General features: G+C 51.6%; 11 protein-coding genes and 2 long non-coding RNA genes across 29 annotated transcripts in view; 4 read left to right on the top strand and 9 right to left on the bottom strand.

Moving 5' to 3' along the window:
* Positions 1–722: 722 nt before the first annotated feature.
* FAM168B (family with sequence similarity 168 member B) lies at positions 723–25,539 on the bottom strand. The gene is made up of 7 exons (XM_083849185.1): positions 25,415–25,539; positions 18,874–18,954; positions 15,349–15,432; positions 10,163–10,305; positions 8,948–9,125; positions 7,503–7,632; positions 723–5,905 (listed from the first exon to the last, which is right to left on the bottom strand). Exons 2-6 carry the CDS (start codon positions 18,941–18,943, stop codon positions 7,520–7,522), a joined length of 588 nt encoding a protein of 195 aa, XP_083705311.1. The 5' UTR covers positions 18,944–18,954; positions 25,415–25,539; the 3' UTR covers positions 723–5,905; positions 7,503–7,519.
* Positions 25,540–28,830: 3,291 nt separating this feature from the next.
* LOC310904436 lies at positions 28,831–75,053 on the bottom strand. Of its 4 annotated transcripts, none has more exons than XR_014588333.1 (4): positions 73,790–75,050; positions 73,019–73,134; positions 40,314–40,445; positions 28,831–29,328 (listed from the first exon to the last, which is right to left on the bottom strand). It is a non-coding gene; the product is annotated as an uncharacterized lncRNA (long non-coding RNA). The 4 variants fall into 4 exon arrangements; XR_014588331.1 differs by lacking the exon at positions 28,831–29,328 and adding an exon at positions 29,335–32,140 and having other exon boundaries at positions 73,790–75,053; XR_014588332.1 differs by lacking the exon at positions 28,831–29,328 and adding an exon at positions 35,273–36,981 and having other exon boundaries at positions 73,790–75,053.
* PLEKHB2 (pleckstrin homology domain containing B2) lies at positions 47,059–60,568 on the top strand. 2 transcript variants are annotated; one of them, XM_083849178.1, is made up of 8 exons: positions 47,059–47,406; positions 50,703–50,804; positions 51,409–51,561; positions 52,252–52,354; positions 53,281–53,320; positions 55,141–55,230; positions 56,307–56,415; positions 58,596–60,568. In XM_083849178.1, the coding sequence occupies exons 2-8, from the start codon at positions 50,768–50,770 to the stop codon at positions 58,730–58,732; spliced, it is 669 nt and encodes a 222-aa protein (XP_083705304.1). In that variant the 5' UTR covers positions 47,059–47,406; positions 50,703–50,767; the 3' UTR covers positions 58,733–60,568. The 2 variants fall into 2 exon arrangements, with proteins under 2 accessions (XP_083705304.1, XP_083705305.1); XM_083849179.1 differs by lacking the exon at positions 47,059–47,406 and adding an exon at positions 50,280–50,583.
* Positions 75,054–78,076: 3,023 nt separating the features above from the next.
* On the bottom strand, positions 78,077–89,087 carry PRR19 (proline rich 19). 5 transcript variants are annotated; one of them, XM_083848119.1, is made up of 6 exons: positions 80,917–89,087; positions 79,898–80,728; positions 79,507–79,569; positions 79,190–79,435; positions 79,015–79,077; positions 78,079–78,939 (listed from the first exon to the last, which is right to left on the bottom strand). In XM_083848119.1, exons 2-6 carry the CDS (start codon positions 80,726–80,728, stop codon positions 78,352–78,354), a joined length of 1,791 nt encoding a protein of 596 aa, XP_083704245.1. In that variant the 5' UTR covers positions 80,917–89,087; the 3' UTR covers positions 78,079–78,351. The 5 variants fall into 5 exon arrangements, with proteins under 5 accessions (XP_083704244.1, XP_083704245.1, XP_083704246.1 ...); XM_083848120.1 differs by having other exon boundaries at positions 80,913–80,925; XM_083848117.1 differs by lacking the exon at positions 80,917–89,087 and having other exon boundaries at positions 79,898–80,901.
* A 3,159-nt stretch (positions 89,088–92,246) lies between these two features.
* Positions 92,247–114,391, top strand: TRPM2 (transient receptor potential cation channel subfamily M member 2). Of its 2 annotated transcripts, XM_083848114.1 has the most exons (34): positions 92,247–94,087; positions 95,539–95,765; positions 96,142–96,227; positions 96,723–96,891; positions 97,370–97,550; positions 97,935–98,101; positions 98,550–98,730; positions 99,121–99,182; positions 99,464–99,664; positions 100,057–100,159; positions 100,384–100,505; positions 101,934–102,284; positions 102,723–102,860; positions 103,548–103,677; positions 103,967–104,112; positions 104,466–104,578; positions 105,037–105,192; positions 105,587–105,641; positions 105,823–105,941; positions 106,287–106,419; positions 106,562–106,733; positions 107,740–107,923; positions 108,211–108,392; positions 108,520–108,652; positions 108,895–108,982; positions 109,909–109,996; positions 110,317–110,468; positions 111,235–111,311; positions 111,411–111,512; positions 111,848–111,934; positions 112,126–112,231; positions 112,489–112,590; positions 112,706–112,822; positions 113,128–114,391. In XM_083848114.1, exons 2-34 carry the CDS (start codon positions 95,571–95,573, stop codon positions 113,251–113,253), a joined length of 4,524 nt encoding a protein of 1,507 aa, XP_083704240.1. In that variant the 5' UTR covers positions 92,247–94,087; positions 95,539–95,570; the 3' UTR covers positions 113,254–114,391. The 2 variants fall into 2 exon arrangements, with proteins under 2 accessions (XP_083704240.1, XP_083704239.1); XM_083848113.1 differs by lacking the exon at positions 105,587–105,641 and having other exon boundaries at positions 105,037–105,250.
* A 1,283-nt stretch (positions 114,392–115,674) lies between these two features.
* On the bottom strand, positions 115,675–133,250 carry TSPEAR (thrombospondin type laminin G domain and EAR repeats). 2 transcript variants are annotated; one of them, XM_083848116.1, is made up of 13 exons: positions 125,933–133,250; positions 124,304–124,524; positions 123,971–124,209; positions 123,750–123,840; positions 123,107–123,263; positions 122,482–122,613; positions 121,349–121,437; positions 121,205–121,258; positions 119,782–119,968; positions 118,284–118,513; positions 117,804–117,991; positions 117,001–117,102; positions 115,675–116,626 (listed from the first exon to the last, which is right to left on the bottom strand). In XM_083848116.1, exons 1-13 carry the CDS (start codon positions 126,024–126,026, stop codon positions 116,473–116,475), a joined length of 1,938 nt encoding a protein of 645 aa, XP_083704242.1. In that variant the 5' UTR covers positions 126,027–133,250; the 3' UTR covers positions 115,675–116,472. The 2 variants fall into 2 exon arrangements, with proteins under 2 accessions (XP_083704242.1, XP_083704241.1); XM_083848115.1 differs by having other exon boundaries at positions 121,205–121,437.
* Positions 133,251–134,079: 829 nt separating this feature from the next.
* UBE2G2 (ubiquitin conjugating enzyme E2 G2) lies at positions 134,080–151,628 on the bottom strand. Of its 2 annotated transcripts, none has more exons than XM_083848123.1 (6): positions 151,537–151,628; positions 146,659–146,694; positions 146,524–146,569; positions 141,163–141,281; positions 137,967–138,107; positions 134,080–136,102 (listed from the first exon to the last, which is right to left on the bottom strand). In XM_083848123.1, exons 1-6 carry the CDS (start codon positions 151,577–151,579, stop codon positions 135,990–135,992), a joined length of 498 nt encoding a protein of 165 aa, XP_083704249.1. In that variant the 5' UTR covers positions 151,580–151,628; the 3' UTR covers positions 134,080–135,989. The 2 variants fall into 2 exon arrangements, with proteins under 2 accessions (XP_083704249.1, XP_083704250.1); XM_083848124.1 differs by lacking the exon at positions 151,537–151,628 and adding an exon at positions 150,916–151,255.
* A 670-nt stretch (positions 151,629–152,298) lies between these two features.
* Positions 152,299–156,062, bottom strand: LOC310903999 (small ubiquitin-related modifier 3). Its single transcript, XM_083848125.1, has 4 exons — positions 155,902–156,062; positions 155,536–155,664; positions 153,732–153,803; positions 152,299–153,008 (listed from the first exon to the last, which is right to left on the bottom strand). Exons 1-4 carry the CDS (start codon positions 155,920–155,922, stop codon positions 152,946–152,948), a joined length of 285 nt encoding a protein of 94 aa, XP_083704251.1. The 5' UTR covers positions 155,923–156,062; the 3' UTR covers positions 152,299–152,945.
* Positions 156,063–156,317: 255 nt separating this feature from the next.
* Positions 156,318–161,598, bottom strand: PTTG1IP (PTTG1 interacting protein). Its single transcript, XM_083848122.1, has 7 exons — positions 161,418–161,598; positions 160,271–160,323; positions 159,152–159,260; positions 157,432–157,534; positions 157,265–157,330; positions 156,910–156,956; positions 156,318–156,677 (listed from the first exon to the last, which is right to left on the bottom strand). The coding sequence occupies exons 1-7, from the start codon at positions 161,506–161,508 to the stop codon at positions 156,634–156,636; spliced, it is 513 nt and encodes a 170-aa protein (XP_083704248.1). The 5' UTR covers positions 161,509–161,598; the 3' UTR covers positions 156,318–156,633.
* A 9,837-nt stretch (positions 161,599–171,435) lies between these two features.
* Positions 171,436–196,104, top strand: LOC310904254 (diacylglycerol kinase beta-like). The gene is made up of 25 exons (XM_083848722.1): positions 171,436–171,574; positions 176,206–176,428; positions 178,904–178,980; positions 179,906–180,071; positions 180,823–181,062; positions 181,510–181,680; positions 182,502–182,551; positions 183,613–183,687; positions 183,766–183,885; positions 184,739–184,856; positions 184,954–185,042; positions 185,414–185,530; positions 185,613–185,711; positions 185,801–185,914; positions 186,010–186,083; positions 186,214–186,288; positions 186,385–186,470; positions 186,688–186,777; positions 186,964–187,124; positions 188,156–188,220; positions 188,682–188,772; positions 191,561–191,762; positions 192,734–192,854; positions 192,934–192,994; positions 193,227–196,104. Exons 2-25 carry the CDS (start codon positions 176,362–176,364, stop codon positions 193,323–193,325), a joined length of 2,628 nt encoding a protein of 875 aa, XP_083704848.1. The 5' UTR covers positions 171,436–171,574; positions 176,206–176,361; the 3' UTR covers positions 193,326–196,104.
* Positions 176,439–180,086, bottom strand: LOC310904255. Of its 2 annotated transcripts, none has more exons than XR_014588140.1 (3): positions 179,948–180,086; positions 177,898–178,016; positions 176,439–177,555 (listed from the first exon to the last, which is right to left on the bottom strand). It is a non-coding gene; the product is annotated as an uncharacterized lncRNA (long non-coding RNA). The 2 variants fall into 2 exon arrangements; XR_014588141.1 differs by having other exon boundaries at positions 176,439–177,535.
* A 2,022-nt stretch (positions 196,105–198,126) lies between the features above and the next one.
* On the top strand, positions 198,127–210,988 carry ETV5 (ETS variant transcription factor 5). 3 transcript variants are annotated; one of them, XM_083848703.1, is made up of 14 exons: positions 198,130–198,251; positions 198,282–198,291; positions 198,782–198,918; positions 199,011–199,098; positions 199,251–199,298; positions 199,398–199,448; positions 204,358–204,487; positions 204,818–205,087; positions 206,478–206,737; positions 207,336–207,395; positions 208,138–208,206; positions 208,406–208,575; positions 209,018–209,119; positions 209,259–210,988. In XM_083848703.1, exons 3-14 carry the CDS (start codon positions 198,874–198,876, stop codon positions 209,478–209,480), a joined length of 1,515 nt encoding a protein of 504 aa, XP_083704829.1. In that variant the 5' UTR covers positions 198,130–198,251; positions 198,282–198,291; positions 198,782–198,873; the 3' UTR covers positions 209,481–210,988. The 3 variants fall into 3 exon arrangements, with proteins under 3 accessions (XP_083704828.1, XP_083704827.1, XP_083704829.1); XM_083848702.1 differs by having other exon boundaries at positions 198,127–198,291; positions 204,361–204,487; XM_083848701.1 differs by having other exon boundaries at positions 198,128–198,291.
* Positions 210,989–228,525: 17,537 nt separating this feature from the next.
* Positions 228,526–243,793, bottom strand: part of BOK (BCL2 family apoptosis regulator BOK) — a 17,712-nt gene continuing 2,444 nt past the window's right edge. Inside the window, exons 3-5 of one of the 3 annotated variants that reach the window (XM_083848213.1) lie at positions 241,148–241,276; positions 234,253–234,416; positions 228,526–229,636 (exon numbers count right to left, since the gene is read on the bottom strand). In XM_083848213.1, coding sequence (XP_083704339.1) covers positions 229,616–229,636; positions 234,253–234,416; positions 241,148–241,276 — 314 coding nt within the window. In that variant the 3' untranslated portion in view covers positions 228,526–229,615. Of the gene's footprint in view, positions 229,641–229,670; positions 229,877–234,252; positions 234,417–241,147; positions 241,277–243,793 lie in introns of those variants that run through there. The other 2 variants (XM_083848211.1, XM_083848212.1) reach the window with 2 other exon arrangements.

Below are 243,793 nucleotides of genomic sequence, written 5' to 3'. Positions count from 1 at the left end.
AAAAGTGATCCCAGGATAACTGACCTGCAATTAACTTGAGGTAAAACTGAAACTCAAATTTATCCTCAGCCACAATTTTAAATGCTGAACTACTTGACTGAACAGCAAAAATCACCTGTAGAAATAATCTCAAAAAAATCTGAACACTTTTTCAGCAGTTTGATGCAGTTATTAACATGATTCCTTCCTCTTCCATATGCGTTGCTTTTCACAGCAATGTTACTAGGTATGTTATTTTTGGAGACCTATAATAAATAAAAATAGCTGGTTAGTTCAAACATTATAAGCTTCCATCTCTCCCCCTCCCCCAAGATTGACACTTCTACTTTAACATTAGCGTTGTTTCAATTAACCCATCCTCTAAAAGGATGATTACCCACACCTTACACCTACTCATTCTTTTGCTTCTGGGGCTACTAAAGATACTAACTTAAAACAACTTTCTGCTCAAGATTTGTCAGCAGTGTTTGAGTATGAAGCAAACGTTAAACATTGTGAAATTTTACATCTGTTCCATTTTCTTCTCACTACTATGTTTTGTTAGTCATCAAGAAATCTGAGAAAATACCTTACTTCCACATTTTACTCTACTTTGATTGATCACCAGATTTCATTAGTTTAAAGAGAGCTTCAACATAACATACTGCTAACCAGCAACAGAATCTTTTCTAAATGGATCATGTCAAAGGCAGTAAAAAAAAACAAAAATCAAGACCCCACAATAAGCAACACAAGTCAATCTTTATTGAAAACTGAAGTATTAATACATAACAATTCTTGTTACAATAAACGTGCTTTTAAGAATTTAAATCTGAGCTCATCTACTCATTGAATTGCATAAAAATAAAAAAAAGTATGAATTTTCACAATTGAACTGGCTCAGAATGGAATCTCCACTCTTTGTGTTGATGCAATAGTTCAATGCAGGAGTGAGTGATGCCTTAAAACTTATCTTGGAAGACAACATTGACCTAAACTTAAAAAAAAAAAGTACCAATACAACTGTTCGTAAGACAGTTTTAAAAAAAGTCATAAAAAGGAAACCTGTGTCTATTTCATAACAAACATGAAGAACTATTACTGGGGCCTCTTGTACTTCCATTGCATGCACTCACTTTTCCAAGTCTTAGACTTGAGGGCAGCCAATAATAGCATTACAATTAAAAAAAAAAAAAAGAACACAACACTAACAAATCCATTCTACTTATAACAAGTCTGTACAGCAGCCAGCTAAAAAAGCTTTCCCAGTTTGCCTGCTAAGTGCCCAAAAGTCACAACAGTTTCGAAAAGTCATGTTTACTTTCTTGATGTTGAAACTTCAGAGCCCATAAATTGTTTAGATCTTTTTTTATTTTTTAAATCACAAATGGACCCTTACGACCTCTGGAATTAGATGTTTAAGTGTTGTATTCAACATACAAAAGAAAAGGTTTCCTCTTCCCCAGATAAACGCTGTTCCTCTTCCCTCTCTTCCCTCTGCAAAACACACCTTACTTTCTCTCAACATGCCCCCTAAACAGAGGTGCACACAGACTGCTGAAAGAGTCCTCACCACTTCTGAAAGATCTTTATCCTTTGTGAGACTTGATACACAAAACAATTCTAACTTTGCTGCAGTTGTTCCTTTTAATTAGCATTTACCTCATCAAATCTTAGGATTTCTGCAAGAAGCTTAGAGTTGATATAGTATTAGAAAGCTAACACTTTATAGGAGAAACAACCTTAATGAGCTTAAATCTTCATGTCTTTTGAACAAGTGTTCACAAACATTTCAACATCAGGATTAATCGATTGCTTTTGATCCTCTGCAACTGCTAAGGTCAGCCAGTGACACCTGCTGGAGAAGACCAGACATGGATCAAACCTATTTCCTACCAGCTACAGCACAAACCACATCCTGGGCAACTGCAAATTGCAATTTCACAACTACAGCGTCCATCTGCCCTCTTTCCCCCGAGTTCCAGCTGAAGCATTACTATTTTTCATGTTCCAAACACGGGACTTTCACATACATGGTATTCACTATTCTCTAGTATGACTTTAAGCCTAGAGTTAAGTGGTGGTATCGGATTGCTGTGCTTACCTATTCAAGCAAAAATATGTTCTAAACCCAAATTAACAGTGTATAATACTGTGCTTAAGCACTGGGGAGTGATTCCAAGCTAACTCTGACCATTTCTTGCTCAGATACCTTAAGTGGCTGCTACCCAAGTAGAAGTGAAGCCTGAACACCCCATGAAGAGTAGTCAACGTTGAGTACCCTGGTATACAACTCTGTACCATGAAATATCCTCAGACAACACTAAGACATTGTGGTACTTACAGTTTCTTTTGGTTTTTTTTTTCCTCCAGTGGATGAAGTGATATGAGGAAGGACTTCAACTACAATAAAGGTGGTTTGTTTTTTTTTTTTTCCATCTATCACTGCATCTAAGCATTTAACTTGCATAGTACACTCAAAAAGAAGCTTTCATCAACAGCATTCCTGTATGTCTCCTAGAAACTTCAAACAGGAGATGGTTACAACAAGCATAGGCAAGATCTAGTAGTAAGCTCTCTGTTCTCCTTCTTATCGTTTGGTTAATAACCACCACACCACAGACTAGGGCTACAAGTTGTAGGTGCCAATTACTAGCTATTTTTATTTTGCTGCTGCTACATTTAAAAGACATTTTCATCAGTTATTACTGACATAGGGAATACCTCAGTCTTTAAAAAATACTTTATCTAAATTCAACACCTGAAATTTGAATTAAAAAAACCAAAACACTACCTTGGACTTCTCTCTGTTATTGCTGCAAGTTATCTTCAGTTCCAGGTTTAAAGTAGTACTTTTTTTTAATCATATAAAGCTGCCATAAGAGTTTTTTGTTTTGTTTTTTAAAGAGAAGCTTGATCTGAAATGTCTCTACTGCACTAGCTCTTTTCATTTTCCACAGAGCTCTAGTGCAAACACATACTGCGTATTTATTTATAAAGGAATTCTAAATAGGGAATGTTATATAAAAAGCAGGAGAGAATGTTTCATAAGACCCTCACTGTGTAAACGCCTATTTAACGATGTACAATTTCCCCCGCCGCACTTTTATATCCATGCTTTCTACTATTTGCAACAAAATACCATTAAGATAGTTATATATACACATATTCCCCTCCCATTCCCCCCACCCGGCCCCCCGCACTGTGCTTTTGGTTAATTCCCATATCAAACTACTGGAGACATGCTCCACCCTCCCAGTAGATTGTAACTGATCAAAACTGGGAGGTGTGGTACCTTTTTAAAAAAAGGTAAAGTTTCCCCCTTGTGGATGAATCCCGTAATGCAACTTAGAAAAAAAAGTGCTCAAGTAAGTGAGACTGCCTAAATGTTATGGAATATTATACAGAGACCACTTCCAAGATGACATTTAGGAATCTGAAGTTAGAGCAAACATACAGGATGTTATATTAATTCCTTAGCTATTTATCTAATGCAGCACTCATGAAAAGTTCTCTCCTATGATTTTCAAAGCTTTAATTTATAGGGTGATGAGACAGGAGACAGCAAAGCTTTGAGCTTGTTCTTTATAGCTTCTCCCCAATATAGCACTGGTTCACACCTCAACTTTGTTAAAATCATGCTAAGACAACAAAAATGTCACACTCTACTAACTAAACTGAACAAATGGCCTGTATTAATGTTCACTGTACTCTCCGGCACACCTGACTAATCAAAGCTGCAAACCTACAACACAAATGGAATTGTTAAACAGACTTGACCAAAGCAGTACAGATTCAAATGGGTTGTCTGGGGGTAATTTTCCGCTCCATATAAAAACATATGGAAGTCCCTAAGCTGCTGTAAGTGCTCATGAGTAAGGTTTAAAGTACTTATTTCAACAACATCATTTATGTTAAAGGCATTAGAAATAAGGGGGCTGTCCACTGGCAGTCATTCTTGCAAAATAATCCTAAATTTTATAAAACAAAAGGAAAAAAAGTTAAAAAAAATAATGGAGAGAGTGCTTACTGTAAAAAATAAAGTTACTGAAGGCTCTACCCACCAACGGATTATCCGGTTCACAAGCATCCCACCAGGGCAAAGTACTGGAATGGAAGCATTAAATCAGCACTGATGTTACCCTGATGTACCCATCAAGTCTGTAGAGGAGCAGAACACCCCAGAAAAAATTAACTAGATACAGAACTTATAAAAAAAATAAAAAAATCATTTCTGAATGGAAACTAAGCTACAGGAACAATACAGCCTGACATACCTCTGTGTAAACGCTTAGTAGGGAATAACATTTTATAACCATTTACTGCATAATTTATTGCAGGCAGAATGTCTCCAAAAAAAAAAAATCGCATCTTTCCGGAATCATAAGCAGGTTTAAGAAAAACCTTAATTTCATGTGCAACATTCAAATTAAAAAATTTAAAATCTTCCCCATAAGAATTTTGGAATACAAATGGGTTCTAAGGCTAGCCCTTTATCACCACAGCATTTTTTGAGGTACTTTTTAAAAAAATTGAAATTGCAAGAAAGAATATCAGAAATGACTCATTGCAATGAAATTGCTAATCTGCAGTCAGTCTTGTTTTACGTGCTTCCAAGTGCAATTTAGGAAGTAAAAAAAAAAACCCACTAAGAAAATACATCAAAACGCTGTAACCACTGAATGGCTCCTACTTCAATAACAAATATTTTCAGGAAAAAAATGAACTATCTGAAACCTCTATATTCTGGTAGCCCTATTACAGCATATCTACGGTCCATACTGCAAGTAGCTAACAAGGAAGTTGTGTTAAAATGATTTGTTCCCCTTTAACATACTCATCACGCACACAAGCTTTCCTTGGGACAACATGCAGCTGAACTCCTCCTGTTTGTAGTAGAAAGATCTAGCATTTCTTAAATTTCAGGAAAGCAAGCTGGGTCAACTGCACATAAGTTTTCAACTGACTACAACATTGTTTAGGAAAAACAACACAGATTTCCTGAATTGAGAACTAAAAGAAAGTGTTTTTCTATCAGCCTGTGTGGCAGTCTCACTTTAACACATCTTGCATCATATGAAAGATAGTACTGGATATGTATCTCCCCAGGACATGCAATTTGTTATGCAGGTGATGTCACCTCCTACTATTCCCAATAGCAAGTTTTGCCTCAAGGAAGTTTGCTTTATTTACTGGCACACACAGCATTACCTTTATCATTTCATTCTGATCCTTAAGAACATTTGTATAACACTGAATTCATATAATGAAAGTGAAAAGGTATGAAGTAAACGAATTGTGTGTGGGATTTCTACAGTTTTTCCAGCTTTTTTTTCTAGTCACTCCAATTTAGTAGTTGAATTTGAAAAGAATATATCACTAAAAAAAAAAGTGCCCCTTTTAAACTGGCAATTCCATCAACCCCAAAAAGGTTGAAGCACTATCTAATGTATCTTATGGTGGTCTACAAAGAAACTCACTTTCATGATTCTACCTTTTCAGACCCTGCATACATTACAACAGTGCATTAGTGATACAAGTTGTAAAATACTTCTCGGTTCCTTTGGATTTGCATACGATGGTTTTTGCATCAGTCACTGCAGGTAGATTGAGCAAGCTTTGTTTTTGTGTTTTAACATGCATTTGACTAGATATGGATCAGAATAAACTTATACTCCCTTTTTATCATTATAATTAGCTAAAAAATTGCAAGACAGTCCACAAAACAGGATTTGCTTTAAGACTAACTGCTGGAGTTCCAAGATGTAAGATATGCAGCACTGGAAAATCTTCAGTGATCAGGAATTAGTAGTGTTTAGCCAAGTGTTGAAAGCATTCAGAAGAAAAGTCCTGGTTGGAGGCATGAGGGCTTCAGCACCAACTTTTAAACCTCAATTTCTTGATTGCATATCTCCCATCTTCAACCCTATATTAATAAAGAAAGCAGGAAAGATGCTCAATTATATGAAATACTATTTAAGTGTGGTAAAACATTCCAGCATCGCATGCACCACAGTCATAACACACAACAGAAATTAAGTATTACATTAGTGCTACCCCAGTGATTATCCACTAGAATCTATAGGCTTCTAGGTTAAGAAGTCATTACATTTATTTTCTCCCATCGTTTTCATTACAGCTTTCTACTGTCCTTAATAGTTTTGTCTAAGTAGAAGGCGTAATATTAAGAAGTTGTTTTATGTCCAATTAAATTACCAGCAGTCATTAGTTTAGACACAGAGAAACTCTTACTTTTTATACTCATGTAATAAGACATTCTTTGATGAAACAAGCTTTTGTGTGAAACATTTCAGCATACTGCTATATAGCATCACAGCGAAGTGGAACAATGACCTTAACTACTAACTCGAAGGGCAGTCACTTCACAGAATCACAGAACGTTAGGAATTAGAAGGGACAGTGACAGATCATCTAGTACAATCCCCCTGCTGGAGCAGGAACACCTGGATCACATCACACAGGAACGCATCCAGCTGCTCACCAGGACCCCCAGGTCCCTTTCCCTTTTGCTGCTCTCCAGCAGGGCAGTCCCCAACTTATACTGGTGTCTGGGGTTGTTCTTGCCCAGATGCAGGGCTCTACACTTGCCCTCATTATATATCATTACACATCTCCCCGCCCAATTCTCCAACCTGTCGAGGTCCCGCTGGATGGCAGCACAGTCATAAAACTAAAAAAACAAACCATAAACTAAACTGATTACAAGTGAAAATTTCTAGTTCAACTTGGTCTGACAAGTACTTGATTTCAAATTAAGCTGTTGTCTGTTTACACTCAAGGAAACAGGAGCAAATATGAGGATCCCCAAAACATTAAGCTTGGTGTCAGTTTGACACACATTACATTCCCCAAATCCCACCTTATAGCAGATTTCAAAGTTAGTTTCCTTTGCTCAAAACCCATGGTCTAACTTATGGTCCGTACCAAAACTAATCTTTCCGTGGTGACTGCAAGAAGCGTGAGCTGAAGCGTAATGCGAACAGGGTGAGTATATGAAATTAACTCAAGATTACCTATTTGTTTCAGCAGCTTGTGGGAAAGACTCACATTCACAGCAAGGCAAAACATCTATCTTGCCTTACATATTTAGCCAATCCCTAATAAATGACCAAGTCACGCATATTGCTCTGTTCAGAGATCACAGTACTGCTGAATTTGGCAATTACCAAAGAACCAAAAATATTAAAATACATGGGTCTAAATGCATTCAGAAACGCAAACTTGAGGCTCATCGTTTTGTATTCCACAATCATGCAGCATGAAAATCTAGGTAGTTTCCTAAGATACAGACCACTGAAGAAGTCCCACTAGCTTTCCCTCTTTTGCGAAAACAGTATTACATAAGCAAAAATTTGTGCATTCTAACTCTATTAAAATACTGCAGAAGTACCCCAGATTGCTTACCTTCTGAAAAATCTCCCCAAAAGAACTGCAGTGCTGGTATTTACTAATAAATAAAAATAATAAGGATTAAATGCTTTCAGTCAAAATCAATAACTTACACTGACTGCCGGGATGATCACCACTGTGGGGGCACATAACTATAGGTTGGTGTGCCTGGAGCCCGGTATGTGGGCATAGTAACTGGATGAGGGGCTACTGGAGTTGGGGAATGAGTTGTCAACAAAGTACCTAGGATGAAGAGAACATTTTTTTTTTCAGTAAGCACAAATTCTAGTACAGGAAAAAAAAATACAAGCAGAGTTAATTAAAAAAATATAGCTTGCTCATCTTCTGATTTAAAATTATCAGCATCATTTTCCTTCAAATCCTCTTCCTTCAAATCAATCTTCCTTCAAATATTTAAGCACAACAATCATTTTGATATTTAGTCCAATGCAAAGATACTCATTACTCCAAAACAGCTCTAGCAGAAACCCTGCAACATAAGCATATTGTTCACTGGAAAACTTTTTCCCACAGTAAGCTTTACATGCCAAAAGAATACTTGATAGTAGAGATAACTTGACTGAAAAATCAGAATAAATTAGGTCGTCGTCTACATTAGTACAGAAACAGGTTTTTACAGACTACGGGGGTTCAGAAACAGTCTGAGATAACCAGGATCTTAACAGCCTTACTCTGTAGTGCTTTGTAAGAAGAGTAACAAACACCTGGGATAAGCCTGCCCACATGCAAAACTGAAACAAACTCTAATTTAGTTTGTGACACACTGCTTCCCTTGATTTGAGATTCCTCAAATTAAATAAGTTTGATAAGGCCAGAATCTGAAAACAAACTCATGGTGCCCATTTTTTAAATGACTGAATTGCATGTCATTTGAGTGAATGTGGACATTTCTTGGTGAGTTGAAAAGCACTGAGTAACAAAGCACAACACCCCCTCAGTGAAGAAGCACAGAAGAGTCTAGATATTGGTTAAAAAATATCTTCTCCAAAGCGCTAGAGCTAAAAGAATGTGGCATTAGGCAGTAGGCATCCCTAACCATTGCCTATCACAGAGGACCCGCATGCAGTGCAAACACAATGTTATATTTCAACATACAAAGAAGATCAGTGAAGTAAGGGTAGGCTGAGAACATTGTGTTTTGCTCAGCCTTTTAGAGGTTGCTGTCTTCTACTAGGTACAAAGAAGAAGAAATCAGACTCTACACATCGACGACCAGCAAAGGATGCAAGAAGATGTGAAATTCCATACATACGTAAAGAACAACCCTATTACCATAATACTAATATCAGAAATAATAGTAATATCCCCATCCTTAAGAGGTGGTCAAAATATCACTGGACAAGTAAGCAACCTGATCAAGCAGGACCCAGTTTGAAGACACTGGCCTGGACGACCTACAGAAGTCCCTTCTAATCTCAGCAATTTTATGGTTCTGTGTAGCATGTCTCTGGCATCACATTTTTGTAATGCAGCAATGTTCTGCCTCAACTGAAGGACAGCTTCATCAAGAAAACACTAGAGTTTTAAGTCCACATACCTGCTGACATTGCCATAGTAGTCCCAGCCACCATCCCCATAGTCACACCATTTCCTCTCGGTGGCGGAATAGGAGCAGGATACATAGTTGCTGGCATGCCATTAGGCTGCACAACTGTGGTGTGGTGAATTACGTGGGGTGGTGCTGCATATAAAGGCTGCGTGTAGTAAGTGCCTTGCTGTTGAGAAAAAAATAAATTAAGCAATTATTGTGTATCTGGTGAGGAAAATAAGTGTTATCTTTTTTCAAGAATGTATCAAAACACAAAAGCTTTATTCAAAAAAAAAAAAACAAAACAATAGATTTACAGAGTAGAAGCTAGAATACTTATTTCAGCTATTCCAATTCCGTTTCACTTGCAAAATTAGTAACATTTAGTCCCTTGTTTTAAGGCATTACTGCAACATTCAATAGCAGAGAACGAACTAAGCTTTCCAATCCTGACTGCACCTTCTGCAGTAAGGTCTCATTCTTCATTCATTCTCTTTGTTTCACATCTTTTCATATATTAATCCGTAACAGAACTCATTCTTTCACAACTATTTATTCAACTTGTTTCAATTAAAAAACCAAAGGTTTTTAACAAATCCAAATACACTAAGCAAACTGGATAAACCCTGTTAGATGCTCATTAATCCCTTTCAACTACTGTGCATGTGCCAAGCAAAATTTCCTCTACAGAAAAAAGCACCTACTCTTCTCCTAACAGTGTTTTGTTGAAGTGTCTTTATTCTATCATTTCTAGTAGTTCAACACTTTGCCTGTTGAAACAGTCTCAACAATTTTCAGTAGTTTTTAAACAGATTTGTTAACTCCTTGAATCGTAACAAGAGTCTTCCTAAAAAAAGATTAGTGTAAACCTATGACAATTTTTGACAAAATGAAGTCATGATGCGGTAGTTAAAACTTCCAGCACTCATTTTTAAAACTACTGAATCTAGTCTCTCTTCAAGAACTTAACATTTCATCAGTGAGCACAGAGCAACCGTCACATAAGAAGGAACATAAAGGTGGTGTAACCGTCACTTAAGACGGAACACCGAATTACTGCATTAAAAATCCTCACCGTTGTCAACTGAAAATTCTCTCCAATCATGAAGGAATGAAATGCAAAGTAAAGTTCACAGTTCAACCAGGCATTACAACGTAAACAAAACACTATCCAAACAGACATAAGACAGTTTTTGTTTTTTTTTTTAGGTTTTGTTCATTTACCTGTGCATATGGATTCTGCTGTGGATAGGCACTTCGAACTGGGTACACAGCAGTCTGATAGGGATTCGGTGACGAAGAATATGGTGGGACTGCACCACTAGTAGGCGAACAAGATACTTTATATGGGGTGCCTGGTGTATAACCTGAAACAAAGGTAAATCTGCATTAAAAATACGAAAAACAAGTGTCAGTACACTGCTTGTGAAGTCGGGGGTAAAAATTTTCTTAATTTATGAACTCCTTAACTTTCACGTGAGTACTCAGTAGCCTAGTCTCAATACTCACACACAAGTTATATCTTCTATACAGTACTAGTAGCACTCTGTTTGTAACACTCGACTGTCTCAACTAAGAATGCAGAGCTACTGTATTTTTGCACCAACTTGCTTTTCAAATCACTGGATATAGGATAAAAAATGTGGATTTGGATTTTAGCAGTAGCATTATTGTTAAACACTTGGATTCAGCGTAACAGAGAGCATTTCTCTACAGAAGGATCTGGCATGTGTTAAGGTCAGACAAGTTCTCAACACACCCCAAGTTGTACTGGCAGATGATAATGGGTGGCTAACATGCATTTACCTTCTGTAGAACATGAAACAGCACCAGAATAACAATATCAAATACCAGAATTTTGTAAAGAGCCCAAGATGGCTCTTCTCTCTGAAAAGAGAACTGGGACACAATCTTTAACATCCACTTCAACTAACCTCAACCCGTATTTGCTTTCTGATATCTTCTCAACTAGCTAAGATAAGTATGAAAGACCATACCATTAAAATATAAACACTAATTCACTGCAGCTGCAAATTAGACTTCAAAGGCACTTGAGTATCTTTAAATCTACTTTTGGTATATTTCGGATACAGACATACCCTTAATAATCACTTAAAATTAATTTTATACATTACAGTAAGATGACAGATGCCATCAGAATGATTTTTATCACTCCTATTAGAAAGGCCCTAGAGTCAGTCTGTGTTGTACATGTCAAGAGCTGCTCAATTTTCACAGGGATAAGTAGCAACTGCTGGCTCATACCCTACCTAAATACAGGTGGTTTTTCTGTAACTCCTTCAGCCCTCATCAGAGGCACTGTCTCCAGATAACAGATGTCAGGGCCTGATGAAGGATGGAGGATAGCTGTGAAAAGCACCGCTGCTGTCACAATATGCTGCACGTTACTATCCCAAGATTACACCATGATTTAATGGCCAGAACGGGAATACAAATATGTTAGCAGCAGCATCCAGTGGTAATGACATTTATGATAGTAAACAAGAGCCCTGGCCTCTTCCAAGAAAGTGCCTGTGCTATGCTGAAAAGATCACAGAATCAGGATCACAAGATCTCAGGTCTCATGCAGGCCCACCCTACCAGAAAACGCAACATGCACAGAAGAGATTTCTATTTACTTGGAATTGTACTAACCAGTACTAGGACAACACAAAGAAGAAATACCACTTGCTAATTACAGAAAAAAAAAATGAGACTACCAGAACAGAGAGTAGGTCAGCTTTAAAAACTGTGTCTGGGATCTGCTGGCTTCAACACAGAGAACAGATCAGAAGCCACACAGCATACACACTACACTCATATCTGTGTCGTGAAAAAAAGAGTCTGTGCAGACAGCATGATCGCAGGTGACCTTCATTCTTTTTGCAGAAGTCAAAATGCTGAACACAAAGCATCACTACTGAACTACAGCTACACTACAGTCAAGCCACTCTCATTCTGAAAACCCTCCAAAACACCTGTACAGGCAGTTTAACTTTCATTATTCTTACAAAGTGGTACAAGGGTATTCCGCCTTCCCACTTCATTTTTTTCTCCCTTTCAGGGACCAGAGATCTTAAAAGTAAAACACATGGTTATACAAATACACAGAAATTTAAGACAGACACCTGTAAAAACAGAAAGTACGCTTTCTGAACAGCAACGACATGGCACATTCAAATGTTATTGCATGTTGTGAAACAAGAGCCTTGATTCTGCAAACAAGCAGTTACGTAAGAAAAATTAAGAAACAAATCCCAGCTGTTAGGACAAAGAACTGAAAGCTGTTATCCACCTTAATTAGGTCTCCACATTTTGAACTTCAGTTTATCATTTGAAGAGTAGCTAAGAATTAAAACTATTCTTAGCTCTGAAATAAAAGCTTATTTTCTATTCAACAACCACAATAAAAACGCTAATAGTATTAACTTTTTGCACATCTTTATTCCTTTTCCATACAAGTGAAAAATTTCTTAATCTTCCTCTGGTATATAGCACAAGATCTATTCTAACACTAGTCAGTGCAAACTAATCTTACAAAACAATTATTTCTAACAAGTCAACAATCCTCCCCAGGAAGATTCAGAATCAGTGATTCAAGAAGTAGCTGTAATTTCTTCCTCCCCTTATAGGATCACAGAATCATCAGGGTTGGAAAAGCCCTCCAAGATCATCTGGTCCAATGACCCCACCATCACCAATGTCATCCACTGAACCCTGTCCCCAAGCACCACGTCCAACCTTTCCTTGAACACCCCCAGGGACGGTGACGCCACCACCTCCCTGGGGAACCCGTCCCAACGCCTGACTGCTCTTTCTGAGAAGAAATGTCTCCTCATTTCCAACCTGAACCTCCCCTGGCACAACCTGAGGCCATTCCCTCTGGTCCTATCACTGGTTACCTGTGAGAAGAGGCCGACCCCCAGCTCCCCACAGCTTCCTTTCAGGCAGTTGCAGAGATCAGTGAGGTCTCCCCTGAGCCTCCTCTTCTCCAGACCAAACACCCCCAGTTCCCTCAGCCGCTCCTCACAGGACTTGTGTCCCAGGCCCTTCACCAGCTTCGTAGCCCTGCTCTGGACACGCTCCAGGGCCTCGATGTCCTTCTTGTAGTGAGGGGCCCAAAGCTGAACCCAGCACTCGAGGTGCGGCCTCACCAGAGCAGAGCACAGGGGGACGATCACCTCCCTGGCCCTGCTGGCTGCACTATTCCTGACACAGCCAGGATGCCGCTGGCCTTCTTGGCCACCTGGGCACACCGCCGGCTCGTGGTCAGGCGAGCATCAATCAGCACCCCCAGAGCCTTTTCCTCTGCACAGCTTTCCAGCCACTCTGCTCCAAGCCTGTAGCGCTGCAGTGTCACCTGCAAACTTACTGAGGGTGCGCTCGCTTCCCTCGTCCAAGTCATCAATAAAGATATTAAAGAGCCTGGGCCCCAACACTGACCCCTGGGGAACACCACTGGTGACCAGTTGCCAGCTGGATTTCACTCCGCTCACCACCACTCTCTGGGCCTGGCCGCCCAGCCCGTTTTTAACCCAGCACAGAGTGTGCCTGTCCAAGCCATGAGCTGCCAGCTCCATTCGAAAGCAAAAACTGCAAGAGGATTTGCGAACTGCAACCAGTAATAAGACTGCAACTGCCTTCATTTATGATCAAAAATCACAGCTGATCATCAGCATAGCTATAGGAATCATGATGATATATACAACGGAGCACAGAAGGCAAAAGCACATCACTAAGTTTATCTCAACTGTGAAATGAAAATAATACAGACTGGTAATAAAAGCCCACACAAGGTTTTGATTCTCATGCTAACAGGTATGTCCCCAATGGGAACTGCTCTCCCCTGAACTCTACTCCTGAAAAGTTAAGCAATCCAGTGCACACGCAATCAAGTATCTCTAGATCTGATACTTGCACACGGGCAATACCCTATCCAAAGGGCAGATTTTTTTTTTTAATTACTCGAGCTTACAACACCTATCTGCTTTCCTCCCTTAAATTTGTGATTGAAGACAAGCCGAAACCAGTTCTGCACTTGCCTTGCCTCTATGCAAAAAAAAATGGACACATGGATTGTACTAACAAAAATAAGAAGGCTCTGCAGACAGACCTTTCAGATTACTTACTCTCTCTTGCCCTCAGTAATTGCTGCCCCACCCTTGTACGAAATCAAAACAGCAACTTACAGCCTGCAAAGAGATGAGTTTCTACGGACTAACATCAGTCCTCCTTGTCATACAGAGTCTGACTGTAAATAAATAAATTCTGTTTTCCTTTGTGGAGTACAACAACCATGTTTTCCTTCACCACAAGGTATCCTGGACTCGAAGGTACAGTTGAGAGCGAGATTAAGATTCAGGACTTACTGGAGTCTCCTGGTAGTTAATGAAATGCCACACATTACAAACACTGAGTTTCAATACTGCTAGCAGACTTCCACAACGTAAATTTCACAGTGTTAAGTAGCATCCTTTCCTATTCTTGCATAAGTTATGCAAGGGCATTCAGGGCCAAATTTGGATACGTGCACGTGTTATCTCTGAAAAATTGGCATAACACACACAAGTGAAAGTTCTTGAAGATGGTCCAAATCTTTGTAACAAAGCAATGTAAGGATTTCCTTAGTACGCAATAATGCCATAGAGAATACCGTTCTATCAAATACAAGCCTCTGGTTTAGGTAGAAATTAAATAGCACCCATTTCCATTTTGTTTCAAGCATTAGCATATCAAAATCATCTTCTATTAGTGAAAACAGAACTACATGAAAAAAAAACTTAGATGAGTCTTTTCGTTCTTCCATCTCCCTTCTAGGCTCATCACGTTCCCTTTCTCTTAACTAACAAGCATGCAAGTGTAGTTACCTAAATCATTCCCCAACATCCACTACAGACAAAAGGGTTTTTAACCAGCAGCCAGGCTTTTCCAGGCTATCAGTTTGTGCAAGACAATTCTAAGATCAGAAAGAAGGCAGTAAGCTGAACGTGGAAAGAAATATGATTTAAAAAAAAAAGGATGAAAAAGAACTGGTTTTGGAAAACAACAACAAAACAAAACATTTAACAGACAAGAATCTGGAAAGAAGCAGTAGGATGCAAAGCACACAGAGTCAAGAAAGAATCAGCAAGGGGAAATGCAATGTATTTTTTAAGTATCAACCTGAAATATAGAAACAATGACTAAGAACTCAGCTTTTCCCTTCTCTGAAGGTGAAAGCAGTATGACAAGTCTTAAAACAAGATTATACTCATTTTAATTTCTCAGATGATTCCTTATGAGTCATATTTAAAATACCGTAAAACTTATCTCACAGTGTGTTATTGTTAGCACCAACAGCTTTTCCTTATTCTTGGTTCTAACAACTTCTAAACTTCAGGTTATTTTTTAGACACAACTATTACACATACCTGTTTGGAAGGTAGGATTTGCTCCAGGATACATATTAGGGGAATAGGCAGGAGCAGCCGCTGCATAGCCCATTGGGAAGCCAGCTAGAAGAAAGAACATGTCAAAGTTATTTTCTAGACTGACTGCCAAGTCTAACTACAACTTTATTCTTCCTGTACACCTTCTAATTGAGACGAGCTAGCAGATGGCCTTCAATCACACTTCTCAACTAGAATACCAGGCTCTTCTTCTCCCAGGCCACCTGAAGCTGAATGCTAGCTGAAGGGGGCAGCCAAGGAGTCACAAGTGCCATTCTCCCTTACATCACTGTTTCAGCGTACCTTGATGTTGTCCAAAAAACTCTTGTATTAGTCAGACAGCAACGTTTTGTGCAACTATACAAAATTCTCAAAGTTTTATGATCTGATGAAGAGATACATCTGGCGAAAACCTCTTTTTCACAGAAATAATGAAATCGCTCAAAGTCAGAGCAACTCTGACTTTCCAGGTTAGAGAGATCACAAGTAGAAAGTACAAAGCAACCTTAAGCAATTCAAAACACTTGCTATATTCGATCCAGATTTGTTACTACACTAAGGTATTAAGCCCACCAGTTTAAGCCCTGTACTATGACACTCAACAGTAAGTAATTCACTGGGGCAATGGCATAAATGGTAGGTAAACATTTCTACACCAGAATTCAAGAACCACTATGGCTAAACTAACATGATATACTCATCTATACTTAATATCAACACAAAGTTTTCAACATCTGCAGATATAAAGCAATGACTATGCACCTCATCACCCTCATGCTTAAAGCTGATAGTTCTAAAATGCTACTCGGATTTGAATGATTTCTATTTTCCCATAAATCCCAGAGACTTTATCAATTACTCTTAAAAAAAAAAAAAAACTTAACTTGGGACTATAAATATACATATCCTAACTTAGCTCTGTACAACGCTCTGCAAACATATCATGTCACATACAATTAGTCTTATCCATACCGACCGCCTACATTTTTGTCTTAAATTTCAAGCCTAATAACACACCCAAGTCATAACAACTTTTCAGAGTATACATAGCTTGGAAGTTTTCAAACTCACAACCTCCTAGTAAAAGGTTTTCATGCAGTTCTACACCTTACTAAACTGACGTCACATCTGCAACACCATTTGTTGTCCAAGTTTTTGGTTCTCCATCCTTTCTTCACAGGTTTAGCTCCACAAATCAGAGCACTCTGAGCTGCTCAATAAACACGTAATTTACAGGAAGTGCAACTATGCCAAAACTATGTAAACTATGCCAAAACTATGTAAACTATGTTAGGCAGCAGTTTTAATATCTAGAAAGAACTTTCATCCACATGAGAACACTTGGATATTGGTTCCTTAATACTGTAAATTCATCCAACAACCTCACATAGGTGTAGTACAATATAAACAGCCATTAAACATGCAACAGCTTTACAAACACAGTGCCTTTAAATAATACATTCCTCCTAGCAATATGCTCATTACTTTCTATTACCATGCAACCCGTGTACATTCAACCATCCTGAATGGAAAATCTGTAGTTTCTACATTAGAAGAGGCAAGAAAAGGAGACGTAGCCATGTGACAATTAAAAAAATAACCCTAAAATGCAAATCTACTTTCCATTTTACAGAATGTTTTGTGTTTATCCCATGGCCATTAAGCATGAACCAGACAGTTCAGTAAACTGCATCAGTGTAACAGGATAGAACTAATTGACGAAGCTGAATTTAAGAATCAAGTTTCTGTAAACTGACTGAATTCTGTAGGCAAGAATTTTGAGCCATCAGCTTGAAGCACAGCATTTAAGGCACTTTTATAATGACTTGACTTACATTCCGTGTTTTTCAGTTATGACAGTTTACAACCATGCAAAGACTGGCAAATACACATACAAACACACAATTACGAGTACCTGCACCAAATAAAAAAATAGTTGTTATTTAAACTGCCATTTACAAATCTGCAATAGTACATTTTCCTAAGTAAAATGAAATACTTAGATCAGACTAAATGACAACTTCAAAGCAACACGTAAATGGTTATAAGTAGAAATGAAACCCTGGTTAATGTAAATCTGCATTTAGAAAATGAATAGAGATAAAAATAACAAAGTAGTATTTCTGTGATTTGTAATAATTTTTATAACGCTAAAGAAATACTTGAAAGATCAATTTTGAATATAGAGATAAGTGTACTGTAACTGACATTCATCAGTAAACCACGGGTGCTTGCCTTACTATAAAAGTACTCTAGCCAATGTAGCTGATTAAAGACAGTTACAGAGAAGGTGACCATCCTGCAAGACATAGTTACACAGCATCAGCTCTACAATTGATTACTGCACCATTTCAGTGACTCAATAGACTTAAAAATGTTGCAGTTTTTCTCCTTATCAATACTGTAGGAAAAAAAATCAAGGAAGCTACACTAATTTGAGAAGAAAATAAAAGTACCTGAAAACCAATAAATAAAAGATACAAAAAATTAAAAGGGCTTTCTGTGACCAAGTCAACAGTAAAGAAAATTCCTTTATACACTAGTATCTAGAATGAAAAAAAATGGAAAAGGAAAAGAAGAACACCAGGACACTACCTAAGCGGAAACACAAATTTTAAAACTGCAAATAGCAGGAGGAAAATACAGTACAAAGATTATTAACATTAAAAGTGCAGAATGACTTCTAGTTCCAACAGAGACATCCACTAAATCACAGGACAACCCTCTTGTAAAAGCAATGAAGATCTACTTGGTTACAATACATAAAATCTGCGTTGAAAGATCCTCTAGCCCCTCTCAGAAAGGAATAATTCATTTACCCCACACACATTAGAAATAAAGACTCTGTCAGTCAAGAAGCACAGCATTTGAAATGCCTCACAGAGGTACACAGTCCTTCTCCTCAGCCTTCTTGGAAAGTTTTGCCTGTCCACATCTAATTATCAAACTTCTGAATTACGGGGACATCAGAAACCAAGCCTGCTCACACCAAACATTAGTAGATAGGGGGAGGGGGGGACAGGGACACACACACACACACACACACAAGTACACAGTGAAAAACCTGAAACTGACTGAGAAGCAAACAAATAATCAAGAAATACATTTATTTCTCCATTTTCAAAGCACTTTTTCTTGGTCTCTGTTTTTAAAGCCATTTTCTTGGTCTGAAGTTTGATGTTGTGCTTCGGGCAGTCATCAAGCAGATTGCATAAACAAGAATTACAGGAGAAAAAGGTTAAAAGTATAAGCCAACTAGAGGCAGAAATAGATTGATTCCTCTTCTTCCAGTGCGTAGTTATTTGAGCTCCTAAAGTAAGTTACTTTGCGAGAGATAATAAGTTAGAAATAAAACTTAAATGACTCTTGAAATCTCACTTTTTAAATTAAAACAAAAACCCTCAAACGTAACAGATTACCATACAAGCCCACTCATAAGTGACTATTTCTTGACTACAGAGAACAATATAACCCAAGTTTATTTAAAAAAAATAAAAAGTGAGTTACCTGGATAACCAATTCCTTTGGCATTTGCATAGGGAACCCCAGAAGAACCAGGGCTATACACAGGATTCATGATTTCAGTAGCTGTACAAGGAAAAAAAGAACAAAAAAAGACTTATTTACTTAAGTACAGGGAAAGTTTGAAATCTCAGCACCCAAAATGTAATTGGAAATGGAGGAAAGCGTATTGGGAGGAAGAAACAGAAGAAAAAGTAGCAATTCCACTGCTTATATCAGCATTAAAACCGTACCTACAAGTAAGACAACCATTGCAGAATTAAGTTTCAAAGCATCAGTAACTCTCACTCAGCTAGAAAATCTCTAGAATGAAACATTCCCTGTTGCAGAGGATGCTTTCAAAATATTTCCATCTCCCTAAAAGCTCCCCTGTGGCGCACAAGTCCACAACACACTGTAGGAGCTCAAACTCTCCTGGACTTCTCTATCTGTCATCTATTGTCCACCAGCCACCTACCATCTCTGGATGCTGGTTTCCTCATATTTCCCTTCTTGAGGCATCTAGCCAAGGGATACAAATACTCGTGTCTATTACTACTGGCACTCCAAGCCAGGGACTCCAGTCCTTTATCGGCACTAAATTCATCCACTGTCAGCAGCCTAAGTATTAGAGAAGTGGAACAAGACCTTCTATAATTTGACAGCTATCTCTCTCAAATTTATTTACTTTGTTTACTTGCAGAGATCTTCAGAGCATATAACATACGTGCATGGAGTCATTGCTGAATTGTGTGTTCACACACCAAAAAGGCACTTATCATTAGCATGACAGGCAGGAATAAAACCAAACCCACAGTTTTAAAACAGACCTTGTATGTACACGCCAAGGAAAGTAAAATGGCACTTAAGATGCTTCTAAAGATTTTCTAGTAAGGCTGTGTACTTCTAGGAATTACTGCATGAGAGCTCACAAGGACGCCCATCACGTGCCTCTATTAGAGTACTGTTTGCAAATACTGTTCTAAAATTTTACCAACAAAACACGTATTTTAACCCAATTATCTTCAATCCTCTGATTTTCTGCAAGTATTTACAGATTTACAGTTTCTCTCCCTGTAAGTGCCAGTTTTTCACTCCAAGTAGCCTCTGATGCCAAGACAGGAGCGCACACTGACACCGGACTTTGAGCTGCACAGTCTCACTTACAGAGCCGCGTGCTATGAATTGCGCTGTTTAACAATTTTGTAAATAAAGTTTATGAAGCAAAATAAACTTTAGAATTATGCTTTCAGCTGTTTAGTTACAGACCGTGGTATGGCAGGAGTCTGTGTTAAGTCTATCACCACGGCTGCCCCGATAAACCCACGTTAAGCGGCTGCATAAGCACAAGTAGCTTGCTTTCCAAAATGAGCAGCATTAAAATCAGCTCTATGGCAAGAGTTTTAGCAGTACCTAGTAGACAAAGGAAAAAAAATGTGCAAAATTAGGAAATTGGAAAGTAAATGCTTATGGGACGCTTCTTACCGAGTTTCACAAAAAACTCGGTCTCCACATTAAGAGAATTACAACTGTTTCTCAGACTGCCCATTAGCAATACTAACTAACTCGAATAGAATTGCTTTCATTTTTTCAGCTTCACACCAAATTACTGTATTGATAGTATTGTATCAAAATGATCCAATACATTAGTTAAAAACTAAACCACCTGCTCTTTACATTGCTTAATACCAAGAAAGTTTCCCTGGACAGTGCATTTCTATCACTGGACCAACATGAAAATGCAGTTTGACACAAATCCCTTTGGAAGTGCTCTAGAGCAAAGCAGCCTTCAAGTGCAAAGCATTATTTTCCACTGAAGCACACAAGAGTACTGAATCTGCTGTACCTTCACTAACAGGCGTATTGTGCTGGTCTAATACATCACTGTAGCAAGATTGTTCTCCCCCCTGCTTTCTTTTGCATATCATCCTTCCTAAATAAGGATTCTCATTTACTCGAAATTTTCCAGTCTGTTCCCTTGCTCTCCCTGTATCTGCATCTCATTTGCATCTTTGTTCCTCTTTCAGTGTTGAATTTGTCAGATTTTTGCCTCTGAACTTACATGGGAGGTTCAACCTTCAATCCAGTCCCAACATTTCCAAATTGGGGGATAAGTCTTAAGGGAAGTGCATAATGCCTTCCACTTAAAACTAAATAGCACTCTCTGGCAAACCCATATCCCTACAAATACCTCCCTGCAGCCCTCAGCAATTAGAAGAGAAGATGATCCTGTGAGCCTGCCACCATTCTGAATGACAAGATAAAGCAAGAAAGAAAAAAGACTGGAAAAAAAACAGCAAAAGCCTTCTGTAAATATTTGGGTAATATAACAAAACAAAAAACCAAACCAACTACTAGATGTATTAGCAGTCAGTGACTCCAAAGAACACCAGGACATGTTCCTGGGGACAACTTAAAGCCATTCAAAGCTTCAGATTTGAAGACAGTGAATAGGAATGGTCAGGCAACTCATCAGACTAGGAAGTGATGATTAAGAGAAAGGAATTCCAGCTAAGAAAGGTGGAAAAAAAAAACAAAAAAAAAAACCATGGCATTAGGAGCCTGCAAACTTTTACTGGAAAAAAAAAAAACAAACAGCAACTCAACTTCTACTTCAAATGCATCCATACCTGAAGACTTACAACTGCTCCCTCAGCCGTCAGCACAGCCGCACCATGGGCATGCACACACGCACACACACGTGCAGCTGCAGAGGTATGTGAATTTTACCACTATTGCTTTCACTCGTTATTGTTCAGCACTGAAATACAAGTAGACATCCAGCCATGTACAAAAAGTACTTACAAGTTTCTATAATGCAGACAAAACTTCAGATCCAATTGCAATTAAAAATAATTATTTTCAGGTCTTCTCTGAAGGACCCAACATGTGTAAGTATAATTATAGAGTATTACCCAGTGGTTGCAATCATCCCAACCGGACCATAATTTCACTTGGAAGAACATCTGTTATATTGAAATACGGAACCTTGCAGTCCACTCTTCCGTAATGCCTCAAGTCCACATCAAATGCTAGGGAAACTAGGATAAAGTGAACCCAAAGCAGCGTGGTTTTCAACCTTTTTGTTGGCATCCCCTCCAAAGCATTCTCATGTTAATGCCTATGTAAAGAAGCGTCTGCAGTGCATCCTCTGTATATAAATCGAACGGAGTCAACTCTCTATAAATTACCCAGTCACCTAACTCTTTCAGCTGAAGTGAAGGCAATCACATTTATTAAAGATGCTCTGACTAAAGACTTGGAAAACATGCTTGGGAAGTACAAATGCTTCACCTTCCATTCTTGCCAAAGACAAACAAACTCAGGTTTGACCAAGCCTGCTAAATCTCATCTTGGGACAGATTCCAGGACGATCACCCTCCTTTTAAATCCATGTTTCAGGAAGTTGAGCACAAAGTCCGACTGCCTCTAGCGCTCCAAACTGGAGATGCTTTTGCGTATCAGCTTTCCTGCTGCAGTCACAGTGTGTACGTTTCTATGAATTTCTGCTTTTTAAAATTAGTTTATAAAAATGCATGGAAAAAAAAACACAGACCAATCAAATACTATAAAACAAACTGCACTTTTTTTTCTAACAGACGTTTTCTTGCTACTTATTTTTAAAGTCGTGCAGAAAAAACTGTTGAAACAAGATCTACTGGTAGTCATTTTCTGCTCTTTTTGTCATAATTCCATCACAACCGTTCAATAAGAATCTCTCAAAAAAGTAACTAGCCTAAAGTACTGTGCGTCCATTAATGTTTTCATTCTCAGAAGTTAACCGGACTCACATTAAAACATTATAGTATTTAACATCTGTCCATCCTTGCATACTTTTTCAATGCTGTTTGCTATGAAACTGTACAAAGGACCCAATTTCCATGTATATACAATTCCTTATTAGGCAAAAAGTGAAATGCCTTCTTAGCAATCTTCAATTTTACCCATCTGATTTCTAGTCAAAGCTTAAAGAAGCAAAACGCAATTCCTAAAATTCCAGTTTTAATCTAAAAAAAGTCACTTCTGCTCCTAAATAACAAAGGAAACAGTTGATCACAGTCCTGCTCTTCAAAGAGCTGGCAATAATAGACTCAGTTGCACTAACGTCTGTCAAGACTTCAGCCACTGAAGTCACAGAATCACCAAATACCCTGAGTTGGAAGGGGCCCACAAGGACCACCAAGTCCAACTCCTGGCTGCACAAAGGACCACCCAAAATCCCAACCCCTATGTCTGAGAACCTTGTCCAAACACTTCTTGAACTCCAGCAGGCTCGGTGCTGTGACCCTGGGGAGCCTGTTCAGTGCCCGACCACCTCTGGGTGCAGAACCTTTCCCTAACCCCCTCTGTCCTGACCCTCCCCTGTCCCAGCTCCATGCTGTTCCCTCGGGTCCTGTCACTGTCCCCAGAGAGCAGAGCTCAGCGCCTGCCCCTCCGCTCCCCTCGTGAGGGAGCTGCAGGCCGCCATGAGGCCTCCCCTCAGCCTGCTCTGCGCCGTGCTGAACAAACCCAGGGACCTCAGCTGCTCCTCATATGTCTTCCCCTCTGGGCCCTTCCCCTGCTTTGGAGGCTTCCTTTGGCTGCTCTCTAGCAGTTTGATGTCCTTATCCTGGGGTACCCAAAACTGCACAGGGTGCTTGAGGCGAGGCTGCAGCAGGCCAAGCAGAGTGGGATGATCTGCTGTGTTCTCTTCCTACCAATTTGAGAAAGCTGAAACATCCACAAAGGGCTAACTAAGCACCAGTTCAGTGACAGCGAGCGAGCAGGACGAGCCAGTGGCAGTACAGACTAAGGTCTTCCTCTTCCAGGCTGTGGTCCTACAGTTGACACCTTTGCACAAGTTCCCAGGTGAAGAAAAAGACAAAGCTGGGAAGATCGTTTGCACGCATTCCTCCCCTGCTCCAGCTACAAGATCTTCTTTCCATATGGGAGTAAGAATGACAGACCTGCAATCGTCCTTCTGTAACTACACTTTTTTAAGACTAAAAAGGAATAAATTAAGACTTCAATCCTTTCTGATCAATAGCATTCTCATCTGTAAATCTATTCTACACGTGGTTTGGGATTTTTTTTTTATATTTAATTCTCACTTAAATACCGAATAACAGAATTGGAATAACCGTACATTAACAACAGCACTAGTTGTGCCCAGTATTAGCAAGAGCAGATGCAGTATGAGTACGTATTCAAGACACAACATAGTTAGTTCCATAGATCATTCATTAATAAAACCAAAAAACCGTACGTAAAACTCAAGATTCTGCCGGCGAACCAACTTCATTTGTATGTTACTGGCATTGTTCTAGTTTTCAAAAAAAATCCCAACATTACCAAAAGCTTTTTACTTGGAGAAAAAGCAACACCACCACGTTAACTAAGGAAAAAAACAAACCAATGGCCTAGCACTTCTTGAAGGCTGCAATTTATGTTGTTGCTATTGTACAAGAGAATGACAGTTGCCAGCTCCAATCCTTGCATCTCCAGCACAACTCTGCAACCACGTATTCAAATATTTTTGTTTGAAAGATGTGGAATAGTGCAGCTGAACTGTCAATTCAGTGAGGCTGAGAACTTAGAAGTCTGTGTATTACCAAAATTAGGGTAAGTTCAGCGATGATGAGAAGTAAATAACACTCAAACTGAAAGAGTAGAAACGCAACACACAAAGAACCATATTCATAACGTTTTGGTTAAATCTGCAAGCTCTGCTTCTTGGCAAGTTATTATCCTACAATGCATTGTCGTTTAGTGTCAGTTTATTCCGTGTTCCTTTCGGAAAGGAAATGAAGCTGTCAAAAGTTCCACAGAGAGATGGAATCTCAGAAGGCCCCGTAACTCCTCCTACTTTCTGACCTGCAAGCTGAAGTAGGTAATTACTACCACAAAAACGACACGTCGGGAGCTATGCACCACACGAGCACAGGAGTTCTACGGCACTAACAATTAGACATCTTACAATGAAATCGCATTAGAGCAGACAGAAAGTCTAGTCAAATTAGGCAGCACGCACAGGGTAACTGACCGCTCGCGAACGGCCTACATTCAGCCCTTCTCATGCCGAGAGCTGCACGCCACCGCTCGTTTCAGGGCCGCACGCTTATTTAAGGGCTGCCGCTCCCTGTGTCCCACAGCACGCGTCCCAGCAGCCGCCCGGTGCCCGCCGCGTCCCCCCGCATACCCTAAGAGACCCCGCGCCGAGCCGCGGGCCTGCCGAGCGCCTTCCTCCTTCCCCCCCCCCCGAAGGTGACAGGGCGACGGCAGGACGCGCCCCGGGGCCGGCACCCGCCGGGACCCGGCCGCCACCGCCGGGCCGGCCGCCAGCCCCCAGGCAGGGCCCGCACCTGCCGCCGGACCCCCGCAGGACCCCTCCCGCGCTCCGCCGGCCCCGAGCCCGCCCCTCGGGCCCGGGATGGCGCCGCCGGAGCGTGCGGCCCGCCCGGGTAGGCCGCCGGTGCAGGCCGCGGGGCGGGCCCGGCGCGGAGCGGCTCCGGAAGCCGCCGTCGCCGCCGCCACCCGCGGGCGCAGCGGGCCCGGCGCTGGCACTCACCGGGCTGCGGCGCTGCGTGCTGGGCCCCGGCCGGCGCGGGCTGCCTGCGGGGCGGGGCGGGGCGGGGCGGGGCGCGGCTGCGGGCGGGGCGGGGCGGGGCCGGGGGGGGGCTGTGGGGGTGCAGCGGCCGCCGGGCGGCTCCGGCTCCTCCGCGCCCGGCCGCACCGAGCAACTGCGCACCGAGCCTGCCGCGACGTCACTTCCGCGCGGGGGAGGGGCGCGCACCTCGCCGAGGGGGCGGAAGCGGCCGTCACGTGCGCGGAAGGTTCCCCCCTCCCTCCCCTCTCCTCCGGGTGCTGCCCCCGGCACGTGACGGCGGGCGCCCGCCCCCCCCCCGCAGCTACCGCCGCCATTTGGCTCCGCTCCGTGAGGGGAGCGGGGGCGGCACCGCCCGGGCTCTGTGTGGTTCCTCAGTGGTTTCCGCCGGTCCGTGGCGCTGCTCAGAACGGCTGTACCGAGCGGGGTACGGACCTGAAGCGGATTGAGCGGTGCAAGCATAAAAGTTTTTTGTGATTTTTGAGCCGGGGAGCTCTTTCACTCCCCATCTTCCAGCCGCTGGGTGAAAGTCCGCCTCCGCAACCTTCAGACCTGTTAAGTTCTGACAAGGTCATAGTTTGAACCTCAGACAAAACACTCAGATTTATCTCCAAATGTCTAGAGCTAACCTTTTTGTAAAGCACTAAGCACCTGCTGAGGACAGGACAAGGCAGCAATGTGTGCCAGGTGAATTTTGCCCAGAGACGCCTAAGCCCTGGCCAGGCAGAATTCATCTTGTCAGCCCTTAAAAACACAACGTGCAAAACCACCTGCACTCGCAGCAAAAGGCACAAGGGATAGTACCAGGAAACTTGCTGACCTTGTTCGCCCCTCCATTTATTGCCCCTTACTGATAATTCAGGCTGGCAGCAATGAAATTGCTGAGAGAAGCCTGAAGGCTGTCAAAAGGGACTTCAGGGGATCAGGGCGGTTACTGGATGGAGTGGGTGTGCTGGAGGTGTTTTCCTCCATCCCTTCAGTGGCTGGGAGGGATACTGAGCGGACCTGGAAGGCCTGGCTGATCAATACACGGCTGAGAGGCTGGTACCGTCACAGGAATTTTGTGGGTTTTTTGATCATGGGGAGGTTTACTCAGCACCTGGCCTGATGGCTGTCGATGAGTCCCACCTATCCCAAAGGGGGAAACGGACTCTAGCCCGGGAGATGGCAGGGCTCATGGAGAGGGCTTTAAACTAGGTATAAAGGGGGATGAGGAGGAAATGAGGCTCAATAGAGATGAGCCTGGTGGAGCAATGCCAGGGTTTGGGGTGAGGGCAATGGCAAAACTGAAGTGCATCTACACCAGTGCACACAGCATGGGCAACAAACAGGAGGAGCTGGAAGTCGTGCGGCAGACAAACTATGACCTAGTCACCAACACTGAAACGTGGTGGGACCCTGCCACGACTGGAGTGCTGCAGTGGATGGCTACAAGCTCTTCAGAAGGGACAGGCAACTAAGTGGCGTGGCTCTCTATATTAGAGAGTGTTTCGATGCTGTTAAGCTTGGGGTTGGGAATGATAAGGTAGAGTCCCAATGGATAAGGATTAGGGGGAAGGCCAACAAGGCAGACATCCTGGTGGGGGGCTGTTACAGACCACCAAACCAGGATGAAGAGACGGATGAGGCATTTTAATGTAGCCAGTAGAACCAGGGAGGTGATCGGCCCCCTGTGCTCTGCTCTGGTGAGGCCGCACCTCGAGTGCTGTGTTCAGCTTTGGGCCCCTCACTATAAGAAGGACATCGAGGCCCTGGAGCGTGTCCAGAGCAGGGCTACGAAGCTGGTGAAGCGCCTGGGACACAAGTCCTGTGAGGAACAGCTGAGGGAACTGGGGTTATTTGGTCTGGAGAAGAGGAGGCTCAGGGGAGACCTCACTGATCTCTGCAACTGCCTGAAAGGAAGATGTGGGGAGCTGGGGGTTGGCCTCTTCTCGCAGGTAACCAGTGATAGGACTAGAGGGAATGGCCTCAGGTTGTGCCAGGGCAGGTTCAGGTTGGAAATGAGGAGACATTTCTTCTCAGAAAGAGCAGTCAGGCGTTGGGACGGGTTCCCCAGGGAAGTGGTGGCGTCACCGTCCCTGGGGGTGTTCAAGGGAAGGTTGGATGTGGTGCTTAGGGACACGGTTTAGTGGGTGACATTGGTAGTAGGGTGATGGTTGGACCAGATGATCTTGGAGGTCTTTTCCAACCTTAATGATTCTATGAATAGTCAGCAGTATTCAACACCTGTTAAGGAAACGACTTGGTAAGCATTGGGAGGCAGCCTGAACAAAAGATTTGTACAAGGAGAGACCAGACAAACAGTGTCCTTAATTCAGAGGTGCTCTTCACAGGCACCATGACTAATATTACCGAAGAGAATGGATGGCCATAGGGGATGAACTTGGGGAACTTGTTTCACTCGTTTCACTAAAATTTCCCATGCTCAGGGATATGCAGTACAATTAACACCCTTTTCTGTCATCCCACAGTGCATTAATAAAAACCTGAGGGGTATTACTATTCATTACCAAACAGCATTATACAAAGTACACCTATAGTGTAAGTTTTAACTTGTCTCAAAGTGTAAAGTGGAAAATATTCCAGCTGAAACAAAAACATGACAAAGCAGCAATGTGAACTCTTGCACACTGGCAACACATATAAGCTAATCACTGTCTGGTTTGTGCAATTATTAGTCTCATATGTTAGTTATACTCTTGTCAACCACTAAAATACAAACATATAAATGTGTTTGAGAAAAAAATAGGAAAAGATGGAAAAAAAATAATAAAAACAAAGACTTTACATTTCTGATGTTTCTCTCATACGTCATGGTTTCCGTAGCAAAATGTACAACTGATAATGTTCTCCATAGCAGAATTGCAAATTGATTCACAGCTTGCTGACTTTTATGACAGGGAGGACAGTTTGCACTTTTCTTATTATGCTCAGATGCCTCCCACTTACTGTAATACACTTTCCAGAAATGCAAACTGGCTTACATCAGTCATGCTGGTCAGCTGCAGAGGAATACTACAATGTACAGAGAGGTATTATATCGACAACTACATTACAAACAGAATTCCAACATTAATATCTAGACAAGAGTGAGAATAATGGTGACTTGGTACTATGGTCTCTAGCACTACAACGCAATACTTTTTCTTTGATTGTGATTTGTACAGGTATTAGGAGAGAGACCTATGTGGGGAATGAGAGGTCAACTACTGCAACCACAATAATGATAAAAAATGCTTCAGCATACATAATGTTAGACAATTCAATACATCTGTTGGAGATGCCTCGATTTTTAATTATAAGAAAGTGATGATAATGACAGTAGAGGGAAAGATGCCATCTGTAGAGAGAGAATAGCTGCTCCAAAATTAATTCTCATGTTTTGTGGAATATTCTTTTTTTTTTTTTTTTTAATCATAATCTTGCAACTCCCCCATTATTCTGCACTGCTAAGAATTTTCTCTGCTACCACCTGTCTTGTGGAATTGTTTGAACTGCTCTGGAAATCTGTGCACCTACAAAACCTATGGAGTTGCCTTGAAGAGGAAGATAACTGTCTTGGATAGCCACCACCCAGTGGCATCTAGAAGCTATTGCACTAGTATGACAATTACTTGCACCTGGGTAACTGTTTTCCACCTTTGTGTACAAATAGCTGGTTGGTTATTTACTGTCTTCTTAATACTTTGTTTGCTGGCTTTTTTTTCCCGATTCTTTTGAATTGTATTGTCTGTGATTCAGAAGCCCAAGACAGAAATTCCAAAGGAAACAGAACATTCTAGCATGCAACTTCTCAGTGGAGATGTGTGGAGAGTCATGTTAGTTCAGAATATATCTTAACAGCTTGTCTATATTGTGCAGAAGAGTCTCATATAAGCCTGTAAGGAAAAAAATATTGACTGAAAAATAGATTTAATGACTGAAAAGTAGTTTTGATTGCCCTCAGTAAGACTGATAAATACTATAAAATTATTTGTGAGCATTTCCTATTTTTGGCTTCTTCCATTCCTACTCCTTTCATCACCATTCAGAAGCTCTTCTCATGCTCCTCCTCCTTATTTTTTTTTTTAACTTTGTTGTTCCATGAGATCAAAATGCCATCTGAAGGCCTTAGAACTCTCTCCATTATTAAAAGTCTTGGAAAGTGTATTTTTTGATCAAATACTTTGGGTACCAAACACAACGGAATAGGTGGTATGTGGATGAATAAATGTGTAAACATGTTCTGATTTTCTAAGGGCATTTGCTAGAACCCTGCTGATGCATAAAGGACATAAAAATATCTCAGAATGACATTTTTTCTGATTCTCTCCCTTTCTCAATAGCACTGTTTTTCCTCCCTTTTTATGGGATTTTAATTATGCAGAGGTTTATGTATAGAACACATCCATTTCCATAATGACAAAGCCCATCATAGGTACTTTAATCAGGTACACAAAAGCCTCTGAGAAAAATAATCCATGTGGACACAAGCTGTAGCAGAGCTTTAACCCAAACTCAGAAATGAAAGCTGCATTATCCAGCAGAACCATTGCTTTTGATTCTGTTTTATGAGTATCAGAAGTATTTTCACTTGGTGCATGTCTACTTTATGCATAGCTAGCATAAGGAAAGTATGCTATGCCTCAGCTCTCCCCTCTCCATGTTTTACATGTTTGGTTTTTTACAGGCATTCAACTTGGCTCTTAATTCCAAAGCACAGTCTGATAAAAGTAATTAATATATGTAATTAAATAACCAGACTAAACACTATTTCCATTGCAGTAGGAACTGAAAGCATGCAACAGAAAACATGATAAAATCTTGATATTAATTCAAAACAAAAATCTGAAAGCTAGGAATTACAGTATTAAAGACTAGCATGAAATTAAAACAGAATTTGAAATGTGTTTAAATATCAAGGCACCACAAATCAGCTCAACTCTACTCTGTTATCACACAGATAAATATAAACCCACTAGGTGAAATCCTTACTCTACTGGTTACATTTCTTTTCCACTAAATGGAGGCAAATTTTAAGCTTCTATATACTATTCACAGCAAACAAGCACTGAGCAGCAAGAAGTTAATTGCTGGAGTCTATGCAGTCTTTTGCAGGCAGATGTGAGCTAGCCTTGCCCATGCTCCAACCTACAGAAAACTATGTAACAGTACTTTTACAGAAATCACCAAAAATGTTTGCTTTAGTGCAAGAGTATGTCTGCAAGTATTAGGATTTTTTTTTCTAGAATTTGGAAGGGAAAAAGAAAATGTGAATACTTGTCTGCTATTCCCATGTTTTACGTATATTTTAAACACATCTGATGCTAGCAATTCTTGTTAACGGTGCATTCATTTTTGCACAAGGTAATCGTTTAACTTTGGTGTACATGCAGGGATTTTTCTGTTGGTATTTTTTCTTTTGCTTAAAAATTATTCCCGGTTAGCGAGGGCTGCTTTCTGGAATCCATGGTTATAAACAGTTGACGTTTACGCAGAATAAATGTAGGAAACATATATTTCTTTAAGGGATAGACTGTGGAAAATGGAAAAGACTTTTCATTTCTTTATGGAACATAATGGTGAAAGAGCCACCACCTAAAATACAGTCTGCAGACAACGGTGCTCAGCAATCCAGGCTGCGTGGGTGAGGGGATTTCACTGACAGCTGCATGCACGTGCAGCAGTAGGCAGGCTGACACTGTCTGATAGCGCTGTGCATGTCTGTCCTGGACAGCAAGAACACCAGAGGATTTGACAGACAACCCAAAGAAAGCTAACGAGGCAATCAGGACCAGCTTTGGGATTATAACCAGAACAACCTTGTCTGGCCAAGGGCTAACTGAAAGAAACCGGATGTATGTGTAAAGCAACTGTCTTTGCTTAATTTCTACCATGTCCAAGGAAAGGGACCTTTGTATATTCTTTGTAAATCAAAAGGGCTATATCAAAGTAATACCCTACTCCAGTCTCAGGTTCTTCTAACGGGAAACAACTGACAGTATTCCAATATTGACCGCTCACTCAGGTCAACCAAAAGCTATATTCTGGATTTATAACTCCAGATGAAGATGTTCTGGGTATGTAAGGTGGATAGGATGGATGGAAATAGAAGAGGATTGACTAATTTTGCAAGGTATGCGATTTGGGAGATTCAGGAAAATGGTTTTGTTAAAACCATGCAATGCATCCTTACTCTGCAAAGCCTTTGTGTACCTGTTTAATGCTAGCTATATGTGCGAGTCTCACAAGAGAGTCCTTCTCCCTCTCCTTCTCTCTTTCTGCTTTCAGTTCTCGTCCCCAGTCTACACAGGACCTGAGCAAAGGCAATTGGGGACCATGGGCCGTTCAGATCTGGAGCTCTAGGCTGATGTATACTCAGTCACTTGGGGATGGTGCACGTGCAGCCAGGCAGCATGTACGAGTTCTCATGGACTAAATAATGCTTTGTGCGGATGGAAATGTTAGCATATTTAAGCTAGGAATTTTAGCAAGGCAAGACTGAGTATTCAAAAGCTGAAAATTTTCAGAGGATTAAAGCTTGGCCAAATTTGAGTTAACAGTAGGACAGCAAAAAGCCATTTCTGTGACAGCAAGGCATCGATCCATGTACTCTACAGAATAAATGTTCCAGTGTTTTCCAGTGAAACAGCTTTAGGAGTCTTCTCTGTGAAGACAAAATATTCATTTCTTCCACAGCCACCTTCTTGGCTACAATTGAAGAAAAATAGCTGAAACTTAAAATTATCAGCACAAGAGAAATCTCTGAAATGGAAATTTGCCTGAATGGCATTCACTCATAAGAAGTTGTAAAATAAAGATTTATATTGGGATGTGCCAGAGGATGTTCATCATAAATATATGATGTGCATATGTGTGTGTCTGCACGTACACACACAACACACGCTTGTACATATTACAGTGCTGCTACATCACTGAAGGTTTCATGAACAGAAATATCCCCAAATAACTATGCGCTGGTAGTAAAAATGTACGAAAACAATTGTTGGACATTTCAGGGATGTCAAAATTGTGGCAAAAATGTTCAAAGTAGCTGAATATTGTGTGAAGTTGAATGGGTAGTTGCTGCTTGCAAGTATCATGATTACAGGCTGTTTCCATGGAAACTTGGGATGGAAAATAAAAAGCTAGTTTAACTTCATCTTGAAACAACCCTTACTGGGGGGAAAACAAAAGTTGACATTCCTCTGTTAGCTGAATAATTGCCTCACCTAAAGTATTATCAGTTTGTTTTACCGTATTGTTAGATACTATGCAAAGTTTCAAAAATCCAACCAAATGAAGATAAGGATAGGATAAGAGATGCATATGTTGTTAAGAATCATAGCACAGTCCAATTTATTATTTTTCCTGTGCTGCTTGCTGAAATGGTGACTATTAAACACTTTTTCTTCTAAGTTTGCTTCCAGTTATTTTGTGTCACTTCTAAGCATTTGGCCTGGTAATTCTCCCCATGTACATTTTTTTCTTCTGTTTCTGCTTTGTTTCTGCTTTGGCAATGTAATGAGCGAAGCATGCTCTAAGGATGTGACTCATTTCCATCAAAACAAGCTTCCTGAGCACCACAAAAGAAGCAGGGAGTCGACCACAGGCCCTGGGAATTTTTAGGACAATTTTAAATGTGAATCAGTTGGCAACATAAACAGAACGAGTTATTCCTAAATAAAAGATGCATCCAGTGCCACTGTAGCCAGCGCTACGGCTGAAAATCAGAAGACTACACAGATGGTACCATCTGTCTGTCTTCTGTGAATCGTTCTGGTGCTGAAAAACCCTTCTGGGACAGATGAACATAGCCTCAGAAGGGTCCGTAGCAGACACACATGCTACACCTGTCGATGTCCTATTGGATCCCCAGCGTTTGCCAGGTATCTCTGCACTACTGGGCTGGCACATTCCAAGCACAAAGGCTTGATGATCAATGAGTGAAACCTCGTGCCGCTATAGGTTTTAAGTTCCATTAACGATGTGATTAAAATCCTGATTCTAGCCTGACTGTGAATGCAGTAAAAATTGCACCTCTTTGACCTCAAACTCATCTCTGGGTCTGGAAGCTGAACACCAGTTTCCCTTGTCCCACCAACTCCTGCATTCAAACAAGTGTAGGCAGCAGGCCAGGAGCTGCTGGCACGTGGTTCTACACTGAATCTTTAGGATGAGTGTTTAAAAGTCTTTGGTGGTACTCTTCTTTTATGCAATAAGCTTGTTCTTTCTTTATATACACCAGCTCATAAGCCAGGAGTTCATTTTATATAGACATACATAGTCCAATTTACATCAGCTGCAATTCCCAACTATTTCTTTGGAAAGAAGTGTCCTTACTGCTATAGGGAAAGAAATACAATTTGCAAAAGCCCTGAAGTTGGTAGTTTTCTTCTTTTGAGACATAAGCTCTTTTTGAAAAGCTGTAGCGTTCGACAGCTGAATTCCATTCAGCATTGTCACTTTTAACAGCATTTTTGAAGTAGTTCAAAATTATTAAAATTAACAACACTGAGACCCTTTCAAATGGTAATGATTCTACACTTCTGCTCTGATAGATACCTGTCTCACTAAAATCCACATTTGAAGCACTTTAAAGCAGAAATATCCACTAAGATTAATAAATTCAGCTTGACAGTTCCTAGTCCAAGTGCTTATAATGACAGAGACAAAAGGCTTGAGGAGTTATTGCAGAAAAGTGATAATTATCTGACAGACATTTCCATGACATTTTAAAGAAAATGTGAGCATCCAGTGCTCTTTGCACCTCCTCTGTGGTAATGCTCATCCATGATTTCTGTTTGCCTACCAATATATTCTGCTTGGAAAGTTCAAGTAATCCAGCCAAGTGCTGACACTTATGTGATAATAAGAACCTACAGGGAATTAGTTTCTTCAAGAACTACTGTCAGAACTTTATTAGAATTAGAAGAACTCTACACTCACTAAAAATGATTAAAATTGCTCTTCCCTGTCTTCACTCTCTGTCAAGCCTATACCTAAAACTTTCTTAGTCCCCTCTGCTGCCAGGCCTCCTGCCACATGATTTGTCTGTGACAAACCCTGCTCATAACAATCCTCTGCTCCTGTGTCACCAATCCCAACAGCAAGAGTCAATTATTTAATTGTTAATTAGCCATTAGCCACAAGGCTGACCACATGATGTGAGTAAGTACAGGGAAATGGAGTTTACCTATGTCTGGTTTGGACAGTTCTGAATACATGTCACTTTTCAGTGCAAAGCCTAACCTACCAAATCAGTGGCCTCCCCCTCATTTTCAATTACCATTCTCATGCTATCCAATCTAGATAAAACTTCTGCTAGGTAAACATGCCTCCCCCCCCCCCCCCCCCTTCATAAATTACGTTTCTCTTACTGTTGAGTAATATCCAGGGAAGTACTATACAGTGAAACTCCATTCAATAGGGCTATTTTACATTATCCCGATGCTGCACATTGAAAAATCCTATTGTGGCTACCTCCCTCATTAAACAAGCCAGAAAACATTTTTATGATGAAGTTAGGCTACGTTTAAAGAAACCCCTCATGTTTCATAGCCCTCCACCACAGGAAAATACATTCTTTAGTTGATGCCTTCATTTACAGTATGCTATTCTGCTTTGTGGCTCTGTGCAGAGTGACGCTTCACTGAGACTGATCCACAAGGCATTAATGAAATAAAAATACCGTATTGCTTATCTTGATATAAGCAGTGGTTTTGTCTGTGTTCTCTCATACTTGATGTTAAGCCACCACATAAAATTAAGAATATTTCAAATCTTCTGGTGCCCTGGATTTTACACTTCAGTTTCTGAGTTAGCTAGCAGATGTGTTAAAAATCTTAAGCAGAAGTTCTTCCTACAGCTATGGATCTAAGGAGTCGAAGGAGTACCTAGAACATAGTTCATTCTACCAAGCAAAATATGTCATATTTTCAGGATAAGAACATTACTACTTTTTCAGAAGCTTCATGTGAATAGCTAATGTGTCAAGTCTGCAACTAGCAACAAGAAGGTTTGTATATTAACCCAAAGTTTTCATGTTTTTCTAAACCCCTGGAGTATGCAATGCTGTTATTATTCCCTGCTCACCCTGGTTATTTACACACTGCTGGTTTTTGACAATTACTTCCGCAAAATGAAGTAATCCTTCACACTTTTTTTTTTTTTTTTTGCAAGTGCTGGGTGCTCTCATAGCTTGCACAGCTGGACATGCAGTGTGATTACGAGGATGTTCTGCTTGCTCTGGGGACCTTGACTCTTAATTCTTCATGTCTTCTTGATGCTAGTTTATTTTCTGAAGTAACTAGATTTTGTAAGCTGGTCTTGGTATGAAAGTAGTACCTTACGTCCATAAATTGAATTCTGGGTTAGATGACTCTTTATTTGCCCTATTGTAATTGCTTTGTCAGTAGTAAATAGTGAGTGTCTCTGCCCGTCTCTAATAAAATTTTAGTTTACTTACTAAAATTTACTTTACTACTACTTTTAGTTTACTTTAGTTTACTTATTTAGTAACTTACAGTAGCAAAGATTAAGAATGAAACAAAACAAAACCCTCAAAAGTGGGGTCGTCACGGCAGACACTGCTCTTGGTTCATGCTTCAATCCAGCTCCTGTTCCTGGAGCCACGAGTGCAGCCAGCTGCACTTGCACTGCTGTGCCCACGTCTGCATGCCCCGGGAGCCAGCTGGCTCCCAGCAGACTGTAGCTGGTGTACAACCTGACACAGACACCAAGGACAGAGAGTGAATGCTGGTGCTGCAGCTGCTGTGTACTCTGCTGAGCTGCAGCCTATATGAAGCAGAGCCTAAAGTGGGTGCAGGTCTTAAAGTGAACCGAAATCTGGAAACAAAATAATCAGCTATCCACCTAAACAATTACTTTCAAACATGTCCATGGTAAATAAGGACAAGTTACTAATAAGCGCATATTCGTAGACTGCATAGGCTCTGAGGGTTGTATTTCTACAAGTTTTCTGTATAGATAAGTGGTGTCAGGCATTTTTGAAGCATTACTGGCTTGTACCAACTGTACCTCACCATGACAGCTCTGAGAGTGAGAACCCGTCTCTGTGCAAGTGAGTCAAGATGGGCTTTGTTACACTGGATCTATTCTTCCTGTGAAACTGAGTTTGTAAAGAGATCAGTAATGTATTCTGAGCTGCAGCAACCATCGTCCATATACATGCTGCTTTCATAGCACTTATGCATGTGACAAGAGTGCTGGAAGATTTATATCAAAAGAGCATTCTCCTCAGCTGTCCCCAACCCCTTGAAAGCTCTGTTTATTCCCTGGTAAACTGAGTCCGCTCAGTGTATCACTGACACGAAAATAATTAGGCCACTGTCTTCATCCTTTCAGTGTGTACCTTGCTCCTTGCCAGCTGAGGCTGGCAGAGATGATTCCAGCAGCGATGATTTTTTTCTTCAGCTTCGTGGTATAAAGAGTGACGCCGGGAACGAGATACCCTGTTCTTCCCCAGCTGGCAGTCTTTCGACATAATTGAAAAATGGGGCTCCTATTTCAACTTGGCATCATTTTTGCATCTATTTTGTGTGAAAGCAAAGGGTTCCTAGGTCAATGAAGTTTTGATAAGGGCAAGTGCATTGAGGTAAACTGGAAAAAGTCCATTTGCAAAACCTGATGCCCACGTTGTATTTCTGTTATGGTTGTATTAGATGTCAAGAGGATGTGTTTTATTCCCACACATGCTCCATGAGTGAAGTATAAAGGAAAACTGACAAGTTCCTAAGCTAACTGTTGGGGATGCTTGTTACTGTCTCATAAGGAAAGGGCATTGCTGTAGATTGTCTAACTTACAGCTCTTCCTGTCATCATCTGCTCGTGATTCCAAACACAGAGGCTGGGGGTGAGGGCATTAATGGCATACAGAGGTTCAGTGGACAAAAACAAAAGAGAAGCATGCAAGTCAATTAGCAACACAAGTTGGCAATGATAGCTTCCTGCCTTCAAAGACAGAAGTTTCCAGGAATTATTATTATCCAGGAATCCCACTCAGCAAAATGAAGTTTGCAGACTCAGAGACAGAAAGAGAACTTGCTGTCACCTGCCTATGTACATTTTAAGGGTAATATAAATAGTAATGCCTTCCAGCATTTTTCAAAGGTATATATGCTTTTTAATCAGGCCAGCATTATTTATGTATGGGGTGGAGCTCAGTGCTCTTGCAGGGCAGTACAATATTAATGGGAGCACTATGTGTCGTTCTAAACCCTTCTATCTCCCCCAAGGAAACAGCTAACAGAGCTTTAGGCAAGCTCTGGAGAAATGACTACTCCTCTGTTGTGTAATCACCTGAGGTGAGCTGCAGTGACAGTTACAGGCACTATTTAGACAAGACGAAGCCAATGTTTTCTTTGAGTCAAAGAGAATGAGTGAAGCCGTGCTCTCTGTGATCCTCGAGTAAGAAGTAATCTTGGACATTTTCAAAACACTTCAAGATACAGCAAGAAACTTACATCCAGATTTTTTCCACTTAGATGCAAGCCCCTTACATGTCCAGATTAGGAGCAGGATCACTCAAGGGTTTCTGTTTATTCAATTGAGAGACAACAGCACCCTTAGGGAGTGACTGGAATTTGAGGGGGGTGGATGCGCTGTCTGGAGAGGCCTGTCTGTCTTCCAAAGATTATAGAGGGAATCTAAAGCAACTACATCACTGTCACAGTGCCTAAATGAAGTATCTGAAGTTTGATAGGATGAATTGGTATCATAGAAGTGTCTGAAAAGTTCCTTAGAAATTTAAGAAGGAAGATGCCACACATTCCTTAGACTATAAAATTGATTCCTAACTGCTTCTTTAGACACCCAATACGTTGGCAAATCTGTGCTTCTATCTATACAAATGGGGACAGCTTGGGGAAGCTTCCAGGAAATTCTATTATGCTTTATAACTTGGTCGGTTCCATTTAGGCTCTGTCAGCACTGGAGTTACCATATGACTGTGGCTCAGTGGCTGGCAGGGAAAAGGACACTTGTAATGAAGGACATGTAATGATATATAATGAGGGCAAGTGTAGAGTCCTGCATCTGGGCAAGAACAACCCCAGACATCAGTATAAGTTGGGGACTGCCCTGCTGGAGAACAGTGAAGGGGAAAGGGACCTGGGGGTCCTGGTGGACAGCAGGGTGACCGTGAGCCAGCACTGTGCCCTTGTGGACAAGAAGGCCGGTGGCATCCTGGGGTGTATCAGAAGGGCTGTGGTTAGTAGGTTGAGAGAGGTTCTCCTCCCCCTCTACTCTGCCCTGGTGAGACCACATCTGGAACATTACATCCAGTTCTGGGCCCCTCAGTTCAAGAAGGACAGGGAACTGCTTGAGAGAGTCCAGTGCAGAGCCACAAGGGTGATTAAGGGAGTGGAGCATCTCCCTTATGAGGAGAGGCTGAGGGAGCTGGGTCTCTTTAGCTTGGAGAAGAGGAGACTGAGTGGTGACCTTATTAATGAATATAAAAAATATGGAAAGAGTGAGTGTCAGGAGGACAGAGCCAGGCTCTTCTCGGTGACACCCAATGATAGGACAAGGGGCAATGGGTGCAAACTGGAACATAGGAGGTTCCGCTTAAATATGAGACAAAACTTTTTTACGGTGAGGGTGACAGAGCACTGGAACAGCCTGCCCAGGGGGGTTGTGGAGTGTCCTTCTCTGGAGACATTCAAAACCCGCCTGGACGCTTTTCTGTGTGACCTGATCCATGTGTTCCTGCTCCGGCAGGGGGACTGGACTAGATGATCTGTCATGGTCCCTTCCAACCCCTAACATTATGTGATTCTGTGATTTTAAAGCTTGATCTGGTTAGACAGCAATACCGTAGAGCTTCAGAGAAGTTAGGGCAGGTGTATAGATGATATGCTGATGTGTTTGTATTAAGTGATGCAGAAGGAAGATGAATTTATTCATACATGGATTTGCTATATGGAGATCCCTTTCCAGCTCCAAGTCTCAGAGGTGTTCTCAGATTCCAGTCTGCAGGAGCCAATCAATGCTGAACATGAGGAGTGGGGATGGATTTTTCTTTCTTACTGAACCAGCCTAATTTGCCTAACCAGCTGCTTTGATTCAGCACAGATGCCTATCAACAGGAGTAATCCCAGTGAAGTCAGTACCTGAAGTAGACGCCTTTTATACCCTGAGTTAGGATTATTAGATTTTCAACTGTGCTAATTCTGATGGAACATGAACTCTCTTGATATGCCTTCAACTTTCTAAGTCCCTATTCTGCAATTATTCTTTTTCTTACGTATAGTAGGGCCTGGCTGAGTCCAAAGCCCATCTTGTACCCTAGTACTACACAAAACATAGCAAGAAGAATTCACGTCCCACAGATGTTACATTTTTCTGAAGGTCTGCAGCTTTTTCAGACACTTACTTGAGGAAAGAATGTTTGCAAAATCAGCCTTAACTCGTATGTCTTTGGCTGAATTAATTTCTTTGCAGACATGGATATTTACTGAATGCTATTGCAGAGTTGCAAACCAGACAATGTACCTTGAAATACAAGCACAGTTGGCAATAAAACTGCAGTGAAACCACAATCCTTGAAATCACTTTATCTATTGTTCTTGCTTGAATGGTTTTGAAAAATAGATTTCTGCTTTGGAGCCAATTTATCAATCTATTCCAAGTAAATAAACAGCACCTGATCTGGTAAATCAGTCTCAGAGATGCGTTGTATTAACTCTTTTTGTACCATGTCTTTTAAATGATAAGTTAGTGAGGAAAGGCTGTCTCAGTTCCCATACATACAGTGCACAGGGATGCCCAAGCATCTGTAACTACTGTGATACAAACAACAACAGAACTTTCAATTTCTGGTTTGCTGTTAGATCATGGGTCAAGTAATGTAAAGAGCTCTTACTGTCTGCTCTGAAGCCTTTTTCATAGAGATGAGGTTTAGAGCAATTGATCCACACGCTGTAAAAATCAGTTGCACGCTGGCTCCTTGCCTGGACTTTGATTGTTCCCATCACTGGTTTCTGGTGAATGCTTTCTGCAAGGTATATAGAAATTGTCAAGTAATTGTCTGTTAAGCTTTTGTATATGCAAAGAACATACAGTACGGAGAGCTTTATTCTCTGTAGGTTTGTCAGTTACTGCACAGATAGGCATTACCTTAGCATTTTTCATGACATTCTAATTAAGGGCTGTTTCTTCCAGTGCTGGCCCAACATATTAGCATAAGAAAAATACCTTCAGTGCTTGAAATAAAAATCTTTACAATTTTCATTCTGCTGGTCATTTGTAACAACCTGCAAACACTTCCAGACCCAACACAGTAAGGAAACAAAAAGAGAGAAAACTTTTGCCCTGACTCAATTTCAATATGATTATCTTGGCAAAGTTCAGGCTGCCAGACCCTGTAGCACTGTTGTGTTACCATGTTAGCAGCAAGGGATAAAAGGGATGTTTCTTAACTAAACCTAGGCATACATTTCTATCTTTTGCACCCTTTCTACAAGAGGAAAACCTAGGTGCAGGCTGGAAGGAAAATACTCTGCATGCCAGTAAGATTCATATTTGAACTATTTCAGGCTGATACACCATCTAGAGAGTTTTGCTTAGACAGAGATTTTCCTGCATATTTTCTGAGGTGCCCATCTCCTTCTACTTCTACAAGTTGGATGCTGAAGCTAGATGCTTCATTCTGTGTTCTTCCTCTTCCAGGCCTAAAATGTTTCTGCTTCAATGTCTGTGTCTGACGTTCAATTCAATCACACTGCACATAGGTCCTGTCCTAACTCACAGTGTTGTAAAAGAGAAAGAAATTTTGACACAGCAATTTCGATGGAGGAGAACTGGGTAAGTTAAAGTAGTATTTGTTGTTGTGAGAAAAAATGTCAGGAGGTGCAGAAGAGTAAATGCAAGATATAATAAAAATCCAGGTCCACAGGTTATATGGAAGAGCAGAGGTTTGAAAAGAAGGAGAATTAATACAAAGCAGTAGATGAAGAGAGGCATTTCTGAGGCACACTTCCATGCTAGCCTTCTCCTTGTTCTGCTGAGAGATATTTTGCTTCTGGCTTGTTTGAGCAACAGCAAATGACACTACCCTGTGTGGTGCTCTACTGCTGCAAGTCGGTCAGATCTCAGTGGGGTATACTTGGCAGAAACATTTCTTAGCAGAGAATTCAGAGTACCTGGGTTTGGCTGTGTATAATGCCCTGGCCTTCTTTTAGGGCAGTTTCTGGAAAGTAGCTGTCAGATTTTCTGTTTTCACTTGGAGAAAACCAGAATACCTCAGGACTGTATGGCAAAGCTCAGCTGTAGAATAAAGCACTGTCAGTCAAGAAGCTCTACCCTTAGCCAGAGCTCCTGTTGCTTAATAAAAAGGCATGCAGAGGCTTCTGGGAGATGCAGTTATTGGAGTTGTTTGCTATAAAAAGCAGAAGTCAAACACGAACACTTCCTACACATTTCAGCGTAGCTAGTACACAACATGATAAGTCCCAAGAAACAACCAATCACCATTCTGCACTTTGTGACGACGTGCTTTAATCTCTGACTCCTGGAAGAGAAGGAAAAAAAACACGGGATCTATTACAAAACCTCCTGAAGACATGACGATTTTCGCTGATTCCACTGTTGAGCAGGCTAGGTTTAATAGGACAGGTTCAACATGAATTTAAGCCAGCACAGAACAGGGTCTTCAGAGCAAACAGACTTTTGACTTTTACATTTCCAGTTCCGATGAGCTTCAAGAATGAAGTTCGGCAAAAAAGGCGCCCCCTCACCAACAGTTACTCCAAAGTTGACTCTCGACCCATGTCCTAATCTTCACTAACAAGCAACACGTAACAGAAGCTTCTATACCTAGGTGTAAGTATTGACAGACTAGAATATAGACCAGGAGCAACTATGGTGGTAGGCACTGGGCAGTCTGACCAGGGAACTTAAGCATATGTTGACTTGGCACCAGGAGGTGTAGATCAACTTCTCCACATTGGCACAGATTTTCAATGTGACTGTACTTGAGACTTACTGTCCCTGACTTGTGCTTTAGTCTCTTCTATGAAAATGGAGTCTAATTATTTCAGTTTTTCCTTCTTCTCTTGCCATGTCTTCTTGTAGATTGCGAGCATCAGTGTAAATCCTCTCTGTTAGAGCTATCATTAAATGCTAATGGAACAGTACAGCCAATGTCAAGTACAGGTGAGAGCCAGAGCCAAGGTAATTCAGAGGAAAAACTCCCACTGACACCGGCTGCCTCACAGGTCCAAACACAGTTATTAGTGGAAAACAAAGATGTGTTGTAGAAATCGTTTTCTCTCTTCCTCTTTGGAATGGCTGTGATGAGACAGGTTTTTTGTTGGTTTTTTTTGCAAGTTGCAAAGGCCCTAGCCCACCTCTGATGATCCTGTGCTTTTAAAAACTGCCTACAAATAAAAGCAAAATCCAAGCAGGCAGTTCACTAACAGTGAAATGGCTTTCTAGTGGTGTAACCTGCAGGGATGTCTGATAAGCGTGTGGTCTTTCTCATACCGGTTTGTTTTTGATCAAATCCGAACAATAGAAGCTGACAATGAAATCCCAGAGTCTCACCCAGAAAGTTCCTCAGCTTTCGGCCAGGCTTTTTGTTTTTCTGCTGTTCGCAGTGCACTCTGCAATCTGCTGCCTGGCAGGCTACACCGGCCTCAGCACCATGAAGCTGCAGACAACATCTTATTTGCATGTAACTTTCCCTACTGTTTCCTCTAGACTAAGTTTCTGAAGAGATCGTTGTATTTGGGAAGCATACTGAGCTGTCTGGAGTGCCACAAACCACAGTCCAGAGGAAGGCAAGAGGGCAGGCATGTTTTCAGTTATGGGTCAAGAAGGAGTATTCCCGACCTTTGTCACAGTCTTCTCATGCAGTTGAGCAAGCTGTCAGTATGCTAGAGTAGGCAGTTAGGCATTGTCCTGCTTAAAAGCGAGTCCCATTTTCAAAAGCAAATTAGGCTTTTCTCACCTCTGAAGCCTTGGCCCCACAGATTTTCCTAAGCATGTCTTGAATTCAAGTTCTGGAATTGCTCTGAAAATGCACATCTGTTCTGTCGATGCAGTGGATGGTTGCGTTGCACATCACCCCTAGCAAAACCCAACTCCCAAGGGCAATGAGAACTGGGAAGACGAGTGCACAAGCCCTTCCTTGTGTGTCTGCAATCACGATATGCTTCCACAATCCCCGGAAGCGTGGCTGCTAGCACGTCCTACAGTCTGCACTGCTGCGTCCTTACTCCTAGCCACATTCGGCTGGAGCAGTCTGTGAGCACACTTTGTTTTCCAGATACGTTATACAGATACGCTATGTTTTGCAATTACATGTTATGTTTTGCTGCATGGATATGCCATATTTTGCATACTTGAGTGGAACAAAGCCCAAAGAGACATAAAAATCTGTGCCCTTCACTTCAGTTCCCCACATATTCACTTTTGCAGGTAAAATGATCATGTGCCAAGGAATTTTAATCTTGGGTGCAAGGCCACTTACCCCTGGGAAAGGTAGAAGCTAAGAGCTGTCCACTGAGAGAAGTCAGTGTGTTGAGGCAGTCTGGATAAAGATTTTTCTCCAAGTCTACGATTTAATTTTCTGTTTGGGACTACTGTATTCACAGCTGAGACAACACAATCTTCTGCAAAACTAGAAATATGTCCTTTTCCATCACCCTCTCATCAGGGAAACCTTATATGTTATTTACAAACTATTGCAGAGTTGGCAGTTTTACAAAGACTTAATCAAGCTTGCTTTATTTTTGGACCTATCTTCTGCTCTGCTCTTCTCACCTAATCTCTACCTCCTTTCAACTTGCCCTCAAACTTCCTAGTTAAGCTGTGGAAAATTAATAAAAACAATAATAACCATATAACAAATTTGGAGTCCTAGTTCTTTTAATTTGTATTCAGGTGTTCTCTAGCAGCAGATCTTTCTGCTGCAACTAGGGTGGTTTGGTCAGCTTCTTAATATTTTTAATTGCTTTTAATATCTTTCATTTCATTAACTTGCAAGCATTGCTGGTTCTTAATTATTATTTTTTTTAATCTGGTTGAGCACTTTACTGGTTGTAGTACCATTAACTGCATTAATTATAGAACTTAATAATGCTGGCATGTATTTTATTTAATATAATTTGTTTAATGAAAATGTGTGTTCTGCCTGGTTTAGAGTTAAAATATATTTTATGAACAGAGGTAGGAAATCCAAGATTTAAATTTCAGCAGCATATAAAGAATCTATGAAGACCCTCAAATAACTGTGGAGATTTAAAAAACTATGTTGGTGGCACTCAAAATTTAACACACATTGGAGAGGCAAACATTATGCCAAAGGCTACCATACAGCTCAATTTTTACAAGTACATTTTTCAGAACAGTAATTTCTTAGGTATTTAGCAATTTAATTTTCCAATCGAATTTTAACTGGTATGTTGTAACTACAGCTGGCAAACTGAACTTCAGCCTTGGTTTCTTTGACTCAGGACAGTAACTGCATTAAGAAAAAAGGGCTTTGGTAACTGAACCTTTGATTATTATGAATAGGCTTAAAATTTCAACAATGTTTTTAGTTCCATGCCTCAGTGGCAGACAGACCTTTTTGTCCGATTTGTAGACAATCCACATTCAGCTAAATCTTCTAGTTCTTTTGCTCTAGGTACAAAGACTCAGACCCTCAGCTCTGCAGCACAGCTAGTTAGAAATGCCCTGATGAACGTTTCATCTGCAAATGCAGAACCCAATACATTTAATTCAAAACGCTTCAGGTTTTACTGGGATGATAAGCCTGACGTATATTTGTATGGGTTTCCAGTATATGCTAAAGTTTCTGGCAAACTGAAGATCTGGTGGTTCCTGCATCTGTGTTCATAGCCCTAATTGGGCTTCCAAGGTAAACACAGCACAGGATATGGCTCCAAACAGCTGCTGTACAAACTCCTGACGTTCTTCTGTGGCTGTGGAGGTAATTCATTCTCGAACCACCATGATAGTTTCTCACTGAATTTAAAAATCATTTTAAAACTAATCTAACCGAAGTTTTAGACAAACCTGGACAGCCAACACTGAACACATACCAAAAAGGAAGCTGTCCCATGGTGACTGCACACCAATGATAGGATCTGCTGATGCTCCCAAAAACTCAAGAGGAGTATTTTTCTTTCTGCAAGAAAACTGCTCACTCCCCCAGTCTGAAGATTGTCTTACCTTCTACATCTAACCCAACACACTCAAGTTCCTGAAAATACTTTCTCAACAACAAAAGGCAAATGGTTTTAGCCTGAGAGAAAAGCCTCCTACATGAACAGAAATGAATTTGCTGCAGAATTTACTCCACACAACTCTTATTTACTCATTTGTTCTGAAACCTGCAGTTCTATTTATAGGTAGAAGATCTCCCTTTGAGAGAAGGAGTTAGGAGAATCTTATCAAGTAGAGATAGAGCGCTGACAGCATTAAACTAGGATGCTATGTAGTGTCTTTGCTAACTATGGTGCGTTGTGCAAATTAACTAAAGCAAGAAGCCTTGGGCCCCTTACCAAGGTCAGTCTCTTAATAAGAGTGTGAGCCTATCTTAAGAAACTGGCAGAAACTGGTCCTGCAGATGGACAAGAGCCAAGGAGCAACTGAGTCTGCACAAAGACAAGAGGTCAACTAGCGGTGACAAACGAGGAAGTCACCAACCTTCATCCCCACGACCCCCGATGGTCACCACCAGGAGACACTGCACAAGCGCAGGTGGGAGGAGTTTATGGAAACGACTCCTTGGAACTAATTTTAATATGAAGTGGGGACAGGTTATGAATATGTATAGGCGTATTGTGAAACTTCATGCATATGTAACTCTTCACTGCATGTAACCAAGGCAAGTTGCTGCATCAGGTGTGCACGACTTTGGTGGGACTACCCCCCGTGCTGTCCAACACTGAATAAACATACCTACTTTACAATCTTACTGATTGTGGAGTCCGTTTTCCGCAAGCCACCTTTATCCCTCCTGTTCTACCTTTATTACTTTTATGGTACTTCAAAGACACATCAAAGAATGGGATAGCTGGCAGCCACAAACTATGCTATTACAATCACAGCCCTTCTATGTGATTTCTAGTTAGAATTCCTGTTGTGTTCCAGAAGAGGGCATAGATGGGAGGGAGGAACTCTAGCAGGTTGTTGACAGACCAAGTGAAATTTTATCTCTGACAAACATTATTTCTGTATCATTCAGTCTTAAGAGTTTGGCTGAAACCAACCTATTAATGATGTGGGTTTTATTTTCTTTATCTTCTTTCTACTTGCTGCAATGACAAGAGCCATGTTCCCTTGTATCTAAGCAGGATGAGTCTGGGAAAAGTTCTAAAAGGAAGCTCCATCATCCAGAAGAAATATTACACCTGGCTAGGAGGCTTTACATTATTTTTAAAATGTAACAATTTCAAACGTTTTGGGTTAGAAATGGAAATTCCTATTGTGAAATCAATTAGTTAGTGACACTGTGCATGCTCCTTCAGCTCAGGTTCTTCAGTGCGTGGGCAGCACAGACCCAAAGAGCATTTTGAGCTGTCACGCGAGCATCGCTGTGATGAAGCGCGTGGCCGTGTTGTGTACCAGCTGTCACTGGCGAGCTGGCCCCTTCTGGTCTCCAACACCTCGAACAAAGCGGACGCTTCTTCGCCGCACTTCCACGGCAAGACATCAGCGAGTGACCCTCTTACAACCCTTACAAAGAAGACGAGGAGGAAATAAAGCCGAAACGTCGCAGCTCGAGAGGGCAGGCAGCGTGCCAGGGGAGAAACGAACCGCGGGGCGACCCCAACACGGACACGCACGGCACACCCGCCGCCACAAGCCCGGCGCGGCCCGCAAGGCCCCGGCTCCGCCGTGCGGGGGCCTTGGGGCCGGGCCGGGGCCTGCCCGTGCCGGGGCGGCGCAGCGCGGCCGGCTGACGTCAGGCCGGGGCCGGCCGGGAGCAGCGGCGGCGGCAGCAGGTGAGGCGGCGGGGGCCGCTCCGGGCGGCTGCCGCGGGGGGCGCGGGGCAGGCCGGGGCCGGGAGGGGCAGGCCGGGGCCGGGAGGGGCAGCCCCGGGGCCCGCAGCCCCCGGCCTGCCTCGGCGGAGGGCGGGCGGCGAGCCCGGGCCGGGCCGGGCGGCTTGGGGCGCTGCCCCGCGGGGACCGGGGCCGAGCCGGGCGGCGCTCCCCGGCTCCGGGGATTCGGGTGCGCTGAGGCGTGAACTGGTTTTGGGCCGAGATACGCGGCTCTCGGCAGGGCTAGGGCTAAACCAGGAAAACGGCCTGCGGGGAGCTCGTCGCAGAGCCAGAAAGTTCCAGAAATGGAAAACTCGCTTCGTTTCAAAGCGGGGAGCAACACGGCGGCATCTGACGGCTCTGCCGGGCCTGAGGCTTTCTGTAGTCCCTCAGCTGATGCTTTGGGAGGGCGGTAACAGCGAGGTAGGGAGCGGCTGTGGGTGCTGCCGGGTGCCTGGGACTCGACTCTGCTGTGAGGGCTGCGTGGCCAAACACCTCCTGTCTGCGTGGATCCAGGCCTCCTGCTAGCTCGATGGCATTAATCAAAAGTGCTCCGGCAGCTACAAGTCGCAGGAAGCATTTGGTTTGTTCTGAAGTTCACTCTTCCCATCAAGCGCCTGGGTTTGAGAATAAGAAGTCGGCTGAAACAAGCTGTTGGATATTCCACGTGATGTTCTGTGCAGGAAAGGAAAGCTGCTGTTCTAAGGAGCAGGAAAGAATAAATAGCCCCACACCTTCTCTGTGTTTACTCTTGTGTTCAGCTTAGGGCGTTACTGCTTTTAGATTTCAGTCACCGAGGAACTTCTGCTGAGGTTTGTGACAAAAGAAACTGATTCATCAGTATTTCAGTACCGTTTTCTGCGTTGAGCTAGCTTAACAAGCAAATACTGCACAGTTGCAGCTGATCTTGCCAGGTGGTCTTCTCGCTCTGGAAATACTCTTTTAAACGTAATGTGGGTCGAATGTGAATACTGTGTTGGACTTAAAGTGAGTGCTTGTGCTTAAAAAAGGACCAGAGAAGAATATGTAATTGTTTTTACACCTCCTACGTTAGTGCTGACAGATTGTTCTGTGTGATTCATTGCTCGCTCTCCAGAGCAGAAGTTTTAAGCGCTTACGCTCTGTGTTGGGAGAACGTCGTTCTTGCCTCTGAGATGGCATGCAAGTGCTGTACAGCTGCTGAAGCCTCTTGCTGTTGTATCCCTAGCTGGCTGTGAGACATTCTGTACTGTGAGACTTGGATTGCGAGGCATCCTGTAATCACAGGCAAAACTTGATTTGTCAAGAGAGAGGGTTTTTTTCTTCATTTCTTCCCCTTCGTGTGTCTAAGTTAAATCTAATTATGCTGTTGTGTAACAGACTAGGTTTAAAGGCAGCTACAAACACTCGATGGCCTACTGTTGTGCTTGCAGCAGAACAGTCATGCAAGTTCTTCATTGGCTCTTACACTATTAAAACACCATAGAATCATAGGATATCCCTATTTGGAAGGGACCCACAAGGATCACCGAGCCCAACTCCTGGCTCCACACAGGTCTACCCAAAAACTCAGGCCATATGACTGAGAGCACAGTCCAAATGCTTCTTAAACTCTGACAGGCTCAGTGCCGTGACTGCGTCCCTGGGGAGCCTCCTCCAGTGCGCGACCACCCTCTCAGTGAAGAACCTCTTCCTGATGTCCAGCCTGAACCTCCCCTGCCTCAGCTTAACACCATTCCCTCGGATCCTATCGCTGGTCACTAAGGAGAATAGATCAGCGCCTGCCCCTCCGCTCCCCCTCATGAGCAAGCTGTAGGCCGTGATGAGGTCTCCCCTCCCTCTGTAGCCCAGTGACAACAGGATGCTTGTACCTCAAAGCAGGACCTGGTTGGTGACCAGGATTAAAATAGGATAGGAGTTTCATGCTCCCTTTCCTTGGGCTGTCAGTTAAATGTTTGTTTTCCCAGCAAGCAGATACAAAAGCCTTCTAAAGTTTGTCTTGGAGTTTAAACTTTAGCTGCATGTGGTTCTCACTTGTCACACCCAAGCCTGTGCTGGATGTGGCGTTCTCTTTCAGTAGGAAGTCCTGCTAGCTATAATCTTTAGTTGTATGTTATAATATTTGCCCAGTAAGGGCAATTGTGAAACAGACACAGTACAAGCAATACACAATAGATTGCGTATATACATCTATCAGAAAATAAGCAGATGCTTACTAACTTTATATTTATGAAAAGATAACAAAACTCTCTTCCCTTCCTCGTTTCTCCCCTACTTTCAGCCATTCCTTCTCTGGTGGGGTTTGCTTTGGCTATCAAACCCACTATGCCACCTTTCTCCCCTCTTTTTATACTGCTACAAGTAAAATGTTACCTGGGAGGTTTCTGTGTCTCTCTCATATTGGCTTTACAAGCCTCACAAGTAATTTCCAAAAAAAAACCAGCCTTCTCAGGGGAGGGTTAAAAACACTTCTGTTTTTTCTTTTCTAGTTCAGCTGCATCCATACGGTTGTGTTTTCATTAGTCCATCTTAAAACAACAGCCAGAATGTCATTATGCTGTAAAACCAAAACTCTTCCGCCAGTATCCCCTATGTTCGATCTCTTTTCTTTGGCTTGCTCATACACCAGACTACAGGGGCTGAATGTCATGTGTGAAAACTTGGATTTAATGCATGGTCCTTCTCAAAGCCATTTCAAGCTTCATTTCAAAGTTGAGGAGAAATGAGAATCTCACTCTATGGGCTTAACTTGTACTTACTTAAATTCATCTTGGAGGGAACTAGTGACAATTTGGAAGACATACAAGTCATAAAAACAGCTTTCTCCTTCCTGTTTAAACAGTTTCAGCTTTTGTTTTGGTGAGATTTCGAGAGTCAGTGAATGAAAAAAAAAAGGAAGAGGAAGTTCAGAAAAAGGGAGGGAGAAAAGGATGGAGGAAGTGAGTTTGCTTGGTCACTTGACACTGCAGAGTAAAGGAAGCGCAGGTCAAGGGAACAACTTTGAAAGCAAGGGGTGGTGGTGAGTCAGGCAGCCGTCACCAGTGTGACTCTTCTCCAAGTTGCAACAGCTGTAATCATAAACTTGTGCATTTCCCAGTTAAACTTAAGAGTGGCCTCTGATAGTCTCACTGGATTGCTACAATCGCACGTTTGTTCCACTTGGTAAGTCCTAGAATACTAGTTAGGCCTTAGTAAATATCTTCAGCAGAGATCTACCTTCTCTGTCTGCAATACTAGTGGAGTAAACCATGATATTCTAACTTGACATGCCTCTTTCTTAGGTATTGTTGTGAAATACTGACTGATCACCCCCATCTTCCTCTTCTGTCCACCGGATAAAGTAACAATGGCATTTGTGAAGAGCGGCTGGCTGTTCCGGCAAAGTAAGTTGTGGACCTCTTACCTCCTCTTCTCCTCCCTCTGGCTAACTCCTTTAAAAAAGTCGCTAGGTGTGTGGGAGGTTTTTTTGTTTGTTTGTTTGTTTTTGTGTGTGTTTGTTTTTGTTTTTTTTAACTGTAGGACACAGTCCACTAAGTGGCCTGCCTAAGCATTTCCATGTGCTCTTTTGGGTATACTAGTAGGAAACAGTATATACCAATCAGAGGTATCTGATTGTCCTTCAGCTTCAGATGCTGCTCTGTAATTAATGTTAAATAAGTGGATACTTGGAAACTTTACCTGACACCTTACATTAATGTCTTCGATTAGTCATGCCCTCTGCTTGTCTTGCAGCAAATTAGAACTAAAGCACCAAGGTATAGCCCTTAAAATAAACTGTTGTGACAGAGTAGTAGATAAAATATGAAACCTAATTTTGTAATGTTCTAAAACAGGGATACAGGGATGTTGTAGGATAGGATTTTGCCTGGAGCCTAAGAATGCCTTTGTCCACTGGGGCAACTGGGAAGGATATCTTTATTTTTATTAACTCTAGGACACAAATACTCTCTAATATGTGCCCGCAAAAATGACTATCTTATTTTAAAGGTACTATTTTACGGCGTTGGAAGAAGAACTGGTTTGACCTATGGTCTGATGGCCGTTTAATATTCTATGATGATCAGAATCGCCATGATATAGAAGATAAAATCCACATGCGAATCCATTGCATCAACCTCAGAGTGGGGAATGAATGTCGAGGTAAGAGTGAAACCTTCAGGATTTGAGAGATTCTTTTCAACCTCAGTGCCTGAGGTTATAATACTACTTGATCAGAAGTAAACATGCCCATGAAGCGTGCAGCCTTGCTGTTAAAGAAAAAAACAACCGCAAGAACTCCCCAGCTATGAAATTCCCTTGTAGATGTCCATGGCAAGGTATCACCATTAGGGTTTGCTACTTCCTTCTATAACTCTGTGAAACAGGATATTTGCAGTAGACTTTTGTGTCTAGTCATAGTGTGTTACTGGTGAAATTATGGTGCTGGTTGGAGGGAGAGGCAGGACTCAAAATGGGAAACCTCAGCAGATATTTTTTTTCAAGCATTACTAAGTTCACTTCTAGCATTTGTTAAAACTCCACTTGATGCTGCATCAGTGAAGGACACAAGTGTTGGAGAGTATTTACTGCTGGGTACAGATTGGTTCTGCTATAAGACACTTGCATTTATGAAGAGTGACCTTCAGAGCTAATTACCTTCAGAACATACTCTGAAGAGTGAGAGCAGGTTACTTCTTTCTGTAAGTTGTTCTGATGTCATGGAAAGCAGCTATAACAGGCCATAATTTATTTTGTCCAGAGTTTTGCATAATCTATCTCCCTTCTTGTAAATGAGATCATGAAATTCTGGTTATAGATACTTCCTTACTCATTTTTTTTTTCCTGACTCAGATTTCCAGCCTCCAGAGGGGAAGCAGAGAGACTGTTTACTGCAGATTGTTTGTCGTGATGGAAAGACAGTCAACCTCTGTGCAGAAAGTGCAGATGACTGCCTGTAAGTCTGCCAAAGAGTATTGGTGTTGCTGCCCCTTCCTCCTTTATCTTTTCTTCTGTCTCCCCTTTGTTATTATCCTTCCTTCAGACTTTCAGAGACATGTTTCAGGAAAATTTTGAAGCAGGCTTTCAGTTATAAAAAAAACATAGCTATCCTGTAAGTTGCCTAACTCATATAGGTGTAGTTCTTGCAAACTAACTGCAAGTCACTGAAAACACTGAAGGATGAAGAGGAGTAAATGCATCTTATTAATACGGTTAATGCAAAACATGCTGAACAGGTTTTTTTTTCCCCTCTCCCCTTCTTAAAGTAGTACATGAACCTGCATAGTCCAAGGACGTCCCAGTCACTGAAAAGAAGAATACTCCAATATTGTGAACTCTCAGCTGAGCTTAGCTATGTGTAGTTGGATAACATCTATCACCAGCGCTTGCCAAGTATGCACGGTGCATCATGCATGCTCCCAGCCATATAGCATAGGAGAATCTGTGTGAAGTCTATGTACCTTCTGTTCAAACTGTCATAGTGTCAAGGCCCACACCCTCTAGTCAGCACAGAAGCAGTTCTTGAGGCAGGAGATACAACTTTCCTGTTGTATCTCTTCCTGTTATCTTATTCTGAGTATGGCTGCATTATCACCTGCCTGTTGTGCCTGCAGTGAAGATCTTCAAATAGGTTCCTTCGCACGATCCTTTTCTTGTTCCTTCTCACTCCATCTCAGCTTTGCAAAGGAAATAATTATTTTTCAGTCTTGGTGTAACACTTTGGTGCATTCGTTTTAGTGTATCACTAGGCTTTCACCCATGGATTATCTTATACTCTGCTCCTGCAGTACCTCTAGTTGCCAACCTTGTGTTTTTTTTTTATAGTCTTAAAAAGTGTCATTATTTTTTATCAGTGTTCCACTAAACAATGTTTTTTCATAGGGCATGGAAAATTGCTCTTCAGGATGCCAGAACACACACAGTAAGTGTACTACCTAGACTTTATAAATGGTAGAGAAGAAGCTTGTCAGTGATATCTGTGGTCCATCAGCTGGCCTTTGATGTTCCATCCATCTCTGCTAGAGAAGAACAGGGTCATAAGCATGATGTAAGGTTTGTGGGTGGGGAGAAGCATGATCTTCTGGCTTACCAGTACATGTCAACCTTGTAGCCAAAGCCGGGCAAATATGTTCTGGGTGAAAGTGAATGATTTCAGAGAGCGATTTCTCTGGGTGGATGTGAATGTTTGGGAAATTGGTCTCTAAAGAAAGTGGGCACTGAGGCTGTGTGCAAACCAGCAAAAATGCATTTTCCACTCCTACTATCTGTTGCCGACCAAGTGCTAAAAGAAGCTTACTGCTAGTATGAGACACTTTTGACCTAAACAAGAAGCTGGTGTTTTAATGTAAGATCCGCTACATTGTGGGATGCCTCTTGGCAGAGAGCAAGAGGTGCTTGGAAGGGAGTGCAGATATACCAAGAAGGATTATACAACTTTTTCAGCCTCAAAGCCTGCCAGTGCATCTCCTTTGTCAGCCAAGGCAGACCCCTGCTACTGAAAGTTGGGCACAATAAATATCTAAAATTAGCACTTTCCAAAGCTATTACAGCTCTCCAACTGAACTTGAGCTAGCCAGGTAACTGGGTTTGAGTCCATCTGCAGGTGTCTGATACAGCTTTCAGAAGTACTGAACATCTAGCAGTGCTAGTGGAATAGCTGGGTGATCATCCTAGCTTTGAGAACTACATCACTTAAAGACATTTGCAGGCATATGTCATATCCTGTATGGAGTTTCTTGTAGCATAACAGAATACATTTACTGCTGAGACACACACTTTCAGGACTTGATCTCAGGTGGTAGAAATACCTGCTTCTTACTACAATGCTTTCAGCAGTGTTTCAAGCAGTCCTTAGGATCTCCACCAAGAGTTTGACCTGGGATATGGTCATAGTATGCCATCAAAAGACTTTCTGCAGTCCAGTTAAAAGAGCTGATAGGAACATTCTCTGTTGAGCTACTAAAGCATTCATATGTAAATTCAAAAAAGGGAGCAGTTTCTTTCTTGGGATAAGCCACTAAGATCATCATTGTAGACTTCTGATACTAGGGATAAGAATACAAGGCTACTGTAACAAATCTTAATCATCTTTAGAGAGCTCCTTGAAGATTCAGGTAAGCTGTCACTTTTGCCTCGTGACTGCCTTCAAAAAGGGCCAAAATTACAGGTGGCATTTGAAAGGAAAATCCCTAAAAACCCAACACCCAAATCCTTAGATTTAAACCCCTCTTACTGAATCTATTTTCAGTCTCCTCATGGCCATAAGGTGACAGGTGGCTAAGAAGTTCTGCTAAAAGGTGCAGGTGCTACTGGCACCTATCACATTTGTTTCCTTTATTTGCACTTGCAGCACTTGGTGTTATTACTCTAGGGTGCCAGGCAGCAGTTAGCTTAGTTATGAAGATGTTTTTTATCTGAAAACTGAGGATGAATACTAGAACAACTTCTAAAACTGAGACGATGAAAAGAGGGAATGAGTCTATGTGCTTCCATGCACACACACGGTTAAGAGATACGGTAAGAAACTGTACAGCTCCTTCCTGCGGTTGATCAGGATTTGTGATCTCCCAGATCTGCTCTCCAAGTAGCTTCTCATTGCAGGGCTTTATAAGGCACTCTGCTTTCTTAACATGCAGCACATCTAAATGGTATTCCTGGGGTCATTAAGCTTTAATCCTCTTGCTACTCTAGTTGTCTGGCTGTAGGGAAAGGTGTTAACTGCTATCTTTCTGTGGTATTTAGGGCTACGTGGGATCTGATGTGATGTATGATGAGACAGCCATTTCCTCAGCCCCTCCTCCCTATACAGCTTATGCTACACCATCACCTGAGGTAAGAGTTGCAGTCAGGAAGCACTAAAATAATGAGGTAGCAGAAACAGCCATCCTTTAGGCACCCAAACTGTACTCCCAAAGTGCTGTGTTTCACAGTCAGATCCTCCTTTAAGGTTTGTACAAATGGAGGGTGGGAATGAGGCACTAGCAAAATATTGTCACTGCTATTTGAGATGGATTTCCAATGAAAGGGATCAGACAGATGTGGCTGGGAGATACATGAAGGGATGGATGCTCAGTGAACTTAGAAAATAAAGCTACCTAGAGACAGGGAAGTTATCTGGTTAATCTTGAAAAATCTTGGCCATGCAGCCTCTAGTATAAGGAGGTGCGCCCACACTTTCACATTGTGTAAGCACTGGAAGGATATAAAATCAGGGGTTTTAAAAATAGGATTTAATGACTGGAGCTGTCATTTGTACCACATGAAGACTTTGTTGTATACAGGATGCCATAGCAATAAATCAGCTCAAGCTCCTGGATGCACAGTTGTTCTGCATTGGAGAAGGAACAGAATGGGGGCTGTACCAATACACACTGCTGGATGTTCTGACAAAGGTGCAGTTTTGGGGAGTATTTCTTGTTGCGCTGCTCTGCTCCAGCCACTGCTAAGAAATAGATGTGGTACTGGGAGCTATATTAGCTCTGGGCTAGTACTAGGCTTTCAGAGAGCAAAATTGCTTTCAAAATATAAGGCTACAGAGTACTTGTCATGAATCCGGTGTTTACTTGCTGTGTGCCAGGGGAAAGCTGTTTGGAGATTTTTTGGGACCAGCTGTTGCCTACCTGACACTTCTGAGCTCTCCAGAGAGCTGTTATTGGCATGTAGGCAGAGAGGAGGAAGCTAGGGGTGAGAAGTGAGTGCTGCTTAGTAGCATTCTTTTTTTTTTCCAAGCAGCTGTTCTAGCTGTTCTGAATCCTTTCCAGGGAGTAGTCTAGATCAGCACATACTGGGTATTTTAGTGAACCCTGAACTGCATTAGGAATGAGGGAGAATTGAACAAAGTACGCAAATGGATATATGGCAAAGAATACTTTTATAATAAACATTTTGGACATTTTTGATTTCACCAGGTTTATGGCTACGGTCAGTACAATGGTGCATATCCTGCTACGGGTCCTCAAGTCTTCTATGCCTCCAATGGACAAGCCTATGCTGTTCCCTACCAGTACCCGTACCAAGGTAATCAGTATCAACCATATCTTCCACATTCACCAAGAAGCTTCATCCCCTTAATGTTAGAGAAGACCAAGTAATTGACATGTGAGGCTGGGTTCAGATGTAAGATTTTCAATTTCCTTTACCACCTGCCACTCCTGCGCAACAGAGTGATAGAAAGAAACCTAACTTGTAACTGGTACCAGAGTCCCCTCACCCTTCCACAGCAAATTGAGCACAACAGAATTTAAGTGATTTAACCTTCTAAATGTGACCCCAGTGTATTTAAATTTATAAACGTTTTTCAAAGCACACACAACTCTAACTGCAATAGTCAGCACATTTTCTAAGGAAAGATAGGAGAGTTAGAGGAAGATTGGCTCAGTACTCTGTACTGGGCATAGATGGAAGTTGTGATTCATCTGATGCTCTTAACTGTAGCTTAATTTTTACCAATGCTGATATCCAGCTATGACCCTAGAATTAAATGAAAATGTTCCAAAGGTAAATCCACTCCCAAAGCATGGTACTAACTTTTCCCTTTTCTGCATGCTGGAATTACTGTAAGAGAGTACATTCAGCCTTGCGAAGTCTTCTATTGCTCTGTTCAGGTTTGTGTAGCTTTCAGTCTCCATAAAAGAGATTAAATTTTGGGGTGTGCTTTTAGCTAAGTAACCTTAATTTAGGATTAACATTGCGCAGAGAACCGCAGTCCTACAGAATCAGGGGCTTAGGGTAACATGGGTAATATAAATCAAAAGATGTAATTTACTGAGTGTTTATGATTGGCTCCTCAAACAAGAATATTTTTTTTTCCACTTGTGTTGTTGGTTTTTTTGGTCTTTTTTTTTTTTACCATTTGACATTTGTTAGGTTATTTCATTTGCCTTTTCCACTTTTTTTTTGTGACAAGGGAGGTATACCAGCCAAGAGCTCTTAAAGCTTTTCCTCCTTGAAGTTAGTGAAGTGCTAAGATACAGGTCATGTACAAACACAGAGGAAAGTGAGTTCTGTTGGTTCTCAGCAACTGAAAAGCACCAGCTTGTTGAAAGTCTGAAGAACCATTTTTAAAAACTCCCAGCGTGCCTTGGAAGTCAAGCCACAGAAATCTGTGTGATAAAAATACAGCATGAAACACTAACTCTCCTAAACAGAGTTTGAAAGGTTGGTGGGTTAAGATACTAGTTATGGTTTGGGGATAGCAACCAAGCCTCAGTGTTTCCCTTCACTAGAGTTACTGCAACTAAATCTTACAGGGTCAAGTTCAGTCCTATCAACTAACTTAACCCCTGTATCTTCAGCTTCCTTGCTTGGTTCGTTCTCTGAACTGACATGATCCTTCTCATGAGGTTCCCAGTGCTATCAGCTCCAGTTTCTGAGTGCCTAGCCATGCATTGTTGAGTCAGTGAGAGGCTTTGCCATTTGAGTTAGTTGGATTACTTCAGTATCTGTTTCGAAACCCACTACAGTATATTTGAAAATACTGAATCTTCCTGAAATGTCTGAAAAAGAAAGCAATACTGTTATGTTTGGTTTGCAGATAGGAGCTAAGTCATAAAACTTATGGCAGGCAGAACTTAACTTTGTTGCAGAACAGGGGTCAATGGGTATTTTCTTGAGTCTTAGGTTAACCCCTTACTATTGGGCCAATCTTCATGAAAGATGTGGCAGCTGTCACCATACAAGGGATCACTGTAGTAGAAGACTGTAGAAGGCTGAATTGAAGTATTAAGGAGCAATTATAGAGTAAATAATTTATTTTTATTTTTTTGGCAAACAACTGGCTTAAAAGCTAAAGATTTTTTTTGAAACTTCACTGTTTGCCTTAACTTCAAGGTTGAATCAATTTTTAGATCTGTTCCCAGCATAAAAACCCCACCATCTGTTTGATGGAATGATACAAGTAATTTGTAGGTTTTGCTAAAATAAATGCAGAACAATGTTCAATTTTACTTTTGTTATGAACTTTTCTGTAAGATTTTAACTTCTTATGAGGCTAGGAGTGTTGCTAGGCGTCTGTAACTTTTTTTTAATTATGGAAGCTGAATCCAAAGCAGAGATGTATTCTACCTTTGTAGCTGATATCATCATAGTGTTCAATAGAAGGAACAGGGTAAAGGAATGGTAACATTTTGAAATCCCAATGCATGGCATTATGATCTACATTTCTTTTGCCTTCTTCCTAACAATCTCTTACTACCTAGGACCTTACGGCCAACCCCCTGCAAACCATGTCATTATTCGGGAGCGGTACCGTGACAGCGATGGAGACCTTGCACTCAGCATGCTTGCTGGAGCAGCGACTGGAATGGCTCTGGGATCATTATTCTGGGTCTTCTAGACTACCCATTCCTAATCTTTGTAGTTCCAAAAACCTTTGTGTGCAATAATATATTGGCAATGTTGTTTACTGTTCAACTTTTAAAATGCAATAGTTATTTTTCAGTAGCAACATCTTAATAACTGATTCTTAACTGTCCAAAGGAGAGTTTAAAGGCACTATTTAGTTAAGCAGTTAGAGAAGGCATGTGTTGAACTCTGTTCTGATGTAGTAGGATCTGTAGTGATAAGGATCAATATGAGCACCAATGTAACACACTAGCAGTCAGTAGCTTAATGAACAGACTGTTCACAAACACTGTAGAAGGATATTCTTGGGGGGTCTAAAATCCAGGCCAAACAGCAGGTTTATAGGAGCCCTGAATTAGCATATATATACTACTGGTTTCTGAACATTCCCCACACAAACATACAGCTCAGCTCAAAGTCCTTGGCATTAGGCAATCTGGCATGCTTAAGGGCTTTCTGCTTTTAAACTTGCCTGCAGATGGTAGTGTGTTTTCTTAAATGGAGTCCTATTTGTCTTTGACACCATCTAGGCAAAGTTGTCTGAAAACATATAAAACAAACTGCTAAGAAGCAGTGGCAGTCCTCAGTTTTTATTCTCCCAGAAATGTGAATGACCAATGGCAAGGAAGACCAGTATTTGTTGTTCCAGCTTGCTCTTTATCCTGAATCACTCCCCTCTGTTCAGATGGAAGCAATGGATCTTTAGTTTCACAAGATGTCTGTAGAAGTCAGTCTCATCAGATGCTGTAACCACCACACTACTGAGGAAGAAGCCATTGCCTGATATCTCTGCTCATGATGACATTGCTGTCTCTGCAGGAGGAGATGTAACTTGAACAACCCTTGCCTTGTCAGCCCTGCCATTTTTCCCTCTGCATGCAGTAATAGTTAAGAGGGAAGGGACACAAACAGCACAAGTGCATAACAGCTGCCTTGCCACAACTGGGATAGCATCTGCTTCTCCTCAGCCTCCAAGGTTTCCTGAACCAGGTTCATTATTTGCAACTAGGTTTGAGCACAGCTGAGACTGGGTTTGTTCTATGCACAGTACCCCTCACATACAAAAGGTTTCTTCTTTGCTTCTGTGACTTAAGGAAAACACTCCAAGGAACCTACCTGGCTGTTTATGGTTTTGTGGCTGGTTCCTTACACAGTATGCTCCTGCAGGCTGCTGTGCTATGAACTAAAACCCAGAGTGCAACCATTGCGTGTTGTAGTGTGTTTCATGATCCTGCTGTAATCCATGCTGAGCTGCGCTTGGCAGAGGAAGTAAAGCTGAGAAGAAATGCACCTTTCTTAATGAAGTAAAGAGAGGCAGGGTGCCCAAGTTGAATTCTGTATAGTAAGAGGACTTATTTTTATACTTTCGCTTTCGGCTTCCTGTAATCATACTGTTGTAATGTTAAAGCTTTCTTCTTTTTACGCTTTCATTCAGAAGTAAATTTATTTCCTCAAGGTTCAAAGGGTTTCAGGTATGTCAGAAAAGATGAAAGTAGATGAGAACTTGCATCTGTATAAATTATAGGTCAAGCTCTGACATTTTTCATTTCATGCTAACACTGTTTTGGCTGTATGCTATTTATTTAAACAGAGGTCTTAGCCAAGTTTGGATAACAGGCAAGGGAAATGCTAAGTTTTCCTGACTCTTAGGACCAACACCAATTAACTGAAATCATCAGAAGAAAAATGTACGTTGTCTTGGCTGCATTACTAAGAGTGGGCCTAATCCAGGGATTGTAAACTTTCAAGAAGCTTTGGCTTTTGGCCATATATCAATGTCCATGCATGTCCTTTCAAAGATTAATAAAAGCTGCATATGTTCTGCCAATGACGTGTAGTAAAAGGGCTTTACTTTATGGAGGTTCAAAAGAGGACTAAAGCAAAAGTTTCCTACTGATAACCCAAACCAAAAGGATTTAAAGTACACTACTGAAGTTCTCATGGAGGCCTGGTACCATTGAGCTCAGAAGGATGGTGACTGTCTGAAACCTATGCAAACAAACAATTCTAACCTTTTTAAGCCTTGAGATAACTGAATATAGGTCTACACTGCTCTTTAGTTTGTGCTTCATATATAACTGATTATGCAGAACGCCTCCATCTCTTTTTCCTCCTTGTGTGATACTTAGCTTAGGGGGGGTAAAACAATTGAACATCATTCTAATTTCCTTTGAATTTCATAATGATTGTGAAAGAATAGCACAAAGTGAATCAGCTAGTAAGTTCAGATATTTTTTCCTTTTTTATATTTTTTAATACCAAGAGCTGTTGATCATAGCAGGGAAACACATGCCTTGTGTTTTCAGGAAGCAGCTGCATCTGGGTCCCAAGTGTACTTCGCCAAGTGAAGTACATAAGAAAGATTCTGTTGATCACAGAATATTCTTGGGTTTTTCTTGGGTTTAAAATCAAAGCAAGGAATGATCTATTTTAAAAGTTCATACTGAAGCATTAAGGATACAACCTCACCAAATAGTGCATTTCAAGGGGAAAAGTTTTGCAAATTGAAGGTGAAAATTCCAATTCAGTCTTGGTAACAATAGGATGCTTTATACAAGATCGTGAGCTCCTTTTCTATCCTAGTAGCACAGGCATTTAGAAGTCAGAAAGCAAATGTATGAAGCTGTGCTATGATATTAGAAATACTTCATATATCTGCAGTCTGTGTAGATGCAGGAGTGAGCTGAAGGAGCAGGGCCAGAATGCATTTCAGGTCTTGGAGGTACTGCCATGTCAACTTCTGCAGATAGTTGATACCATAGTAATGGAAAGGGACAGAGTTCTTGGTGCTGCTTACACTGATAGTGGGTTTTGCAAGATCATTTTCAAAACTGACGAAAATTATAGTCCAAAACTTGTTTCTAAATGATACTCTTCATGATGCAGTGATTCCAGTTACAGCTGCACAGCACCCAGGCACGTACTTTCTTTGCTGGGTTCCTTGCTGGGTCCCCATACTTGAGCTTCTTAAAACTGTGGAAACTCCACAGCCACTGCAGTGCCATTGTTTTTTGCAGTGTATGCTATCAATGAAGGATGAAAAAAATCTGTTCCACAGCAGTTATGGCCTATCCAGAATTAAATGTTAGGGCTTACAGAGGTCTTGAGTCTATACAGGTAGATGTAACTAGTTTCCAGACTCAGAAATCCTGGACCAAACCAGACTCCTTGAGAATGGGGTGCAAATGCTTAGCCCTTTGGTAAGCCCAAACATCTTTAAAAAAGCAAACCAGGCATCCCTCCCAAAGTCTTACTTACATCTGAAAACATAGCTATTAGCTTCTATTAGTTACAGTTGGGGGTCTAAGGAGGTAGCTTCTTTTAGAGGGAGGGTAAGGGCTTATGAACTAGGGAGGAGGTGGGTGGGCAGTGTTTACGCACAGAGCAACTGCACTGACTCTTGGCCTTTTTCTAGTGCTGAAGAACACTGAGCTGTGTCTAGACAAAGCTACCCTAAATGTCACGCAACATGGGCTTCACTTTGTTCTTCAGTGAAGATTCAGTAGGTGATGGAACCAGCTAAGCAAATTGAGCAAAGGCAAAAATTCACAACTCTTCCTCAAATGTGTTTGTGTCTTTTCCTCCTCATGATATGGCTTTGATAGATATATCATGAAGAGTAGCATTTAGCAATTTTTTTCCCCTTGGCCTAGATCCTTCATGTTCTTGCGCTATCATAAATGCTGCTTTTCATATACACACATTCTCAATAATTAATAGTAACATTCTTAGCAATAAAATTCATATTTAAGTACAACTCTCTTGTATTTATGCCTTTTTTTTTTAATAGTTACTAGTTAGGTAGTTTGTTGATGACCATGTTTTTTTTCAAACACTTAGTCAGCTTACAGGATATTTCCATTGTAAGGTGGTCAGTAAACAGTGCCATGATTAATTCTGCACACCTCCAGTCTTTCCTAAGCTGTTACAAGGGTCAGCAAAGTGGGAGTGCAACAGAGTGGGAAAACCATGGCTGTTGGAGTTAAGAGCTCAGGCTGGCATACCTCAGTTGTCAGTTACCATTTAATAAAGGTGATGTAATGTCTGTGAAATCAGCAAAGTAACTGCACTAACACCACTATATCAAGATTAGAATTAAGGCCTATTTTTTCTTTAATGAAGTCTTTGACTCAGAAATGCTTAAGCTTGGGTCTATGCAATGCTGATCAAGATTTACTATTTGACGCAGTGTTATCAAATCAACAGATTTCTTCAGTTTTATTGAAATAAGCAGCTTGGAGCACAGATGTTGCTCTGAGCAAAATGCTACTGGTTGCTCTATTGGTATTTCCTGTTTATAAATTGCTTCAGTAGAGTTGGGCACAATCAATGTTTGCACAAATACACTAAATGTGTAAAGGCAGAGTATCTTATGTTTGTGTTGTGGTTTAACCCTGCTGGCAGCTAAGCACCACACAGCCATTCGCTCACCGTCCCCCCTCCCTCTCTGGGATGGGGGAGAGAAACAAGAAAATGAAGTCTGTGGGTTGAGATAGAGACAGCTTATTAAGACAGGAAAATAATAATGGTACTACTACTAATAATGCGTACAAACCAAGTGATGCACAACGCAATTGCGCACCACCCGCTGACTGATGCCCAGCCTATCCCCAAGCAACCAGCCCCCCCACCCCAGCTAGCCACCCCTATATATTGTCCAGAATGACCTCATGTGGTGTGGAATACCCCTTTGGCCAGTTTGGGTCAGCTGTCCTGGGTCTTTCCCCTCCCAGCTCCTGCTGCACCCCTAGCCTGCCCGCTAGCAGGACAGAGCAAGAAGCTAAGAAGTCCTTGGCTTGGTGTAAGCACTGCTCTGCAACAATTAAACATCAGCATGTTATCAGCGCTCTTCTCATCCTAATCCAAAACATAGCACCGGACCAGCCACTAGGATGAAAATTAACTCTATCCTAGCTGAAACCAGGACAGTTTGCCAGGAATTAAACTCATTTGTCAGAAGGACCCTAACACATTTTGTGAAGCACTACCCTTGCTTCATGCACATTTTGGTTTTATGTTTGAGAGGCAGTGTTTTTGTAGCCACTAAGCTGGGGGAGGAATGACAACAGAACTGCTGTTTCAGCCAGTCAGTTAACAGAAGAGTTCATGTTGCTCTTCTCCAGAGATTGCTATGCTTGCTTGCTATTTTATCAGTCACCAGTTCCATGTGATGTGATGTCCAGCCAAAGCACACTTGTACACACTTAACCCTGCCCACCAGAGAACCCACCTTCACTGAAATTTCTGCGCAAGAAAAATCAGGGAACTAAATTTGCTGTGTAAGGCTTAGCAGCTCCATACCTCCTTGCACTGCTGTACTCTGTAACTAGTGTAGAGCTTAGAGAATGGGCTTTCCCTGTTACTGCTTTCCCTTCCACTGCATCTGCTGTCCTGTTTGTGGTCCCTAAATGTGACCAGAGTACTTAACTCAGGTTGTATTCCAAGAAGCACCTTCATTTGTCCCTGTCTCATGTTGCAGTTGTGCTACAACACACTGAAATGAGCGCGGAGCATTCCAGAAATAGGTGTTCTTGCCATTTCTGCAGAACTGAAAGTTTCTTTCACCATGCTGCTAGCACTTACTAGCTATAAATGAGAGTTTGTAACAATGGGCTGACATTAATGCACTCATCTGGGAGTCTTCTGATTACCACAGGTTCTCATTAGCTTTCAGAGTTTTCAAGGCATTTCTAAAAGGCCCTGGACTCACCAGGTGAATAAAATCTCCAAATGTGTGTTAATAATTTGAAACTGAATATCCATTTGATGATGGTTCAAGGTGCAGGTGGTGGAAGTTTCAGACTGGCAATGCTGGGCACAGTGGATGTAATACTGACACAACCTCATTCTTCAGACATATTTAACTTTGGTACCTGAGGAATTTTGGGAAGCAGTAAGGCTTCAGATGTGGCAGAGAAAGAAAAGAACAGTGACTCAAAATTATCAGACAAGCACCCAAAGCTCTCGGCTTCCAGGAGCAGGTGGGGGGGGGGGGCCAGGATGAATTTGCCTGGTCTGTGGCGTTCCCCTCAAGCACGGGACCACGCAGCCCCCCAGTAACCTGCCTCTTGCTGCAAGTTAGCCAGCAACTGCAGGGCACTCAGGGCAAGAAGGCAAATGCCACCTCCAGTTTTTCTGACAATGGGATTTTCTATCATCAAATCGTCCTCCCATCTACTTCGCACATTCTCTCCGTCTGTACTGAGCAGTCAGCGCTCCTGCTCAGGGGACCCAGGTCCCTTGAAGCCCTTCCCCGACCCACAGCTCAGCTTCACAGGCACCGCGCTCCTCCCTAGCACACCGCCAGGTCGATGCATGCGGCCTGAGGCACCTCCGCAGCCCCCTGAGGCGGCCCGCACTGGCCGGGCCCCACGGAGCGAGAGGCGCCCGGCGGCCGCCAGGCGGCGGCCCGACACCGGCCGTGGCTGCCCCGAGCCCGCGGGCGGGGGAAGCTCCGTGAGGGGAAGCTCCGTGACTGGAACCCGCCCGCGGGCCCCGCCGGCCCCCGCAGCCGCTCCGCGTCCCCCGTGCCCTCCGGCAGGAGCACCGAGGAAGGCCGAAGGGCCTGGGGTAGTGCCACAGCCCCGCCGCACCCATCTCTTCTCTCAGCCTTAGGGCTCGGATGGGTCATGCGAGGAATGCCACTGGACCACTGATCTCCTGAGGACCCATCCTACCTCTCCAAGCGGAGGTTTTCACTCTTTTGCTGACAATTTGCAATGAAGTACGACAATCAATTCCTTCCCCACCCCAAAACCAGAAACAGCAGTGTTTGATATCCAGGTCTGTACGGGTTTTCCCTGTACAAAGCATACAAAGATGAACTTCTTTGAGGGTATTTCTTACAGGAAAACTCCTATTCTTTTGAGCAGCTCTTCTAGAAGTGTTATTCAGACACACAGGTGTTTCAGAGATGAACACTCCCACCAGCTAAGCTTACTTTCCCATTCTGCAGCAAAATGAACAGCCTCACAGCTTAAGGGGATAACTAACAGCATGTGGTAAACCCTTGGGTATCAGTTCACTCCCCCACTGTCCTGTCTGGTACCTCCACCTCATAATTCTGTTCTTGTCTGTGCAGTGGGAGGCCAGGTGGCAGGTGGGGGTTCTTACAGGACACACAAAAAATCAGAAAAAAAGTAATATTTGAGTTAAATCAACTCCTGATGCAAGGCAGAATGAAAACATTAATTTCCCTCCTACCTCTCATATTTTTCTATGATATTCCTTTGTTCCAAGCAGTTGTCTTCAGTGCATGAGTTGCAAGCCATTTGAACAGTTTCACACTGAGTTTATGATCATCTCATTTATATCCAAAGCCACCTAGTGAGTGCCCTGCCAAAGCTAACTCTGTACAGTGTGGCAGGCAAAACACTGAAAATGGCACTGCAACCCACGAGGCACTACATCTAGGGCCACAACAGAGAAAGTGTTAATTCTCCAGTGTGGCCAGTATTACATAGATAGAGATCTGATTAAAGTTGCTCATTCTCCATCCTCAATGAAGCAGAGACAGAAACAGCCCCAGAGCTTGATAGGGCTCATATGAGTCACCTATTACACAGGTGAGCATGTTCAGTAAAATTAGGTATCCCCCACCTCTGCAATCACCTTACAGGGGTTGTGAGTTTGCAAACTATTGGATACATTTTCTGCCTCTCACTATCTGAACAGCTTCTCTTTATAGTGGGATTTTTCTTTATCTATCCCATATGAAAATTCAGGTAGTAGGGTTCCTTCTGCAGCAATTTCCATACTTGAAATAGAATCTTCATTCGTACAGAAAAAGTATTTACTAACACTGCAGGTTTCTTTCTTCAGGACTATCTTAATATTTGTTCCTTTCGTGATACCACCAAACAAGTTGTCCACATCTACAATTTGGTCTCATTTGCATCATGAACAGTGCTAAGTACTTCACTTGATACAGAAGCAACTGCACTGGAATGTTACCACAGTTCACAAGACTGCAATTCCATCAACCATTAAAACTGAGAAGGGAAATGGAGAACAACGCTTTACATGAAGTGATATCAATGACAGAACAAGTACCTAATGCTAAGAAAAGTGACTTATATTTATGTGGTTATATAACTAACAGATTGAGCAAGCTCTTGCCATTTGCCTGTCCATTGGGCTCTGTCATTTCAGGAAGTAAGATTCTATCTCCATGAGTGATCTCCTAAGTCAGGAAATGCAAGGTTTTATGTTAGGTTGATGGTAGGCCTCTTAGAATAGCAGCAGAGCATTGAGTTATGGTAAAGATAGCACTCTGTCTGCAGTGAAACACTGCCTTTTCAGGGTACTGCAGAAAGGCCGGCATCAACCACTCTTCCCAGTTTGGCATCATCTGCAGAATTGCTGAGTGTGCACGTTGTCTCATCAGCTGTTTTAACAAGAATGCTAAACAGTAATGGCTGGAGTGTCATCCCCAGGATATTCCACTCACGATTAGCCTCCAGCTGGACTTTACAGGCTGATCACAACCCTCTGAGCTCAGCAGTTCAGACAGTTTTAACTCCAATTCCCTGTCCATTTACTAAATTTGTACTTCATCAGTTTTTCTATAAAAACATCACAGAAGACAAAGTCAAAAACCTTAATAAGGTCAAGAAAAAACAAAATCCACTGCTTTCCCCCTCACCTACCAAGCCAGTCATCTCATTATAGAAGGCTATCAGGTTGTTTATGCATGATATCCCCTTTGTAAATCCACACTGATTACTCCCGGTCACCTTCCTGTTATTAGCATGCTCAGAAATAGTTTCCAGTACTATTTGCTTTATCATCTTCCCAGGGATCAGGGTGAGGCCAACTGGCCTGTGCTCCCTAAACCCTCTTCCTTGCCTTTCTTGAAAGTAGAAGTGGCATTTGATTTCTTCCAGCCCTTGGAAACATTCCCCAGTCGCAGCGACCTTTCAAAGACAGTAGTCTTGCAGTGACGTGAAATAGCTCACTCATGAATGCATCTGTCCAGTTCTTTTAAGTGTACTTCAGCCTGGTGCTCCTCCACCACAGATATATCCTCCTTGCTCCAGAAGCTCTGTTCAGCACATCAGGGACCATTCTGGTTGTCAGGAATGTTCCCCATAAGGGAGAGAATCTAGGTACAGATCATCCCACCCCATTAAATGCTTGTATTCACCCAGTGCACACCAGGACTCATTAACCCTTCATTTGCTTACATTCTGCCTTTTAAACATCTCAATGAAGACTGCCATAAGCTCTTCCTAGTTCAAGTCCCCCCCCCTTCTGTAAGAGACGGATACTATCCTGCTATTTTAGCTTTACAGTGCAGTTAAAGTGAAAGTCCAAGTCTCTCAGCTAGTGGTATTGGTGATGCTGAGCATCACAGCGGATTGCTAGCTGTAACACCTGAACCTTAAGCCAGGTTATCACTAGGCTGCTAAAGGGAAGTGGTCTATTTTTGACACATTTCATAGTTGTGTGCTCATTTGCTCACTTTTCTCCCCTTGCCCAGTAGTATGGACACCACACACTATATCCCCTCCTTCTGATTACAGGTGTGTTCCTTACACAGGCTGCTCAAGCACAAAAGACAGGCACTGTCCCAGGAACAAGCTGCAAGGCACAGGAGGCCTCTCTGCTACCTCTTACCTACTTCCTCCTCTCCAAGGCCTGCCATGAAAACCCTCCCTTATTCAAATCACCTCTGAAGCCAGGTCTAAACATCCCCTTTCATAAGAGCCAAGCACCTGTGCTCTGCCAACAAGATGTAGAAGCCAGGTAGGCTGCTCATGTTGCATCAGTGACAATGACATTTATCAGTGCAATGGCATTGTAACCCCTGCCCAGAGAGCTGATGTTGTAAACACTGCTCAGGCATAACTAGAGGGTAGGGACTTTAAAATGCTACTTGCTTCATCTTTACCAGCTCAGTGCCACTTTCCCAGGCCTTGCTCCGTTCTAGGAGTGAAACAAGCGATGTGAGTAACAATACCCACTCCTCTCAGCCCTGCTACAAGACAGATGTCATTTATTCTGCAGTTTTTCATGACCACTGGGTATAGCACTTTGACATGAAGATTTTGAATCCTTTTCTCTGAAGATTATTTGAAGCAGAAGGGTGAAAGAAATGGAAGAAACAGAAGCTTACATGCTCTGTTGGTTGCATGCCCAGAGCTGAAATATTCCTGTGCACAGGCCAGCAAGTGTTTGCTATTGTCAGCAAGCTTTCTGCAAATTGCTGTGCAACTAGTCAGGAACAGCTTGGTATTCAGGTTTGCTGTCATGATCATACTAGTTCTTTGTAAGCTGGAGCAGGACTTCAAAACAAAGCAGGAGCCTTGCTCTGCAAGCCTTACTTCAGATATGGCATGGGCTGAGAGAATCCAAGCATCGCCGGGTAAGAATTTTTGGACATGAGCGCGATAACCACAGATCAGCCCCACTGGCAGGACAGTTTGATTGGTCCACACCTGTTCTGGGAGGGCTGTCAGATGGAAGAGGCATGGTGTTGGCAGAAGACAATGTAACATCACACTGCTCTAGTGCATATATACCACAGGGAAAGGGGCACCCGGAGCTGCCAAAGGTAGGCAGGGCACATGCATGCAGTGTGCCTACTGCCATGGTGGAGGTACTCTGCTCAGACCAGTCTTTATGAATACACACTATTTTCGCTGCTGCTTTGGCTCCACTAGGCACAGCTTTACCTCCTCCTGCATTAGGAGTGTAACAGTTAGGTCAGCCCAGGCACTGATTTCTGTTTTGGATTTAGCTTGCTTGATTACCGCATGCATCAACACCATGACCAGCTATCATGGGGCCATCAGTCAGAGCCCTGAACCCTGGGCGGTTTTAAGATGAGAGAAGGAGATGTGAAATGTCTCTGAAGGATGGTAAGTCCAAAATCAAAAACAGAAAATAAAGAGCGAAGCAAACAGGAGAGCAAGAACAAAAGAAGACTAGAAAACTAGGCATAAGTCCTCAGCACTCTCAGAAACAAAAGCATCAGGGACAGAGACACTGCCCTGTTGCCAGTCCATCACAATGAGCAGTCAGGGAAGTGAGTCAGCCTTGCAGCTCCTCATTTCATGCAGCTGCGAAAAACTTTCTTGGGCCCTTCTGGGATCTCACCCAGTTTCACCATGCTGAAAGCAATCTAACAATCTTCCACCACCTCTTTTTGCACTTTCCACACACATAATTCATTAGAAATTAATGAAAGTACTAGTCTTGCCTGTGGAGGGTGAAGGGAACAGCTGGAGCACATATGAAATGGCAGGCCTCTTCTGATCCAAAATGCTTGCACTGCAGGAGAGCAACATAATGGAAGCTACCAATGCAGCACTTTCAGGAAGACAACCCCGACTGTGTGAATAGCCATGCTTGATATTTACATGCTTTGGCAATTCTTGCTTATAATAAACCCACCTACAGATGACATGGTGCTGGAAATGTAGCACTAGTTAAAAACTAGAAAACAAGCATAATTTGAAATTAAAGGAAGAAAATATTTCTCTGTATAATGATGTCATTCTACATTGAAAGGAAACATGCACAGCTCCTGGGCCCCGAGTGACAGGAAAATTGCTAGGCCAGATAACCCTACGGAAGCTGCTGTTATTTATGCTACCTTGAGTAAGTGCTCTCTAGCAAATGAACATAAGAGATTCTTGTAAAACAAAGTTATCTATCCTGTAAGATTATCAGAACAGGACTATACTACAGAATGCAAATGTCATACTTCCACCTTATTCCTTAAGTTGAGGCCCACTCAGAAGTCTGTTTTGACATTCAGTTACAAACAAGCTGAAAGTGGACAGCGTAGCAGCAGTGAGGCAGAAATTTCAACGTTCAGAGTAGCAGACCAAAATGGGTTCCAATGCAAGTTCAAAAAGTAAAAATACAATAGTGAGAAGTGTCCCTTTCCACCAGATTTGCTTTGAAGCGCTAGCTCATTCATCATCCTAGCAGAAACTACCGTGTTTGCCCCATAGTAAACTTGTTTATCTAAAGTAATGTCTAAAAATATCAGAATTAAAATACACCTTACAATAGAAGACAGCATCTTGTGTAAGAAGCTCAATTACTCATGAGGCTAGCTACCAGACCTTAATGCTGATGACTGGAAACTCAAATCTGACTTGGGTTAGCTGGAAAAAAAAAAATCTATTAAGACTAAAGGAGAAAATGCAAAGTAACCTTGCACTAGAATCCACCGTGCGGGGAAACAGTGTGCATTGGGAAAGTCCTGATGCAGTATTTGCTATACCAATGCCTTTCATCGTCAGCAGACATTGCCATATGCTTTCCTGAAATACTGTCCCAGAACACTATGCTTCCTGGTGTCTCACTCAAAACACAGATTGGTTGATGCTGACATCCCTACTGGGCCCCAGTGGCTGCCTCCTCTGTAGGAATGATGAGAGCACAAAGCTATGTGGCTTACTTCCCTTGTCAGGGATTTTTTAGAACCTATGAACAGCAGAAATTTCAGTAATGATTCCTATATACACACACAACTCATTTTTGCATTATGAACTCATTTTGCATAGGATGAACCATATTATGGTTTGGATGAGAAACATGATGAAAGTTTGTATCCTCCTAATGGTTTGCCACATGAACTTCAAGTTAGTGCCCAGGACTGTATGCAAACACTCAGCAGAAATTCAGACATATTCAAAACTGCCCTGTGTATTTAGTCCAAGCTCAAACACTGCAAGCTCTGCTATGAAATACATGAAGTAGAAAATCATTCACAGGATTAGTTATGCAAAATTGCACAGCAAGCATTCTCCTTTGCTTGCAGCAGCTCTCAGTGTGAGGCTGAGATCAGCCATGTGAGCCACATTCCCTGAAAGACAAGGAAGTTTGAGCTTGTCCAACCTGGGTAGGTTGTTCAGCCTACAGACCCATACTGCTCAGTAGCTTTTCAACTGTTCACACTATGCTATTCACAGCATAACTGGAGATCCACTGCACTCCAGGTGAAAGGAAGCTAACAATAACTTCAACCTCCTTACAGTCACTGTTTTACATTTAAAGAATTTCAGGGAAGACAACATCCGCTATTCACATGGCTTAAAAGTTACATACCTGCCAGCACCTGAACATGCAAAAACATTTTAGTAACATGAGTGTCAATAACAGCACAAGGAAAAGTTAGTTCTTGGTTTCTAGCCACAGCCTGTAATACACTGGCTTTTAACCAGTGAGCCCTGCTTTTTTCTTACAGCCCCCCACCTGTATAATCATACACATAACAGTTTGAACTGCCCCTTATCTGGTGGAAATTCACTTTGAACTTGCTGCCTGGAATTGCAGGGAGAAGACAAGCAGCCCTTCATGAAGTAGCTCGTGTCACAATAACATTTTTTGCATATACATAAAGTGAATCAATAAAGCAGTTTCTTGCTTGCTAATCCAATTCCTGCAAGCTCTTTATTAATCACATTTCCAGAACATTTGATATTTCAATAAAACATTTTTTTTCTGAACACTTGCCAAGTAAAGAGTTCTGTAAAATAAATCAACTAATATTTCAAAGCATCTTACAGTTTTGAGTGTTAGGCTCTGCATAGCGCAGACTGAGTAAGCCACCAGAGCTGTTAGACAGTTGCTTAAATTAAGTAAACGCTTCAGTACCATGCAGAACAGAGGCTTGCACTCTGGTCACATTCCTAGCATCTACTCCAATTACACACCATGTCTTTTACAGGAGATCATGCTTGCAGAGCACATACAGTGATTTATTTATTTATTTTTAATTAAATGGAAGCTAAATAAGCATAAAGAGCAAGATAAGGAAAATATTACCTTAATCAACACATTAGGTTCAGTCAGGTTCACAGTCTGTTAGCAATCCAATACCTACCACTAAACCATTTTCTCACTTAAAATTCCCAGTTAAGTTTTCACATTTTTCATTTTCAAAATAAAAAAAATCTTATTTTATTTTGGACAATCACACGACAACCTACAACACTCTCTCTCCATCTTTAAAACACTTCTAGTCAGCTTCAGGTCCTGCTCCAGTCACCCTTTACCCACTACACGTCAGTTCAGCTATATCATACTCAAAGAAAAATCTCTTCTTTGACCTTGTTCTTATATAAAGAACAATTCCACCCCTTTTTTTAAAAAAAAACTTGCTCACTTACATAAAAGTAGGATTTGTACACAATAAAATTTACACCATTGATATACTTTTCTCATAAATACAGAACATAGCCGTGGACTAATACTTGGTGCCACTTAGAGCTAGAAGTTTATCTTAAAAAAATGCAGTAGCCTCTGAGAGGACACTTACCACATGTGTGCCTCCTTCACATCCACGTTGGGCAAATATTTGCTAAGTCTTCAAAGAAGAAAAACATTCCCCACATGAAAGAGGCTTCAGCTTGGGTGCAGAAACAGTGGGAAACCCTAAAAGGGAAATACCTATCTTGAGAACCCATGCAGCAGCCAATGAAAGCAGTTTAATATAGTCTTAAAATACATAATTTTCCCCACTCAAGTTTCTAATATATACATATATATATTAAAAATAGAAAAAAATAGGTTTATACATTGTTGTAAGACTAGCAAGGCAAAAATCTGACCTTGCAATGATACTGATAGGATGCTGACCATGACCTGGCTAAGTATCTACGACATCAGTGAATGGGAACAGCATCTTGTCATCACCCTGGGGTCAGCACTTTAACAAACTAACTCATTAATAAATCCTTTGTCTTTCTAACACTGCTCAAGTGTGAGCATATTTGACATGCCCAAATAGCTTGCTTGCTTTTTATATATATATAGCTCCTATCTGATCCTTGCTAGGATGAACCAGTCAGCTTCAGCCCCCAGAATCTAACTAGAACAACTGAAAACATTTATACCTTAAAAAACTGAAAAAGAATAGTTACCAAAATCAGCACTTTTCACAGCTTGCTTCAGGAACAAGATAACTGGGAGATAACATGCAATATAACATTGAAAATGCCACAGAACAGAGACATACAGTCAAAGAACAGAGAACGCAGAAAGAAGCCAACACTGTAAAAAAGATATATATATATATATATATATTTACCTTCTTTAGCAGGATAACTTCTAAACTGTAAGGGTTTCCCCCTCTGCACCAGGCACTGTGACAGGGCACACAGCAACCAACCAGAGCTAGCAGGCCCTAACCTTTGGGGTCTGGAAACACAGCCCTCATATAACTGACTCCCAGCTGAAGGCAATGACAAAACTCAAGTCTGATTACTTGTTTCCACCTGATGGAGCCTCCAGCTTAGTTCCTTAGTTCCAAAAAGGAAGGAACAGATCCTTCTGCTCCACTGCTGAGGCGCCAGGTGGCCCAGCTCTACTCAAGATGGCGGGGGGTCCTCAGAGCCACCCACATGGTGTCTGCAGTTACCTGCCTGCTTCTTGTGCCCTGAGGACCTCTCCCCTCACTGTCCCCTTTCTCCTTGCCATGCTCCCTGTCCTGCAGGTGATGAAGGGACACCTGGCCGCTGGGGGGAGGTAGGAGCTGGTGGTTTCACGGCCTAACTTGTGGGTACAGCTGAGCCTTGCCCGTGGAGGTGTGAAGGCCGGGGCACAGCAGGGAGTTGGAGGGGATGCCACAACTAGTGCCTGCCCTGCCTATGGAGGGTTACAGGTTTGCAGCAAGGGACACAGAGTAGGTAAAGGACTGAGGGAGCTGAGCAGCCGAGAGCCACCCAGGAACGAAACACCTTGTTGCAGCGTCAGTCAGATGTCATGGGTGGCAGAAAATGTGTCTGTGTGTGACTCTTCCAGTGTAACTGCTAACCCGTAGCAGGGCTACGGACTGGGCCTGGCACGTTTGGGGATTGTCCCCAGTGCTTGCTTGACCACTGCTCTGTCTGTCAGTGTGTGAAATAAATCTCATCAATACTTCATTTATTTCCACGTTGTGATTAAAGTGACCGTTTCTCAAGTCATTTCATTAGCAGTGTGTCAGTGTAACACTTTCCACTGTCCATTCAGTGTTCCTCTTCTCATTTTACTCCATTCACTCACATCCATCTCAATTGACCAGACAGTCAAACTCCAGGCAGTTTAAAGCTTGCTGTGTCTGCCAGCAGCTTGCATGGTTGTCTCTTTAGCCAACTCCTTAATTGCCTTTCTGGCTGTCCCTTTCCTATGTATCTCACTGAATGTTTTCCACTAAGGTTGTCCACTGCTAAAATTTGACAACCCGCTTAACAGACAACAGAGAAATATATTTTTTACTGGACTACTCTTTTTTTTCTGTACTTTTGTAATTTCTGTAATTTTTCTGTACTTCTTGTAATTAAAGAAATCCTGTCTGTGCTGCCAGTTCTCCCAAAAAAAGCAGGTGGGAACCAGTGCTGAAAGACTTTAATGGGAAAATCTTAGATTTTTACAGAAGTGATACAAGTCCCAGGTGACTGATGAGAGAAAAGGCAGATTAGGGCTGGGCACAGGGTTCCCATAGGATGTCTGACAGAAAGGTTCTTGCTTTTCCTATATACTCAGAGTTCATCAGGAGACCTTCTGGATCAATATAAATTGGAGGTCGTTGCTCACACTCTGGAGAGAAGAAGGTTCTTTCTGAGGAATCCCCACGAGCACTGTGATCAGCTAGGCCTTAGATATGGTTATCAGGCAGGCCAGCCAAGAGGGAAGGGCATGGAAAAAAAAAAAAAATTCTTCGAAGGATGGTTTCAGAGAGGATGAAGCTTATTTTGGTAGTGGAAAGAATCAGGAGAAAGGAAGAATGCCACAAAGTGCAGTTTGGGAGATTGAGACCAAACATGAGAAAAAAGAAATGTCATTCTAATGTGTCGTGGTACAACAGGCCACCCAGAGGGTGTCTGGGTCACCCCAGGGCTTCGTGTTTCAAGGAATAGCCAGGGAAGAAGGAGAGAAATCAGTAAAGACAGTGATCTTTTGGGGTGATGTTTAAGAGAAGGACAGGACTGGGTGCCCACAGACTTGCAAGGTGAAGGCATGGAACAGCACAGGAGAGCCTGTGGTGCAGGGGCCAAGGGCTATGGCGATGCTGAAAGCTCCCAACAGAACCTTTTTCCTACCAGAACCCAACGGAAGCTCTTTCTCCCGTTGGCTATGGCTGAGGTCTCTGCCACCAAGACCTACCAGGAGAAACCTTAACCTGATGTCACTAGGATGCCATTATCTCTTTGCCCCACACAGCAGAGTCCCAGAAGCATCATCCTGTAGTCCTGCTCTCAGCATTGAACGCCTCCCATATTCCATGACACCAGGAAGAGCCCTGAGCAATGTGTGAGGGACAGGACCTCCCTTCCCAGGACCTGGAGGTCAGGGTTTGGCTTAATGTAACACATCAAGGGCTACTTAGCATCAGCACCACCTCTGCATTGCCTTTGCCTACCCATGGTCACTGCCTCCAGTTTTCTCATCTAACAAGTCCATGGGGACCATCTGTTGGTACTGGCCCTCAGTGGGACCCATTAATACCCCCTGAAACTGGGGGAGTTGCTTCTAACATTGACTTCTTCAGGGGTTTGCTCAGTCTTCTCTCAGTCTCTGAGGTCCATACACCAAATACACCATGGGACTCATTAAAATACAAAAAGCCATGTCTCTTCCCATATTTATCTTCAAGTCTTGAAGACTCAGCCAGCTAATTGGAGAAGTTTCAGACATGCAGTTAAACAAAAGAGTTCAGTGAACACCTAATAAAAAAGGTGATTCTGGTTCTGTAAAAGAATGTCTCCTCTCAAGCCTTTTTTTTTTCCTTCATTTTTTCCCCACTTACAGAATACTTGTTAACAACATTCTCCAAGTGATATTGATGCAGAAGGAGTCCTAAGGAGGTCTGGACAGGTTGGTTAAGGCAGTTTCCTTGAACTCAGGCACTACACGGGCCAAATTTCTCCTCGCCTTCCCAGCTCCACCATTTGTCTCAAGCACACCTAGGATTTACATCCCTTCTCTTCACATCAGACCTCTCCACTCAAGTCTGCAGCTGCATGTTACAGCTCCTTTGCACCAATTCCCACCTTTGTTTGAAAAGGATGGTTGGAAAGGACTGAGGCCAGTTTGTCCCATGCTCTGTCTGAAGCCTGTCCTGTCCTGCTGAAGGCAGATCCTCTTGCATGCCTGCAGCTTGCCTTCCCTCTGCCAGGTACTGCCCAGGAGAGAAAGTCTCAGCTGGGCCCTGCTGCAGGGACCACTGTGGTCCACTTCGGGGGCTACATGGCAATTTTCCTGATCTGCTGAGGAGAGTCCCAGTACAACAGAGCACTGCACGGATGGTCTGAGGCCCTGCCAAGTACTACGACCCTTTGCCATGGCTCCCTTGTGCCTGTGTGGAAGGGCACATGCAGGCACACCGTGTGTCCAGCCCTGGGAGACGTGCAGGATATTTGCTACCGAGCTCCCCCTGTCTTTAACAATATAAAGCAGAGAAACTGAATTCATAAATCTGTGAACTGGCTGCCTGTTTTTGAGGCAGGAAGCTGTTTTCCCTGTCCTATGCAAAGTGCTGAATTTCCTGTACTGGCAGGAGCTTCAGACAGCCTTCCGTGTGACAGAGTGTTGATATAGCCAGTCATATAAATATAACTGACATAATGCCAGCCTGGGGCATTTCATCATAGCATATATACTAATCAGTACAAAAGTCAAATTCGCTGGCACTGGGAGATTTCTGCATAACGGTGCCTCACAGGAACTTCTCTGCTTACCTGCAAGTGGTAGAGGTGACCCTGCTTAATGCCCATTTTGTTGGTTTTGTGATTCCTTCCTTACACTACCCCATGTGCTTTTTTCAGCAACCCTGTCCGTCCCTCCTCCACGGGACTGCTGGTTACCCTCTCTCCTCTTCCTCATTCCTGGTTTAAAGACCTCCTTATGAGGTCAGCCATCCTCTTGGCAGAAACATCTTTGCTCTGTTTAGTGAGGTGGATCCCATTTCTCCCAAGCAGACACCGATCCTCAAGCGTGGTCCTAAGGTCACAGAAAGCAAAACCCTGTCACCAACACCAGTTCTGCAGGCAATTACTGACTTGTGCTACCAGTGCCCTCCTCCTCACGGTCTTTTCCCGCTCCGGCAGAATTGAAAACACCACAGGGACTGGACTACTGTTCACAGAGCTCTGTAGTCACTTCTGATACTGTCCAGATTTCCCCTAGCGGTATCATTTTTTTTGCCAGGGTAAGAGCAGGGATAGTAGTCAGAGGGTGGGACCAGCTTCAGCAGTGCCTGGACCTTCTGCTGTCCCCCTGCTGCTGGCCTGAACTGGGCATTGAAGGTGCATCGGTGGGTGGGTGGGTGGGTGGGTGGGTGTGGGTGGTGTGCGTGCATCCGAGCAGTGCTCCAGAGCTGCCTAACGATTCATAAAGCCTTTGTTAGCCATCAGTTGTGCTTGACTTGCAGCTCCCCCACCTCCCACCCCTGCCAGGCCCTGCTTGCCCTCTGAAAAGACCCAAAAAGAGCTTTTCTCACCCCAAACCACTGGTGCTGTGGATGCCCAGTCTGTGACCCCATAGGGATGAGGGTGAGCTGGGAGGGGGGGTCATAAAAGGAAACAACTAGGGACACAGCCACATAAAGGTGTAACAGCCTTTATTGAGCACAGGGAGGTTACTCCAATAAAGTATGCCTTCCCATGTCCTTCAGTACAGGCAGGGGAAGAGCCAGACATTGGGGCTAGAGTCCCTTTCCCGTGCATTATGGGGAACTGTGGCATGGGGGCAGAAGGAAAGGTGCCACCCCCTTTGCCGTGGCTCCAGCGGCCCCCTCCAGCCCCGTGGCCGGTGGCTTTCACGGGGTGAGCAGCGGCACGTGGGGAAGCTCGTGGCATGCCGAGGCCTGCTGTGGGGACAAGGGCTGTGCTTGCAGGGGTGGTGTGATGGGGAGGGGGCACAGGGGCATGTGCCCCGGTACAAAGTAGGGGGTGTCCGCTGGTCCCTGTGGCACCAGCAGGGGTGGTGTGGGGCGTGTGTCCCTGACATGGGATGCTCTAACACCCGGTGATGCTGTGGCACACGGGACCGCCAGTAGATCTGGCCATGCCCTTCTGCTTTGTCCTCTACCCTGGGGCCCCATGCTGCCCTGCATGTGCAGCCTGGCTCCCCCAGGGGGATGTGGGGCTGGGGAAGCCCCTCAAATAGTGGTGGAGATGGTGTCCGGGCACAGAACAGTGGGGCTGGGTCTTCAGGGTGTGTGTCATCCTCATCTTCCGACATCCAGGGGAGCCAGCTCTGCAGTAAGGTGGGGGGGTGTAAGTCAACCCCTCCTCATACTGGGGTGGGGGGCACCCCCATCTGGGGACTCACCTGCCTCTCCTTCCTCTTGGCACCGAAAACAGGGGGCAGAGGAACAGCAGGGGGGCTTGGAGTCTGCAGGGGAAGAATGCAGTTAACAGCAGGGAAAAGTGGGGTGGGGATACATCACTATTTTAGGGAGAGAAAATGTTGTTTGGGGGCAAAGCAGTTTCTCTATGGCACTCACCTGATCGACAGCTTGTGGGGAGACACGGTGCCAGCGGTGCTGGGGTGCTGGGTTCCTGCTCGTAGTTGGCTGGGGCAGCAGCTCAGGTTCGGGAGTGCAGCGCCCTGCAGGTAGGTAGGAGGCAGGGGAGGGTGCAGGGTGGCGGGCCCTGAACAGTGGTGGTGAGGGGGTCCGGACGCAGAATTGCATGGCGGGTTTTTCGGAGTGTGCCTCGTCTTCATCCTCCATCATCCAGGGGAAACAGCTCTGCAGGGAGTGGGGCATAAACTGACCCTTTCTGACACTGGGGATGGGGACACCCCCATTTAGGTACTTACCTGCCTCTTCATTGTCTCAGGGCTGAAGTCAGGGGGAGGGAACAAGGAAGGGGAGGTTGGTGCCTGCAGGAGGAGAGTGTGGTTAGCAGCAGGCAAAGGCGCACAGGTATGGGAAGCATCACCATTTAGTTGAGAGAAAATGGCAGTAGACGTATTTTGGGGGGAAAAGCTGTTTGTTTTTTTTTTTGTTTGTTTTTTTGGCACTCACGTTCCTCTTTGTCTCAGAACTGTAAACATTGGGGGGCAACATGAAGTTGCAGAGGTCAGTGCCTGATGGAGCAAAGTGTGGTTGGCAGTAGGGCCAAGGGGATAGCTGGGGACGTATCACCATTTTGGGGGGAAAAAAATGGCGTTTTTTTGGGGGGGGAAATACGCTTTTTCGGTCACTCACCTGAGTGACAGCCTGCAGAGGTGCAGGGGGGTGGCTGCGATGGGCTGCAGGGTCCTTGCTCCGCACCGCCTGGGGAAGCGGCTCCATTTCAGGGGTGCTGAGCCCCGGCGAGGGGGGGGAGGCAGGGGGCGGCCCAGGAGGGGGCAGTCCGTGGGAGAGGCCCCCCGCAGCCCCCACGCCCCGGGGGGGCAGGAGGGCGGCCAGGTCGGGCAGGGCGCAGTGGCGCTCCAGCAGGGCTGCGAGCACGGCGCGGCGCCGCTCCTCCGCCAGGGCGCGGCCCCACAGCTCGGCCGGGGCCGGCAGGAGGGCCCGCAGGCGGCCGGCCACCTCCTGGGGGGGCGTCCCGGTGCGGGGGGGGGAGCCCCCGTCCTCCCTCCCCGGCCCCCGAGGGACTTGTGGCTCGGGGGGCGACGCCCGCCCGTCCCTCCCCAGCCCCTGCGCGGGGAGGGGGCTGCCTGCCGGCCATCCCAGCCCCTCGGCCGGGGGGGGGCCCGCCCCCTGCCCGCCCCCCAGCAGCCGCTGGATGTCCCCCGATGTCACCCCCCGGCCGAGGAGGCCCCGGGGGCGGCTGAGGCGCTGCTGGGTGATGATGACGGGCCGGGGGGGGGGCAGGGGGCTGGGCTGGGGGGGTGCAGCCCGGAGGGGGGGGACGCCCCCCCAGGGGGGCCTCGGCCCCTGCCGCCTGGTGCTGCTGGGGAGGCATCGGCCGAACTTGGTGCGGTTGCGCTCGCCCCTGGTCCTGCGGCGCTTGACGCGGCCGGGCGGGGCCTGCGCGTCCCTGGCAGCGCCCCGGGCATCGCCTCGGCCGCTCCCGTGGCTCATGGCCGACATCTGGGGACGAAACAAGGGGGGGGGCTGCGCTGGGGGGGCGGCGGCGCCACTTCCCAGCCTGGCCCCTGCAGTATCCCCGGCTGCCCCCCCCCCGAGGCTCCCCCGTTCCATCCCCAGGCTCCCTCAATACCCCCAGGGCCCTCCGCTCCCCCTCGTGCCCCCCCGGCCGCCCCTCCCCCACTACCTACACTCCTGCCCCCCCCTCCCGCCGCCAACGGCTGCCAGGCCCCGCCCCGGGGGGCCTGAGGGGCAGCGGCTGCCCGGGCACCGCCCGCACCGGCCCCGGCCCCGGCCCCGGCCCCGTTCTCGTTCTGTCCGCAGCCCCTGGGCAGCCGCCCTCGTTTGGGGGCACCCTGCACCCCTGGGTGCTCAGCCACCGCTCAGCCCACCGCTGCCGTCTGCTCCCCACGGCCCTCCTGTCTGGGCGCTGGTCCCACACCACGGACTGCAGAGAGGGGACACCTGTGGGAGGGGGGTGGTGGTGTCAGGGCACTGACAGTTTGTGGGGAACGCAAGAGAAGCTGGGGGTCCTGAGACCCCCGGGTGCCACTGGGCTCCCGCCATGCCTGTTCCTTGTTTTCACAGCCTTGCAATCTCTTTGACAAGGGCAAAAGGTGAGGCAGGGCTGGAGGTGCTCCTGAAGGTCCTGAAACCCTGTAGTGGGTTTACACGGCAAGGTTTTGGTAGCAGGGAGCTGCAGGCCTGGCCTCTGTGAGAAGGATCCAAGAGCTGCCCCATGTTAGATAAGGGCCAGTTTCAGCTGGCAGCAAAGGGACCCACCACTGCCCAGAGCCGAGCCAATAATCAATGTTGTTTGTGCCTCTGAGAGACCATATTTAACAAAGGGAGGAAACAAACAAACAAACAAACCTGCTGCACAACACAACAGCAGCTGGGAGAGAGGAGTGAGAAGCAGCCCCGCAGCTCCCGAGGTCAGTGCAGAAGGAGGACAGGAAGTGCTCCAGGCACGCAGCACGAGTTCCCCTGTGGAGAGGCCCCTGTGGCCTGGAAACTGGCAAGAATCAAGATCGTTTCTTCTGCAAGTTGTGTAAACTGCTACTTGGCCAAAAGATCCTTCCCTTACGTGAAATAAGCCACCTGGAAGTTCTCCATAGATTCCTGGTTGTATTAGGTGCGAGCCTGGCACAGGCAGTGAGTTGTTCCTGTCCTGCCCTAGCTTTAAGTAGGGCCTGAATTGTGGCAGTGCTAAGTCGAGTGCAACCATTCCGGTTTCACTTCAACCTCGGAGTATTTCTGGCCCACACACATTGGGGTTCTGTGCAAACAATTTGATCCTACATTCATGCTGGTGAGCTAGGCGGTGGGCACCGTTTCTTCTCAGGTGTCCCCCAGTGCTCCTTTGGAATATGTCTTGCTTGCCAGCAGAGGGCAGAAGGCTTCCTTTCTTGAGCTGAAATGGCCAGCTTTGTCACTGGCTCTTCAGGCCAGTGGATTGTGTTCACCCGTGCGAAGGCTCAGATCATTGTCCTGTGCAGCACTGGCTTTTCACTTCCTACAAGTGAAAAAAAGATTTGAATAACCCATAAAATCCAGCAGTTATGAATTTGCACAGGCGGTGTCCAACCCTCTCCTGTTTGTTCCCACAGCCCTCTCTGCCCTGGTTCACACCTCTATCACTCCCCGTCCAACAGTTTCTGCCAACAGCACTCCTTCACCCCTACTTCCCACATACTCTTCCTCTCCCATACCTCCCATGGCCGTATCCTTCCCCCTCCCCAAGCTCACAGGCAACTTGGCTCCCAACTTGGCAACATGACTTTACAGCACTAAAAGCAGGGTCTCCATTTTCCTGTGATATGCTCTAAACTTGGCCAACGCGGGCTGAGCAAGAGCATCCCAGAACATACAGAACATGACAAGTGGAGTACAGAAACATCCTCAAGCACTTCCACTGCTTGAAAACTGATTGTACAGGGTTGTCCTCAGCCTGTCCCATTAGTAGCCCCTAGAGGGCTGTCCTTCCAAGATTTCTCCGAGGACCTAATTAATTCCTGGTTTTCTTCTCTGCACAAACTGTGACTGCTTTTACACAAGAATATTAAGTAAATAGTCATGATGTCCAGATTGGGTTACTTGCTTTTCCAGGAAGAGAAGAAAGTCTGTACTCTCAATGCTAGAACCACAGGAGCACCAGAGCAGAAAGCTGCAGGAACTCATACCAACATAGCCATGTGCCCGTTTGCTCTTCTGTTGGATGATTTGGTGCTCACAACAGATCCCAGTTCCCTCACCCCAGCCACACCTTTCCCGTCCTGTTGCCTATGTTCTCCCTCTGTTGATGCCCACCTGCAGCAGACTGTGGTTTCCCCCTCCAGACAAGAGGCTTTTCTCCCAGCTGGAGGTGCTCGCAGCATCTTCTAGAGCACATGGGTGGCCACAGGGTGCTGCTCCCCACCAGCCCGCTGGGGACGAGACACCCCCCACTGCAACATCCTGCAACATCAGGGGAGAAGGCCAAAGAATAGTGGTGGGGAAAAGGTGTTTTTAGATTGCTTTTAGTTCACACTGCTTTACACTCTGATCAATTGGAAGTCAATCAAACAAGTCTTCCCCAAACCAAGATGGTTTTGTCTTTGACAGCAGCCCGTGAGCCATCTCCCTGTGCCCTCATCACAACCCACGAGGGTTTCTCCCTTGTATTTTCTCTGCCTGGTACGCTGAGGAGGGAACGAGAGAGCAGCTGGGTGGGCACCTGGCAGCCAGCCTACGCCAAGCCACCACAGCCATTCACAGGGATGAAGAGGCTGCACCATGGGCTTGGAAGCCCAGGGCACTTCTATGAGGCTGGGGGAGCTCCTGGGCACTGCCACATCCACCACTTCATGGGCTTGTGGCAGCTGAGCTTGAGCCCTGGCAAGGAAATCCTCGAGGCTCTGAACAAGCTCCGGGCAAGTCCCAGTGGCCCTGGCCACGTCACTGACAGGGCTGCTGTGCCCTTCGCAGCGCTGCTGCGTCTGCCGCAAGAAGGGGGCCACCGTCGCCTGCCGGCAGAAGCGGTGCTCGCGCCGGTTCCACCTGCCCTGCGGCTCCCAGCGGGGCTGCATCTCCCAGTTCTTTGGGGAGTACAGGTACGAGCTGCCCTAGGTTGGGCTGCAGCCCCCTCTGCCTCTGCCCTGCAGGCAGTCCCCAGTGTGGCATGAGTGCCCCGGGGCCCAGCAGGGAAGGGCCGAGCCCCAGCCTCAGCCAGGACATGTGGGGAAATTTTGGGTGGGGGGCTCCTTTGGGGAGGAAAGGGCTGGCAAGGGGGCCACGTGTGCAGTGCCTCCCAGGGAGGTGGTGGTCCCTCCAGGCTCTGGCCAGAGCTGTGCAGGGCCTCCGGCAGTCCCTGGCCTCACTCAACTCTTCTGTCCTCACCCACCTCCTTCTGCTGGGAGCACCGCCCGCAGCAGACCCTGGAGACGCTGCAGGAGGGGCACACCATGTGCATCATCTGCATGGAGATGGTGGAGGACAGCCCCTCCTACACCACCATGGTGTGCCCCTCCTGCAAGTACGCCTGGTTCCACCGGGGCTGCATCCATGTAGGAGGCCCTTCCCTCTGCCAGCCCGCAGGGACACCATGTGCCCAGAGCGGCGTCCTGCTCACACGGGGAGCCTCCTCTGTCTCCACCCTGCAGGCAGAGTCCCCAGTGTGGCACGAGTGCCCCAGGGCCCAGCAGGGAAGGGCAGAGCCCCAGCCTCAGCCCAGACGTGAGGACATTTTGTGTGGCAGGCTCTGTGAGAAACGTCTCTGGGTGCCCAGCTGGGGCCAGGCCAGGGAGGTCTAATGGATTCTGTCCCACTTGGGCTGTTGGGGGCCTCAGGTCCTTCATGGTGTCACCACCTGCTGGTGTCTGCATGGTCACCAGCCCAACGGCTTCCCCAGGCCCTGGCAGCTGCTGCTGTGCTCTTTGTGTGCCACCAGCGGGACCCACTGCCGATGCTCCCACCTTGGGGACACCTCGCAGCAGTGGGAGTGCGCTGGCTGCGCTGGCCCAGGCACTGGTAAGGGGCATGGGGTGCTCAGGCTCAGGGTGGCAGAGCCCTTCATGCCCTCTCAGGGAAGGACCGCAAAGCTGGGGCCTCTGTGGGCCAGGCAGGGTGGAGAATGAAGACTGCCAGCCATGGTGCTGATCCCAGCCCCGGGAGAGGGTACATTCCCCTGGGAGCTACAGCCTGCAGACCCTTGAGCTCCCCATGGATGCCAAGAAGACACCAGATGGTTGCAACCCCGCAACTTCAAAGGGCCCTGGAGTCTGGAGGGCAGGCCTGGGCCACATCCTGCCGGGGCCTGCCAGCTCCGCCTGCTCCTGGCCTGGCCCAGGGCAAGCTGGCGTGCCAGCCAGAGCCCCTGGGGACAGAGGAGAGCGAGCCCTGCTTTCTGGGCACTGTCCTCCTGCCCCCAGCCCCACAGGAGGAGCTGCCACATGCTGGGTGCTGCACGCCCAGCGAAGGCAGGGAGCTCTTGGGGCCAGCTGGGGCTGAGGGACCCCAGCTCCTGAGGTGGTGTCAGGGCAGCAGCTTCCCCTCTCCTGGCTGGAGGCTCAGGGCACCAAGACACCGGCATTGCAGGAGAGCTGTAGCACTTTGAGCCCTGCCAAGGACGTCTCTGCCTGGCTGCCAGGGTGCTTGCTCCCAGACGTGGCTCCCCACCTTTGGAGAGGCCTGCTTGGCACTGCCCTAATTACGCTTGTCCACAGGAGTGGTGGTGGATCACAACCACCTGGCTACGCCATCGTGTTTTGCGGGGCAAAACAGCGTTGGCAACACACCGAGGGCTCAGAGGGTGCTGAGCAGGGCTTGCATGGGACTCAGCCGCTCCTCCCAGCCCCGCACCATCTGCCCGCTGGCTGAAGGTGCGTGGTCCCCTCAGCACAGAAGGCCATCGGGCTGGTGAAGCAGGACATTCCCCCCAAAATCCATGCTGGCGTCTCCTGCTCCCTCACTGCTCTTCCCTGCATCTGGAATTGGGCAAAAAATGTTGTCTTTCAAGGCGCTGAAGCTCTGGCAAAATTATGTCTTCAAAAGACATTTAGATTTAGAGCTCAGTGATATGGTTTAGTGGAGGACTTGTTAGTGTTAGGTCAGAGGTTGGACTAGGTGATCTTGGAGGTCTCTTCCAACCTAGATTATTCTGTGATTCTGTGATTCTCTGCGTGTCTTTGGACAGTCAAAAATAGAGAGGATTTCCAGTCTATAAGCAGCAAGAACTGCCCCTGCCCACTTCCATCCAACATGCTCCCCATCATGGTACTGGTGTTGGTAGTGTGGGCCCTGGCTCCACCACAGCTGGGAGTAGCACTTGCATCACTGGGGCAGAGAGAAGAACAAAAACACCAGGAGCACCCAACCCTCCAATACGCCCACGAGCAGGAAAGGATGGGCCAGCACACATGCTGGTGTCCCAGGAGCCAACACTGCTAGCCCCATCCCTTCACCTCCAAAAATCACCTTCAAAAATATCATCAGTGGGATGGGAAATAGTTGGGATTGGGAACTGCTTCTGATATATTGCCGTTTTGCTTATCCATTGGTTTATTTATTAAATTATTGAATGTTTGGTGTTCACTTTACAATGTCTCAGCCTACAGTGACACGTGGCAGCACACAGCGGGGGTTTAACATAGCCTGCTTCTGCTCCCCATGCTGGCCCCACAGATTGCTTTCAGGATGCCTGCTTTGGAAGGGAAAGGCTGGAGAACGGCTGTGGGTGGTGGAAGCCAAGGGACGCTCGAGGAGTGGTGAGAGGTTTGGTTCCCAAAGTGCAAGGAAGCGGGGGCAGACAGGGTTTCTTTGCAGACATACAAACACCTGTGCAAATTGCTCTTCTGAGTCCATGCTTTTCTGGTGCTGGTAATTTTGTCCCAGGACGGGGCCTCAGCCAAGCCTCTAGGCATCTTCACACCCCAGGGTTATGGGGCCAACAGGAGGGAGTGGAAATGGAGCTGCTGAGAAAAGAGGGACCCCAAAGAAGGAGAAACAATGCTCAGTGCTGCACTGAAGCCTTATGGCTTTGCTAGCAGCTTGTGTCCAAATTCTTCTTTTCAAGCAGCCCAACTTCCCAAGAGGGGACTGTTAGAAGTATTCAGGTGAAAGATGCCAAACCACCAACTCGACCTTTTTCTGAGGGGATGCAAGAGCTGTCAGGGACAGCCACTTCAAAAAGAATTGATCTTGAAGAACAGTTTCACATCAGAATAATTTAGTTCATTGCCCCTCTCTAAAGTAGTCTTTATTCAGCAAGTTGACGTTAATCATGCAATTTTTATTTTTTAATTCAGAAAAGGATGTTTTGTAACGTAAGCATTGTACCCTTGCATATGTGCAGAGCAAAATGTGCGTTAGAAAGTATATTTCTAATGACTACTAGATTTATTTTCACTGGTCCTTTGTGTATAAAGCAGTAAAGACTCCTTTCTAGAATTTGCAGAAGTTACTTGTAAATTATTCTAGTTCAAACTGCATTTGACTTCTGTAATTACACAGAAGCATCCTTTGTTAAATTCATTGTGAATAACCCTTGTTCCACTCAAATGGTAAATGGCAAAGTTCAAGTGTAGTAGTAGCTCAATAGAGGTTGCATCCTCTCTGAGAACTGTATCCTGTCAAACACAGTTTACATTTTCCTTGAAGCTACCTGGCATAAAATACACCCTCAAAGGCTTTTCCAGCCAAGTTGCTTTGCTCGTGTTGTGAGAAACAATGACAGAGGAAGGCGGAAAATAAATGGGATGCTAGATAGACAGGAAGAAGAGACAAAGATGGAACTGTTGTTCTGATGTGTTTGCATGGGTAGAGCTGCGTGATTACAAGGGCTCAGTAACTGTACCCTGACTCCACTAGAAACGTGAGGCTTGGGAATGGGTATCCAGCCATTTAAAAAAAACAGCTAACTTTTTGGGGAATACAATGTGCTGGTTATAAACCTTCAGGAAGTTAAAAGATGAAAAACCTATGTAAATGTTTCACATGGAAAACCAAAAACAATATTTAAAGTGATAACAAGCACTGTACTAAAGATTTTGAGTGCCTTTTTCAACAAAAGCAAGTCAGAAGTTACTACTAATATTACAGTATTTAAGTAAATACAATTCCTGTGATCTGTAGTTCTGGACACCACAGTACAAAAAGGATGTAAAACTGTTGGAGAGTGCCCAGAGGAGGGCTACAAGGATGGTGAAGGGCCTAGAGGGGAAGATGTATGAGGAGCGGCTGAGGTCACTGGGCCTGTTCAGCCTGGAAAAGAGGAGGCTGAGGGGAGACCTCATTGTGGCCTACAGCTTCCTCGTAAGGGGGAGTGGAGGGGAAGGCGCTGATCTCTTCTTCTATTTAGTCACCAGTGATAGGACCCACGCGAATGGTGTCAAGCTGAGGCAGGGGAGGTTCAGGCTAGACATCAGGAAGAGGTTCTTCACCGAGAGGGTGGTCGCGCACTGGAAGAGGCTCCCCAGGGAAGTAGTCACGGCACCAAGCCTGTCGGAGTCTAAGAAGTGTTTGGACTGTGCACTTAGTCACAAGGTCTAAAATTTTGGGTAAACCTGTGCGGTGCCAGGAGTTGGACTCGATGATCCTTATGGGTCCCTTCCAACTTGGGATACTCTATGATTCTATGATTCTAAGATTTAGCTTTTTGACACTCCATGTATGCCAAATCATGCCTTTGTTTTCAGTTAGTGAATCTAGGCTGCACTTTTCTCACAGTTAAGTCCCAACACACGCCTGTCAGTCTGCCACACAAGTTTGGGATGTGAACCGCGTGACTTGAGGTTGTAACATGAGGCTGGGACACAGGCCTGGGACGCGAATCTGTGATGTGAGGCTGGGACTTGAGGGTGGCACGTTCAGCTTTGGGCTGCGATGTGAAGCTGCAGTGTTAGGCCAGGAATTAGCAGTGTTCCCCAGGGGTCAAGCCTGGGTCCAGTCCTGCCCAGCCTCTTCATGAATGATCTGGATGATGGTGCAGAATGTGCCCTCAGCAAGCCTGCTGCTGGTCCCAACCTGGGAGGAGATATGGATGCACCTCCATAGGGCCCTGAGCAGGCTGGAGAAATGTCCTGACATGAACCTCCTGCAGTTCAAGATGGCGAAAATCATAGTCCTGCCCCTGGGGAGGAGCAACCAGAGGCACCAGGGTATGCTGGGGGCACCCTGCTGGACACAGCTCTGCAGGGAAGGGTATGGGCTGGGTGTGATCCTCGGAGCTGAGCTGGAAATGAGTTGGGCCAGGAATGTGAAGGAGGAGGGCTTCTGCAGCTACATTGGTCAGAAAAGGAAGATTCAAGGAAGCATTACCCTATCAGATACCCCCATCCTGATAAAGAAAACAAGAAGAACTAGTGACAACCAACCTGGAGAAGGCTGAGGTATTCAACAGTTATTTTTATTATTACTACTACTACTACTACTACCACTACTACTACTACTATTATTATTATTGTTGTTATTATTGTTATTATTATTATTATAAGCTTTCCCTGAGGAAAGAGCAATTACTCTTCCGTGTGCAGCATTAGGAGGAGGGCTGCCAGCAGGCCGAGGTGATCACTCCCCTCTGCTCAGAAGTGGTGAGGCCACATCTGGAGGACTGGGTCTGGTGCTGGGCACCCCATACTGGGCCATACAGGAGAGAGTCCAGTAAATGGCAGCAAAGCTGGTGGAAGGACTGGAGCATCTGTCCTCTGGGGAGAGTCGGAGGGAGCCGTGACTGCCCATTGTGGAGAAGGCCTGCGAGGATCTCGCTGAAGTACATAAATATGTGAAGGGAGGGTGTAAACGAGGTAGAGCCAGGCTCTTCTCAGTGGTGCCCAGTGTCCACTCCGCTGCAGGTGGCCCTGCTTGAGCAGGGGGGTTGGAGCAGGTGACCTGCAGAGGTCCCTTCCAACCCCAACCCCACTGTGTGTCTGGTGGTTTTGCAGGGACCTGAACCAAAGCGCGGCCATCGGCTAGGCCCGAGCACCGGGGCAGCTGTGAAGGAGGCTGCCAGATGGGCTTGGCCAGCCTGTGGTCTGTGTCTGAGGCTGGACGAGCTCCTGGCTGCTGTCACCATGCCAAAGGGGGGTTACCTGGCCCATGGGTATGTTGAGAGCACAACAGTTAGTTGGCAGGATTCTATAATACATAAGGACACGGAGGCTTTATTTTCTAAAAGCTTGTGTTGATTACATATCAACACAAATCACCACTAACAAGTTTACTGTCATCAAAAAGGTACGCAGATAGATGGACAGACAGATCAGAAGCTATTACCAGAACACAAGTCTATATTTGTTGTAGATATTAAGAGTATAGCACTAATGAAAAGTTGCAGCACTTAGAAGTGGTAGAAAGCCATTATAGATAGTAATGATCAGTTAGCCTGGTGTCCCAGCAAAGCTTCAACCTGTTTATGGAGGGGAAACAACAATCAAAAAATCTGCAACTAATAGAAAGAGGAGCACATGCACCATGGGAAGCTTCTCAGAGGAAGAAGCTCCATTTTGGATAAAAATAAGGCCCTTTTTATACCATAGAGATATCAGAGGGCATAAGACAGCACCACTTCAGGTAACCAACAGATGCTGTTAATTTCTGTCTTCTTCCTGAGGCAGCTAATAGGTGATGATATTTCTGATTTTCTTTTCTTTAAATGAAACTTTGTCTGTCAAGCTGATTCCTACTTTATCAAACCAATTTTCTCTTTCCCAGAGTATTTTTCACCTCCCCAGCCGATGAATGGTTCCTCAGTTTCTCGCTGTGTCTTCACCAATGGTATCCTCAGGACATCCACAATGTACGTGTGTCCGGCTGCACGTCAAGGAGGTACCTGGCTCCCATGCCAAGTTCCCAGTCCAAAGGCTGAGCTCCCAGCCTGGCCCCCAGCCCAGCAGACATTGCTCCTGTCAGAGTAGAGCACCCATTTCTTGTCAGCATTTTCTCATGGCAGTCCAGGTCACCTCTGTAACTTCTGCCATCAGGGGTGCCCGAAGAACCCTGTGATGTCACCAGAGAGTCACTGTCACCCCATGACCTCAGATATGGTGGGCTGCCATAAGTGCCCCGAGTGTCCCGCCTTCAGTGAGTCTTGCCAGTGGCCGTGTGAAGTGTCTTGTCTTGTTGGCAGCACACAAGACATCGAGCTTCTGCCAGTGGCACCTGAAGGCAACACTGAAGACAAGGGCTATAAGTGCCCTGAGTGTCCTGCCGGCATCAAGGTCCTGCTGGTGGCACACGAGATGTCTGGGTACCCAGAGCCAGGGCAACCCCTCCTGCAGGGCAGACGAGCAGCTGTGCACCAGGGCAGCCATGGGCAGCATGAGCCAGTCACCCCAGCCGCTCTTGGTAGCACATGAGATGCTGAAGGTGCTTCTGGTGGCATGTGAGACATCGAGGTCCTGTTGGTGGCACGCAAGTTGTTGAGGCCCTGCTCACGAGGGGGGCATTGAGTCCAGCCAGTGGCACCGAAGAGATGTGCTGAGGACAGGGAGCTGCCAACCACTGGCATCAGGGGCAGCCTCCCGTGGGGCACACAAGTGGCTCTGCACCGGGATGGCCGTGGGCAGCATGAGCCCCAGGCACTGCCAGCAGTGGCCACCAGAGAGGAGACGTGCCCCATCTACCTGGTCCCACTGGCCAAAACAGCCGCCTAGCCCCCTGCGGGCACAGCTACTGCTCGGCTGCCACTGGTGCTGTGCCACTGCCAGGGCCGGGTGCACGCACAGCTAGAGGCCCATTGCTGCCGTCCCGCACCCAAAGCCACGTTACCCTGAGGACACCTCAGCCCGCCAGCCGCAGGGCAGGCACCAGCCCGATGCGGGGCTGGGGCTGCAGCTTTGTCAGCAGCGACAGCAGAGAGATTGCAGTGAGATGGGTGCAGTCAGCTGTGGTCCCCGTGGGACACCGACCCAAAGGACGCCTTGTGGCTGCGCAGGAGAAGCCAGGGGCAGGCTTGTGTACCACTGCGCCAGTCCTGCTCCTGAGCAGCATGGCCAGGCCTTGCCTGGGGATGGGCTGGTGGTGGCAGCCACAATTATTACATGATTAAATGTTTGGTGTTCCCGCTACAAGGCCTCTGTCTGCAGTTATTCATGCGGCGAATGGGTGGTTTAACACAACCTGCTCTTGCTGCACGTCCACCCCACATATTGTTTCGCTGGAGTGCTGGGATGTGGGCATCTTTGTGCTTCTGAGCTTCAGAGGAGGAGGAAGGAGAGTGGGGTGTTGTTTTCCAGAAACCTTCCTTCACCCCTGCTGGAGCTTTCTTGCTGTTGTTGAGCTTCACAGCTTTATCATGCCAGCCTTATCTGCTACTGCTGCATCCAAAAGTCTGCTGCAATGAAACGGCCAAGCTGATTGCTAAAAGCACAATCCCCGGCACCTCAGTGCTTACGGCAGCCAGAGCAACCACTTCTTCCTTGGCCGGCTTGGCCCCTGTGCCACACTCTGCCCATTCGGTGCCTGAAGCACAGCCCCCAGGGTTCCCGATGCACAAAAAGCATGGGTACACGTCAGATAAAGTGAGAGCTGCCATTAAAGCAAAGGCACAACACAAACAACATTTTCAGCACTCTGTTTTATTGTTACAATGCGGTGACACGCATCATTTCCAGATCACTTCAGCTGGGACAAGAAAGAACCCCTCCGAGCCCTCGGTGTGTTGCCAATGCTGTTTCGCCCCGAAACACACGACGGCGTAGCCGGGCGGTTGTGATCCACCGCCACTCCTGCGGACAAGCATAGTTAGGGCCGTGCCAAGCAGGGCTCTCCAAAGGCGGGGAGCCACGTCTGGGAGCAAGCACCCTGGCAGCCAGGCAGAGACGTCCTTGGCAGGGCTCAAGGCACTGCAGCACTCCTGCAATGTCTGTGTCTTGGTGCCCTGAGCCTCCAGCCAGGAGGATAAGCTGGTTCCCCAGGTTGGGACCAGGAGGCTGCCAGGTCCTGGAGCCTTCTGGCTCCAGGAGAACAAATGTGCAGGGACCTACAGCCATCCCGTGTGCAGGGCGGCAGGCAGGGCAATCAAGGGAAACAGATTTCACTGCTTGGCCGGTGCACTTTCATTTAATAAATCATCCTCTTGCCTCCTTTTGCATTCAGTACATCCACAGGCTCTTTTTAACTTGTGCTTTATTCAAACACAAACATCATCTACCTAATCCTACAGCTTCTCAATTCCAAAGGAATGTTTTTGAGGGGGAGCATGGGACTACAAGTGTGGGGGAGAAGAGTTTGTTCCTCTCTGACAGAAAAAGCCTCCTAGTTCACAAGCATGAATCTGGCTGAATTTTGCCTCTACTTTTTTAGAGGTGCAGCATCTTTGCAAGAGGCAAAAGTTTAATTCCTGCAAACTCCCTCATGCTCCTCTCTTGTTTATCCTGTTGGAGTTGGAGTTGAACTCGACAGGCTTTTTCTCTTCAGTCTTGCTGGGTTTTAGCTGGGCTCTTACTAGGAGCAGTGGGAACCGCCTGTGTGCTGGCTCCAAGTGGGTCCCACTGGGCCACAGTGGTTTTGGCATGTGCAAAAATGAAATAAAAGCCACGGTCTCGAGAGAGCCAGCCATTTGAGAGCGGATGAGCATTCCCATTAATGTGTAATTAATGTGCACTTCTGGCTTCAGCTCTTTTGGCAGCGCAGAGTTAATTACAACTGAACTGTAAAACATTGCACATGGATTTTATTTACTGCCTTATTAATGGCATCTGTTCTCCCAGCAAAATCTCAGCTGTCTGCTCTTGTTCAAGGAAACTAGAAAAACTCACTGCAGAGGGCTCGTGCTAATTTACATGCTCTGGCTAGAAAGGGAGCTATAGGATGTGGTCAAAACACCATATTTTCATTTGGAGTCTGTGTGCTCGCTAAATGCATTGCCCCAGCATCCAAGCTCATTGCAACACGAAGGGGTGCACACGGCTTCAGCCCCCAGCACTTCAGGATGTGCCTGGGTTTGGTAACTGGCAACATCTCCAGGCCCCGACCCGTGATCTGCTGGCCCCATGCCCGTGACATTGCCCGGAGGCAGCCGGTGTGCCGTGTAAGGCAGCAGCGTCGGGGTGCTGCGCGCTTCCAGGCTGCAGCAGACATGGCGGCTGCGATCAAGGGAAGCGTGACTCAGCCTCTCGAGCAAACGCGGGGCTTGTCTGTGTGCTGCAGCTCCTCGGCAGGGCGCAGGGACTGCTTCTGCAGTCTGATTTGCTGGGAGGCTGCCAGCCGCCCTACCACCTCCTCCTCTCTGCGGGCAGCTTGCAGGCAACTCTGCCCTGTTCTCTGCTCATCGCCCGCTTCCCGAGCGACAAGATGACTTGCCAGAGGAGGACAGGAGGCTGACTTCCCCGTGGCAGGGATGGAGCAGAGGAGCTGGTGATGCGGACAGAGGATGCTGCGGGGAAGGTACAGTCGCAACCGTGGCGGGGGGCAGGGGAGGAGGAGAAGCATGGGCTGCAGGCAGTTTTCAGCACCTGCCTTGCATTCCTGTCCCTGAATGGCCACCCTGCTGACCACCCCCATAGCAAGGGGCCCCATGCTGCTTGCAGTGGGTACAGCCCCCCCTCCTGCAGTGCTTGCCGAGGTGGGAGAAGGCACCTTGTGCTCTGCCCTAGTCCCTGGACCCCCTTAAGGACAGGTATTCTGGGTGTCGTTCAGTGCTGGGATGCCCAGTGGGACAGCCCTGCTTGCCTGTGCTTATTGGCTTCTCGTGGGCATATGCTACACCCCCAGCAGCCTGCCACCCCGTGGGGCCAGAATGGAGAATTCAGGGCATGCTTGACATTATTTCGGGGACTCTAACAATTAGACCTACCATCGGTTGTGTTGGTGCAGAAAGCTGGCCCACCAAAACCTCGCTCCCAAGGTCGATGGGGCTGCGTGCGTTCCTGGAGGAGCCCAGGAGCAAGCTGGCATTCAAGAGAAATGGGCAAAAAGGCATTTTCTGGCTGCTCCCTGCCTGCAGCTGAGCATTTGGGAAGGAGACATGAGTGAAATGTGGTGGCAGCCCTCATTTTGCTCCACCATTCCTTCCACGCAGTCGGAAGTCCTCCCAGACCTTATCATGTTGGTTGTGATGAAGGGTTTGATTGGCAGAAAGGCAGCCAAAATCCTCCTTATAAACACAGGCCTGTTGACCCTAGAGCTTTGCCACCTCATTACCTGAGTGCTGTGCACATTACCTGCCCACAGCCCCCCAGAGAGGACACCATTCCCCTTTAGGCTCCAGAGATACACGGGAGCTTTTCCATCCTTGCTCCAGCAGCTTTTGGGCGACTCGGCCATTCAAGAGCTCAGAAGTGGAGGTTTTGAGTGTTTGGAAAGGCTCAGCAGCTGATTTGTGGCTGCAGCAGGCAAAAGTTTGTGGCCTGGCTTTCTTGGAGTCACGAAGGCATGCGTGATGGCAGTTGGCAGCTTTTAACCCAAATCACCCTTCACCAGCAAGGCAGAGTGCAGGGACTTGGTTGCACCCCCTCTGAAATAAGAGGCTGGGCCCTGGGACCAGCAAGGTCCCAGCTGGAGCTGACCATCTTTCCTGCAAACCCCAATTTTCCAGGCAGGGCTGCGCTCAGGCTGTTCAAACAAGAGACCCGGTTTCTGCTCACCCTGCTGCCAGGAATACCCCAGGGACTGCCAGGTGGCAGAGCAGGAGCCGTGTTGGTGGCAGGACACGGGGGTCAGGCTGCAGAGTCTGGCAGGCTGCAAACATGTCTGTCTCAATGTGACTCACCCTGTGGGTTTTTACAGAAATCACCTCTCTGCTCTTGCTCAGACCTCCCCCTGCCCAGGGAATGACAAACAGGGGGACCCACTGCTCTCAACCCACACGTATCCTTTTTCTTTTTTGCTGCACCCAGCCTAGGAGTGGGAGAGAGGAGGCTAGGCAGCCATGGCTGTGCATGGCCGGCACAGCAAGGTGCTCCCCTCCGAGCTGAACAAGGTGTGCCCTGAGAGTGAAGACAGTCGCTCCGTGCACCCCATGAAGATGAGTGACTTCGAGGTGTTCCCCAACCTCCAGCAGAGCAGCAGCAGCATCTCAAGGAGCAGACGGAAGGCACATTTTCCCTCTGGGAACAACGAGAAGGCAAGTTCAGCAGCTGCTGGAAGAGGTGGGAGTTGGCCACATGTGGCAGAAGAGCATTACTGGGTTATCCTGGGACACATCAGTGGGGGAATCTCAGGCTATGGGGGGGATGTCAATAACAGATCACTTGAGTTTTGGGGATAGGACAGAAAACCCCAAATATCTGAGATATATCTGCATGTCCAGCATTCATGTCCAGCATTTGAATCTCCTCTCCTTGGAGTACACCTGGCTTAGTCCTTGCAGAGAATGATGGAGCTTTCTTCCTTCACAGCAAAAAAAGCCCCTGGATATGCTCCAAGCACCACTGTATCTGGTCCCTGGGGTAACTTCTGGCCCTTTCCAGAAACACTGACCTCTTGCTGCTCTTCCTCAGGAAAATCTCATCTCATGGATTCCTGAAAATATCCGGAAGAAAGAGTGTGTGCACTTCGTGGAAAGTTCCCAGACATCAGATTCTGGGTAAGTCAGTCCCTCCTTCCCCTCTCCTGCCAGGGAAGCAAAAGGGACATTTGGTGACAATTGTACAGCACCAGAGAATCCTACCTTTCTGCCGAGGGAACTGGTATTGAGGGAATTCACAAATTCCTTTTGATATATTTCTTTATCCTGCTGTGTATCACTGCATGGCTGAAACCTAGCTTCCCAGTGAGTAACCTTTCTGATGCTTTCCCATGCTGTCATTTCTTTCCATATTTCATCCAGAGCAACCTTAATATTTCTGTCATAAACCTCTATAGACAGAAATACCAATCTTTGCTAAGCTTTCCCCTAGAAAAAGCCCTTGTTTCTTCACAAGTTCTGAGCTGGAAGACAGGTTGGGTGGGAGGTGCTGGTGCCTGTGGTGTTCCTAATCAAAATGCCAACACCTCATGCCTGAATGAGGCAGGTAGGCCACCTGGGCTTTGCTTTTTGGGGTTAGCTTGTTTTCTACAAAGTTGGTGGTGTGTGTTTCAGGAGGATTGTGTGCGAGTGCGGCTACCTCAGGGAACAGCACCTGGAAGATGCTGTCAAAACTCCCCTCTTCCTGGGGAAGGAATGGGACCCCAGCAGGCACATCCAGGAAATGCCAACAGATGCCTTTGGGGACATCCACTTTGCAGGCCTGGGACAGAAGATGGGAAAGGTGATCTGTTTTTCCCCTCTGTTGTGCACTGGGAGTCAGAGTTCAAATCTTGCCATGGCAGATGAAATGGAAGTACTTCCCTCCTGAACGAGAGGTTAGGGAAGCGTAGAAGTGCCCCAAAGGCAACACTGAGAGAGAAAGGTGGATGGGACAGCATCCTTCCTCTCTACCCGCCCTGTACCTTGCCCTTTTCTGAAACCGTAAGACTGGTCTTCATGCTATGAGGCCCATGCTTCAAGGCATTGCTGCTGCCTGTCCTTATCCTTAGGCAAGTCTTGGGGATTCACATTTCCAGGGAAGTGACTGGGAACAGGGTTATGCACGAAGAACTGGGGCAGCAGCAGCAACAGAACTCCTCTGGGAAATGACACGGGAAACCCCCGGTTCTTTGCTGGGATGTGAGAAATCATGGTGGAGATGCCCCTTCCCCCAGCCCTGTTCTTTTTACCCAAAACATATGTATGCTCCCCTTTTGCAGTACGTGCGTGTCTCCTCTGATACTCCTCCACGGGTCATCTACCACCTCATGACACAGCACTGGGGCCTTGATGCACCCAACCTGCTCATCTCGGTTACTGGTGGAGCCAAAAACTTCATCATGAAGCCAAGGCTAAAGAACATCTTCCGGCAAGGGCTAGTCAAAGTGGCCCAGACCACTGGTAAGAGATGCGGAGTTTCTCCCTGAGACTGCAGCAGGAGAGGGACCTGCCTTTGAGCCATGCCAGGCCCAGTGAGTTTGACTGCTGTGGAGACACTGAGCTGGCCTGGAAGGCCTGTTAGGGCCCTGTCTGAGCTAACGCCCAACAGGGATGGACTGTTCTTGCTCAGCTGCTGCAAACAGACTTATAGGGAGTGAGACTGAGAGATGCAGCACTGTGCAGAAGGTATCTCCTGTGCTGCCAGGTCTTGATGAAGTGGGCAGAGAGAACATCTAGGGGATGGAGCCTCTCTGAGGGCCAAGTGCTCCTGCAGCCATATAGCGAGATGCTAGGAGGTTGCTGTGGCAGAGCCTCTCCCTTCCCAAGTCCCTCTCTGACCCCCAGGGGCCTGGATCATCACAGGGGGGTCCCATGCTGGTGTGATGAAACGGGTGGGAGAGGCAGTGCGAGACTTCATCCTCAACTGCAGCTACAAGGAGGCCGAGATTGTCACCATTGGCATAGCCACCTGGGGGACTGTGTACAACCGGGACAGCCTCATCTGCCCCATGGTGAGCCAGGCAGAGTTGGAAATGCATTTGCTTTGCTTACACCTGGGCTGCTGGGGAAGTTCTACCCAAGGACCATTATGGGAACGGGTGCTTCGAGAGGTGGCCATGGCTGGTAGCCCAGGTAAAAACCCAGCCAGACCAGGAGTGATGGTTTCAGGCTGATGTTTTCAGAGAAGTCCCTCTGCCCTGCCCAGTGTCTTGCATAGGTCCTGTGCTTCTCCTGGGAGGACCCTTGTGGGTGTGTGGGAGCAGCGTGGGAGGGCAGGTGGAGCAGAGACAGAAGAGCATGGGGCGAGACTGCTGTGAGGACTACAGAGATGTCAGGGGTGACTTCAGCCTGTCTGCCCCTGTGTGCTGTCCAGCTCACACGCTGGTTGCTTTGGACATCTGGCGTTCCTCCTCAGCCCCGTCAGACTTTGCCCAGAGCCTCTCCTTCTGCATCTTGCAGGGTGGCTTTCCAGCTGAGTACATCCTGGATGAGGAGAACCAAGGAAGCCTCTCGTGCCTGGACAGCAACCACTCCCACTTCATCCTAGTGGACGATGGGACCCATGGGAGGTACGGAGTGGAAATCCCCCTGAGGACCCGGCTGGAGAAGTTCATTTCGGAGCAGACCAAGGTGAAAGGAGGTAACAGCAACACAAGGAAGCCTGAGGCAGGGGAGGACAAATGGCTTGATGGGTCATCCGTTGGTAAGCAGTGCCCATCCTGGCCTCAGGTGAGAGAGGAGACCTTGGCTTCCCTGTAGGATCCAGACAAGGGCTTGAGACCATGCCTATGATAAATGCAGAACATGGTTCCTGCCAGGTACCTCAGTGACACAAATCAAGGGGCCTTTTTCTGCCTCAGGCCAACCTTTCCCAGCGGCATGACTGCCAGGAGATTGTTTCCCCTCTCCCCTGAAGCCTGGCAGTGCTCTGACCTTGCATTTTACACCCCACAGCTCAGTGGGGACCCAGCTCAGCTGCTCGGAGGGGCTGCCCCACAGGACGGTGACCCCAGGCTCTGCTTCCCTGCAGGCGTTGCCATCAAGATCCCCATTGTTTGTGTGGTGCTGGAAGGAGGCCCTGGGACACTTGATGTAAGGAACTGCCCCTGCCCTCTCCCAGCAGAGCTGAGAGGGGGTAGTGGTGGGATGGAGCAGGATTGGGAAAGCCTGTTAAGTTGGTGGCCAGGGTCAAGGGCAGCAGGTCTGCTCCTTGCCTAGGGTGCTGCTCTCCCAGCGTTGGTGGGAACACGGTCGTCACAGGTGAAGTGCAGCAGAATAGGGGTGCTGTGGTGTATCAGTGGAAGGATTCAGGATCAGTGGGGGTTTGCTGGCCTCTGCATGATATTAGGACCAGTCTCCCTGCTTGGTTGCAGACCATCTACAATGCCATCACCAATGGGACACCCTGTGTGGTTGTAGAAGGGTCTGGGCGTGTGGCGGATGTCATTGCACAGGTGGCCAACCTGCCTGTGCCCAAGATAACCATCGCTTTGATCCGGAAGAAGCTCAGTGTGCTTTTCCACGACACCTATGAGCTCTTCACCGAGGGCAAGCTGGTGGAGTGGACCAAGAAGGTGAGCCTCTTGCAGGCAGGCAGCTCCTTTCTCTGAGCATGTGGAGATGAAAGTGGTCCCCAGGCATCCTTTCCTATGAGCAGCAAGACTCCCAGCGGGAAGTTTAAGGCTCAGATCCTACTGAACATCCATCTCCTCCCAGCCATACTCAGCATTGTCCTGGTGGACACCCCAGGGCTCCAGCTCTGCCCCTCCACTGCCTGCTCACTTTGGGCAGAGAAGGACCATGTGGCACCAACCCCAGCTGGGCTGGGAGACAGCACAGGGGACCTGCAGGAGACCCAGAGGGAGCAAGGAATTGCTCCAAGCAGGACAGGGGTTCACAGGGGGCTGCTGGAAGTGGCAGGGAGGAGATGTTGGTGCTGACTGCCTGCCCATGGCTTTCTTTGTAGATCCAAGACATAGTGCGGAGCCAGCATCTCCTGACCATTTTCAGAGAGGGCAAATATGGCCAGCAGGATGTGGATGTGGCCATCCTCCAGGCCCTGTTCAAAGGTGAGGGGAAGGTAGCTGCTTGGGGGCACGGGAGAGATGAATAGGATGGGGGTCACAAGTTGCCTCTTGCAGCTGCTTGGCTTGTGGAGTCACCAAAGGGCTCCTCAGAACTTGTGATGATGAACTGATCAGGAGGAGATATTTCTCCCAAAGAACCAAGCCTCCAAGTGGGCTTTCAAGGGTGTAAATGACCCTCTGTTCTAATGCATGCACTTTACATGCAGCATCCCAAAACCAAGATCACTTTGGTCGTGAGAACTGGGACCACCAGCTGAAGTTAGCTGTGGCCTGGAACAGGGTGGACATTGCTCGGAGTGAGGTCTTCACAGACAACCATGAGTGGAAGGTAAGGCAGTACGTGTGCTGTTTGTCTGCTTCGTGGCTGCCATCAGAGGCAGAGCTGGGGGGCTGGGGGGAGATCGAAGGCAAGGGTTAGGACATTTCTCCCCATTCCTGACCATGCACAAACCTGCCTGGACCTTACTGTAAGACTGTTTGGTCAGGCTCAGTTTGTCAGCTTGAGGGCTGTTCATGTTGAGAGCACTTTTCAACTCTGCTTTGCCTAGGGAGGGTTTTTGAGGGCATTTCTCTTGGGCCCTAAACTTCCATTACATTGTCAGGGGCTCTTAATCTGTCTTGTCTTTCCAAAATGCAGAGGTGGGCACAACCTGCAATTCACTGCTTGTAAAGGTCCTATTTGCCCTGTAATTTTTTACAAAGGTTGTTGGTATTTCATTCAAAACTGGTGTCTTTGAAAGACAATCCACCAACCTAGAGCCAAAAATACCTCTTCGTAGTTATGCGCTATGGTCTCTGCTAATGCCAAATGGCAGCTTGTCTATAAACGCATCTCACCTAGCTGGGTACTTCCCTGCTCAAACAATTGCTAGCTTTAATACAGAGTGGAGCAAGAAGCAGCACAAGCCAGCTCCGCTGTCCCATGCCCAATCCAGCTGAGATGGTCCAAAGCATTGAGAAGTCAAAACTGAGCAGATCGAATGGCCCTGTGGGATTTAGAAGGGATTTTCCTATTTTGCTTGACAGTTTGGGTTTCCCCAGCTCACATACCTCTCATGGAACTGGGGAGGGCTGCCAGGAAGCAGGATCCTGAAGAATAAATAGTTAATGATGTGAAAATCCACAGCCTGAATAAGAGCTGCTCCCTTTTCAGGAAGGGAGGATGAAGAAGGCTCTCATATTAGCTGACGCAAGCCAGGGCTGTTGTAGGTGCCACAGTATGGGACCAATGTGGCTGGAATGAAAAACTAAGGCTGAGACCAAGTGGTGGCAGGCAGTCAGGTACCTTCCTGCCAGGACAAACATGTACCCCATACCCACAGGCCCTGCTTTCACTTCTGAGCACATGTAAATGTTGTCTTGGAAAGGCACACAACTTCCAGCTGGCAGCACTGGGAGCCTTCAGCCGAACACTTGTGCACAGGGTGGGGGGAACAAGCCGGCGAGGCCCTGCTTGTTTGTATGGTGCATCCTCATGAGCTGGTGAAAGAGGGTCTATTGTGGCTCTACCCCATAGCCCCACTAAGCAGCCGAGGAAGCAGAGGGCTTCACTGCCAGGGGAGAAAGCATACTGACCTACAAGTGTGTCTCTGGGGGGGGTCCTGCAAGTCCCAGCGCCTCCTTTCCCCTTTCCCTCCCAGATGCTATGTCAATCCCAGAAAATCCTTGAGTGCTTTCAGATAAAATCTTCCCCCCACCTGATTGAGGCCTTGCTCTGAGGCCATGGTGTCTCTCACCTCTGCCTCCGGTCTGCCAGCCTACAGATCTCCACCCTGTGATGGCAGCTGCCCTGATCTCAAACAAGCCAGAGTTTGTGAAGCTGTTCCTGGAACAGGGAGTACGTCTCAAGGAGTTTGCCACCTGGGACACCCTCATTTACCTCTACAACAACATGGCATCATCCTGCCTGTTCCACAGCAAGCTGCAAAAGGTCCTGCTGGAGGAGACAGAGCACACAGCTGGCTCCAAAATGCCAAGAATCCAACTGCACCATGTCTCCCAGGTGCTGCGGGAGCTTCTGGGCCACTCCACACAGCCTCTCTACCCCAAGCCCAAGCACATTGAGCGGCCCCGGCTCTCCATCCCTGTCCCGCACATCAAGCTGAATGTACGCATCTCCAGGTTACGTGATGGCGGGGGTGCATTAGAGAGGGGGACACTGGCTCAAGAAACAGTCCTGCAAGTTGCAGCTGGATCACTGTCCTTTTGCCCACTCAAGAATCCCACTTAAAATCCCCTAAAGCCCTTCCTACATGCGCGGCACCACGTGGCTGTGACTCTGTTGGACAGGACCCACCAGGGTGGAGGACAGAGAGGCTCCTCATGTGCTAGACAGGCTGGCCATATCCCCACACAGTTCTGGCTCTAGAAAAAGTGGCATTTCCAGGATGATTACAGCCCTGGCCACCCTTCTGTCTGCAGAAAAGGCCTTCTATGGCTGGTGGAGGCAGGCACGTGGGTTCAGGGAGGGCTTTGTGTTGAGGGGCTGTCTGCTCTCTGCAGTCTCTTGGCAGGTGAACACATCTGACCGTTGTGTACCTCTCAGGTCCAGGGGTCAAGCCTCCGGTCCCTCTACAAGCGCTCTGCTGGCCGAGTCACTTTCAGCATGGATCCAGTCCGTGACCTGCTCATTTGGGCTGTGGTCCAGAACCGCAAGGAACTGGCAGAAATCATCTGGGCCCAGGTATCGCAGCCCGAACCTGTCAGTCCCAGCTGTAGGGCTCAGACGGAGCCAAGGCTCCCATGCCCAAAAGGCAAGGTTACACCTGCTGGGATTCAGGCGAGCAGGTGAGCTAGGTCACAGGTCCATGGCAGTGTCCAAGCCACAGCCATACGGGAGCCATCCAACAAGCCTGTGGCAGCCCTCCTAGCCTGTGGATACTCGGTGTTCACTTGATGACATTTGATGATGTTCTGGGCCAGAAGTGTGCTCTTAGCAAAGGTTAAGATAGGGCTCAGCACACTGCAAGGGGGACCCAAGAGCCTGGCAGCTGGGGGTAAAGAAGGCTTCCAGCATCTCTGTGCAAGAGGTGTTGTAGCTGGCTGCCAATTGGAAAAACATGAGCATGCCATGGTTGTGGAGCATGTTTTCCCCACAGCCATGGAGTCACAAACATCCCATCACCCATGGCTTCCTATTACAAGAGCAGGAATGTCTCCAGATTACCCGTGGCAGTTAGTTATCTGCTGCCCCTGCACCTAGAGTGAAGGACAGCTCAGCCCTTGTCATGGCAAGTTGTCCTTTCTGAGCAGCACTCAGCTTGGGGCATTCCTTTTCCCTCCTGTGGGAACCCTGAAGGACTTGTCAGGTCTGCCACGGACTTGTAGAAGTCTCAGAGTCCCACACCCTCTCTGGCCTCTTCTGCTCCAGAGCCAGGACTGCATGGCGGCTGCTCTGGCCTGCAGTAAAATCCTAAAGGAACTTGCCAAGGAGGAGGAAGACACTGACACCACTGATGAAATGCTGGCCCTGGCTGTGCAGTATGAGAACAAGGCAATTGGTGAGTGGGAGGGGGACAACCAGAACGACTCTCGTATCCCATTGTGCTGGCTAGTTTGGCCCAGGTTGCGTCTAAGGGGTGGTAGGTGGGGTGGATGGTGCCAAACAGGGGTGTGCTTGTTGTGGTTGGGGTCATGGTGCCGTGAGGGCTGTGCCGTGGGTGGTGGCAGGAGTGCAGGGGGAGGCCATGGTGAAATGCCCAGATCCTGCTGTGAAGTACTCTTTGGTGCTCCCCCTGCTGAGCACCGATGCTGGCCCCAGAGTTCAGCCTTGTTTCCCTGGTCCCCCAGGTGTGTTCACAGACTGCTATCGCAAGGATGAAGAGAGGGCCCAGAAGCTCCTCATCCGTGTCTCTGAGGCCTGGGGGAAAACAACTTGTCTGCAGTTGGCACTGGAGGCCAAAAACATGAATTTTGTGGCCCATGGAGGTGTCCAAGTGGGTTCCCAGTGGTGATGCTTGGGGGTGGTGGTGGTGGAATGGGTGAGGGGGGAGTAAGCAGCATGTCCCCTGCCCCAGATTCAAGGTGCTTTGTTTGCAGAGGTAGGGCTCAGACGGAGGGACTGTGCCCTGCAGTTGGTGGCTGAGCACCCTGCCTCCCCTGGTGGCCTGAGCCAGGGTCTGTGCTGGGCCTGCCCGTCTCCTCCCTGCTCCTGGGGAAATCGATTGTCCCTGATCCTCCTGGGGGACAGGCCCGGGCTCTGTCCATTGGGTGGGCTAGCTGAACATCTCAAGAATTGGCCAGAAGCTAGAGGTGGCTCCTGTAACCACTGCTCCTCTTCTCCTCACAGGCCTTTCTGACAAAAGTCTGGTGGGGGAAGCTGTGCATTGACAATGGGCTTTGGCGGGTGATTGCGTGCATGCTCTTCTTCCCACTTCTCTACACCAGCCTCATCACCTTCAGGTACATCGTGCAGCTGGGGTATGCATGTGTGGAGGCAGGATTCTCCTTCAGCCTCATCCTTCAACTGGCTTGCTCTCCGGCCCTGTGCCACACAGGACAGGAGCCTTTCCTTCATGCAACCACCCAACACGTGCCCAAGAGCACCATCTGCACACCTGTGTGGCAGAGCCTTCAGCCTCACCATGCAGGGCGTGCAGGTTCCCTTGGGGTGGCTGCAGTGACCAGCCGGAAGGGTCAGACTGTTGTGCACAGGCTGGGAGAAGCTGTTGTGACATCTCCCTGAGCAGCACATGGTTTGGAGAGCTGATCTGCCAGCAAGGCCCCTTGAGAGCTCTAGCTGGCTGGTGCAGGCGAGCACTATTATCCACACGGCCTGGTCAGAGCAGCGCTCCTCACCTGCATTGCTAGCAGGCAAACCTCAGGCAGCTGAGCCATGCTTTTGTCCTTGCTCCCCCCAGGGAGAAGAAGCTGCAGCCCATGAACTGCCTGACACGTTTCCGGGCCTTCTTCACGGCACCTGTCGTCATCTTCCACATGAACATTCTCTCTTACTTCACCTTTCTCCTGCTCTTCGCCTACGTCCTGATGGTTGACTTCCAGCCGTTACCATCCTGGTGGGAGTACCTCATCTACTTCTGGCTCTTCTCCTTGGTGTGCGAGGAGATGCGCCAGGTATGGGGCGGGCAGAGCAGAGGTTGGGAGGAGGTGAGATGGTCCAGGCTGCCAGAGACACCCTTCTGGGTGCTCCTGGAAGGTCCCGTCTAGCTTGTGGTCCCGTGCTGCCTCTTACATCACCATCCATTTGGAGAGGTCCTGGCAGAAGGAACTGCCAGATCGCCCTGTCTCTGAGGCCAGGGAATCTCACTAGCTACCTCTGGCCTTGGTACTTGCAGAAAGGCACACTGGTTTGAGTCAAAAACATCAGGAGATGGAGGGACCACTTCCTTCCTTGGGCATTTATTCCCAGAAGTATTTCCACACCTTGTTTCACGTTTTTTTTTCTTTCAGTTTTTGCTTCGTCTCTGTGCCTTTCCTCAACAGACTAAAGAGCCCCCTGTCTCAGGTATCTCTCCCCATGCTCCTCCATGCCCATGTAGAATACCCTGTAGATTCAGGTTAACTTCAGGTAAGCAAGGAAGTCCGGTGATGGCTAGCAGATCTGTGCCACCCCTCCCTTTTACATGGCAGCTGAGTATCTTAAAAGACTTTCACTGACATACTAACCCCTCTTCTCTTCCCAATAGCTGTTGTATGACCCAGATGGGCTTGGGGTCCTGAAAATGGCTTCCCTGTACTTCAAGGACTTCTGGAATAAGTTGGATGTCTGTGCCATCGTGGTCTTTATCACGGGGCTGACTTGCAGGTGAGATATAGAGCCATTACCTTGCAGTGCATGGGCTCAAGTCACAACTGAAGACTGCACCTGGCCCTAAACTAGTCTGAGAATCGTGCACTTTTTTTTTTCTTTTTTTAATTGCTTCTTCAAAAGACCAGTGAATATTTTCATAATCATGTGATTAATTCTGACCAATTTACTTCTGTTTTCAACTGTTTTTAGGAGAGATGTTTTTCATGCTGTAACTCTCACCCAGCAATCTGGGGAAGGTCACTGCTGTTGCAGAAATGTAATGCTGTGAGATCAGAAAAAAAAAAAAACAAACCACACTGGTGTCACTGAACTGTTTCCTTTCCTCTCTTCTGTGCCCAGGCTCATTCCATCAACTTTATATCCCGGACGCATCATATTGTCATTGGCTTTTATTATTTTCTGCCTGCGTCTGATGCATATTTTCACAGTCAGTAGAACGCTGGGCCCCAAGATCATCATTGTGAAGCGCATGGTGAGAGCACCTCTCCACCCTGTCAGGCCTGGCTTCCAGCTAGATCAGCTGGAGGCCTGCAGGGCATGTGCCACCCACACTATGCTGTCCTGGAGGGTAGTTTGCTCCAGGATGCAATTTTGCTTCACCTGTGTCTTTGCAGATGAAGGACGTCTTCTTCTTCCTCTTCCTGCTAGCAGTGTGGGTGGTATCCTTTGGGGTTGCCAAGCAGGCCATCCTGATCCACAATGAGGAACGTGTGGAGTGGCTTTTCCGCGGTGTAGTCTACCACTCCTACCTGACCATCTTCGGACAGATTCCTTCCTACATTGATGGTAAGGGACAGCAGCCTGTGAAATAGTGTGGCACATGCAGGATGGCTTTGTTGCAAGGCTGAGGAGTGCCAAGCTCATGCAACAGTCTGCTAGCCCATGGAAGCCCTGCACAGGACTCTTCTTCAAGCCACAGTGTAAGGCCAGGAGGCAGCAATGACAGTGTGTGGGGATGGAGCCCTGCTCTGGCATGTTCGAAGTGTTGCTACCATGACAAACCCAGGGACTGACCAAGTTAACATTAGCAAATGGCAGGGTCCCAGCTGCCAGGAGTAGATCCAGCTCTGTGTCACAGCTGCAAAGTTGGTGGCAATAAGCAGTGCACTGGGGACAGAGAGGATGATCAAATGGGTTCAGAGGGGGGCTACGAAGTTGATCGGAGGTCTGGAGCACCTCTCCTATGAAGAAAGACTGAGAGAGCTGGGGCTGTTGAGACTGAAGAAGAGAAGGCTCCGGGGTAACCTCATTGCAGCTTTTCAATACTTGATAGAGAGCAACTTTTGGCTCAGTCATATAATAACAGGACAAGGCAGAATGGTTTTAAACTAAAAAAGGGGAGATTTAGATTAGAGACTACGAGGAAATTCTATGAAATAATAATCTATGAAATTAAATAAATTATCTATGAAATTCTTCATTGAGAGGGTGGTGACCTCAGAGGGTGGCACTGGAACAGGTTGCCCAAAGAAGCTGTGGATGCCCCATCCCTGGAGGTGTCCAAGGTCAGGTTGGACAAGGTCCTGGGAAACCTGATGTAGTGCGTGACATCCCTGCCCATGGCAGGGGGGTTGGAACTAGATGACCTTTAAGGTCCTCTGCAACCCAAGCCATTCTATGATGTGATTCTATGATGCAGAACGAGCTTGGAAACACTCAGTATGCACCAGTTGCTCAAATCTCTGCCATATTCTAAGCCACCTTGATGCTGGCAGCTGTCAGGGAGCACAACATGCTCCTTGAGACACTGCGAGGTTTGGCTGCGGTGGAGTAGTGTTGTGCTCTCTTGCAGGGGTGAACTTCAACATTGATCAGTGCAGCCCCAATGGGACTGACCCCTACAAGCCCAAGTGCCCAGAGACCAATGAGGACAACAAGAAACCCATCTTCCCAGAGTGGCTGACGGTCATCTTACTGTGCCTGTACCTGCTCTTCACCAACATCCTCCTCCTTAACCTCCTCATCGCCATGTTCAAGTGAGTCTGACCTGGACCCATGGTCCTGGCAGTGAATCAAGCTGGCTTTATTGTAGGCTTGGCCAGGGCCAGGGCACCACCTGCTGAGAAAGTGTGAGGAGAGGCCTTGTGCGAACATGGACCAGAACTCAGGGGTGCTTTTGTGGGGAAGGGGAGGGTCATAGACATGGTGTAAGCAGAGGTTGCAGGCCGGCTCTGTTCAGGGAGACAGGTAGAAGCCAGGGCACCACACAGCTGAGGTGTGCCTCCTTGGCCTCATTTCACAGCCAACTGTGTTCTGTCCCCAGCTACACGTTCCAGCAGGTCCAGGCACACACAGACCAGATCTGGAAGTTCCAGAGGCATGACCTGATCGAGGAATACCATGGGCGCCCACCCGCACCTCCGCCGTTCATCCTTCTCAACCACCTGCAGCTCCTGGTCCGGCGAGGCCTGCTGTGCAGGCCGGCCACGCGCCACAAACAGCTCAGTGAGGAACAGCTCCCTTCCCTTCCTTTGATCCCTCCCTGGGGCACGAGGTTTGGCGTCTGTGTTGTGGCATCAGAGCTTGGGATGCCTCGGGATATGAGAGCATTGCCATCCCCTTCCCCTGGCAGAAGAGAAGCTGGAGAAGAATGAAGAAGCTGCCCTTCTCTCCTGGGAGATGTACATGAAGGAGAACTACCTGCAGCACCAGCAGCGCCAGGAGAAGCAGAACACAGAGCAGAAAATCAGAGACATTGCACAGAGGTACTGACACTCCTGAGACAGGGACATCCCACCCTTGACTGTCCTGGGCAGGAAGGAATTGGGATTGGTGCTCTGGGACCTCAGGGAGCTGTTGCTACACTCCTTGCTCTGTATACAGGCGATGGGAGAGTGCTCATAGGAATCTGTCCTGTGGAGGTGGCTGCACCCACATGGAGTGGGCTGCTGAGCACCTACAGCAGGCACTACTCCTAAGGGGATTCTTCTCTGCACTGTCCCTCCAGAGTTGATGTACTGGCAGAGCTGCTGGACTTGGATCGGGTGAAGAGGACAGGTCTGGTGGAGCAGAGATTGATCGCTCTAGAAGACCAGGTGAGACAAAAACTGAACAACTGCCTTGGAAAGGTGGGATTTTCCAAGGGGGTGAGTCAACTGAACCACAGCATAAGAGAAAGTTCCTCTGAATCAATCCCCCTTTGAAACAACTTGAGTTTTCTTGCCAAAGCAATAACTTCAAAGAGGAACAGGCATATAGGAAATATATGCCTTTTTGTTCTGTTTGTCTCCAAAATGAAAAGGATGAAAACGGGCTGATGGGAGGTTGTGGGATGAGCCCCTGCACTGGTCATCCGGCCTCCTCCTTGGCTTGAGAGGGCCCTCCAGGCCCTCTGGCAATGGGGGGCTCTCAGCCTCCTCCCTGTGAAGCAGTTCCACACCACGCATGTGCACTGCCAGCCCAGGGGCTGGGCTGCAGACCAGCACCCCTCCAACACAGCTCATGCAAGGACTGAAGCCCAGGGCTGAGCTTAAGTGGGCTCTTGAGCCCATGGGTTTGGGTGCAGACCTCCAGAGGAGGCTAGTCAGGGTCGCTGAGGCCTGTTAATTCTCTTAGGGCCCTGGCAGAAACATCTTCTTTTTCCATTGACCCAAAATCAGGAATAATTTTGCAACTCTATTTTTTTTTAAATCTCCATTTAATTTGCAGAGAGGGAGACAATATGGTGTATTGGGGACTCGGGGACTCTGCTTAGGTGCTGCGTGTCCATCCCCAGGCACATCGGTCCTGGGTTACCTGAGGAATGGGCCAATTGTGCCAAGAGTATGGGGACCACGTGCCATGAGCCTACAATGAGACAACACAGAGACTCCTATGTCATTTGGCGGAGAAATAAGTGCAGCAGAGTCCCACCACTCTCCTGGGTGGTTTCTAAAGGAAAGAGGAGTGGGTGGCACTGGGAGGGCAATGCCCACGCACTGCGGCCATGCAGAAGTGGCTGACCCTCTCCCGTCCCATGCAGGTTCATCAGAGTGCCAAAGCCTTGAGGTGGATTATGCAGGCCCTGCAGGGCAATGGCTTCACTTCAGAGGAGGACGTGCCGCCCTTGGGTAAATACAGCTGGCTGCACCGCAGCAGCACTGGGGGAAGTCCAGGGCCTGCCCTGGGGCCTGTCCCAGCCTCCAGGCTGGAGCCCTCCCTGGATCCCATGGCTGAGGCTTTTCACTGCAGCATGGCACAGAGGAGGCTCCTGTCCCTCCTCATCTTGCCTGAAGGGATGCCGAGGGGCCAGACCCACTGGGGGCATTAGCAGATCTTGTCCTGTACAGACTCAGCCAGCCTCCCGGCTGAGCCACAGTCCTCAGCACCAGTCCTGCTGAGGCTCAGCACCCTGCTCTGCAGGGTCTCACTGTCTCTGTCTACCTTGCAGTCTCCAGCAGAACCTCAGAGGTAAAGGAGTTGGACCTGGAGGAGAAACCCGAAGAGAAGCAGCCCCCATACCATGTGCTTACTCGAAACCTCATCTACCCAGGGTCTCACACCATCCGCTTCCCTGTGCCGGATGAGAAGGTGCCCTGGGAGGTAAGAGCTCTGGCCCAGGCAGCAGTGCTGGAGGAGGGGACCGTGGGCTGTTCCCATGGGTAGAGGAGGACAGGAGGTGGGAAGTGGAACAGAGCTATCGTTTCAACCCAGAGAGAGAAGAATTAAGCTTGGGAGCTGCTATTCTCTGTCAGGGTTCAGCACCCCAGGGCTGGGTGTCTACTTGGCAGAGGGTCTAACCATGGCTGGAGATGCCTCCCTGGGAAAATGCTGTGGCTGTGCTCAGTAAAACAAGACTGGGTCTCACTTGGGGATGTCTGGAGGCATTCCTCCAGAGATGGGAAGGCCCATTTGGGCTGTCCCCTCTCCAGGGTCCCACAGGGCATCCATACTGGGCATGACAGCTCCAGTGAGATTCTGTGTCTGGGTGAACAGCTCCTCTAAGGCCCTCCGAGGGACAAGAAGAGGGAAGTGAACATTGTTCCTGCTGGGATCTGCAGTGGTAGGGTTTCTTGGGGTACTTGGGTGGGAGACAGAAGGAGCAGACACCTGCCTCCTTGCTTTCTGAATCAGGAATGTAGGTCGGGGACAGGATCTAGCACTGGCTTCCATGAGGGCACAAGTGAGGTCCCAAGCCTCCAACCAAGACACATAGCTCAGCCCCAGAGCCCTTCCTGCCTGGGGGAGTGATACCATGAGCTGGGTGGAGGAAAGAACTGTGAGAGACAATGTTCTCAGGGCTCCCAGTCCTTGCCGGCCACCAGAGCAGGGATGCAAGTGGGGTCTGACATGGCCACATGCTCTGCAGGTGGACTTCCAGCTGTATGACCCTCCTGCCTACTCAGCCGACCACAAGGACACAGCTGTGCAAGACCTGTTCAACCTGTGAGTGTCCCCCAGAGGCTCCCTCCCTATCCAGCCCTTCGTCTCTGCCCTGTCCCATCACGAGGCAGCCCTCACTGTTGAACTGCTTCCTGCCCTCAGCTCCTTAGAGTCTCTCCTGAAGATAAACTACAATGCTATGGATGGGCTGATTGACCGGCAGAGCTTCCATGGCCTCTACGCTGTGCAGGATGGACTGCCGCTGTGAGTGCGCCCACCATGGGGTAGATGGGCGAGGTGGGAGCAGTGGGGCTAGGCACCTCTGAATAGCACCACCCACACCAGAAGCTGCTGTCACGGCTGTGTGAGCCAGGAGGGCTGCAATCCTTTTGGCAGCTAAGAATGGGGCATGGAAATGGCACGCATAGCCCTTGGGGTGTGTCTTCCTCAGGGCTATGCTCCCTCCCCCCACAAAAGAAAAAAAAAACCAGCACCTCAGAACACACAAAATGCAATGTTGGGGAATTTGGGAATATGGTCTAGGGCTTTGGCCTGCTTCATGGTGTAAGCCTCTATGCCTGTTTCTTCTTTCCTTCCAGGAACCCCATGGGCAGGACAGGTCTGCGAGGCCGCGGGAGGCTGCACCGCTTTGGGCCCAACCATGCCCTGCACCCAGTTGTGACCCGGTGAGTGTGAGGGGGCAGCAGTGCCTGCTGACGGTGGTGCCGGGGACACAAATGGGGAAGGGGGCACAAAGCCATCTCAGAGAGGCCAGGATGTCTGGCAAAACCCATTCAAAGCAGGAACCTTCTCCTGCGTGCTGGGAAGGGGGGAGCTGGGTATGGCTTGCAGAATAACATGGACCTGTCTCTCACAGCTGGAGGAGGAACTTGGATGGGTCCATTATCAGGAAGAGCCTGAAGAAGATGCTGGAAGTGCTGGTGGCCCAGTACCCCCTGTCAGATGTCTGGGCTCTGCCTGGGGTAAGTGGAGGTGGCCTAGGAGGCTCTGAGGAAACCTGGTCCAGCCAAGTCCCAGGAGCTCTGCAGGCCCTGAAATGCCCTGTGCAAAAGGGAGAAACACGAATGGGTTTAGGAGGAAGAGGAGGGAGGCACCACCGCTGGTTACCCCACTCCGGCAGAGCTTGTGGCAACTTCTGCGGTGGTGGTAACTGTGAGATGTGCTGAGCTGGTGGCGGCGAGGGAGGCTGGGCTGGGCTATGAAATCTGTTTTGGTGCAGGGGTCGCTGGAGCCAGGCGAGATACTGCCGCTGAAACTCAAGTGGATCCTGCGCCGGGAGTTCTGGCCCCAGTTCCAGAACTTGCTGAAGCAAGGCACCGAGGTATGAAGCACACGGAGGGGATATGGGGCAATGCCCCACAGCCTCTGGGGCCTCTCAGTGCCCTTGGAGCAGTGCTTATGGCTCTGCTAATGCAGCAATCCTTCACTGTGCACAGATACACAAAGGGTACCTTGATGACCCCCGCAACACAGACAATGCCTGGGTTGAGACTGTTGCTGTCAGCATACACTTTGACAGTCAGAACGATGTGCAGATGAAGCGGCTGAATTCGGTAAGAGCCTCTTGCCTCCGTGGCTCCCTGACCTGGCTCTCAGCAGGCATGGGGCAGGTGAGACCCCAGGCAAGACAGGCATCCCTCTGAATCCCTTTGGCTCCAGACCCAGATCTCATCATCCTCAGGAGCAGGTTTCTCCAGCTGCAGGCAGTGGAGGAGGATCATGGGGCTGCAGATGGGGTGGCAGCACAACAGAGGCCCCAAAAACAGAGGGTGGGAGTCTGGGGGTGTGTTGCTGCTGAGCACAGCTGACGCTGCTCCTTACCTCCAGCACGCATGTGATGTCTCTGCTCCCCTTCCAGTTCCTCCAGGGCTGTGACCCAGAGCTGTGCATCCGCTGGCAGGTGCTGGACAGGAGGATGCCCCTGCACGCCAACCACAAGTTGCTCCTGTACAAGGTCTCGACCCTCCTTGGTGCCTACTACTGAATCCTCAAGCACAGGCTGACTCCTGCAGCCCCAGGCTGGGCCCTGCTGCTATGCCCCAGCTCATCTGTGAGGCCGTGGGAAGCTGCTGGAGACTGGGCAGCTACTGCAGCATCCACAGTCACCACTGCGGTTGAAATTCCACAGCCACCAGCTCATCCTTCCCCATCCTTCAAAGAGGCTGAGTTTAGCCCCAGCTTGTCACTCAGTGCTTCCACATCAGCCTCAGCGCTAGCCCAGGGCTCGGACCAGGCAGAACCACGGGGCCATCCCTGCAAGGTGTTCCTTCTCTCAGCCCCTACCTGCTGTCTGCTTTGCTGTGGGTGCTGGGGACTTGCCTGCCCCCCTTCCTCTCCACATCCATCGGGCAGTCCTGCTCCCTGCTCACCCTCTGAGCTCCAGCAGCCCCATCGGCACCGCTCCTGGAGAACTCCTGCAGGGAAGGCTTGGGGTCTTTTGCATCTGACCGTCCTGCGGGCTGCTACCATGACACATGTCCCCCTGTCTCCAGTTAGACATCGTCTTGAGCTGTGATCCAGCACTTCAGAAGGTGTCAGCAGCTCTTGGCTTATAGACCCATGGCTTTATACTCCTGCACAGGTCTTCCCCTCCAACTCTTACGTGATCCCGTGTGTGTATGCTGAGCAACACATTGCAGCTGATCTTCTTCCCTCTGCGGGAGCCAAGGCAGCAGCTAAATGACACCTGCCTCCCCCATCCCCTCGTGCACAGGGGCAGACAGGGCAGCTCACTGCTCCATGCTCTGTGGCCACGTGGGCAGGTAGGGAAGTGAGTGAGGACACCTGTGTCCATCACAGACAGCTCTGTTCTTGAGAAGTCCTCCAGTCACCTTTGCTGTTGCCTGCCATGGGAAGGATGAGGCACAGCAGAGATGTTTCCCAGGGCCTCTTGATAGTCCATAACAGCCCATGGAGCGTGGACTACAGCTGGCGCTGGTTAGGGAGGGATTCCAGCTGCCCTCCCCTCTCCCAGTGGATCAGACACTGGCCAGCCAGAGCTGTCCTTCCCCACTGGTGGCCATCACAGCACAAGGGCAGTTTCACCAGTAGATGCACTGGGGCTTGGACAGGGGGTCGGAGTGGCAATTTAGTCAACCCTCAATAAACCATGTATTAAAGGCTGGTGGTTTGTCATGGCTGTTTAAACACGGGCTGTTCCTGGGGACCATGCTCAGGAACACATTTCCAGGATGAGCCCGGTTTGAGCGTTCCCACACCAAGTCTTACTGCACAAATCCAGTTCACTCGCACACTCACCCACAATGCTGGCCACACGGATGTCTCATCACATTTGGAACAAAAAAAAGGAGCTGTTGGGAAGCAAGCTGTGTGCCGAGGCTGCAACACAGCCTGCTCAGTATCTGCTCGTGGTCTCCCCCCACCACCGAGAGCAGGAGAAGGGAGTCATGGCTGAGAGGGAGAGGAGAGCATACACTCCCTCCACAGGGATCTCTTCCCCCCTGCCCAGCCCAGCCAAGGCAGCAGGAGAAGTTTGAGTAGCACCAAATAGTGGAGGGAAGAAGGTCCACCTGCCTCACCCCCAGCAGGACTGGGGGCACCTTTGGGCTTCCTGAAGCCCCCCACTACTTCTGCCCCTTACAGGGATATTCAGTGGCTCCTCTCTAAGCTCCCACTCCCACAGCCGGGCTGTTAAAGCAAACGCTTTGCTTCCCTTAAAACACAAAGTCATCTCTAAATCCCTGCTTTGGCAAATCATCTCTAAATCCCTGCTTTGGCAAAACCCTTGGAAACGTGACTTGTGCCAGCTCATGGACCAGATGGTAAAAGAACTCCAGGTCTTGTTATTTAAAAACCCGGTGGTGATTAAGCCAGCCTGATGATCTAGGGAGTCTTGACTCACCACTTTTCTAACGCTTGGCGTTGCTGAGATGGGAACTCACAGCTGCAAACCACCACATCCCACGTTGAAGCTGGAAGCGGGCTGGGGCAGAGGCTCCCAGGCTGTGCCGGTCTCGACACCCCCATCCTGCAGCACCCTGTGTGTGTCTGGGTGGGGTGTGCAGAGGTGTGGATGGGAGGGAGGCATTTTGTAATCACTGCAGCTCTATGTCTGTGTGCAATTAACCTTAAATCAAAATTAGGCTGTCCTGGAAGAAATGGTAGCCAGTATCATTATGCCCTTGTTGGGGAGGCCAACAAGGAGACCCGAACAAGGAGGCCCAAGCAGGAGACCTGGGGCTGGGGAGACTGGGGGATGCTCGGGAGGAAGCAGGAGAAGGCACGAGCTGGGTCCCATCCTCACATCTTCCCTGCAGCCTGCGTGAGACCCTGGGAGCCCCCAGGCATCCTGCAGAGCCCAGGAGAGACCGAGGATACCTGGAGGGGTTGTATGGACCAAAGGAGGAGCCCCTGTTGTGGGCAGAGCAGCTCGACTTCCTGCAGCTTTCATGGGTGGGTGCACACAGTTTATTGGAGCACTGGTTAAGCAATAGATCACCCCAGATAAAGGCAAGGAAAAGCATCCCTAACTCTGCACACAGGGGTGTAAGGACCAGACAAGGCGGTGGAGGCCAGCAACACGCCGACACACACCCACAAAACCCTTGGGATGAGTGCCCAGGAACGCGCCTGCCCTGCCACCTAGGCAATGCCGGCCGTGACAAATGCCTCTGTCTGCCAGCTGCAGCTGTACAACAGGTCTGTGGGTTTGTACAACACACACACGTCCCTCAGCGAGCACAACCGAGAGCAGCCATGGTGGAGGGGAGGGTCAGCAGGCACCGTGCAGCAGCGCGGTGGTGCGGAGAGGGACCCCCGGAGACAGCCCAGGCACGAGGCACGGTGTTGCGTGGGGCCACCGGGGTCCTCGCCAGCTTTGGGGCCCCTGGTGTCGGGCAGCCAGAGCCATGCTGAAGCCAACATTCCCCCACCTTCTCCCACGTCGTTTCCTCCCCGCTGCCACATGCCCGACCCAAGAGCACACGCTCTGCTAGGGCTTTTTCTTCTCTAGCTTTGCACGAGCTCTGGCCATGACAGCAGGGCTCTGGGACCCTCCTGGCTGGAGGCTGCTGAGCCTGGCAGCTCCTGTCCTCCTCTCTGCCCTGTGGCACACGCAGCCAGCCGTCCCCAGGTAGATGCTGCAGTTGTCCCTGGGCTTCGTCTGTCCCGGGCTGGGGTCTTCCCACTTCCACACCCTTGCTTGTCCCAGTCCTGGCAAGGAACTGAGTATGCCTCGGTGACCTCATGTGGTTTTCAGCTTCAGCACCTTGGAAAGTGGCTCTTTGGCACTGGAGTAGATGAGGTAGGAGCCCTCGGTGGTGTTAAATGCCTCCCAGTCTCTACAGCCAACGGTGGGAAGGTGGTGAACTGCTACGAAGCCTTCATAGCCTTGCCACCTGCACGGGGAGGGCAGTTAGCTCCGGGGACACTAAAAGTGGGCAGTAAAGCCGAACCTGGAGCCTGGCACCTTCCACCTCCATCCAGTGCTTCAGGGTGAGGGCTTCCCTTCCTGCCTGGAAGCCTGTGCAGAGACAGGGACCAGGCCTATCTGTCTCCCCTTGTACCCTCCCTGCGCTCCCTCCAGGAGAGCAAAGAGCCATCCGCCCATCCCCACGGCTGTCCCTTCCCCGTGGGGTGTCCTGCACCCAGCCGGCCAGTGCAGGCACGAGGCTGGGACCCGGCCCCTCAGGCAGGGACAGGAGTGCCCGTGTCCTCCTGCTGCCCCCAGGTATGGCGGAGAGCTCGCCCTGCCCCAGCCATGCAGCAGTACCTGTAGATAATACTGTTAACAGAGAAGGTGAAGCCGTCGAAGGAGTTTGCTACCACCAGAAAGGAGTCGTCCCCCATCGAGAAGAACTCCCAGTCCAGGGCGCTGGGGGATGAAGCAGACAGAGGTGGGTGAGATGTGCCGACCCCACACTGAGCCCTGCCACCCTGCTCTGACCCCACTCCCAGGCACCTGGCCAGCCCCAGCCCCAGCCTCGCTGCTTCTCCCCGGGCATTCAGATCCAGCAGGTCCCCTGGGAGGGCTGGACGGGAAGGTCTGGCCCCAGCCAGGCCAGAGAGGCAGAGGGCTCCCCCTGCACTGTCCTTAGCCAAGGCAGCCAACTTGGGTGCTCGCCTGCATCACGCCTGATGCGGGGCAGGTTGGTACCAGCCTCTGTGCAGGGCCACCACTGCCCTGGCCGTGTCACCCGCCACCACGACCTCTCTGCCACAGCCCAGGGGCTGAGGACACTCAGGCAATGGCCCAGCACTATGTCCCTGTAAGCAGGACAGGTCCTTCCCACAGGGTACTGCCAGACTGCTGCTGATGCACAGAAAACCCCAGTCTTCCCAGGCTGCACCTGAAAGGAAATCCATCCTTGTTCTCAAATCCAGGGCCTTCCCTTAATTCCCGCTGGGATTCAGTGCCCAGGCCTCGTCTCCCATTGCCCTCCCCATCAGTTTCATGCTCTAGCAGCGTGCAAGCCCCCGTGAACTCTCTGGGCCCTCCAGGAGACCCCTATGCAGTTTGGGGTGCTCAGAGTAATACCACGGGCTGAGGAGCACCCCGGCTCTTTGCACAGGTACCTGTAGGTGAGGAGATCCTGGAATTTGACAAACATCTGGGCCGTGACATTCAGCTCATAGATGGAGGAGTTGATGGCATAGAAATTAGAGGGCACCGGCATCCCACTGTCGTAGCTGTGGCTGTTGGCGACAGCCAGGAAGACTCTGTCCCCGATATGAAAGACCTCCCAGTCGGCAGCACCAAAGGTCTGAGGGGAAAGAAGATGCCCAAGAAGCATCAGATGGACAAGCCTTTTGCAAGCTAAGCACGCTAGGAAATGTGGTAAACCTGATAGGGGTGCAGTGGGGATGTTATCTGGTCTTAAGACCTTCCAGGGAAAAAGACAAACTTCCCTTGGTCAATTCCTAGGGGAGAACCAGTGGAAAACTCTTGCTACCTTTTCAGAGGACTAAAGAGCAGCAGCCACCAAAATTATTCCCTGGCTTGTCTCAACCCAGAGGGGAACTGAGAAGCAGTGTGTGACCAGTGGGTGACCTTACCAGAATAGACTGGAAGAGCTGGAAAGAGCCACGGAGCCAGATGTAGATGTGAGAGTAGATCTTCGTGGATGTGCCATTAAACGTGTTGGCCACAGCCAGGAAGGAATATGGCCCAATGGTGAAAAATTCCCAGTCGTAGGCACCAGAGGTAGGGATGGTCTGGTTGGTTTCAAAGAGCCCAGTCCGGGGGTTCCACCTGTATATCACACTGTCTATGTTGTGGTTATTCCCTGGGGGAGACAAGGACATGCAGAGTGAGGAAAGAATAGAATAAAGACCCAGAAGCAGGTCAGACAAGGCAATATTTGCCAGCCTTGCCACATGGGAGCCCTTCACACCCTGAGGAGAGGACGCTGGGGGTATCTCCACTTGCCCCTGGCGTGGTGACGAGCAGCGGAGCCAGGCCTCCCCTGGTCCCCAAGGGGCAAATGTCCGGGGCTACCAGCAGCCTTCGGGTGCCAGCTCACACGGCTGGGAGGGTTCCACGGCTGGGATGACACTAACGCGGGGTGGGGGGGGACACACACACTTCTTTGTGAAGCCCCTGGGGACCTCTGCATGCTGATTTACATAGACTGCACCAGCCCCAGACAGAGCCAACCAACACCAAAGGGCAGGCTCCATCCGGCTCCAATGTCCTAACGTCGTGCCCATGTGAGGTCCAGCAGGCTTTAAAGCTAAAAATCTCCCTCTGTCTTCTGCCTGGAAACTTCCTGAAGCTCCAGCCAGAGCCTAATCATTACCTATTTATTTATTATTATTCTAACAAAAAGCTGGCCCCATCCCAGGAGGAGGAGTGGACCCACTGGTCCCTTTTCACCCCATGCTCGCTCAGCACCGCTGCCCTTGTAGGCCCCACTGGTATGTCTGGGAGTGAGCAGCAGCGGGACCACAAGTTTATAGGGTTTATGGGTGATCCTCATTGCAGCAGAAGAGAACGGGGCACAAAGGGCTCCGGGGGGAATGGGGTTTGCAGGAAATGGCCGCATGGACAAGAGGCAGCTCTGCAGAGGCTGAACTCCAGCTCCTGAAGGGAACAGCTCCAGCTTGGCTCAGCCACGATGGTCCGAACCCCTACATGATGTGCACGGCCCCCCATGGGGCCTTGCTGTGCCAGCAGGTCTCATCCTAAGCGCTGGGGTCCAACACTGGGGGTGCCTCCAGCCCGGGACCCAAACGAGGCCGGTGCCATCCTGCAGAGCCAGGGCCCCGGCACCGACCCATTCACCCCCCGCAGCACAGGATGCCTGCCCCAGCCCAGAGCACCTCACGGCCCTGAGAGGGAAGCAGCAAAGGCTTCCCCTGTGCACCCACAAGGCAAACCCTCCAAGGTGCTGGGCTGCCTGCGGGGCACCACAGCTCCGGCTGCATGTGCTGCAGCAACAGGAGGATGCTCTCCAGCATGGTTCCCCTTCGGGGGGGGTGGCTGGACCACAGCCCCCAGTGTCACCCCGAGCAGGTAGCTGAGCCGGGCCGGTAGGGAATAAGGGCTGGGTACCTTCTCTGTGGTTGACCACTGCGAGGAAAGCCTCTCCCTCAATGACAAATGCCTCCCAGTCCCTAGCGCTGTGCGTGGTGATCCTCTGGTGGGTGATGAATTTCTCTTTCCTGTGGCTCCACTTGTATATTACAGAGAACTCCTGACCCCTGTCATTCTGCTCAAAATTAGCCACTGCTAGGAAGATCTGAAAAATAACAAGCCAGGACATCTCATTTTTCTCCTCTCACAGGGGCACGTACAAGCACAGGCAGGGCGAGGATGGGCTGGGAGGCTGGGAGGCTTCCCACGGGGAAAGGTTGTTCAGAAGAAAAAATCACAGGTAAAATGACAAGAGGAAAGATGATAATGGTGCCCTGAAATAAAACATTTTCCAGGCCAAAGAAAAACCCTTTTTTTGCTGCTTCTGGCGTTTGGCACTTCTTCCACTGAAAGGACAAAACTACAGCCAGAAATGTTTGAAGAAAAAAAGAAGTAATACGGCTTTCTCCTAAGCTTGCTCTCTGGAAGTAAACACAAACCCCTTCCTCTGCCCCTGAGCGAGGACATGGGATCCCCTCAGGCGCCTCTGCTCCCCACAGGCCCATGGGTCCCTTGTTTTCCATCTCCCCCTGGGTTCCCCACTGCTGCTGTGGGTTCCCAGCCTCTGGGACGCAGCTGAAGCCTCGGGAGGAGCAGGCTCCTGTGGGCGCTGGGGGTTGTGATCGGAGGGGACGGGAGGGAAGGCAGGCTGCCCTGGCGAGATGGAGGTGCAAGGGAGAGGGAGGTGACAATTCACTGCCTGTTGCTCCTCTCTCGTGCCTTGGATTAAGCAGGACCCCTGCCAGGCCCAGGGGCTTTGTCAGGCTGGGGCTCAGCCCCCCCAGGGATGGGGACCAGCCACTCTGCCTCCGACTGGCTGCCAGACATCCCAACCCTGCTCCACAGCTCCAGATCCTTGCAGGGCATCTCCAGGAAGGTCCCTTTTCTGGTGCCACCATGCCTGGAGGCAGGACTCATAGCAGAGCCCTGCAGCCAGCCAGTAGGCATGTGGGGACAGGGCCAGGACAGGTGGTACCAGGGTAGGGACAATCCGAACTCCCCTGGGAGCCCTGCAGCTCTCAGCAGATGTTTTTTTGGCTGGCCTGGAGCTCCTTGCAAGGGGATGACCTTGCAGGAAATGGAAGATCCTGCCAGCATCGGGGGCTGACGGTGGCCTGGGTGGGTGCAGCTGTGCCTCAGCAAATAGGGGGCAGTCCCTAGGATGGACCCTAACTTGGTGAATACATGCATCAGCGTGACTCTGTCAAAGACACAGGAGATGAGGATTTACCCCCTGCACCATGCCCGAGACACAGGTCTGCCCTGGGCTAGGTGAAGGGAAGCCAGCGTGGGCCACCTGCAGCTTGACGCAGCCCTGAAACAACCTTCCAGGCAGACTCACCTTTTTCCCTATGGTGAAATACTTCCAGGACTGAGCTTGGTAGGTGGGGATGTTCTGGTAGGGCACAAACTTCCCGTCAGTCCACTTGTAGATGGCTGACCCAGGGGGGGTGTACCGATTGGCAGTGGCCGCAAAGAGTCCCACCTTCGGGATGGTGAAGACCTCGATGCCCATTGTCTCAGAGTTGGTCACCAGGCTCTGGTGCTCCTCCACATAGTCCAGCCGCTGTTTGGCTAGAAAAGGAGAACAGAAAGGAGAACTCAAAACTGGATGGCCCTGCTTTGAGATGCGCCCAGCACTGAGATGCATGGTACAAGTCCTGATGGCTTCCAGAGGTAGGCAAGGATGGGGAAACCAACCGCTGCCAGCTCCTGGAGAAGACAAAAAGCTCGTCCAAACCCAGCACATGGTTGCTGCCATAAGAAAAGCCCCAAAAGAGGGGCGAAGGATGGCTCAGTTTTTCTGTGCCTCCTGCTCCATGCTCTCACGCCGGAGCCTGGGCAGGCTGGTGCCCAGCGAGGTGGTCACGGCACCCAGGCTGCTGCAGTGTAAGAAGCAACAATGCCCTCACATACACCTTCATTTTTAGGTAGTCCTGTGTGATGATCCTTGTGAGTCCCTTCCAATTCGGGATATTCTATGACTGTCTGGAGACGGATTTTGGTAATTGTGAGCATGCGGGTGAAATCTGAGCTTTATTTTCAAAGTCCATCCCCTTCCCTGCAAGGCCTGGGTGCTCCAGTGTTGCCCCACTATTTTCTGCACCAAGGCCACTAGGGCTGGAAGGACATGGGGACCTGCCACTGTCACCTTCCCACTGCTTGCCCCGGCATCTCCAGGGGCTGACGAGTCCTTCTGCTCCTTCCCCTCTACACGCGAGCACTTCGGCACCAGGAGCACTCACGCACTGGGGACCCGCAGCAGGGAGCAGCCCAGCACCCCAGACATGTGCAGCACAGCACCCAGTGGCCAGAGCTGTCCTGCTCGGGCAGACTGACCAAAGAAGGACCAGGAAGGACAGACACCACAGCACGGACAGACAGCACAGCACGGACAGACAGCACAGACACTATGTGAATGAATCCAGAGCTGCACTGAAAGTACTGATGAAGGCACAGACAGGAGAGGCATGCAGGGACGACCCCACTGTATCACCCTGCTGGTTGTTGACGTCCTTGGTTCCTGCCACCCAGTGCCACCGAGGGTGAATCTCTGCTCCTCTCATGCTGGAAGAGCTTCCCCCCTCCCGGCAAGCATCGTGCATGGCATACCAGTACCTTCCAGCATGGAAATCCAGGTACTGCCGTCACAGAGGTACAGCCCTCTCCGGGGGGCGTTGAACCAGAACTGCGCCTTCTCCTGCTTGGTGCAGGGTGGACGGGACCCGAGGGTCACCTTCATGTCAGTCTCTGGGCACAAACAGGAGCAAGGCAGGCGCCCTTAATACATGTGATGGAGGAAGGATGATGCTCACCCCAAGACACACGGCAGGCTGAACATCCCGGTGGGCACCAGGGGACACAGCATCCCGGCCACGATCCAGATGGCCAGCTGCTGGCACCTGGGGTGCTGCTGGCACCAGCAGCGTGAGCCCATGGCCACCATGTTACCAGGGGGGCTCGAGTCTCACCTCTCCTGTTCAGGCTGGATTCACCTGGACCCCAGTCCCCTTCACCCTGCTGCGGTGCCCACCTGCCCCCCGAGCTACCTGGCTTCTCCTCCTCCTCTTCCCGAGTTCAAGACACCCCGATCTCTCTCTGTTATCCCCAGGGGAGACTTCCAGGGACACAGGGTTCTTAGGAAATGCTCCTGCTCCGTGCCCTGCTGCATGCGACGAGCCCCCCGCAACACAAGCAGGACAGAGCCAAGCGCCCCGAGCACCTGCTGCTGGTGAGCACTGACCGTACGGGTACTTCAGCACCTCGTTGCTCGCTGACTTCACTGGCACGTCCTGGAGAACAGCAGGGATGGAGAGCGTGGCTGCTTCAAAATTCGCAGCCGGGCATATCCGAGGGGTGGCGTCGGCTCCTGGCAGCAGGACAAGCTGCCTCAGCAGACCCTGGGAAAGCAGGAGCAGGGGGACGAGGAGCGAGTCCCGTGAGACTGGGAAATGGAAGCTGCTGGTGGTTCATGACCTGAGCTTCCCCCGAGGCTCCTGTTCGCTTCCCTCCTTCCCGGGCTGTGACTCGGTGTGATTCACGCAGGTTTCTCAGATTACTGTTACGTGCCAAAATCTCTGACCTGGGCAGTTTAACAGCTGGCATGGCTGGAGCATTGGCAGGGGCCGTGTTAGCTGCAGAAGGCTTTCGCTGCCACCACTTCTTGGAACCAGGCAGGCCCAGGTGTAATTTTTATATCAACGAGACCGTGCCACCAGCTGTTGCACATTTGTCCCATCAAGTCCGTACAGCCAGGAGGCCACGGGCTGCCAGCCGAGCAGAGGTCTCCCCGCGACCACGCGCACAGCACCTGCTCCCTGCTCTGCCTGGGGACCCCTGTGCTGCGGCTGGCCCCGCAGCGACCTGGTGACACAAGGGACACCTACCGTGAACAAGCCTTTCCTTCTCCTCCTGTTGCCCAGGTAAAATCTGGCTCTCTTCACAGACAGAGAAGCTGGAAATGGCGTCTCCACCACCCTGCAGCAGGCAGAGGATAATAACGTTGTGGTGGCGGCGGGGGGACACAACCACCTGGCAGAGCACCTCCTGCCCTGTGTGTCCCCCAGCACCTCTCTCCCAAGCCCCCCAGCAGCTGCCCCCGACCTACACATCCTTGGGGCTGCTGCAGTCCACCGTCAGCGAGAAGGACTGGCCAGAGACGGCCAGGACGAGCGTGTGCCAGCGGCTGTCTACCAGGGAGACGTTGCGGAAGGTGACGCGGGTCTGCCAGCCGCTGGAGTGCTCCTGGCTCCAGAAGAGGAAGTGGAGCTTGCTGGGCGCGTAGCGGAGCCCCACCAGCACGCTGGGGCTCTCCTCGGCCATCAGCGTGAAGATGTACTCGTTCCTCTGCAGGAGGAGGCCGGGGAAGGTCTGCCCGCTCCTCTCCCGGCCTCGCACCTGACTACAGGGGCCGGTCCTGGCCCCCAGCGGCAGCACTTACCTTGGCGGGGACGTCGAGGACTCTCAGGGTGACAATAATGGAGAACTCCTCAGGGAAGCGGTCGCAGTGGACGAAGAGGCGCGAGGCGGGGAAGCCCAAGGCCCGGGGCCAGGCGGCGGCGAGCTGGAGGCCGCGCACCCCCTGCACTTGGAACACCCGCAGGCCGTGGGCCAGGCCGCCGGCTGGCACCACCTCCGAAAGGATGTCCAGCGGGCGCAGGTCTACGCAGAGAGACCGCAGGACACGTCACGGCTGTGCCAGCCGTCCTGCCCTGCCCTGGGCTCCCCTGCTCGCTCAGGGCAGCAAACCTATGTCCAGCGTTGGCTACAGTGCTCCGCGGCACCCCAGGCGCCAAGGCTGGCCTGCCCACCCCAAAGGCGGGATGCCATGCCGGGGTCTCAATGGCGTGAAGCATCCCATGTGCGAGCTTCCCCACTCCGCGAGCTTCCAAGGGCTCTGCTCCCATCTGTCCAGCCGGCACCAGAGCCCACAACCAGAGCCAGGAGAGCAGGGAAGTGCCCACGAGTGTGCTGGCAGAACAGGCTCCTGCTCCCGTCCCCAAGGCAGGGGGCACAGCAGCCCCTGCCCCAGCCCCAGCTGCACACAGGCACTTCCCCAGCGGATGCAAAAAGCTCTCATTAAATAATTATACTTTCCCCAGAGGAGAAAACAACACGCACAGCCCTTGGGCACCACCCAGATGAAAAAACAGCACTGGGAGACAAACCCCTGCTTGCACGCAGCTGGGGAGCAGGCAGCTCTGAGCCCCTACGCGGAGCGTGTTCCTGCCAGGAGCTGGTCCGTGCAGTGGCCCTCTCCCTGTCACACGTCCAGCTCGCGGGCCCTTAGTCCCCCTTTGTACCAAAAACCCCTCTGCTTAAGCACGGAGGGGAGGCCAAGGGGGAGGGAGCCATCAGCAAGGCTGGCTGGGCACATAGTGGGGCTGAAACAGCCGGGGTGGGGAAGCACACCCTCCCCGGGCACTTCGCTTCAGAAAGGAACAGAAAAAAGTGCATGGCTCTCAGGAAACAACCGGTTTATGATCTTTTTTTTTCCCTTTTTTTTTTTTTTTTTTTCCCAGCAAATAGCACAAGCTGAATTCAGGCCCAGGTTTCCAGAGGGGTTTAGCATCTCTCGGGCTGCCCCAAGGGCGGAAGGGATTAGCCCAAAGGCTAGAGGCTGTGCCTGGAGAAGGCAGGCAGGGCCCTGTCCTCACTGAGGCTGTTTCCAGCTAAAACCAAAGATGTGAGTCCCAATTTGCCTCCCACATCAGCTGCTGCTAATGATCAGCAGCCACTGGGACCATGCTCTGCAGCAGGAGCACAGCCCTGGGGGATGTGGGACGCTGCTGGCTGAGGGTGCGGGAGGTGCAGTGGGAGCAGCGGCTCCACGGCTGGAGGGACAGGACAGGAACCTCCCGGAGGAGTTTTGCCACCAGGAGGGTGTAGGATGCATCTGTCACTCCGAGACAGCCCGCAGGGGTATCCGAATGTGCCTGGTGTGAGGCACCCTGCAGCACAGCGCGTTTCCTGGGGGCTGCTCCGGCAGCACGGGGAGCTGAAAGCCCCCCCGGTATTTCCCACTAACGCCTCCGAGCTGCCCTCCCGTGCCGCCGGTCCCAGCTCCTACCTGTGCAGTGCTGCCACGTCCTGCCGCCCTGAGCAAGGCCCCCGCCGGAGGCCCAGTGGAGGAGGACAGCCCAGAGCAGCAGCGAGGCCGACATGGGGGGGCTGGCCACAGGGGGTCCATCCACTGCGATGGATGGATGGATGGATGCTCACAGCCCCCGGTGCTCTCGCATGGTCCTCCCACGGAGCCGCTGCGAGCACTCCTCAGGGCGAAGCCGCTGTGGGCCGGGGGCTAACGCCCATCTCCTGCGTCCCCCTGCGTGGGCATCACGCCGGGTGCTGGGGCTGCCGAGGAGGCTGCAGGGCAGTGTGGGCTCAGCCTGCGTGCAGACATTTAAATGGCAAGACGCGGGGGGAGAGGAGGAGCCCCGTTTCCTCGCGGAGCTTTTATCTTTTGCCCAACCCTCTGGAAGGCAGCTTTGGGGAGGGATTTTTTTTTTTTTTTTTTTTGCTTTGCTTCCTTTCGGTTTTGGTGATTCATTTTTCTGGGGTCACGTGGGGAGAGGTGGGAGAGCCGCCCCTGCCTGTGGAGGCCGAGGTGGGCACCTTGCTGTACCTGAAAGCCCCCGGCTTTCCGAGCAAGATTCCAGCCTGTACAGGGGAGATCCACCACCCCCTCTAGTCCACCCCACCCTGCCCAAAAAAAAGCCAGACCCTACCAGATGGATTTTTCCCCCAGTGCAGGTGATGCACGGCCACTCTGCCCACGCCCAGCACAAAGCTCCCAGCCCACAGCCAGGTACCAGGAGCAGATCTGCTGTGAGAAAGGCAGAAATGCGCCACGCACCACTTTGGAAACCCTTGAGGTTACAGTATTCAAACGAGAGACAGCAGTGGAAAAACTCCCTGTGCACAGCAAGCTCTGCTCGGTTTCTCTAGCCACAAAACAAGTTACTTCCATCCTCTGAACAATTGAAATTAGCTCCCCCCCCCCCCCCCAAAGTCTTCCTGCGAGGCAAACGGCAGAATAGAAAGCTGACAGCCAGGGCAAAATGACAAAGAGCTGCTCTGCAAAACCCAGGCTTTTGTCGGGGAGGAACAGCCAGAGCTGTACCCACCAACACGCACCTCGGCCTCGGCCCCAAGCCTTGCGACAAGCTGCCCTGTGCCTGGAGCTGCCCAAAAGTCCCGGGCGCCTCTGCCTGCATGCCACCAGGGGTGCTCCCCTCCCCAATTTAGGGCATCCTGCCTGTGCAGCTCCATCCAGAGGAGAGGCACCACTGGCTGCCAGCCCCAGCCTCCCGACAGGTTGGCACAAAGGCGGCTCGGCGCTGCCTCACGCCGCGAGGCCGCACACATGTGTCCAGTTAAGCACGGCTCCAGGAGCTGGCAGCGCGGCCCCGCCACCCTTGGCGGGGGACTTGCATAAGCACCGGGACTTGTGCGAGCTGCCCAAGGACCACAGCTCCCGCTGGTGCCGACCAGCACGGCCCCAGCGCCACAAGAATGGCAGGGTTTTGTCTCCCAAGGGGACGCAGCCACCTTTGAGAACATCCCTGGGCGAAAAGCAGTCGCTGGGGACAGCCCCAGACACGAGGTCGTGCCCTCCAGCAGCGGAGGAACCCAGGAACTTCCTAGGGAAGAAAAATTCCTGGGAAATTTTTTTCTTTCTGGAAAAGAAAAATTTCCTGGGAAAGAAAAATGGCTGTTTGTCAGCGTAAAGGAGAAACAAGGCAGCACTGAGCCTGGCGGCATGGGCTTGCTTCTCAACCACGCACTGGTAACAAACAGGGCTGGCCCCAAAGCTTGAGGCTGAAGGTAGCAAGGAGAGGGACACTGGTGGTCCTAAAGGGTTTCACCCTTCTTGGCCTTGGGAACCTGGCACAGCAGAGGAGAGCAGGCAAAGTGCCATGGGCTGGCCCACAGAAACCAAATCATGATGTTAAACACAGACACGGGGCCACCTCTAGAAGCCCACGGCCACACTTGGTCCAGGACCTGCTCCTTGTCCCAGCAGCGTTAGGAAGCAGTCTGCAAAATTGTCTCTAAGTGTGCACACATTCCTGCGCGCACAAACAACCAAGGGAGGATGGAAGAAAGGATGAAAAACAGCAAGACGTTTGCCTAGTTCTTATGGGCGGTAAATAAAACCATGTGGCAGCTCTGAACAAAATGATCCTTGGACTTCTCCCAAAAAGGTTTGGCCGTCCCTGGATTAGGAAAGGTTGAGAAACATGGCTGGAGACAACACACAGCAAGCAGAGCTTACATGCAGAGGACGGGGCTAGGAGGGCACCTCGATCACTGCCGGGCCCCGCACACGGGATGATGCTTCTGCATTTCCACAGTCGTAGCTCATTTGTTATTTGCAGACACCAGCCACGTTTCGGGGTTACTATTACATTTCAGTCTTTAATCCCGACATGTGGCAAGAGCTCCTTCTCCCTAAAATGCAGCACATGTAGGGGCGCTGCCATGGCAGAACCCGGAGGGACCCCTGAGCACCACACCTCAGTGGCATGCCCAAATCCAGCCACCCAGCAGCACTGCCAGAGCTCGTGGTGGTGACGCTGAATAAAGGGACAGGGTCCCACTCCTCGGCCACGCCATGGGACGGAAAGCCCTGCTGCAGCACACGTGGAGACCCCTCACGCTGTTTCGGCAGCTCCCATTTACTTCCTCACACCACAGTTCCCCGGTGCTGGAAGGAGCTTTAAGCACCGCCACAGGCACCACTTGGGTGCTCAGCGCCTGCTTCGCTCCTGGCTGACTGCAGCTGAGCCAAGGCCAGGCAGCACGAGGTGCTCCACAAACCGCGGGGGGCACCAAGCAAACGGGGGAGAAGCAGCAGCAAACAGGAGCAAGCAGATACGGGAAGAAACCCAGGGCAGGCGTCCTCCTTCATGAGCTCCGCTCCTTCTTCTGAACCGAGTTCCCACAAGAAATCCCCGCAGCAGTAAAGCTGTCAGCATCGTGCAGCGCCCGTTAACTGTCGTTAACCTGACCCCTTTGTGAAAAACTCAATTCCCAGAAATTTTAGAGAGGTTTTCCCAGGAAAGTTTGGGTAAAGGACCAGGCAGATTGTGAAAGACACCGCTTTTAGGAACGGCGTCAAAAAAGCCCACAGCAGCACCAGCGCTGCGCGTCTCGCTGGCAGTTTCCCAGCACAGAGCACTCATCCCTTGCTTCTCCTCTACACTGGACAAACAGCCTGATCCCTTGTTTGCCCCTCACTGACTGTGGCTTTTCCCTTTTTCTGCCCCTTTTCGTTCTCCCCAGCAGACCCAGGCTCCTTGCCAGGGGCCGAGCCACCTCCAGGACCACAAACATTTCTGGCCGATCACTGCTACTTGAACGGAGGTCACCAAATATGAGTGACTAAGAGCGTTTAAGTTATGGAAACTGTTCTCCGTGTGCTTTCTGTAGGTCTTGGCTCCACGTGGAGGCAGAATAACCGGGGGGGACCGACAGGCAATGATGGGGTATGATGGGGACAGGGCAGTTCTGCCTGCAACACGACAGCCTTCCTGGCCTCTGACCTTGGCGAGGGTCTCTCTGAGAAGGGAATAACCAGAGGCCATGAGGAAGGAGGTGAAGCTTTCCCATCACCCATTCGCTGCTCCCTGGTCCTAGCTCTGCACCTCTTCGGCAGCGGCGCCGGCCCCGAGACCCCTGGGGTTTGCGGAGCACACACCTGCGAGCTGCGAGGCGAGGCAGGGAAGGGTTTTACGAACGTGCCAGCCTTCCTCCGCCAGGAGCAGCAGCTAACCTAAATGCTCTGCGTGGGGAAATGCGAGCAGGAGGGGTTGGCTGAGCAACCCACGAGCTGCACCTCCCCACGGGCTGCCTGGGGTAACGCCTGCGCCCCGGGGCTGCTCCCCACGCACAGAGGGATCCCCCGCGGCCGCCCCGCGGGGAGCGCTGGGCGCTCGCCTCCCCCCAGCCCTTTGATGTGGGCAGCGAGCAGCTGACCACGCGCTCCAGCTTGCAGCAGCCGACAGCAGAAGCCAAGCCAGGTAAGGCCTGGGACTTGTCCCCAGGTGCCTGGGATCACCGAGGACCCGCAGGGACAGAAAAGGGGACGCGTGGCTCTGCTCAGAGCTCAGTGCAGTGCAGCAAGTGCTGGGCACAGCACCTCTGTGTCCTCTGAAGCCCACCTTGGGTCGCCCCAGGGGGTAGGGAAAGGTGGAGGTGCCACCAGCCCCAGCACCGCCGGAGCTTTCCCAGCCCAGGCACCAGATCCTGGGCGTGGGGCTGGGACCACGCCGCCTGCACCACTGCTCCGCACCGCTTGGCTCTGTAGCCGCAAGGAAACATCTCGCCCTGTGACAAACAGAATCGTGGCCCGATGCCATCGCTCGCCCCTGTGCACAGCTTTCATTATTCTAACAGCGATGATTCAGGCTTTGGAAATAGTGGTGCCATGTTTACTGTCTGGTGCCGAGGCCCCGCACATTTTAACAAGCCCATTTCTTGGAAAAAGGAAAAAGGCCGCTCGTTACAAGGACGCCTCTGGGCTCCAGCTTGCAGGGGCTGCCGGGTCAGCGCGCCACTGGGGCAGGGGCAGCAGCAGCTGCTCTCGCTCTGCCCACCCGCAAGGCGCCGAGCGCGGCTCCTTCTGCCGCAACATCCGGGGAGGGAAGGGAACAAAGACAGAGAACAATTGCTATTGTTTTTCCAGACTTTCTCAGGGCCGATTCCTCCAGTGCGTTGCTGCTACCCAGAGACGCCGGCTGCCACACAGAGGCCCCGCTACGCTTGGAGCTCTTTGGACACAGCTCGTCCCAGGGCATTTGCCACGCGACTCGGGGAGCCCAGCTCCTGCCAGCACGGACAGCTTCCTCGGCTAGGCCACCCGACACACCGAGGGCAGCCCCTGTCCCCATCTGCTCTCCGGAGCCCTGAGCATGGTCAGACAGCTCTAGGATGCTCCAGCACAGAGGCAGGAGCCCAGCCAGCACCCCAGCCGTGTGGACCCGTCCCGCTGCCATCCGTCTGCCATGCTGCGAGGCAGGAGGAAGGAGCAGAGCAGGTTGTCTCGGGGAGTCCAGCTCTTCCTCCTCTTCTCCAGATCACTGCCAACCCACACCACGAGGAGAGCTGCCTCGGCTGCCAGCGGTGCCGCACGGCCGTGAACACTGGACTCATGCTGGGCAGCGGGAGGAAACAGGCAGGGCTGCGTCTGAGCAGGGGCAGGACGAGCAAGCCCTTGATTGCACCTTGATCGCAGCTCTAATTACAGCCCTTCCTCTCCCAGTGCAGCGCTGCTGCCCCTGCCTTTGAAGCCTTCCCTCGGAGAGACGACCACGAGGCTGCCGCGAGCTGCTTGCTCCCGGGGGTACTCGGTGAGAGCCAGGGGGTGCTGGAGCCAGCTGGGGGAAGGAGAGGCACAGCAGAGCCAAAACGCCGAGCCAAGGGCAGAACTCAGCCTCTGACGGCCTCTCTCACCGAAGTGGATTTGAAGACATCTGCCCTTCAGTCTGTCCATCGGCACCCCTCGCTCAGCACCAGTCATCAAACCAGCGGACAAGGGCGGCGCCGCCTGCTGAAGCAGCAGAGCAGGAGAGACGCCCACGCAAACCCATCACAGGCAGGCTCGGCAGAGACAAACCGGCCACCAAAGTTTGCTCCTGAGCCTGCCAGACTCCTGCCTGTGGCCCAGCAGGACCCACGCACACAAGAGACCTTACTGGGCCCTCCCCTAGCAGCCAAAAAGCCCCCGATTAGGCTAGGGTGGTCTTGCGAGGTCTCCAGCTTCCCAGGGCTCAACTTTACCACGAGGGTCAGGAGCTTCTTGCAAGAAATGCCTGGTCCTGGAGAGCCTGAGAGCCTGATGTACCCCCGGCACGAGATTTGGCTCGCCTGAAGCTGTTGTCATGTCAGTACAAATTTGGGTCTCAATTTGCCAAATCCTTTTGACACGGCAAAAACCGTTTTGGGGCAAGACTCCTAACCCGGCCGTGGGCGGGGAGACCTCCCTGTGCCAGGCCCGGTATAGCCAAGAGCGTGGGTGCCCCCCGCCCCCCGGCGTGTCGCGTCCTGCATCTCTGCAGCTTTGAACCCACCTCCTGCGTCCTCCCCCAGCCCCGCGCCCCCCGGGCAGGGCAGCCTGGCTGCCTTCAGCCCCCGAGCAGCAGCGCAATGCCGCGGCCCCGCAGCCCCCCGTCCCAGTGCCGGGAAGCATCGAGAGCTGCTCACGCACGCTCTGCTAGCACGGGCAGCTGCCCTGTAATAAATAACCCCCCGTCCGTATCATTAGCGTTAATTATACAGGAACACACCCCGTCACCTGCACTGCTGCTACAGTTGCGTCTCGGGGGGCACGAGTTGCTTTCGAAAGCCACCTGCTTGGTTTTCTGCTGGCTCTTACACTGCTCGTCCGTCTGAGGGACTGAGCCCAGGGCAGGACTGGGATGATGCAGGCTTGGTGCCATGGCCAGAGCAGCTGGGGAAGGGGCAGAAGCACACCAGGACCGCTGGGTGCCAGCTTCCTGAGCGCTTCCCTCGCTGCACCAGCCTTCTGGGCAGGATCAATGCCCACTGCAGGACTGGGCTAACACAAACTGCAACTCGATTCAGCCAGTGGTGGCGGACAACACCGAGCATCCCCACCCTGACAGTCCATTACAGTACTTTGGTACCCAAAATAACATGGTGCAATGCCCCAGAAGCAGCATGGTGCAAGGTGAGGAGCCCCAGGAAGAAACAGGACAGGCACTGCACTATCCTGCTGCTCACCTGATGTTAAACTGCTCTAAGCAGGTAAGAAGTATCTAGAACTTAGACGCTTGTCTCATTGAAAACTTAGAAACTGGTCTCATTACGCAGTTCACATCTTAAAGAATCTGATTTGCATAAAGACACTTAAAAATGCTGGGTTTGTACTTAATAACAGTTGCTAACTACCCATCAACAGATAATAAACACGTGCTAAATCTAACAGCTCAGTTGTGCTCCTGCGTGCTCCAGCTGAGAGGCCCCACGGCTCGTAGCACACGGCATGCAGCATCCTTACCAAGAGGCAACTTCAGGAGGGAAGCAAGAATCTTCCAGAGAACAGAGATTTCCCCACTGCATCCCAAAGGCAGCGCACCACCTTCCATTCATGAGACAGCTCAAGCCAAAAAAAAGCTGGAAAGAACCCTCCTGACGGCTCTGCCCCCAAGCTGCTGCCCTTTCATGTGGTTCCAACGCCTCTCACACAGCAGTTTGCACTTTCAAAGAACCACTTGCATGCACACACACCAAACACAATGAACGTCTTGCATCCCGCTGTGTGTGTTCTGACATCGCTCCTTCTGCCAAGAAAAAAGTGCATGTGCATAGATGTACGTATACACAAAGGCTTTAGAAAGGATGTTGCTTGCATTTTTACAGCTTTGTTGGGAAAAAAAGCTTTGTTGAAGCTTTTTTTTTTTTTTAATATAGAAGCCTAAGGCAAATATAATCCAGGTAAGTTTTGTTTTTAAAAAAAAAAAGTCTTCAATACTTTACTTGCGTGTAACACCTGTAGAGTTCTGACACTCCCGAAGGAATGTTTTACAGTAACTGTTTCAGCTGGAAAAAAGGCAATTGCTCAGAAAACTATTGCTACTGGCTAGTCTTACACACCTTGCTAACATGAGTACTCCTTCCAGGAGGGAGAGGATTACGCCTTGCAGGGATGTTACAGCATCGAAATGGCAGCTTCACAAGCCGGAACACCAAGGTGTTCCCCAGCTGTAAGAAGCTGTCCCTGCACGGAAACCTTTTGTGGGGCACGCCAGGCACAGGAGAGCTCTCCATTTCTGGGGACATTGTCCAATTCCAACTGAGATTTCCATCTCCGTGTCCTTCTCAAATCTGAGAGCTAACCTCAGCACGTTTTGAGCATTACACAAAGTCATGATTCACCTGTTGCCATAACAAGACTCACAGACATCTAAGGCCAGACACAGAGATCGTAACAGGACCTCTGCGAGAAGCGACTACATCAGCTGGCTACCAGATTTTTATAGTTTTCTTTGAAATATCAAGTGATTGCCATCATTAGAGACAAGGCCTGGAAAGCCCAAGCCACTGTGTCAAGCCTTACACATCTCTAAGCAACCCTGGTGGTTTACTTGCGTGACAATAAACCCTTCCCCTCCGTTGGCCCACATCAGAACTGGACTCTTTTGACCGTTGTTTGCCCATAAAAAAACACTTACTGAAATACACCGGCATACATTTATAAAAGGAAGAAATACAATCACTTTATTTTCAGTATACAGACTAAGTCCCACTGTAAAATAAAGATAACGAGTGAACACACGTAAGTAAAATACTCCGCACTTAAAAAGAGCCCAGTCTGGCCACGTCTGCTGAACACATCGTTTGCTACGCGGCGCACAGAGCTCTCCAGCATTGCTTCCAAAAGCGTTTGAGGCACTCCCAGGAGCTACACTTCAACTATCACAATTCAAAGAACCACTCTCTCTTTGCATACGAATGCTACATTTTCCTGTATGCCCTGAAATACTAGTTAGGTACAATATTATCCCGTCCTCTCTGTTCCCAGACGATGGTGGGTCCTCCTCGCACCCTTACACCAAAGGGAGAAGAAATACTTCTAAAGGGAGGTAAGCTCAGCAAGTTACAGCAATACAAACTCTTCAAAGGTGCAGAAAGATGGCATACTGTGATCTGCAGCACATGAATAGGCGGCATGGACAGCGAGACATAAATACAAGTTCTACCCACACACATGCATGCAATCGCCCCCGTGAAGCTTTCTGCACAGCGTAACTCTGTCCACAGCACACGCTTCTCCTGGAAAAAAAAGCCCTTCTTGAATTTAGCCCATTTAAAGCAGCCAACAAAATCTGATTCCACGTGTTATCGATGGGCGTGTTATTGCTTGCAATAAATTGAAGGAGATTTGGACTTAAGAGATCCGGTTGCGAAGCGCAAAGGTCACCAGCAGCCCCTAATCAGTTTCCCAGCCCACCGCAGCATCTATTTCCCACAACCTGCACACCAGACTTTGGCTACAATACTCTGCAGTTTTAAACAAGTATCTTACCATCCTCTAGAAAACACAACTGAGGTTTTCTCTGACTCCTATTTAAATACATAAGAGCAGTCAGCATCAAGTGTTACAGTTAATTGTACAAAATTCATCACGTTGGTTAGCGAAGGCTCATTCATCTGAAAAGTGGGTGACCTGGGCTGTAATGGCAAAGGCAAGTAGTGCCTAGCTTTCTGAGCAGATATTTCACATTCCCAGTGGAGCAGGCACGTTCCCACTGAATTGTCAGGCTGCAGATCACCCACCTAGCCCACGGCGAACCTGGCCAAAGTGTGTAAGAATCCAGTCTTTATATCTTGTGCCTCTAATTGAATGTAAAGTTTACACTGAATATCTTTAAGAAGCAATTAAGTAGTTTGGGGATTTCTTCTAAGAAAACACTGACTCAAAGGCTTGATACAAATTCACAGTGTAACGTAAACCAGCCTATTCTAGACCACTAGCCAGTCGCTGGGAGCGGCCACCGAGATCTTCTTTGAAAAGTCACACGGTGCAAAGCCACTTTCTACATTAAACCACTCTGACTACAACCTTGTTTTACAGCCTCTCTGGCGAACCACACTCTTCAAATCAATTTGAAATGCTGCCTTTAGCTTAGCAAATATCATAAAGCTGACATTATTTTCTGCCTACTGCTGCTCCAGGTGCAATACTGCCTGTATGAATGTAAAACTAATTCTCCTGGCAGGTGACCTAAAACAGCGCCGTTCTCAGACAGCGGATTGGCAGAAGTGGGCTGCGGATTGCAAGTCCTCCAAGCTTTCCATACCATGAAGTGAGGTAGCAACAAATAGCCTTTGAAACAGCACTGCCCCAATATTTCTCCCTAGCAATAAATCCCTTTCCCCCACAATTTAGCGAGTAAACTAACTCCCACTCTAGTGAGTAAACTCTAAGCCTCTAGGCTTCTCTGGAGCAGCGGAAGCAGAAAAGAGATGGGAAATAAATAATGAAGGATAAGAAGTAGTAGGCCAATAATTTTGCAAAGATTTCCTTTTTGGTACCAGCACTGAGCACTGCTCTTTTTCATGTGGAGAGAAATACAAAACATTGCAGTCTTTTTGTGAGCTTAAAGTCCGAGTGACTTCTGCACAATCTGCTTGGCAATTTTGTTAAATTGTTCTCTGTCTTCCCGCCACATCTTGGAGGCATCTACATTGGCTCCACTTTCATCGTTTGGCTCTGAAACGAGAGAGAGGGAAAGGTAGGTGGGCAGGCAGGCAACTGAGCAAGACCCTCTTGCTTCTTCAACATTGCCTCTGCACTGCCACTTTGCTGTGGCTCTGGCACGCTTCCCCTACTTGGGCTTGCTGAAACAGCATTAAAGGAAATGCAGCTGTGGGATTCCCAACCAGTTCTCATTTAAATGATCACAAGAGAGTGTCACGGCAAGGTAAGAACTTGTTTCTTTAGGCGAGAAACAGGTGGCAGAGAAAAAAGACGGTTTTATTTTGCTTATGGTCTCAGCCCCTGAGCCCCAGCACGCACAAGGACTAACGTGTCACCAGTAGCGTTGTGAATAGCTCTTAAAACTGCACAGTGCTCCCTGCAAAATATTTTTTCTGGTTCTGCGGCTTCACAGACACAAAGCCCTCGCTGAGCAGGCCACCCAAACAGGCTCTGTCACTTTTTTGGATGGTTTGTTCTATTTAAAAAAAAAAAACACCACCATAAAATGCTTTCATTTCTGCAACATCTTTCATCCAAGGATTTCAGAGTGCTTTACAAAGTACATTAAGACCCTGTGACTCAAACACTTCTTTTGTGCAGAGGTAAGCTGAGGCACGGGCTCTGTCAAGTTCATGGTCAGCACAGAGCAGGACAATGGTCACAGGATTACACAAGTCACGCAGAACATACTCTGCCCATTTTGCTTCATACACTAGTCCAAATCCAGCACAACCCAGTTCATGGCAGACACCTTGGGCTCCTGTTTTTCTCAACACAATGCTGATGGTCCACCCTGGAACTCCAGTAGTCAGGACAGAAGATGCACAAGTCCCCCAGCTCGGTAAGCTGGGGCTCGGTAAGCTTGCGCTGTCGGCAGAGCCACAGCTGCGAACTTGCCAGCAGCCTGGAAGAAGCTGACAGTTGATGTTTTTGGCTAACTCCTCCAAAAGACACGGGGAAAAACAGGATGCGCCATCAGAGATCAAGAGGCCAAATGATTCTCCAGCAAAGCAGTCCGGGTAAGGCTGGACCACAAGCCATGCTCCTGGAGGCCCCAGGGAGCCCAGCGAGGTACTGGTCCCCACTGGGCAGCTTCCCAGCAGCAGGTTACTATCCTGAAGTGGATCTAGTTGCACGTAAGAGCCTTTCGTGCTTGCTCTTTGTTCAGCTTTGCTGCTTCTAAAACAGCATCATCATTCAAAACTGACTCTCAGGGACATGCTTTTTTCCTTTTCAGGCAGTTCAGTGGCTCTGTGTGGAAAAAGATCCATCTTTTGGGGAGATGTACATGAGAGATCTGATCCACAGCCCTTGCGGGACCGAGGGGAAGCCACTTAAGAGGCTGCAAAAAACCACTTTTACCACACCCCTCTTCTCAAGAAGCCTTCCTTTGTATCTCAAGAAGCCTTCCTTTATATCTGGGGTGGCAGAACGGGGTACATTTCCCATGCTGGCAAGCTAACAAACAGAAATAGAGGGAGCTGTCTGGTGAATCACAGAGGCCATGGACTCCTATTTACCAGACTGATTTGATCTGGCTGGTAACCCTTCAGCTGCTAAAACCAAATCCCTAAAGGCTTTGCACAGGAGCAGCTTGAGCCTCAGGACCCACCGCCTGACCATCAATCACCTTGTGCTTGGCTGCTGCTGACCCAGAAGGAATGCTGTGCAGTCGCTACAAAGCTGGAAACGCTTACTAACTCGGTCTTATTTTTTTCTTTTAAGAGAATAAATAAATATGAGGGCTTTAAGAACTCTGGTTCCTGCTGAGCAGTTTAAATGTCTTTTATCAGGTTAACATTAAAAAGGAAGGAGAAGCTCTAGCTACGCAGCAAGAAGTCAGCTGAGCTACTGCTAATAAAACAGCAGTCCTTACCTGCCAGCATGCTAACGACTGACAAGAGGATCTTTTCCACACTCTGCACAGGACTCCATCGCTCAGCGCTGCTCTCATATCCCATGGGATCATCCCCAGGAGCATGAAGAATGGAGATGCAAACTCTCCCGTCCGGGTAAACTGCACAAGAAGTACAGAGGGTTGATTGTTACTTGGAGGAAACACTTAGCCTCTCCAGATCTTTAGCACAGATGAATATTTGGACTTTGCCTTCACATAACCGATACTAAAACTTCCTTTTACAAAGGCAAGATGACACAAAAGCTGGAAGACAAAGATCTAGCAAAAACTTTGTTAAACAAGGTTACAAACTTGGGTCGTCTTCACCAAGAGAAGCTCTCTGGGAGCGCTCAGATCACTTAATAACCAACAAGAGGCTCCCTTGAAAAAAATAAGAGCTGCAGCCTGGTGGAACAAGCCAAGTATTGAGGCGCACACAGCTCCAGGTCAGTAACCAGTCTTAAAGCAAAGGGTAACAGCCTTACAGCACTGAATGTGTGTTGGAGTCCTCCACTGGACCATGACTGTAAAAAAACAGTTAAGCAAACGTGCTCTGCTGCAGCAGGGAGACAAAAGCGGTAAGGTACAACGGAAATAATTACTCTCATTTGAGCATTACTCAGGTGCAACCACATGGGTTTGTGCTGCTTTTTTGCGCTTTTTGCTTAAAGCTCAGCTGCATGAAAGCGCATAGAGGAAAAGTAACCTATCAGCTCAGGATGCAGGCATCTTCCCCTCCCAATTTTAACCAAAGCAATGCATCCACCTCATACAACTCCTCCTCTCAGACACTGGACTCCACTGACTTGATCATTAGGCCAAAGCAAAGTTGAACAGGTAATACAGAGAAAATGGGAGTTTGAAATGCTACTTTAGAAACTTGGTAGAATCCTACGGCATCCCAATGAATTACAGCTTCACCCTGGTACTTTCGGTGCTTCTGTTCCTCCGGTGACCAAACCCACGCCACTGCCAGGAAAACAAAACAAGTGAGTGACCACTGGAAGCAGTTGTGCTTGTTTCCAGTTCCTTCCACTCAACCAGCTAATGTCTGTACAAGCCTGGGACATGTAAGCACTTTGGAAGGCTTATTGTATTTACACCCCCTCCTGCAGCCCCGGGCTGAGGGCTGGAGCTGGTCTAACCATAGCTGGAAGAGACGAAAACAGCACATGCTGAATCAGCACTTCTCCCTGCAAGTTAGGAACTCATCAGGAAAAGTTAGTAAGTTAGTTATTTTCACGTTTTTATGCGGCACCTCTTTTAAAACAGTTGGATGTCAGCAGCATAAACAAGGCAGAAAAGGTTGATTCCAGGAAGACGTACACATCTCCGCTTTGTTACTAAATGTTAAAGCAAGATTTTCAATTAATTGCTGCTTTGAAGTCACCTTTGCCAAAGCATCCATGAACATTATTTTAAGCAACAGTAGCTCTGTGATGTCTCTTGTTCCCTCCGTATGTAACTCAAAACTGCAAAGATAATGGAACGTAGATTTTTTGAACACTTTTCTTCCAATTTCCCAAAGGACGAGGAGCAATCATTTAACACAAACAGAACAGAAGCCTGGCTACCAATTTCTACAGCCTTACTGGGTATAACCAGCCCATCACAAACCCACCTGGGAAGATTCAAAGGACTACCTCTGGAGACCTCAAATTTCAATTCACATGACCCAGTCACGGAGCTTTAAAGAGCTGAGGACTGTACATCCAGTCTGTTCCCACCAACCCCCAGAGGCAGCGCTCACGTGTGGCAGGGCCGCTCTGTAACAGGTACGGGTCAGGCTGCTTGGGCTTCTCTGCACCCCACTCCCTCCTGGCCGTGCTGCAGGCTGGGCACGCAAAGCAGCTCCAAGCAGAGATCCTCAAGCCAAGCCCAGAGCTGGACTTGGACCCAGAGCATTGCACGGACACAGCGCAGCCCCACCAGGCAGTTTGGGTGAATTAGCCCCGCTGGAGCAATGTGCTGACGTGGCCGTGCTGCTTCCACGTGCCAGCAGCTGCTGCAGACGTCAGAGCTACAGAGGTGACGCCAAACTGCCTCGAACACTTTTGCACAGGTCTACGCTGGGATGTGTAGATAGAGGTCTTCCACCGGAGAACAAAAAGATGGGTTTGATTGTGGACTAAATCTGTGTCAGTAGTGTTTTGAGAGGAGGAGAGCAGAGGAACTTCAAGAAATTGCAAAATTCCTTGGAATAGGATGAAATAAATGGATGCCCAGCTGAGATCAAGACTGGCGTTATACAAGTGCAGGAATGTCAGCTGAGAAGGAAACACCAGGCAGGAGGACAGCGCTTGCCTTTTATTGCTCTCAGGTGGCACAGACCTAACAGCCCATCACATCTAGGTGATGACAAACAATCTTTACACAAGCCATGTTGATTTAACAGACGTACTAAGTAACAATTTTATAACAAACACCAAGGCTGACTCCAGAAAAGAATGGTCTGTGCTGTGAAAAAGAGCTTTACGCTTTTTACCTGTCCCAGGCAAAAAAAGCTGTTAGTTGTAGGCATTGTTACTTCGATTCCTTCTTCTGAAGTCTTAAGAGAAACACAGCTGAGATATTGTCAGTGCTAGCATTGCAGCAAAAGGGACAGCAAAAATCTTTAATATTAAAAGCTTGCAAATGTGCCAGCTGCTTGGACAGAGCACTGCAGATGTCAGAACGATCACGTCAGAAGTGTTACAAAATCCTCGACTTCAGGTGAAAAAAGCCATGCTGCCAACTAAAGCTGCTTCCAAACTTTGGTCAGTATGAACAAGTTTTCACTTGTTAAAATAACACAGAACTACTTAAATACAAGCCATAGTGCAATACTGGAAAGAGTCAGTATTATTTTACTAAATCTCACATCGTGTGCAAAGCATTCATCTTCAGGCTATTTATTTATTTTACTCAGTTATGAGGATGCCCGGGATGACCTTCAAGGCAGTGAAATTGTTGGAAACTTTACAGGACTGTTTATTACCAACAGGTATCTAAGGATTAATATCGTAAAGAGAGAGTGACCCTAAGAAAGCGCAGCGTTGCTGTACAGCTGAACACTCCTACGGCACAGCTGGGAGTGCCACTGCTGGTAACAACACCTGCCCTCCCGCTGCCAAAGCTGTTTCTTTAAGGTGCAAAAGCAACCCGTGCCCCTTATGTCCTGCTGCATCAGACTCACTGTTTGGATGGAACATCTCGCACGTGAACCTCATCTTCGGAGGACTCAACGGATAGTCGAGTGGGAAGCTCAGAATAGCAGGGAAAACCCCGTACTCGAAACAGGTGTCTTCAGGACCCCTAGAAACAGATAAAAAGCTATTCACCCAAGTTTTATATATTTCTTTCACCCAAATTCTTGTCTAGTGAGACGCCTTAGCTTTGGATTATATCATCCGCTCCAGAACACTGAGAGTTAAAACACTCTCACCTCACACCTCAAACTTAAATCCAAATACAGGGTTTGGGAGGGAAGGGGAAAAAAAAATAAATCAAAGCTTGCACACTAAATTACTAGGAAGGTCACAACATGGCTTAATTAGCAGGGTGTGTCTGGCTATAATTGGAGTATCTGGCTCCAAGGCATGTTCCAGGATTTGAGTGTCTGCACGTCAAGAGAAAGCAGAGGCAGGTGTGGGACTCCTGTGCCTTTGAAGATACTGCTGTGCTACACAGAGAGAGATGTCAAACGCTGCAGCTCAAAAATAATTCAGAAAACCCAGGAGGATTCAAACTGCCAGTATCGAGCGTAACCACACATAAACACTTCACGCCATCTGATGCAAAAAATACAGCAATGGTTTGTAACAATAAACACACAGCCCAGGGACCGTAAATGCTAGGTGCAGGACAACCATGTTTTTTTACAGACCTATGGTATTTAGTTTTCACTCTCTCAAACATACACTGAGAAGAACTTCATCAAGGCTCCTGCATGAAACATTGCACTATGAACACAATAAGGAAATAAAAGTACAAATTCAAAGGGCAATCAAGTGAGAATACAAAAACAACTATTTTGCCCTCTCTGCACAAAGCATCTTTGGAAGGTAAGCAAAAGAGTTTATTTGACATGATTTATTCAAACTCTGTGAACCATCTGGAAGTTATAAAGCAAACATGATCTCCCCTGACTGGGAAGATCACGAAACGAGCTTCATCACTTAAAACCTTAGCCAGGGAAACACATGCATTGCACAGAAATCTTTTCAAACAAGGATTATATTGTCTGGGAAATAAAGCTTACGAATGTATTCATGCCTCCACCTCCCAACCCGCAAACACATTCTCCATGCTAGAAGGAAAAAAAAAAAAAATCAAAGCCAAATGGTCAAAGACTCCTTACAGCTAAGGCTGCACTGGTAACCTGCAGAGAAGAGAAAAAAAAAAAAAAAAAAGAACTGAGACTAACAAAACCTAAAGCCCTAAGAAGTTAAACTTTGGGATTTAACTCAGTTAAACCTTGGGATTCAAAAGACTTGGCTGGTCAATAAACACAAGACTAAAATGTTTTAAACCTGCACATTTACAGCAGCAGGCAAGATTAGAGACACGTACCGACGCAGAACGAAAGCTAACCCATCTCAACCACTGACGTTCCCTCTCTCGTCTTTTCCATAAATTTAGCCAGGATCCAATATTCACATCTGAGGGTAAACCGAATGCATTTTTTCATGAGCGTTTTTAATTCCAGCTGCATTTTGAAGGCTCATTGTTGAACTTCTGAGGGTATGTACATACACGCATTGAAAGCTGGTGGGTGTCTTATGTTCTGTTTTGAGAGCAAACACACAGCCTCGAGGGCTCTTCTGTCAAATATGTTAACCCAACAGGCTCCGTTGCAGGCCCTGTAATAAGTGAGCAAACTGCTTTTGTTTTAGCCATTCAGCGCTGCCAGGATCAACTTCAAAGAAATTATTTGAGTTAATCCAAGGCAGCATTTGCAACTATAGAACACCCAGGACAGCGCCACTTTCAACTCACAAAGGACATCACCATGGCCAACAAGGCACAAAGCACAGCACCTTCTGTAGCGCTGCCACCTGCTCTGTGAAGATTTCAAAGCACATCACACTTGCAAAGCCTCCGTGACTTATGGTATGATTTCCTCTGAGCTGCTACGCCAGCTGGAGCCCAGACTACCGGGTACCCGATCAGGGTTCCCCCAAGAAAAGCCCTGGTGGCATCCTTCCCTCGCAGCAGAGAGCCAATAGTCCAGCCCATTCAACAAGCAGTGCCTTAAGCAGCTTTTCTGCTTTCTCAGAAAAAAACTGCTTGAGGCACTGCTTAAGGCACTCATTCTGCACGGCTCGGGACATAAATTTCTAAGAAATTCCTCATCCTAAACCTGGTTAAACAGAAAATCCTGTAAGTTCTGCGAGGCAGGCGGTCTGCATCATTCCCCCCACGCAATGCTACTCTGCAGACTTCACGGAAGGGCTGGGGCACCACTTCTCCTCCAGCACGGCGTCCAGCATCTTCCCAGCCACCACAGCACTTCACCTCCATCGCACAAGCTACAAAAATGTACTGGGAACTGACAGCAACAGTAAGGCTGGAGGAAACTCCGAGGGCCATCGGTACCCACGTGGGTTCAGTCCTGACTCGGTCACTGCGCACAGCGATCGCAGCAGCCTTTTCTGTCCTGGTCACACTTTTGGTGCTCTCACAGTCGGTCTGCTTCCAGGCAACTACAGCAAAGAGATCTAAGCAAATTCAAGAAACTAACAAAAAGTCGCATTATTCCTGCAGCATTGGTGCTAAAGATGCTGAACTCAACGCCGAAAAAATCATATTATTAACAGCTCTGCCAGCATAACATGAAAATGAGAAACTCTGAGAGTTCGATGTTACTTGAGCAAGGGGAAAAACACAGCAGTAGCGTCTGCCAAAACAGAAGGGAAAAAGCGAATTGACAAGGACAATTAATTCTATAGCCATGGTTTCAAGTACATTTGTAAAGGGCTTCTTATTTGTAAAAAGAAGCTGGAAAAAGACCAAAGCCCACAGTCGTCAGATGCTGAAAAGGGGAATTCCACACTAAACAAAACAAAAGGCATAAGCCTAATTATAGATCTAATTACCTTTCTAGAGAGGCTTTTTATAAGTTTGCTTCAATCTATATAATTTCTTTTTCAAGCAATCTTTAGGCTAACAAAGTTCTTTACAACTACATATTTTTGTGTCTTTGGGGATAAACTTTAATACCACGGCAAGCTTTCCTATGCCAACCAAAGAGGACCAAACTTCCCCTTGAAACATGAAATTCATGAGCTTGCACAACACAACGCAGCCTGTCGGACCTCACGCAGTGCTAAGGTATTGAGCAGCATTATGATAAACCCTCTCGACATGCCGGGGCTATTTATCATCATGAATAAGTCATCCTGCTGCAAAGACTTGGTTTTCATAAATTCTAATCCAGCTCCTGTTTGATGTCTTATCATGAAGGTGCGTTTCACACCAGGTTCTGAACCTTCACTATTTGGAAAAATTATCACATTGTGTTTGCAATTCCAGATCTAATATGTAAGCTTAAAAACTATTCTGTCATTCGGTCGTGTCAGTACAGCCTTAACATTTATGTTTAACATTTATTCAGCCCTGCTGCTGCAGGCGAGAACACCGGAAATACAAATTATTATTATGATTATTTTTAAAAGGCATTAAATTTTTATTTTATCTCTGAGCCAAGCTCTTACATCATCAATCCATTAATCTCTGTAACATTACCCAGCCCACCTCTGGATTGATAGATGGGTGATGTCTTTTTCCCCCCTTAAGTCTCTCTTTTTTTTTCTGTATTTATTTGCGATGATGTACTCTAACTTTATTGAAACTGGGTGGAGAGAAGAAAAAAAAATTCTCTTTTTCATTATTATGCTACTTACCTACCTTTTGTATTCCATCTGTCTCAAATTTAAAGTCAACCTTACTTTAATTACCTCATCTGCACTTCTTTCAATCCCACAGTCTAACGCAGCACATTTGAGATTACAAAACATTCAAGAAGATTATCAGAAAAATGTAAACAAGTCGTTTAGCTTGCTTTCCAGATGTACTCAAATATTTTTACTAACAGAGTTTTGTAAAGAGATGAAAGTAACCCAACATGTTTAGAGTAAACATGTTTCTATTGTACCACAGCTTCAGAATTTAGCAGATCTTAAAATATAATTCTATTATGACACACACACAATACAGAAACCAAAAGCTCCTCCGCCTCTCATTTTACGCTGACAAAGACCTGAAGCTCAACACTCAGCACTTTAAAGGGCTTTCAAGTTTGCAGGCAGCTCCTCTGTTGTTTAAGAATTTGTTATGGGAAACATCAGAAAAAAATATTTTCTAGGTAATGAATCAAATACAAAAGTACTTCTGTGTGTCCCCCAGGAAAGCTCTCATCAACCACAAAATCTCTGCTGCTAGAAAGTATTGATGGACAAGAATTTCCTTCCACATTCCAAGAAGCGCATTAAATTCTCAGGGATTTCTGAACTCCAAGCTACGCACAACTTTCTGAACTGAAAGTAGGTACTAGAAAATACATGTTTTAGAGAGGTGCTAACTACCTGACTTACAGAAAGAAGAGAAAGCTTTGGCAGCTGCCTAACGTGAGAGGTGTGGGCTGCCATAAGCTACCTATTTCCCTAAAAGGTGTGTATCTTCAGGGGACCGAGCCAGCAGGAATCACGACCTGTTTGTCCCAGGATGTATCATTGCTGCGATGAGCAGAGGCATTCACCAACTCCTCATGTGAATCTGCCAACAAGCAGCCTTCATTCAAATCTCCACTTACCAAGGCCTGAAATAATTTGGAGTCTCACATTTGCAAGTGAGTAGGATCACCCATGCGGCCAGCTTTTGCGGGATAGGTGACACACTACAGCTCGACAGGCTTTTGCACTGCTTGCACAATCCACAGCGACCAGAGCTACTCACCAGAGGCAGAGCTTATACACAAAGCCGCTGTGCACAACAGCAGCTGATTCAGGACATTCACGGAATTTTAAAAGATTATTTAAGTTTGCGGGGTTTTTGTTTGGTTGGTTTTTACTTCAACTGCTTTATCAGACCGATTACCTTTCACTTCTCCTAGAATAAATTTTAGTACTAAGTAATTTTAGACACTCACCTTTGTCTCCCATCGCTGATAATCTGCCTGTTTCACTCCACTTCACATGAGAAAACCTGTCCCGTATTTGCAGTTGAGCAATGTTCCCAATGGGTCTGTGTGATCTACAAGCAATTTATGGTTTCCTACAGTGTTTGTGTATACACTGTATATCCAGTGGAGCCCAAACGATGATTCCTGTAGCATTTGCAAGTTATACATGCCAAGGGTTTCTTATTATGACACCTGCACAACAAATCATCACTTGAGCGCAACCCTGCCTCTGCCCAACTGTTTAAATTCCCAATATAATTCTCAGCTTGGATCTGACAAAAAGTTCCCAGCCAAAAATAGGCCAAGGTTGATGTTAGGCAAAACAGGTACGATTATTACTTTTTTATTTTTTTAAACATTCTTCTATTAACTCACATAATCAGAGCTTCCCACTCAAAGAAGTTCTCCTCATTCATAGGACCTGCCAAGAAACAAAACAGAACAATGCTCAGAGCTACCAGAAGGTGAGGCTCCAACTTGGCAGCGCACAGACTCCGCTCAGCTCCTCACCTGCTACTATCCCTTCTGGTGGGTTCAGGGTCAGCTCTGTGAAAAGAACAAACACCAGGAGGTTAACACGACCAGCAAGCCTGAGCGTTTCAGCGAGCGTCTGGGTCACCGCGGCTCAGCACGGAGGCTCCACAGCAAAAACCCTCAGGGAAAACCTCCAGGAGGAGACCGTGGGAGGAACCGTCTGGATGTGCTGTACTGGGCAAGACTCCACATCCAGCAGGCCCCAGGTGACAATTTAGCTTTGCCATGCAAGACGATTTTCTAAACAAAATGATCACAGAATCATAGAAAGCTTTGGGTTGGAAGGGGCCTTAAAGACCCTCTAGGTCAACCCCCTGCCCTGGGCAGGGCCCCCTGCCCCCAGCCCAGGCTGCCCCCAGCCCCATCCAGCCTGGCCTTGGGCACTGCCAGGGATGGGGCACTCACAGCTGCCCTGGGCAGCGCCTCACCGCCCTCTGAGTGAAGAATTTCTTCCTAATATCTAACCTAACATCTACCTTTTTTCAGTTTAAAGCCATTCAGGCACACAACCAACGTGATGAGAACGCAGGCTGTCTTCTTACAACCCCCCGGCACCGACTCAGGGTAACAAACCCCAACGCACGCATTGCTCATCGAGAGCATCACTTCCCAAGCAGTGGCCCACAGGCTACCAGCACTCACAAAATAACCGCAGAAAACTCCCTACGCTTTCTCAGGCACACAAAAAAAAAGAAGTACAAATACACAGCCAGGGAAGACAAAAAGTCCCGAACCAATAACCGAGAGGCCTAACCTAATTTCTGCTAGGCTATGAACGAAAGCTGCAGGTGATGCTGCACAGAACAGCACACGGATCTTTGTCAAGGAAAACTTACTGCCAAGGAAAGATAGCAAAATCTGAGTTCACCCAGCTCGCAATTACCTTTGGCACAAACCTCCCTGATTCAAGTTCAAAGAGCAGGAAATTGGAGGTCGGTGTCAGGGCGACACATACCCTGAGCACCAGGGCAGTGGCATTACAGAGCAGGTTTTCCACCCTGAGAGCGGGTCTCCAGCGCCCTGCCTGCAGATGTTTTTAGGCAGACGGAGAGAGATGTCAAGCCTGGGAGCTCCTGAACTGTGTGTATCTATCGTGGGGCACTCTCTTTAAGGAAAAAAAAAATAATAATGAGTATTTCCCCTGATTTCCTTTGAAAACCTGGGGAGCTTCGTTGTTTCAGCCCCTGTGCTGCTGGAGGCAGCATCTGGCAGCAAAGCCAGGGGGCTCTTTACGGCGCTCCCCCTCCGAGAACAACCAGGGCGATGGGAAGCAGGAGGCAAATACCAGCGAGCAAAGTCTCCGCAGTGCTGGAAGTTCAATTCTCCACTTCTCCTTCTCATCCCTCCCCTTGGGGACAGGTAAAGGAGGTTTCCATCCAGAAGGACCGGAGGCAAAGCAGTACTGGCAGTGAACGGGCACAGGAGCTTTGACTGGGAAGAGCTGCTGGTCGGTTAGGAAGGAAGAGGCCCTTTTACACCTGCACGGTCACATCCTCCCAGGTGATTTGTTAAAACCTCTCCTTCTCTCTGAAGGAAACTGGGGGCACTGCTTTCAAGAGCTACAAAGTGTGATCTGCTCCAGTCCTGCCACTGCTTCTCAAACAGAAGCCAAACAAGGGTAATCCTACAGGAATGCTGGGGGGGATTTTTTCCGATTACTGCAGCACGCAGCAAAAAGACTGCAATCAGTGTTTGTTTAACCTTTCCCTGCAGAAAGCCTCCTGAGGGGTTGGAAATGGAAGCGGCCAAACACTGGAACAGGCTTCCTAGAGAGGTGGTCGGTGCCCCGCGCCTGGCAGCAGTCAGGAGGCACCTGGACAATGCCCTCAGTGATGTGCTTTACCTGCTGGTTAGCCCTGAAGCGGTGGGGCGGCTGGAAAAAAGGATAAAGACGGGAAACCAGAAGAGGAATCCTAAAAACAAACAAACAAAAAAACTTTGAAGAGCCAAAGGGGAAGACCGAGAAAAGTGTCTGTGGAAAACAAAGGGGCAGCAGAGGCGCGAGGAGAAGCAGAGGCTGGCAGGTAAGACGCTGGCCATTTATACATCAGCAGAGCCACTTTGGGGTGTCACAGGGAGTCTGGGTGGCTGGAGAGCTTTCTGTTCACACACATGTGGTGGGTGCATGCTGGAGGAGCCCATGGCGGCGCAGCCCACCAACCGATGCAGAACAATGTCTCTCTTCAGCGCTGGGAGCATTTGGAGCTGTTTCCAGCTTCGCATCCTCCACAAGGCATCCCGTTTGGTTCGCGTGGCGGTTTTGCTGCACACAGTCAGGGGATTTGCGTCCAAACCCAGACACAATGGAGTCCCAGCTTGCAGCAGAAGAGCTAAGCCTTACTTGAAAGCTTTGCTTTTAACTCGAGTCTCAATGAAAGGCAGAAGCTGGCACAACCGGAGCGCAGTGCTTCTGCTAGGGACTGGGGGCAGATGTGGGTGCACACACCGCTGATACCTCCCTTCTCATTCCGGTGCTCGCTGTGGAGTCCTTACAGGCTGACTACAGCTCAAACAACAGGAGAGCTGAGAACACACCTTCTTGTCGGTGGGGTTAACAGAAGGACCGACTGTATTACTAAAAGAGAAGTCCAACAGCACGCCTTCTGCAAGCTGTATCCATTTAGCATGTCCCCAGGGTGATCGAGCAAGCAAAGTTCAGAAAATAGTACAGGCACGTTCCCTCAGCACCTGAGGTGCCTGAACCCAGAGCCCTGCTTCGCAAGAAGCCCCATTTCCTTCTCTCCTTTCGACTCACCGCCCGACCACACACAGCAGCCCTGGGCCTGCCACCTCCCTCGCACCCGGCCAGGCGCTGGTCTGGGGGCTCAGGCGCGAGACCCCCAGGAAGGGCTCTGGCTTGGTGCCCACCCACCCAGCCAAGGTCGCGTCTGGAAGCAAGCCCTCCGCCTCCAGCTCAAGCCTGTAACCCATTTTAGATTGAAAGCATCCAGACAGTGATAAGATATCTTCGTGATCTCGTAGCAAGGAAATGATAAAGGCAGAAGCAGCAGGTTCCCACCTCTTAAGTCTCACAAGCTCCTATTGAGACTGTATTTTTTTCAGGCTGTAATACTATTAAATATTCTAAATTTAGAATTAACAACAAAGGGATTATGCCCTTTCTTATATCTGCTTTCTGAAAGCTTTATCTCAATTAGCTTTATGATATATAAAAATGCTTGAATAAATACAAGACAGCAAAAAGTCATCAGACTCTAAACACGTGAACAATGTTCTAAACAAGGACAAAAAATAAATAAATTTCGTCGGTGCTCAGAGCCATCTTCCTTCTGTCTCTGCATAGAAGGGAAAGCAGTGAGGTTTCAGAGCATCTCCCAGATGGAAGTAAGGCTTTTGGGTTCCAACGGGTTGAAACTTCTCACTGCATCAAACATTTTTCACCCATGGTAAAAATAAACTGATTCAGAAACGCACACGGGGAAAATTAAAGGCCAAAGCTTAAAGCCTGCACACACACACACAGAAGCAAAGGGGCCAATCCTCAAAGCCTTGCTCTCTCCACCACTGTGCCGGCAGGGCAGAAACCGAAATTTCTCGTTTGCTTCTGTACCGCAGGTGTCCAGAAGCAGAAGCACCCTCCCCTCAGCCACCACGGATGGCATTCACTTCTCACAGCACTGTGTTTTATTACTGTTGGGAAAGGGTTTGGAAAGGAAGATCACAAACAAGATGTTATCTCCGTTCATGATAAGTTCTACATTGGGAAACTACGCAGAGAAGACTCACGTGATGCCTGCCTGTAGCATTCATTAAAACTGATTTAGATGCTGTTTATTTAGCATCGCTTTTCCCTTAATAATTCATTCATACAGGACATTTGAGTTAGATCTCGGAGCCTCTCAGAAACAAAGGATCAAAAACGCTGCAGGGACTTACGTAACAGAAAAGACAAAAGCAAAGTCGAGTCTTTTGGCAGCTGGCTTCCAGGCTGGCAGTTCTGGACCGCAGCAGAAATCTGCGGGTTTCTCGGGCACGACGTAAGCACGCGTCTCACCCGCACGGCAGCCCCAGGCCAGCTCAGGAAGGGCCGTGCAAAGCTTTGGGTTGGAGTCCAGCTCTTACAGCCCGATGCCAACCTCCACCTACCAAACGAGCCTTTTTTCCCCCCTGTTCTACTTCCTTTCCTTATGCAAAAGGCCAGAACCTGAAAGACCAAAACCAACTAAGTAAACGAAAAAAAAGGAAGCTGTGTATCTTTTACGATAAACTCACCTTCGGACAGCTCGCAAGCACGCTAGGAAATGGACTGCTCACGCTAGCAGGAGCACTCCAAGGGGGCCCCATCCCCGGGGCACCCAGCAGCAGCAGCAGCAGCGGCAGCAGCAGGCGGCTCCCTGCTCCCTCTGGCGGGGCGCTGAGAGGACCGCTCGCCGCCACGGCGCATTGCTCCGGCCGCCACCGTCTGCGAGCGACAGCCCGTGCGGTTTTTAAACGAACGAGTCTACGTCAGCCCTCGCCGAGGCCTGGTTTAAACGCTTTTACCAGCCGCTGCTCTGTCTTTTGGGTAACAAAGCCGCGCGACGGGGGCTTCCTCGGCTGCATTTTGTTCCGCCTGGAAAACGTAAGCGGGCAATAAAAAGGAGAACGGGCCCCTCGGCCGGGGCTTCCTGAGCGGGGCCGATGGGGAGAGCCCCGGGGAGGCGCTCCCGGGACGGGACGGGGCACGGAGGGGCAGGGACCGCCGGTGGGCCCGGGTACGGCCCGGCCCTGCCCGCCCGGAGCCGCGGCAGGATCCCGTCCCGGGCGGCGGGGGGAGGCCGAGGAGCGCCCGGAGCCCCCCGGGCCCCCCCCCCCGAGCCGCCGCAGCCCCGGCCGCCCCCCCCCCTCACTCACGCTTGTACTCGGCCATCAGCCGCTTCAGCGCCGTCCCCGCCATGGCTCCGCCTCTGTGGTGCGGGCAGGGCCCGCCCAGCCGCGCCGAGCAGGCGCAGAGCGAGCGGGGCCCCGGCTGAGGCGAGGCCGCGGCAGGCGCGCGCCATGGCGGCCCGGGGCGAGGGACGGGGAGCGGGGGGGTGGCGGGGACACGGGCGTGGGGCTGCGGGGTGCCCCGGCCCCAGCACGGCCCTCCTGAGAAGTCGCTTGGAACAGATGCGCCACTTTGCCGGAGCTCAAAGTCACGCGGACCCCTTTAAAGTTGGTTAAGTTTTGGCAGCGCAGTGGGAATTCAAAGCCTAGTTTGGGGTTTTGTTGGGTTTTTAAAACCCAGCACGCGGGCACGTTCGTATGTACGTGTGTCCTCGCCTACCGGGTTCTTGGCAGCTCCGCACGCACAGCGCGGTGGCATTGGAGGCTTCCCTCCCCACTTACAGACCAAGTTTCTCTACCAAAAACCAGCGTTAGAGAGAGCCCTGAGCCCATGTCTCTCCAGTACCCACTGAGACACAACGACACAGGTCCCGGAGATGTACCAACAGGAGCAGAAGAGAGGTTACGAATTCTGTCGGTTGTTTAGCAGATGGACGAGGTTGCAGTGAGAGGCTTCTCTTCATAAACCTGCACAACAAAACACCTCGCAGCTCTGTCACGAGCATTAGTTTGGGACCTGCTACTCTGATAACTCCATTTCTGACAATAATTCATGACGATTCTCATGACTGCATTAAAAAAAAGTATATTTCAGGCGACTTTTATCAAATCATGGCAACGCACATGTAAATCTGGAATATTTCAAACTGACTCTATACTAAGCATCGGATCTGCACGTACAGACCTCGTGTCATAGGCTTAACATCTCTGAAGTAACTGTTTGCAACACACTAAAAACTTTAAATCAGCATCTCTTTTTCCTTCTCTTAGGCATATTATAAAAGGAAACTTTTAAGCTCTTGATTAGCAAGAAAATATACTGAATTATTTACAAGATTAGAATTAAACAGAGGGGCAAGACCGACAACAGCCAGGAATGAACAGTCCATGTCCTAAAACATGGATGAATATTTAGGCCACAGGTTTAAAGAAAAAAAAAGTTAACAGCAGATAGACAACGTATATTACTTAATAAGAACTTAAATCAAATTGGCCCAATTGAAGATATAGATTAATCCCTGCAGATACTGTTTTGACTTGCACACGCAGTACGTCAAAGACAACAAGCAATTTTGGTAAATGTCCTCTAAAGTTTAGAAGAATCCTGTGTGATTGGCATGTTCATTTGTTTACTATTTAATAGCAAATCCAAAACCAGATGAGAGTGAGGTGCGATGAGGATCCTTAAACTCCTCTTCTCAAAAGGATGGCACGTCTTAACACTCTCCACCTGTCTGCTGTTGGAACACATCGATAGTGTCTTCATCTTCCATCTCCAGCTGTTAATTAACCAGAAAACACAGGATTTGAAATTCACAACCACACAGGTACAAAAGCACTCAGATCTCTACCCCGACCAGTACCAAGAATTGAGCGTTTAAGGTGCAACCTTAACACTATGTCCAACTCCTTCCAGCAGTCTCTCCAGGCAGCGTCGCCCCCACAGGACTGCCCAACGTGTCTCAGACAGCTGCAGGCAGAGCCTGCTTCAGGAACCTCCGCCACCTCTAGCCGCCAATGCCAGAACAGGCTCTGGAGCCTCGCCTGTCTCTCAGGCCATGCTCAGACATTTACTGTCTTCTGCAAGAAATCACCTCAGCCAAGCGTTTCTTCTATTCCTCACCTCAGGCCTTCTCGATACAAGAAGCTCCCCAAATTCTCAGCGTTACGGGAGCTGACAGCAGCGTGGCATTTAGCTTCAGTCCTGGCTCTCCTCAGCCCAAAGCAGAAGCGGGACAGAGCTGCAAACTCCAGCACCTTCCTGGGTTGCTGTCCACAGCAGCACTCGGCGCCAGCTTGCTCAGCACCAGCGCTCAGACATCTTCTGCCCCAACACCCATCGGTGACAGAACTCAAAGGGACAGGAATCCCACTCTAGACAAATTATTTTGAATGAGCTGAACTTGAATTATTTGAGAATCATCCTGATTCCAAAACCCTTTGACCTGCATGCAGCCAACAAAGTATTTTACAGCAATTTGCAGTACAAGTGTTTTTCGTACCTGTGCAGGTGTGTCTGCTTCATTGATCGGTTGTCCGTCAAATCTGAATCTAATCTGCCTCATTGACAAACCCTGCAAGTTCAGAGTAGTTAGTGTGAGAAACCTCACTTCGGCTTTTGAATCCAAATAAAGCATTTAGTGATTTACTATCAGAAGAGATATTAACAAAGGTAAGGCTGAAATGAATAGGAAACAATGCATCTATTGTGCTGCATGAACTGAGGAAGCAGAACTGTCGGGCAGCCGCTGTCACAGCAAGGACTCGATACGGAGCCACAGGTGCTGGTCTGGCACCCGGTTCTGACCCAGCCTGCAATCCTGCTCTGCAAGGAACAAACACCAGAAGGCAACGGAGAACAAGAAAGTAACATTTAACTTCAAGAAGGGCTGAAAGAATAAAGCAGAAAGCCAAGAAAAGAAGTATCATCCAAAGGTGATGTTAAATTTGAAAAGAGATCAACCAGCGGACAGTTCTAGATAGCCTTGTAGGGCATGGCAGAGAGGAGCGCCAATTGTTTTTCATGCAGGGAAGTTAAGAGTATTTGCAGTTCACTCAAAAGAAAACACTTCCAAAAAACCTAGAAAGGCTACCTCTTGGTGCAATTGCCTGCCAGCACCAACTGCCCATACTTAAGACAAGTTTTTGACTCATGCCAGGCATTCGCTCCCAGTTCTAGTCCTTTATCAAAAAGAGGAACCGTGAAGCATTTAAGGAAAAAAGAACTCACAGACCACCATGCAGATTTTTACTCGTATGCTTTGTTAGAAACTTGCTAGGGTTCTTCACTCGAGACTTTTACAGTTAGTAAGTCTGGCTTTTAAAGCCTAAGCTGAGTTCACAACTGAATTCAGTTTCTAATCGCGTGATGCAGCCTTCATTCCCTGCCTCAGTGAGCTAGGGCTTTGCTTTGCCCTCTAAAACTCTTGAAAACCCCTCTGCTGTCCAACCTGCCAGTCCTTACCTACAGCCACACAAGCACAAAAGTTCTCCGTACATCTCTGAGGACCCCTCGCATTTAGCTCATTCCCAGCCTGAGAAGACATACGCTGCATCAGGCACAGGACAGGGTGCAATGTAAGCCTCAAGGAATCAAAGAAAGAACATCACGTGTGACAGGAAAGGAGAGATGCCTGCAAACTGAAACTCACTCCGCTTCTGAAAGCCATTTGCACCCCTGCTCCACCTGTGATGGTGCAGGAGCACACACGCTCAGAGCCTGCATAAAGCACTCTCCCAGTGAGCTACCGACAGCCCCGAGGGACAGACAGCCTCCTGCACAGAGAAGCCTGCAGCCACCTGCAGAACGTCCCAGTCAAAGCCACGCAGCAAGCAGCAAAAGGGACGTGTGAGAAGAGGAGGAGGAAAAAAAAGATCGCGAAAGAAGTGGTGGCATGGGACAACCTGTTTTCATGCACTCTTCCAAACGGAAAGCACGCCCTGCATGATCCAAATCTTACATGTGATAAAAGCGAGGGTTGCCTGGCTACAAACTGAGGCTGAACTAGCATCTGAGCCAGGATGGGAACCGAAGCGGTGTTGGTAACGGTGTCACGGGGGATTTTTAGAGACGCAGGAGCACGGGGTGAGGAAGAGGCACTTCTCATTCACTAAGCACTCACAAGCCCAGCCTCAGCATCCCACGCCCTCGCCCTACACCCCGCCACGAGCCGGCCCGCTCCCCGGGCCGTGCTGCCGCTCAGAACCCCCCGGGGCGAAACCGTGCAGGGCCCGGGGCCCCCTCCCGGCGGGGGGCAGCGCGGGGACCCCCAGCTCGGCGGGGGGCGGGGGGGCCGCCGCCCGTACCTGCCTCTCGCAGTACGCCTTCATCAGCTTGCTGAGCGGCGTGTGCCTCTTGATCTTGAACTGCACCACGGAGCCGTCCTGCCCGGCCACCTTCAGGTTGATGTGGTCGTTCTCTGTTTTCACCCCTTCCTGCGGGGAGACGACGCCGTGAACACACCGCGCGGGGACAGCGCGGGGCCCGGCAGGGCCCGCAGGCGGCCGGGGCCGGTCCCCCCCCCCCCAACACCCCCCCCACACCCCCCCCTCCAGCCCCCCGGGGCCGTGCGGGGCGGGGCGGGGCGGAGCAGCAGCTCCCGCCGAGCGGGCCCGGCCCCCGGTGCCCGGCGGAGAGGCCTCAGCCGCGGGCCGGGCCGGGCCGCGCCTCACCTTGGGCTTCTCCTCCGACATGGCGGCGGGGACGGGGGGGGGGGGAACGGGGACGGGGGGAGGGGGCGGGCACGCGCTGAGGGGAGCGGCCCGCGCTCGGCTCCCGCCGCCGCCGCCAACCGCCCGCGAGAGCGCGCGCGCGCGCCTGGCCCCGCCCCTCCCCCCCGCCGCGCCATTGGCCGCCCGGCCGCGTCACGTGGGAGGCGCCTCGCGCGCGCGCGCAGGGCCACGCGGGGGCGCGCACGGCGGAGGAAGGAAGGCAGGCGGCGGGGCTATGGCGGCTCTGGAAAGTGCGTCACCGGGGGGCGTGGCCAGCGCCGCGGGGGGCGTGGCCTCGCCCCAAGCCCCGCCCCCAGTCTCGGCCCCGCCCCGCCCCGCGCCCCCCGGGCGGGCTCGCAGGAGGCAGGCGGCGCGGGGCAGGTGAGCAGGGCGGGTTTAATGCGCTGCTGCGGCTCGCAGCCGCCCCCCCCGGCGCTGCCGGGAGAGGCCCAGAAAGGCACAGCTGGGGGGGGAGGTAAAGCCCGGCACCGGCACCGGCCCGCCTCAGCCCCAGCCCCCGGGGGCCGGGCAGGCGCACCGGGATGCTTCGCCCCCCTCCGCGGGCAGGCAGCGCGGGGCCGCCGCCGCAGCGCAGAGCGGAGCCGAGGGCGCGGTGTCAGCCAGCACCGGGACCGGCGCCGCGGCGCTCTCCTCCTGGCGGGCGGCATCCGAGGCCCCGCGGCGCTGGAGAGGCTAATTGTCAAATTTGGCGTAGGGGTTCTCTTCTTTGAACAGGCCTAGGAGAGAAGGGAGACCGGTGAGACCCCCAGCAGCAGCAGCTCTCCCCCCAGCCACCACCACCCAGAGCTCCCGGGGACAGCTCTTTGTCACTCGCACGCCCCCAGCCTGCTCCCCTGGGGCTGCCGGTCCCGGTGTCCTCCTGGCAGACGGGCTCCATCGCCCTCCCATCACGGGACGCGGTTACTGGATCTAGAGCTTAGCGGAAGACACCAGCACGAGCCACCATACCGTATTTCCTTCGGATTTCATCGTGCCGCGATTTCATCTCTGCTCTCCTGCGGACAGGAAAGGAGCCACGAGTCAGCAAGCAGCACAACAAAGCCGAGCAGGAGGAGCTGCAGCTCCTGCCTCCCTCCCAGGCTGGGGAGCTCCAGAATCACAGCTTCGCCCAGGGCCAGTGCCACAGGCTCGCAGCCTCCCCCCTGCAGACATGAGCAGGCCTCTGGGATTTTCGGGTGGATGCACGCCACCACCACAATGGTGCACCCCCAGGTCCCAGCAGGGGCCCTGCTCATGGTGCACACCCCACACCAAGCACGCTGCATGGCACAGCGCGGCACTCGGTGCGGCAGCGTGGCCTCACCTCTCCTCCTGGCGTACCCGCCTCCGCTCCCGCTCCCGGGCTGCTCGCTCGTCCTCCTTGTCCGGCCTGGCAGACAGAACAGCCCATCAGCAACAGCCCACGGCTGCACCTCAGCTGCTCTTCAGGAAAACTGGGAGCAGCCCCCTTACTCCCCCTCTAATACTTGCTTTTTGCTCTTTTTCTTGCAACAGCAGCAGCAGCAGACACCCAGCATGATAAGAATCATTCCTCCCACCACAGACATTGCAATAATCAGGGCTTCAAAGTTCACTGCAGGATGCAAGAAAAGACACTTAGCACACAAATACACAGCTGCCAGAAGTCGCGGTGTTTACAGCCACGCAGGAGCTCCAGTTACCAGACTCGAGGCATGCAGGAGTGCCTGGGGGAAAGCAAGACAGGCGTTATTTCTAGGTGCATTACCACATCCCAGACCCAAAGCGCTTTGGGCTTCCTTCTTGGTGTGGCTCAGGCAGCCAGCCCCACATCGCATGCCCACGTGGGGCATTTCACCAGGCATCTGGGAGAACAGGTGGCAGCCAGCCAGCAGCTTGCAGAGCATCGCCTCTGTCCCCAGATCCCGAGTTGTCCCTCACTGGTCACCCGGGAATGGGCAGGTCCACAGACTGATGTCCAGGTAGGGCTTTGAAAAAGCCAGTGTTTGAGAACTGAGTCGACAGCATTGCCTTCCTGACGTGCAAGGTGAAGTTTTCATCTGGCCAGCTGCTCTGCAGCAAAACCAAAAGCCAAATATTGGAAATCAGCAGTGGCAGGCAAGACAAAGCTAACCAGACTGCTCATCCCAGAAGGGAGGTTTCTCCACCAGCACAGGTCTGCAGCAGCACCTCTGAAACACGTGGCTCTGTGGGGTGAGCCCAGCCTTCGTGTCACCCCTGCCCTGCTCACTCCTCTGCCTGATAACAAAGGCTGGAGTCGCACACCATAAATGCAGGCACATTTAAGAGCTGATCTCCTGCAGGACTAATCTTCTCTAAAGCTAGTTCTGCAAGCTAAGGAATGTGTTCTTCCACAATAAGGCCTTTTATTGAGGCTACTCGCATACAACTCGTATTTCAAGGTCTTACACAAGTCTCAAAAACTGATGTTTACAAAGAGGAGATTCTCTCTTCTTGAGGTGTGGGAGCAGTTTTCCCTCTGCAGGTGAAGAATCCAGCCTCCGGAACAATAGCTCACTGTGACCACAATTCAACTTCACGTGCATCACAGGGACAGGTGACAGAAACCAAGCCACATCTTGTTTCCCTAATGCTTCTCCACCCAACACATGGCGCTTGTCCCAGCACAAGCACACAACCTTGGTCTGAACAAGTCTTTTTTCCAGAGAGCCACCAAGCAGGAAACACTGCCAATTAACCTCCAGCCAGAAAAGCCCCTGGAGATGACTCGGCTCCAGGTGGTTCATGTGGTGCTAGTTTTGGAAGAGAATACTTTCTCAGGTGGGTGAACTCGAGGAGAAGCCACCTCACTGTGCTTCCTGTAGTCCCCACGGACCTGAGAGCCTGCCGGGGCCAGCAGGCACAGCACCGAGGGACAGAAGCAGCGCAGGGAGCCACGTGCTGGGCTCAGGGCAGAGCAGCTGGTGCAGAGCTCAGACGCAGGTGTGCGCACTGTGCACTGCGGGGCCGCTGCCCACGGAGTGCCCTTGGTCCTCACCACGTCCTGAAGCCCGAGGACCACACCGGGAGCAGTGCAGGGGTTGCTCCTGCTGGAAAACGGGGCACTGCTCCCACTCACCTTCCTCACCCGATGCCCGAGGAGCCCCCAGTGACTTTGGTGGGTCACTGCCACACCAGCAGCAGCAGCCCTGCCTGGGCTGCTCAGCGCCGACTGCTGAGGCCCGGCGCTGCTCGAGCCCCAGGCACTCACCCCAGCAGACTCCCCAGCGCGCAGAGCGGAGCTCGCACAGGTCGGCCGGTGGCAGGATCCGCCGCACAGGGTACGGCACGCACCGCTTGCTGCTGACGCACCACAGGCACTGCAACACACAACAGCACGGTGTCACCGTTGGGCAGCAGCACTGCCAGGTAGCCAGGCTCCAGTTTGCTAGCCACCACTGGCTCCTCAGTGCCGGGGCTGCCCAGCCCAGCAAACATCAGGTGTTCTGCGGGGCCAGCGCAGCTCGCAGCAGGTCCTTGCGCCAGGAGAGGCAGCTGCAAGGGGCATGGAGTTCCAGAGCAAGTTAAGATGCTGAGAACATTTCTCCTGGCTTGCAGGAAAGCAATAATCATTAAGTTCTGCACAGTTTTTTGGGGACAGGACAGCCTTTGAAACAAGGCACTTGATGCAGAACTGCTGGAACAGATGTCCGTGTGCCCTCACTTGCCCTCCCCAGCCAGCCCCAGCCACTCAGCTGCCCACAGCCCCCAGACTTCGCTGCAAGCTCTGCCCTGAGTCCAAGCCTGCTGATACCAAAGATGAGCAGCAGATGAGGTCCGCAGGACAGGCACGCAGCCCTTGTCCACCCAGTGCCACTGTCCCCACAGCCTGCTGGCCCATCCAACCCCACCACGTGCCCAGGACGGGGGCTACGTACGGCCACGTGAGGAAAGCCAAAGGGAAACCAACTGTTTACAGGAAAGCCTCAGTGGGAAGAGACTCTAGGAAGAGCCTGACTTCCTGCTCCACGCGAGGCAACTGACGGAGCTGGGTGCAAGCCGCTCCATCAGCGAGCACAGCCCAGCTGGAGAGCAGCCCAGCAGGCAGCAGGGTCCTCCTGCGCTCAGGAGACACACCTGCCCGCACGCAGCGTCCCACATTCCTAGGAGGAGCTCAGCAGTTCAGCTGATGACTCAAGAAGCAGACAAGGAAGCTAGCAGTTCCTAGTGGCCTCGCCCCAGAGCACCGAGGGGCGTTTGTCTTCACTGCAACAGGCAGGGACGACGGAGTCCCTTCACCCCGAGGGGGAAGGGGCTCCTCCGAGCCACCCGAAACGTGTGCTGCGCTTGCACTTTTGGGAGAAATTGGGGTTTTACTTCTGCTACTTACGGTGACATTCTTCAGGCACTCCTCACAGCTCCTGTTTGTGTACTGGTGGCAATCTGCAGGAAGGGAAAGGACACCTCAGGACCATGAGGAGCTTCTCAGCGCACCCCAGAGCCTGCTCCCATGCCTGGCTCTGCAGGGAGCTAAGCCCCATGGCACCGGCCACAGTGCATTTTAACGCTCCTGTCAGAGCTGCCAGCCACCAGACTCAAAAGGACGTGACATCCTCAGTGTCTGACACCCTCAGTGTCCCCACTTACGACACCACACACCTGTCCGAGCCCCCGCAGAGCAGCAGCTTGAAAGCACAGACACAGGGGAGAGGCATGAGGCTGCTGGGGTGCGGGTCACGGACCCGAGCCCCCTCGCACGGCCACCCAGCAGGCAGGGACAGCATGTGGGAGCATCCCGCCCGCTGCCAGCCAAGGCACAGCACCCCCAGCACCCCCCCGACCCGGGGCCGCTGCAGGTCCCCGTGCTGAGCCCCCGGGGAGCTCCGGCTCCACGCAGGCGAGCAGCAGAGCAGGGCTGTGTTTTCCCTTCCCAGCTGTAAGGAAGCCCCAGCTGTGACCCGCCACCCGTCACATGCTCCGCACGGAGCCCTCCAAACAACCGGGCAATTTATTAACGCGCCTCCTCAGATAAGGAGGCTTGCGCGCCACGGAGAGGCCGAGATTGCAGGCCCTGCGCCGGACCCGAGACGGGCTGGGGCAGCACATCGCGCCCGTTCCTCCAGCCGAGGCTGGGCCACCTCCGACTTGTTGTTTGCGGAGAGTTTCCGAACAGCCCTCTCGCACCGCGGGACGCGGTCGGGAAGCGAGAGGAGTGCCTTCGCTTCCATTGCATCTCCATTAACGCCACCCTCCCAGGACCCCCCAGCGCTGCTACCCGTGAACCCCGCTCTTACAGCCCCGGGGGGGGGCAGCCCAGGATCCAAACCCCCGGACTTGGCCGTGCCCTTCGCCACCACCGCGGCTGCAGCCCCCAAGGGACGGGGACGGTCCCGCGGGACCCCCGCAGCTCCCCCGCACGGGCTGCGGCTCCCACCGCTGCGGGAGCACGGGGGGGGGGGGGGGGGGGGCCGGGCGAGGCCGGCACCGGGACGGACACGCGTGGGACCCCCCCCACGGCCCCGCGGGACCCCGCTCACCTCCCGCCGCCTCCTCCTCGCCCCGCGCGGCCGCGGGGAGCAGCGCCAGGGCCAGGGCGGCGCAGAACCGGAGCGCCCGGAGCGGGGCCATGGCGGCACCGGCAGCGGGACGGGGGCCGGGGGAAGAGGAAGAGAAGGAGGAGGAGGAGGAAAGGGCCTGGGACCGCCGCCTTTGTAGGGCCGGCAGCGGGGCGGGGGCAGGCCGGGGGCGGCCCCTCGCTGCCCGGCCCCAGGGAGCGGCGGCGGCGGCCGGGGCGCGTCCCCCCGGGTGGGTTCCCTCGGCGGTGCTGGCCGGGCATTTGGGGCGGCAGCGGCTTCCTCAGGTGCCTTTATTGATTGCCCAGAGGACAACAGAGGGAAAACAAAACAAAAACCAAAAAAAAAAAAAAAAAAACAACCCACACCCAAGGCTGTAGCTTGAACGCCCGGCATCGCTGCCTGCACCGTGGCGCTCGTCGTCTGCCCGCTCCGAAGGCTCCGCGCTCCCTTGGGAGCTGGACGGGCTGCAAGATGGTGACAGTCCCCCCGCAGGCTCGGACAGCAAAGGCACGACAGTGTTGGGTCAGCCAAAGCACTCGGGAGGGGGGCAGGCAGGAGATTTTGGCAGCTCCCCTGGAGAAACGGGCGGCCCCGCGCACGCAGCAGGGAGTCGGGACCTGGGTGCCCCGCCGAGAGCTGGTGCTCGGGGCAGGACAGCAGCAGGCAGGGTCACCCGAGCAGCCCCAGGGGCCTCGGCCGGGACCAGAGGTGCTGCAGGCATCGCGGGCATGGTGCTGGGGACGTGCCCTGATGCGCTTCCCAGCTTTTTCCCTTCCAGAGCAATGCCGCGCAGCCCGAGCCAGCTCTGGGTTCGAGCTGGCTTTAGGGTTTGCCAAGCTCCTCGCTTGGCTGGCCTCTTCTCCTCGCCCACCAGATGACGTGGTGGCCGTCCAGCGTCCCGCAGCACCGGCAGGGACTCGGTGGGGACACGCGGGGAGCGTGGGCGCGGGAGCCCCATGCCCGTGCAGCAGCAGTAGGCAGGGGGCCGGGGGGCATGGAGAAGCCACCGCGAGGGGCCAGGCAGTGCATGAGCCTTATTTGTCTGCGAAGGGTATTTTCAACCCGCTCGAGATGGCCTCAAGTGGTTTCCAAGGCAACAGTGCTAAAGTCATCACTGCCATGGAAACCCTCTCTTTGGCATAATATAAATATTTTCCTTGAAGAGGGAGGCTGCGTGAGTGGGCGATGTGCTATTTTCTAGCACTCGCTGGCTGCAACAGGACAATCTCCAGGAGATGGGGGGGCCAGGGAGGATAAAATTAGCTCGGCATGCCAGCCATGGATGGAAGAAGGAGATTGGCAGGGTTTCGCTGCGAAACCCGGAGGTTTTTTATGTCAGCGGGGACTCACCCCAAAAAGATTCCCTCTGTAGGGAGAAAAAGAAAAAATAAAAATGTCTGTAGGTTGGAAACAGCTGCTTTTTCTTGTCTTTCTTCAAAGTTTGTATGTTTGTTTGTTTTTCTTCAAAGTTTTTTGAAGACCATCCCAAAGGGTGAAAGAGCCCCGGTCAGGCTCGGAAAGCGGGGTGTGGGGGTGTGGGGGTGGCTCTGGGGCTGCCCTTGTGCCCTGGGGGCCAGCAGGGCCAGCTCCCACACCTGCAAAAAGTCCAAAAAGACAAAAACCAAAAAAACAGCAAACCACTAAGGCATTGCAGCTGCTCGCTGGGAGCAACAATACGAGATAAAACCCCAAGGATCCACAGGCTAAATATAGCCCGAGCCCCATAAATTAAACAAAAGCTTTTCTCCGGGCTCTCAGAAAGCCCATTCCAGCAGCAGTTTTATCTATGTAAGGTATAACTCCGCTGGTATTTGCTATTCCCAGCCGTGCCTCCCCCGTGTCCCCGACCTCCCCAGGGCGGTTGTTTGGGAGCGTTAATTTTGCAGATCCAGACTTTCCCTCCTGGCAGCTCCCGTTCTGTCGAGGCTTTCACACCTCGGGCTGCTCTCCCGCCTCTCTTGAAGGATTTACAACCACGCTTTCCACTGTTTGGACACCGGAGCTAAAAGTTTTCCTTCTTTCAGACAACTTGCGTTTTTGCGATGATGCCCAGTCTCAGATGCCCCGTGTTCTGTAGGGCCGACTGTCTCGGGCTTCAGTTTAAATTAAACTTCTAGCATCTGTGATAGGAACAGTGAGGCCTTACAAATAAAATACTGCCCGTGTCGCGGAAGTGTTAGACAGCCTCTGTGGGTCCTCCACAAGCCAACGTGGGGAGCTTGTCTCACCTCCTTTTGGAGTTTATTGACTACACCTTGGGTTTTGACACCACTTCCTCTTTGCTGGGAGTTCCCCCTGCCGTTTAAGGCAGCTTTAGCACCCTCCTGCCCCCGGCACGAGTGGCCGGCACCACCCTGTGCACGTCTCCCACGATGAGTTCCCTCGGCTTTATCCCGAGCGCGTCCTGACAGCGTCCTCCCCGCGTGCCGTCCTCAGCACGAGGCGTGCAGCTGACAGATGCTTTCCTCTCCCGGATATTTATGCTTTGTTTCTTTTTCTAGGGGCTTTTGCAGAATTATTTCACTTCCTGAGCGTGGAGCAGTGCTGAGGGCTGGGTTTGCTGCTGCTGCTCTGTGCAAGGCACCACACCGGCCTCTGTGTCCCCACGCATTTTGTGGCATCCATCCCGGGGCCGGGATTTGGTTTTAGCTCCTGGGTCTCAGGCTGAGGGCAGCAGCCCACAGCTCAGAAACGTGTGACCAGGACTGGCAGCCCAGAAAATCCCAAATTGCCCTTTCTGCGTGGAAGCTCCATCTCCCAGCAGGGCTTTTCCCAGCCTCCGTGCCCTCATTTCTAACCCCAGCTCTCAGCAACCCCGGGCCACGGCAAGCTATGCCGAAACCTGGCAGAAAAGCTTCACCTTTTCAAGCCCCCAAGTGCCAATTCCCCATCCTGGTGTCCCTGAGCACCAGCAGCTCGGCAGGGTCAGGCCCCTGTTTGCAAACACGCTGCTACCTGCAGGCAGCCCCCGCTGCTCGGGCTATTTTAAGTGAACTCGAGAGAAGAAAGTCAGCTCCGAGACTGCCATGGCTATATTTAGTTGGGACTTTTCCGTCCAGGATTCAGACTCTATTTGGAAACCTTTTACCTTGGAGCCCGGCCAAGCATCTCGTTTTTATACAGTAATCCCTCAACATATGGCAAATGTTTCTTGTCTCCCGGTGGCTGCTCCACGGCCCCGGCGGCCCAACGGCAGAGATTTCTAAGCCGAACCCGAGACGAGTTGGCTGGCTGTGGTTGTGGCTTGACATCCTCAACCCAGAAGGTTTTTTTAAATAGAAATGTTTTCTTTATGCAGCTTTAAAAACCCTCTGCCAGTATTGGAGCTGCCCCGGTCCTGGCCGCCAGTGACCCCGCAGGAGGTGCCCCCCGAAGCTGCTCGGCCGCAAAGAAAAAGAAAGCCAAGATGTTTCCAGAGCTCCTCAGGGATGCTGGGCTCTTCCCAAGACATTGCAATGTCCACAAGCTTCTCCCTGGGACATTTTGGGTGAATCAAGGCTGAATGCAGCCCTGCGAGGCTTAGTGCAAGCCTTCCATTCCCACCTGTCTGCGGGGAACTCCCTCTGCAGCTTTGCAATGCTGCTCCCCTGGTGCTAAAAGCAGCCCTCGAAGCCAACCCGTGGGGATGCAGTCCCAAATACCCCCAAAAATCCTCAACCCAAGTTAGTCTTTAAAATCCGCCAGGGGAATGCTGAGGGTGGGCAGGAGCCACCGAAGCAAGAGGGGTGTTTGTCCCTGAGGGCTTCAGCCTCCCGAATGGGAAATGCGGCAAAGGCTCCGAGTCGGTGCATAACTTTGTGTGTGCGTCAGCGCGTGTGACAGCATCCCTCTTGGAAACGCTGTCAAGTACACAGCTGTTTAGGACCGCCGAAAGTAAAAACAAAGGTTCCCAAGTGGTACGTGCATTTCACTTCTGTGCAGCAGTCATGAAACAGGGAGGAGAGAGCCAACCCGAAAAAAGGGGATCAAACGGCGATTTACACAGCCCTTCCAAATATTTTAGCATCGTGACACAAATGGTGATGTATAACAAAAATATCTGCTTCAAAGCCTTCAGATTAAATCCCACATCCTTATTTTGATTCAGGGACTTCACGAAGTACATACTTCAGGCGATTCTGCTCGGCGCTTGCACTGGAGGGCATCCCAGCCCCTGGCAGCAGTGTGCCTGTGCAGGGCAGCCCACGGGTGGAAAGGGGCAGTGCTGTGGGGAGAGGCTTGCAAAGCGACTTGAAAACAACTCAGCTGGGGCCAATTCCTGCGGGTGTCCCCAGGCAGCGCCGCGGGAGCAGCCCCGCACCCATGGGTGCACACGGGGCCGTGCCTGGGAGGCGCCCAGGTCCCAGCCCTGCACCCCTGCAGCTTGTTGCTCTGGTCACTCAGCGCCGTGGGGTTTCTCGTGGGGCTGATTTAATCCTGCTTGCTTCGGAGAGGCCCAAGCACCTGCGGGATCATCCTGGCAAAGCTCGGCGTGCACCAGGCAGCTGGCCCTTTCCTCCTCCCCGCTTTTCAGAGGCAGCGGGTCCACGGGGCCTCCCGATCCCAGTGGCCACGGCAGCAGAAAGAGACAGCGGAGCCCGGAGGACAGAGTTGAAGCTTCTGCAATGCCCAAACGTCTGCTGGAACTTATCCAGGCTTTACGGATTAGTTTAAACACCCATTAGTATGTTCCCTAAAGCGCCGTGATTCATCCACAGTGATTCGATTCAGCTACAGCCTTTCATCTCCCTTGAATGTGGCATTTGCCTAAATCACGTGGGCTTTTTGTGCTGCTATGTTACACCTACGGGTCCAGCTGTTCCCTCCTGGCCACCTCCTAAATAGTGCCGTCCTGCCTGAAGAGCACCGGGTGCCTGCACAGCACCTGCTCCCTTTGGACAAGGTGCAATTCCGCCACACCGTGCCCGTTCCCCGCAGCCTGCCAGCAACCCCCTCTCCTGGGGGCTGTGGTTTTCCCGTCCCGATTATCGCCTCGTGCAGCACCAGCCACCTTCGTCGCTCGTGGCGAGGAAGGGCAGGATCCGTGCGCTCGCCTCCAGAAGGACAGGGTGTCCGCGGGAGCAGCCACACCGAAAGCAGGGGGTCGCCGTCGGTGGGCTGTTCCCGAGCTGTATGGCCCCCTCGTGTCCCAGAGGGGGGGGATTGTTTCACCTCAGTGCTTTGCAGCGAGGGTTTTTTTTTTTCTTTTTTGCTGTAGTTCTGGATTTTCTCTGCCTCAGCTATCCCAGCCTGGGAAGTTGCCGCTCGTGGTGCCAAACGCCGCCCCGTTGGGTTTATTAGTGCTGAGTGTAAAAACCTTGGCAAAGACGTTCACCATCAGGTCTGCAGAAACCCTGCCGGATCTGGTGCCTTCCAGGCAGATGGGCCTTATTAAGAGCTGTCACGCCGCTAACAGCACCTGACAGCTCTCGGTCCTGCTTCCCAGGGCTCACTGGTGTGCAAGGCAGCGACCTGAGCGAGAGCAGAGAGACAGAAGGGTTTGGCTGCCCAGCCCGAGGGAGATGCCTCCCTCCTCCCTTCAGGCAGGCTGGGATTTCTCCTCCAGCCCACGGGCTGTGTCCATACGGGCACCCCATCACCATTCCTCTGCAGAGCCTTAAACGAGAGTTGGGGCGTGCCAGGGGCTCTGCCTGGCACCGTCACTGCTCAGCCAGGTGTCCTTTAGGAGTTTCCCCCACCCTCATTCCATTTGCTCTGGCCTCTTTGCCACCTTCTTCAGCCCTCCTCCTCCCCCTCCCGCCTCCCGTTTCCTGCCAAAGCCCTCCTGGAGGCACCCAAGGTCGTTGGATGAACCATCTCTGACAGCACCGCCCGCCTGAGGTTGCACGTGAGACGTTGACAGCCTCCAAGTCTCCAAACAGTCTCCAGGACCACTTTTCTGTGTATTTTAGTGAGCGTGTGATTTTTCCACTATATTGTTTACTCGGGTTAAGATAACTGCCGGGAACACTGACATGGCAGCCTGCAGCACAAACTTCTGAACGTTTCGGTAGCATAATATCACACCAAGATAGGCACGGCACCTTGCGTGAGGCTGTGCTGCAGCATCCCTCTCATCTTTGGTCAGCCAGGAATTCATTTGGGGGAGCCCTCCACCTGGGGTACGGCTGGAAAAAGGTGGTGTTACCCTGCGCTGCCCTGCCCCGGGGCACTTTGGCTGCACGTACATCCATGCCTGCGGATCTCTGCTGCCAGCTGATCGTAACTCAGTGGTGCCCTGCTCCAAGCCACCACGCTTTCATTGTTGTCACCACCTCCTGCAGATACCTCAAGGGTGCGGGATGGGAAGGCAGGGCTCTGCTGACATCCCACCGGCACGCACAGTTGCTCGTGTTCCTCACCCTGGTGGCCCCGTGCCAGGGCCTGGAGGGGCTCCGTGGCTCCCAGGCTCTGCACATCCCCGCTGGCCCAGCGTGGGTTCCTCCTCCGCCCCAGCACATCGCACCTCCGGGGAGAGAGAGGCTTCGCGCAGCCCCTGACTCACTCGCACCATCTTTCCCCGACAGCTGGCACCGGTTCTTGGCTCCGTGCAAGGAGCCGGGGCTGGGAGAAGCGGTGCAGCCTGCCTTGGAAAGCTGGCACTGGCACCGCTCAGCCTCTTCCCTGTGACTGCACCGTTGCAGCTCTCACTTGCTGTACGCCAGAGCTCTAGCATTGGATGTGCCAGCCCCCCAGACTGCAAAATCAGAAATATTTCACCCTCTGGAATCTGATCCTGCCTAAAAATGACATCCTTTGGGCAGGCACGGGAGCAGGGGGCCTTGCAGGAGGACTACGAGCACTCGGAGATGGGGTCGGTGCGGCACCGAACGCCTGCTGACGGGTGCCGCAGAGGGCGCGTGTCACCAGTGGTTCTTGCAGGGGGAGTGCAGCTCCCAGTGCTGCAGGGGACACATGGCGTGACCCAGCCACTGCCCAATGACAAACCTGTCACGAACCACTGGCCAAAGGCGTGTGTATGGAGCCCAGCGTGCCAGGACAAAGAACTTAGACGAGGAACTGAGAGCGGTGGGAACGGCTGGGGAAGAGGTGCAAGCAGTGAGGCAGGGTCGGGGATGGGGACGGGGACGGGGACGGGGACGGGGACGGGGATGGGGACGGGGATGGGGATGGGGATGGGGATGGGGATGGGTGAGCAGTGCAGGAGCCTCCACCAGCTCCTCACCAGGCACTGTGGGCATCACCAAGCAGCCAGGCTGGGAGAAGACCAGTCGGTTTGCACAGAAGTTCTTTGGGAAAACACGGTTAATTAAAATGGACAGGTTTTAATGGGCTCAGCTGCCTGGGAGCAGAAGAGGAGAGCAGCTGGGGGGGGATGACCCCAGGGTGCTGGGCTGTTTGGAGGCCTTGCTGTCCCAGTGAGCAGGATCCCTCCTCCCGCTCACCCATGGCTCCATCCAGCCGTGGGCCCTTACCTCCGTGGTGGCAGGGAAGGGGACATTTGGGCAGTGCTGGCATCTCCCAGTTCTGCGGCCGAGGGGCATCCCTCTGCCTGGCATTTTCTAATTTTGAGCCAAATCTGTCACTCTTCAAGCCTCCCAGCAGGTCTTGCTGCGAGTTAATATAATGCTGGCGACCGCCTGTGGGCAGGAGTGAGAGAGTGTCCTCCTCGCCGGCCCGGCCACTGCCAGAGCGCAGAGCAAAAGCTGCAAGGAAAACCCAGCCTGGAAGTTTCCCGAGCGTTTTGTTTCCCTCTGAAAATTTCCCGTCTCCTTAATACCTTGGAGGAGGGTGGGAGGGCAGGCAGACGGCTTCCCAAGCAGCCCACCTGCCTGCAGACCACGAGCTGGGGCCGCAGGGACGGGGATGCCACAATAAGTCTTTCCTTGCTTCCGTGCCAGGGAGCCAGACTGATGGGACTGCTCGTTATCCACCCTAATTGTTTTATCCTGATTACTTGCTGATAACTTGGTGTGCCAGTGCAACAGCAGGTGAGGAGGGCAGGGTGTTTCCATCCTTTGTAGGAGCAGCCCTTGGACTCTCGGGTGATGGCATGCAGTGCCCTGGGCCGTAGCAGGAGACGGATGGGACACGTCCCCTGGTGGGACATTGCCCCTTTTCCGCCTGGCAGCGCGGCGTGTCAACGGGAGGGACAGCTACACCCAGCTGATGTCCTCTCCTGAGCCCTGCCGTGCTGCAGAGCGTGTCAACTGAGCTCGACGTGGCCGATGCAGCCCAGCCCCAGGTGACAGGCAACCAAGGGGGTGGTGGTGGGGACCTTCAGGGTGCTGGGGACATCGCAGAGCAGAGGCGGTAGGGACAGCCAGCAGGGCCCCTTCCATCTCTCTGCACACACAGAAATAAATACGTGGCTCCGTTCCTGAGGGATCGGTCCCTGCACTGGCTGCTGCATGGCTTTCCAGCATCCCCTCCTGTATTTATGTTCTCTGGATGCAAAGCTCTGGGAGCTGCCAGCAAACGCTGACATTTTCCCAGTGCTTCTTAGGGTGAAAAATGCTCAGCACAAAGCCCTGGCATGCACCGAGCTTCCCAGAGAGGCTGACCCCTGTCTCGCAGCCAGGCTGCCTGCTTCGGGAGCGCCGCTCCTCCCTGCGTGCCACCAGCCCCGCTGCAGGCTCTCAAAATTGTTGAGCATCGTAACAAGGAACCGTAAGTGACTCAGTAGGTTTAAGGACAATTTTTGCCAGGCAAAATGTGATGGCTTTTTTGGCCGGAGCTAGAAAACAGGGCTGCAGCTCCAAGCATCCCAGCTTCCAGCACACCATTGGCATTAACCAGGAGAGCGAGGCTCTGCAGGACCCAACCCTGGGGTGCCTGAACTGGGGTGCGCCCAGTGTGCGGGGCCCCTCCTGCCCCCCGGGTGCAGGGTGCCGCAGCCCACATTGCCGGTGTCTCGTTGGCACGGGCCCTGAGCCTGGGTGTCCTTCCCCAAAGGGAATCGGGGGGGAAGGAGGAGGATGAAGCCACTGCCCCCAGTCCTGGAGCGGAGGTGGGGACATGCCGGGACACAGCACGGGGAGACTGCAGGAGAGAGATGGTCACCAGGGCTCATCCTGATCATTTTTCATCCTTCTACCCCTTTAATTTCCTAATTAATCCTTGGAAGGAATAGCTACTTGGACGCGGGGAAAGAACGAAACTCCTCCATCTGCGTGTGCTTAGCGTTTCACCAGGAGCCTGGGCAAGGCGTCAGCAGATGCAGTGTGGCGCAGGGAAGGGCGGCATCGCCTGGGGGACCTGCACAGCCCGCACACGTCCCCTGGGGCCAGCGCTGGGCCCGCTGGATCGGGCCTGAGCCGGGCAAGGCTTCGGCTGGTGCAGCATTTCGGTCGGTCCTTCAGGGGATAAGGGCTCTGTGTCCACCAGCCGAGCCTTCGCCCAAGGATTTCACCCGCTCGGGCAGGTCTGCAAGCCAGCGGGGACGTGACGGGGTGCAGAGCCCAGCCGGAGCTGTCACCCTGCTCCTCTCCGCCTGTCTGTCTCAAGACATTTCGGGCTCAGCCGTGGGTCCCCTTCCCCTGCCCTGCTTTTTTTTTTTTTTTCGAAGGAGGAGAGCTGCGTGCATCTTTAATTAGCACAAATTTAGAGAAACACAAATAAGAGACATGCCTGAAATAGTGTCGCCCCCGAGCAGGAGGGCAGCCGCGTCATGGAAAGAAAATAAAACCGCTTTTTATCTCTTCGGGCAATTTTTTTTTGGTGTTGTTTGTCTGCTTTCCGCGGCTCGCTCCGGCCCTGGGGAAGGAGCCCCCTTGGCCGCGGGGGGGACGAGCCCGAGGTGCGGGGCACGGCTCCGGGGACCACGAAACCCCCCCCAGGGCCGAGAGCCGGAGCCGGGCTCGCAGCGGGGCAGCGCCGTCGGGGGGCGGCCGGGCCGGGCCGGGGGCGAGGCGGGGGCCGCTCCCCTCCGCCCCCCGCCCGCCGCTCTCCGGTACCGGCGGGCGGAGCGGGGCAGGCCGGGCTCGGTGCCGGCCCTCCTCGCCCATCGGCCGGCCCCGCGGCCAGGCTCCACCTTCCGAGGGGGCCGCCGAGCTGTCAGGCGGCAGCACCGGAGCCGCCGCCGCCGCCGCCAGCGGAGCGCCCCCCCGGGCTCCGGAGCCCCCCCCCGCCGCCGTCCTGCCGATGGCCCCGCTCGCCCGCCGCAGCCTCGCCTCCACGTAAGGCTCCGCGGGCGGCCCCGGGGCCGGGGGCTCGGGGGGGGAGCGGCGGGAGCCCCGAGCCGGGCGGGGGGAGCGGGGCAACCCCCCGGGGGCAGCCCCCAGCCCCCGCCGTCCCCGAGCCCGTCCCGGGGCTCCCGGCTGGCTTCGAAGGGGGCCGGGTGCGAGGGGACCGAGCCGGGCTCCCCCGGGGCGTGGGGGGCCGGGGGGTACAGGGTGGGCTGGGGGAGAGGGGCCCCGAAAGGCCGGCGGGGACGGGGCAGCATCCCGTTGTCCCCAGGGGATGAGAAGATGGCTGCCAGCGAGCCTTCGAGGCAGCCCGGTGATGCCCGAGGAGGCTCCGTGCCACCGCGCCTCCACCGGTGTGTGGAGGTGCGTCGGGTCTCAGCGCTGCCCCCGAGCCGCGCGCCTCGCTGGGGACGCAGCCTGAGTCAGCCCTTCCTCCGCGTCGCCAGGCCAGAAAAGCCCGTCGGTGCCTTCCTCGTCAGGCAAAAATTGCTTGCCGTGGAGGGCAGGAGGACGAGGAGACGCCCGGCGAGTCCGGCCGAGGGAAGGAGGCTGCCCGCAACTTGTTCTTCAGGTTGTGTTGGGGGATGAAAGGGGAGAAGGAGCAATTTCCGAGCTCCCGGAGAACGGCGTTTTCCCACGCGAGGTGCGGCGAGCCCGTGGGGCTCTGTGCCGTGGGGTTCCCTGGGGGAGGCAGCTGGGTTTTCCTGCGCCCGCGGTGGGAATTTGGTTTGGGACGGGCGAGCTGATGGGGCCGGGGGTGCTGAGCACCTGCTTCACCGCCTGTCTCTGCAGGAGGCTCCTCTGCACACAGGCAGCCCGGGACCTGGGAAGTGTCCTGCTCAAAAAGCATCCGAGCTCAGATCCAGGCTGCTCCTAACTCAGCGAGGGAAATTATTCTGGAAAAAGGCAGAGGTCGGGAAGTGACGGCGGTGGGTGGCTCTCCTCCCCAGCTTTGCCGCTCCTCTGAACGCAGCAGCCGGGGCTGGGGAAGCATCCCTTAGTGAAACGTCGCCTGCTTTTCGTACAAGCCACCAGGGATGGATGCGCTGCGGCCGGGAGGCGGGCGTGGAGGGCCGGCCGGGTGCTGCCGGCAGATGTGTAGGGATGGACGAGGGATTTGAGGCTGCACGCCGATGGGTGCCCCTGCCAGGGTGCAGGGGGCAAGGCAGGGCAGGGGGAGCGGTGGGCAGCTGGCACCGTGCACCGAAAGGAGCTGCGTGAGTGGTGCTGGGCACGCCGTGCCGGGTCTAGCCCTTCGTGCTGGGTCTAGCCCTTCATGATGCCAGCACGGCTCCGTACCAGGGCGCTCGGCCCCGCACGTGTGTTTTGGTGGCGGCGTGGGGCCAGACAGTGGCGGCACTGGCTGCACGTGGGGAAAGGAGAGGGTAACGTCCATCACAAGGGAGCTGCGGAAAGGCAGAAGGGGAAAAGCCCATCCAGCGTGTGCGCCCGGGCTGGCCGTGGCAAGGCTGGCACAACGCGGAGAGTGCATTCTCGTGTGATCGCAGAAAATACTTGGAGCGTGACTTGGTCGGGTTTTGTTTGCTGCAGTGGGACAGGAGCGATTTACGCCCCACCCCCTGCCCCAGGGGCCTCTCCCCAGCGCACCACAAGCAGAGGATGGTCTGTACAAAAAGATGGGTTGGGCAGGCTGGAAAATGCCATCCCTGCGGGAACCCGCGCCGCCCGTGTCCTGGGAGGCAACGCTGCGGGGACTGGCTGCCGGGGCATGCCTGGCTCCAGCCAGTGGGCTCAGCCTCGGGGTTGGCAGGATGAGGCCCCGCTGGCATCTCCGCCAGGGGCTTGAGCGTTTGGGGCCCTGTGGGGTCAGGCAGGAGCCCCGCAGGCAGCTGTGGAGGAGGCGAGGCGAGGCGAGGCGGCCGCCCCGGCGCGGCACGGAGAGGGTGAGGGAGCGCGTCCCAAGAAGCACTCACAGCAAGGGTAGCCCAGCATTATTTGTAACCCCGGCGAGGGTGCTATTTTTAGGAAGAGGCAGATTTGATTTAATATCGCCTAATTTGCCGCTGACAATTCAGAGGCCGTCCAAATAAGCAGCAGCTGGATTCCTAAGGAGGCTTTTTCCTGCCCTTCCTGAAATCCACGGCTGACATGCCAGAAGTGGCATTTGTTATTCCAGAAATTGCTGGGGGAAAGCCCCTGGGGACGGCGCAATTAGCTCCTCTTTGCTTTGCTTTTCTTGCATTGCTTCGTGGCGCCCCACAACCTCTCACTAAAAGGAAAAAGAGGTATTTTTGCTGCCACCCATCGCAGGAGCGCAGGGCTGTCTGCAGGCTGTGACTGGCAACGGCCCTGGGTTGGCGAGTTTCGGTACTTCCAGAGGCAAGGAAGGGTTCAGGCTGAGGTGTAAACTGAATTTTTCTGCAAAGCCCCAGACCTCCGGGAAGGGGGGAGTGCCTGTCCCAGGGCCACAGCCCAACCAGCAGTGAGCGTCCCCAGGACGGGCAGCCCTAGCTCTGCTCCTCCAGGGAGCTGGAGGCAGCAGGCAGATCCCCCCCCTTTGCCTTTCCTTCTGTAGACTGAGCTAGCTCGACTCTCTCAGCCTCTCCTTGTATAAATTTGAGATAAAACAGTTTCTGGTCCAACTAAACAGCTCGTTTGCCTGGAAACAGAAAGCCTGTTTGCACTCGCGGAGGATTTCTGACAGACTGCGTTCTCCTGAGCCAGCCACGGGGGCATCTCGCGACAGACACCTCGTCCTGGGGGTGTTCAGACACAACATTTCGGCTTCACCCTGGGGTGAAGATCCCTGGGAAACTGGTACTTGTGCGGGCAGCTTTCTGTAGCCAGAAGGAAGAAGCCCCACGAGCGTCATGCCCTGCCAAGCCCAGGGTACAAAGAGCAGGGGTTCCTAAACCAGTGCCCCCAGCCCCTGCTGCGGTCCTGTCAGCCTGGTGGCCCCGTGGATAAGAAGTTTCCCTGGGGGACAGATGTGTCCCCTCCCTCGGTCTCCGCCTTGGCCCCTTCTTGTAGTGGAGGGGGAAGCAGCAGCAGGGAAAGGGGCTGGGGGAGCCCAGTGCCCCGGGCACAACCCGGTGCCTCCGCAGGCGACAAGCTGCAGGGGCTTCTCCTGAAAGCTGCTCTCTTCTCTGCCGCAGTGGCCAGAACCTCGTTTGCTTCCCAAAGCCCCGAGTGCCTTGCTCATACCATTCGAGCATCCCAAAGTCTTGACACCTGCGCTGTCCATTGAAGCGAAGGGATGACAATGTGCACGCACTCAGCGTGTTTAATACTCCATCGCCGTGGCAGTGACTGTTCCCTGCCCTCTTCAGGGCTGCTGGGGAGGTCCAGCAGCAAAGCAGGGCTTGCTCCAAGCTGGAGCTCCCGGCTGCCAGCACCTCCGCCTGTCAGGCTCATTCAGCTCCAGCAAACGTGTGCCACGGGTGGGTGCCAGCCACACCAGGCTCTGGTTTGTGTCTCCCAGACGTGCAGGTAGCTCTCGCTCCGGCGTCTGGAAAACTATTCCCAGGCAGCCCCTGCTCTGCTTTATCCACTTACTCCTGACCCCGCAGCCAGCACTGAGCAGGGAGCTGGCCCTAAAACTGAGATCTAATTGCTCCTGTCTTCTCCTTGAAGAACAACCGTCTCGAGGGCCGTCTGCGTGTCCCCGGGATGCTGACATTTCCCCCCACATCTCAGCAGCTGATTCAGTTAAGTGAAGAAGCTAATAAATTTTGAAGCCTGCAAATTGATCGGCTGGCGTCTGTCACTTCGTTTGAAGCCCTCTGACATTTCCTCCGTGGCACAGCTTTTCCTAGCACTTTTCTTCCTGCGGGTTCTCCCGCACCTGATTTTTAACACAGGTTTTCATTAGGAATGATGATCAGCTGCAGGAGCCGGCTAAAGGCCAGCACCAGCTCTGTAGATGGAGATGCGATTTGTGAATTTCCACATTCATTCACATCTTCTGCCCTCCAGGCATCGTGAGCTTTGTCTTTTGTAATTAACAGCATTGTTCCTTCTGCTTGTATCGTGTTAAATTTTCTGGAAATTGCTGATGGGAAAACTCCAGCTAGGGGCACCAAGGCTTATATCACCGAGCATTTCCCATGTTGTTCCCATTGCCTTGGGAATCCCCCCCGCATGGGGCAGTCTCTCAAGCAGGGCAAGTCCCAGGTGCAAGCTCTGAGTGCTTGGGGCCAGCAGCGGGTCGGGGAGCTGGCAGTGCCACGGTGCCTCGGGATCGCTGCTGGGGAGAGGATGCTCATGGGTGATGTTCCCCAGCGAGCCTCCATTTGTCCACCCTGAGCATCCCTACGTGCCCGGTGGACGTCCAGCTCCTTTTCCTGCCTGCAGCAGTTGCCTTTTCCTCAGCTTGTGACCCCCACAGAGCCACATCCTCCGGGTGCCAGGAGCAGGGACAAGGCTGCTGTGAGGAGCTGGGCTCCAGCTCCGTGCACTCAGGCTCTGCCTCCATGGATCCCACCCCTCCATGGGTTCCTAGACAGGAAAGCACCTGTACCCCCTATTTCCAAGCTCACCAGCCCCGATGACCATAACGGTGGCTGTTTCTCCCCCAGGAGGGAGAGCTGGAGCCAGGAGGAAAGACGTGAGCAGTGGGGACAGCACTACTGACACCGGCCTCTCTTTCTTTACCACCCCAGGGAGGAGGCTGCTGGACGGGCACTCCTGCGGCGGCTGCTCTGAAGCCTTTGGATCTGCTGCCCACGGGACCGGAGCCCACCGCAGTGCTGATGTGAGCCTGGGCAGCTCCTGGTGCGGTTGCGGGTGGCCGTGGGGTGGCCCCGCCGTGCCCCACGATGAGCGACGGGGGCTGGATCTCGCTCAGCCCGGCCGAGTTCGCCCAGCTCCAGCAGTACACCGACTGTGAGTACCGCGGCTCCCCGCGGCGCCCAGCCCTGGCCGCAGGGACTGGCTGACGCCCCTCGGCTCCCTGCCCATGTTTTTAAGCATCCGGGGATTTTTCCTGCGGGGTTTGGGTCTGTTTGGATGGAGTTGGGGTTCAGGGGCCTTGGCGGGGTGCGTCACCCACAGGGGTCCCCAGCCTGCAGGTTTCAAGGGAAGCTCCACCCTGGCCACCTTCCCATGCTGGCACGAAGGAGAAAACCCCCAGATACCCCCACTGAAGGTAGTGAGAGGTGAGAGCGGAGCTGCTTTGAAGGAACCAAAGGGCCCCGTCGCCACCCTGCAGTGGGGAGGGGACCCTTGAAGCTGGCGCTGCCGCACCCGGGAGCGCTGCGGACCCCTTCCCGCAGAGCCCCCGCGACGTGGGATGCAGCAGCGCAGATGCGCGCTCGGCTCCGTCCTTCCAAAGGCTCCCACATTCGTGAGCAAAACGAAATGCCAGCAAGGAAAGCAGGCGGGCTTTTCCCAAACATGCGGAGCTGCTCCACAGCTCAGCTCGGGTTGCCAGCCCTCTGTGATAATTTTACTTTTGCAGAGAAGGAGTTTTGCTTTTGCAGAGAGCAAATCGTGAGCCTCATAACATTTATATGATCAGAGAATCGCTGAATGGGTTGGGATGGAAGGGACCTTAAAGCCCATCCAGTTCCAGCTCCCTGCCATGGCAGGGACCCCCCCACCAGCCCAGGCTGCCCCAGCCCCATCCAGCCTGGCCTTGGGCACCTCCAGGGATGGGGCAGCCCCAGCTCCTCGGGGCAGCCTGGGCCAGGGCCTCACCACCCTCTGAATGAAGAATTTCCTCCAAATATCTAACCTGAATCTAACCTCTGTTAGTTTAAAGCCATTCCCCCTTGTCCTATCCCTACACCCCCTGACACACAGTCCCTCCCCAGCTCTCCTGCAGCCCCTTCAGGCCCTGGCAGGCCGCTGTGAGGTCTCCCTGGAGCCTTCTCTTCCCCAGGCCCAACACCCCCAGCTCCCTCAGCCTGGGTCCGTAGCAGAGGTGCTCCAGCGCCTTGCTCATCTTCATGGCCTCCTCTGTAGGACTTGTACTATAGGTCCATGTCCTTCCTGTGCTGGGGGCCCCAGAGCTGAGTGCAGGGCTCCAGGTGGGGTCTCACAAGAGCGGAGCAGAGGCCCAGGCCCACCTCTCAGCCTGCCCAGGTGCCCCTGCATGCCTTCCCTTCCCTTCCCTTCCCTTCCCTTCCCTTCCCTTCCCTTCCCTTCCCTTCCCTTCCCTTCCCTTCCCTTCCCTTCCCTTCCCTTCCCTTCCCTTCCCTTCCCTTCCCTTCCCTTCCCTTCCCTTCCCTTCCCTTCCCTTCCCTTCCCTTCCCTTCCCTTCCCTTCCCTTCCCTTCCCTTCCCTTCCCTTCCCTTCCCTTCCCTTCCCTTCCCTTCCCTTCCCTCCCCTCCATGTGCCCACCACGTTCCCACCTGTGCGGCCGTAGCGCGGTGCCAGCAGCGGGGCTTCGACCCCGAGCAGGATGGGGCTGCAGGCAGGGAGGCACGGCAGCACCGCCGGCATCTTGTCCTGCCTCTTCAGAGAGCGGGCTCTGCGGTATTTAATCACAGACCATAAAACACCATCTGTAATGCCGAGTCCGTGCGCAACGTCTTCGTTTGGTTGATCAAAGTTTGGCAAGCGAGACTCGCTCGGCAAGCAGGGGGCGGCTGCAGCGTGCCTGGTGGCAGCTCCATAGGCGCTGCTGGAGAAGGAGCTGGTGTTTTGTACGGCTGTGAATATCCTTCCCTTCTCCAGACATCGCTCTGCCACCCTTGTGCAATCCACAAGGGGCTAATCGTGGAAATGGAAATGTTTTGAATGTCGGCACAGCTTTCAAGCGTGCAGAAGTTTTTTCTTTCCTAGAAAAAGAGGTGCGTTTGCTGTCCGAAGGGCGGGAGTGTGGTGGAGGAGCCTTCCTCCCCCCTCCCCAGGGCAGAGGTGCAGGGTGCGAACGCGGCGTTTCCCACAGCACCCCCTCCCGACACTGGTGCGAACTGGGGTGTCTTGTGGGAACGGGGCCAACCTCAGACGACCCCCAACCCGCCCCAGGAGCTCCCTGGGGTCCTCCCCAGCCCTCAGAGCCCCCACGCCGCTCCCTGGCCCTACCACCATCCCCAGCACGTGCCCGTCCCGAGTCCTGGATCGGTGCCCGTGAAATGGGTGCCTGGCAGTGGTGCTAGGAGGGCAGGTCCTGCTCACGGGGCTTTGCGCTGCTGTGGGATGCTTGGGGGAGGGTTTCAGGCAGCGGGGCAGCCCCCCAGCACACTGCGCCCCTCCAAAAGGGAGAAAAGTGCAGCATAGGTGGCCCCTGCCCAGGCAGGCAGGGGACCTGGGTTCCAGAAATCGTGGATCAGCAAGGAAACTTGTTGCCAGCGGTCTGGGGGCAATGGGGAACCTGCTGATGCCCTGCTCAGTGCGATGTCTTTGTCTCCCCAGACTCCACCAAGAAGCTCAAGGATGTCCTGGAGGAGTTCCACGGGGATGGCGTCCTCTCGAGGTACAACCCCGAACAGGTACGGCCCTTTTCCCTCCAGCCTGCTCGGCCGTGCTGACGCAGGAGATGCTGCAGGGAGCCCCCGGCTCCTCAGCTGGCTCCCCAACCCCATCCCACCCCCTGCCACCGAGTCCCAGCACTGCAGGGACCCTTGCATCATTCTGGGGCATCTCCTTGCCAGGCAGAGGCAGGGAGGGGGTTTACTTTCTCTAACCGCTTACATACGCTTCCCCCAGAGCAAATTATTTTGCTGTTGCCAGTGCAAGGACCCGGCAGGCCCTCTACCTTGTCACACTTGCCAAGGGAAGGCCAGGGTTATTTTTTCCAAGAGGTGCTTTTAGAGAGACGTTAGTGTGCCAGCATGACAGAGCCTTTTCAGAGGGGCCGTAATCACTAGAAAGGAGGTGAAATGAGAAAATCGGCAGGCTGAATGCAGCGAGGAGGGGCAGCCGAGCTACCCGGCTATTTAAGCTCACGGTGGGACTCCAGGATGCCACAAAGGAGATTTCTCTGTGCTGCCCCCCAAAATGCCTCCAGCCCTGGTGGCACCAGCCCTAGCATGGCCCCAGCACGCGGGCAGCCTGCGGCCCCTTCGCATCCTGCGCTCCTGCAGCCGCCAGCACCGCGTGCGCAGGGCCAGGGGGGTCCCAGGCGGCACGGGGGGAACGTTTCTCCCCTGCTGTTAAACCTCCGGGCTCCTCTGGGCCTTGCCGTGGCGGTCCTTGCCCGCCGCCACCAGTGGGTGCCTGAGGGGGCGTCTGCGGGTGCCCAGCACTGGGGGCTGCCCCCAGGCCTGCCCCATGGAAGCTGGGTGCTGGGGAGGCAGCAGGCGCGGGGTCCGGTTTGTGGAGGGGACCCCACACACGGCAGCAGGGAGGGCAGGGGGCTCTGCCCCCGCCGCGTGCCCTGGGCCTCCCCCACAGCCTCCCCTCCGCCCTCCCCAGCCCATCGACTACGAGGGCTTTCGCCTCTTCATGAAGACCTACCTGGAGGTGGAGGTGCCCGAGGAGCTTTGCCAGCACCTCTTCACGTCCTTCAAGCGGAAGATATGCCAGGCATCCCCCGAGGCCCAGCGCCAGAGCCCCGGCATCCCTCAGTTTGGTGCACTCGGTGAGCCGGCTCTGCCCTTGCTGCTGGGTGCCCGGGGGGGCGACACCGTCCCCGTGGTGGCACAGGGGCAGGGGCCACGGTGGGGACACTGGGTCCAGCCCCAGCGGGGCTGCCACAGCCTGGATCCGTGCCATCGGCTCCCCCCAGCCCTGCTCTGCACCAGGAAGGATGGGGCTTTCCCCGGGATGGGGTACCCAGGGGGCTTCGTGGCACTTATCCCTCCACTTCCTCCACGCGCTCAGAGCCAAAGTCACTTGATGCTGGCATCTCCATCCAGACCGAGGTGGCCTGAGCCCCTGTCACAGGTACCGATGCTGGTGGCCACGAGGTGTGCGGCCCCCGTGCAGAGTGGGGTGGTTGGCTGGGGGCTGAGCACCCGACCCGATGGCTCCGTCCCCTGCCTGGTGGATTTGCAGCGTGTGGAGACATCTGCTGAGAGCTATTTAAACTGCAAAACAGATAAGAAAAGCCTCCCCTGGTGCACGCGAAGGATGTGTCAGCCCCCTGCACAGCGGCGGTCCTTCCCCAGGGACGCGGTGGGAGCCACCAGCCGTGCCGGAGGGTGGGGGGCAGCCGTGGTGCAGGACCCCCAGTGAGCCCCAGGCCAGGATGCCAGCCCACCTGTGGGCAAGCAAAGAGGAAGCGGTGGCTAGCGGCCGGCAGCCGGGCGGGCAGGGGGTTCCTGGAGGACAGGGCTAGCGGGGGAGGCAGACAGGTGCCCCAAGCTCATGGGGATCCATCCTTTTTGCAGGGATCAACGGGAAAACGCTGCTGAGTGCCCTCGGGCGGCACGCGGCTGAGCCCAAGGGCTGCCACGGCAGCACGGCCGAGCCACCACCAGCGTCCCTGAGCCCGGCATCCATCACCAACGCCTCGCCCAGCTGGTCCCGGTCATCCTCCCAGAAGTCCACCACTGGCACCCCCTCTGCTCACAACTCCTCAGGGTCTTCAAAGGTCTCCTCGGGTTCCCTGCTCAGCCCACAGTCGCCAGGTGAGCTCGGCCGGGGCTGCACAGGGGACGGGTGGCAGGGTGGCTCCTGTGGGATCCCCACGCTGCCGGTGGTGTCCCCGGGGCAGCGGCGGTGACTTTCCCAACTGGGAGGCTCCCCAGGGCCTCAATGCCTGTGCTTTGCACACCGATGCCACCGGTCCCGAGCCACAGAGCCACTGCCACTCAATGTCTTAATTACCTGGCAGCAGTTCCTAGGGAGAGAGGTGTTAACGAAGTGACTCACTGCTGCGCCGGGAGCGAGCGTCCATCTGCTGCGGGTGACACCGGCAGTGCCAGCATAGGTTGTCCCCTTCCCTGGGGACAGGTGTCATCACTCAGCCCCACGTCCCCCCATGCCACCCGAGTCCTGCGGAGCACCCCGGAGAATCCCGCAGCCCCCTCCTGAACGTGCAGCCCTAATTCTCTCCCCTCCCTCCCTGCCTGCAGGCTCGAGGAGCTCGGAGAAGAGGTTGCCCTTCAGCCTCCGGAAAAGCCACAGTGCCCTGAAAGCTGCCCCCCTGCACCCCCCGGCCTCCCTGGCTCAGGTGGTCTACTTGAAGGACATCGTCTGCTACCTGTCCCTGCTGGAGAGGGGACGGGCGGAGGACAAGCTGGAATGTAAGTGGGACCCCGGGGGCCGCAGGCTGCCAGTTACTGGGTGAACTGGGAGGAACTGGGGGGACTGGTTCCTGGAGGAGGTGCAAGGGCCAGACACGCTGTGTCCTCCTCTCCCGTCACTCCTGCCCCAGGCCAGGCCGTGGCAAAGATGAGACCATGGGATGTCTTCCCAAAAAAGAGCAATATTTCAAAGAGGGAGAAAGTGAAGTGCGGGTATTTGTTGCTGATCACACCGACGGATCGTTTCAGACGTGGCGTTGTAATTAACTGATGAAGGCATGGCCAATAGCCACTGCAGGGTGGGCTGCGTGCCCACGCTCTGCTGGGGACCAGAGCTAGGCTGGCTGCAAGCCTGCGGGGCTGCAGGGCTGGAGAACAAATGCGGGGCTAGAATTAAACCCTTGTGATCCCTGCTTTTGTCCACCACCACCACCCCAGTTTTATTCCCTGGTATTCCCTGGGTTAATGCCACCACGGGGGGCCTGGGGACCTGACAGCAGGTATTTGGGAACTTTAACTGGGCTTGAAGGTTGTCCCAGGTGGGACCAGTGTGGGCTGGTGATGGCTGTGGGCACTGAGGGATGCTGAGCGGGGTCTGGCCGTGACCCTTCCTGCCAGGATCCCGGAGGAAGGCATGGGCACTGGCTGCAGCAGCCCCACGGGTAGGTGTGTGGCCTGGCATACATTTATCTTTCCCTCTTGATGGAAATTCAGACCCTTCCCCAAGGAAAAGAAGGGGCAGAAGCACGCGGTGTGGGGCACCAGGGCATGGGGGGCCATGGGACAGGTCCAACCTGCCACGGCTTTTCTTCTCCCTTCAGTTATGTTTCGCCTCTATGACACCGATGGGAATGGCATCCTGGACAGCTCGGTAAGCCAGAGGGGAGAAGCCTGGGGTGATGCAGGGTGTCCTCTCCGCGGGCGCAGGCGGGCTGGTGCAGGGCAGGCTAGTGGCACAGAGGATGAAGGCAGGGTGAGTCATGGGATGGGACAGGACAGGACAGGACACAATACAATACAATACAGTACAGTACAGTACAATACAATCATTAGGGTTGGAAAAGTCCTCCAAGGTCATCTGGCCCAACCACCCCCCTACCACCAGTATCACCCACTGAACCCTGTCCCCAAGCACCACGTCCAACCTTTCCTTGAACACCCCCAGGGACGGTGACGCCACCACTTCCCTGGGCAACCCGTCCCAACGCCTGACCGCTCTTTCTGAGAAGAAATGTCTCCTCATTGCCAACCTGAACCTGCCCTGGCGCAGCTTGAGGCCATTCCCTCTGGTCCTATCACTGGTTATCTGTGAGAAGAGGCCGACCCCCAGCTCCCCACAGCTTCCTTTCAGGCAGTTGCAGAGATCAGTGAGGTCTCCCCTGAGCCTCCTCTTCTCCAGACCAAACACCCCCAGTTCCCTCAGCCGTTCCTTACAGGACTTGTGTCCCAGGCCCTTCACCAGCTTCGTAGCCCTGCTCTGGACACGCTCCAGGGCCTCGATGTCCTTCTTGTAGTGAGGGGCCCAAAGTCACAGAGCGTGCTCCTGCTCTGCAGCATCTAGCAGCAGCTAAAAAAAGTTCACCTGTGGCCAATTCTGGTTCCAAGTCAGGTGCCTGTATTTGAGAAAAGGAATTTTGGTGCACAGGGAAGAAAAAAAGAACAACAACAACAACAAAAGTGATGTTTTCTCTGTTGTCTGTGGGTATTTCCCTCAAAACCCCTTGTTTTGCCAGGGTGGTTTTTCCAATGGATAACCCACTGCAGTTTTTGGGGTGGGTTCTCCAAGCAAAAAGCAGCTCCCTGCCGAGAGCTGGGGTGCTGCCAGCCTGCAGCTTGCGTGGGCTTGTGCCCAGGGCAGCCTTGGGCGCCTCAGGGCCTCTAAGGCCTGCAGCTGCCCCTCACCTCCCGGCATGGCCGTGTCCCCGTGCACAGGAGCTGGATCGTATCATCAACCAGATGGTGCACGTGGCCGAGTACCTGGAGTGGGACTCCACCGAGCTGAAGCCCGTGAGTGCCCAGCAGGGGCCTGGGGGACTCGGGGCCGCGCGCCGCACCGCTGTGCCACCGCCTCTCCCCGTCCCGCAGATCCTGAAGGAAATGATGGAGGAGATCGACTACGACCACGACGGGAACGTGACGCTGGAGGAGTGGATCCGGGGCGGCATGACCACCATCCCCTTGCTGGTTCTGCTGGGCATGGAGACGGTGAGGCTCACTCTCACGCTGCCGCCGGGCCCTCTCAGAGGACCTGGAGGAGGCCGCGGCGTGGAGCGAGGCCGCGGCGCCAGGAGCCACGGGAGGGCAGCCTCCCCTCGGCAGCCCACATGGGCCTGGCTTTGCTCCACACCATCGCAGTGTGCTCCAGTTCCATGCATGTTAAACCCAGGAGACGCGCACCCAAAAAAATGCCAGGTCCCTCTGCTGGGACGGGATCCCAAGAGCGGAGCTCGGGAGGTTTCCACCCTCTTTATTTCCCTTTCCCGTTTTTTCGTCCTGCCAAGCTTCATGTCTTCAAGGTGCATCCAAGTCCCTGGACACCTAATGATAGTTTGCAGGGAAAGTTTGGGCTTTTTGCCAGTTCTGGGGTTTGCTTTCTATGGAGCTGCGAGCGGGCAGATTTTCAGGCAGGAAAACTCAAGCCATCAGGGAATTTTAAGTGGGAGATCTTCAGGCAGGAAAACTCAACCCACTTAAGTGGGTCCTGGGAAGTATTTGTGCCCAGATTTAAGAGATGTGCTCATCCAGCGAGGGTTTCAGCTGGCTTTATTTGCTCTCCCTGCTCAGCAAGCAGCTTTGCACGGCAAATAAAGTAAAGACGACGTGAAGCCGCTTGCAGGAGGGAGCCGGTGTCTGGTGAGGGTGATGGGCACATGGTGGCGGTGCCCTGGCCCCAGATGTGGCATCACCTGCAAAGTGTCCCCGCTGCCAGGCCAGGAGCTGAACGTCCCTGGGGAGATGTGCCGAGCACTGGGGGCAGCATGGGTGCGGGGGGCATACCAGGGAGGGAAAGGGAGCAGGGAATGACCCCCCACACACACTCTGCCCTGTTGCCCTGCAGAACGTGAAGGACGACGGGCAGCACGCTTGGAGGCTGAAGCACTTCAAGAAGCCTGCCTACTGCAACTTCTGCCGCACCATGCTGCTGGGCGTCCGCAAGCAGGGCCTCTGCTGCTCCTGTAAGTCACGTCCACAGGACGTCCCAGCACCCCATCCCTGCCGGCGCCCAGCAGGGCACCCAAGGCTCACGCTCGCCTCCTCCGTCCCTCCTGCCAGTCTGCAAATACACCGTCCATGAGAGGTGCGTGTCCAAAGAGATCGCCTCCTGCATCAGCACCTACGCCAAGTCCAAGAGAAACACCAATGTGAGTAGGTGGCCGGCGCACAGCACGTCTCTGGCCCTTCCATCTCCTGCCCCAGTGTCTTGCATGTTTTGTTGTTTGTTTTTTCTCCCTGGGGTTTGCAGCTCTTGCACGTTTCCAGCCTCGGGAGCCCCATCCCTGACTTGGTTCCGCAGGGGAGCGGGTGCTTGGAGGGGGCCGGTGGCCCCGGTGTGCTGCACAGGGCAGCAGAGACCTGTCATGGCTGTGCCGGGGCGTGCTTTGGAAAGGGCAGTGCCAGCCAGCACCCCATGAGACAGCCCCCCCCCAAATCCCAAATCCAGGAAGTAGCCACAGAGCCAGAGGGGAGGCTGGAGGGCTTGTGGCTGCAGCATCCCCCCCCCCGCCTCTCGCAGGTGATGCAGCACACCTGGATCGAGGGCAATTCCCCCGTCAAGTGTGACCGGTGCCACAAGAGCATCAAGTGCTACCAGGGCATCACCGGCCTGCACTGCGTCTGGTGCCAAGTCACTGTGAGTAGGCAGGGGCAGGCGGGCTGGGGGGGGGGGGGCGCACCGTGCTGCCACCTCCGTGACGCCGCTCCCTGCCTCCCAGCTTCACAACAAATGCGCCTCTCACGTGAAGCCGGAATGCGACGGGGGCCCTCTGCGGGACCACATCCTGCTGCCTTCCTACATCTGCCCGGCGGTCCTGGTACGTGGCCGCCTGGCCCCACGGCCCCACGCCCGGCCCGCTGCCCTGGCCCCACGGCCTCCCCACCCACCCCTCGCCCTGTCCCCCAGGAGCGGCAGTCCCACTGCCGGAGGTCTGAGAGCGACTCCCCGGCCGGCACCAGCCCTGAGGACAGCCAGAGCTTCAAGTTCAACGCCACCACGGCGGACGGGCAAGGTCTGCAGGTAGGGTCCGGCACCGGGCCACGGCCAGCCCTGCCGGGCCAGGCCCCGCGGGGGCCGGGCGTTTGCAGCCTTCGTGCTTTCTTTCTGCCTCGCAGATCAGCCCCAGGCCCGGGACGCACCCCCTGCTGGTGTTTGTGAACCCCAAGAGTGGAGGAAGGCAAGGGGAGCGGTAGGTGTGCCCCTGTGAGGGAACAGCATCCCTCCCTGGCCCCACCGCCGGGGTCTGCGTCCTGTCGGGATGCCCCAGCCGCTAGATGTGGACTCTCCTCCGTGGCATCCCTCACTTTCTCTTTCCCCAGGGTCCTCCGAAAGTTTCACTACCTGCTCAACCCGCGGCAGGTGTACAACCTGGACCGTGGCGGGCCCACTCCCGGGTACGGAGGTGCCGCGGCCACCGGCAGCCGCCCCAACCCACCCCGGCACCCCCCTGCCCTGCTTCGTGACCGCCTTTCTCTCTTCGCTCCGTCCAGGCTGAGCTTTTTCCGGGACACTCCGGATTTCCGCATCCTGGCTTGCGGAGGGGATGGCACCGTGGGCTGGATCCTGGACTGCATAGGTGAGCAGGCAGCGGGAACACCGTCTGATACGTAGCCTGGCTCCTGCAGAGCGTCCGTTCCTGTATCCCCTGCAAGAGCTGTGCCTGGGCCCTGCCACCCAAACAGCCCCTGGGCTCTGCTGGCGTGAGGAGGGACATCAAGAGGAGCAGGGAACAAGCCCAGCCTGGGCGCTGCCCCTCCAGCGCTGCCCCAGACCTCTTTCTCCTTGTTCTGCAGACAAGGCGAACCTGCTGAAGCACCCGCCGGTGGCTGTCCTGCCCCTGGGGACAGGCAATGACCTGGCCAGGTGCCTGCGCTGGGGAGGAGGTGAGGCTGTGCGAGCGTTGCCCTGGGGGGATCCAGCCCAGGGGTGCCCCCGCATATGCCCATGGGGTGCCTTCCCAGGGCAGCACCTCACTGGTGCCCCCCCACCAGCCCCAGAACCACGCAGCACGGCTCTGCTCCCCTTCGCCCTCATCCATCCTCCTCCAAGGCCTCTTCTGTCCCGTCCAGGCTACGAAGGAGGCAGCCTGATGAAGGTCTTGAAGGACATCGAGCACAGCACCGAGGTGATGCTCGACCGCTGGCAGATAGACGTGATTCCCAGCGACAAGGAGGCCAACGGAGACCCTGTCCCCTACAGCATCATCAACAACTACTTCTCTATTGGGGTGGTGAGTAGCAGGGCCACGCGAACGAGGCTGGCCAGAGCAGGAGCCCAGCAGAGCGCCCCGGCACAGCCACAGCCCCAAACCTGCCTGGATCGTGGCTTTTGGGGTGATCCCTCAGCCCCTGGGAAATGCTCCTCAGCCGGAGCGAGGCAGCCCAGAATGCCAGTTCCCACCACCTCTACCCCCCTACTCAACCCCAAAATGCTCTGAGGCAGCTAAAAACACCTCTGGTGCTTTGCTGCCCAGGTAGGGGCCCGGGGGTGCCACCACCGTGTTACCTACGTGAGGGCACCGCTAGACCCAGGCTCCTCGCTGCGCCCAAAGGGACGGGAGCGCCATGCTCCCCAGAGCCCTGTGCCGTCGCGGCCAGCCCCAAAAAGCCAAGCTGAGCACAACGTGGGAAAGCAGGAGCAGGGAGCAGGCCTGTGCTCCCCATCGCCTCCTCCGCTCCTGGGTGCTGGGTGGTGGGCAGGGAGGCTTTGGGTTGCAAATGGCCCCTGCGCTGGGTTCGGCCTTGGGCTTCCCCGCGTCCCCCCGCCCTCTCTCGGCAGCGTTTCCACTTGGAGCCTCTATGAGGAGGGAAGGAGGCCAAGTGTGCTAATTGTGCCTTGCTTAACGAGCCCATTCAAAGCTCTGCAAGCAGCCCTGGCCGAGGCTGCCCTCTCAGTTACATGGGAAGTACCCGCAGAGGTCCTGAGCCTCTCTACCAAGCCGCCACCTCGTGTGCTTCCAAGGCCCACGTGTGGCTCTGCGGCAGTGTGGGGCACCGCCCGTACACCCCCAAAATGGTGCCCGCCGGCCTCGGGAGCCTCATCCCAAAGCCAGGCCCCTTTGTCCTGCTGGAGCGGTGCCCGGCTCCGTGCCGGGGCTGCACGGCCTCGGGTGGTGTGAGTGGGGCTGCCCCGCAGAGAGCTGCGTGCTGGGGGCAAAGCGCCGAGCTCCCACATCCCATTGCGCACACGGGGAGGGGGGGCTCTATTTCCCAGCCCTCTCACTACCATGCCATGGGTATCTCTGCCCTCCTCTCCGTGCAGGATGCCTCCATTGCCCACCGCTTCCACGTCATGCGAGAAAAGCACCCTGAGAAATTCAACAGCAGGTAAGCGCTGCCCGGCTGCCTTGCCGCCGCCGTGGGGCTGCCCGGTGTCCCCCGGCGCCGAGGGGACGTGCCGGAGCCCCCTCCCCTCCCACCACCGCCACGGGCAGGCTCCTCTCGCCCCTCTCCCCGTGGGACGGGGCAGTTCACGCGGCAGGCTGCTCAAACTTGGCGGTGCGTCTGCTTGCGTTCATCACGCTTTGTAATTAGCGAGGAATTCAGGACCAGCAGGAGCAGGCCGTGCGGCGAGGGCAGGGCAGGGAGCAGGTCACGGCTAGCCGCGGTCCTGCCAGAGCTTCGCAGAAACGGCTCCATTGGGGGAGGCCAGGGGAGGCCGGGGTGGCTCACGTCCCCATTGTGGTGGCTCCAGACAGGGTCTTGCAGCCCCTCTCGCTGCCGCCTGCGGGGCTGAGGGGGAGCTGCCGCCCCCAGGGAGGATGCTCACGCTGCTCCTTGCACCCCAGGATGAAGAACAAGCTGTGGTACTTTGAGTTCGGCACGTCAGAAACTTTCGCCGCCACCTGCAAGAAGCTCCATGACTATGTCGAGGTGGAGGTGAGTTTCCAGGAAGGGGCCTGGCTCTGTCTGGGAAGATGGGGCTGTTCGGGAGGTTTCGCCGAGGTCTCTCGGTGTCTTTGGAGCTTCGGGGAGAGGGTGCCGGGACAGCTCTGACACCCCAGGGTGGTGGCAGGACCTGGGTGTCCCCCTGTGGGATAGGTGTGTACAAGGCCCAAACCTCTGCAACCCCTGCAGCCAGGCTGATAATGATCAAAATAATTAATTAATCAAATCATTAATAATTAAATTATCAGAGAGCAGGAGCAAGAGTTCCCGCTTGTCCAAGCTGAAGCATCCCACAGACCTGCCACCCACCTCAGCAGCTCCCTGTGCCGAAGTCCCCTCGTCCCCTGCCCTCTTTGCCGGCACGCCGAGGGAGCAGCCCTCAGTGCTCCCGTGGGATGTGCTCAGCGGCAGCGTGTTGGGGAGGGTCTCCAGGGGCTGGGCACGTCCAGGGAAGAATTTTGTTAAAGTCTGTGCGTCGGCGAGGCGGCTGCTCTTCAAACACAGCCCGCATCTCCAGTGAGGAGCTCGCTGCAAGGCCAGCCAGCTGCAGGCAGAAGAATAGCCCTGTATTTTTCCCCTTCCAGCTGAATTTGAGAGTGTGCCTGGAATATTCTCTCTGTAAACTCCGTGTCTGCTCACAGCCGTCTTTGGATTACATGGAAACAGCCTTTAATTAGAGGAGGGAGGAGGGACCGCTGCGTGCCAGCGGTTGCTAAGAGCTCTGTCATTTTGCAGTTTGCATTGGTGGGGTTTGTGCTGGGCTTTGCTGCAAACTTCCGGCTCGCCTTATCTCTGCATAAATGCCCCCTTTTAGAACTGAATCTTGAGGGCTACAGGAAAAAAAAAAAAAAAAAGAAAAAAGAAAAAAAAACCAACACAACTGTTGCTGTTGTGGGTCTGGCCGTGCTGCACACGGAGCTGTTAGCGCGGCGTGGGCATCCCGGGCGGCCAGGAGAGCTGCCGAGTGCGAGCAGCGTGTGAAGAGAGGTTTTGAAGCCTGTGTCTACACGGGGAGCTCCAGCCCCTCCTAAATCCTGCAGGGCTCCAGCTCTGCCCTCCAGATGAGACGGGGCAGGAGCTCCTGCCCCGCGCTGCCCCGTCAGCTGCTACCGCCACGCACGCGGGTGCCCAGGAGGGTGAGACCCCAGCCCCAGGGCCGGGGGCTGCTGGAGGATGCCCCCGGTGCCCCTGCCGTGCCGGCAGGAAAGCGTTAACCCGGCAGCTTTTTAAGTTGAAAGTAGCAGCAGCCCGTCCTCCCTCCAGCTCCGAGGCAACTGTCATCTGTGCAGAGAAATGGCAGTTTTGTTTTGGAAATTGGCACTCGCTGCGGTACAGCTCCTGGAAATGAATTTGCTTTTTCCCCAGCTGCAAATTTCTACTTCCAGCGTCGCTGCCAGCACGCAGTCAGCTGCCCCAGCTCAAAGAGCCCATTGTAGCACGCTGGCATGCAAACAGAGGAGGGCTGCAGAGGGAGAAACTGCTCCTGCTCGCTGGCCCCGCGCCAGGGTGCGGGTGTGCAGCAGCGTGCCCGTGCCCGCAGCCCCACAGGACTGCACCCGCAGAGGTGCCCGCGCCGTCCCCCAAGTCCCGCGATGGACTCGCGGAGATGCCGCTGCGGATGAGGTGCTCAAAGCCCACGGGAATTAACGCCTGGGGTCGGGGAGGGGGCGAGGCTCTGCCCGGCCAGAGCACGGGGTGCGTCGTCCGCAGCGCCCGCGAGGAATCGCGGACCGCTTGCTCAGCGCCCGCTGCTCGAAGCATCAGTCCCACAAGTCGTGGTGTTATTAAAATGTGTTGGGAAATAAGTGAAACCCAGCCTCGGAGAGGCATTTTTTGCAAACCAGGAGATGATGCCTGCCTTTTGCTTTCACGGCAAGGCTAAAAATAAGATCACTGACACGAGGGGAGGCAGAGGAGATCTGAACAGAGGTGCTCGCTTGTGTATGCACCCAGCTCTGCCGGCCAGCAAGCTCAGCTACTGAGGAATGCTTATAGAAAAGTGTATTAAAAATAAGCTTGAAACCTTCACTCAGCTCAAGCAAAACAACAGAAGTCAAAGCAGCGACGGGGTTTTATCGGCCAACTCACATTCCTCTTGGCAAAGCAACACAGGGAGCAGAAATTCCTTCGCATCACCAAAACGCAGGGAAAAATGTGCCGGTGTTTGCTGAAGTGTAGCCTAGCAGGTAGGGAGCAGATGCTTGGAAAGAAATACAGATGCTTCAAGGAAAATACAGATGCTCTAGCGAAAATGGAGTTGAAAGTGAGAGACGGCTGCTTCCTACGGCAGTCCTGACTTCAGGGGGATGCAGACAGAAGAGCTCTTGTTTCTTCAGACCTAAGGCTCCATCCTTCCTGGTGGAGGACGAGGTAAATGCCATGTGCTGGGCATCCTGAATGCAAGACCTGCGGTGAAGGGCTGCGTTGCCACATCTGCTGCCCCCAGCCATGCAGGACAGCCACAACCACCAGATAGTTCACCCTTTTTAGGGCGCTTTCAAATCCATCAGTCCTGCCGTGTGAGCGTGAAGTGCCAGGCACCAGCCTGTGCACCAAAAACGGACATTTTTCCTCCGTCACCTTTCTTGTAATCCCCTCCCAGTCATTTCTAGTTTCCGACAAGGCGAACTGTTTTGGGTTAGCCTTGGGGCAGCCACACTGTAGGGTTTGCAGAGCTCAGGTGGAGCAAGGGGAAGGGGGAGGCTCGTGCTGGAGAAGCTCATGAGGTTTTCGTGGGGCCGGGCTGGTCCTGCTTGCTCAGGTGTCTTGTGTCCGGCAGTGCGACGGCACCCTGCTGGACCTGAGCACCACTTCCCTGGAGGGCATCGCCGTCCTCAACATCCCGAGCATGTACGGCGGCTCCAACCTCTGGGGCGAGACCAAGAAGCAGCGCGGCTACAACCGAGTGAGCAAGAAGGCGCCGGAGAAGCTGCACGCCACGGTGGTCACCGACGCCAAGGAGCTCAAGTTCTGCGCGCAGGGTGAGCAGGGGGGGGCCAGGGGTGCCCAGGGAGGGGTCCCTGCGAGCTGGGGAGGGCAGGGGGCTCTGCCCACCCTGGCCTGACTTCTCCAGGGCCACTGGTGCCGAGGAGGGGCAGGAAGCAGAGCTGCAGAACTGGCACAAGAGGCTTTTTTTTAAGCTTCCCTCTGCCACAGTGCCGTCAGCCTGGCTGGCTTCTTGCAGGAATGGCTTGTTAGCTGCGAGCTCCAGCTCCCAGAGCCAGGGCACCTGCAAGTGGCAGAGGGAAAAAAGCAGCCCTGCACTCTCCGGAGGCACCGTGCCCGCCTCGTACCCCTGCCCAGCACCGTGCCCGCGCCCCGGCCAGCATCTTGCAGCTTCTGCCTTGTTACACCCAGCACCAATGTGCAAAGGGCTGGCGGGGGGGCAGTGCCGGGACCCGGGTGCTGTTTCAGGCAGGGAGATTTACACTCTCGAGATTTTGTGGGAGCTCCCTGCCCGACACGGGGCACTGAGCCTATCGGCCGGGGGGGCTCGGGTGAGCTTGGGGGGACGGGTTGTGTGCGGGAGCGCTCAGGCCGCCCATGAATGAAAGCCAGACGGGTTCAGGCTGGAGAGCTCAGACTCGGACGGTTTCCTGGGCCGGAGGCAGCCTGCCAAACCCAGGGGACAAAGCAGGAGCTTTGCTGCGGGCTCTGCTCTGGAGCCAGACCCGGTATTTTGCTGCTGTAGGCAGATGGCTGGCTGTGCCCTCCTCCGGCCAGCGCTGCCTGCTCACAGTCCAGCTCTAGAGGGGGGCTTTTTGGCACCGGGCTTGATGTTAAATCGCTTTGAAAAAACGAGCACGCTCTCACTAGCCACCTGGGGAGCATCCCCGGGGGCCGGTGCTGCCCCAGGGCCCCACCATCAGCCAAACGAGGCGCAGAGGGGATGCCCCAAGCGCGGACGCAGGGATGTGACGGCTCGGCCCCAACTCATGTCCCTCTCTTGCAGACCTCAGCGACCACCTGCTGGAGGTGGTAGGGCTGGAGGGCGCGATGGAGATGGGGCAGATCTACACGGGGCTGAAGAGCGCAGGAAGGAGGTTGGCCCAGTGCTCGTCTGTCACCATCAGGTATTTGTCCCTGTCCCGGCAGAGCACCCGGCGGGCAGCAAAAGCTGGCACCTGCGTGACCCCGCGCTCCCTCTTGCAGGACCTCCAAGCTGCTGCCCATGCAGGTGGACGGCGAGCCCTGGATGCAGCCCCCCTGCACCGTGAGTCCTTGGGGAAGGGGTGGCGGGGCCGGGGGTGGCTCAGCTCCCGGGGCTTGGTGCAGGGAGGCTCCGTGCCCCTGCTCCTGGGTGCTGAGCTGCTCCCTCCCGGGCTGGCTGGGGCTGCTCTGTGGGGCCCCCGAGCCAGGGGATGCTCGGTGCCTGGCCAGAGCGTGACTCACCCCTCAGCTGGTTGGGAGCTGCTCGCCGATCTGTGCTCTTCGTTTATTTTTAGGTCAAAATTACACATAAAAGCCAAGTGCCAATGCTGCTGGGCCCTCCCCAGAAGAGCAGCTTCTTTTTCCTGAAGAGGAGAAACCGAACTCGAGATTAACCCGTGCGCAAGGAGCTGCAGTCCAGAGGCACCCAGCTGTCCCAGGCGTCCCGCGGGCTGGCGACCTTCATCTCCGCGCCCTTCCTGACCCCTCTCTCTGCTTTGGAAACGCCGCCTTGGAAAGCAGACCCGGGCTGCGAGGAGCAGGAGGGGCTCCCGCTCACCCCCAGCCCCCACACCGCGGTGGGGGGACGAAGCCACCCCAGCCCCGTGGGGATGCTTTGCCCTGGGAAGGGCTCAGCGGCTCCTTCCCAGCCACCACGGGCATTTTCTGCGATGGGCACAGGCAGCCGGGCGTGCAAGGAGCGCGTTCGCTGGAGCGGCGCTAGGACTGTGTTTTTTTCCCTTAATTTAAATAACTGCCCCCTTCCTCCCGCAGAGCTGCAAACGAACGTGCTCCTGAGAAAAAAGCCAAGCTTCACTTATTTATTTGTAGCCCTCTCGAAGCACACTTGGTGTTTTGCTGCACTGGCTTTCTGTCCACCAGACCTACGCATCCGAGAAGTTATTTATTTTCGTAGCCCAGGGGAGATGGCATCCTGACCCTTGCTTCCCTCGCTGCCACCAGAGCAGGCTTTCCATGCCTTGGGCTAGCTTTTCTGGGTTGTTTTGAAGCAGATGCAAATGCGGTGTTCGCTCTCAGCCCTGGAAGCTGCTTCGGAGAGCACAGCCTGTGGGGCAGGTTGTGCGGGGATAGACCTCGTTTGGGACCTGGGACGAGCCCAGGGCAGAGAGAAGGAGCAGGCGTTGGGGTGGGGGAATGGCCAGGAGGGACCCCCTGCCAGCAAACCCCAGCTCCGGGTTGGACTTTGCGTCTGGGTTTGTATTTATGTATTTATTCAACGTGCTTGGGGCAGGGGGGGGGCTCCAGGAGTCGCTTCCCTTTTACGAGGTGAGTTGGACACGAATGCCACCCCCTTTCTTGCTGACTGTCCTGCCAGTGCCCTGGCATAGGCTGCATCCGTGGCGCCTCCTGCCTCGCTCGGGGTGGCTCAATGGGGAGCTTCGCATTGCCCCAAACCTCCCAGCCCGTGCAGGGGGCTGGGGACAGATGTCCAGCAGCTCCTCTCCCTTGGAAGTGTCCCCTTTTTGCATGTCCCCAGCTGCTTCTCCAGGACAATGCCCTCCCAGCGGGGACCAACGCTGGGTCCAACGCTCGGACGCTTGCTGGGTTGCTGCGAGGAGCAGCGGGAGCAGCCGGCCCTTGGTTTCGTCACAGCCACGTCTCTCCCTGAGCCATCCCAAAGCCAAGGACGCAGACCTGAGACCCAGCTCTTCTCCCAGGACGCAATGGGGACCAGACAGCGGACACGGTCACGGAGGGTGCCATGGTCTGGGTGCATTCCCTGGCTCACAGCGGCAGGACCAAACCCCAGGAAGGCTTGCTGCTTCTCCTGCAGGCACCAGCTGCCCTGCACAGCGGAGAGTGGCTCCCAGATCAGCCTCCCCTCCCCAGCAGCTCCCTCGGGCCCGGTGGGCTGCCCTGCTCTGCTGCCATCGTTAAGTTTCAGAGTTAACAGCGAAAGGGAGTCGTTCGTCATCCTCCTCGGGTACAGACACGGTGGCTGCAGGTCCCGTGCAAGCCCCTGGGTAGGAAGCGATGTCCAAGGGCAGTGGCCAGCGCACACGAGCGTGTCCCCCGCAGATTGTAAATGTGCTCCCCCCTCCCCTTAGCCAGGGCGGCCGTTAATGAGTAGCCAGGTGGCAGTGTACGGGATGCGCGCCAAAATAAACCCCAGTTCTCATGGAAGTGCAGCCTCCATTTCTCCGTGCCCCTCCTTGATGTTATCTGGGAATCTCAACACTGGCATCTGGGGAGGATTAAATCAAAAAACAACTGAAAAACAAAACAAAACAAAACAAAACAAAACAAAAAAAAAACCCACCTCCAAACCTCTGCTGGCAGCCTGGGCAACAGGCGGGCTCTGCTTGGTGTGACGAGACGTGAGATCGGGGGCATTTGTAGCAGCAGATTTGGCTCCTTTTCCCTGCCCGCTTGGTCTGGACCTGTTGTTTATGCCGTGGCTATGTGCCTGGAGGAGAGCAGCAGGTTTTTTTCTCCGCAAACCTGATCCTTGCACCTGGTCCCGCTTCGCTGGGCTCGTGCTCCGGGCAAAGAGCAGCACGCGGGCCGTCTGCTGGGCTCTTGCGCTGGCGGTGGCAGCGGAGCCGAGGCAGCAGTGCTCTTTTGGTTCCTGTGCCCCGCAGGACACGACGAGCCCCCCATGTCACTGCGACAGTCACGCACCAGCACCGGTCTGCCAGGGCTCTCCTGGGGACGTCCTCTCCTGGTGGCAGCGAGACGGTCCCCAGGGGGGCGTCTGCCCCACGGCGGCGCTGCTGGGGTGTGCCTGAGCCCCAAGCCTGCCACCTCCTCCACGGGACGATGGCTTGGGTCTGCTCCCACTGCCATGCCAAGGGCATGAAGCAATGGGGCCGGTGGCTGACTGGTGCCTGAGGCCAGCAGCGCAAAGGTCTGCCCCCCGGGAGCCCCGCAGGGACGGGGGCAGCAGCCCGCCCGTGGCAGCGCAGAGGAAGGACACACCACGTGGCGCTTCAGGTCCCCAAACCCTCTGTCCCCCTCGGTGTCACCCCCATTGGTACCCCAAAGGCTGCAGGACACGGTGGGGGCCCTGCCCTCCCCCAGGGGGGCTCCAGCCCTGGGCTCCCACCGCGTCCGCAGCCTGCATGGCAGTAGCGTGGCGCTCGGTGCGGTGCGCGTGTTGCCGTGTTCGCCTGGCCCGCCGTGGGCTTCCGTCCAATAAAGCTGGTGACAAAGCACTGCCTGGTCCTGAACGTCGTGTCCCCAGGGCCTGGCCAGGTGTGGGGGCCCCACTTTTGGGAAAGCAAAGGGGCCGTGCCCCACTGAGGGCACCCGGGTGGCGGGATTTCCTGCGGCACGACAGAGCCACGCAGCCGAGCTGTGTTTGTCGGGAGGTGCGATGGGCAAAATTTGGAGCCTGTGATTTGTTGTTTTGTTGTGTTTTTTGGTTTTTTGTTTTGTTTTGTTTTGTTTAGTTTTGTTTTTTTCTGAGTAGGTTCTAAGTTTAGCAGGCACCGGTCACCAGGTCACCATCCCTCTCTCGATCGGGGCTGCTCGGGCGCTTCAGCTTTTCCCAAGGCACCACGAGGAGACCCCAGGGCACCCTGGCACCTGGCCCTGCTCGGGTGCAGCCTGGAGGGAAGGGCAGGGCCAGCTGGCCCCCAGGGTGCTCCCCCCTCCTCTGCAGCAGCCACCAGGGCTGCCGGGGGTCCCAGTTCTGCCCACGTCTGCCTGCGACCCGGCTCATCCCCAGCAGCACAGCGTGCTGCCTGCCCGTGCTTTCGCCGCCTGCCCGACTGCACGTCAGCTGCTGATTTTACCGGCGGTGATTGAATCCTTCTTGCCCACACGCGGGGGGAACGTGAGAGCGCCGGCTCCTGCAGAGCCCCCCGGGAGCACCCCCCACACGTGTCCCCAGCACGCAGGCACCTCGCTGCTGGGGCACCGTGGCGGCTCCCCTGTTCCACGCAGGGCACGGCGAAGAGACGAAGCGCCTGCAGCTCCCAGCATCATCCCTGGGGAGCAGTGGTGGCCCTGGAGGATTCCAGAAGCTCCCCACTATGCCAACAGCCACAGGAAAATTCCTAAGATGTGCTGGGCAGCCGTGCCGGGGCACCCGCAACCCCATGACCCCCTGAGGATTTCCAAGTAGCCAGGGCCAGGCCGTGCGGAGAGGCTCCCAAAGGTCCGGGCACCCTGCTGGGATGCAGGCAGGAGGCCCCACTCCTCCCCAGTCCGAGAGGGACGGCAACTGCTGAGCTCTCCCTCCATTTACCCTTCCCAACAGGGGATTGTCTCAGTCTTGCTCTGCAACAACAGCGGACCCTCGCACAGGTCAGGGGTCCTGGAGCGTGGCAGCAGATTGCTGTGCAAACGGCTGCGTAGAGATGGGGAAACTGAGGCACCCGGCCAGGAAATGCTGCGGTGGGGATACGGGCAACCCATGGCTGCATGGCTCTGTCCTGAGCTGGCGGCCAGACCTCCGAGCCCCTGGCAATCCTAGGAGGGCTGTCTGAGGGCCGCAGGTCCCCCGTCTGTTTGGCAAAGGGGGTTTTGACCTACTTGCAGAGAAGCCTTCTCTCCCGGGTGCCCCTGCTCTGCCCTTCCCACGGCCCCAGAGCCCACCCAGGTGGGAATTGCTTCCCACGGGCCCCTCCAAAGGCTCCCTCTCAAAGGCAGCCTCGGCTGCAGGCTGCCTGGACGGGAAAAAAAAGCACAAGCGGGCACTCGGAGCGGCTCAGGCCAGGCTGAGGGGAGGGGGCTGGTAGGGAGACCCCTCCTGCAGGGAGAGCCCCCCCCGCAGAGCACCCCCACCAGCACAGGGACGCACACGCAGCGTGAGGCCTGCAGCCCACCCAACTGCAGGGCTCTGCGGCAGGTGCTCAGCCACGAGGTACGGGCACCCCGGACCCGGACCCGGCCCCCGGGCCGTCCCACCCCCCCCCCAGTGCCCCCCTTCGGCCCCCCCAGGGCAGGCGGCGGCCCCTTTAAGCGCCGAGCTGCCCCCGCCCCGCCCGCCGGCCCCTTCCCCCTTTCTATTTTTTTATGAATGAAAAACGGCCTCGGCGGGGCCACGCAAATCGCGCCGCGCCCATTGGCTGCCGCGCGCCCCTCCCACCCCGCCGGCCTCAATGGGGCCCTGGGAGCGGCGCGGGGGCGGGCTCTCGGCCGCGCTCCGGCCAATCGGCGGGCGAGGAGGCCGGGGCGGCGGCGCCCCATTGGGCGGTGCCGAGGGTAAACAAGCGGCGCTGGGCGGGGCGCGGCGGGGGCCGCTCGCTCGGGGGCTGGGGGCCGGCGCAGAGCGGCAGCGCGGTGCCCGGTGCCCGGGCGAGGAGTGGCGCTTCCCGAGGCTCATCCCGGCCCCGGCCCCGGCCCCGGCCCCGGCCCCGGCCCCGGCCCCGGCCCCGGCCCCGCCTGCAGCGGGTGAGCCCACGACGGCCCGTGCAGCTCCGCGGGGCCCGGCGCGGGGCGGGGGCGGTGTTTATGAATGGCGCGGGGTGAATGGCGGGGGGCGCGCGCCAGCGAGGGGAGGAGGGGGAGGAGGCGGGGGGGGGGGGGAGGAGGAGGAGGAGGAGGAGGAGGAAGGAGGGGGCGGAGTTTATGAATGGGGCGGCGTGGGAACGGGCCCGGCTGCGGCGCGGCCCTGCAGCGCCGAGCACCGGCGGGGCCGGGGGGGGGGCCAACGGGGGAGCGGCGGCGGCGGCGGAGCCGGGAGCTCGGGGCCAACGGGAGCTCGGGGCCGCCCTGCCCGCGGCGCGTGATGTCACGGCCGTCTCTATAGAAATCCGGTGACATCACGCAGCGGGGGGCTACGGCGGGCCCGCACCGGCCCCCGGCCAGCCCTGGGGGCGGCAAAGCTCGGGGACGGGTCCTGAGATCTCCGCTTCCCGCCCCCCCCCTCCTTACCCCGCAGACTCGCACCTGCCGGAGCCCAGGCGGGAGCCCCCTTCCCGGGCTGGTGTCGATGCTGAGCGTGCCGGGGGCACTGTCCGCCTGCCCCGCACCATGGATGGCTTCTACGACCAGCAGGTTCCCTTCATGGGCCCCGGGGTAAGTTTGCCCCATGCCCCCCTCCCCGGTCCCTGGGGGCTCCCGTGGCTGCCCCCCGCCCCCCCGGGCTGCTCACGCCCTCGTCCTTGCAGAAGTCGTGCACCGAGGAGGGCCGAGGCCGGCTGGGGTCCGACAGGAAAAGGAAGTTTTTGGAGACCGACCTGGCCCACGACTCGGAAGGTGAGCAGGGCTGCCCGCGGGTCCCTGTGCCCTCACTGGGTCCTTACGAGACAGCTCTCCTTGGGCTTGTTGGCTTAGAGAGATAATTCCGCAAATAGCGGCCGTTTTATTTATTTTTCTGTCGAGTGCCTAAGTCTTTCACTCTGTTCCAGAGCTCTTCCAGGATCTCAGCCAGCTCCAAGAGGCCTGGCTAGCTGAAGGCAAGTCTTCACCTCCGCCTTTTGCCGTGTAAAATCTCTGCACGAGCATTTTTTGAGAACTGAAAGTGCTATAAAACCTTTATTTTTTTATTTTTTTAGCTCAGGTCCCCGACGACGAACAATTTGTCCCCGATTTCCAGTCTGACAACTGTAAGTACTGGTTATGGCTTTTGTTCTCGGGGGTGGAAGCGTTGAGCTGCCTGTGCAAAACATCGTGCTTGCTTTGGGGTCGCTTCCTTGGGGAGCGGCTGCTGCCGAATCTGAAACCCTGAAGCTCTCTGCCTCTGGGGAGAAAGCACGTGTGTGTCTGTGCTGCTTGGGCTCGTGAAGACAAGGCTCGCAGTGCCCTGCATCTCATAACGGGGAAAACTATAGCCAACCGCACGGAAATATCTCTAACTGATCTCTGGGCTCCTCCGAGACTCGCTGCTTGTTCCTAGTAACGCTGATTTGCTTATAAATGCTGCTTTTCCTTTTCAAGTGGATGGGAGAGCCCGTGCTGGGCTTGTTGGTTAGCCACAATCTCTGCAGTTTCTGGAGCTTTTTGCAGTCCTGGCCTAGTGCTGTTGGCAAGAGCAGACCTGAGCGGTGAAACTTGAGCTGCTTTAAGCAGCATTAATCTCTGGCAAGCAAGCACGTTTAAAAAAGGAGGCCAGTGAAAATGCAGTCCCTCTTGAATTGCATAATAGAGAGCGAGCTTTTTCCTAGTCGTGGTTCATTGCCCAAACCAGTCAGCGGCCAGGGCAGGGGCTGGTGTGCAGTTAATGGTGTGTCGGGCTTGCAGCAGGCTCGGTGCCGACAGTCCTGGCACTGAAGGCTTGGGGGGGGTCAGGATGTGTTCAGTTGTTACCTGGGGAGCAGAAGTAGCAGCCTAGTGTTCCTAGCTGCCTTCTGCTGCTGAACCAGACAGCCGCAGAACTTAAAGGAAATCAAATTTAGCCTGCAGTCGAACAGATTTCTCATTCCAGCTTTGTCACAGCATGCAGCAGAGTATCTTATACTACAGTAAACGCATGTTAATTATTGCCCTTTGATTACTTCTGAGTGGGAAGCTTGCCATTAAACTGTTCCAGACAGCCCAAGTTTCAGATGCGCTTCCCCCCCCCCACCCCCCATTTCTCCCCTGAGATAAAAGGCAAGCCCGGAGTCAGAAACGCGGCTCGCTGTTGACATCCTGGTGCAGCCCGTCAGCTCTTGCTCGGAGCAGTGCAAACTGCAGCGTGCGTGGGAGGGCGGCTCGGAGAGCTGGAGCTGTTTCCAGTGCCTTTTGGCAGTCTCTTGTTTCCTTGTAACCTGAAGAGCTCAGAGAGAGGAGACAAACTTTTCTGGGCGATGCAGGGAGGAAAAAGCATTTGGTCGAGGCTTTTAAACGTTCTTTTAACCTGCTCGGCCTCTGCAGCCCCCGTGTTGAAATGATGTTGTCGCTTGGAAGGCGATGTCCCTGCGTGACTTCACACTCCGATAACCTTCCTGAACTCTCCTGGGGAGATAAAGCAGAGGTTTCCCTCACTGTCGGGCTGGGGGATTTTTTCTCCAGCGTTTGGCCGGGGGACTTCGGCTGAGTGCTCCTGCACACAGAGACTTGTGGGGCTCGGCAGCAGCTCCTGGGGGGCATGGTGGTGCTCTGTCCGCAAGACAGGGAGCCCAGCTCCTCCGTCGAGTCCCCGACCAGCGCTGCAGCTCAGGGGGTGACCGTGAGGGACAGGTCCCGCTCAGCTCTGAGCCTATGGCCCACGTGTGCTGGGCCAGGTACCGGCGGCGCTCCGAGCTGCAGCACTGCTCTCGCCCTGCCGAACCCCCACGTAGCGCGCTGGCTGCCTGCTCGCAGGTTGGGGCTTTCTGCAGGAACGGGCTCGGAGCTGGGGTTTGGCACCAACGCACGCACGGGTGGCAGGCAGCATATCGTCGCCTGCAGCCCCTTGTGCTGGGGAAAAAACCTGTCCATGGGGACGGGGAAAGCAGGGCTCCTCTGAATAAAGTGTGTGTTGCCTTCGGTGCCCTTGGTGGAGCCGCGAGAGGCTGGATTTGGTGCTTTTTAAGCCACCCAGGAGATAAGGGACTCCCCAGAGCTGCCCTTTGGGTTCTGGGGCATCCAGGCGGAGGGGCAGCTCCCGTTCCTGGTGGGGCAATTTCCCTGGTGGGGACAGGCACAGCGCTGGAGAAGCAGACCCTCCTGCAAGGATGAGCAAGCTGTGCGTGCCACCCACCTCCCTGGCCAGGTGTAGGTAGGGGCTGGCATGCAGGCTAACACAGCCTGTGTCCCTTGTCCTCTGTCCTGTGTCCCTTGTCCTCATGCCCTGGCAAGAAGAATATGTGCATAGTGTGGTATCTTGATCAGTTGTTAAAATAATCAGGGAGAGATAGGATTGTGCTGTGGAAAGCAAGCATTGAGAGGCTTTATTTTTTTTTTTTCCCCTGCAGACGCAAGGTGTGAAGGTCCTGAGGGGTGTCCCTAGTTTTCCTGGGGGGAGAGGTTGGTCCCTGGGGACTTTTGTCCCCCTGCAGGGATGGTTTGTAGCTAAAGTGGTGAGCAGGGCGTGGAGTGGGTTTTCGTACACGCCGAAATTAAAGAAGGAGGCTTGTTTCCGAGGAAGGATTGTTTAAACAAAGGAAAGCAGGAGCGCAGCTTCTATTTCTGGCTCCTCTCCTGGCGTGACCTTGGGTGCGTCCTGCTCCAGCGGTGCCTGGCGCGGTGGGACAGAGGGGCTGGCGGAGAGCTCGGTGCCCACGGCGATGGCCGGAGTGGGTGTCGAGGTCCCCGAGCTGGTGGCCGTGCTGGGAGTGGGGCTTCGGTCACTTCCCATCTCCGTGGGCAGCGGGTGCTAGCAGCAGCAGAGCTGCTGTCCTCGAAGCTCACCGTCTGCCATCCAAATCGGGGCTCAAGGCTCAGAGCCCTGGCAGCCCCGAACAGCTTTGGGGTGTCCCCTCCACATGACCAAGTCCCGGAATGGGTGAACCTCCGAGCCGCTCCCTCCGTTAGGTTTTTTAGCTTTTAATTACAGCGAGGAGCAGAGGAACGAAGAGGTTCAGAGCGCTTGTGCTCCTGCCGTGCCTTTGCGGCACCGGGTGCTGGCGCAGGGCGTACCTTTCCCACTCAGCACTCAGAAAACCGAAGTCAGTCACGGCACGTTCTTCCTTGCCAGCAGGGAACCAAAACTCAGATACCACACCCCGTGGGCTGCTTGGGCTCTGGGGCAGGAGAGCAGCGCCTGGCGGGGCCGGGGACCCAAAGGCAGCTCGGTGCAAGCCGTGGCCGAGTGACGCTTTCCCCGAGCGGCCGCCCGCGTTTATTTTGTCTTTCTCCTCGTTCCCCGCTCTCGCCGAAGGGCGTTCCGGCCCCAGCGCCTTGCACAATCGCCTGGGCTTTGAATGAACTTGGCGGAAAGGCAGCATGGTGAGGAGCGCGAGCCAGCCCCGCGGTGTTTGTGTAAGGAATCCAAACGTTGCACAAAGTCCGGGCTGCGCGGCGCAGCCAGCTGGTCTCTGTTATGATCTGAAGGATCGTTTCCCTTTTCTTGAATGGCAGCGCTAAGCTCTGGGGAAATTTTTCTTTCTTTCTGTCTTTTTTTTTTTTCCCCAACCGCATGAATGGAGCGCTCCAAATTGTTTGTGAATGGAGGGTGGTGCCTGCTCGGAGAGGTTTTTTTTTTTTTTTTTTCTTCAATGAATAACCAGACCCCATTGTGCGGCTGGCGGAAAAACAACCCTGCTCGAACAACACGGAGACTGTTAGGGAGAAACATGCCCGCGATAGGCGGCTGGAGCCCTTCCAAAGCAAGTTTCCCCTCTGCTTTCCCGTGCCTCGCGGGGTGCCTGGGCTTCGCAGCCTCTGCGCTGGCCCCCGCTAACACTGGAAATGCTCGGGAGCAGCCCGGCCTCGCTCCTGGGGAGGGGCTGGGGGGGGAAAAATCTGTCTCCCGGGGGGGGTTCCAGGGAGCGTAGGGGCTGTGCTCGCTCAGCCTGGGCTTCGTGTTTCAAATACTCCCTGGAGTTTTTTATGCCCTTGGTACCAGCTGTGCTGGGCTGCTTGGGGGGGGGCTGGGGGGGATCAGCAGCTCTTTAAAGGTTTTGACAAATTAGGGGAGCAGCTAATTACCTGGCAAGCTGTGAACAGTTGTCCTGGAGCTATTCGCTCCTCTCTGGCGTAACTGGGCTGTGTTTAGACTTCTCACGAAGCTAATACTCTACTTCCGATTGGTCTTGGCTCTCCGGTTCAGGCATGGTTTAGGTAAAGATCTCGGCCACGCTTTCCCTTTCCTAGAGTGTCCGATTTTAGATTAAAGAGGTTAAGCATATATTGCCCCATTTAAAAAGCGTATATATAGGGAGCGGGCCTGGCGGTGCTGTGGGAGGAGATGTCTTGGAGTTTAACAGCCCATTTGCCCCTCGGACTCGTAACACCATGTCTCTCCTCCCCTGTCCCCTGGTGGTCCTGGGCTGTGTCCCCTTGGTGACGAGGCTGCGCCCAGGAGATGTGGGGCTGCCAGCTGGCTGCTTGCCGCTCCTCGCCACAGCTCTGCCCCGCTAGTTTGGAGCCAAGAGAGCTTGTGCCAGCTTTCCCTGCCTGCATCTCCCACTCAAACCATGGAGCTACCGAAGGTGCCGGTGGGAACAGAGCTTGTGCTCGTTGCAGACACAGTGTGCAGCGGCTGAGGGGACAGGCAGAGGGCAGCGTGACGCTGCACTGCCAGGCTCATCGCCCCTCGCGGGAGGGGTTTGGGTCTGGATGCCCTTGCTGTGGGGTTTGTGTGCTGGCGGCACCTCTGCCCTCCCTGCCATCATGGCTTGGTCTGCTGGCACATATGGGCCAGGAGGACGGACCTGCAGGGCCTCCAGCCTGTTGTGGTTGTCTGATGCTCCCGGCCCCGGGGCTGTGCTGCCTCAGGGGGGCATCGCCACCTGAACCCCCAGCACCCAAGAGGATGCTCCCCAGGGCTGGCAGCACCCATCGCCTGCTCCCGCGCTGGGTCAGAATCCGTGGCGGTGGAGCCAGGGCCGGGAACACACGGTGACCTTGTCCTCCTCCTCTTCCTCCTCCTCCTCCTCTCTCTCGTTCCAGTAGTCCTGCACGCCCCACCTCCGGCCAAGATCAAGCGGGAGCTGCACAGCCCTTCCTCGGAGCTGTCGGCCTGCAGCCACGAGCAGGCTCTCTGTGCCAGCTATGGAGACAAGTGCCTCTACAACTGCTGGTAGGTCGCCGGAGGCGAAACCCCTCCAGGCAGCACAGGCTGCTTCTGGCACCCTCTCAGAAGCCCAGCAGATGGGGCCGGGTGGCAGGGAGCATCCCATCGGCGTGTGCCCCCCACAGCACTGGATGTCTGCACTGGAGCCGGCAGGAATTTGGGGACCCCTGTGGCACTGAGGACAGAGGGGGAGCCCCTTCTGGGTGGTCAAGCTATGGGTGCTGGGAGGGTGAGGGCTGTACTGCGGTTCCCTCGGGGATGCCACCCATCCGGCCGCGTTAGCTTTATCTTGGAGCCACCAGCACCATCGTCACCGCCCCCTCTTGCCCCCTGCAGTGCCTACGACAGGAAGCCCCCCGCTGGGTTCAAGCCATTAACGCCGCCCGCCACGCCGGTGTCCCCCACGCAGCCAGGATCCTCCCTGCCGGCCCCGGCGGTGCAGGCGGCTGCCCATGGCGCCCCAGCGGCCCCGCTCCGCAGCGCTGTGCCCGCCCCGCGCCCGCTGCACGAGCAGAGGCAGCAAACCTTTGCGGTGCCGCGGCCGCCTCACCAGCCCATGCACATGCCAAAGATGATGTCGGAAAACCAATACCCCGCAGAGCACAGGTAAGGATCGGCGGCCTTCCAGCTGTGGGGGGGGAGGCGGGGCACTCGTCCCCTCGTCCCCTTGCACTTTGCTGGGGTTGCAGTGTTTTGGGGCTCCTAGGAACCGGTGCCACGGGGCTGGGGTACAGCCGTCGCGCTGGTGCAGTGTGTGCGAGGTGCTCCGCACTGGGATGTGGCTGAAGAGCAAAGAGCTGCTGTACCAGCAGCCCAGGGCACAGGCTGTGAATCCTCCTGCTGAGACCTCCTGGCCCCCCGGTGGACTGGCTGGCTCGGCGTGCTGAGCCATATTAGGATTTTGGGTGCCATCTTGGTGCAGGGGATTTCTTTTAATTCTTGCTCCCACCCTGGCTGGCACTGTGGCCCCTCACCCTCATCAGCCAGCTGCAGGACGGGTGTCATGTTGCCCTTGGGGTGATTTGGAGAGGGGAGAGGAGGATTTAGAGGCTGCAAGGGAGACACCCTGCTTCTCCCTTCCTCATCAAGCTCTGGCTTCATCCTGTGGCAGCGCCATCGGGGTGTCCCCTTGGGGCACGCAGTGGGCGCCCAGGACGCGCATCCCTCCCCAAGCAAAGGGGGGCAGCAGCTGGCCCCGGCACAGAGCTCGGCTCCGGGCGACCTTCGAGCTATGCGGGGGGCTGGCCGTGACCCATCTGGAAGCGCCATACCATCACGGGGCTTGGGTTTCACTCAGGAAGGGCAGGGGGACGCGGGTCGGAAATGGAGTAATCCCAGCCCGTCAGCTGGGGGGGATCTGGTTACAAAGCCAAATGGCGTGCGGCGGCCCCGAAAGGACCGGGCGCGCGGAGATCGCCTTTCAAGGTGCTGGGCCGGGCAGGGGACGCGGCAGCAGCACCCCCTCGGGATGGTCCCGTACCCCGTGGTAGCACAGAGCCTGGGCGGAGGGCACCGGTGCCTCTGGCTGAAAATAGTGCTCCCACCGCCCCGCGCGAGGTTTAATCCCAGCAGATTAGCGGCCAGCTGGCTCTGCGGCGCTGCGCAGGGGATTTGGCTTTGCATAAGAGCCTGCATGGCTGCAGCGTCCTCGGGCCCCGCGCGGCTCTGCCTCACCGTGGTGCCGCCCCACTGCCTCCGGGCTGGGTTTATTTCTAATTAACGGGGGTTTGTTTTTGTTTCCCGTGCTTTTATCCAAGCATCCAAGCGTTATCTGAGGGGTGCTCTGTGTGTTGGGGGTGGCCCCTGCGCCTTCCTGCTCACCCAGCTGAGGGTCCCCATCCCTCGGCTGGGGAACCCATGGCACTGCTGCGTGATGCCCCCGTCCCAGACGGGTGTCCCACTGGCCGAGCCATCAGCAGCTGCCCCACACACCCCAGGTGCCCCTGTGGTGCCCGCCGCCACCCCTCTGTGATGCCGTGTCCCTTTTCCCCCCCAGGTTTCAGAGGCAGATGTCTGAGCCCTGCCACCCCTTCCCACCGCAGCCTGCCGTCCCCGGGGACGGCCGCCCCGTCTACCACCGGCAGCTGTCGGAGCCCGTCGGCCCTGCCACCCCCCACCCCGCTCAGGGATTCAAGCAGGAGTACCACGACCCGCTCTATGAGCACGCCGGCCCCAGCCTGCCTGCCCCCCCCGGGCACAGCTTCCAGTCCCCCATGGGCATCAAGCAGGAGCCCAGGGACTACTGCATCGACTCAGGTGGGTGGCAAGTGGGTCGGGCTGTGACGTTGGATCTGTGCGCCGTGCAGGCAGGGAACAGCAGTGCTGTAGGGTTGTCTTTTTTATTTTTCCCCCTCTTTTCTTTAAAAGGGAGGGGGCGATGCAGGCATTCCCCAAATGCTGCACGCTGTGACTGTGCGCTCCGTGCTGCAGCAGGGGGTTGTCCCCAGGGCCTGTGCCCACCCTGCTGCAGTTTCTGGTGGCTGGTGCTGAACCCCACGAGCATCACGGAAAATCCTCTAAGCGCCTTAGGGCCTAAAAATACTGTGACCTCAGGCTGGCGGGAGGTGGTTCGGTGCAGCCGAGCAGATGGCAGGGGAGGAAGGCAGACAGAAACCTTGCGCTGCTCATGGGCTCTTGCTGCCTCCCTTAGCACATGCCCCAAATAATTTGGTGGAAACGTGCGCTGATGTGGACTGTGTCACCCATGGTTGCTCAAGTGCCCCCCGCCCCTGTAAATTATACTGGTTTCTCCCCAAAGATAGGCATGAGGTGGCACAAGGCAGTCTGGGGAGGGACAGGATGCCCAGGAGAGAAGGTGCTGTGAGGCTTACCACTGCCTTTTCCTCCCTTGCAGAAGTGCCTAACTGCCAGTCCTCGTACATGAGGGGGGGCATCTTCCCCAGCAGCCATGACGGTGAGTGTGCCTCCTGGCTCGGGGCTGAGAACTTCGGGGTGGGTCACATCGCCGTGTCCCTCCCCATCCCTCCATCCTGTCCCTTGCAAGGGCCTTGGCAGGGTCTCTCTGTGCCCAGGGTTTTCGGGTTTTCCTTGTGCCAAGCCCCTCCCCACAGGCAGGGATGGGAGTGGGGTGAGGGCTCGCTCGGCTCCTGGGGGCCGCGTTCTGTTGCATCCCCTGGTGCAGGCCAAGCATGGGCTCTGTCTCCGGGGCTGATTCAGAGCTGAGAAAGGTTCGTGGCCACCCAGTAGCTAAGGACAGGTCCCCAGCAGTGCTGGCAGACCCCGTGGTTCCTCTCCCACCACCCAATCAGGTCTGGCAGAGCCACGGGACACCCCAAAAATACCGGGAGCACCATGTCACCTGTGAGGGACATGATCCACCTCGCGCCCTGGCACCGGGAGTGCGCTGTGAGGGCATGGCAGCAACGCGCCGCCCCGTGTAATCCGGGATAACATGCCCAATATAGCTGCTAAGAGGGTTTTGGTTATTCCAGCTCCTTGGGGTTAGGGGAGGACAGATCTGTGCTGCACTCAGCTAGCCGGACATGGCAACGAAGCCGACGGCGTGGCCAGAAATAACCGCGGAGGGGGCAGCTCCCAGCCCTGGGACGCCGGGTCTCTGAGCTGGCTTGGGCCCAGCCAGGTGTCGTGAGGATGGGGCAGGGGCCCCATGCTAATGGGAGGGCTCTTTCCCCTAGGATTTTCGTATGAAAAGGACACACGATTGTACTTCGATGACACGTGTGTGGTACCGGAGAGACTGGAGGGTAAGCAGCCAGCCAAGGGGTGGCGGGGGCAGGCTCCGCACCCAGGGGTGCCCACACAGGAGCCGCTGGGTGCAGAGGCCGCTCAGCGTCACTGCTGTGCCCTGGCAGTGCCTCTCCCGGCCCCCCGGCCCGGTCGTGCCTGTGGGGCTGAGCGTGTCCCCGTGTCCCGGGGCTGAGCCAGCCGTCTCGCTGTGGGCAGGTAAGGTGAAGCAGGAGCCCACCCTGTACCGCGAGGGCCCTCCCTACCAGCGGCGGGGGTCCCTGCAGCTCTGGCAGTTCCTCGTCACGCTCCTGGATGACCCCGCCAACGCTCACTTCATCGCCTGGACCGGCCGCGGCATGGAGTTCAAGCTGATCGAGCCCGAGGAGGTATGGGGCGTGTGGGGGGTGGGGGGCAGCCCCTTCCCCGCCCGCGGGTGATGCAGAGGAAGAAGCTGTTTGGGAAGCAATTGAAAGCAGCTGCGGCACCGAGCCGCTCGCTGTGGGTAATTACCCGTAATGTCTGTTACGCCGTGCATGGAAATTGTGGTGGTGAAGCAGTTTTTCTGGCAGGCTCCCCCCAATCAAACGTCTTTTGATTTGGCCTCTGGTTCTGTGCCGGCTGCGTCGTGGCAGCCGGAACCGCCCGAGTGCCCCTCGCGTCTGTCACCTGCGGGCTGGGCTCAGAGGGGCCAGGGTGAGGCTGTGCCCTGGCTCCGGGCCCTGAGCAGCGTCCTGGGGCGGGCAGAGCCTGTGGGGGTTTGGTTTTCGGGGGGGACCTGTGCCCAGACACGGGCTGGAGCTGTCACGGCTGCAGCCTTTTGCTCTCCAGGTGGCGCGGCGCTGGGGTATCCAGAAGAACCGTCCGGCCATGAACTACGACAAGCTGAGCCGCTCCCTGCGCTACTACTACGAGAAGGGCATCATGCAGAAGGCAAGTGGCCCCGTGCCCACCCGGGGGTGGCCATCCCCAGCATCACCCCCCTGTCCTGGCCTGCCACAGGAGGGGCAATGCCAGTACCAGCCTGGCCCAGCCTCTCGTTCCTGGCCTCTGACGCTCGTTCTGCTTGCAGGTGGCTGGCGAGCGGTATGTCTACAAGTTCGTGTGCGACCCCGACGCCCTCTTCTCTATGGCCTACCCCGACAATCAGCGCCCCTTCCTGAAAGCGGAGCCCGACTGCCACGTGAACGAGGAGGACACGCTGCCGCTGACGCACTTCGAGGACAGCCCCGCGTACCTCCTGGAGGTGGATCACTGCGGCGGCCTTCCCTACGCGGAGGGCTTCGCCTACTGACTTGGCCGGCCGGCACAGCGATGAGCACTAGCACCTCCGGTTTGGGCAAATAAGGGCAATGGTTTTGTAAAGAATACTTTTTGCCATTTCTTATATAAAAAAAAAAAAAAGGAGATGAAACGCGTGTGCACACACACAAACTGGCCTTTACCTGTAAGCGCAATTGGAGGAACCTAAAAGCCCCGGTGTGTGTCAGCGCTGAGTCCACAACCTTACTGTCCAAGGGCTAGTGCGTAGGACTGCCCGTGGCTGGCACCTCCCGCCAGGCATCCCAGAGGTGTTTTGGGGAGAGGGGAGCTAAACACCAGGTCTCTGACTCAGGCCACGTTTCTCATGAGCAAGCGACGGCCGATGGCTTCAGCAGCGCCCGTGAGACTGGTCTAGACGGTGTGACTGTGTAGCGAATTGTCACGACAATCTGCTTTGCATCGATCACAATATGCGTAGCTGCCTTGTGTGTTGGAAAGGGCTTCGATTTGCACAGGCGAGGGGTGTCTGGGGGGGCTCGGGCCGGGGGTGCACCGTGCCCGTGCCCCAGGGCTGATGTGCATGGTGTCCCACCCCGAGCTGGAGCAGCCTTCTGCCTTCTTCCTGGACAACACCTCCCCGCCCCACCTCATTCCCCTCGAGTGTTGCTCTCCAATGTAACAGTCCCTTAGCCTGCCCCCCCTCTTTCCCATGTCCCCCCTCAATTCTCTTCCCCAGCTCAGGCTCTGTGCGATGGGTTTAATTTCAGAGGAGGAGACCATGACACTATCCTCCTCCCCTTTTTTTTTTTTTTTGGAATGTTTTAGGAAAAAAAAAAAAAGAATTTCTAAACTTTTTTTCTGTAGATTTTTTTTGTATTTTAAGGCAAAGCTATTTTCTGCAGCCCTGCTGCTGTGCCCTGGGGCAGCTGGCAGTGCATGGGGAGCTACCCCGGCTGCCCCCAGCTGTGCACGTGCCCCCGCGGCATTGAAGTTTCTGGTCCACTCCATTTCACTGCTTGAGTCCTTGCTCCTGGGGGGTCCAAGACTGAAAGGGCAAGAGCTCAGCCTCGTTCCCTTCTGAGCACAGTGGGGCTGGGCTGTGGTCCCCCCCTACCCAATGCAGCTCCCCACACTCCTCCACCTCTCATATACACGTAACCCCACCAGCTACATGTTTTTGTTGTAAATGCTGTATAGGAATTTTTTTCTCTTCCTTAGTTAGCTTTGGATTTTTTTTTTTTGGACTGAATCATTCTTTTTTTTTTTTTTTTGGGGAAGTATGAAGATTAACTCCCGGTAGGCTTGGTTGCTATCCCTGTGATGTACAAGTGGCCCGTGCCATCGGGAAACATTGGATCGCAGGAACCGCACCTTGGGGACAGCTGTAAGCATTTGCTCAGTGTGGCAGGTCTACGGTGCAGGAAGGGGTTAATCTGAGGACTGATTTCAAATAACCTTTACTTGAGCAGGGCTATGTATCTCCTGCAAAGCTGCATTACGTTCTGTACTGTGTACAATAAAGGATCTTGCTTTCTGTTCCTCCTGTTTGCCAGGGCTGCGCTTGGTATGCGCCGTGGGCTGGTGGCAGGGCCACCGCTGCTGGGAGGACTGGGGCTTCCCAGGGAGGGGGGAAAAGGATGGGTGGGCTTCTCCACCTGCTTTTGAGGAAGTCACATGTGGGGGCTGTGTGTGAGGCCACTGGGACCACTTGGAGGTGCACAGGGGACGAGGGCTGAAGCCCCCATGCCTGGCTCTCCTGCCCCATCCTCATCTCCAGGGCTCATAGCACCTTCACAAAGCCATGTCCAGCTAGGGGATCTGCTTGAGCTAGGCCAGTTTCTCCCCTGTGGGCACTGATTTAATACAGCCTGCTCCTGAGCACTGCCACAGGGGAGGTAGGGCAGTGTCTGTCCCCTTTGCTCACACCCGGAAACCTGAGACCCCACCAAGGGCACCAGGAGCCAGAGTACAGCTCTCTGTGCTTCTCCTTGGGCTTTTAGCAGCTGGCAAGCTGAGTAAGCTGCTCCATGTAAATCAAACCTGAGGCCTCTTGTTTGTCACCCGAGGACTGGGATTTGTGGTTTGCGTGGGTGCTGCAGGGCACGATGCCTCCCCCGTGTCATCCATGCATAAAGCCACGTCTCCCACCGCTGGCTGAGGTGGCCCTGAGCTGACCAAAGTTAGCCAGCGAAACCAATGCAACCTGCACGAAGCCTTCCACTGAGTTAAATGGGCTGCTTAGTCCCTGAAGGCACCTCCTCATGCTGCCTGGAGAGCCCCGTGGCACTAGCCTTGGTGTTTCGGCATGCAAGCGCACTGTGGGATCCTCCATGTGATGCTCAGCTGCAGCCATCCGGACATGGGGAGACAGCCCAGAGGGAAGGAGCATCGGGAGGGCTTTTAGTCCAAGCTGCTAAATCAGCTCTAATGTCAAAGTGGGCTGCTCCATGCTTCAGACAATGAGGGTGGGAAGGTGCAGGGCCGAGCTCCCTTCAGAGCCCCCCCACCTGCCTGGGGTCTGGTACACATCCCCCTCCCATCACCAGCAGGCTGAGCCCCCTCCTGGAGGAGGCATTTGGCCACAAGGACCTGGGCAGGGGGGAATTTCTGTGTGCAGTACCCTTCCCTAAGGACACAGACGCCCACAGCGATGCACATGCTCTTTGCCGGGCTGTGGAAAGCCAGCCTCTTGCTGAAAATCTCAGCTCCAGACGCCGATGCCCAGTAATTGCATTTTAAGTGGGATTGCAGCAGACCGAGTGCTGGAGCTTGGGACAGAACAAGGGAAAACCAGGGCACGGGCAGCACTGCTGGCCGGGCAGCTGGGAAGCAGCTGGCCCCAGGAGGCAGGACCTCAACCCAGCAGCACAGTGAGCGAGTGAGTCCCACACGTGTCAGGATGTGACTACCAGGAAAGACTCCAGCGACTTCCCACTGCTTCAGCAGCACTGGACCAGCTGCAGGAAGGGGTGCACCCAGCACTGACAGTGGCGAGAGCACCGGGCTGCACCCCATGGCGCTGAAGTCCCAGGTGTAAACACACAGAGAAGTGCAGATTCCAGTTTTCCAAGCTGCTGCCCCATCACATCTCCTGCCGTGATCCCACAGCATCCCCAGCTATGTTCACCCCCAAGGCTTGCCCCAGTGCCTCGCAGCACCACCTGCCTCCTCCCACGGGGTAAGAGCTTGGTTTCACCAGGTAAATAGCTCAAAAGCTGCTCAGATATGAGGCACACGCTAATGAATTTTTGGAAAAGAGGGGACCATACAGGGGAGAGCATCACTACGGCCCTATGCACATCCATAATTTACTGCGTGCGTTTTTGCTCTCCCCATCTCTGATGGATATAGCTAGACTGGAATATGTTCAAAAAGCAATATGGAAAGCCAAAGGTCTGCAGTGTTTTTTATATAGGGGCATATAAATAGACTAGCACTTTTTTTTTTTTTTTTTTTTTTTGTGGCTCACGAGCTTCATATTTAATAGCCCATAATGGAGTTTTCCATCCCTTACTGGAAAAGCATTTGCAAGAAGCGTTTCTGCGCCCTGGGCAAGGCCTCAGGGGTAAGGTCCCCAGGGCAAGGTCCCCCCTAGGTGCTGTGCAGCCGGCAGCGGCTCTGCACCAGCCTGGAGGTGCACCGTGGCTTCAGCCAGCTCCGAGCCTGGCTTTGCAGCTCCCTGGCTTTGCAGCTCGGGCGTGCAGCTGCCTGCTGGTGGCCCTGCCCGGCGCCACATCCCCGGCAGCTCTTCTCTTCCCCAGCTCATCAAGCACTCGGTTTTAAAACGATTGGCTTCACTTGGCTTTTAAGCACCTGCAGCAAAGTGAGCGGCGGCACTTGAGAAGTCAACTTCAAGGTGAGGAGGTCTGGAAAAAAAAAAATCAACACAGCAATAATTTGAGTGAGGCGACTTGAGGAGCACCCTCCCCCAGGAGCATCCCCAGGGGTGAGGGACGCAGCTCCATTTGCATCGGTCTGGCACCACCTCGTGGATACCCATCCTCGGCTCCTGGCCCCCGTGGCACTGCGTGCACCCATAGCATAAAGTGACAGGGCACCCAGAAAGACCTTCGGTCCCCAAAATGCGGCTGCATTTGTGCTCAGGTCTCCAGGCACCCAGCAGCACCGTGCCGCAGAGCAGGAGCCGCAGCTGGACTGCGTTCAGGAAGGAAAGCACCTCCTCCTGGGCTCGCACTGGGAAGAAACTGAGAGCTTCTTGTCCCCACAATGTGACTTTTTCCTCTCGCCATTGGAAAAGTTCAGGAAAAGTTGCGAAGGCACTTTGAAAAGGGGAGGAAGGGGCACCCACAGCAGCGCAAGGGGGCAGGGAGCCAGGGCCAGGCTGCCGGGCCTCTGCCCGAGCCCTCCGCAGGGCTGCACGAGGAGCGGCTCCCCGGGGCGAGCTGCACCCCTGCTTGCGGGAATTTCTTCGGAAAAACTCAGCTTTTGGCTCGGCGGCAGCCTCGGAGCCAGGAGAGGGCAGCAGCAGCCCAGGCTGCCGCTCAGCAAGCCGTGCAGGCACTCGTCTTCAGCCCGTGGAGCGCTCCGAAAAGGCTGAGAAAGAAAAGCAATGTGTGTAGGCAGCAAGCAGAGAGCAAGACCACGCTGGGCAGGCTAGCGGTACTCTCTAGGTGCTCAAAATGGCTTGGTTTTAAGGGGAAAGAAACTGACCTGCCTTTGAATGCAGTCTGGAAATGCGGAGGTTTCTGCAGCCTTTGCCAGAGCTGACGCAGGGTTTTCACCAGCCCTGCTGCAGGGCCCTGTGCTTGAGCTCTTGTGGCTTCGCCTAGAGCACTGCAGCATCACGAGAGGCGCTTAAAGCACTGCATGGTCAGGCTGGCTTCTCCTTTCTCGGCTTTCTGCCCCTGCAAGGACAGACCGGACACGCTGCGGAAGTTTGTGCTTTGGCCCCCACTTTCCATCGGTCCCCCAAATGCAGGCTCCCACGTTTCCCTCCTGGCCCAGCCTGAGGTTGGCAATTACCCCACGGTGAAAACCCTCCTGCAGATTTCCACCCCAGCACCACCTTTTTACAGCAGGACTTCCCCTTCTAGACCGGCCAGACTGGTAGCGCCCTCCTGGTGCGGGGTGATATCACTGGGCGTGAAGGCTCCCTGTGCCCAGCCCCACCGGGGCGAGTCCCAGGGCTGGTGCGTGGCAGGAGGACATCCTTACGGCCCTGCCGAAACCCTCCCTGCTGCTCCCACGCGTGCCACGCAGCCAGCCCAGGTCCTGCTTCCTCTCTGTGTGCTCACTGGTGCATCCCATGCACTGCATCCATCTCCTGGCTTCGGGCACAAGAGTGAGTCCGCTGCTGCATGGCCTCTGCCATCAGCCAGGCTCACCCGACTTCGATTTTTGTTTTTCTTTTTTAGTTCACACCCTCTGCAATCACAGCAAAGTGCAAAGTTGTTGCTCGCTGACGCTGTTCTCCTGAAATGAGTCACTGAAGAGGAGTCTCGTAGCGTTGCCAGACACATCCTGTTTGCATCTCTCTGAGCGTAACGAGACGAGACCAGCTCGCGGTGCCGGCTGGGCCCCAGCCTGCCTGCCCCTCGGGGTTCACCCTCAGCTGGGACAGAGCAACCCCTCGCCATTCCCACCTCATCTACCAGGCAGCTGACCAGCCCTTTTCACCCCAGGTTTCGATGGAAGCCCTGCATGTCCATCGGCTGGCTCTGATGACAGTCCTTTTATTGAGCACGCAAGCAGGAGCTCCTGCGTTTCTGTGTTGGACTTGGAGCGCCAAGCAGCTCCAACAGGGAGGGCTGCAAAGGAGATTTTGGGTGTTAGGAAAGCCTCCGTGAGCTTCTGAACTCGAAGCTTTGGGCTGATGAATGCAGTGGTTTTCCATGTTTGTAGGTGCGCTGCATTTGGTAGGTGCAACAACAGTTTGGTGATGCCGTGCTTTACGCCAGGCTGGAAACTTGGTTTTGGAGGTACCAGTGTCCAGTGCTCAGGCACAACAGATCTAGTTTACATCCAGCAAACTGTTTCACCAAACTCAGTGTCCATTTTTCCATCCCATGGGCTGTGGGAGGAAGGAGCATCAATACCTTCAAAATCGTCACAGTTGGTGCTGCGGTCACACCAGGGACTGGCAGGCATTGCCAGACTTGCAGCAAGACTCCTGGACCAGTGAGGGTCACAAGGTTTGTACACTACAGACATTTTTTTGTAAGTGATGAAGAGTTATCATCCACCAGGTGAGAGGATTTGACAAGCTTTGGCTGGATGGCTCGCTAATAATTTTTTTTTTTTCTTTAAAACTGCTGATGGTTTGCGGTGCAGTTGGGACACATCCTCAGCTGCACGCCTGCAGGCGGTGAAGGCTCACCAGCCTCAAAGCATGCCCACATTTCTGAGGGAGCGTTTCAAAATGATTTCATACCTTTGTTATGGAAAAGCCATAAAGGAGCAGGATCCGCAATGTGATCATACTCGGAAGCACACGAGCCAGCCTCAGGGCATCCTACGGTGAAAGCGGTACGGGATGAGCAGCAGAGGTACCGTACCGGAGGGGGCTGAGGACGTGGAGCTCTGTGGGCACAGCAACGTGTCCTGCAGCAGCCCTCAGGCTGCCAAAACGGCACCTGGACCTCCTTAGAGCCAAAAATCAAGAGCCAAATATCTGAGCATGGCATGGGCCATATACTAGTCAAAAGACATGCTGGCCATAAGACCAGCAAAAAGTCTCTCTCCGTTTTGCTATGGCAGCAATTAGACAAAATGTTTAAGGAAATTGCTCTAGGAGAAACTGAAGGCAAATCTGGAGGACAAGATGCAATGTTAGCTACTGCTTGGTGCTAGCCTGGCAGCCGGTCAGCAGCGGGATGAGCTGGAAAGTTTATGGCTCTGAAAGCTGGAAAGGAAGAGCTGCAAGGCTGTGACACAGTGTAAGAGATGCCCCGTGTTCCTGGTGCCTGCTGCTGGTTGTGACAGAGCTGTCAGCCAGGCATGCGGTATTTTTAGCCTGCTTTCCAAAAGAAACAAAGCTTCAGCAATCACATTCTGTCTCTCGATTCCTCCCTGTGACTTTATTATGGTGGCTGCTTTCAAGTACTTTTTTTTTTTTTGCCGGGGAGATACAGCTGAAAAACATCTGGCGCCCATAAACTTCATCAGAAGCATCCAGTGTCCTGCCCCTGGGTAGAGGTAGGAACCTATTTCCTCCCAGGCTGAAGGCGAAGCTGCCTCTTGAACAAGGTGTCCTCAGCCCTTGCGCTGCAGAAGCCCCATTCACACTCACGTCTCCTCTGGCTCCATGCTCCACATGCACAACCCCGGGCACGTGGGCTGCGAGGAGCTCCTGCAGCCCCGGCACGGCTCATCCCTCCCCCTGCATCTTGTGCACAGACATAGCCAGCTGCCAGCAGGAGGAGAAACTTGTGGATTTATCCCCAGAGCAAAACTTGTGGATTTTGCCCTCTTCTTTCTGCAGCAGAGAGCTGGGTGGGCTCAGCAATGTCATTTTTGTTCACGTGCAACATTTCTTGCCTGTGGTGTGGATGAGCAAGCACGCAGCTGTAATGGCTGGTGGGGAGCAACCAAGCATCTGAGCCTTTACTTTTGAGGGAAAAGAAAGAAATCTGTTCTGCTGTTGCCCCCAGCAAGCAACATATGAAAAAGGCCAGCTTTGCAGATGGAAAAAGAAAGGTGACATTGAGAAATGGCCGCGTTTGGGACAGAGGGCAGCCCCAGCAAAGTCAGGCAGCCCAAGGGAGCTCCTCAGCCAGTGCTGGAGAGACCCCGGAGCTATGGGGTATCTTGAGCCTGAGCATAAATAGCTGAGCCTGACTACAAGCACAAGCTGTGCATAAAAGGGGCCTGCCTTTTTAACACAGTTACGTCTTCTAACCTTGAAATATTATTTTCCTGTTGCCTAAAGCACTGATGTATCCAGACATGGAGATTTTCCTTTTAACCCCGCATTCATTATCCAGCTACTCTGGCTGATCATGTGTTCAAATAAAGCACCATTTCCTCTGGGACAAGTCCAAGCTAGATGCTGTGGGGTTTTTGCAGCAACACAGAATTTTTTGTAACCAGATTCCATGCACCCATCCAGACCAGAAATGTAGAATCGTCCACATCCAACCTGATAGGAATAAGGTGGTCACCACCAGTGCCCAAGGACCCACCTGGTGTCCTCGTGACTTGTCAGTGCAGCTGGAAGAGTAGTGCTGCTGGATGAGCACTCTGGCATCGCTCTCCAGTGCTGTTTCACCATGATACAGAAAACTGCTCTAAAGGCTTCATCCTCACAGCTCAGCAGCAGTTCTTCTTCCCCTTTCTGGCACTGGCAAGCTCATCTCCAGAGCCCCACGCTTCCCGGTCTGGCTACATGCCTTTGCCCAGGCCATGTGGCTCACTTGCTTTCCAGCCAGGGGAAAGGACTATAAATCAGAATAGTACTTGTGGGAGATGCGATGGGTTCTCCTCTCCTAAAATGATACATCGGTATTTCCAGAGATAGTTCATAAATCAAAAAAAAACCTCAGCATGCAACAAGAATTGCCATCAAAATAGAGGCTGGAGTTCTTCTGGCAGCAGCTGGCAGGAGGTCAGTGGCATTCACGTCACTTTTGCTGTACCCTGCTCTTCATGCCTGGCCCGACATGCACGACTACAGCTCTGAGCCTTCTGTAAACCTTCACCAAACCTCAGTGGATACCTCTTTTTTGGCTCCCAAACTAGGAAAATTCGGGGCAGTTCAGCAGCTACGTGGGCACGAGGGACGGGCTATCCTCTGCCAGGTTTTGCTCCCTTTCGTTTGAGCTCTACCTGTCTCTAGGCCCTTCCGCTTCTGCTCTGCAAAGAAGCCCTAGCAAACAACCTTTTGGGGTTATTTTTGTACTTTTTGTGTCTCTGAACAAATTCAAACTGTAAAATTCCCTGCAGACTGCTTTTGTGTAGGACATATTGGAGCTGCACAGGTCCAAGAACAAGCTCTGATTCTTGCACTTTAAAGTCCAGGCCTGACCTCATAACTATAGGAATGCAGTCACTTTTATGGGCATGTCTTTTATTTTTTATTGTTTGATATGGTTATTTTATTTTGTTTAGCTTTTTACTGGATTTTGGGTCTGCCCTTCAAAGGTGACCACAGCAATAATTGAAAAACCCTGGCAGACTTTAAAAATAAAATAAAATAAATAAATAAAATAAAATAAAACAATAATAATAATAATTAAACAAAAAAAAAAATCTGGGATTTCCTCGTAGTTTCCCAAGGTTTAGCCAAGTGATTATGTTGCCTCGCTGTCCTCGTGCAGGTGTCCCTGTGCCTTTGAGCACCTCGGCAGCTAGTTGACTTTCCAGGGCACCCACGTGAGAGATTATTTAACCAGGTCAGGGGGAAAGACAGTAAAGTAGGTTATGTCTCTTAATTGCTGGGGTTTGTTCCTTTAGAAATGAAGAAGATTTGAAGAACTAGTTGATGTCAGTTGTGCCTTGCTTATGCACAAAAGTGCCACGTAGAAAGCTCCTTTGGGGTTGCATACTCACTTTTATGTGACTTGTACTTGTGCTCCCTGCAGAACTGCTCCTCGCTGCGCCCCAGGGCCACAAGGCACCCCCAGCACCTCTTTTCCTACCTATAATGCTGCCTTTGCTCTGCTGAGCTCGCCTGCCTTGCTGGCTTCCAATGTATGCTCTAACTTCTGCAGGATTCAGACTCGGTGCTTCTAGGACCACGAACTCTCCCATGCTTTCCCAAAGCCCCCTTTATTTAATGGCTTTATTTAAGGGCTTTATTTTTAATGAATTATAGGACAGACATCGCTGCTGACGGAGCTCTTAATTACAAACATTTTAACAGTAAATGAGCCATCTCGCCATGTGTGGGTCCGCTCGGCATCCCTGCTGCTACCCGGAGGGCAGTGCTGAGGAGCGAGAGGGGGCATCAGGGGGACATGAGTGGCCTGGCCCCGAGGGCAGGGGCTGATCCTTACCCCCCGTGTGGTGGTGGAGGTGGTGTGTCTGTGAGCATGCACTGTGCTGGCACCTGCCCACCACTGCAGCCCCTGATATTCAGACAGGGTCTCAGTGCTGCCAGTGCCTCCCAGAGAAGGTCAGAGTCAAAAAGCCTCAGCCAGCTCCTAGTTAGATGGTGCTAATCCCTGAAAAGCTTCTGTTCTGTACCACGCTGCTTAAAACCTCTCTTATTTTGCCTTTTACATTTTTTTTGCAGCATCGTTGTAGCAGTAAGAGGCCAAAGTGACGTACCTCCTTGCAAAGTGTCTCCTTGCAAACAACCCAGCCGAATTCCCACAAAACCACGGCAAGTCAGCAATACCACAGGCCAGCCACCAAGGAGGAGATAAACAATATTTAGCTCCTGTGACAGCTTTTAGCTAACACATTTTCAGGAGGTTGAGCGGTTGCTAAACAAGGAGAGGAAGGTGTCAGGTTTATTTCCAAACACACTGTTTATGTTCTCCCATGAGTGCCTGGAGAACAGACACACTTTCAAATATTTTCACTCTTCTGAGCCGCTCTTCTCCAACTTCTGTGCACCCTTGATGCTCCTGGAAAGCAGAGCCAGGAAGCCATGGCTGTGACCCCCCTTGTCTGTCTCATCCCATTCACAAAACAGCATAGCTACATCACAGGAGGCATGGGATGTAAATGGAGTATGTGTGCTCCGATCTCCAGGTTTTTCTGGAAATCATTTGTGTGTTTTCTTGGGTCAAAGCCGCAAGCTGTTTTTTCAAAGTGTTTTAAACGCGCACCCGAGTAAAACTATTCGTTCTCACCATGGTGTATAGGAAAGATGACGAAATATTGACTTGTGAGTTTTTTAGCTGGCCTCTGGGGAGAGCTGCAGAAAGCCCGAGGGAGTCACAAAGCCATGCAAGGGGCTGGCTGCAGTTTGAAGGCAAGAAGCAGCTCAGAAGTCCAAGTGTGGGACATGCAGGACCCTGCCAACCCCCTGCTTTCAGTAGTTTTCCCTTCACACCATGTATCCAGACAAATTGCTCCAACTTCATCAGCCTGAGGGATCCATTAGCTAAAAAAAACAAAAAAACAAAAAAAAAACCCAAAAAAAAAACCAGAAGGAATTTTTTTGAACGAACCTCTCCTTTATTCCCTCTTAATTCTACCAGTCCTTCCAGAGTTCCTTTGCGAGGGATTATGGTTTGCCGAGTGTGGCTGAGCCCCAAGGTTTATCTCACTGGCACGGGGGGGGGGCAGGTTATACCCACAGCACCCACCCTTTAAGCACCCTTTGTTCGCCCTGCACGCACGGAGGAAGGCAGGCGAGTCGGCTTGCCGGCCCCATCAGAGAGCATAACCCGGAGGCTTGGGGCTGCAGCGCTCCCGTGGGACCTGCGAGGAAGCACGTGGTGGGACAAGCTGCTCCCTCCAGCTCCCGGGGAAGTGGTGTTGGGCAGCGAGAAGGGATGCAGGAGGACAGATGAGGGATGCCCAACCAGCACCTTAGGAAGTGCTGCAAGCACTCGGACATCTGAGACCCTGCCTCTTGCCTCTGCTGCTGCCCAGCAGTGCTGCACTGGCACCAGAGGTCTCGAGAAGAAGCTTATAACATTTAACAAGTGCTTAAAGCTGCTGCTGCATTTCCTTAAATTAAATTTCCAAGTGGGATAAGACAGGGGGACTTCGTTTGCACGCAGTCCTGCTGCTGGACCCGCAGCTAGACTCGGGGGAAGAGGCCGAGGCTGCAGGGATGGAGGCGTGATGTCCCCAGCTGCCTTGGAGGGGGACGCTGAGGCAGAGCGTGTCTCTCATGGACAGGACCTGGAGGGACTTACAGAGAGACAGGAGAGGCAGCAGTCTCTTGAGCCTCTGGCAGAGACAAGGACAATGGTGCTGCATCAGGGAAACAACAGCTCGGGTACAGGGAGCAAGTTCTGAAATTTCTGCTGCAGAAAGTCCAGGTGACAGGTCTGGGGAGCCTGGGGACAAGGCGTCCGTCACGCAAAGGCCTCTAGCTGACCACAGCTACCTTTAAAAACGCTTTCTCGAGAAAAGCCACTCGGTATTTCACTTCTTCAAGGCCTGTGAGGGCTTGGAGAAGTTGCTGAAGTAGAATGGAAACACTTTGCTTAGTCTTTTAAGTGTAAAATAGCAGGATTAAATTCGTCTTTTGATGTAAGCCTCAGCTCCATCTTCAAGGGCAGTGCCGAGTCCCCTCCAGCCCTGCCTGGTGCCTCCGTGCTGAATCACTCCGATGCTAATGTAAATACAGCTCTTTGAAAAAGGGCAAATGTTTTCTCAGCTGCTCTTCTTCCTTTCAAAAGAATGGCTGATTGGAATTTTTATGTAGACATAAATACGGACAACCAACAAATGCTTCTCTTCTCTCTTCTCCGTAAGAAGCTATCTTCACAAGATAACTGGTTTTTGGAAAGCACGTCATGAACCCCTGGGCACTCTTGGAAAACACTGTTCTCCTTGGGCCTTCTAATTCTCCTTTCCTTCAGTGCCCTACATTTTGTGAACTCCTAAATGAGCTGATCTAAGCAACTGCAAATTAATCTTGCTTAGCACGTTGTCACTTCAGGCTCCCGATGTCCCCAGCACCACGCTTCTGCTCAGCCCTGCGGCTGCGCTCGGCGGCAGCGGGCATCAGCAGCCCCTCAGGGCGCCACGCGGGCTGTCTGGAGGGCCGAGGTGCTGGGGCCGTGCCAGGCCGCCCTCTGCAGCAGCCGGGAACGAGAGCTGGAGCTGGGCAGTGACGGGGCAGCCTTCCTGCTACCCGTGTGTGCTAGACTCGGGAGGTCTGGCCTCCACGAACCGCAGCTCTGCTCTCCTCTGCCTTCATTGGGAACTAGACTTGGGCACTGACCCCCCCAGGTCCCAGGTTTTCCTGCCTGAGAGGCCAGGCCGGCCCCATCCTGAGGCTGCGCAATGCAGGCGGGCTCACGGCCTGCCCTGCTGGGGGGCTGGCGTTGGTGCCCTCAGGTGGTGCGCCCTGGGCCGCCCCTCTAGGCCTTGGGCTAAAGCCCACTCTTCCCCCGTGCTCTTTCTCTTGATGGCTCACAGGGTGGTAGTATGGCTTTGAAGGATGCCTTGGAAATGTCCCCCGAGCCTGAGGCAGCCTCCTCGGAGGCCAAGCCATCCCGTCCAGCTTGGATGTGTGTCCCCGGCTGCAGCACTCGTGGCCGTGTCTCTTACCTCCCCTTACGTGGCCTTCTCGGCACCAGCCAGGTCCCCATTTCACAGCAGCTCACTGCAGCAGAAATTAATGTGCTTAACACAGAGACCTCCCACTCGGCCACCCCACACAGCGTCCTCATTTCTACCAGCCATCGCTCCTACAGAAAACCTCAAGAATGTGAACGCGATGTCAAAATAACACAGGGGATGCTACGGACCGAATTTATTTTTTTCCTAATTAATCTGCTTAAATTTAAGCAAAGCTGCTGTGCTGGTTTTCCAGTTTTCCCACTGACGTGCTGCAGACTTTGTGAAGGATGGCTCCTAATTTAGATCCAGATAGCTACGGACTCCAGTAGGTTTACTGCTTGTAATAATATACAGCCTTGGCTTCACTTAGTGTCTCCACTGCTCTCCCTCGGAGATAAAATGCTATATTGACCGTGTAAGTATTTTTAGCAGTGCTGTTCTTCTCCAGTTAAGCCATAAAAACCAAGGGTGCAGACACTGGAAGTAATGTCTGTAATTTACCACGAACCACAGCCCCCTGGCTCACAGCAGCCCGCTAATACCAGCCAGGGACCAGCAGTGAGTGCTGAAACCCCGAGGGCAGACACTGCTCAGCAGGCAGGAGAGGCTCTGAACACAACGCACTGCTTTCCCTGTTGTTTGCTCCCTTCCCAATTCCCGTCCTGCTCTCTCTTTTCTCACCCTATATGAATGCACGCTTCTGGCCCTAATAAAGGGCTTAAAATGTGCTGCCTGATGGGGCCATGGCTTCAATACTGCGCTGTGAGGAGTGTCCAGCTCTTCCGCAGCACTGATTGCTCTGGGGAGAGTTGCCTCCTCTGGGAGAGAAAACAACCTGCTGGGGTACTGGGGTGGCCACGGGGGTCAGACACCCTTCCCCGGGAGCTCTGGTAGCAAACCCGCACCTAAAGCACGATCAAGGACAGGAATTTCACCCGTAGAGGCTTGCCAGGCTTCAGAAGGGCACTCGGGCTGCCTCCTGGCTGAGAAACTGTGAGCAATGTCCTAGGAGCTTACTGATGATGTGATTTTTCTTTTGAAAAGCCAAGGAGATCAAAAGAAAAGGCTTTTTTTTTTTTTTTTTTAATCTTCAGATTACCAGCAAATTCAGGCTTAATTCTGGTGGGAAACGAAGAAATCCACCTGCGTGGCGAGGCACCGACACAAGAGGGTTTCACCCTCACCCTTCTGGTCCCTCTCCGGGCACGCGGCACCGCAGCAGGGAGGCTGAGCCCTGAAGGCACCAGGGAGCACCGGGCTGGGGACGGCAAGGGGCACCGAGAGCTGCCGGGGGACTGCTCCTGCCCAGGGCCCATCCTCTCCGCTCCCAGCAGGGTGGTGACAGTGAAAGCTCCTGGTGTCCTCCGGTGTGCAAACAGGGTGCCCTTCAGCTGGCCGAAAGGGACTCGGGAACACGGCCAGGGCGACTCACAGCCCAGCACAGGGTGGGGAGTTCTGGAGGTGGAAACACTTTTATCGAGCTTCAGCGTGGAATAATGCAAGCAGAAGTGAAGGTCATGAGATAGGGCTTGTCGTGGAAACTTTAAACAACAGGGGACTCGTTTCTTCAGCATTTTTTTCTGAGCTCCACAATTCAGGATTTGACATAAGGAGAGATTTAGCAGCAAGTCCTCCTGCAGTGATGGAGAACAAAAGCTCCAGCGCTGTCTTCTACCAGGTGGGCAGAGAAATGAGAGGAAGGTTCTTCAGAGCTTAAAGTCCCAAATATGTTTGTAAGGAAGCTGGAAGTTACCTTCCCAGCAAGCACTTTTTCTTTTTTCTTTTTCTTCTTCTTCCTCGCCTTCTTCTCCTTGTTCTTCATCTTTCTTTTTCTTTTTCTTTTTCTTTTTCTTTTTCTTTTTCTTTTTCTTTTTCTTTTTTTTTCTTTTTCTTTTTCTTTTTCTTTTTCTTTTTCTTTTTCTTTTTCTTTTTCTTTTTCTTTTTCTTTTTCTTTTTCTTTTTCTTTTTCTTTTTCTTTTTCTTTTTCTTTTTCTTTTTCTTTTTCTTTTTCTTTTTCTTTTTCTTTTTCTTTTTCTTTTTCTTTTTCTTTTTCTTTTTCTTTTTCTTTTCCTCTTCTTCTCTTTCTTTTTCTCTTTTTTTCTCTCTCTTTTTCCTCTCTTTTTATTTTTTTTAGAAGGGGAAAGTTTTTTTGATGTGACCTCACCCGGACATCCACTGCATGTCGTGTGATTGACCCAGGAGCACTCTATTTCCCACAGCCTCTGGTTGAACATGCAATTCACTTCCAGGTCCTGGATACTCGTATAAAGTTCACCAGAGCTCTGCTACAGGCTCATAACCCCAGTGGGTCAAGATGTTTAGAGTTGAAGAGGTTACAGGCTTTTCCGAGGAAGTATTTAAACTCCATCTGTCAAATCACTTGGATAGAAGAAATTCATAGACCCAGCCAGCAGTACATTAAATTCCTGTTTCCTTGTCTTCAGTTTAGTGATGTGTTTTGTTTTCATGCTGCTCTAAGAAAATAATTAAACCGTGGTGATTTATAGCTATGAAAAATGATAAAATTTAGACTGAAAAACAACAACAGTGAAGAAATTCAAGGGGCCACATGTGGAAGAGAGCCACGTGAAGAAAGCTCTTGTCAAGATCATCGGAACCCCTCAGTGGTCCGATTTTTCCAGAAAGCCCTCTAAGAGACTCGAGATGCTTCATTTTCAGTTTAATCGCACACAAAAGCCATTCTCAGACCTTGCATGTTAAAAGAAGAATAACAAAAAGGGAGGCAGAGCTTTTTCTCAAGATCTAAACAACAGGACTGAAAATAAGGAAGTTTGGTATTGCAATTTTCCAGGAAACCTTAACATTGCTCCCTGACTCTATTGTTTTGTACTTCAGTATATAATCCAGATGCAAGCCTGATAAATTAGGGGTTTCACAAATTGTTTTCTTTCCATTTACAAGAGAAAAGGCAGTGCAGGAACACGTGGCATCTGCTGAGAGACTTGGAGACCACTTCGGTTTCTCTAGTTGCTTTGAAGAAGGCGAACTGACTACCAGGGTTTGACAAGGGAGCAGCGTAGGTGAGGCTGGGGGTGAAAAATATCAGGTCTAGGGCACGATAAGCATTTCTCAAATGCCTGTCTTTGAAACACCCAAGCGAAGGCAGCTTTTCTGCTCCCTACCTTTCTGATAAAGCAAGTATTTCCACTGAATGAATGTAGTTCAATTACCAAGAAGCTGAAAACAGACGGCGCAGAGAGGCAGGGATAAATCCTATTGGGACAAGCTCTTCTGTGAACAGAGCAAAGCTCAGGTTCCTGCAGGCTCCTCTCTCTGACCTTGACATTCCCTGCTGTAATAATGCACAGCCCACTCATTTGCAAAGTACTCTATATCCACTGAAATATTTAAGATGCCATTTCCCCCCTCCAACCCTTTCTTCCTCCTCCCACTATTCCCCAGGCATCTCCCCTGCCTCCATTGCAATAGCCCCAGGTCCCTGCTGTGCCTCAGCCTGTCTTGGGGTGACAGCAAAGCAAGAGGCAGAAGCTTCACGGGATTTTATGTGAGCTGAAGGACTGCTGGCTAGCAGGGTGAAGGGCAGCCCCATTGCCACATTTCCCGGTTCTTCGTCGTCCAGCATCAGAAATACGGTTTACTTTTTCTTTAGCAGCTACATAAATTAGACAGGCTCCCAGGACCTTCACCAACTGTATAAAAAGGAAAATGTTTTCTTGGGTGATAAACAGCCAACCCGATGTCTCCCATCAGGTAGGACTGGCTGGAACAGAAGAAGGAAAAGTCATAGACCCATAGAGTTGTTGAGATTGTAAAGCACCTCTGGAAGTACTCCGAAATGCCTAAATATTACAACTAAAATTGAACACGGCATAAATACTTGACTGAGTCAGGCTCAGGATTGTTGCTTCCCAAATGCACAACGGTGTGTGCAGTTCTGCTCACTGTTTATTTTGGTAGCAAGACTGGTGCCGATGTGGTTATTGCACAAGGAGTGAGAGGTTGGATGGGAGCAGATGCAGACACACAACTGCAGCTCCAAAATCTCAGGCCAAGATAGGAATCGCTGCTATGGCACGAGAGCCTCTAGCTTAAGGCTCTCTCTCCAGCAGCACACTGCGTGGGTTTTCCACAAGGAGAGCCCATGGGGCAAGCAGGCTGAAAGCATCACCCCACTTTTACAGCTGCCTCAGCCTCTCCCCGAGCCCCTGTCTCGGCTGTCTCTTGTGCATTCGACTCTTAAAAAACACACACAAGTGACATAATCGTGAACCCTGCATCCTCCTGGCACCCAGGCTGCCTGAGGGGCACTGTGTTTCGGGTGCAGGTGAAGGACTGAAACCTGCTCATGTGGATCGCCACCACGGGGATCTTCCCTATAAGCAGTTTCCAGCCTGAAACTTTGCCTGTGTGTGCAACCCCCCTCCCACCCACACACATTCCTTTCTAGCAATGCTGCTTTATTTGGCTTATCATTCTTATCTTTTTGTTAAACTGACTTAATTGGTGCATTTAACTCTTTATGGTCCTTAATAGCCTCTCTGATATCACTCACGCAAAAAGCCATCATGGCCTAAAGTATCACATTTAAAAACAGCATTTAAATTGAGAAAGGTCTTTACAGCTGCAGTGTACAACTGTGCTAGCTCCATCGCTTCTCACACACCTCATCAAACAGGAGGTATGGCAAGGCAAGCTGCCTTTCACCAGCTGCTGAACTGTCCAAGTCATGACAGGGGTACCTCCAGATATCAAAAATCTTCTCATAATTTTTCAGAAGCTTTTTTACGACAACGAAGCCACATCCCCCCAGTATGCTGCTTTTACTGCTTTTATTGCAGCTCTGAAGGGATCCTCTCCGTGCTGCTCAAATGGTGGTTAGCTGAGCTCACCGTGTGCGCTATACCCGGGCTGTTTGTGCAGCCAGATCCATCAGGAATCTACAGGAGAAAATCCCGAGTGGGAGAGGTGCCAGCAAAACCCCTAGTGCCAACAGGATTATGTCAGCACGGAAGAAAAAAGTCCTTAGGCAGCTCGGTTTTATCTGGGGAACTGCTGCAAGCTTTACCCAGACAAAAATGCACCCACCTCAGGGCAACATCGGCTGTATCCATGCGAAGAACTCCACCAGCAGAAACCCCCCCAGATTTCAGTAGCATGGCCAAAGTGTGTCTAGGCAGCACCCAGCCTTGCTACAGCAGGGGAGTGCTCCTGGGGACTGGGGATGCAGGGCCACGTTCTCTTCTAGGGGTTTCCCTGCATCAGGATTACTTTACTATTGAAAAAGTAGCAGTGAAGTGAGCTGGTAAAGCACTCTTCACTACGGGCGCAGTGAAACAGGCAAAGCCCCGTACTCGTGTTGTCAGGGGAGCAGCACATGTGCAAAAGGCTAGAGCAGTGAGAAGAAAAGGCTGGAGCAGTAAAAAGAAATGTCTAGACCAGTAAAAGGCAGGACTGCGCAATGCCGTGAACACCCACACACCTCAGCTGGCAGCTCTGTTGGTCACAGCACGGCACTGCTCGCAGGGATCCGTCCCGACAAGTAAATGCCTTGCTCTATTTTCAAACCCATTCATAATTTCTGGAAGAAAACTGTGAAGTCCCTCCAAACGCAGGGCGTGGGGAGGGAAATCAGGAAAAAAATAAATAAATAACAGCAAAAACTCCTATAATGCCCCGTGTTGTTCATGCAGAGCAGTGTTTTTCTGAGAGGCCGTGCTCCCAGGAGCAAGGCACTGAGCAGGGTGCCTCCCATGGCAGGAGACATGACAGGGGAGCAACACGGGTTAAGTTCTGAGCAGGAACCAGGGGAGTTGTAGTTTTAACACGTTAACACGTTCTACTAGGGAAAAAGCTGGAGTATTTTTAGCATGGTCTAAGTATTTGTCTCTGCACTGTTTTGGCCTTTTTTGGAATTTTTAACTCTGGAAACAAATACAATACCCTTTGCAATAGTGAAACACCACCAATTTTCTTTTATTTTTTGCCACAAAGAAGACTGCAGGTTGTACTTCCAATGACATTAAAGGAGAAACATATACCAGTTGCTTTTGACACAGCTTTCCCCCTTCACAACATCAGGCAGCTCACTTACTCTTTCCCTAATTTCTGACCACGTCCCCCAGCCTTCCCTACTCACACATTTAGCTTTGTCTTCATTATAAAATCCAAGCCCGAGCTGTTGCTTGAAGGCGTTGTCCCTCTCTCCCCTGTTTCAAATGTTTCGTGTGAGCGCAGCAGGAGAAGTCAGGGCAAAAGCCTTACCAATTCATCACACGCCCTCTGGTCCTTTCCCCCACACAGCCCCAAAACGCCATTTCCAAGGTGCGTCAGAGGGAGAAGCATCTCACGACAGACATTTGTTTCATCCCATGAAGAACCTGCTGCTGACTGATCCCCTGTGGCACGCTGTGCCATGGGGAGAGCCCAGCAAGCCAGAGGCAGGCTGGAAGGAGGAGGGGGAGTTCAAACACGAGTGCAACAACAAGAACTGACACAAGGCGAGTCTGAGCACCAAGAGGAGAATCGCATGCAGTGAGGGAGGGATGCTCCCCCTCTCTTATTTCTATTCCGTTTCAAATACTAGCCCCTTCCTCCTCCCCTCTGCCTGGCACTAGCATAAGCATGCAACACGGTTGTAAGGAACAGAGGTCTGACAGTGCCGCAGTCAGCGTGCCCAGGGACTGGCGATGCCCGGGGCGTACCCACGAGTCACCCAGGAAAATGAGGCTCTTGAAAGGATAAGGGTGAGAGAGGCTCCTGCGGCTGCCAGAAGGAGACTGTGGTCGGTCGGCTGCTGCCAGCTGAAGGGAGAGGAGAACAAGCCTTTTGTTTGTCCCGGTTCTTCTCTTCCTCCTCTTCAGAGGCTGCCATTTCCACTGCTTCTGGAGTGGGGGAGGAGATGGAGCACGGGGCTGCTGCGGGCAGCTCAGGTTCATCTCTCAGGCAGCAGCACGAAGAAGATCGCCTTGAGGAAGTGCCCAAAGCTGCAAACAGCAGCCACGAGCCAGTGGGAGCGAAGGCTGGGGTCAGTATTCACAACACACTTCGTGATGTCTGCCTAAGGAAGAGGGAGCAGAGATCATCAGAGATGCCCAGAACTGTGTCAGCCACCAAACAGACACTCCCACACCAACACGGTGCTTTGCACCACTTTGCCACGCTGTGAACAGCCACAGCCAACTGCCCTGATAACTTCTAAGCACAGCAGGTTACTAGATCAGGCTCGAGAGCTCTGTAAAAGGCACTTCCTTCATCCTACATCAACAAGGCAAAGTGTCTGCTTCTTGGCCATGCCTGGGGAAATAAATGTTACGGGTATATTGTCAAGCATTTTCCATTCTCAGTAATGAAATAAAAGAAACTTTCCTCCCCTTCTCAAAAAAGATAGAAAGCCTTGGCAATAGCAGCACTCTCATCCTTTTCTGTAAAGCAAGATGCTTCCCGGAGGTTGTCCTGTTTAATATCAGCTCAAGTTGCTTGCACTTTTTCTCTTGCCTTAATGTTTTATTTGGAACTCATTCAAGTAAGCCAACCCGCAATTTAAATCTCAAGCAATGCAAGCTTTGTTTGTGGAAATGTGTCTGCTGGCAGAGATGCCTCCCCAACACATGGGCCAGATTTAAAGATCGTTTGGGCAGCTGGTTTCAAGTATTAACAGGAATGGAAGCCTGCAAGGAACAAAGAACAACAACCCAGCGAATCATGAAGACATGATCTCGACTGGCATTGGGAGGAGAAGGTGTAAAATATCTGGAAGGAAAAGTGAACAGGACAGAGATAGATAGAAAATCACATCCTTCCAACCCAACCCATTCTGTGATTCTCTTATCCTATAATCAGAAAGCAGGAGGGGGGACTGAAGGGACACATCCCTGTACCCAGTTACTGAATACAGCTGCATTGATTCCACTGTCTTCTACAGACCGAAGTCTGCTGCCAGCAGCCTCACCAGCCATCCACACCGTGCCGGCGGTTCCTCTCTCACAGGAAAGCCTGAGGGGCTGGCACGCTGCACCACTACACTGCTGCTCTCCGGGGAGCGTTTGGAGACACCAAGGTCCCAAATACCTGATGAGCAGAGACTGCAGGAGGAATGAATACAGGCAGTCACGGACGGGACAAACAGGAGGACAGGAGGAAGCCGAATCAGTGCAAGGGGTGTTCCCAAAGGTGAACAACAAGGTGCAGAAATGCTGCTGCCTGCAGCTATAAAAGCACAGGCAAACATCGCAAGCAGCCGTGCCAGCACACAGCAGAAGATGCTGCAATGCAGCGCGAGTGGTTACAGGTATTTTACCTGTATCGTGGTGGAAAGTAAAAGGGGTCTGCCTAAACTTTTCAGTGACAGCCTAGCAAACTTGCCATGCTTTGCCCGAACAGATTCAGCCTGGATCAGGGACTGGAACGGTGTTAAATTTAAAACACAGCTGTGCCAAGCTGCCTCTTCCGTCAGAAAGACAGGTCCCCGTGCCTGCCTGAGCGTGTATCCAGATGTCAGCGCAGCTCATTGCTTTCCACGAACTGCATGGCTCCTGGCTTTAGTGCCTCACGTCTTCTGCAAAACCAGGTAGGCACACCTGGAGGGTGACAGCCACTGGGATGCGAAAGTGCGACCCCCTTGAAGCTGTGACATGCCTGCCAAAGGCAAGGACCTCACCGGGGCTAGCCACGAGGAGCTGCAGTCAGAAGCACTTACAAGCCCGTGTGGTTCTTGCTTAGATAAACAAAATAGCTCAGCTGTTTAGCAATTGCCTCGACTATTGTGATCCAAATAAAGTACGCCAGATAAGGCACTGGAACTGAAAATTTCAAAGCTTCTCGATTAAATAGGTCTTTCAGTCTTGTGAGGCACCGATAAGCTGTTGTAGTGACAGTTTGATCTTTGCCTGTTAATTATTCATTGAACAAGTTTGAGTCTCAAGCTCAGAAAACATACATAACAGCTGCTAAATCTTCCTGTTCTACTGTGAAGCCACTGCCAAAGCTGCACACTCTCCCCAGGAAGAGGTGATACCTCCAGGGGTAAATGTTTCCTGTTTCTCCTAAGAGGTTTTGCGTTTGTTTTGTGTTGGGCTGTGGCAGGTGGAGGCTTTCTCCACCCTACAAAACAGAAGCACGAGGCTAGGGATTCCTGGAACGGAGGCGTGTGGGAAACTGCTGCTGAGCGGGGACTTCCAAACACCTTCCCAAGGTCTCTGCAGTGGCTTTCCCCAAACAGCTCAGAGCGTGGTGGTTCCTCTTGGCATGGTTCCTGAGCTGATGTATAAGAGGTAGGGGCCCTGTGCACAGGGGAAACACGGACTCCAGGCCAAGACAAACGAACAACCAGCTAGGTCAGGTGCCAAACGAAAGGGTCTCCGGTACACAGCCATTTCGTCTGGCCCATTTGTGAACCCAGGCTGGGCAATTTCACACCGCAGTGCCTAGATCAAGGGAAACTCGGCACATGGGAATCACTCAGGGACATGGGAACACTCAGGGAAACACGGCACATGATGGAAAAAGGATTTGGAGCCTTCCCCCAGGCTGAAGGAACCATGTGTTTCTAGAGGGAAGATATCTCCTTTCCGCAGCCCAAAGTTGTTGATAAGGCTGCAATCAGCACAGCCCAGCAGCTTTTACAGTCATTTTGTCCAAGCGGGGGCAGTGACATTGGCTTCCCTTTCCTAGAGCCAGAGCCTGAGAGTGAGCAGCGTAGCTTCAAGGAAAATGTAATGGCCATGTGAAGAGGAATGATTGGCACAAGCAGCTAGCAGTGGACAGGGCTTATCTCCCCAGATGGCGACAAGCAGCTCTGGTCAGGGAGTGGGTTTTGTGCCTTGTTTGCTATGCAACAAACTTTCTAAAAATATCCATTTGGAACTATCAAAACACTTTGTTTAGAAGTCTAATAATGCCAAACAAAAATTAAAACAAGATGTTAACTTACAAGAACGTGTATGGTTTACCAAAACAAAGAAACAAGTTAGCTGGAGACTAGGAGGAGGCACATTCCTGTGCAACATTCCAATTTTAATGAAACTTTTTTTTTTTTCCAAAGGAAAAAATTGTTTCAGAGAAAACATTTCAACCAGCCCCAGAAGGTACCCTGTTAAAGTAAGCCCCACCAATGATGTTGAGGCACGGATTTCATATGCAGGAACAGTGGTCCTTGATGAATTGCTTTCCCAGGTTATCCTCTGCAGTATCTTAGCACAATTATGTGTGCAGATGCAAAATGAAACAAATTGGGGCATGCAAATCAATGGTTCCTCTTCAGCCCAACCAATCAGTTCCTCAGCCCAGCTGGCCCCAAAGAGACATAGCTTTAGAAAGGGCAGGGATGACTGAAGGTGGCAATGACCCTTAGGAAATGCAAGGGATCCAAAATCAGTACACTGCCTACTTGTCCAGTTGCCCTCCATCAGACAGGTGCCTTCACCCCTGGAGAAGCCACGTCATTGGCATGACTATAGGCACGCTTGGGAACTCTCAGCACAGAGGAGCAATGCTCAGTTTGGAAGAAGATCCCCTCTCTGGGCCGGAGATGGGTGAGGAGCCTGCCCCTTTCCTGGCAGCTCAGGAATAAATGTCACCTCTCGGGAAGGAAGGACTCTGCCACTGCAGCTCAGCCTGGAAGGAGTGCATGCCTTGGGAACAAGATGTCTCCTGAGCTCTGTGGTGTCATATGGGAACATTTAACTCCAGACAGCCTCTGCCAGGCAGTACCAAAGGGATTTTGGCTGTATCTTTCCAAGAAGTGTCTATATCCCTGCCAGACTAGCACAGAGACCCAGAGAGAGACATACATCACCCAGCTTCCAACCCTGACCCTAGCTGACCACTCATCTCAGGCTTCTGGGGAGCTCGCTAGAAAGGCGTCTGGCTATTCCACAGCACCTACATAAAGCTCTTACTCTAACCAGAGCTCCACTGCAGTGCATTTTATTTCCCATGGGTTATAGAGAGAGCCAAAGAAATCAGATGGGTATAGCCAACTGGTGCTTGTACCACGCTCCAACACAACACTGTGCCATAACCACAGTTTCAGGGCAGGCCAGTGAAAGCCACAAGCCCTCCCACTGCCAGCCCTATCGATGAGTGTTAGCAGTGCCCTTCAAAGCATAAGTGCACTACAGCTTGAGCTACATCAGAAGTTACTCACGGAGCACCACCAGGTCAGGGAATGGCATGAACTACCAGGTTTTAATAACCCTCTAAATTTCCTCATGATGGCAAGTTACATTAGTATATAATCTTTGACTTGGGGAACTGTGGGGCAGGTGGAATGGGAAATAAGCTGGCAGGCCTCATTTATTCAGTTTCAAGAAAACAGCTGCCCAAGAGGATGGCTCCTATTTGCAGTCTCCAACTACAACTGGCTGGCAGCTCCAGACAAGTTCGAGACAGGAACTGAACAGCAGTGGGTCGGGATTGAATTAGTCCAGCACAGGCACGCAGGAGGCTGAGGGCCAGAACAGCGGGTGCTGTCACGGGCAGGACCAGGAGGCAGTGACAGAGCTCTGTGGAGCCTAGCACAGGTGTGGGACAGTGGTGGCCACGGGGCTGTGGCAGAATCTCACTCAATGTTTTTCTGCATAAAGCTGCAGCGGGGGCACTCTCACTTCCTTTAACTGGGTTTATTTTCTGGTGTGCATGTGTGGAAGCAAAGACCATACAGCCTCTCTTACCCAGCCTCCTCGCCTTTTCAGCCATGTCACCAAGGTCTTGCGGACGAACTCTCCCAGGCAGTCGACGATGGTGTGAACCATGGCTGGCTGTGCATGCCGCACGCAGTCCACCGCCAGCCCTGCTGCCACCGCATAGAGAGACACCACCTTGCCCCATGTTATGCCTAGGAAAAGAAGAGAGGTCATTCAGCTTCACACATGTGCATGCCACTCGGTCTTGAATAATCGAAGGGAAAGCCCTCCTTCATTACACGTGCCCACTCTGCATGCACGTGGCTCCGTGTCGAGCCACAGCCACAGTTCTGCATGCTCTCCCATGAATTTTTCCATGAAAAGAAAAACCAGGAGACTGGTGTTAGGCAAAACTCCCTCCCTAGAGCTGCAGAAGGAAGTGGTCTGACTTGGACATGTGCCTCTCAGCACTGGTTGTGCAGCTTTGGAGCAAGCAGCCCAGCACTATCACTGATGCAGGGAAGATGCGCACTGCAGTGGTTGACATTGCCATTAACTCTCAGCCATGCACATGCTGCAGAGGCGGCAATCAGATTCAAAAAGTTTGAGCAACCTGTTTGGTTTTTTTTTACCAGCATGACTCCTAATCAGCCTTAACACAAAAGTATCCCTGCTTTTTTTCTAGCTCAGAGGAGCCTGTTCCAATGTGACAGGAAAAGCATGTAAGAGATGAGCATCCACACAGTCAGTTCTACCGTGACACAAGAACAAAAGCGGGACGCAAAGCTACAGAGGTGAGGAGGTTGGGGTGCTCTGAGAGGCTAGGGGCCTCTCTCAGCCTCCACCAACAACCAGGCAACTTCAAGAGTTTGGGTCCCCTGCCTGCAATATTTAACACCACATATCCCATCCCACTGAGAGCAGTGCAGGGATGGGAGTGGCTGTCAGTCATCTAATTTCCCCTAAAGCAGAGCTTCCTGCCAGGCTGACCTGCCATCGGTGAGCGCTGTGTGGAGGTTGCCCCAGCAGCAGCCATCTTCCTGTTCATGCTGAAGAAACACGCTCAAGCCCAGCTCTGGGCACCAGCCAGCCTCCCTGGGGCTCCCCTGCACTTTGCCAGCGCTACTGGGTATAATCCTCCGTGCTCACACACTGCAGCCAGCAATCCCTGATAAGACTTTTGTCAGGACCAGTGACCTGGAAATGCAACCCTTTTGCATGCATGAAGAAGAACTACCAGTACTACGTGGGTTTCCTTCGGCTCTGCTGGGAAGTTTACCACCCCCCTTAATTTATGATCTGGAATACAGTATTTGACAAGCATTTTGGGAAGTATTTTACAGTGAGAGATCTCTGAGGAGCCTTTCCAAGGTCTGTCCCAAATGTAGACAGAGGCCAGGTGAAGTTTTAGTTGTTTAAAAAAAAAAAAACACAAAATCATTCTTGCGGGGTTGCAACAAGAAAGAAAACAGGTATGAGGGAGGAAAGGCAGATAGTTGTTTAGCCACTAGATCTAGGCACCAGAAGGGGTCAAACACATGATTGAGAAACTGGATGTGCTCAGCAATCTATCAGCTAAGAAAGCCTTGAATATAATTTAAATTTAAAAGACCCTTCCTCTTTCCTCTATTGCCGTCCCAGACCCCCAGGCATCCCGAACATCTCTCTAGGATGGGGCCTGAAAGTCCTGGTGTCTGCTCACACTGCAGCAGAGCACATCTCTTTAACATACGTGCAGGTGTGAGAGCATTTCTGGGGTTCTTCCACTTGATGCCTCCAAAGCGACACTCACAGTAAGACTTTTAGGAATTACTTTTTTATTAGTAAAAATGTGCAAAACTTTACAGAGAAACTATTCAAATATCAGCCATAGGAATGGCTTGTTAGACTGGAGAAAATCCACGTTCCAAAAAAAAGCCATTTTTCTACTCATGACTGATGCAAGATCAAAATCTCCAGCAGATCCTTTTGCAAGGCACTGTAACAACGATAACCCCGCAGTAGGTCAGAGTCTGCTGCGATCCTCTGTCCTTCACCAGCACTATCCACAGGATCAGAGGAAGTTATTATTGTAGCTAAATTGGCTGTTATTTGTATTCTGATTTTATTTTCTGAGTCGGCTCTGCAGGTCCCCTCCCCAGAGCTGTCACTCAGGAAGTTCACTGCCTGTGCGGTATTCACACTATTTATCTCTCTTTCTCACATTGTGTGTCACCATGACAGCCAGCAAAACAAGCCAGGAAGAGGCTATAAAACCACATGAGAAAACACGAGTCTGAAGGTTTCTCCTAGCAAGGCAGAGGCTGTCCTGAGGCAGGCCAGTACCTCTCCACCCAAAGAAAGAGGTTTTAGGAGGTTACCTGTCACCATCCATGACCTCCTGGACCAGCATCTCAGCTGGCTTATAACCAGTTTTATGTCAGCCTCTTATTGCCATCCTCTGTCCCCACAGAAATGTGGCTCCTTTCATTTTGAGTTACATGAACTCAAGTTACCCAAAATTGCAGGGAGGAGTTCAGTGGCTTATTCCCAAGCTTTTACTGACACTCTTCACTCCTAAATATCTAAAGCAAGTGCACTGGTTTTGGGACATTTACACAGCAGTAACCAAGACTAGAGCTCTGGTCACCCCAGTAGAGAAAGGTAGCTTTAACTTCATTTTAAACCCAACTATCTAACAGGAAAAAAAAGTCCTTCCACACCCTAAGAAAGACGTATTAGACCTCTGATTTCCCTAATACCCAGCAAACCAGCTTGCTCTATGGACATGTTGGTCCAGCTACCTCCTTCCGAGGAGGACAGAAGGAAAGCCCCTCCAGCTCTTGTGTTTTCTGTCAAGGTTGCTACATAGTGGTGTAGGGTGATGAATTCTTGAATTCTTGATATTTCTCAACAAGGGCCTGCACGAGGCGAACCCCCCTGAGCACACGGATGGAGCACCCTCTCCTTTCACACCGAGGCACCCCCTGCCTCAGGAGGGCTCCAGCGGCCTGCAGCCCCAGGAGCAGCCCACAGCAGGCCCCGACCTGTGCTCCCGCAGGACTCCAGCTTCATCTGCTCTTCTCTCGAGGACTGCCTTGTCGACGGCACCGTGTGGAGTTGTATCTGGCCAGTGCCTGAGCAAGGAGCGTTGCCTTGCTCCAAATTCCTCAGAAGGCCTGGCTGCCATCCCCAGGGGCTGCTCGTCCCCAGGTGCTGCTGAGGGACAAGCGATTCGCATCTCCCTGCTGTGTGTGAGAGAGTGGAAAAGCAGTCCTGAACGGAGTGATTAAAACAGAGATCGCCCTAAAACTTCTGTCCACAGAGGTGAAACAAAAGGATGCAGAACATGTGAAAAGACACTTAGAAGGAATCTTGAAAAATAAGAAATACAAGTCGCAGACTCAAGGCCAGCCGTGGAGCTGGAGGCATGTAAACACTGGCGAGCCCAGGGGAAAATGAATTAGCAGGAAAGAACTGCTCTTGAAACCGTTCCCACTGTGTTTCAGCTTGTCTGCCCCAGGGGGAGCACAAAGAGCCATGAGACACAACTGTGCAGTCTCCAAGCACCATGCTATCCAAGGTTACCCAAATAAATTTCCCTCTGCTCCACTCAGCATCAAAGTCTAACTTGCAAATCAGGCCTAAGAGTAATATGATCAAGTGCTACATTTCAACAGCTGGGAGAATACGGTCAGACACAATGTACTTCCCTCTGGTGAAGAGAACGATGCCAAGAGGGATGTGCACAAGGCAGGAAGCTCATCTCATAAAGCCTAAGTGATGCGGCAGCAGTGAGATGCTGCAGGGGAAAGCGTTTTCTCATGACAACCCGTTAACCACACATCCCTGTTCCTCATTGTACAGGGTTCACTTCAGCCAAAGCACTCTTGATTGAAAACTTACCAGCACCCATATAAAACCAGGACAAGACCTATTTTAGAGAGCCCTCATGCCTAGCAGTGCTTACTGACTGGGAAACTGTTTCCTTTAGGAAAGGAAAATGCATCTCCCTTTTCTTCTTCTGTCCTTCCACCAAGTGACCCCTTCCTTCAGGGATTTATTTAAGCAGTTATTGTAAATGCCAGCTCAGCCAGGCCCCAGTCCAAAACCTGTTAAAGTCAGTGGAAAATCTCCTGCCGGCTCCAGAGCAGCTTTGGACCACCCAGCAGAACCAGCTGTACTGTCCCCGAAGATGAGTGAGGCTCTGAGTGTGCTCAGAGGGGATTAACTCGTGAAGTGATGCTACTGCAGATCCCTCAACATCCAAAACAGGTCAGGGCTCTGCCATGCCAGGCTCTGCACAGACAGGCTCTCCTTGACTTGGATAACTAACAGCTTGTTAGAAACAGGGAAAGAAAATACAGCTTGAACGTTACCACGCTCTGTGACCTGCTCCCTTTCTGCCTATAGCCTCAGCTGTTAATCTTGCTGTAACTGGGATTTGAGCTGTCCGTGCTACACCAGAGGAAAGACAAAACTGAGATCAGTGGAACAGACAATGCTGTAAAGTTGAGTACGGCACAAGCACCCATGCAGAGGCATCAACCAGGGAGCAAAATGTCCTCAGTCTTCCCTTCTTGAGATGTCCACCCAGAGCTTCTACTTTGTCCAGATGCGTAGACAGTGAGGATAGCATGTAAGCACTGCCAGAGGTACAGTGTGAAGATTTGAAACCTCTCCAGCAAGACAGGGTCAAAATCCCCCACTCCCTTGCTGGATAGGCATTGCATGTCACTAATGGGGCTCTCCAGACTGTCTAGGCCTGGCAGTGTCAGATTGTGGCTGTTTTCTTAATAAACTGGACAGTGAAAAACAGGGTCAGATGCTTTAGCCATGGGTAATTGGCTTGAAAATTCAGACTGTATTGAGCTCTCTGGTTTCCTTTGCTTGGTAAGAGCCTCTTTCCTCTGAACTATGAAAAAAAAAAAAAGGAATGAATGTCTGGCTGCCACAGCCAACTCTGATTTGCTGGATTTAGCATTAAATGTTAAGTCTTGAGACTGCAACTAGGACTCAGGAATGTTAAAATCAGCAAACTATTCCTCCTCTGCCACCCAGGAGCAAGAGAAATTACAATAATTAATTGACAAAAGTGATTGAACACACAACCCCCACTTCATACTCACAAGTTTTCTTGCTAGTTGGTGTGAGGCAGAGATGGGAAAGAGGAGAAAACAGATGACACTCAGCGCCAGGGAGGTTTGAACCCATTTCCTGCGCAGCCAACCATCTGCCAGCAATTTATGCAGAACGGTGTCCCCAGACAAGGGGCAGCACTGGCTGCAGAGCTTTAGTCTTCGTGTCTAAAATGCTCCCAGTGTCTCTGGTATTGCCAGCCTCAAAGAGCTGAGTCTGGATGCCATTCTCACCATCCTGAAAACCCCATGGTTAAAGCCAAGAGTTAAAATTTCTAGCTTTACTTTCAACAAAAAACATTTTACAGAGCCCAAAATTTTCACCCAGCTCCTGAGCTGGGAACTTGAAGAGCAAAAAACGCAGCTCTTGATGTGTCTGTCAATACACGCTGGCAAGGGCACGGCTCCCAGAAGCCAGCAGGGATTTCTCCCCAGCATCATGTTTATGCAGCACAGCAGCACACACAGTCTGCACCACCTGTACCCATTCAGCTTTCTGGCTTAATTCCCTCTGTCACTTGGGCTGTGCATCAGCGATACTCATCTAAGAAGATAAACTACTTACTTGCACTGCAAACACCCAAGCCTGCAAACCCGACCTCTGTTTTTTCTGTAAGCCTTGATGTAAATAAAGCTCAGCACTGAAAGGACAAGACAGGGCACCTGTACTTTGAGCACAGCCACACTCAGATATTCCTGCTGTGTTTGCCCGGCTCTTGCTTTCTGAGCCCACACTGCCTACCAGGCCAGGCTAGTGCAAAGGCAACCTGCATTCCAGGAAGGCTCTGGAAGGACGCTGAGGGCTACACTAGCTACAAAATCCAAATCTATCCATTTCTTATGACACAGTTTCCATTTCCCTGATCCGGGGAGTAAATCTGCCTTGCTAAACCTGACAGGAGCCCGGCTTTAGCATTCCCTCTCAGATCTCTGTTGCCATCTGTTGCTGTTCCGGAGAGGATCTGAGCTCTGCATCACAACACACTTCAGATCTGAAGTCCAGGATGTCAGCACAGGGCTTCTCTGGTGTGTCAGTGGCTCCTGTGCAGTTTATGCGCCTAAAAAGGTATAGCTGACTGTGAAGATAAAAAGGTTTTGAGCATGGAAGCCTGCTTGGAAGTACAGCAGAAACTGTTTTCAGGGGAGGCCAAGGCTCCCTCGCAGGAACGCAGCACAGAGTGTAGTTTTGCTTTTGTCAGTAACCTCCGGGAGCAAACAGAAGCAGAACACTCATGCCTAGGCAACGGGAAAGCTCAGACCACCTGCCTGTGGGGAACAGCTAGCCACGAGGACCAAGGTCCCGTCTCTGGCTCTGAGGAAGAAGAAGCAGCAACTGAAAGCAGCAGGCTCCATTGCAGCTCTGGCTATTGCTGAGGGAAAGAAAGCCAGGAAGAGGGGAACTCCCTTGTGATGAGCTGGTTCTGGCTCTAACAGCAGCAGTGTGAGCTGGAACAAGGGAGACTCCCATGTAATGAATCTTCTCTGGCTGCCAGTGGTGAGCGAAGCAGCTTGGAATGAGTGACATCCCTGTGCAATGAGGTAACGCCACCTCCTCAGGAGGAAGGGCAGGAGATGGCTTCTCGAATGAATGAGAACCTGCCAGAAGGATGTACAAAATAGGGCATTTCCTTGCCAGAACAACAGAGCACGGAGGAGCCCTCATTAAATCATTACAGCAGGGCAGGCTGCCAAACTGCCCGCAGCTCTTTCAGAAAGCAGGCCCCACCTTGCAGGCCATCCCAGAAACATGCCTTCTCCGAGAGAGGCAGCCCCATCCCGTCCCTTTCCGCCCCAGCCCTGTCTGTGTATCCGTCTGTGCGCGGTACCTGCGGTGAAAATCTGCGCCGCTACAGCCAGGAAGGCGTCCGTCACCACCGTCTCCGAGTGCAGCGAGATGTTCAGCTGGCGGGCGATATTCCGGTAGACGTTGGGGCGAATGTATTCCAGCTCATCTCCTGGAAGCAAGCAGTCAGGAGTCAACGCACAGGGCACTAGGTCCATGCCAGCATTACAGCTGGGGTCATCTCTCGTGTCCCTCTGGCCAGAGACAGAGCCCCAGCTCCACCTTGCTTTAAACAGGCAGCAGAGTTCTTAGGGTCATTTAGAGGCAACCCCCTGCATCTCCTCCCTTCTTCCCTAATACCCTTTGTGCCCGGGACACCTACAGGGAGTGGTACCAGTGGCATGGCTGCAGCAATCCCTGATACGAATGATGTTCCCAGGCTGGCTGTCAAAGTCAGAACCCAGCGAGTGCCTGCCTTTACCCCACTACAGGAGACAGGCCTGAGAGAAACAAAGCCATCCCAATTTTTTTTTCAGAAGTGAGAAGGAGGCATGTCCACCTGCGTAAGCTTTTCAGAGTTACGCCCTTTCTCAGCCTGTACAAAAATGCCTTATGATGAGAGTGACTCAAGAATGCTGGAGGCTGATGAGAGCCAAGAATCCACCCAGAGCCACACAACATGAAGTGAGCAAAGAGAAGCCCAGCTCAGCTACTTTGTGCTACCACAGGCAGAGAGCATCGACCTGGAGTTCCTTCTCTCCTCCAAAGGGATCCTTTGCCTGCCTGGCTCCTCAGCAGCAAGGTTCCTGACACAGACAGAGGATGTGCTTTCAGCTCCAGGTTGTTTTTTGCCCCAGCTGAGAAATGGTTGAAGGTGTTACCTCTCATGGCTATTTAACAAGGGTGGCCGAGATGCTGTGGGAGCATTACACGTCACAAATACTGCAGGGGACTGAGGCTCTGTGTGTGTGGAGGTTCCTATTTGGCAATCTAGATTGAAAAGGATGCTCCTCGTCCTTCTGCATGGGCATGCCCTGGAGCGCCCAGGGGAAGAGGAGAGCTGTCACAGCCCCCTGCCATTCCCCTGCAGCACCCAGGTGGCCTGTCCCAGCCAGAGGGCAGCCGGTTCCCCTTGAAAATTTCACTACGTGGGAGCTGAAAAGGAAAGACATCACCACCACCGGGAGCTTGCTCCAGAGGCATTCGCTGCTCAACCTGAATTCATTTAACCGGTCACTGGCGCTCAGCCCGGCATGGGCAAAGCCCGGCTTCGGAGAAGTCCACAAAGGAACTGCGCCGGCCCTTTGTGCCCATGGGATTGTTGCACACAATCTGATTGCGAGAGGAAACCCTGCACATGCGTGGCCAGCCCTGATAAGACGAACCATTCGACAGCTGTTCTCGCCCCACAGGGAGCACGCAGGCTTCCCTGTGGCTGCAAGAAGCCTTGCCCTGAGCCCAGCGGGGTGGATGGGGAGCGGGACAGGCTGGGATCAGCACTTGGTAGCCTGCCACTGTGAGAGCTTTTAACAAGCAGCGACTGGAGGACTGAGATGAGATCAGGGCCCCTTTGGGTTGGAAGCACACAGCCCTGCCCCACAGCGATACACAGAGCAGCGGGGGAAGGAAAATGCGCAGCAAAGAAGTCCCAGGATCACTGCTGGTATCCTTCAGGGTCTGTTAACTGACTGGCTGCACAATTTGTGACATTTAGAGCAATTTCTGTGCTTCTCCTCCTTCCTGCAGCAATCTTGGAAGAGCAAGCAGGGCAGCAGCAGCAGTTTCCACGTGCAGGAGCTCAGTTCAGAGGAGAAAAGGCACTTGTCTGGGTTTTGCCACAGGAGAGAGGAGTTCGGATAAACCAGACCTACGCCGCGTATGGTAGGTGGCTCTGAGGTGTCTCATTTGGCCATACCATTAGGGTTTACCACACATGATCAGTTAATTGCACTGGCCAGTTGCTGAGCCTCACTGAGCTGATGCTGCCCAAGACTTTGCAGCTGCACAGCCTGTGGCCAGCACCTCTGTTGGCCCACCAGCCAGTTCACCGGGCCCTGCTGCCTTACCATGTACAAGAGGAGTAGGAAATCCCTTGAGTTCTCATCTCCACAGGCTTCTCAGCACTAGCACAAAGCAAAAACTGCTCTGTCCAGTAAGCAGCTGCAGCCTACAGCTCCTGGTAGGAGCCAGATACCACATGGCCTTGCGCTGGTTACGGCCACAAAGGGAAAAGGAAGGGACAGCCATGTGGCAGGTGGCGTTTCTGAACAAACAGGGTGGAAGGCACTTGTTATCCTAACGAGAAGGACTGTTCCCCTTCTCGTTGCATGGGTACCGTGGCTCTCCACAAACAGATCTGCTCAGAGAAGGCGCCAAGTTCCCGGGACCATCAGCCAAATCTTTCCATCTGGACATGAATAAGTAACAGGAGAGTCACCCAGGAGACGCCTTCGGATCCAGTCTGCCACCTGCTTGCCCTTTAGCGTGCTCCTGGCCACCCACAGACCTGCCTGAAAGCAGCCCCCAGCCCAGGCAAAGAACTGGGGGGACAAAAGGGCCACCAGACTGACAGAAAAACACACAAACAAACAAACAAAAATAGAGAAGTCAGCATAGGAGAGGAAAAATTGTAAAAGAATAGTGATAAAAAGGCCACACAGAAGAAGAACAGCTATGCCTTAAAAAGAAA

Source organism: Anser anser (genome assembly GCF_964211835.1).
Source record: "Anser anser genome assembly, chromosome: 9".
Classification (NCBI taxonomy): Eukaryota; Metazoa; Chordata; class Aves; order Anseriformes; family Anatidae; genus Anser; species Anser anser.
The sequence above is the reverse complement of the archived record's forward strand: the minus strand, read 5'-3'. Positions and strand labels throughout refer to the sequence as shown.

Bases quoted from the DNA above. Each gene is read 5' to 3' on its own strand.
- FAM168B (XM_083849185.1), bottom strand. From the start codon at position 18,943: ATGAATCCTGTGTATAGCCCTGGTTCTTCTGGGGTTCCCTATGCAAAT. The intron at 9,126-10,162 runs GTAAATGAACAA...TTTTCTCAACAG, and splicing joins AGCAGAATCCATATGCACAG to CAAGGCACTTACTACACGCA. The intron at 7,633-8,947 runs GTATGTGGACTT...TCTTCATCCTAG, and splicing joins TACTATGGCAATGTCAGCAG to GTACTTTGTTGACAACTCAT.
- PLEKHB2 (XM_083849178.1), top strand. From the start codon at position 50,768: ATGGCATTTGTGAAGAGCGGCTGGCTGTTCCGGCAAA. The intron at 50,805-51,408 runs GTAAGTTGTGGA...CTTATTTTAAAG, and splicing joins CGGCTGGCTGTTCCGGCAAA to GTACTATTTTACGGCGTTGG. The intron at 55,231-56,306 runs GTAAGAGTTGCA...TGATTTCACCAG, and splicing joins ATGCTACACCATCACCTGAG to GTTTATGGCTACGGTCAGTA.
- PRR19 (XM_083848117.1), bottom strand. From the start codon at position 80,839: ATGGAACGGGGGAGCCTCGGGGGGGGGGCAGCCGGGGATACTGCAGGG. The intron at 79,570-79,897 runs GTGAGTGACCGA...CTCCTCCTGCAG, and splicing joins CTCTGCAGGCTGTCACTCAG to GCACCAACCTCCCCTTCCTT. The intron at 79,078-79,189 runs GTGAGTGCCATA...CTTCCCCTGCAG, and splicing joins CCCCACAAGCTGTCGATCAG to ACTCCAAGCCCCCCTGCTGT.
- TRPM2 (XM_083848113.1), top strand. From the start codon at position 95,571: ATGGCTGTGCATGGCCGGCACAGCAAGGTGCTCCCCTCCGAGCTGAAC. The intron at 99,183-99,463 runs GTAAGGAACTGC...GCTTGGTTGCAG, and splicing joins GAGGCCCTGGGACACTTGAT to ACCATCTACAATGCCATCAC. The intron at 105,251-105,822 runs GTATGGGGCGGG...TCTTCCCAATAG, and splicing joins TGTGCGAGGAGATGCGCCAG to CTGTTGTATGACCCAGATGG.
- TSPEAR (XM_083848115.1), bottom strand. From the start codon at position 126,026: ATGTCGGCCTCGCTGCTGCTCTGGGCTGTCCTCCTCCACTGGGCCTCC. The intron at 124,210-124,303 runs GTAAGTGCTGCC...CTCCTCCTGCAG, and splicing joins TCCTCGACGTCCCCGCCAAG to AGGAACGAGTACATCTTCAC. The intron at 123,841-123,970 runs GTAGGTCGGGGG...TGCCTGCTGCAG, and splicing joins TGCAGCAGCCCCAAGGATGT to GGTGGTGGAGACGCCATTTC.
- UBE2G2 (XM_083848123.1), bottom strand. From the start codon at position 151,579: ATGGCGGGGACGGCGCTGAAGCGGCTGATGGCCGAGTACAAGC. The intron at 146,570-146,658 runs GTGAGGAGCTGA...GTTTCTTGGCAG, and splicing joins ACCAGAAGGGATAGTAGCAG to GTCCTATGAATGAGGAGAAC. The intron at 136,103-137,966 runs GTAAGGACTGCT...CTCTCGTTTCAG, and splicing joins AGTCGTTAGCATGCTGGCAG to AGCCAAACGATGAAAGTGGA.
- LOC310903999 (XM_083848125.1), bottom strand. From the start codon at position 155,922: ATGTCGGAGGAGAAGCCCAAG. The intron at 153,804-155,535 runs GTACGGGCGGCG...CTGAACTTGCAG, and splicing joins AGGCGTACTGCGAGAGGCAG to GGTTTGTCAATGAGGCAGAT. The intron at 153,009-153,731 runs GTACGAAAAACA...GTTAATTAACAG, and splicing joins AAGCAGACACACCTGCACAG to CTGGAGATGGAAGATGAAGA.
- PTTG1IP (XM_083848122.1), bottom strand. From the start codon at position 161,508: ATGGCCCCGCTCCGGGCGCTCCGGTTCTGCGCCGCCCTGGCCCTGGCG. The intron at 157,535-159,151 runs GTGAGTGCCTGG...TGCATCCTGCAG, and splicing joins GCGCTGGGGAGTCTGCTGGG to TGAACTTTGAAGCCCTGATT. The intron at 156,957-157,264 runs GTGAGGCCACGC...TCCTGTCCGCAG, and splicing joins CGGGTACGCCAGGAGGAGAG to GAGAGCAGAGATGAAATCGC.
- LOC310904254 (XM_083848722.1), top strand. From the start codon at position 176,362: ATGAGCGACGGGGGCTGGATCTCGCTCAGCCCGGCCGAGTTCGCCCAG. The intron at 182,552-183,612 runs GTAAGCCAGAGG...CCCCGTGCACAG, and splicing joins ATGGCATCCTGGACAGCTCG to GAGCTGGATCGTATCATCAA. The intron at 186,084-186,213 runs GTAGGTGTGCCC...CTCTTTCCCCAG, and splicing joins GGAGGAAGGCAAGGGGAGCG to GGTCCTCCGAAAGTTTCACT.
- ETV5 (XM_083848701.1), top strand. From the start codon at position 198,874: ATGGATGGCTTCTACGACCAGCAGGTTCCCTTCATGGGCCCCGGG. The intron at 205,088-206,477 runs GTAAGGATCGGC...TTTCCCCCCCAG, and splicing joins CAATACCCCGCAGAGCACAG to GTTTCAGAGGCAGATGTCTG. The intron at 208,207-208,405 runs GTAAGCAGCCAG...CGCTGTGGGCAG, and splicing joins GGTACCGGAGAGACTGGAGG to GTAAGGTGAAGCAGGAGCCC.